The 275763-nt window shown below is 32.8% G+C and overlaps 28 protein-coding genes, 2 non-coding genes and 1 pseudogene across 89 annotated transcripts in view; 14 read left to right on the top strand and 17 right to left on the bottom strand.

The window, feature by feature from the left end:
* The window catches only part of SOL1 (carboxypeptidase D), a 9885-nt gene extending 3876 nt beyond the window's left edge, over window positions 1–6009 (top strand). For 8 of the 9 annotated variants that reach the window (XM_088122578.1, XM_088122577.1, XM_022278001.2 and 5 more), the window contains exons 8-15: window positions 316–420; window positions 1268–1314; window positions 2043–2168; window positions 2243–2345; window positions 2481–2543; window positions 2795–2878; window positions 3305–3368; window positions 5514–6009. In XM_088122578.1, coding sequence (XP_087978704.1) covers window positions 316–420; window positions 1268–1314; window positions 2043–2168; window positions 2243–2345; window positions 2481–2543; window positions 2795–2878; window positions 3305–3368; window positions 5514–5818 — 897 coding nt within the window. In that variant the 3' untranslated portion in view covers window positions 5819–6009. The other variant, XM_088122579.1, reaches the window with a different exon arrangement.
* On the bottom strand, window positions 2172–12295 carry LOC111006217 (S-adenosylmethionine carrier 1, chloroplastic/mitochondrial). 4 transcript variants are annotated; one of them, XM_022278007.2, is made up of 13 exons: window positions 12160–12295; window positions 11036–11143; window positions 10393–10475; window positions 9976–10052; window positions 9356–9446; window positions 9083–9136; window positions 8912–9007; window positions 8687–8776; window positions 8358–8409; window positions 7654–7715; window positions 7480–7560; window positions 7142–7275; window positions 2172–2630 (listed from the first exon to the last, which is right to left on the bottom strand). In XM_022278007.2, the coding sequence occupies exons 1-12, from the start codon at window positions 12173–12175 to the stop codon at window positions 7147–7149; spliced, it is 939 nt and encodes a 312-aa protein (XP_022133699.1). In that variant the 5' UTR covers window positions 12176–12295; the 3' UTR covers window positions 2172–2630; window positions 7142–7146. The 4 variants fall into 4 exon arrangements, with proteins under 4 accessions (XP_022133699.1, XP_087978708.1, XP_022133698.1 ...); XM_088122582.1 differs by lacking the exon at window positions 2172–2630 and adding an exon at window positions 11263–11521 and having other exon boundaries at window positions 6916–7275; window positions 12160–12258; XM_022278006.2 differs by lacking the exon at window positions 2172–2630 and having other exon boundaries at window positions 6916–7275.
* Window positions 12296–24260: 11965 nt separating this feature from the next.
* Window positions 24261–34756, top strand: LOC111006291 (protein GIGANTEA). Of its 6 annotated transcripts, none has more exons than XR_015790483.1 (17): window positions 24261–24460; window positions 24794–25229; window positions 25757–25828; window positions 25979–26033; window positions 26145–26287; window positions 26458–26726; window positions 27584–27639; window positions 27793–28033; window positions 28126–28276; window positions 29405–29614; window positions 29729–31282; window positions 31462–31530; window positions 31760–31978; window positions 32235–32327; window positions 32531–32887; window positions 33442–33655; window positions 34333–34756. XR_015790483.1 is itself a non-coding variant. In XM_022278138.2 (16 exons), the coding sequence occupies exons 3-16, from the start codon at window positions 25140–25142 to the stop codon at window positions 32828–32830; spliced, it is 3522 nt and encodes a 1173-aa protein (XP_022133830.1). In that variant the 5' UTR covers window positions 24261–24460; window positions 24794–24888; window positions 24972–25139; the 3' UTR covers window positions 32831–33201. The 6 variants fall into 6 exon arrangements, 3 of the variants coding, with proteins under 3 accessions (XP_022133830.1, XP_022133828.1, XP_022133829.1); XR_015790485.1 differs by having other exon boundaries at window positions 34319–34756; XR_015790484.1 differs by having other exon boundaries at window positions 34249–34756.
* Window positions 34757–35313: 557 nt separating this feature from the next.
* Window positions 35314–37293, top strand: LOC111006290 (Ribosomal protein S13/S18 family). The gene is made up of 4 exons (XM_022278133.2): window positions 35314–35469; window positions 35590–35750; window positions 36193–36381; window positions 36985–37293. The coding sequence occupies exons 1-4, from the start codon at window positions 35467–35469 to the stop codon at window positions 37088–37090; spliced, it is 459 nt and encodes a 152-aa protein (XP_022133825.1). The 5' UTR covers window positions 35314–35466; the 3' UTR covers window positions 37091–37293.
* Window positions 37294–38392: 1099 nt separating this feature from the next.
* LOC111006620 (Nucleotide-sugar transporter family protein) lies at window positions 38393–41920 on the bottom strand. Its single transcript, XM_022278643.2, has 6 exons — window positions 41654–41920; window positions 41054–41297; window positions 39690–39874; window positions 39404–39604; window positions 39113–39274; window positions 38393–38994 (listed from the first exon to the last, which is right to left on the bottom strand). Exons 2-6 carry the CDS (start codon window positions 41181–41183, stop codon window positions 38665–38667), a joined length of 1008 nt encoding a protein of 335 aa, XP_022134335.1. The 5' UTR covers window positions 41184–41297; window positions 41654–41920; the 3' UTR covers window positions 38393–38664.
* Window positions 41921–52169: 10249 nt separating this feature from the next.
* On the top strand, window positions 52170–55385 carry LOC111006056 (uncharacterized). Of its 10 annotated transcripts, none has more exons than XM_022277798.2 (5): window positions 52170–52352; window positions 52688–52815; window positions 53317–53385; window positions 53488–54048; window positions 54854–55385. In XM_022277798.2, the coding sequence occupies exons 4-5, from the start codon at window positions 53501–53503 to the stop codon at window positions 54918–54920; spliced, it is 615 nt and encodes a 204-aa protein (XP_022133490.1). In that variant the 5' UTR covers window positions 52170–52352; window positions 52688–52815; window positions 53317–53385; window positions 53488–53500; the 3' UTR covers window positions 54921–55385. The 10 variants fall into 10 exon arrangements, with proteins under 10 accessions (XP_022133490.1, XP_022133488.1, XP_022133489.1 ...); XM_022277796.2 differs by having other exon boundaries at window positions 53306–53385; XM_022277797.2 differs by having other exon boundaries at window positions 52688–52820.
* Window positions 55386–56234: 849 nt separating this feature from the next.
* TRNAQ-CUG (transfer RNA glutamine (anticodon CUG)) lies at window positions 56235–56306 on the bottom strand. The gene has a single exon. It is a non-coding gene; the product is annotated as a tRNA-Gln (tRNA).
* A 157-nt stretch (window positions 56307–56463) lies between these two features.
* On the top strand, window positions 56464–58046 carry OHP2 (one-helix protein 2). Its single transcript, XM_022277817.1, has 2 exons — window positions 56464–57042; window positions 57743–58046. The coding sequence occupies exons 1-2, from the start codon at window positions 56594–56596 to the stop codon at window positions 57855–57857; spliced, it is 564 nt and encodes a 187-aa protein (XP_022133509.1). The 5' UTR covers window positions 56464–56593; the 3' UTR covers window positions 57858–58046.
* A 782-nt stretch (window positions 58047–58828) lies between these two features.
* Window positions 58829–63672, bottom strand: LOC111006507 (Protein kinase superfamily protein). The gene has a single exon (XM_088122463.1). The coding sequence runs from the start codon at window positions 60214–60216 to the stop codon at window positions 59047–59049; it is 1170 nt and encodes a 389-aa protein (XP_087978589.1). The 5' UTR covers window positions 60217–63672; the 3' UTR covers window positions 58829–59046.
* A 138-nt stretch (window positions 63673–63810) lies between these two features.
* On the bottom strand, window positions 63811–72919 carry ASHH1 (SET domain group 26). 6 transcript variants are annotated; one of them, XM_022278236.2, is made up of 12 exons: window positions 72758–72919; window positions 72405–72560; window positions 71393–71449; window positions 69679–69743; window positions 67754–67910; window positions 67200–67286; window positions 66569–66653; window positions 66391–66484; window positions 66053–66251; window positions 65754–65788; window positions 64594–65077; window positions 63811–64453 (listed from the first exon to the last, which is right to left on the bottom strand). In XM_022278236.2, exons 3-12 carry the CDS (start codon window positions 71393–71395, stop codon window positions 64178–64180), a joined length of 1485 nt encoding a protein of 494 aa, XP_022133928.1. In that variant the 5' UTR covers window positions 71396–71449; window positions 72405–72560; window positions 72758–72919; the 3' UTR covers window positions 63811–64177. The 6 variants fall into 6 exon arrangements, with proteins under 6 accessions (XP_022133928.1, XP_022133929.1, XP_087978587.1 ...); XM_022278237.2 differs by having other exon boundaries at window positions 72423–72560; XM_088122461.1 differs by having other exon boundaries at window positions 72423–72499; window positions 72758–72904.
* Window positions 72920–75289: 2370 nt separating this feature from the next.
* LOC111006523 (protein S-acyltransferase 8) lies at window positions 75290–80977 on the top strand. The gene is made up of 5 exons (XM_022278513.2): window positions 75290–75695; window positions 77883–78068; window positions 79217–79522; window positions 79658–79891; window positions 80086–80977. The coding sequence occupies exons 1-5, from the start codon at window positions 75657–75659 to the stop codon at window positions 80602–80604; spliced, it is 1284 nt and encodes a 427-aa protein (XP_022134205.1). The 5' UTR covers window positions 75290–75656; the 3' UTR covers window positions 80605–80977.
* Window positions 80978–86583: 5606 nt separating this feature from the next.
* On the bottom strand, window positions 86584–89395 carry LOC111006073 (uncharacterized). Its single transcript, XM_022277819.2, has 2 exons — window positions 88592–89395; window positions 86584–87994 (listed from the first exon to the last, which is right to left on the bottom strand). The coding sequence occupies exons 1-2, from the start codon at window positions 89079–89081 to the stop codon at window positions 87246–87248; spliced, it is 1239 nt and encodes a 412-aa protein (XP_022133511.1). The 5' UTR covers window positions 89082–89395; the 3' UTR covers window positions 86584–87245.
* A 14834-nt stretch (window positions 89396–104229) lies between these two features.
* On the top strand, window positions 104230–104303 carry TRNAN-GUU (transfer RNA asparagine (anticodon GUU)). Its single transcript has one exon. It is a non-coding gene; the product is annotated as a tRNA-Asn (tRNA).
* An 89-nt stretch (window positions 104304–104392) lies between these two features.
* COG0212 (NagB/RpiA/CoA transferase-like superfamily protein) lies at window positions 104393–107405 on the bottom strand. Its single transcript, XM_022278855.2, has 6 exons — window positions 106910–107405; window positions 106710–106800; window positions 105744–105970; window positions 105504–105579; window positions 104950–105075; window positions 104393–104703 (listed from the first exon to the last, which is right to left on the bottom strand). The coding sequence occupies exons 1-6, from the start codon at window positions 107312–107314 to the stop codon at window positions 104525–104527; spliced, it is 1104 nt and encodes a 367-aa protein (XP_022134547.1). The 5' UTR covers window positions 107315–107405; the 3' UTR covers window positions 104393–104524.
* Window positions 107406–110664: 3259 nt separating this feature from the next.
* LOC111006641 (uncharacterized) lies at window positions 110665–118241 on the top strand. Of its 2 annotated transcripts, none has more exons than XM_088122453.1 (13): window positions 110665–110940; window positions 111014–111079; window positions 111155–111220; window positions 111296–111371; window positions 111574–111651; window positions 112508–112605; window positions 113132–113205; window positions 114947–115034; window positions 115117–115274; window positions 115644–115686; window positions 116258–116323; window positions 117228–117305; window positions 117816–118241. In XM_088122453.1, exons 1-13 carry the CDS (start codon window positions 110842–110844, stop codon window positions 117951–117953), a joined length of 1128 nt encoding a protein of 375 aa, XP_087978579.1. In that variant the 5' UTR covers window positions 110665–110841; the 3' UTR covers window positions 117954–118241. The 2 variants fall into 2 exon arrangements, with proteins under 2 accessions (XP_087978579.1, XP_022134361.1); XM_022278669.2 differs by having other exon boundaries at window positions 110668–110940; window positions 117834–118241.
* A 6503-nt stretch (window positions 118242–124744) lies between these two features.
* Window positions 124745–126708, top strand: LOC111006292 (protein BYPASS1-LIKE). The gene has a single exon (XM_022278139.2). It carries the CDS (start codon window positions 125157–125159, stop codon window positions 126330–126332), a length of 1176 nt encoding a protein of 391 aa, XP_022133831.1. The 5' UTR covers window positions 124745–125156; the 3' UTR covers window positions 126333–126708.
* Window positions 126709–129734: 3026 nt separating this feature from the next.
* On the bottom strand, window positions 129735–132268 carry LOC111006293 (Cupredoxin superfamily protein). Of its 2 annotated transcripts, XM_022278141.2 has the most exons (5): window positions 132028–132268; window positions 131750–131831; window positions 131542–131657; window positions 130605–131006; window positions 129735–129961 (listed from the first exon to the last, which is right to left on the bottom strand). In XM_022278141.2, exons 1-5 carry the CDS (start codon window positions 132055–132057, stop codon window positions 129899–129901), a joined length of 693 nt encoding a protein of 230 aa, XP_022133833.1. In that variant the 5' UTR covers window positions 132058–132268; the 3' UTR covers window positions 129735–129898. The 2 variants fall into 2 exon arrangements, with proteins under 2 accessions (XP_022133833.1, XP_022133832.1); XM_022278140.2 differs by lacking the exon at window positions 132028–132268 and having other exon boundaries at window positions 131750–131923.
* A 2604-nt stretch (window positions 132269–134872) lies between these two features.
* On the bottom strand, window positions 134873–140454 carry LOC111006469 (Basic-leucine zipper (bZIP) transcription factor family protein). Its single transcript, XM_022278427.2, has 4 exons — window positions 139389–140454; window positions 139204–139275; window positions 136914–136943; window positions 134873–135401 (listed from the first exon to the last, which is right to left on the bottom strand). Exons 1-4 carry the CDS (start codon window positions 140121–140123, stop codon window positions 135321–135323), a joined length of 918 nt encoding a protein of 305 aa, XP_022134119.1. The 5' UTR covers window positions 140124–140454; the 3' UTR covers window positions 134873–135320.
* Window positions 140455–144496: 4042 nt separating this feature from the next.
* Window positions 144497–146114, top strand: LOC111006097 (UPF0496 protein 3-like). Its single transcript, XM_022277845.2, has one exon. It carries the CDS (start codon window positions 144684–144686, stop codon window positions 145818–145820), a length of 1137 nt encoding a protein of 378 aa, XP_022133537.1. The 5' UTR covers window positions 144497–144683; the 3' UTR covers window positions 145821–146114.
* Window positions 146115–147570: 1456 nt separating this feature from the next.
* On the top strand, window positions 147571–161847 carry UGT80B1 (UDP-Glycosyltransferase superfamily protein). 11 transcript variants are annotated; one of them, XM_088123408.1, is made up of 16 exons: window positions 147571–147932; window positions 148151–148233; window positions 148386–148428; window positions 150453–150695; window positions 151044–151155; window positions 152329–152499; window positions 153131–153194; window positions 154022–154079; window positions 154194–154371; window positions 157320–157450; window positions 158795–158897; window positions 159960–160036; window positions 160282–160329; window positions 160436–160585; window positions 160716–160931; window positions 161195–161847. In XM_088123408.1, the coding sequence occupies exons 3-15, from the start codon at window positions 148405–148407 to the stop codon at window positions 160920–160922; spliced, it is 1566 nt and encodes a 521-aa protein (XP_087979534.1). In that variant the 5' UTR covers window positions 147571–147932; window positions 148151–148233; window positions 148386–148404; the 3' UTR covers window positions 160923–160931; window positions 161195–161847. The 11 variants fall into 11 exon arrangements, with proteins under 11 accessions (XP_087979534.1, XP_087979533.1, XP_022133748.1 ...); XM_088123407.1 differs by having other exon boundaries at window positions 147571–148037; XM_088123405.1 differs by having other exon boundaries at window positions 147591–147687; window positions 147832–147932; window positions 148021–148428; window positions 150450–150695.
* Window positions 161848–165693: 3846 nt separating this feature from the next.
* On the bottom strand, window positions 165694–169825 carry LOC111006467 (tubby-like F-box protein 8). 4 transcript variants are annotated; one of them, XM_022278421.2, is made up of 5 exons: window positions 169667–169825; window positions 167862–168302; window positions 167473–167560; window positions 166753–166885; window positions 165694–166627 (listed from the first exon to the last, which is right to left on the bottom strand). In XM_022278421.2, the coding sequence occupies exons 2-5, from the start codon at window positions 168207–168209 to the stop codon at window positions 165901–165903; spliced, it is 1296 nt and encodes a 431-aa protein (XP_022134113.1). In that variant the 5' UTR covers window positions 168210–168302; window positions 169667–169825; the 3' UTR covers window positions 165694–165900. The 4 variants fall into 4 exon arrangements, with proteins under 4 accessions (XP_022134113.1, XP_087979535.1, XP_022134116.1 ...); XM_088123409.1 differs by having other exon boundaries at window positions 167862–168313; window positions 169667–169811; XM_022278424.2 differs by lacking the exon at window positions 169667–169825 and adding an exon at window positions 169344–169624.
* Window positions 169826–174272: 4447 nt separating this feature from the next.
* UMAMIT22 (nodulin MtN21 /EamA-like transporter family protein) lies at window positions 174273–177178 on the bottom strand. The gene is made up of 7 exons (XM_022277838.2): window positions 176911–177178; window positions 176674–176736; window positions 176444–176560; window positions 176104–176353; window positions 175842–176000; window positions 174785–174936; window positions 174273–174640 (listed from the first exon to the last, which is right to left on the bottom strand). Exons 1-7 carry the CDS (start codon window positions 177111–177113, stop codon window positions 174499–174501), a joined length of 1086 nt encoding a protein of 361 aa, XP_022133530.1. The 5' UTR covers window positions 177114–177178; the 3' UTR covers window positions 174273–174498.
* Window positions 177179–189415: 12237 nt separating this feature from the next.
* Window positions 189416–191592, bottom strand: LOC111006553 (sequence-specific DNA binding transcription factor). Its single transcript, XM_022278559.2, has one exon. The coding sequence runs from the start codon at window positions 191115–191117 to the stop codon at window positions 189795–189797; it is 1323 nt and encodes a 440-aa protein (XP_022134251.1). The 5' UTR covers window positions 191118–191592; the 3' UTR covers window positions 189416–189794.
* A 1321-nt stretch (window positions 191593–192913) lies between these two features.
* Window positions 192914–195132, top strand: LSM3A (Small nuclear ribonucleoprotein family protein). Its single transcript, XM_022277769.2, has 3 exons — window positions 192914–193072; window positions 193947–194042; window positions 194631–195132. Exons 1-3 carry the CDS (start codon window positions 192956–192958, stop codon window positions 194709–194711), a joined length of 294 nt encoding a protein of 97 aa, XP_022133461.1. The 5' UTR covers window positions 192914–192955; the 3' UTR covers window positions 194712–195132.
* A 757-nt stretch (window positions 195133–195889) lies between these two features.
* On the bottom strand, window positions 195890–199422 carry LOC111006501 (Ubiquitin carboxyl-terminal hydrolase family protein). Of its 3 annotated transcripts, XM_022278483.2 has the most exons (3): window positions 199264–199422; window positions 197026–197332; window positions 195890–196917 (listed from the first exon to the last, which is right to left on the bottom strand). In XM_022278483.2, exons 2-3 carry the CDS (start codon window positions 197273–197275, stop codon window positions 196016–196018), a joined length of 1152 nt encoding a protein of 383 aa, XP_022134175.1. In that variant the 5' UTR covers window positions 197276–197332; window positions 199264–199422; the 3' UTR covers window positions 195890–196015. The 3 variants fall into 3 exon arrangements, with proteins under 3 accessions (XP_022134175.1, XP_022134173.1, XP_022134174.1); XM_022278481.2 differs by having other exon boundaries at window positions 195890–197332; XM_022278482.2 differs by having other exon boundaries at window positions 195890–197312; window positions 199264–199421.
* Window positions 199423–200701: 1279 nt separating this feature from the next.
* On the bottom strand, window positions 200702–201672 carry LOC111006484 (Vacuolar iron transporter (VIT) family protein). The gene has a single exon (XM_022278450.2). The coding sequence runs from the start codon at window positions 201521–201523 to the stop codon at window positions 200861–200863; it is 663 nt and encodes a 220-aa protein (XP_022134142.1). The 5' UTR covers window positions 201524–201672; the 3' UTR covers window positions 200702–200860.
* A 14566-nt stretch (window positions 201673–216238) lies between these two features.
* On the bottom strand, window positions 216239–218654 carry LOC148212054 (uncharacterized; annotated as a pseudogene).
* Window positions 218655–219563: 909 nt separating this feature from the next.
* Window positions 219564–221494, top strand: LOC111006219 (transcription factor VIP1). The gene is made up of 4 exons (XM_022278010.2): window positions 219564–220375; window positions 220503–220635; window positions 220876–220960; window positions 221052–221494. The coding sequence occupies exons 1-4, from the start codon at window positions 219792–219794 to the stop codon at window positions 221294–221296; spliced, it is 1047 nt and encodes a 348-aa protein (XP_022133702.2). The 5' UTR covers window positions 219564–219791; the 3' UTR covers window positions 221297–221494.
* A 98-nt stretch (window positions 221495–221592) lies between these two features.
* On the bottom strand, window positions 221593–226216 carry EMB1075 (Pyridoxal phosphate (PLP)-dependent transferases superfamily protein). The gene is made up of 6 exons (XM_022278008.2): window positions 226056–226216; window positions 225608–225977; window positions 225270–225501; window positions 224985–225178; window positions 224746–224882; window positions 221593–222307 (listed from the first exon to the last, which is right to left on the bottom strand). The coding sequence occupies exons 2-6, from the start codon at window positions 225930–225932 to the stop codon at window positions 221732–221734; spliced, it is 1464 nt and encodes a 487-aa protein (XP_022133700.1). The 5' UTR covers window positions 225933–225977; window positions 226056–226216; the 3' UTR covers window positions 221593–221731.
* A 4949-nt stretch (window positions 226217–231165) lies between these two features.
* Window positions 231166–235999, bottom strand: LOC111006392 (basic helix loop helix DNA-binding superfamily protein). Of its 13 annotated transcripts, none has more exons than XM_088123149.1 (5): window positions 235782–235999; window positions 235007–235108; window positions 234448–234808; window positions 231926–234068; window positions 231166–231454 (listed from the first exon to the last, which is right to left on the bottom strand). In XM_088123149.1, the coding sequence occupies exon 4, from the start codon at window positions 233905–233907 to the stop codon at window positions 232111–232113; it is 1797 nt and encodes a 598-aa protein (XP_087979275.1). In that variant the 5' UTR covers window positions 233908–234068; window positions 234448–234808; window positions 235007–235108; window positions 235782–235999; the 3' UTR covers window positions 231166–231454; window positions 231926–232110. The 13 variants fall into 13 exon arrangements, with proteins under 13 accessions (XP_087979275.1, XP_022134016.1, XP_022134009.1 ...); XM_022278324.2 differs by lacking the exon at window positions 235007–235108 and having other exon boundaries at window positions 231926–231992; window positions 232088–234068; XM_022278317.2 differs by having other exon boundaries at window positions 234448–235108.
* A 9011-nt stretch (window positions 236000–245010) lies between these two features.
* Window positions 245011–246257, top strand: LOC111006630 (putative carbohydrate esterase At4g34215). The gene is made up of 2 exons (XM_022278657.2): window positions 245011–245772; window positions 245858–246257. Exons 1-2 carry the CDS (start codon window positions 245167–245169, stop codon window positions 246104–246106), a joined length of 855 nt encoding a protein of 284 aa, XP_022134349.1. The 5' UTR covers window positions 245011–245166; the 3' UTR covers window positions 246107–246257.
* The last annotated feature ends 29506 nt before the right edge of the window (window positions 246258–275763 follow it).

Raw genomic sequence — 275763 nt, 5'->3', positions numbered from 1 at the left:
TTCTTCTTCTGTCCATAAGATTTAATGATCAATATCAATATTGGTTGCAGGCTATCTGATGCAATATCTGTTTCCTTATTTTATTGATCTTGATTATAATCTATATTTGCTTTTCTAAATCTAAGATTTTGGATGATTATGTGTCATCATCCACTATTCTGTGATCCCTTTTCTGTCTGCATCTTGTTGGATTTACTTGGTTTTATTTTGTTCTTTTTAATCCCGAGACCAATTGTTTTTCAGTATTAAATGGCCAAAACCAATTCTACGATGTTATACGTTTTAAGCAGGGATTAACTGTACATTTAATGTCAGTTTTTTGACATCAATGATGATGAGTATGCACGACAACCAGAAACAAAAGCAATCATGAAGTGGATTAGAGATGTACATTTCACTGCCTCTGCCAGTTTGCATGGGGTAATACCTACCTTTGTCTTCTTCTGCAGCTTAAGGAAATCTTAACACTTCATTGGTTTCTGTACGATCACCTTGTCTTTCTACTCACTCTTTCTTTTAAATTCTGGAATAGCATTGTTCGGGACATTTTTTAAGCGAACTCTCTACCAAAAGAAGCTTTTTCATTATGAGAAACAAGCTATTTATAACCTTGTGATGTGACAGAGCTATTCTTTTTTAAATTGGTTCTTATCGCTGCAAGTAAATAAAATAAAGAAAGAACAACGCCAGATTTCAACCATAAAACAGTAGATTCTTGAACAGTGATTTTGGTTATGGGGCTCATTTGGTATAAATGTTACTACGCATCTTTTTCTAGTTATACTTTGTATGATCTTTTGATGAGTTGGAGGGCATTTTTGTAGCTCTTCTCCCGTTTGCATCCTTCCACTTTTGTATATTTCATCTTATTAATGAAATATGTGTTTCTTATTAAAGAAAAAAAAATCTAAAAAAATGTTTTGGTCGTAGGAAAGGAAAAGGGGTACAGGGGTAATTTTGCTGTATTATGTGATAGGTTGTGGGGCCGATCTGTGGGATCCAAAAAGAATATTAGTTAGTTAGTTTGGGTAAGCTGGATATAGGGGGAAGGGATATTATCTGGGGGCATTCTCTTTTGGTAATTGTTCTGTGTACGTATGTGAGTGAGGTAAGGAGCGGTAGGGAGCTCTATAAACTCCCTTGGATATTTTCCCTAATGCACTAATAAACTGGTTTCTATCATCGTATCATGTTCTAAGTTCAATTGTATGAATACTGATTTAAGAAACACTTAAAGACGCTTCGTCATTGCCTTTCCTCTCTATAGGGTGCACTTGTTGCAAATTTCCCATGGGACGGCACTGCAGATAAAAGGTGATATTTCACATTAAATTTTTTAGATTTTCCCAGACTTGCCACATTCTTTCATGTTTTATTTTTGTGTCCATATATATTCTGTTGCTCCAGTGACAAGGACTAATAATTGAACCAGGACTCGGATCTCATTTCTTGATGATTCCTTTTCAACTATTCCTCAGTACATGTGCTTGTTTCTTCAAAATATTTGTGTATATTTTTGCCATTTATTCTATCAGCATTTTTCTCATTCATTACCCGTGGTGAATGCCAATTTAGGACATCATGTTTTCCTTGAGAAATTATGGTTGTCTTCTGTCTCTGGCACTTGAATTGGTTTGCAATTATGTTGATGATAAACAACCATAGCTATCTAATTCCAAACTTAACTTCCGCTTTAAGACTTGGAAAAGTATAAATGAGAACAAACAAAATATTTTTGTTTAATCCCCAAAAAAGACTTATTAGGTCAAAAAAATGACCAATCAGTTTAAAGACGCCCCATAGATGGTGGCTGAAAATTTTGCTAGCTGAATTAAAACGTTATTATAAAAATTCTTTATATATTCTATTCCATTATGCATTTTCAGCGTGCATTAGTATGTGATGATGCCTGATGCATGACTGTCATAAATATGTTACCAATATGGCGACGGTGCCTCACTAGCTTTATTTCCATTTTCTGAGAGTCAGTTAATATTTCGGTTGCTCACTCCCTTTTCACATTCTAAACTTTGATTTTTCAGGAAATATTACTATGCGTGTCCTGATGATGAAACATTCCGGTTCATGGCTAGTGTCTATAGTCGCTCACATCATAATATGTCTTTTAGCCAGGAATTTCAGGGAGGAATTACAAATGGAGCTTCATGGTATAGCAATGAATGCTTAGTGAATTATTTTCTTTTCCGAAGTACTTTTTAGAATTTACACAAGGTTTCTGTAGGTACCCCATATATGGTGGCATGCAAGACTGGAACTATATACAAGGTGGCTGTTTTGAGTTAACTTTAGAGATTACAGACAACAAATGGCCTCCTGCTGATGAGGTTTGAGCTGAGTTCAATTCATCCTTCCTTCAATAGAAAGGAACAAAAAACTTAGTGTAAACTTGTTATTCCATTACTCTCAATCAAGTAGAAGTGCTATTCACTAAATGATTTTTCTCGTTTACATATATGCAGCTTGCTACCATTTTTGAGTATAACAAGTTGAGCATGCTAAATCTCGTAGCAAGTCTTGTTCAGGTACACCTTAGTTTTTCTTTGAGTTGCATTTGCGTGTAAGAGTATAGTATAGACTTCTCTTCTCTTCTCTTCTCTTCAATTGGCTGCCTGTCAAAGAAACTGGAAGATTACTCAATGAATTTAAAAAAAGTTTGCAGACCCTTTTTCGTAGATATGTTATTAATCATTAATATATTCTCCTTAGATTTGTTCGTATAAGTTCGTGCACTAGATAATATATCGATTATGATTTATGGCCTTGTGCTATTCAGACAGGAATACATGGAAGAATTTTTTCATCAGATAGTGGAAGGCCGTTGCCTGCAACCATTACACTCAAGGGCATAGACTACTCGGTACATTTGAATCTTTAATTTTCTTTGTATGTATATTGCATTTGATCATGCATTCAAATGACAAAAAATCTTTATTGCATTTGAATCTCACATGGAAAAACTAGTCTTTATAAAACATAGCAAAAATAGATTGACGTAGATGTCTATTGGATGTTATTGTCTAACATAAAGAAACTGCGTGAAGAATCCATATAGTTTTTTCATCCTCTCCTTAATTATCATATTTGTAACAACTCTGCCTCTGCCTCCTGTATTAGAACTTAAGACGACTCCACTGTTTGTTTTATACTCTTTTTTATATCGTTATCATTTCATACAAGAGAAACTGGGGGATGGTGGAGATAGGAGAAGACAATGGAGAGAATTCTCACTCTCTGGTGAAAAATGTAGCTGGATAATATGAGTGTTCTTAAATTTAATTGGCAGGTTAAAGCTAGTCAAAGGTTTGCAGACTACCACCGATTAGCTGTACCAGGACAGAAATATGAAGGTAAGTGCCTCTATTAACTGTTTCTATGGAGTTATGATGTTGGTCAATCATGTTGAAATTCTCAATGTGCTAGGTAAAAAATTTTTGAGCATAAAACTTATTTACTTGGAACAATTGGTCATCATATATATTGCCTTGTGTTAAAAAAACATTTAACTGCAATTATGGAGTTTTTCCATAGAGCTCAATTTGGCTGTGTCTTGAAAAGACTTTTTTTTTTCTCTTTTTTTTCCAAACTACTTATGGTTTCCAGCATGATTTTAAAACTTAAAGTCTCTTATTGTATTTTAATGGTTAAAAATCACTATTGGTCTCTGGTCTCTGAACTTTTATTGAGGTCAAGATTCGGTCTTGAACTTAAATTTGCCCTTCTACCTTCAAATTTGTTAACAATTTAGTTCCTACAGGAAAAAAGATATATATATTGTTGAGATTTAATGAAATTTCTTATACATGTAGATTGATAATATAAAGAGGGACCAAATGTATTTATAAACTAAAAAATCTAATTTGTTACATAATAAAAATCAACAATTAATTTTCATGACATTTTTCAACTAGAAATTAAATTATTATTGATTTGAAAGTACAATGACTAAATTGTTATCAATTAAAGTTCAAAAATTAAATTGTTACTTCAATGAAAATATAAATAAATATCAAAAGTGCTTTTCTTTTACATTTTTTATACGTTTTTTTGACATATTTTGATTTATTGTCTTGACTGAACCATCCGAGTTATACCATCATTTAAAGAGAATATACTTGTACGCTACGAGCATAATGCTTCTACTTTTTTTTAGCATATTTATAATCTTTTGAATATTGTGAAAACGGAACTTTATCATGTGCTTATAACGTGGGGCACTGAACATGATATGCTATAGACATGAATGCTTGGTGTCATTACCATGTTCTTTTACTACTATTATTATTATTATTTTTTTTTTTTGTATTGGTATTAGTTAAAGTAACCCCTTTACTTTCACAAGAGTATAAACAAATAGCCAAACAAAGAGTCCATAAAACATACAATAAAACCTGGTCAAAGCAAACATAACTCAACGATAATTAATATGTATCTCCATTCAAGAGATTGTGAGTTTGATCCTTGTACTAAAAAAAATACAATAAAACCTCCAAACTCCAAATTGAATGATGGACTAAGAACATAAAATGACCAAAAAGAAAATATTCACTTTGAATGGTAAATAAATAATAAGATATTGATAGTAACTTGGGGATTGTTTGATAATATTTTTGTTCCAAAGTTTCTCTTTTTCAATTTTATTTAAAAAGCCTAAATATTTTATAATTATTTGTGTTTCTTGTTTCTAATTTTTTTAAAGAAACATTCTCAAGATTGTATAGAAATTTTAGAAACAAAAAATTGTTTCTTATTCACTTTTCCAATTTGTTCCAAAACATTAAAAAAAATTATTGTTATCATTTTTGAACCATGAAATTTTATTTGTCTTTACTGAAAAAAAGGAACGAAAACAAATGAATCCTTAAATTATGGAAAAAGTTTTGGTAATCCCTTGGATGAAACTTAGTTTTCAATAATTCAACATTTAACACTAAAATTATCTTAAGAAGAGAGGCCGATCACATAAAAGATCCTAAAACATTCCTAAAATATAGTTCACTCCCCTGCCCTAGATGGAAATTAGAAAATTCCTCCCCAATTTGAGGCCATTATTGGAAAATAATAGATACCAAACTCTTTATCTAAAGCCCAACAATAACTATTTGATATTGACCATTAGAAATATGTCATCCTATATTATTATCTTCAATAAATCCAATTATTGGGTGCATTCAATCTTCAATAAATTCAAATATGTGAGTTGAAATTTAAACCTGCAACTTTTCAAAGGAGGTAGAGAACAAAAAACATTTCAAGCCATTAGAATTTAGCCCATTGCAACCTAATATAGATAAAAGAGAACTTTCTATACTAGAACTTGGAAAATTTCATGGCACCACTCAAGCTTATTGTTTTGAATGCGTTGGCATTAATTTGTGTTATTCGTATTATAAGTGTGACAGATATTGTGTTTTTTATTCCAAAGTTTCGGCAGAATGGTGACAAATATTAGACTAGAGTATGTTTCTTGATTCGACTATTGGGTATAACTGCAGTAATCGCGACGACGCCTGGGTACAAGTCGAAGAATACAAGCATCTGGTTGGGGGAGGGAGCAATGTCTCTAGACTTTGTTCTTGATCCAGAAACCACGACCAAAGGGAAACTAATGCAAAACACTTGGGACTGTGACTGTTACAGTAGGCTCGACTTTGTAGCCTATATTTGGGGACACTACTTCCAAGCATATGTTTTCTTGGCGGTTGTTTTGGTGTTTATTTGCTTTTTATTTCAGAGGAGAATGAAATTTAGACTTTCCAAGCAAAGATTAGTGGCAGTGCCTAAGAGGATTGTGGTCTGAGATCAGTGTTTGTTTAGTTTAGTATTAAATTTATTTCATGCTATTTTTCCATCACTAGAGAAATGATTATTGTAACACGACAGTTTTCTAAGGCCTTAGAAAAGGAAGAAAAGATCTTTGGGTAAGTATCTTTTGTACTTCAGCCTCAACAATCTGAGTAAATTATGATCGTATGTACCATTTCAGTCCAATTTCCTTTCCTTGCCGAGGGTCTAAATCTTAGGTAATTGAATTCGTTACCTGCTCCAAATTTTCTAGAAACAGTATACAAAAATTTTTGGTTAAATTACAAGTTCAGTTTTTGAACTTTTGGAGAAATGCCTAATAAATCCTCTTTTTTTTTAAAAAATAATTTCTATGCTTTGACAAGCAAGTTTTGTCCCGGAGGGCCAGTCTCATAGGTAAGGGAATAGAATTTTTTGTGGTGCATCTACCATAAAGTATTGTGTGTTCAAACTTATGTGTCCGAGGTTTAGATCTTGAGTAAGTGCTGATGTCCCACTTATAGGTGTAAAAATGCTTAAGAGCTATTGATTCTAGGTTATAAAAAAAAAATAGCAAGTTTTTTAACTAACTATGCATAAGCTTACACAATCCTAACATTTAACCCATCAAGTATAAGGGAGGAGAGCGACAACCGTGCCTTCAATGACAAAAGGAAGCTTACTTGATGGTTTTTGAGATTCTATTCTCTTTTCAGCCCTTTCTTGGTGTAAACTTCACTGTCCTATCACAATTCTTACATTCTCTTAATGCTCTTTTAGCCTCATGGATTCTCTTTTCAGCCCATGGAAGTCCTTCTTTAACTAGGGCTTCTTGTCGGGCTCTAGGAAAAAAAAAAAAATATATATATATATATATATATACACACTTTTTCAATCATCCATTGTTCAAGGTTTGGCTTCCCCTCCCCTCGGACAACTGATGGGTAGCATTAAATCCAGATAGTGCCCCTACAACTTTTACCTCCTTTTCTTGAATTCAGATTTTGAATCAGATAAAATAAGACTAGTCAGCGTATACCACAATTCCAGACCTGGTAGCTTCTATATTCTACAATCTAAGTAGCAGTAGCAAGCAATCGGAAAAACTAGCACTGAAATTAACCAGTTCTAGTATTAAAATGAAACTATGCTTTGTCTCTACTCTCTATCATATTTAACCAACAGAAGGAAGAATAAGTAAAAGTTTTTAGAGATATCTTCTGCCTATGTTCCGGAGCAGACGATCGAAATTATGGCAGGCAGACAAATTAAAACCAGGAAGTTGCATCATGCTTAAAATTTAAAGACTAAATGAAAGGTGAACCATTAAAACGATGACCTGTGTCATTGTGGTTCGATAGGTCTCTCAGATGGCGGATGCCTCTTAGCAGCAAGCATCTGCTTTGTTTTTTCAAGGACACCAAAAAATATAGCGCCTCCTAACCCTATCCACAGTACCCTTGGCCCTATGCCCTGCAATTAGGAATAGAGAGGGTCATAATTTATATGGTCCATTTTGCAAGGGAGACATTGTGTGCCCCTTCATCGTAAAACTATTTCGGTGAATCTGAGGAATCGTTTGAATGATTTAAGCTTTTGAAGGATAGCTTAATATATTATTTAGAAAGATCCTTCTATTCCCTTTATATCAGTAGGTGTGAATAATGAACAACAAACCTTGAGAAAGGCACGTGGTCCTTCTTCCTTCATTATGGTCCTACAACAATCACGAATACCTTGATATTGGCTTTTCGATCCCTGTATGATATTAAGAAATGATATAGAAAAAATGTGTTAACATTTGACATGATCTTTTACCAATAAAAAGGTGAGGAACAGCTCAATTGATACCTGAACCATTAATCTGGTTTTGATCACGTCAAGAGGAGTGGTTACAGCACCAGTAATAGCACCTACAGGGAAAAAGCAAAAATGTTGGATAGGATATTACTTAGCATTTGTATTAGCTGCCTGGATCAACCGTTTGAAAGAGTAATGGAATGAAATCAAATATTTTTGTCCACAGTTCTGTGAAATAACCTCCCTAGGAAACTATAAATACTAGTACTGGTGTTGAATATTAGCCGATACTTTTATCAGATTTTGTTTCCTCAATGTGTCAATTATGAAATGCATGACAAGGCCTTTAAATCTGCAACTAGGTATCGGTCATGAATAATTTGAAATCATAAGGCATGTCATTATGATGAAAGTGACTAGATTAGAAAGAGAAACTGGAAGATGAATAGCTCCTGGCCTCCTACGTATAAGGAGTCCACCGGAAGCATCCATTAAATTCGACATGCTATGAGTTCTATAAACATACTGTGATGAATAAGAACTAAGATATGCAATCAATCTTGCTTGACATAAAAGTGGACACAGAGATGAGTAGAATTCTTCACAATTATTTAGCAGTTTGCAATGATTCATGGAGAGAGAGAAAACATAAGTTGTTTGAGTTTAGAAGGCAAGGAAATTTCAGGACACTTTCACCGGAACTCCCATGGAAACACTTTGAACCAAAGAAGAAAAAATGAAATTCGATGATTTACCAGCAAAAGCTCCGATTATAGCATTCTCAGGATCATCTGGATCTCTTTGCGCCTGCAGCAAGATGTATAATATTCATTCTCCATAACAAAATGGTAAATCCACCTTAGTGCAACTTAGCATAAACAAGAGATGAAAAAGTAGAAGTCAATATCGGTTGACGGAATTATTCCAATTGCCTGGTACCCTGAGCTTCTTGAGTGGAATATGTCGAAGAACACAAGATCATTTTATGATTCGTGTTGCAATTTATGTTTTTTAAAAAAAAAGAAAGCTTTTGCTCCAGAAAAAATAAAGTTTAGATTAGGTCCTTGTATATATAAGAACTTACCGCTAGCTTGTACCCTATCCTAAGTTGTTCGTAAATGCAGAACTGAATGGCATCAAATGGCAAATCTCGCAGTAAGAAAGATCCATATCCCTGAAACATCAAAGAAACAGGAAATTGAATGCAGTTATTCAACAACTGATATCTAATCTCAAGAAGTATAGATATACATTTATGGACGCTTTGTATAAAATTAAAAAATCAGTTACAAACTGATTATATCATTACCGCATAAAGACCTCTAAAACCTTCCCTTGAAACAATAATGTGGACAGCACTCGACGCAGAAGCAAAGTGGCTAGTCTGCATCCTTTGCTTAACTACCTGGAAATAATGAACAAATAACAAGCTCAGAAGGCAAGAACAGAATATTGTAATACGGCAGATAAATTTAACTACCTCTGTTGGCACACGGATGAGGGAAGAAGCCACGCCTCCTATGACACCTGCAGTCTGTATGTAGCTTGAGCACCTATTAAATTAACAATTAAAGAGCTCTATCCAACATTCTGATGCAATGCTTCACTCTAACATATCTTATAAAAAAAAACCGCGTGGAACCTGATGGTATTTTGTTACAAGATAGCAAAAATGCCCGACTGCTAAAGCCCAAAACATCTGCCAGACTCTATGAATATTGTAAACGGAAACATGGTCGGTGGTGAATCTTACCAAATGAGCGAAAGCATTGAGGTTTTCGGGGAATGAATTGAGCAATTTCTGCTTGGTAGGTTCATATACACCAACAAATATGGCAGAGGCACTGCTAATAGAGAAATTGTAGAACATTTAGCAGTTAGCAATATGATGAGAAATAAGAGCAATTACCGCGTTAAAGAACCAACACTCATAATTTTAACACAACTATTTCAATGAATTAATGGCTGAAAAATAATAGTAAACGAATAAAAAGCTCCATGGTGCAATAAATTCTGAAAGCAATAATTACTATTACAAAAACTATGCTTTTCACTCCAATGGCTGAAAAACAGAGCGATAGCTACAGGCCATAATATCAAGAGAATAAGAAATTAGAGATTACTTAAAGGTTCCAGGGACAAACTACTATAAGATCAGGTTTTAAAAATAAAACATTTGAAACATGATACATTCTTGTCTCTCGTACAAACTAATGAGCTTCTTCGATTCCTTATATGACATATTTTCATATCCAGAATCGCATTAGAAATATTTCTCTCTAGAGGCCAAAATAAAGCTCCAAATTTGCATACATTTATCCGACATTCTAGTGGAGGAGATGATGAATAATATATGGAATTAAGTACACTCACGGTAACATCCCAACGAGGTTTGCAGCCAATCCAGAATAAAGTCCCTTCAGTACAATCTTTCCTCCGCCATGAACAGCCTAACAATACCATTTTAGATTAATTCAGAAATCCCCAGGTGCTCCACATTCAAAAACCAACATATGACAGAATAAAGCATGAAGAACCCTATTGTTACTTCAACAGGCATAAGTAATCAAATATGCAGACAATGACTTAAGCTAGGGAATGAAATACTTCGAATATACCATTTTGGAGATTGTATAGTTAATCATTCCTGTACAAATAATTTCCACCAAGAGATCAAAAAGTAAAACTTCATTCGTCAAGAAACACTTAAGATAATTTGAGGCTCGGAAGTTTTAGAAGCCCAAAAAACATTCACTTTCCCATTGGAAGTAACCTCCGCATATCAGCTACCTGTAAACGAGTTTTTATTGTATCAATCGGATATAGAGCAGCTTCTGCAACAAGACCAGCAGCACCTCCAGCTATAGCACCTTCTGCAAAAGCCCATAACAAAAGGATACAGCAAAATAATTCTATTAGATCTAATGGCAAACAGAGAGCATATGCGATTGGAACATACTTTATAGATTTCAACCATGATAAAGAAAATCTCAAACAATAATTAACAACTTATATCGAATTTTAGAAGTGATCATACAATGTTATTTAAATTGTTCATAGTAACGAGATAGTGTGATAGATGGAACAAACTTTTGGAAGCCTTGAAGACCATAGGGCTTAAAATCCGTGGGATAGGGGTGGAAAGTAAGAGGAATAACTTGATTGGTCATTTTCGTTATGTGTTTCAGGGGAGTTGAAATGCCTTAATACACATAGTATACATTGCAGAACGGATGTGTCATTTCCTCAATAATACCATGTAAATATCATAATGGCTCTGGGGAGTCTGATGTATATAGATTTAAGTCTTAGAATGCATATTAAGGAAACACTCTTAATTATTTATATATTAATACACATAATATACATTCGTATTGTATATGAGAATTTCCCAATGAATTCATCCAAGTTTAATAAATTAAATAAAACCTACCATATAAGGTACGTACGAAATCAAACTTGTTATCCTCTCCGACATTAAGTGTTGCAGAAATCTTGATGCCTTTATTTTCAGCGTCATTCATCCTGTGCACCAAAATATCTGTATAACAAAGCACGAAGGATTTAAAGTATGAAAAGAATAACTGTGTTCGATAAATTGTTGGAGCTTTGAATAGATGAAAATCTTTGGCAAACAAAAAAATCCACAACGATCCTAACCTTGGAGCTGAAAGATTATTTCGATAACATGCAGGCAAGGTGTTCGTTCAAAATACACGATCAGCCACAAGTTCTAACATGATTAGATCAAGTAAAACAACAAAGTTCATGGACTTCTGGATTCTCATGTAAGTAACGGAAGCAACAAAACAGCAGGAAAGTCTCGAAGTTATGACAAGCACCCTTAATTACTTAGCTCTTGGCAGAATCAGCCAAATTTGACAATGCAGCAGGATCGATTCCGATTCTCAGTTGGCTACTGGAAATAACCGAGAAACTAATGAACTTCAAACTGAAATATTAGAAACAGTTAAAGAACCTCCAAAAAGGAATTGCGAACTCGTGGAAGAAAGCTTGCGTTCCAGTAGAACCGTAAAGTATAAGTTCCTTCCAGATCGTATTATTCCTATCCATAGCCTAGCAAATGACTCCTACAGCGCACATCCTTGAACAATGCTTACACTGGTTACGCCATTCCACAACTACTTTCGTCATCTACATTTTCTAAGCAACCACGAAGTTCAAGCTCATCAAACTTGTTCAGAACAACTTCATGATTACTCTTCCTATTCAGGCCAATTAAAAATCACAACAACACTATCACGTTAAGTTTTTAGATTATTAACAGTGCGAAACAAAATGAAATCAAGAATAACCTCCACATCGACGATGTCTCGGTTCGATATCAACAGCACGCAATGGAGAAATCGATACAAGAGTGACAATGAACAATAATACTAGTGAGAGTAATATGAATTGCTATAGTGAAATTACTGCTAGCAGGCACAGAGCAACGATTACGAAAAGTATGCTACATAATTTCTTACAGCAAGAAAGAAGAGCCTGAGATCAAACAAGAAAACGATATCGGAGAAGAGAATTGGCGCTGAAAATTACCTGGTGAATCTCGCATTCTGGCTGCTGCTGCTTTCGGAGGGCGGAGACGGCGCGCCAAATCCGTTTAAAGAAAGAGAAAGGGTTACTTTTCAGTTTTCGGATTGGATTCATGGGTAAATGTCTCCGAAACGTAAGTAGCTAAAAAATAGCTATAAATATAATATTTTTATTAATTATAGTTAGTTATTAATTAATATTTAAACAAGTCCATTAAAAAAATTAAATTAATACAAACAACAAATATTCTAACCGGTTAGACCCATTTCAAAATCACAATTAAATTTTTTACGAGTAAAACGAGATACCTTCTGTTTCTCAAAAAACAAAAAAAAGGATAAATAATGTATTAAATTTTTAGTAGTGGTTTGCATAAATTTTATGGATTAGTATCTCACTATAGTTCATATTTAAATTGATTTTCTAAAATATGGGTGGATTCAAACTTATGATTTTGAAGAAGTTTTACGCCATAAACTATACGTAAGTAGTATTTAAATTAATGAATAAATTATATAATTATAATTAAGTCCACTGTTTTATTATAGTACTTACCAAATATCTTACTCCTTTGTTCGAAGTTCAAGTTCTCGCCTAACTCTGTTAACTTAAAAATAAGTTCATGGTTTTTTAAGCACTTATATTTATAATCATTTTTCTAAATATTATATTTGTAATTCTTTGAAATAATATATATTTACAAATATTTTAAAATTTTATCCCTTAAACTTTTTGATGTAAATGATAGAGTAAAATTTAGAAATTTTGTAAGTTGAAAAAAAGTTATAAATAGAGTGAAACTTTTAATTACGAGTTTGTTGGTATTCCATCCTTTTATCGTTAAGATAAATATAATGATAGCTTTTAAAAAAATTCATGAACCACTAACGATAATGTGGTTAGTCGAATGTAAAAAATAAATACTACCAAACAACTTAATTTACCTTATATTAGAAAAATAACTCAAATTTACCAATTACTATTCATGAAGAGAGTTTAAATATCTAATGTTTAAATTATGTTTAGATCTACTTGGTTATTTTGTACTGATAATACACTAATAACTATAACATAACTTAAAAGTTAAAAGACGTTAGTATTACCCAAAACAAAAAATTAAGACATTGGTAGGTTTGAGAGGTTCAAATGTTCATCTATCCATTGGAGAAAAATATTAAAAAAAAAAAAAAAAAGAAGCTGATTTTTCATGATTGTTGAGGCCTAAGTGGGCTAAATCATAAGCCCATTATACGTGTAGGTAAATTCAACTTAGGAATTTCGTTCGTGTATAGGTACCTTCATAAGAAACTAGCTAAAAATAATGTTCTCTAAAACATGAGAATTCATGTTAATAAACTTCTTGTCGATTTAAATCGAAGCATAGTTTAGCAGTTAAACCCTTTTTATTTTATATAAGAGTTGGATTTGAATTTACACATTTTATGTGGTATTTTTTTCCTATTGAAATCAATGTCGGATTACTTTCGCGAGTGGATCCTTACCAGCGACATTTAGATATGTGATATAATATTTTTGAAGAAAAATATGATAATAGTTTTTCAGAGATCGAATAGTTTGATCCTCGTCTCTATATCTATAATACTATATTTTAAAAATTATATAAAAATTCATAATGGTTAATATATAATACGTTTTTTAATATAGCGCTGTCAATAGAATATATCGGATGTATTGTGGTATATTATTCAACGGTCCCTAAAATTTTAGAAAAGTTCGTTTCGGTATTTGTGATTGAAATTTTTTATTATAGAATAAATAATATTAAGCCACTTATGTTTAAACTTTTTTTAATATCAGTTTTAACCATAAACTTGACATTTGTCTCGGTATAACAAGTGTTCCAATATTCACACATTGTTGTAACTTCTGCTTTTTAAGTAGGTTTTCCATTGAAATTTTGTTGGAAAAAAGTACTCCCGAATGTATAAGGGGAACTAAAAAATCTATTTTAAATGGTCTACACTATATATATATATATATATATATATATATATATATATATATATATATATATATATATATACTTTTTAGTCGGATGGAAGCTGGGGGTTGGGAGATCGAATTCACAAATCTCTTAGTTGAAAATATATGTCATCGTTGAACTATGTCCGTTTGACACTATTTATTATATATTTAAATCACGGGTTGTTGAGAAAATTTATAATAGTATATTATGAAGGAAAAAAATGCCAAATACCTCCATTATATTCACCTGTCCACGTGAAGAATGTAAAATTTATTAAATGAATTTAAATCACACTAATAGCTGTCTTGAGAGTGGCAATTAAAACTTTTGAAGTATAACAAATGTATTAATATCTCAACAAGTTATAGAATCCTATTCAAATCGACGAACAAATAAACAAATCTCATATATACTACATTGTACGAAAATATTTTCATAGGTTTATTTTCAAACATATCAATAAAATATAAATTTTTGTTAATAATAAATTAATACAGTTGTGGGGATGGATTCTCATTATCTTGTTATCCAAATCATATCAATATCCCGTATGTTCGTCTCGATTAAGTATTGCTCTCGTAGTCCATCTAAATAATACTTTCACCTTTAGATATATACCTAGCCAACTACTTTGCTTAATCAACACATTTTGATGATAACTAACAAACTATATAATTTAATGATATTTTACTCATATTAATTGTCTCAATTACTCAAGTAATGGGTATATAAGCAAATCACATTTGTTATATAAAAATTAAAAACTAACTTGTCTCTATTACTTTGACTGATTTCCTTGACTAGCCTACGAGTCATTAATTTATCCTTCAACCTGCACACAAGTAACGTTTTAATCTCTTTACATAACTAACTCTCAAAAAACTCGGGACAAATTTAGAACTATTTTATAAACTCCATAGACTAAAAATGTTTTTTTAATTTAAAAAAAAATTAAAATATACACTAAGCTCAAACTTCACTATAAGTAATATATTTTATCTTTCTTTTCTACTGTGGTAAATGGATTTCCACGTGATTAAATAGAAGCCTCCACGTCATGCCAAAAAGATAAATAAATAAATAAATAAAACGGGGGAAATTTTACTTTATTTGTTTACCACAACGTTCGATGAAAGTCAAGCGTGGCCCTGCATTATTTGTACGCTTTAGTTTTATTGGGCCGTCCAACCTTTTCAGTTTTCTCGAAAGTGACTTTTCATAGGTCACGGACAACAAATGTCTCCACGTGCTCCTCTCACAGGGCGGCACGTGTTCTTTCTTTATTTTAAAAATTCTTTTTACGACATAAGGACGGTGAGTCACTCTTTCTGACCAGTTCAACATAATGATTTGATTTGGGCTCTTTCTTTTCCCCGTAGTATACTGTATCGGACACGCTGCAAGTCCATTTCGAAACATTAGACACCTTCAACAGCGGTTTTTCGTCCGAAATAATTTAGTCCATAAATTTTATCAATTTAGTCGCATTTTTTATAAAATAATAATTTAGTCATTCAATTTTAGTTTGTAACGATTTAATCTTTTAGTTCAAAATTTGTAACAATTTAATTCATATTATAAAAACTTTTATTAAAATTAAGTGTCAAATTTTATTGTATATAATTTAATCTTTCTAACTTATAAACATATTTGGTTCTTCTATAGTTTATCAATCTATATATTTGAGAAATTTAACAAAAAAATTTCACGATAAGGACTAAATCATCCTTTAAAAAAAACACTAAATCGGCTTTAAATTACAAATATTAAATTGTTACCTATTAAAATCTAAGGACTATATTGTTACCAATTTGAAGAGAAAATGACTAAATCGTTACAAACTAAAGTTTGACTAAATTGTTACTTTAGCGAAAATACATAGACCAAAAGTGTCTTTTGACCAATATTATTTTGATTATTTACTTTTAATTTTTGTTTATTTTCATCTTTATATTTTTAACTTATGTTTATTTTAGTTGCTATATTTTTAATATTTTCGTTTTTGTCTCTGTACTTTAAAATAAGCAACTATTTTAACCTCTTAATTTGAGTTATAATATCATTTTTTACCACAATTTCAAAATAACATTACACTCAATATGTTTATTTAAATCTAACAATAACTTTATATTAAAAAGTTTCTATTAGGTTTAGAGTTTGTGTTAATGTTTTACCAACAATGATGAAAATTGTCATTTTCTTAAAATACGTAAACAAGAAAACAAACTTATTAAATACAAGGATTAGGGGATTAAACTCATGACCTCGTGGTTGGAGATATATGTCAACTATCGCTTAACTATACTCGTTTCGGCCAAAACAGACATTTTGAAAATACGTGAACTAAAATGAACTAAAATTGAAAATACAACGACTAAAATGAATCAAAGATAGAAATATATGGACCAAACTAGAATTTTAACATTTATAAAATAAATCAATTAAGGCATTAATAACCTACTTTGTGAATTGAATTCAAACTTCTACATTTCCAATACTGTATTATAATGTTAAGTTATAAATTTAGCCTATCAACTTTCATAAATATATTTTATAAAAAAAAATTCGGAAATGTATTTAATACTCTAAAACTTAAAAAATAATTTTAAAATGTATCTAAAATTTTCCATTTGTTGTCTAATAATAAATTTTTAAAGTATCTAATAAATATATAAATTTTCAATTTTATGCATGATAAGTTGCTTACTTAGTTGACATTTTAAAAAATTCATAGGCCTAGGAGGCTAGAACAACGTTGTTCAAATTTTAATGTACTTGTGTACAATTCAACTCTACAATTTTAATTTAATGTCCAATAGGTATGTTATATTAAAAAAATATGTATACTAACATAGATTTATTAGACATAAAATTGAAAGTTAAAGAACATATTAGACATTTTAAAGATTTTTTTAAGTACAACAAACATTTTTAAAATTGGAAGGTCTCTTAAATACAAAGTTAAAAATTCAGAGACTTATTATATATTTTTTAAAGTTCACCGACCTATTAACACAAACATAAAAGACGTCTAACTATAGATCTTTTAACTAAACTGGTAATTTAATTGAACCAAAAATACAAGTATTTTTTATTTCGTTAAGTTGGTTTAAATAACTAATAAAATAATGGTTTTAGCTAAAAAAACAAAAGACCCAAAACCAATCACTAACCCCATTTTAGGGTATGTTTTGGGTGAGTGTTTCAAAATTTGGGTGGGTTTCACTTAAAATTTCAGACAACTCACGTGTTGTCCGGGACATTTCAACGTTAATTTATACCCGCTCTATCGTATTATTCTACTCCAAAACACAAATTCTCTTAATCCAACGTCGATATAAATCAGCCAACCATAAACATAATTCAATTAGTTCAAGCTATAATCTTGATCGAAAGGTCGAAAGTTCGAATATGTTCGAATATCCAATTCCAGTTGAACTAAAAAAAAATTTATAAACCTCTTGATAAAACTTCAATCTTATTCCCAAATATCATATTTTGAACTTGCACCCTATAGACACCCTCTTAATCTCTCGAGGTTTGTTTCGATATTTTATAGAGGTTGATCACATATTATGACATATGAATCATTCATATTTCTGATTAATTCTTATCTTTATGTCTAAAATTGTAATCTCTATCTTAAAATGTTTTGTTTATTTTTTAACTTTTATCCAAAAGGTTATGACAAAGAATATATTATTTATCTTCATCAATTATTGATCTACTCCTACTTCTTGAAATTTTGGTTAATTTAGAAAGCAAAAACATAACTTTAGAAACTACTTTTCTTTTATTTTTTAATTAAATAAAAAACAGCTCAAACCAATAAACGAAATTATTTAAAACTAAAAAAAAAGGTCATCCAACTGAAACTAGATGCTACGTTGCGAGTAATTTTGCCACACAGTCAAATTAGTATTTTAAGTTGAAATAATATTATTATTTCAATTTTATGGCTTATGTTAATTGTGATAATTTTTTAAAATTTTTAATAGTTATCAATTATTTATTATAATTTTAAACAGAAAGAAACTAACAAAGTGGAAGTTACAATCATGCTCGAATTTATAATTTGTTATTCAATAGAAAATTTGACAAATTCCTTAAGGTGCCGAGTGACGACCAGCCGACCAACGACCAATTGATCTCCTTAGTAACCAACTATGCTCTATAAAATGTCAATTGCTGGGAATTCTTTATTATTTTTCGTTTAAAAAAATTAGTGTATTAAAATTTTATCAACATATTGACATTTTTACATATTAATAAATTTGATAACCATATGAATGATGAACTGAAATTTATATAGCGTTGCAAAAAATCGACAAAATATAAAAGGTATAAACACAATATCATTAATATAGATATTATATTAATACTAATACATTTTAATTTATTTAAAAATAGTGAGATGTGGAATGTTATTTTAAATATTTTTATGAGTTTTTTAATTTTATAATTTTAAAGAAATATCCACTAAGTGCGAACTCAGCATCCCACAAAAGTACCAAGACGGCCTGCGTATTTAGAACAACGGAGAATTGGGAAGGCGTTCTCCCTTTTTGGCTTCTATCTCTAGTTTCTGATGATGTGATAAGGGTTAGTCATTTTTACTTTTTGTGTGTTTTAATTTATTTAAAAAAATATATGTTTTTTTAATACAACAACATATGCGGTGAAAATTTAAACTCATGATTTTTTAATCGAAAATAAGTATTTTTCGAAAAAAGAGAGAGCATTCAAACCTAAAAGTAAGTATGGAGTTTTACACCTATAAAAAATGAAAAATAAAAAGTACCCTCTTCGAAATGGAGATAAGATAATTAAAACCTAATCAAAATTAAAGATGCTGACTTCTTTGCCTTTCCTTTTTTAGTTATTTGTTTATATTGTAAAATATTTCTCCTCTTTTAAATACAAAGTTACAAAACACATTATAATTTAGAAATTGACTGTAAAAAGAAACAAAAGAAAAAAAATAATTAAAAACTTTACTAACAGCCAATCAGAAAACGCCACGTTTGAATGTGGTCCCATTTTGTGGCCATAATATGGCATGTATGCATGGTCATACATCCATGGGATGGGAGCAACGGAGCATGGGTAAACGTGGGACCCACAGGGATGCAGCGGCCAATAAAGAGAATCTGAGATGGTCGATGAGAGATAAATTCCTCGCATCTCAATGGGCCACGTCAGTGGGAACTGGGAAGAAGGGGGGAAGTTCTGAAGATCTGATTCTGTACATATCCGGAGCTCTGCTCCAATTGGCCGTTGCTGTTGTGGGACCCACCAAGTCCCAAAAATATCTAGAGATGCTTTGCCGTTGCGCAAGTGGCGCGGCGTCTCTAAGGCCAGATATTTTTGCCTCTGCCCGTAAATCCTACCCGTTGTTTTGCACCCACCAATCAGCCACGTGTCACGCGTACCGTGGACCAACCCGCCGCCCACTGCCCGATTCCTTCCGTTTCCGCCGTGGATTTGTGTCCTCTCAAACCTAGATCAGATGGTGGGAATTTGCTCTCTACTGGAATTGTTATGTCGTCACTAAAATAATAATGAGAAAATTTGCCACACCGATTATTAATTATCAAGTGAAATATATTCTTTCAATAAAACTGATTAAATATTTTATCTAATAGAATCTAAGTTTTGTTTTTTTTTTTAAATATATTTTTAGGAGTTCTCAAACTAGTTTGAGTAAATTTTAAAAAATCTTTAAATTGATTATTTTTTTAAACAACTTTTTTCTTTAATTTTAATCCAACACTATAATTCTTTTTTATTTGGAAGAAAAACACTTTTAGTCAAACACATACTTAGCCATAAAAATTAATACAATACTATGATTTCTAGACTTTCCAACGAACTATAATGATGTTTGAAGAACTTATTTTCAATAATAATAATATAATTTGCAAAATAAACAAAATCATAATTTATGATTTATAATTCATCTATGATGGTAGTCCTTAAACCTAGTTATGGAATTATAAATATAAAAAAAATTACTTCGTAATATGAGTTTAATATGTATTTAAAAATGTCATAATTTTTTTTTCAAATATCTATATTGTGTATTAAAGGTGCGTGCTCTCTATTTTATCTTTCTTTTTATTGGAGTTAGTATTATTTTTTATTTTCTCTCATTAAATAAATATCAAACTTTTTAATGAAATTGAAAAGTTAGATACCTGTCTTTTTAAGGAAAAGAAAAAACACGAGTTGAGACTTTGGGAAAGTGTATACATTCATACCGAATAAAATAAAACGCATAATGAGGAAGTGGAATACCATGTGGACATCATAATCCCTTTCATGAACTCGGAAGCACAGGCACTACAAGGGAGGCATATAATATATATTTATACATGACCAACTTTTCTTATTCTTCGTGACCAACCTTTCGTTTGAATGCTCTTGTAAAAAAAGGACAAATTTTGGTACCGTTGATGCCGGAAATTTGACCTCTTTGATTTCTAAGTGAAGTATTTAAGGTTTATTTGCTTACCTTTAGGATTGAGTTAGTGATTCTATTTATAGGAGTCTGGCCTTTTGGAACCTTGTCCTTGAGCCCATCTTCCAGTCGTCACTCGATCACATGGATTTGTGGACTGTGGCACCTCAACCAATGGGTGGTCGATCCCTGGTCGACGCCGAACCGGGGTCGGGACCGAGCCCCGGTACGCTCATTCTATCGAATTTTGACCTCTCTGGTCTGTAGAGGCCCATTTCCTTGGTCGGATCCAATCCCATAACAGGTACTATGAAAGTTCACATTCCTTTTTATTTACTGTTCGCCACATCACTTGTATATTAAAATGTTGCGGGATCCATTTATTTAATTTATTGTGTAAATATAAGGGTGTATGGTACTCTTGTAAAAATTTTCATATAAAGGAAAAAAAACAAAGGGAGAGAGAATTTTAATGTGTGTGAGGAGTTTGACATTAGTGGACCTTAAATCCACATGTGTATTTTTTTACCCTTAATTATTTTAGTCTATATATTTTAAGTTTAGCTTTTCAATTTATATATTTCTAAAAATTTTATTATCTAGCTCGTCTTTTATGCTTTAATGTATATTCTAGTTAGTCATATATATGTTAGCTAATAGCTCTATGATGAGATGTTTTTTAAGACGAATTATATTGATTGTAAAATATAATTCTAGATTAGGGTTTTATTTTTTATTTTTTATCTTCCAAAGTATTGAGATAACGCTTTAAAGCATTGTTTTAATTGAGAATAGATAGGCAATTTAGTTCAAGTGTGCAACCAATTATGGTGCCCTTGTAGACTTTTTATGGTTCGTTTTCACAATTCCAATCTAAGTAACACTTGTCACATTTAAGAATGATTAAAAAAATTTTAATTAAAATTTTAAAAATAAAATTGAAGTGAAAGATATAATTTAACCTTTAATGGATCCCTACCATCCTAAAGATTTGTGGTCACCAAATTTCATAGACTTAATTACAATAGTAATATGTATATAGGTGGGTTTTAATATTGGATAAGAGGTATATTTGAGTAAAAAAAATTAAAATAAAGAAAATAATACTCAATTAATTTAATTACAGAGTTATAATAAGCATATAAATCTCTAAATAGTGTGTGAAATTAAGTTTGATAGTTTTTTTTTTACTCGCCCCCTCAAAATACATTAGAGTGAATTTACTAATCAAATCTAAAAAAGTTATATCCCAATATATCACTATTATTGATTTCATTATTTAAATACATCTTCAAAACTTTTAAAAATTAAAAACAGTTGCAACGTAAAATTAAGTGGACAAATACAAATAATATACAAATTTCTATACTATATTTTGGCAATTAGTAATGAAATTTGAGTGCTTCCACTTTGTGGAGTGAAGAATGACCCTTCATCTCCAAATGCATCCTATTCTCCCACTACACATCTTTTCAATATTCAAATGTTTTTATAATAAGATTAAGTCAACTCCCACCACTTTTGAAAATAATATAAAATATACGATAGGATATGAACAGTTGGTCAAATATAAAGTTAAAATAACATATATTTTATGTTGACCACCTTCTTTTTTTCTCTCCCCTCTCTCAAGAATCCTTTGATCTCCTATCTTTATATATTGGTTGTAAAAGTAATTGCTTGAGTGAAAATTTTTCTTATTAAAAAGATACAATAGAAATTTTATAGATTGATTGATCCATCCTATTGTCTCTGCGAGAGACCTATATCATATATGTCTCTTAATATTCATAGACTATCATATATTAATTAAAAATAGTATAACTTTTCATTTGGAGTGTTTATTATTATGTTATGGCTTTATTATACTACTTCAAATTGGGACAGAAAAATATTAATTTTCGAATTTTTGTAATTTCATGACAGTTAAATATTGTTACGAAAACTAAATTTTTTTATTCAATGACCGTAAATAACGGTTACGAAATAGTATAGACGCGATTGTGACGGAAAAAAACGGTGATCTACGCATTTTTATAAGTTTTGTGAAATTCTATAAATGTCGTAAAAAAAATTTCAATGTTCCATGATAGTTCAGTCTCATAACCTCTTGGTTGGATACATATACCAATTATAGCTGAGTCGCTTTGGCATTTGATAGTTTGAGATTAAATGATGGAGTAAAATTCTTTCATTTTATACCCGTGGCATGATAATGACATGAATTGAATTATAAATTTAATACCCATATTTTATCATTAAAAAAACTATATGTTATATTTGTGTTAATTCCCTCTTTTACTGATTCTTTCTAATTTTGTCCATATAATTGAACTTATTAATTTCAATAAATTTTAGAGTGTAAAAAAATTATAGTATAGTAGTCTCACACTAATTCTTTATATTTAACACTTTAATTATGAACAATATTGACTATTGACAGATAAAGTAAGGGCCAACATCTATGATTTAGCGAGGTGGTGAAATTTTAGAGGATGAACTAAACTAAGCTATCTAAGGGGATAAAAATGTACGTTTTAAATTTTTAGGAAAAATTAATGTGCTCTTAGGTGACCTAATTGATAATCTAAAATTTATGCCAATTTATTAAACATTATCTTAAATTTATAATCGACAAATTTTGAATTCACGAACAATAAGGATATAGTTATTTAAAAAAAATGTATAATTGAGAAGTATACTAAAATGTAAGTGAAACTATTCCTACACTAGGAACTAAATTAAATAAAAAAAAATTATATTAGATACCAAAATATTATTTAGCTTTGAATAAATGACATGTATAAAATTTAAAATTTTAAGTCAAATTATAAATTTGGTCCCCAACTTGTAGAAAGTGTCTAAGGAGTCCGTAAACATTAAATTTTGCATCTAACAGGTCATTAAATTTTTAATTTTGTATCATAGTCGTTGATTCATTTGATATTTTTTTAAATAAACAAATATATAGACACAAAATTGAGAGTTTAGACACTAGCTACTATACACAAAATGAAAAGTTCACTATTTTATTATATACTGTTTAGAGGTTAGGAACTAAGCTTATCATTTAACCAAAAACTTAAAAATGAGAGTTAGATATGTGCGGGAAAATGTTAACAGTAGGAAAACAAAATTAACGAACAATATTTTTATAATGTATAACTATCATGGGTTGACCTAGTGGTTCAAAAGGGATAAAATAAATTATAAAAACTATAGTAGGCACCTATCTAATATTTAATATCATATGAGTTTCTTCAGCAACTAAATGTAGGATCAGACAGTTATCCTATAAAATTAATCGAGTTGCACGTAAATTAACTCTGACAATCACGCATTAAATCGTTACAAATTTTAAATTATATATAAGAACTTAATTGTTAAATATTAGAATTTAGAGACTAAATTATAATAAATTAAAAAATATATTGACTAAATCGTTACTTCAAATACAAGATACGGAGACCAAAAAGTATTTTTTAACGTGAACGAGCATAAACTATAGCTCTCCTCTAAGTGCCATGATGTACATACATGTGATGCATATATGAATGGACATGCATGGTTTCTTGCGATGGGCATGACGCGGCACTACGCTTAGTCCCCAAGGCGAGAGGAAAATATCAGTGCCACGTAAGCACCCAACTGAAGCCTAGAGCCCTGCTAAAGATCTGTCATATCTTCTCTCTCTTCTCTCCTCTCTCTTCTCTCCTTTTGAACCAAAAGCTCAACCGCTGAAACAATTCAGTAAAATTTGCCGAAACAATTTTCAATCTCCGTTCTTACAGTAGTTCTTTCCTTCCACGGCCATCGGAGCTGCTTTTTCTGGAGCTTCTTCCACTGGAAACTTCCAGGTTTCTGTTTTATTTTGTTTTTTGTTTTTTAATTTTGTTTTTCTGTTCTTGATGTTAATCTGGTCGAGTGCTCTACGATGAAACTCTTACGGTTTTTGGTTCTGGATTTCTGATCCATTTCTGAAATATCTGTACCCTGTTTCTCCGTGAAATAGAACTCATCTGCTTTCTCACTGAAGATTTTGCTAAAATATTTGGATTGTAGTCATAAATTCATGTGTATTGTTATATTTTTTGTAATTTTCGGCGTATTTCGGTTCATGTAGATAAATTTTTGGGCTATTTGGTTTATTTAATGCTATAACCTCTGATTTTATGGCTCTCTCTGAACAGAGATCAGACTTCTGAATATTTTTCTTGGAACTTTGAAGACTTCGGTAACTCTGCAACAAATTCGAAGGGCAGGAAAATCGGGAAGCTCTGAGCCGGTCATACTTGTAAAATTTCTTTAGGGGAGCCGCCCCTGCTGCCTTCATTTTCATTAAATTTTTATTTGCACTTTTGCTAATAGGAATCGGGTGGCTATTTGGGATGTTGAGTTACGATATTTTGATTATTGACTGGTAGCGGTGTTGGATTTTAAAGCTTGAGGTCCATCTTCTGGATGGTAAATGAGAGATTGGCGAAACAGTGGGCTGTGCCAGTGAATATTTAAGAAGTAGACTCTGTCTTGTTCCATATGATGGCGACTTCATCTGAAAGGTGGATAGATCGTCTCCAGTTTTCGTCCTTGTTTTGGACACCACCTCTAGACGAGCAACAAAGACAGGTGAGCCTATATACCTTGTCCCCAATTCATTTTAGAATCCATCCATTTTTTTTTTATGGTTATGGCTTGCGGTTGTTGGTCTTATCTTTGTTAAATATTGCAATCTGGGAAAGTGATTGGTTTTCAAAAGTCGAAAGATGGTTTTCAGCGATCTAGAAGATGGAATATTAAGGATATTTTAAGCTGGATAACTGTCAGCTCTGTTCATATCATGTATATTTTTTTTATAGGAGCATCTCTCTCCTTTATATATTTGTATATTTGTGGAATGCATACTTGTACATATCCCTAAATAAAAAAAAATGATAAACTAGTGACAGTCATTTTTTCACATTTGTATAATTTTTCAAAGAAAAATATAAGAAACAATAATTTCTCTCTTACAAATATTATGTTATGGTAACTAACACTTTTATATAAAGTTTACATTATTGTTAATGTGTAAAGTATTTGTCAAATGTTTTAAGATATGATCACTCAGTTTGCACCATTGCTAACATGTGCTCTCTTACACCTTTGGCATTTAGGCTGAAATCACTACTTATGTTGAGTGCTTGGGTCAGTTCACATCCGAACAATTTCCAGAGGATATTGCTGAGGTTTTCCCCTACTTATTCTCTACTCAAATATTATGTTATAGAGAAATATACTCAATCATACTGATATTGATGAGAAATTCAAAGTTTTGTGGAGACTTTGGAGATCTAGTGTTTATGAGTGTAGCATATTAATGTGTACACTGATTGCAGCTAATTCGTAGCCATTATCCATGGAAAGAAAAGCGCCTTATAGATGATGTTTTGGGTAAGGACCAGCCTGCCTATCATTAGTCGTATTATGATCATTTCATTGCTATTAGTTGTTCTATGAGTGATTACTAGATAATTGGCTTGTACCATTTTAAACTATATCCAGCAACGTTTGTCCTTCATCATCCGGAACATGGGCATGCTGTTATTCTTCCAATTATTTCTTGTATTATTGATGGTACAATGGCGTACTGCAAGAGCGGTTCTCCCTTCTCGTCTTTCATATCCTTATTCTGCCCTGACGCAGAGGTAAGTTTAATAGAAAGCTTCCTACTTTATCTCTCTCTTTTGAGCTTAGATTAGATTCGGGTCGCACGGTATATGACCAATCACCTTTATTTTTCTCAAAGTTTGACGTGGTCTTCATGCTGTGGAGCAAGTTAGTAAAAAATCCTCATTACATATGCTATTTTCTTCAGCATGATTATTCTGAACAGTGGGCTCTGGCATGTGGTGAGATCTTGAGAATTTTGACTCATTATAATCGCCCCATATATAAGACGGAACAACAGAATATGGAAGGAGAAAGAAGTGGTGAGAACAATGCGACAACTAGTGACTCAAGTAATGTGCCACCAAGCCAGACACCTTTGAGTCAGGACAGAAAGCCCTTAAGGCCCCTATCTCCATGGATTACTGACATGTTGCTTGCGGCACCTCTAGGCATCAGAAGCGACTACTTCCGCTGGTAAGTGGTTATTTTACATGTGTTAGTATTTACATTAAGAAAAGTAGCAGGACTCTGGAGGTTAGCAGCCATGCTTATGCAATCACTGAAACCATTTTAGGATCCATATGTGCTTTACTTGTTCAGATTCATATTTAACTAGAAGTAATTTTCATGAGATGGTACAATTACAAAGACCCTACTCACTGGATAAATTCTTGGTTCATCATATTTCCCCTAGTTATTTAATCGGCAAGATGGAATAAATCTGTTATGGGACTTGCTTCTATTCAGAGGAGTTTCCAAACTGTCAGTTGCCTTTATTATTCTAGACAAAACCCAATTTCACTTTGAGTTTACATTTTTCACTGACCACCGTCTACTGTTTTGCAAATATCATTTTGACTTTAGTTCTCAGAATGCTGTCTCTGTTCATTCTTTTTTCTACTAGTGCAATGTGTAAGAGCTCCGTCATAATAATCATTACCATTTGTAGATTATTTTGAATTAAATTTTATATTTGCATATTTACATTGTGTCTATGTCTTTATGAGAGGAGTTTCAAGTGTAAATCATTTTTGAGAACCATTACTATGATTTATGAACTGAGTTCTTTAAATCACATCTTTAGCACATTGGATTTGAATTCAAACTTGGTCATGAGGTAGAAGAATTGAACATTAGAAATGACGAGGTTGAGGTTGAGCTTCAGGATCATGTGTTATTATATGATACTAAACTTATTACTAGTTTCATAGAGTTTAAATCCATCCGGAAGGAAAGAAAAATTGTTTTAACTGTTGAAGTCAATAAATGCTCTAAACATGATCTTGTTGGTCATATTTCCTGTTAGATTTACAATGGTTTGCATTCGACAGGTGCAGTGGGGTTATGGGTAAATATGCAGCTGGAGAGCTAAAACCGCCTACAACTGGTTTGTCCATTACCTTCTTAACAAACTGAATTAATTTTCTCAATTGATGTTACCTTTTTCCATTAATGTCTGGTATAAATTCATCATCTAAAACATTGGCTACTGTTCTATTTTGAGAGAAAGGCTTTACAATGCTATCTTCTTTTCTTTTAGCTACATCTCGTGGATCTGGAAAGCATCCGCAACTTGTGCCTTCAACTCCAAGATGGGCTGTGGCTAATGGTGCTGGCGTTATATTAAGTGTATGTGATGAAGAAGTTGCTCGTTATGAGACTGCCACTTTAACGGCAGCAGCTGTTCCTGCACTTCTACTTCCACCGCCAACAACAGCTTTGGACGAGCATTTAGTTGCTGGGCTACCTGCCCTTGAGCCTTATGCACGTTTATTTCACAGGTCAAATTTTAATTCGAAAGAAAGAAATGAATGATGTTTTTTAATCTTTGAGGCTTACCTCAATGGCATGCTCACATACTCTCTCTACTTAGGTATTATGCTATTGCTACTCCAAGTGCTACTCAAAGACTTCTTCTTGGGCTGTTAGAAGCACCTCCTTCATGGGCTCCTGATGCACTTGATGCAGCTGTTCAGCTTGTAGAACTCCTTCGGGCTGCTGAAGACTACGCATCTGGAATAAGAGTAAGCTAGTCTTAGTCGTGATATTGTTATATTTCTTGACATAATTTCCTTTTCTTTTCCTCTCTCTTAAGATTATTCACTTCTGTTGGAAATTTCGAAAGATGAGGGAACAGTAGAAAAGAAGGAGAAAGAAAGGCAAAAATTTATGTCTGCGAAGAAGAGAAATGCTCAATTATGGAACAAAACCTGCTACGCCAAGAATATTATGTTCAATTAGGCCTAAAAAAATTGCTCTTACTGGTACCTTTAGTTAAAATCTTAATCCTATAATGAAAATAAATTTTTAGCCATGTTAACGAGAATATTTCATGATTTTGAATCACACCTGCATCATGATATCCTTGGGATGCTGACAAGTGAGTAGCCTTTTATTAGGTCAGACAACTAGTTCTTGTTTTACACATAAAAAAGCAAGCCACCCAACCAACGACTGGAAACACTCTTTCTTTTTTTGGATAAGAAACAGTGGATGAAACGAAAGTTGAAAATTAGTTTAAACTTTGTTGGTTGATTCTCGGATGTCAACACTGTTTGTGCATCGAATGATTTTGACAATCTTTACTGCAGATGCTGGCTAATTGAGAAAACTAAAATTGGCACTCTCTTTTTTTGAATTTTCACTTCATATATTCTTAGCTTTCAAATTTAGGAGGGAAGTGCTGTTGGATGGGATAAAACAGATCTTCAGAAAACTTTGTTAATAACTACATATAACAGCATTCTTGTCTTGTTCTTAATTTGCAAACTTCCTAGAGTCTAAGATTAGACCAATGTAGTTAAGCACGTAAGAACTAATTTTATTCAAAAAAATATGGTGCCAATCCATAACTTCATTGAACCCAACTGCAGGGTTTCTTCTACACAAGAAAAGATTTAAATGTTGAGGTGGTATAGATATGGTTCGTCTCGCATGCTTGCATAGTTGGTAATCAGGTATACATAGTTATTGAATTCCAGGAATTTCCTAAATTAGATGGAAAAGATATATGTGATTGCAATTGATTGGTTTATGGATCCTTGTCTACGTTTCCTTTTTTTAATTTTTGTATGGATAAAATTTGATGCAATAGCTAATTGAATGGACATTTGTCGTTTTTGTACATCTTATTTGACTTTTCTTTACTGCAGCTTCCTAGGAACTGGATGCAGTTGCATTTCTTGCGTGCCATAGGAACTGCAATGTCCATGCGAGTAGGTATTGCTGCTGATGCTGCAGCAGCTTTACTTTTCCGCGTGCTCTCCCAACCTGCATTGCTTTTTCCTCCTTTGAGGCAAGTTGAGGGAGTTGAAATTCAACACGAACCATTGGGTGATTATATATCGTCGTATCGGAGACAGGTATCTATTGATCACTAGAGAGCAGGCTGAACTGACATAAAAATAGAACTTAGGGTGCATGTTCTTGTGTTACAATTATACTTTCTAACATTCAACCCAATTGGCTTATGCCAGATAGAAGTTCCAGCAGCTGAAGCAACTATTGAGGCAACTGCCCAAGGGATAGCATCCATGCTTTGTTCCCATGGCCTGGAAGTTGAATGGAGAATCTGTACCATCTGGGAAGCTGCTTATGGCTTGATTCCATTAAGTTCTTCTGCAGTTGATCTTCCAGAAATTGTCGTAGCAACGCCACTACAACCTCCCTTATTATCATGGACTTTGTATATACCACTCCTTAAGGTCCTTGAATATCTTCCTCGTGGCAGTCCATCCGAAGCATGTCTGATGAAGATATTTGTTGCTACCGTAGAAGCAATTCTCCAAAGAGCATTTCCATCCGAGTCTCCTGCAGAGCGTACAAGGAATCCCAAATATCTTTCTGGAATTGGCTCTGCCTCTAAAAACCTTTCTTTATCGGAGCTCCGGATGATGGTTCACTCCCTTTTCTTAGAATCATGTGCTTCTGAAGAACTTGCATCACGCTTACTTTTCATTGTGTTGACGGTTTGTGTTAGTCACGAAGCTCAATCAAATGGAAGAAAGAAAAGAAGAAGTAATAGTAGTAACTTTCAGGAAGAAAGGATCGAAGAAAGGATCGAGTCAAATCATGACATGTCCAGAGAAAGAAGAGGAACAAAATGTAGGATGAATAAACAAGGACCTGTAGCAGCTTTTGATTCTTATGTTCTTGCTGCTGTTTGCGCTCTTTCTTGTGAACTGCAGCTGTTTCCATTGATGTCACGGGGAAGTAAGAATTTGAATTTTAAAGGTTTGCAAGATATTGCCAAGTTGGTCAAAATAAATGGATCTTCTTTTGAACTTCAAAATAGCATTGACTCAGCAATTCGTCACACTCACAGAATCTTAACAATTTTGGAGGCTCTCTTTTCTCTGAAGCCTTCATCTGTTGGGACATCCTGGAGTTACAGTTCAAATGAAATAGTTGCTGCAGCTATGGTTGCTGCTCATATTTCAGAACTATTTAGACGGTCAAGAGCTTGCATGCATGCCCTCTCTGTTTTGATGCGATGTAAGTGGGACGACGAAATTTACACACGGGCTTCATCACTATACAACCTCATTGATATTCATAGCAAAGCTGTTGCATCTATTGTCAATAGGGCCGAGCCGTTAGAAGTGCACTTAGTGTCTCCACCAATTTCCAAATACTCCCGTGTGTCTTCCTCGGGCAGAAAGGCAACTCAAAATGAAGACCATGTCTACTTTGAGACTGGACAGCAATCCATTCCCAAATGTGAAGAGTCATGCCATGTTGGAGCAAAACTTGCATTTGAAAGAGCATCAGATTCAAATGTAGACCTGGAAAATACATTGGGCAAACGTATAGCGAGTTTCCAGTTAGATGCTTCTGAACTAGCAAATTTTCTCACGATCGATAGGCATATAGGATTGAATGGCTGTGCACAAATTCTTTTGAGATCGGTGCTCGCAGAGAAGCAAGAGTTATGTTTCTCTGTCGTTTCACTTCTATGGCACAAGTTAATTGTGACACCCGAAATTCAACCTAGTGCAGAAGGCACATCTGCCCAACAGGGATGGAGACAGGTGAATCATTCTTCAACTTCTACCAGCTTAGTTTAGTTAATGGATGTACCTATTTATTATTGTTGCAAGAGGAAAGACGCAGTTCCAGTGCGCATCAATAGCGTGTAATTAGCTGCTTTTTTTAATCATGAGTGTGCAATGACTCTGATTCAGATTGACAATATGCTTTAATTTTATAGGTAGTCGATGCACTATGCAATGTTGTATCTGCATCCCCAGCAAAAGCAGCCGCAGCTGTTGTGCTCCAGGTCTCTTTTTGAGTCAACTTGCTTATTGCCTAAATTTATTATTATACTATATTTTCATTGAAATTACCATGTTTCCTATTCTATCTTGGTCTTAAATATGTTAATGCCACCAATTTATTAAAATGGAATACAATGGGGACATATATTTATGGTACTTGAATGTATTGCTTTTTCTTTGTTGAATGCTTCATGTACTATAGTTATTTCTATTGCATTCTGGGAATGTCAGGCTGATAGGGAATTCCAGCCTTGGATTGCTAAGGATGATAGTCAAGGGCAGAAGATGAGGAAAATCAACCAGCGGATCATCAAATTAATTGTTGAACTCATGAGAAATCATGATACACCGGAATCTTTGGTAACTTTAGCAAGTGCATCCGACCTTCTTTTACGTGCTACAGATGGAATGCTAGTTGACGGAGAAGCTTGCACTTTGCCCCAACTGGAGGTGATATTGAATTCTGACCTCAAAGTTTTCATGACTTAATATAGGGGCATGTATAGGGAATGTTTAGGAGTAAAATCAAATTTAGTGCATGTACTGGACTTCAAGTAATTGTGAAAGCAATCTAGACTCTAGAAAAGAAAAATAGACAAAGATTCTGAGGGAGGGAGAATAATTGAACACTGATTATACATTTTATCTGTAATACTATAAAACTTGGTTGCCTATTGGTGTTTAAACGCCTTGTCTATATGGACAGCTCCTAGAAGCAACTGCTCGAGCAATTCGACCTGTGCTGGAGTGGGGAGAATCTGGGTTGTCCATCGCCGATGGTCTTGCAAACCTTTTGAAGGTATAAATTTTCTATTTTTTAAATGTTCCTTCAATAAATTATATGATTTGAGGACATGATAAACTTGGCTAGTTTACAATGCCTCTGAAATCTGAAATCATAGCCCTATGCTAAGGACGATTGAAGTTAGCTCTATGTTGTTCCTAATGTCAAATTGTCAATGAACTATGCATACAATGATAGGAATAAATTTGTCTATACAGTGTCGTCTACCAGCCACGGTTTGGTGCCTTTCCCATCCAAGTGCACACGTCCGTACTTTGAGTACATCGGTTCTTCGCAATATTTTGCAAACCGGTTCAGATGTTTGTAGATCTTTACCAAAGAACATGAATGGTGTCCACAGTCCATCTTTTCAGTACTTCAATACGGAAGCCATTAACTGGAAAGCTGACCTAGAAAAGTGCTTATCATGGGAAGCTCATAGTCGACTCGTAACCGGAATGTCCATTGATGTTCTTCATGTTGCTGCCAAGGAATTAGGCTGCTCTATTTCTTTGTGAAAGTTACTAGCTATTGGCAGCTCGGATGACAGGCTGAGAGGCTTACATAGATAAATAGTAAGTATTGATTGATTAGAAAGAAACGGGTTTTTCGTATTAGCTACTAAGCTTTCTCTTCTCACTCTGTTTGGTAAGTAAAACCTCATAATGTCATAATAGTTCCTTATTCTGGCCAGAGGTTGTTACTTTTTCATGTGAAGAGATGATCATGTACAGTAACGCTATGACAGGGCAACAAGTCTCACCTATCTTGTTTTCTAGTTATGTCGGTTTTGTACGTTATAAACCCGTATTGTTTCAGTGATTGGTCTAGCACATGTAATTTGAATCTTCTTACATCAAATGAATTAGAGTAGCTTGAACTTGCCAGAGTTCCATCTCTATTATATTTCATGTTTCTTCAGGTAAGTGCATCTGTTCCCTCCATTTGACTCCTAATCGACCTCAACCTGGTCGGTTTTGCAGCTATGGAAAATAAGATTTTTAAGGTCATATTTTGTTTTGTCATTATCAGTGTTGGTGTCGGTGTTCGTGTCATTTGATAGTTTGGTCATAACAGTTAATCTCCGGTTTATGTTTTCTTGGAACTGTAATCTAACCCCAACATTCAGTGACCCTTTCTTTTCCGAGTCGAGGCGGTGCTTCTACCATCAGCCAAAAGCATGCAGTGTGATCGAGATTATTGATCGGGGAGGCTCGAAACACAACGAGGGCCACTATGTATGCAAACAGGTATTACCAATGTGCTGAAGGCTTATGAGATACGAAGAGAGTACTGGTGGTTGGAGTTCTGGCTTTGATGACAATCAATTACAATATTGCAAGGTGAATTGTTCTCTCCCAGAAGATGTTTAGAGTATTGTTTTAGTAATTATTTTTTCATCACTGCTATAAATGTGGCGTCAAAAACTAATAAACTCAAAAAACAAACCAGAAGATGTTTAGAGTATTGTTTTAGTAATTATTATTCATTTGAAATAATTGAAGCTCGTTCTCAATTTTAATTTTGATATTAAAGTTCTGTTTTTTTTTTCAAAAATGATTGAGGTTTTAAATATTGTCTTATTTAGTCCTGAACCTTAATAATAAATGGCAAAACTCAACTTAGAACGAAGTTAAATGAATGTTTGGAAAACTAATCAATTAATCACTTTAAATTTATATATATATATATATATATATATATATCCATGAGATCATATATTTTAAGGTAAAAAAAAAATTCTATTTAATTCCTAAGTTTCAAAACTGATGGTTTGGTTTTTGATATTTAGAAAATAATTCTAAATTTACTTATTTATCTTTATAAAATAGTTATAAATTTGCTTATTTTACCGTTAATTTGACTACTTAATTGAGTTTACAAATATTAAATGGTGTGAAAATGTTAAAAAATGACGTGGCTTAAGCCTACGTAGCATCATGGAAGCCTTATGCACCCTCCCTTACGGCTTCCTCCCAAGGCCCCAATCAATAAAGTCCTGGCAGAACTTGTGGTGCAGATTCCCCGGCGAGCAGCAGAGATTGTGAAACAGATTGAGATTCCCCTGCTGGAGATACGCCGACGAGCCAGAACAGAGCTGGCGCTGGGAATCGAGAGTGTTGGCTGCTGGGAGGAGATTGGAAAGCACAGTTCTAAAGTCGTGTCGAATTGGGGGTTGCTTAATTCAGCTTGCATTTTCTTATCCATGGCGGTCAAAAAAGGGGTTTGAAAGGAGAGAAAATTGAAGGGCTGGGCTTTAGAGCTGAAGGAGGATGGGATACAACTGGAAGAGAAAGGAATAGAGAGGGGAAGACAATAAATAAAGAAAACTGAGTACAATGGGTATGTATGTTAAAGTAAATTTGTGATTAATGATATGGTTAACAGTTGGTTGGATAACGTTAATGTTTCTTCATTATTTTAAAGAAAAACGAATTACATAACTCTGACATCTATTACTTATGTACTGAATTTACTTATAATTTCAATAGTTTTATTATTGTTCATAACACCGAACATTTCTATTATAAGTAATAAACAAATACCCTATTATGTTGAATTTTATATTAATTAGCAAAGATGACCAAAGATAGTTACAATAAATAATGAAAATTCAAAAAGTACTTAAATTAAATTAAAATGAAGATTGTAGTATGGACACTAAACCAAGGAAAAATTAAAATATTTTTTTAACCAGATGACCATATCCAATAAATAACAAACATCATATATTTATAAAAATAAACTTTTTAAACATTTTTATAATCAATTTTGTATACTTTATATTTTACCCATAAATTTAAAATAAAATTGAGTGGACAAATATATTTCCAACAATTTATAGAAAATTTAATAAAAATAAATCTAAAAATAAATATTTGTTCAACAATTTAAAATGAAGATTTTATTTTAATCCAATGGGCCAGATGTCAAGGGCCTACAATTGGGCCAAGCTCAAAATGTCCGGAACAGGTATCACATTAGAGGGCAAATTGGACTTTTGACAGCTACAAGTAACCCTAGAGGAAGAAGAGCCCTGATATAAAACCCTAATTTTCGGCTTCTTTATGTTTCACTAGGCAAGTCGTTCGTCGCGCTGCAGCCTCTGAAAGAAGAAGCACCAGGACGAAGCCGCTCGCCCTTTGCCGTCAAAATGGTAAACCCTAATTCTCTGTTTGCTCCACCATTGTTCTGATAAGTGTTCTACTCCTTCTTGCTTCGGATCAATCTCTTTTATCTACAAGAGGTTCGTAATGTTTGTTGATTATCGATTCAGTCGTTGGTAGCGAACGAGGAATTCCAGCACATATTGCGTGTGCTCAACACAAATGTTGATGGGAAGCAGAAGATTATGTTCGCTCTTACCTCCATCAAAGGTATTGGAAGGCGTTTCGCTAACATTGTCTGCAAAAAAGCCGATGTGGACATGAACAAAAGGTATTCATCTTTCTTTTTATTTTCTATTTCGTTTGTTATGTTTGTAAGTTGTGCGGATTTGATGTATGTTGGTATTGTCATTGTTCTTCACGATATCATTAAGAGAAATGTTTCTGAAAGAGAGTTGCTTAGACAGGTCTTCATTGGATTTATGTTCTAAAATACAGTAAATTGTCTTTAGAACAGTCCCACAAGCTATTACTTGCTCCGAACTTTATGTCTGAATGGATTGTGTTGGTGTGGTGTCAAGATCCAGGGTCGTTATTAATTTAGGATGGTATTTGGTTAGAGTTCGAGACATGTGCAATAAGAAATCTTTATTCAAAGTTTGGCATATGATATTTACCGCTACGAGTTCTAGTTATTTCTTATTGAAATCGACATGTGTAGTTTAATATTCAGCATGTGTTGTTTATATTTAGAATGCTTGTTCTTATCTTAGGGCTGGTGAATTGACTGCTGCTGAGCTGGACAATCTCATGGTGGTTGTTGCCAACCCACGACAGTTCAAAATTCCCGACTGGTTTTTAAACAGACAGAAGGATTACAAGGATGGCAAGTACTCGCAGGTCGTATCCAATGCTCTTGACATGAAGCTGAGAGATGACTTGGAGCGTTTGAAGAAGATCAGGTGATTCTTATTTGCAATATATGTGTCTTTTGTAGTTAACTCTTTGATTTGCTTACATTGAATACATAACACAAGGCTACAACTCTTTATGCTATAACTATATTGTTCTTAGGCTTATTTAATTATAGAGCAATCGTGTTAAGATTTGAGATGTTAGTATGGTGTTATGAAATATTGTCCATTTTGAACCCTGGTGAATCTTTAAAGTCCCAGGTACGTTGGGTTATAAAAAGTCATAGTTCATCATTGTTATGTTTAAACAAACAAGTTGCCAGATTTTTGGACTTGCATTTTTTCAATCTCTCACCTTAAAATCAGTTAAAGTAACCATCTTCCTTCATGAATCTCGGTGTATACATGCACGTGTGTTTCTTTCATGTCTGCATAGGATTGGCAATTGTCTTTCCTACCTTCGATGAACGGGCGAGACACGGTGGTTGGGGTTATTTTATCTTTTATCCACTTTATCTTGTTTTTTTCTTATGGGGTATGGGAAGGGGAGGTGTGGTTTGTTGTAAAATTTACCTGACTTGTCTAGTACTCTTGGCTTAGTTTGATTGATGACTCTGGCCTTAATATATAGTGTGATCAATGCTTGTGCAGGAACCACCGTGGTCTGAGGCACTACTGGGGTCTCCGTGTCCGTGGTCAGCACACTAAGACTACTGGTCGCCGAGGGAAGACTGTTGGTGTCTCTAAGAAGCGTTAAAATCCTTCTCCCTTCTTTTTGCAAGTGATTTTATGTTGGATGGATGCAATAGATTAATATAATTAGTCTTTGAGATTGGCTTGGACCTTATTTTAATTTGGCTGGGTTTTTAAAACCTCTGCCAGGTTATATTTCATATCGGTCATTCATTTTTGCTCGTTATAATAGAGATTGAAAACCCAGTTGAGCTTTTTTTCCTTTAATTTGTCTATTATGTTCCCCATCTGCTTTGCAGTGTTTTTCTCCCTTTGTTGTGTGGGTTTTGTGTTTGTCTTTGTCTGAGAATACTTTGGCTCGTTATGGCTGGTCTTGTGCGAGTGATAGATCAATCTATTATACTTGGGAAGTTCGATTGCAACTTGATTAAATCAGGTCTATTGGTGATTCTGTTTTTAGAATTACAATTCAAATATGATTTGATCAAATCCTTATGTTGTACAAGGACCAGAGGGTTTAGAAGGAATGAGTTTAAACTATTGTGGATCTAAGATATTTTGCAATTAAGTGTAGTAGGGTTGAGGTTCGGATACTTCTGGATATAAATAAAATAATTTGATTAAATAATAGTTAATGTTTGAGTACACTTACAATTGATATTTGGGATGTTTAGTAAGAAGTGTTAAGCATTTAATGGCTCAAGGTTCTTTTCATTCTTCAACTAATTTCTTTTTATTAATAGCATGGGTGTCATGACACAATAACTAAACTGTTTGTTTATATATATATATATATATATATATATATTTCTTTTTATTAATAGGATGGGTACCATGACACAATACTATTTTTATTAATAGGATGGGTACCATGACACAATACTATTTTTATTAATAGGATGGGTATTTTCAATCATACTATTTTGACATCTAATAATTTCATTAAAAACTTTATTTCTAAATTTTTTTAGAATTGAGGATGTATTTTTTTGGGGTTTTGGGCTGAATGATGTTTTTTTCTTCTTATATTTGATATTTATGTTCTACTCAACTCAAAATAATAATAATAAAGTTTACTCAAATAAAATATACGCCGACAAAATAGCTTATTTAACCACTAAACTTAAAAAGTTAACTTTCAAAATAACTCTTTATAGATACCTTTACATAATATTTACATAGGTGAATCTTAAACTGGACAATTGAAGCACAGGTTTGAATTCTCTTCACGAAGCCAAGAACCAATTGTTTAAGATTGACTTTGATTGGAAGATTAAATTTTTAGGCTGTTCTCTTGAAATAAATGGGGTCAACAGCACAATTTATTTCATCTAAAAATGCAAATATAAATAGACGTCGGACACAATGAGCACAATAATTTCAATGAAATTTCTAACGACCAAAATTAGTAGTGTGATTCTGATGATAATTTATAAAAAATAAGAAAAAATGAAAATTCCAAGAAAACTTTTCCTATCCTGAATTACACAATGCCCTCTGAGAAACCGAATATCGTAAAGGAAAAAAAATGAAAATTAGAGAATTGGGTGAGGGGATGAATAAATATGAGAAATATGATCGTCATTCTAAACTCAGCAAATTAAATTAAAATTTCCTTTTGGAACGAGCCAAACTTCTTTAGACCTTCCCATCATGTTCGGTAGAATCTGTTAAACCGCTGTGTTTTTGTTGTCTAGCGGTCGGGAGCGAGTGGCTCCGACGTTCTTTTCCACCGGGTTTCGACGAGGCGTTACCATACCAGATCATTCCAATGACAGCTATGACCATTCCCAAAACTACCTGCATGTTAAGCCCCTCCTTCCCAAAGAAGAAAAATCCCATGACCAACACAAGGATCGTCTTCATGTGGCCAAGTACTTGAAACGACACAGCTGTGAATCTGCCTATGCAGATAAATTGGCTAAGATTGGTCCCCACGGCAATGGAACAGGAGAGGAATATAAAAATCTGAGGAAGTGCAAATGGGAGAGTTTTGAGCAACCAAATTCATGAAGCATAAAACTGGGGCTTAAAAGAAACAAGATCTAAATCTCTTGAGAATAGAAAGGAAGTTGTGGATACTTACGATAGAGGGTAAATTGTAGTCGTATTGGTCTACCCTTTTGACGGTCAACCAGTAGTCGAGAAAGGGTCCTATCAGTAGAAGTGATGCGGCCTGCGCTGGAGCAGTATGCCCCAACAGGTTGAAGGAACTAAGCGAATACTTCCGTTGGAGGAAATGCACATACTGCAGATCAAAGTTTGATTAAGTCAAATTTGGAAAAATGTTGCGAAATGACGCTTAGGAATATGATTGATTGGCATGTCAGTTCATACGGCGAAGATTTAAAGAAAATGTTAAGAGTGAATAACTCACGTATTGCTGCAGAGAAGTGCTCCATACAGCGATAACCGCAGCAACAAATCCTCTGGTATTAACACTGACATCAGTTACAGTGCACACTCCGACGCCCAAAAGAACAACTGCAATGCTCAACTTTGTGTCTCTGGAGTACCTAATCTTGTCCAAGACCACTTCCAATAAGCAAGATACGGGTATCATACTCAGCTTTGCAATCTGACAACAGAACAAGAACAATATGAAATTTCAGAATGGTTATGATGGTCTAATAAAAGAAAGCTGATTAAAAAGTTAAATTTACCTGATAAAATCCCACTGAATTCCACATCAGGCTAACATTCATTCCAACAATAGAAAAGTTGGCAAATATTACAAATTTAAGAAGCTCGGGTAGTGGAAGATGGGAGGGTTGAATATAACCAAGCCACCTTAGAATAACAGTCATCAGGGTGGTTGTCGCAAAATGCAAACCTGTCAAAGTTGTGGCTGCAAGGTATTGTTGGTTGCATCGTTAGAAACAAAGAATCAGCAAGCATCATCTTATGAATGTATAAATCAAATTAAATTATCACTTTATGACCTACGATTTTCCACCACAATTACCATACTTTACGCTACAAACTTGCAAGAACCATAGTCCATACCTACTTGTTCTAGGTCCATTTCCAAACTCGAGCACTTGTATTGAAACCATTTTTTGAGGGGGCGGAGTTCAATGCACCAACAAGAAAAACTCTCATTCATCAAAAGCATCAGTTAACCTCTCCTCAAGATCAATTCCCCCTGTTGCCCTTTTGATTCATGCTACTTCACACAATTCTCAACCAATTTCTATCTACATAATTCTTTTGTTCAAAATAATAAATGAACTGAAGCTCGCTTAGAAGAGATAACATTGTGGGATGACTTTATTTTGATAAAATGAATAGTTTTAAAAAATTCCAAAAACTTATATCCAGTTAACGCTGAGCAATCAAAATCAGTTGCAGCTTTTAATTTTGGGCACCTATCCCACATTTTTTGTAACTAAATCTATTTTTCATTTAAGCCACTTGGCGAGTTTTTCTATAATCTCCTTCGCTTTAATTGGGAGGATATTGTCTAATCATCCTATCATTTTTCCCCTTTTAGTTAGTCTAACAATTTCCTGTGAGAGAGAGAGAGAGAGCACACACACATATACATATCAGTTTCTCATTTATCCACCATTTTGTTTCATTGTAGCCAAGCCATGTGCATTCCGAGCAGACTACAGCTATGTTTCCTACTCCATTATTGGCATAGGCTGAAGATATAAATTCAAGTTTTGCTTTAAGAACGAACCAATAGTGTGAAAATTTAGGGCAGTGGATGGAGCTTGAGAATGTTATTATTTCTTAAGCCATCACATGAACAGCTCCAGAAAACAAACAGAAGTTCCTAAATAAGGTAGGAACCTTCTTAAAACAAGAAATGGTAAGGTAACACTGATAATTAAAACAGAGGATAATGCAGCAGATCATAGACCAGACTTGAGAAATAAGAGAACCTCACTAAACACTTAAGCGATCATACATAATTCAAGTAATCCTTAATCTCTATGTCCTAAATCAATAGATATGACGAACACGAAGAAGGTGACAATAGAAACAGAAGAGATGGAAAAACTTAGAAGAAAATATTTACCAAAGCTGAAGCCATATGTAGCCATGAGAGCTTTATTCACGATTATTATTCCAACAGAAGTTACAACGTTAAACATCCAAGCGGCTGCATCTACAGCCGCTTTCTTGTCAGCTTTGCTAGTCGGAGCCATGTTCACAAATCTTCCTTATACAACTTCCGTGAAAACCTTTATCCCTCAGCTTCCATGAAAATTGGATCACATCTACACAATTTCCATAGCTTACAGCCGAAGCAACAAGATATTCTGCAAATCCACAACAGTACTAAGTAAGAAACTCGAAAATTTCGGACAAATGAAACTCGCACTGATTACATAAAACAGTAGCAATTGCATCCTCATTAAACAAGTCGACAATACTACAACAGATCCAACCAAAAAAGTCCCGATCAAAGTAGCACAAAACACACGCCATCAGCCAAAACAGATCTACATAGGAAATCAGAATCAAACGTAAACACGGAAGATCCAAAGTCGGAGAATTCAGCAAAAGCAAAGCAGATAGATCCACGGCCGATTCAGCCACACAGACACAAAACCACAGTCCACCACTGCAAAATCGTATCGAAATTCAGAATTCATAATCAAGAAACGAGTAATACCGTCAAATCGATGGAAGCATGAGCGAGCTCCGCGAGGATATCTGAAGAAACGGAAAGGAACAGTGACAGAAACCAAAAAAGGGGCTGAGAAAACCGCAGAAGAAGAAGAAGATCAAAATGGAGAGCTGATTCGAACGGAAATCGTATGGATTTATTGAATGTGAGTGCCGTTTGTAAATCGAAGGAGATTCAGAGGTTTGGTTTTTGATTTGTGGGAAACGCCGGGCGGAAGTTGGCCAATGAAGGGCTCGTGGGAGAGGTGTACGCTTGATTTTGATGCCCACGATTTCCTACTTGGGCTTTCCAGGGGCCCACTTCCATTGCGTACTTATAGTGTGTTAACCTTTCACTTCCCATCTATTATTTCCTCAAATAAATTATCACACCTTTTTCTTTTATCCATTAAATCAAATTTTAGCTCCGTCGCGCCCCGATTAAACTTAAACTCACACGTAATCATCCGACTCTACTATATTTGATTGTTAAGGTATCTCGTAATGTATTATTTTGACAGGTAATCACCGTGGTTTGAACTCATTTCTTTTAACTATTTACTATTTACTATTTACCTTGGTCTATATTGATCACTATTCCAAATTATGATAGTTTTGATGGGGTTCTTTTGATTTATGTATTTTTCGCTTTGGTTAATTTTGTTTTTTTTTTACTTTCAAAACATTCAATTTGGTTGATGTACTTTTAACTTTTGTTTATTTTAGTTTTTATACTTTCAAAACGTTTGTTTTATCACAATACTTTTAAACAACATTTTGGCCCCTATTTGTAAATCTTGAGTATAATGATCAAAATAAATGTTTTGAAAATATATGGACTAAAATGAATAAAAGTTAAAGGTACATATGTCAAAATTGACGTTTTGAAAGTATAGCGACTAAAATGAACAAAAATCGAAAGTAGATGGACTAAAATAATATTTAAACATACAAATTTACACCTTCAACTTGTTTATTGTGAACTTTAAACTATTTCAATTACGTCCCTAAATTTTTTATTTTGATTCTAATGACTTTTGTGATACTTAAATATTAATGTGACATATTTATTGGATTGACGAATGGTGATTATTTATGATATGATATTTATTTAAATATTGATGTGACATATTTATTGGACAGACAAATGATGATTTGACATTATAGGCATAAGATAATAGACTAGTGGAATATAATAAGTCAACTAAAAATTAGTTCGAATTTCTATCTTACTATACTCAAAATAAAAAAAAAGTTTGGATAAAATAAAAGTGGTTGACGAATAAATTAGATTAGATAATGTAAGATACAATTTTTTTTTTGTATTTTATTTCTTTATACCAAATAAGTTTAAAGATACATTTTAATTTTGTATTTTATTTCTTTATACTAAAAAAAAGTTTAAGTCTTTCAAATGCATAAGAAATATTTAAATCATTCAATAGCATATATATATATATATTCTTTCCAAGCTTTTTACCTTGTTTTCCCCTTTAAAACTTTCAAATATCTATTTTAATTTTAATCTCCCAACTTTCAAAAGATTTTATTTTAATTTATAAATGGAAAAAGAAAAATTGATATTATTGTCATTAACTTTTCACTCCTTATTTAACCAGAAGAAAAAGTCGCGTGGAAATCGAATCCTAACCTATTATATGGACAAAAATTGGCCAAGATTTAGGTCAATTATCAAATGTAAGTTGAAAATTACCACATAAAGTGAAAATGTACTCAAGTTAATTACCACAGTATATTTAAAATTATTTTTAAATAGGTTCAAAATACCACTTTGTTAAATATATTTTTGGGATTTATTCTGGTCTATTTTCAAACGTCGAAATTTAATTTATGTAATTCCACTAAATTTTAAAATTAGTCTTCAATATTAATTTATGAGTAACATCTTATATATATAAAAAAATGGTTCTTATTAGTTTTTACTTTAGGAATTAGAAAATATGTTCCAACAGTGCTCTGTCAATTTAGATTAAATTTAACTTTTTTTATCGAGGATTAAAATTAACTTTAAACTAACGTAGAACTAATTTTAAGATCTATTCAAAGTTCAAAAACTAAATTCGGACATTTAAAAATATATGAACTTATATTTGTAATTACCTTTATAATTATACATTTGCTAACATTTTATACAATGAAGTTATAGTCATGGGCTCAATTGCTCTTTAGTTTTGTGATCGTTTTGATTTTTCTGTTTTTTTAATCTTTGATTATAAAACTAGGTGTGACATGCATCAATTAAATGCTCTTTTTTTTTTAACAAAATTTTTTGGTGTTAGAAAGGTAGAGAATAGGCAGTAAATGAAAGGTCTATTTGAACTGAAAAGGGAAAAATAAACTAATATTTTTATTCATAAGTAGGTTTGATTTGTTCGACAAAATAAAAGTATATAGAAGAATTAATAGGATATTAATATTGACAAACAAAATATAAAAGAGTAAATTTAACTATTTTTTTATATAATTCAACAATATAATATGAGGGGAAGATTTGAACGTATTTTGGTTGAAGATATATTAATGTACTATTTAATATAAAAACTTATTTATCCTTTTTTCTTAGGGGAAGAAAGTGAATAGAGATTAAAACCCAACTATAAGAAAATTATTAGTTATTACTTATGGGTTAAAGTTGAGCTACGTTATGGTGACAAATTATTCTATTTTTATATATAATTAAATTAATAATACATTATGAATAGGGGGATAGTGAGATTTTAACTGTGAGAAAACACTTAAATATTTTTTAAAATAGATTATTTAAAATCATTTTAAAGAGTTATAATAAAAATAACAAAAAATCATTCGAAGTCGATTATAGTTTGCGTGATTCTCGTTGTCCCATGTCCCCACAGAGTTGGTTGGCAACTCTCCACGCGTCGTATGAATGTAGACTTTGTGTGATATCAAAATATTCGACAGTTAATAAAGTATATTCTTTTTCCTTGTTTTTTTGTTTAAATAAAGTATATTATTATATTTTGTAAAATCAATTAAAAAAATTAAGAAAAAATACATTTTGGTAATTGAGATTTGAAGTATGTGACTATTTGATTCCTGAAATTTTAAAATAGATAACTTTCGTCCCTAAAGTTTGAAAAAGTATCCTAAATGATCCGTGAACACCATCTGACCGTTAGTTAACTTAATAGAATGCAAATTAATAGGTGATTGTATTATTCTAAATTATACTTTTAGATGAGGAGTAAAAAATAAATTTTTATATAATATGTTATACTAGGTGTCATTTTCTTTCTTTTTCGTCTCTCTTTCTCCATCCCCTCTCCTTCCTTATTCTCCTTCACCTTTTTCTCACCGGCCACCGACCACGGCCATAGTCATTGCCGCACTTCGTCGTTACTCGTTGGAGAGCACCTCCCTCTTCGCTGGATCTGGAACAGGGAGAGAGCTCACTCTCTCCAACGACGGCGGACAATCTCCCTCTCTCTTTCATTCCAGATCTGGAATAGGGGAGAAGGGGAGAGCTGGCGAAAGCGACAACGGCCGATGGGCGTCGGAGAGAGCTCACTGCCACCATCATCGAAGAGAGAGAATAGACACCTACTTCAAACCTCAATGACCAAAAGTGTTCATTTTGAAACTTGAGGACCAAATTGGCACCTATTCCAAACCTCAGGAACCAAAAGTGTATTTTTTACAAAAAAAAAAATATATATTACATTGTTAATTGATGTCACATTCTATTTGGAGCATGCATATTTTGAATATGAATTTTAAGGTTATCGACAACCACATTATGACAGCCTCATTCGATAGGTTTTTTTTTAAGTAAACATGTTAGATAATAAATGATTAAGTTTATCATAACCTTGAAGCTTTGGGTTCATGAATGATTTAATAGTGTTTGAGACGGTAGAATAATATTTAAGAAATAAGATGTGTGATTATACATAACTCAAATCGTCATAGCATTTTATTCAAAATGTTATAATATACAAAAAAAAAAAAGAGCATGAACTATGAGCCTCTAAGTGTGAAAAGAAAAAAATGAGTGTGAAATCAATTGTTACCCTCTTTTTAAGTACCAGACTAGATTATTTAAAAATATATATACATATAAAGACTAAATATCATATTAGTTAGAGACTTAGAGTTAGAGTACACAGATCAAAATTTTATTTTAACGTCAACGATGCCTGTTCATGGTCATCATTCATTTTATTTAAAATGTTATATAATATTGTTACAATCAATTTGAAAGGTTAGTGTTAAGTAGTGACTGACAATCTTTTTAGTACAATATATGGGTAGGAAATCGAACTTACAATCTCTTGATTGAAAATATATGTCAATTACTGTTGAGCTATATTCTATTTGGCAAATGATTGACGATTAAAGATGTGGAATTTTTTTTATCACTATTTTTTTTTTCAGAACTTAAAAGTTTTAATAGTTACTTCCATTTCCATTTTCCGACTGGAGCCTAACAACCATATTTACATCTACTTTTTTTTTTCTATCTCATCTTTTTATTTTTTTAGGAATTTTTCTATCTCATCTCCACATTGGTTATACTAAAAATATTGTTATTAGGTTTTAATTTTTGTTTTTTCCAAATAAAAAACAAATGATTTTTTTTGTTTTTTAAAATTGTCTAAGATTGTAAAATTAGAATTGTCATCTGATGGACTGTAGTGGCCCACACGTCCAAACACGATGTTTAACTGAATTATTTATTTAAGAAAAACTGTTATCCGATGGTGCAAAAAGTTAACAAAAATAATTATACTCCACTTTTCATAGGATTTTTATTTTAAATTTCTTTTCTTTTTTCTTCAATGATTTTTCAATTTTACCCCCACATGCTGTTTCATTTTACCAAATAGTCCTTCACGACGTTTGCATTCATATCAATTTATATTCCTTCTAATTCCATATATACCCTTGATCATTTATACATGAAAAACAGTCATTATTTATATGTGTCAGGGCATATTAGACACTCAAATTACCAGGTGTGTTGTGGGAGGAAAAAAAATTATATTAACCATTGGGATATTTTGAAAGATAATTTCTATAAAAGGATATATGTGAAAATTAATGAAACAAAAAAATTAATTTTAACATCATAGATATGATAAAAAGTACAACTCATGTTTATCCTATGATAAAATAAAGAGTGACACATAAACCACTCTTAATAAGACACGTGTCCCTGGCTCGGGGGCTCACTCTACCAAAGTGGGGAGGAGAAGGCTCATGTCTGATGAAGCAATGCTTAGCTCGACTCTTGCATGAGATGGACATTGTCACCCTACTTTCCAATATTCTTCTCTTATGAAAGGCAGAATCAAACTTTTTTCAAAGATATGTAGTCCGTTGCACAAGCTGGTACACAATTTATTTCACTAACCTCTAACTCATCATTTATGCTCTTCGACCTTCATGACTTAAGTTTTGGTGTGCATTTGGCTGAACACCACAAAAATGTTAGGATTTGGTACACAAGTACCATTTTAAGTCAGTAAGGCTTCCACATTAGACTCGTGTTGATGCGTCGCCTAATCTAAAATCCAGCATCAACAATGTCAATTAGTAATTATGATAATTTTCCTCAATTAGCATCTAGTTATCAATTATATAACATGTAAATTTTTATAATGTTTCAACCATGGTCTAAAAGTTGGACTAAATAGTCAAATTAATATATATTTCAAAGTAATCTGTAAAATTGTTCATGATCCAACCATAGAATAACCAAACTTGGTCATGAAAATGTTTAGCTAACGTAAGTACAACTCAATTGTTTAAGATATGCATTTTCGACTAAAAAGTCGTGGGTTCAAATTTCTACTTTTGGTAATATTCACATTTGACATATGCTCTGATGGAGATTTTTGGAGCATATTGTTTTAATAATAATAAACAAAATTATAAAAATGTTGACTCTGATCCATGAAAAATATACTCCAATCTTAGCGCAGACAAAAGGAGAAAAAAAAAGTGTCCATTACGAAAACTCTTGGCCTAGCTAAAAAAATCAAATACAAACCCAATACAACACCGCAAAAATAATTTTATGGTACCATAAAAAGATGTTAACTCACTACAAATCTTAGAAATACAACATGACACGTAGATCAATTAAGTCAACTCAATATCGTCGAATTCGTCTAACTAAGCCAACGGAGAAGACCGACTTAGCCTGAAGACCGAATTGGAGACTAAAACTCAACTAGAGAACGACTTACCCTAATTCTACCCTACCCTAGTTTACACCTCGTCAACTTATCTTCATTACCACGTGTCCGAATAATTTGACAGGATCCTGCATCAACAAAATTAAACTTCAAAATTAAAATTTACTTCTCCCAGGTACATAGGGTTGGATTTTTTATTTTTTTTTAATTTTAACTTACTATAATCCATAATATGTGAAGTTGCGATTAAAAAAATGTATTAATATAACAAAATTTTCATGCTTTGGTAAAAGAATCCAAAGATAAAGAATGATGGCTTACGCTACAGCCGGCCGACTTAATTTTGGACTCGAGTCGGTATGATTGGACTAGACCTTCACATTCTGCTATAAATATAAAATAAAATAATTACAGGCATTATTGTTTAAATTTAGTTTAAAAAAAAATTAATCCTTACTTTTATCGAGGTAACGATTTAATTCAGGAACTTTATTTAAACTTAGTAGGTAATAATTTAGTAAGAAGTTTTAGTATGTAATTGTTCGGTCTTTGCAGTTTAAAATTTATGACGACTTAGTCTCTATTATAAAAATCTTATCAAAATTAACTGTCGATATTTATCACATGACAATTCGGTTTTTGTAATTTATTAGTCCATTAAGTTTAAACTCTATGATGGCCACTTATCTAAAAATTAATTAATTTTTATATATTTATTTAACAGCCAAATATATAGGATCAGACGGTTGTCTGTGAGATTAATTTAGATGCACATAACTTGTTTGAACACTCACGAATATATATATATATATATTATTAGTTTGTCCATCTACGTATATAAGAAACTTTATTAAACCTTAACAAATTTTTTTTCAATGGAAAAAAGTCATTACAAACTTTAAACTACATAGTATTGTTACATATTAAAGTTCACGAGCTAAATTGTTATCCATTTAAAATACAACGACTAAATTACTATAAAGTAAAATTTAAAGATTAAATATTTACTTCAATGAAAGTATAGGATGATAAATGTTTTCTAACGGGTAGATTGTAATTCTCTCAACAGTATACACCATATTTCTTTTGCTTATTTTGTTTGATTATAACGATATTGAAATTTGGCTAAGATGCACGATCCATCCAATACATTTTAGTAGATAACGAGACACATTTTATATTTACATGATAATAAACTTGTATTATCTAATTTAGTTGACCGCATTAACTATATTGAAAAAAATAAAAGCTATTTTTCGTTTGAGTATAATTGATTTAAGAATAGGTAGTAGAATTTAACCAAATCATATCGAGCAAATCGTAAATATTAAATTGAAAATAAAATGAAACGAAATTATAGAGACTAAATTTAAAGTTTTTAAGTACTAAAAAAAAGTTTAAAATTTTAAAAGTATGAAAAAATAAAATGGAGTAAATTTGTAATTAGTTAACCGTATTTAAAACAGAATTTCCGTATGTTCTTTGAGAGCGAGATGAGAGAGAGTGTTGGGCCTTGGTTGGGCCCACAAAGACACGACACAAAATGTCAAGTTATGCCATAATTGGCCTATAGCAACTGCTTAGGGACAGAATAATGGGATTCATCCATTGAACCCATTTTTTCAGACTGCCACCGTTGTCAGTTCCATTTCACAAATGTCAATTCTCCCTCTTTCATGTTTATTTATATGGCAATCAATACATACAAATTTTTTATTTAATTTTTAAGCAGTGGTTATTATAAATTCATTCTCTTTAAATCATTTTTAATTTAATTCGACTCTTTAAACAAATATTATTAACTAATACAAATGGATTATTGTTGTCTAGATTTTATCATAATTGATTCATTAACTAGGTATATTGCTTATTCACGTGTATAATTTTACACGAGAAATAAGTTAAATCCATTAGTTTTCATTAATGAATTAGTGTCTTTTAACATAGTTTGTTGCCTTTATTTATTTATTCATTAATTATCGTTATCAATGGCCAACCTTAACATAGTTCAATTAGTTAAGGAACATATATCTGACCAAAAGGTCGTGAGTTCGAATCTCTACTCCTATACGTTGTAAATCATAAAGTTGAAGAATCATTAGATTATTGTTCATATTGATAGGTAGACTACTACTAAGATACTACTTGACACATGAAATTTATATGTATGCCTATCACCCAAATTTAACACGCCATTCAAACAAAATTCGTTTCTTTTAAGTTACATGTTCATGTGTCCTAATATTTTAATAAAGCAACGGATTAAAGATGCATTAGACATGTAATTTTAATTTATCGTTGGTCACTTTTTAATGTTCACCCACGAAAAATGTATTGAAAAATATTGTAATTGAAGAGGCTATATTGAAACCTATTAAACCATAAGGATTAAGTTGAAAAAACAAATACTAAAGCATTTAGAAGGGAAACATTATATTTAGCTTGAAAAATAAAGATTTGAATACTACTCTTAACTTTGATTGGTAAATTTTCAAGTCGTCTATTTTAATTCTGTATTTTACATTTTATCCATTTTATTCTAGGTGTTTTTTAAATATTTGTTTTGGTTATTATACTTTTAAAGAGTGGTTGTTTCGATCCATCCACATTTTATTTTTTATCTATTTCTTTCGATCATAATTTCAATACGACCCTATACTCAATAAATTTCTTATAAATGTAGCAATAACTTTGTATTAAATGGTATCTATTATGTATTGAATTTGTGTTGAAAAGTTTACAAATAAGAAAAAAATGATCACATTTTAAAAATATAAGAACCAAAATAGACGTTTTGAAAAGTACCTAGATCAAAATGAACAAAAGTGGAAAGAAGTACACCCATCAAACACCCAAATAAACCAAAGTTAAAATTACAAAAGACCCAAATATAGTATTTAAATTAAAAAAAAAATTATTTGTGAAAATGATCTATAAAATTTTCCATTAAAGAAAGAGACGCAACCCTAGCCAATGCGGCATGGGGAAAAAGTGTTTAGCAATTGGCATGAAAATTAGTGCCTAAAAAGTGAATCACAAGCATTAATTATTATTGGTTAAAAGAAGATTTTATCCCTAAAAAGCAATTCTCAACGAAAATTACAATCATTTTTGGTTCGAAATCTTAGGAGTGTTCCCCAAAATACAAGCATGCCAAGAAGATTTTTTGATCCCTAAAAAGCAATTCTCAACTAAATTTAATATTTTCAGATTGCTTTCATTTCCCTTTGAGAATAGCTATAATGTACTATTATTATTTTTTTAAAAAAAAATTCTATGTTATTTTCTTTCATCAGATTTCTTCACAAAATTGATCCATCAACTTTATTTTTTAACTTTTCTTTTTAGCTCTCTTAATCTACTTATAATCATTTGTTTTATACTTTTCTTTAAAATAGTGAGCTAATCACTTTTTTAAATGTGTTGCAATATCTTTTGTTTATTTTATATGTTTTTTCAAATTTTAATGAAAATTTGAAAATCAGTGCCTCTAAATTTTTTGGTATTCAGAAAATTTAAAATTTTATTTTCCCACCTCTTTTTCTATTGACAAGATGAATCATATATCAACTTTGTTTTTTAAAATTTATTTTATGTATTCTTTATATATTATAATCCTTTTGTTTTATATTTTTATTTAAAATATTGCAATCACTTTTTCAAAATTTAATAATAAATTAAGATGAACAAAATTTGAAAATTAGCTCATTTAAGCTTTTGGGTATCGAAAAAAATAATTAAAAAACGTTATTTTCACCCCCTTCTTTTTCTATTGAAAAAAATTAATTAATTGATCAACTTAATGTTTTTTCAATTTCTTTTCAGGTCTCCAAGGCTTAATCTATTTATAATCATCTTGTTCTGTACTTTTTTAAAATGTTGAGATAATGACTTTCAATATACCACTTTCTATGTCAATGTCCTTTTTCTATACTACATTCTTTTAAAATTTCAACTAAAATTCTAAATAAGTGAACAAAATTAGAAATTTTATTTAAATGTATTTTTTCTTGGTTTTTTTTTTTTAAAGAATAAGGCGACCTATTAAATAGTTGTACTATTTCCTGTCAAGAAATTATTTAAATTTGTCTCCATTTATTGGAAAAAATAATTTAAACTAAAAATTCCCATTGGAAATGAACGATTGGGATTGGCCCACCTTCATTTTATTTTTCCATCTAAAAATAATTTATCGCTTGATTAAAAAAAGTAATAATAAAAAAAAAGAAAGTTATTAAATATATATATAAAAATATAGGTGGGGCCCATCACTATCATGCGCCTGGGAGTCACCATCTTTGTCTTCCCTAGAATAATGTAAGCCAGAGACGGCTCTGACTCTTTTCTCTTCTATTCTTTAAAATATTCTCTGCGCTCTCCCAATTCCTCGGCGATTTTTACCTCTACTGGCATTTTCACCGACCGAAATCGTCAGAGCCGCCGATTTCACTTCCGAGCGCTGCCGATTAAGTCGCCGATTCCCTCTCTCTCTCTCTGCCACACCTGGTTCGAATCTGCAGCCAGGTACAGCCACACTTTTCTTCCTCTCTGTTCGATCTCATTTTTCTTCACCCGAGGAATCGAAATCTAATGGATCGTTCTTGAATTTGTGTTTGTTCCGAAAAATGTGAAACCTCTTTTTTTTTTTTTTGGTTCTAGAAGTTGTATGATAGTGGTGTTTGTGAAGCGGAAGTCAGTTCCAGATTTCGAAAATGCCGTGTTGTAGTACAAGGATTTGATACGAGTTGTCTGCATTTCGGAGTTCATGTTTCTCTGCTATGAAACAGAGCGTTATGGCCAGTGAAATGCTGGTGTTAATTGTTAAGTTTTGTTTGAAACGATTCCTGATTTTTGCGCAGGATATTGTGGATTATTCCTATTCGTTATCTGAGGATTTGGATCCCTGGCGAGTTTCAGAAAAAGTGGAAGTTATTTCTTATCGAGTTTCGTGAAGATTAGAATAACGGCGGAAGATTCTCTTTATGTGGTCCGGTATTTTCTTCTACCAATTAATTTTATCTAATCCAATTATTTATTAGTTCGTCTGTCCTTTTTTTCACTTCGTTTCTACGATGGAAATGTTTCGATTTCTCTTTCAATAGTGCTGCTGATTTGAAATTTCTCTTCACCATGTGAAATCACCCTAGATCCAAAAGGTTAGCAGACCTAAGTAATCAAGAAGCGGTTAATTTTGGACTATGGAGACCTTCTAGGGGAGGGGAAAAAATTGTGCATTAAAAACGTGAAGAAAGTAATTTGCATATCATGCATCTATCTGTTGCTGTCTTCTTGCTTCGATTCTGGTATAGGATTTCAATGCATTGCATTTACCTCACTTCATGAATCATTTTCTTTTCAAGTTCAGATTTCGTAGGACTTTGTTGTTTGTGTTGCTCCACGACCGTGGATTTATGCTTCAGTTCATATTCAAATGCTCTACGAAACTAGAACTATCTTAACTTTGTTCTAAACTACAGCCAAACTGCAGATTAGTAGCAAGAAATTTCAACATCGGAGATTGATTTACCATCAGGGGAACTCTCTTAGGAGCTGCTAGGTACGATAACCATTCTGATTCTGCGTTATTGGTGGACGAATTGCAAGTGTTCTCATAAATTCTAAGTAGATATTTCTATTGAAATTATTTTTGGATTCCCAGATGAGCTCAACTGATGTTACTGGCAGTAGAAGGGGGAGGGTTCTTTTCTTCTTCAGTTTCTGGTTGTAGCAGTAGTCTGACCCTTCTTCTCTTGGGTCAGAAGAGCGAAGATAAACCCATGAGAGTTTTGCCATTGTTGGTTGATCGAGAGCCTGATCTTAACATTCAGCTGGCTTCAACAAAGACGTGGATTTCCTGGAGGTGCGCCTCCCCCTCCTTTCGCTGCTTTCGTCAGAATCCTGCAGTGACAAATTCATCTCCTCTAAAGAAAGCGGCCACTACACAGCGTCAAGACAGTTTAAGAGCATCTCCTCGTTCTGATAATGGCAAGAACAATCACGTTCCCAGTTCAGATGATGATAATCTTGCAAGAAAGATGGTGCTTAAAAGTAGCTTGAAAAAGGCATCAGATGCTCCTATAGTTTCTGTTCCGAATGCTGATGGAAATGAAGCATTGGGAGGAAAGGGTAGCTGTGATCCTAGTCATGTAGAAAGAAGGAAAGTTCAGTGGACAGATACTTGTGGAAGCGAGCTTGCTGAAGTCAAAGAATTTGAACCAAGGTATGGAAACTTCTTCACTTTTCTTTTTTTTTTCCAATCCAATTCTCTAGAAGAAGCATAATTTTTATTTTGAAGCTTGTGAAGCATTGCATGTAGTTCTATGTCCCCATGCATTCTTCATTGTCTCAAGAAGCTATACAACCTCAATGTTCATCACATCATCCTCTTGAACTCTGCAAAATTTTAACTCTTCGTAATGGCCACTTCTAACTGCCTGCAACCTTGCCCATTGAAGTTCAAAAATTTGCAAACCACTTTACATCCCATGATTTTTCATTATGTAAATAACATTCTCATGTTTTTAAGTTAAAAGAGTCATCTAGTTTAAAATTTTGCAAGTCACTCTTCTGTCAATTAGCTTTAAATCAAATTCATCCACGTATATGGCACAGGCCCAGAATAAATTTCATATAACAATTCTGGTAAAGTTAATAGATAAAATTTTCATAAGGGCACATATTTTATATTTTGCAAATGATGGATGTGATTGACACCATTTTTAAAACATAGAGGTATGATTTGTTGACTTGAAGAATCACCCCAGTATAATTTTTAATTATCCTCATTTTCCATTCAACTACCAATGCTCCAAGTGTCTCTGAGATTAAACCCTGTTTTGGTGAAAAATGAGATTAAACCCTGTTTTAATCATCCTCATTTTTCATTCTACTGCCCATGCTCCAAGCTCTTGGCCTAGGAAATTTAAAATCTGACGCTGTTGCTCAGATATTTCAGATGAAAAATGGCATTACATGGTATCTAAGTTTGTATTTCCACTTATTTTGAATCTTGATCCCAAATGCAGCGAAATAAACGCATCTGACGATGAACATGACATTGGGAAAAGAAGGTGTTTATGCGCCATCATGTAATTCAAAATCCTTTTTTTTTTCCATTTTGAGGAGTTGTGCTCACGATCCTCAAAGATCTGCCGACTTGGATCAAATCAACTTGTTCGCTCAAGAATTTTTCATGGCAGAGGAAGCTGTGTCAGCAATTTTAGACAGGCAGAAACCAGCTCCAGGAATTCTGTTGGTCCCCTCCCCATGTTCTTCAGAGTGATCAATTTATCCGTGGTAGTGCTGGTTTCAGTAAGTTTTTTTTTTCTTCACATGGATGGCCTCCACTTTTTAGCACTTTTTTGTTGCTTTTTCACTGTATCAGTCCCTTTTTTTATTTGTTACTATATATAAACTGTGTTCCTTCTGTGGTTTTCCTCCCTGTATGAACAATTTTTTGGGATATTTTCTGTTTAGTATTTAGAAGGAAGCTTTTGATAATTTGATAAGGCTTTTGTTGGTTGGTATTAAAAAAAAAGATTAATGTTGCTACATGAATTCTGTTTGTTGATTCACTACTTCCACTGTTTCTAGATTATGAAGTCTGATTCATTTCTGGATTAAATATGCTATGTTTATGCAACGATTTTGAAAGGAATGATATTTAGGTGTTTGGTAGATATCTTCCTAAGTATTAAAAATTTGACGACTATTTTATATATATATATATATATATATATATATATATATATATATATATATATATATATATATATATAATCTCTTTTTTTATGCACTCGTCTACATTAGTTGTCAACTATTTTAACGATAGTAAGTAGAAACAGCCTACTTACGTGTAACTGTAAGACCCGAGATATTATTCTTCTAAAATTACAAATGAGAAAATGGACTATTAATGTGCATTCTCTGTAGCTTAAATTTAATATTGTACTTTAGAGTTATAAAGTTTATTAAAAATTCATTACAAATTTGGATTTGTAGCATATTTTTCATGAAACGTGAGCAGGTGAATGAAGCAAACAAACTCGTCAACTTCTTAAGTACGAAGATTATAATTAAAAATATTATATATAACAACTTAAATGTTACCAGAACTAAACGTAAAAATCATCAAATTTTTGTTGACTGCAATTTATCTAATATAACATACTCGTTTTTTAGTAGAACAAATATGAGAATGGACTATAACCTCTTACTATAATACATTACATAGTAATTAATTTATTTGGGATGAATTCAAAATAATACTAATAATAATAATTTATTTTGTACAGGGCATGTCACATTGGTTGAAAACATAATTTAAAATTTTGTATTTCAAACTCAATATTTACATATGATGCACATGCTTTAACGGTTAAAAAAATAGGGAAAAAAAGAAATAATAGGTTCCACCGAGATTTGAACTCGGGTTACTGGATTCAGAGTCCAATGTCCTAACCACTAGACCATGGAACCATTTGATATCCTAAAATGAAACTACATTCTATAAATATAATTTAACAAAAATCTAATAATCACGTAATGAACTATATTTTCCGTACCATAAACGGCACGTGGTGTTGGCACGCTTGAGAATCGATTGTGTTCATTGTATTTTCTGAAACTTGGCGACATCGTATCCACACCAAACATATCCCTAATCCATTTCTCACAAATCTCACACCAAAATTTTTCACTTCAATTTTCTCTTCTCAGAATCAGAATCCATTTCTGTTCCACAAGATTCTGTAACGGAGAGAAGAATGTCGGGGGCCTGTTCAATCCCCTTCGCGAAAACGCCGTCGCCGGCACCGTCGCCGTCGCCGTCGGCCGCTGCCTCTGCTTCTTCATCTTCCCCTCACGCTTCCATCAGATTCTCCTCCTCAAAGCCTTTCGTCTTCACCATTAGGAGCTCTCAGACCGAAGGCCCTCTCCGGAGACCCGCGGCCCCTTCTCTGAGAGAGCCGTCCCCGCCGCCATCTCTCACACCGACTCCTCCGTCGCAATCGCCTCCGCCTCCGCCGCCGTCGGCTCCTGTTGCTCAGTCGTCGATGCAGGCGTTTGCTGCTAAACAGGATAATGTGATCACGTTGGAGTTTCAGAGGCAGAAGGCCAAGGAGCTCCAGGAGTTTTTCAAGCAGAAGAAGCTTGAGGACGCCAATCAGGGACCGTTCTTTGGCTTCATCGGGAAGAATGAAATTTCCAATGGGAGGTCAATTTCATTACCCCCTTTTCTCTCCCCAATTTTATCGATGATTATTAAATCTTGAAGCTAGATGTTCTCATGGGTGGTTTTGCTGTTTGTTTTGCGCAATTCGTGGCTGTTATAATTCTTCTGCAATTAAATTGAATTGATAATATTGCCTGCAATTCACTGCGTTTGGACAAATTCTTGATTAAGATGATTGTGAAACGAGATTAATTACCAAAATTTTCTTTGTTCATCATGCATCATCTTAGAATTACCATCAGGACAACGGGTCGATAAGTCCCACATTTAAAATGATTTGTAGTCGTAAAAAATTGCCTCCAGTTGGTTGCAAGTTTTGATTCTGTTCAAGTGCAAGTGCCTAAACTCTACATTTTTCAAGCAAGAAGCAGAATTACAAGAACTCTTCTTTATCTTTACGGATAATCAATCCACTTCCAAAATAGTTTGGAGACTCATTTTCTGCAATACTGCCTCTGTTTGAAAAACCATATCCATTGTGTTTTGTCCTGATTTTATTCAAACCTCAAGTGATCGATCCCTTATTCGATTTATCAATTTTATTCTTCAATACACGAAAATGGTCTGTACCTTGATTCCAGATTTTACTGAATCTCATACTTGCTTGTGGAAATCAGCAGTTCAGTTCCCTGGTTAAAGGTCTTGAGTTCACTACTCTTACTGGGTTGTTTTTCGCTAACAGGTGGGCAATGTTCGGTTTTGCTGTCGGAATGCTGACAGAGTATGCAACTGGTTCAAACTTTGTTGATCAAGTAAAGATCCTCCTCTCAAATTTTGGGATAGTAGATCTCGAATGACACAATGTACAAGGTCGATGTCGTTTATACTTTTCTGATTGTTGTAATTTCTGTATCTACATCCTGTAATTCACCTGATAGTCTTCTTGAGAATTTTGTTGTTTGATACACTCAATTGCCATTCAAGTGTGTGCTCCTTGCAATACTTACTGTTTTGCTGTTATATAAAAAGTCTTCCCTTTTTTATGAGTCTCGTTGGTTCAATAGGAGTATAAATAGTTATGCACATGCCCTCAATGGACAGTCCAATTGGCAAGAGCTTGGGATCTATTGGTTATACTCGTCTAGAGGTTAGGTTTCAAGTATGAACCTTCTGCTGAGCTTAACACCAAAAATCTTTAATATCTACTGGATTCAGGCCTCGGAGCTACGCACACCTTGCTAAATTTTTGTAGCCTGCATTTATTGAACGTTATATAATCAACCTTGGAAATCTGATAAACTTCAGATTACTTGTGCTGCTTACATTGCTTCCTGTTGCATCATTGTTCAACTATGGATGCACCTGTCTCCTCTTCTGTTCTTTCAGAATATCAAAAACATTTGTTATTGTCAAAATTGGCATGATTTGGTCTAGTTGTCAACAAGAGCCGATGTAAATAGTAAAGCCCTAAAAGGAATGAGTAAGGACTAGGTTTCAAACCATGGTGGTCAATGACCACCTACTTAGTATTAAATATCTTACGACTTACCTTGACAGTCAAATATAATAAGGTTAGGTAGTTGTCTCGTAAGAATAGTCGAGGTAGAACTAAATAAAAGTAGAACTTATATATATAATTTTTTCCTAGTAAAAAAGAGATTTAATATTAATACCTAATTTTAAAACTCTTTACTAATATGATAATTAAAAACACAGCACCAACTTCAAAGATTTTGTAAAAACAATACACTTGCAAGAAAATTTGTGGAAACTTAAAAAAGAAAGTACAAACTTATGATAACAATTACACATCCAGTAAGTCACACGATTGACAAAGTTCAATCAATTAAAAATTTTCATTCAATATTCGGTTTCCCTTTATATTACTTACCTTTATAAGAAAAGAAAAGAAAAACCTCAGCAACATTACTCTACATTTGACGTATTTGAATAATTGGCTCAAAAGACTATTTACACTCCTTTAAAAGTGAAATGTTGTTCATCTCATCCACATGAATGTCGTCGTAGTCATCGTCCTCACGAAAATTACTCGTCGAGCTTATTTTGATACTCGTTGTCACTACGCATTTTCTCGCCGCAAAGTCGATCCAACAACTCAACAACATCGTACATTGGAGGCCTTTCCTTTGACTTCTCACTTGTACACAAACAAGCAATCCTAAAATATTCCTTAACATTGGCTTCCATCAGTTCCTCCCTCGAAATGCTTGCATCAACCATTTCCATATGCCTATTTTGGGCCACCAAATTCCTAGCCCATTCTATTAGGCCCACTTCTCTACCGTCCAATACCATCGGCAAATTGGGCCTCCGGCCCATAGCAACCTCAAACATCAAGATGCCAAAGCTATACACGTCAGCCTTCACCGTCGCCACCGTCACTCCGTCCCTGTACTCCGGCGGCATGTAACCCATGGTTCCGGCGAACTGAGTCGACACGTGCGAATTCGAGGTCTCTATCATACGGGCCAGCCCAAAATCCGCAATATGGGCCTCGAATTCGGAGTCCAGCAAGACATTGCCGGCCTTTATGTCTCGGTGGATAATGGGCTGAGGGAGCCCATGTAAATACGAAAGCCCATGGGCCACGCCCCTGATGATCTTCAACCTCGTCGCCCAGGGCAATGGCAGACGCGAGGGGAAGAATCCATCGGAATCGGCGGAGGCCTCCGCCGACGTCGAGGTCTCATAGAGGCAATTGTCGAGGCTTCCTCTGTCGACGAATTCGTAGATCAAGAGCCGATCGGAGCCGGAAACGCAGTATCCCAAGATTTTGACGATGTTCGGATGGCGGAGTTTGCCGAGAGTCTCCATCTCGGCGCGGAATTCTCGAAATCCTTGGAAGGCGTCGTGATTGAGCTTCTTGATGGCGACGGTGGCGCCGGAGGAGAGCCTGGCCTTGTAGACGAGGCCGAAGGAGCCGTCGCCGACGATTAGGTCGTTGCTGAAGTTCTTGGTGGCGGCGCGGAGTTCGGCCATGGAGATTCGGAGGGAGGGATCGAAGGAGGTGCTCTCATCGACGGTGATGGAGGAGAGATCCAAATTGCGATCGGGATTATGTAGGCGGTGGCGCTGGTGGGAGATTGAATGCTCGGATTTGAACTTGTGGCAGATCAAGAAGACGCAGAAGAGGAAAAAAGTGGCGACGGTGAAACTAGCGAGGGAAGCGAGAATCAGCACTGGGGCGGGTTGCATGGCCTGATCTGATCGGAGAAACAGAGAATTGGAATTTGGAATTTGGAATTTGGAGAAGAAGAGCGGAACAAGAAGAAGAGAAACAGAGAGCCGCCGGGTTCGTGGAAGCTAAGGGATTGCCATTGGAGTCAATAATTTCCAGTACGTTATTCAAACAGTCAACTCCTTTAATTATCTTGACTTTCAATTTTCTTTTAAAGTGGGCAACAAAACAAAAACAAAAAGAAGAAAAAAATTAATTATTTGGTCTTTGTTTTTGGTTGTTTTTAGATGTTTCTCTTGTATTCTTCAAATCATCATCAAGTTTGGCCAAGTCAAATGTTGCTTTTTAAGTCACTACTACCTATGTGGTGGGACCCACCTGGTATTTTCTAATTAAAAGAAAAACAAATTATATAATATCATAGAAAAATCTTGGAAAATCTAAAAACAATTTAACTTTGTTTATGTTTAGATCTAGTCAACATTGAATTAGGAGGAATAAACCCGAACATAACATAACTCAACATGTTATCAACTAATTGAGGCGACTAAAAAGTTACATGTTCAATTCAATTTAAAAAAACATAGAATTATGAAGTTCCTACATATTTTATCTTCTCCAAGCATGATAAAATATCTATTTCCATTTTTTTTTACTGATATCTACTTCGATATTTGTAAGGCTAATTGATTAATGTATTTCCACGTTTATGGTTATAGGTTTAAACAAATATGAAATGACGTAGCATTCTAATAAAACCCATCTAGGAGTAACTTAGAAAAGTCTACATATTCAGACAAATTATCATTTAATCATTATTTTATTTTTTAGACCCTGTATTGGTTTTATATTATTATTAGAATTGGGAAGCCTCTCCTAATATATTAAGCATCTTTTGGAGTTATTAAATACTCATTAACTTTTTAATGTAATTATTGTAGAGTGCAGTGGTTGTCAATTGAGCAAAAAGCGAATAAATTGCCCCAAATAATTTTAGTTGAAAGAATAAATAAATGCATAAATTATTAATTTGATAAGTTGCCCACAATACTCACCCAGAAGAGTAGTTTGTTTGACGACGCAAGCATACAATTTATTAATATATAAACACCATAGAATGAGATCTATATATATATAATGGAAAATGAGACCTATATTGAATTATTATACTCTTTAATTTGTAAGTAGTATGAGAAAAAGTCACACAATGACAAAAGCTTTTAATGGAAGAAAAGTAGTAAAAAAAATATATATCGAATTCTTTTCAGATGTTCAACCAAGAGCACTATTACAGTTTCAAGCGTAATTTACACGTACACGTCGAAATAAAATGTAAATGAAATTCTATTTTTAAAATTAGAAGTTAATTGAAAATCGAAACCTTACTAAGACAATAACATTTTGTAGTATCCCAAATATTTATTAAAAAAACCAAGCTTTTTTTTGTGAGATGCAAAAAATCAAGCTAATGTTATACCAAGTTGTTTGCAAAAACTTGTACCCTAAGGCAGGTAATGTAGTAGCAATTCATTTTTTGATATCGATCAAATAAAAGAAAGATCAAAACAATGGAATCTATATGACATCCGTATCACCTAAATTTACTAATTCAAAAGAACAGTCAAAAGAAAACCTTCAATTCTATACAAGTATTTGAATAAGAAAGAGGAATACCATTTTCGACTAATAATATTAATAAACAAACAAATATTGAGATCAAGAACATTGGGAAAGATCCTATGAATATTCCGAAATATGCTCTTTCTAGCCAAAATGTCAACAATAGGTAATTTCAACGAATAAACTAGACACTATCAATAACGTATTAAAGCGAATCCAAACATATCAAAGTAGATAAGGCATCAATGGAGTTGAAAATAAGAACAATTTTATTAGAACTCAGAATGTAATTTAAAAAAAAAAAAAACAGCTTTTAACAACTCTAAATCCGGTGGGGTTGAACAGAAGTCTATGGAATCCAAAATCAACGTGTCTTGAATTATTACCATAAAACCCATGATAATAAATTGGACCATATCCATTGAAAAGGTTTCTTAAATGAAACGGGAGAAAAGGGATATTTACTAAGAAAAATCATGGAGGGAGGGACCCACACGGCATTTCCCTTTCCAAACTTTTCCAAAATCAAATCCGTGAATAAAGAGAAATAAAGACTCATCATAAATTTGGTCAGCCTGACCACACTTCATCGTGCAACACCTCTTATCTCAAAAAATAATAACAAATAAACTAAAAAACATGGGTTTAAATACTATTTGATCCTCTACTTTACTTTCGACTTCAGTCTATCTTAATCTATGTGCTTTCAAAACGTTCATTTTGATTCTTTTGCTTTCAAAACGTTCATTTTGGTGCTTGTACTTTCAAAACGTTCGTACAAATATCAAAATGAATATTTAGAAAGTAAATGGATCAAAATAGTATTTAAACACACAAAAAAAATTAAATTAAATTAAATAAAGAAAAAAAGAAAGAAGAATAAACAGCAAACTTCTAACTTACTTCTCCAGAGAGAGAAAGAGAGCGGACAAATGGGTCACTGAAGAAGAGACCTTTTGATATCAAATCTATTTTTAAAATGAGATTAAAAAGATGCGTGCCTTTCTAAAGTATTTCATTCCCATAATCTGAAAGTTGTATTATACTACTGAGTACAGAATATATTTCATATAACAACAAAAGTAAAGGAACGAATAAATAAAAGGGGCTATGTGCAGTATACAAAAGGAGGTCATAGATACGGTGCACTGCTCCAACACTAAAGTTTCAAATAAATTAATCACACACATTGACAGAATCAATTAACAGAACAAAAATCCAACTAAAACTCCTAATATTATTTATCCTGGTATTTTGTTATAATTTATTAAACTAAATCTCAAACTTTAATAAATGATGACATTATTGTCCTCTTTTTGTCGAATTGAATGTTTTTTTGGGTAATCGAAGCTGGATAAAACACTCTGTAGCTAGACAAGTTTTTGTGGGTGCTAGTTTTAGCTGTTTGATACCGTAGTTGAATTTTAAGTGTGTTTGGAGAATTAATGTTTCGAAAATCCATCACTAGATAAAGACTTTCCTAGCTGGATGAGACTTCTAGTGGAGGAAAATTTTAGCTCGTAGTTTTTTTTAGTTCAATATGTGGTACAGATTTGAACCTTCAATCTTTAAGTTGAGTATTTACGTCTTAACCAGTTGAGCTATACTAAGGTTGACTTTTGTTTGCCCATGTAGTTGGGTTAAAAGTATTTTTGTGGGGTTATGCTTATTTTTGTACTGAAGCTCAAATGATTTGTTAGTTATTTTTCAATCCTTCTTTAACTTGATCTTGAGAGTGAATATTTCACTAGTTCAATTCAAGGTTTAACTTGATTTTGAGAGAATAGTTTTACCATACTGACTGAGTTTATGGGTAGAAAATGAATGTCTTAGAAATTCTAATGTTAAAGTTATAGAGAACAAACATATTTAATTCAAGATAAGAATGATAAAAAATATTGTAGACATTATGTATCAACAACATATGAAATAAAAAGAGATTCAAATTAACATTAAACATATCAGAAAAATACGATAAAACCCATACAAGGTTGATGCTAACTACCCAAAATGCAAATGTTATTCCTTTCAATTCTATCAAACGTTTCTCACGATCATGTCATCAGTAACTATATGTCTCCATTTTCTTCCTATTCTACTTTTCAATTATCAGATCAAATGATTCTCATGTAAAACGAGTACAACAATATAGAAAATAGCTTGAAAAAATAGCATGAGAAATACGCTCATAATTGAAGGCTTCAATTACCTTGGATCTGAATACAGTTCAATAAAAACTGCTCCACTGATCTTGCAGGCTCCTATAAGAACTAGCATGCCCCGACCATCACCAAGCGATCGACAAAAGTGGTTTATCACAGTAATCAATTCAGCTCCATATTATCAGAGATAAACAAACTAATTAGTTATTAATTTCAGGTCGTTGTCACCAGCCACTTCAAGAGGTTGAGGTTCAGTAGAGACACCTGACCTTAGAGGAGTGCAGGCAACATTTCTGACTATAGAAGAATAAAGATCAAATTCTGCCTTCAGTTTCAAACAGCTTGCTTCTATCCATTTCTCAGCCACACTGGTAGCTACACTGTCTTGGCTATCCCTCTCATATTCTTCTATGGCAGGTCGTATTTCATTGTACAACGAATCAAGTTCAGAGGTAGCTTTATTCTTCATTTCCTGCACAGAAACTTAATGAAGTATCAGCAGAGCAATAATAATGAAGCGAGCTAGAGTGTTTTCACATTAAGATGTCACACAGAAGGATATTTCTTCACCACATCCCGACAACAAAGACTATAGTAAAACGCATTTATTACCTCGTACTGTAAGACTTCTTCTTGTGCTTCCTTTAACTCTAACAGTCGAGCAACATATTTTGCATCAACTTGCTTCAGGGTAAAATTTTTCGTCCTTCCATTAGATAAGTTTCTCGACCGTTTTTTGGCCACAGGTCCAGGTCCAACACGATAATTACGGCATGCAGTATTACTTCTGATACGAGATATCATTGCATTCTGATGTGAGAAGGTCTGCTGCGTATTTTGTGGATGGTTTTCTGTCTCCTCTTTCACTTCATTTTTTATTTCACTCACAACTATACTTTGCAATGGAACTGAATTGTTTGAGGTATCAATGAATGCAGTGGATCCCAGCTGCAATTCAGCTCCCAAATTATCGTCCAAGATCATTGGGTTCTCATTTTTCAGATAACCCTCATACTCGGGATATGGGTTATTTAATGCCTTAGCGAAAGGTTCATCCTCTGCAGAATCGTACAGCGGAATTTTCTCTACTGAATACCTAAAACAAAGCAGGATGGTTAAATGCCGTCTTGTTAGAAAAGAAGCAAAGGGTATATCATAACAAAAATAAAGAAATGCCTCCATGTAGATAAGCTATGATAAAAACCAAAGGATACTAACAAAGCAACAAAGTAAAAGTAATATAATGTTTGCCAATTTAGGAATTTAATACTACTGGTGCCCCTCTGTGAATATAACTGAACATTGTCGTTAACCAAGCTAAATAATATGATCGCATTACGTTACTGATCGAGATTAAACAATATCATCAGGTCGGCCACCTACACAGGTTAAGTTATTTAGTATTTTGGGCTTCTCGACTCTAAAATGTAATATAATCAGGTTAACACCCAAACTCCAACTTCATGAATACATGAAGACCAGAGAATTTTGGGGTATTGCCTCGCAAAATCATGATAGCATTATTCTAGACATTTTTAACCACCCATACAATTAATCAACAGAAATAATTGGATCCCTTTCTTAACATTTTCCTCTGTACTTGTTCTAACTACAATCTGGCTTTAGAATGAGAAAAGTTTTTTCACTCCATGACCCACAGTCCGCCAGTACCCAAAGCTGATCTCAAACGTTGGCTATTTAGGAACAATCAAGCTTTAAAAAGTGGTGGAGTGGTGAATAACATGGTTGAAGAGGCATAGAAAAGGCTTTACCTATCATCGTCATCTTCCCACAAATAAGTATCCTCCTGGCAAAGAAAACAATTGATGTACATCAGAACATATAAAAGAAAGAAAATAGTTTTGCAAGGAAAACAGATTATCCAATTTGTGATGAATATACACCCTCTCGCCTGAAGAGGGGTCCAGAAACAGGTGAAATTGCTAGTTCAATGTGATATCACCATGGCACATGACTAAACATTCACACTGCTCTTAGTGTCCAGAAATTTTATATTAATTATTTAAAATAAAAAATAAAAATAAAAACTTCTCTACAAATCAAAGGTTACCAGGAAGCCACGAGACTTGGCTCCAAGGAATCCTGAACAGCTGCTTGCACCACAGAGGCAACGAACTTTGGCACCTCCATACCATTCGAAATTATAATCATATGCCAATTCAGTCCCAATGGAAATGTCTTGCTTTGCAAATATTCCAACCCTTATTTCACCCAACGCATTCCACTTCCTCGTCTCACAATTTGGGCAGCTGCAAGCTTATAATAAATAATTGACAACACTGACTAAGTAATGAAAAGTAAATTTTGTTTACTGGCATACTCTCTCGCTTTTTCTATTTTATAAATATATACATATACATATATTATGTAATATTCGGCATGACTCACCATGAATGATTTATAAATCTAGCAAGACTTCCCTTTCTAGTGGCATCTATTGATTCAGAGGCATTGAGCGAGATGATGAAAGCATCCTTGAGTCCTACCATCAAGGCATAGAAAATGATGACCTAAATTTATTGTATAGTGCATCAGAGATATAATTTTGATAGAAGTGATATATTACCCTGGTTTTCATACGCATGGGATCTTCGTTTCGCTTCTTTCCAAGATATAACTTCCCCACAATATTCAATAATAAATTGTCCTGCCTACATTGTGTCCCCACAAAACAAAAAGAAAAGAAACACAATCTTTAGAGAACGAAATTCAATTATGTCCTATTGCCGCCACAAGAATGCTTCTGCAGCAAGGAATCTAATAAATCTGATGTTACTCTGTTGCACAGGATTAGGAAAGTACATATAAATAATAGAACTTCAAGATCCCATACTATTGATACTGAAATCAAGTTGGCAAGTTTCATCTTGGTTGACTACTATTAAAGATCATCAACTACATCTTTTTTTAGAACAAAACTAATCGTTTGCTAATATATGAAATGTACAAAAACAGTGGGTTGATAACCCAAAAACCAATAATAGAGGTAACAAAAAGCTATCCTAATGTCGACTCAGGAATAAATAAATTTGTCTAATCGACTACATCTTAGAACGCTGATGAAAATCATCAGTCTAATCACATTGTCAAGGCGGCAAATAAAGATGCACAGCATATCAGCAGAGGAAAACCGAAGAACAATAAATATCCAATAAGATATTTAAGGAATACATCTATCTACTTTGACAATTAAATACCTTTATATCCTCATCAGCTATAAGGCCCCACCCACGACCTCCAGTTTTGAACAACTTTGTTCTCGCATACTCACATTTCTGAAATCTCTGTTGCATATTGGGAATTGAAGGATAATGTAGTTTAGCTAAACAAATCAAGGATGCAAGTCATCATTCTAAACTCGTTCCAAGCACATAATAACAAATGTTTGCAATTATAGACTAACTGGAAAACTAATTAAATAAATAAACAACACATGTAATCTGTTGCATGGACGATTGACAGAGAGTTCTCTAAAGAATATAGAAGAAGGCCCCGCAAATTTACTTCAAATAAGAATGACAAATCAAATTTCAAAGAAATCGTTAAGGAAAAAAGAAAAAGAAAAGAGAAACAGCATCCTTGAGTCAAAAATCAAAAAAAAAAAAAAATTATAGGAAGAAAATCAAATTTAATCAAACACATCAAATAAAGTGTACAGTACCATATAATGAAGATTGAGTACAATCAAAGAAATAAATTGTATTAGTAATATATTATATACGGGTAAATTATAAAGTAGCCTCATGATAACCTGATTTCTGCAATGAACACCACAGGGACAATAACCAGGAGTACACTCAGTGCTGGTTAGTACATTCAAGCACCCCTCTCCACAAGCACTATCAGGATCATTTTCGTCAAATTTGCAGTCACAAACTGCAATATCCTCCTCCTTCTGCTTCTTATGTCTAAGAAAAAACCCAGTCAAAATTCATAAAATCTACAATAGAACTTTTGTTTATACAAGTATTTCATTGAAATGATGAAATATACAGAAAAGAGGGAGGAACTTAACAAGGCAATCAATCATCAAAAGGAACTTAATAAGGAATGCACCAAAGAATAAGGAACTTAATAATGAATGCGCCAAAGTATATTTGATGAAGAGATGGTGTTCAGTTTTATTGTGCACAAATTTGGTGGTGGGTGCTACTAGGATTTCATTTTTCAGCTTTATCATGGGTATTAGACCGCCCATCAAAAACTTCCATAGAAGAAATTTCACTCTTTTGGAAAAGAATCCTTCCAAACTATTTGCAAAGATTATAATTGAGGGTTTGAGAGACCGTAGTGATATCTTTCAGCAAGGACTTGCAACTGAAGGTACCCATGGGATCACTCATCCAAAGCAATTCATCTTGAAAGGGGGTAAGAAATAAATTTTTGAGAAATCCATAAGAGATTCATGCGTGATCTCCAAGTCCTTTGTGCTTCTTCAGGGTAAATCCCAAGATGAGGAGGATGCCTACCAAATTTGACTGAGAGATTTTACTTGTTGGAAATCGCATAGATTCTTGAAACTTGGTAAAGAGCATCATTTACTTTAGAAACATCCTCCTAGAATCTAACGTAATCACCATTACCCACCGGCAACTCCAGTCTAGCACCCAAAAGATGATTTCAAAGATGTCCTTCCAAGAGCCTAGAGAGTATTTGATAGCAGCTTGGTTAGTCCACCAATCTACCTTTGAAACTCAGTATTTAGCATCTTTTTCACAAGCAAACCCTTTTCTAATAAGAAATGAGAGCTTTCTATTCCAAAGATGAAAAGCACAAAAGGAAGACCTAAACAGAGAAGGTTGCAAAAATGTGATCCAATAGGTATTAATTAAAACCAACAAAAAAAAGCTGTAATAACAAAATGAAAAGAAAATAGTACCCTAAAAAGAAGCAAGATGTATGGTATCTTAAAGTTCAGTCCATTCACGAGCTCCATTCTAGCATCCCTTTCCTCCAATTTTAAATGACAACCTTGGATTAACAGAACCCAAAGGCCATACCTCCAAAGCCACTTTACCAAAGAGAGTGAATCTTGTTATAGAGATTTCCAATGCTGAAACAACCAGAACGAATTGCTTGCTCTACCCTGTTCCAACTAACCAGATGAGAGAGTCCTTCCTTGTTATGACTTGCCCAGTAGAAACTCAAATCTTTCAGTAGCAGAAGCCACTTTGGACATCAAAAAGTAACATAAAAAAAAGTAGGAAGGATGAGAGTCAATCTACCACATTTTAAGAAAATCAATCTTTTCTGATTTGAAGCTTGTTTGACAACAACAGGAGTCCAGAAAATGATGCTCTTTGGATTAACGTCAAGGGGGAGATCAAGATAGGAGGTAGGCCAAGTTTCAACACTGCAATCTGCAATAGAAGCCTACTCTTTAACTCCAATAACTTCACAATTGATGCCCATAATCTCTACACAAGTTGCCATTCAGCCACAAGAATAGCTGAAAAAACTTTATAATCTTGAGAAGACTGAAAGAAGTTTGTCCCTTGAGGTTGGTGAGAAAAGAGTTGTCTTTGAATAGAGATGGTTGATGTTAAAGTTACTTTGTCCCATCCCACTTAAGAAAAAATGCATTCAAGAATATAGAATAAAACTCATGAAAATATGCATTTGAACATATAAAATATTGAAAGGATGGAGATGATGAAAATAATCAAAATATCTTACTTGCGATAACAGAATTCATTTTGTTTGATATCTTTGTAATGTGGCAGCCCTTCAATATTTTGATCCTTCAAACACAATAAAACTTTTATTAACCTTTGTAAAGTTCCACACCATGAAGAAAGATGAACCCGTACATAAATCAATGCCTCATTTCCATGAAATGTTGAAGGAAAAGATAACAAACAACATCAATGAAAAGTCTTAGCCTCACTGCTAGAAGGGGTAAAATATGTTAAAATTAATGTGGCAAATATATGGGTCAAATTTAAGAGAAGACCCAACCAATTCATTGTTAGATAGATTTCTTGCATCTTTTTTTTTTTTGGGATAAAGAAACGATTCATTAATAAAGAACAAAAGAACAGCCTACGGACAGGGGCTGAGACGGCCCCTTCCCAAGATCTCTTGTGTCTCAAAATAAAGTAACCAAATTTCAAGATCAGGTGCAATGAAGAAAATTAGGATAACATCTGATCTAACCACCGTCCAGTAGTCCTTGAGATAGATAAAGGTTTGGCAACATTCTCATTCAAATTAGATAAAATTTAGGTGAAGCACCTATAGTTCAATAAATTGGCGGAGTCTTGACAGGCAGGAGATGAAATTGGTTTCATCCTAGATTTAAACTCATCAGAAACTAAGAGGATTGGAAGGGGCTACTAAAGATGGGGGTAGGAAGTATTGGTAACTACAGACAAAATGAGGAAGGATTGGAAAATCATATTCATTATTACTGATAATACTAATAATAAAGAGGAGGGGGGCTGTTCGAGACAAGGTGATGGAGAGAAGAAAACAAATGAAGTGCCCATTGTAAGATGTCATCCAGAAGGAAGAACAAATATATTTTCACCAATCTAATATGAGAGTGGTTTAGGAAAGGGATGCAAACACAACATTTTTTCGCATAATGTTAGCACCCAGGAGGAGGAGAAATTTTATTTCAGAAATGTAGTATAGTAGTGGTAATAGTTTGGTCACGTGAATGAAAAATGGATAAGAGATAGATGGTTAATAATTATATACTTCAGTAAACTATATACCATATACAGTTTGAGCTTGTTCATGCCAGAACGTCCAGGATGAAATTGAATTTCAGATAAAGATGGGCAATGGCTAGGAAAAGATGGATTCATGGGAGAATTCTTTTTAAAATTCTGGAACATAATCAAAGGTGACGTCATGGAGATATTCCAGAAATTTTTTTTTTTTTTTAAGAAAGGACATCTTAATGGCTGCGCCAAAGAGAATTGTATTTGATTAATTCCAAATAAATAGATGGTTGTGAGGGTACGAGACTTCCATTGGATCATTTGACCATTTTATAAGAACCATTTTAAGGTTATTGAACACAGACCAAGCAAGGTGTTTCATGGAACAGTATCTCGTCTTTCATTATTGAAATTTCTTTTGGAGCAGGTTTTTGTTTTCATTGGTATCTTACTTAAGAGTTAGATTCATCGTCCATCACTTTGTTTTTCTGCGTCCATTTATTGCAATTCTTTTGCTATGAGATGAGCAGAGTGGTGCTCTGTGTTTGATCCAAATACAGAAACTAAAATGTCATCATGAACAAAAGCTCAAAGTGGATGGAATTTATTGATCGAAAATCCAAGAGTGCTTATCAACTACGAAGACACTGATACAACGTGAAGACTAAATAAAATATCTTAAAGCATTAGAAAGTATCAATCAGCAATGAGAATCAACTGACCATGGAGAGATTCTAAATCTGGAATCATCAAGGTTCTCCCAAGACCATATTCTTCATCTGCCACATTGGATGCATGCACAAAGCGTTGAATTAACCATATAACAGAATCTAAATCCAAATAGAATAATATGTCTACTGGAGACAATTTCTTTCTACCATTCCCTTTCAACATAATAAACTCGTCTTCTAGCTTACAAAAATAGGTCTTTAAATTTAGTGTAGTTACAATTTCCAGTTCCATGTGATCTCCATTTAATTTCCTCTTCATCGTGCATATGTAGGCACTTCTCACATTTTCCTGGTAAATACGAACTTCTATGGCACATCCGAGGGAAAATCTATCTTTATTGATAACCTTCAAGCTTATAAAATGAAAACAAAGAAAAGTATTGTACAAATTGCAGGATTAAATTACAAATTTGGTCCCTATGGTTTTATCCAAGTTGCAAATTAGTCTCTATAGTTTTAAAAGTTTCAATTTGCACTCTATGATTTGAAATTAGTTTCAAAATTGGTTCCTATGTTCTAAATGTTTCAATTTCGTCTCTACGGTAGGGTCAAACCTCACCAGTCGTCCCTACTGTTACTAACGTAGCAAGTTGTCTATTTATGTGGTAATGAGTTAGTGTTTTCTATTTGGCTTATTTTGTTACTGTTATCTTACTATATTAGGGTTTAGGCTAGGTAAAAATTAGGAGAACAATAGTGAGTTTTCTAGTGCGGAAAATTTTTAGGGATGATTTGTGAAGTTTAACCAAATCATAGAGGCCAAATTGAAACATTTAAAACTATAAGAACCAATTCGAAACTAAACTAAAACCATATCGACCAATTTGATAATTTAACCAAGACAGAAATAGAGGTGAGAAAATTATACGATTTAACTTGCAACCAGATCACAAATATGAAGTTCTAATTAATGAAATTGAAATTTTATGAACCAATTTTGGGAGTAATTTTATCCTTTTTCAATTGTTCAGCTGGCTAAACTTGTAAAATAGCTTAAACTTACGAGTTTTTCAGCAGTAACCTGAAGTTTCGGATTCAACTGTCATATGAGTTGGGAAATCAAAGAAATGTAGAGAGGATCTGTCGCTGAAACCTTCCCTTTTTTAGACAGTGGAGGTAATTCAGTTGCCTATAACCAGTCAATGTGAAATGCAGCAGTCTGCACAGAACATTATGTTTGTATCCAAAAATGTTGTAGAAAGACATGAAGCGCCAAATCTCACGCAGAAGAATGATCGATAATAACAGAGGATTGATAATTACATGCGACGAACAATTCCTCTACTGCAGAAAATTCGAAGAGAACAAACAAATATTGCGAAAACATTATGAAGAGAAACAAAAATAGAGACGAACCTTTCGGATCGTGGGGAGCGGATTCAGCGCGGTAGGGCTTTCGGCGCGCGCGCGGGTGAAATCGATGAGTGAGCTCAGTGAGGTGATTTTCATTCTCTCTCTTTCTCTTGCCACCTAATTGTTTTTTTTTTTTTTCTCTTTTTTTTCCTTCCATTATTACAATTCAGATATGATGATTCCAACTTGGAATTGAGATTACTCAATTTGAACCTGCATATAGAATTTTACGTGTAAATTTATGCCAACGCAGGTAATGGGCAATTACTCATTTATCTGAAATTACTATATCTATCATTTTATATTTTTAAATAACTTTTAACAAATTTTATCCCTTAACTATTATCTAGTGAACGATAATTGACATATATCTCAAATTACGAGGTTATGAATTCGATCATCCATCCTCACATGTTGTACTAAAAATATATATATAAAAAGTAGTTACCTCTCTCTTAGATTCATGCATGTGTTCGTTTTTTCTAGTTAGTTACCTATGCATGCACATCCATCCATTTGACTATATATATTTCTTTTTCTTTTTTTTTTGTTGACTTTAGTTTAAGGAAATGGTTGAGAAATACAAATCTCCATATCAAATATAAATATATTGGTTTTAGTTCAATAAAATGATTGAAAAATACAAATCTACATGTTAGATGTTTGACTCTAGATAAATTTGAAAACAAAATTGACATCTTATGCATGTAGTCACATTGAGGTTGGAACTAATTCTCGTAAAAATATTCTATTAGTATGAGAATGCATTTTCAAGTTGTGAACCCTATTTTAGTATAGCTGAGTGATATTGAGTGATATTTGAGATCGAATGTTGAATATATATGTTTATCTAAACTATATAATAAAATTTTCAATAATAATTCTTTTTTATACAACACATGGGGGTGGGAGGATCGAGCTCACAATATTGTGGTTAGAGATATATGTAAATTACTGTCAATCTATTGTTGATGCTGGAATTCTGGTAGACCGATTCTCTCCGCTTCACGCACCAACTCAAGTACTTCATGACCGAATACCTGCAAAACCGAACAAAAATCCTAACCCGGTGTGACTTTAGTCACATAAGTTAGCAAAAGGAGAGATTACTTAAACGAGCAAGAGACTTGATGGTGTAGTCTTGACTTACCTTCAAGGGGTGACTCCCTCTCCATTTATAATCGTCTCGCCCCTTAGGGTTTCTCATGATGTCAACCCTATGTTTGATGTTTGTGGACTTTGGGCTGGGATACCTCCAACGTCGGTAGAGGAACGGGTACAAGGCTCGACTTTGGGGCCCGAACGTCACATGTTGGACATAGGGACCAAAAGGGAAAAGGAAAGAGGCGAGGATCGAAGGGACCGGCACCTTAGCGTCGAGAAGGGGTCGGCGTCGAGGTGGGCTCGGCCCCTTGGTGGGCCGGCCTCTAAGGACCCGGTCGTCCTTCTTGGACCGGCTCCGCTTGTCGATGGTCCCGGTTGTCCTCCCTGATGTAGCCCAACCCTTCTATCGTATTGCTCCATACGTAACCGCTATGATTGATTTGGCAAAAATTCCAATAATAATAAGTATCATTAATAATATTTGATTTACATGTTGTTTTAGTACCATGATCACGGGGATGAAGATTGAACTAAGAATGAGGAAGATATCTTAACCGCTAACCTAAACTCATATTGGCTTAATTCAATTGTTTTTATTAACTGTCAGTTGAGTTTGACTTTGACTAAAATAATATATTTTTTATAAAATTTCGAACTGAATTTGAAAGTACATTTTTATTTATCTATGTCAATAACTCAAAAAAGGTATCATAAAAAAGTAGTTCATTTATCCCCATCCAATTATTAGTTGCCATGTACTAAAAACAATTTGTTAGTAATACGACCAAAATTCTACGTTATAAGAGGAAAATAACTGCTATATAAGTAAGGAATAACATTTATATTTATACGAGAACTTTTAGTTGTATCAAAATCAAAGCCACGAGGACTTATATCAAAAGTGAACAATACCATACAATTTGAGAAATCAACGTCTGAACGAGACCCAAAAGTAAAGTCATAATGACTTTAGATTTTCCTTAATAGTATCCTGACATTTACCCAATCCAAACCATAACATAATCAAAATTGCACACTCATCTCACTCGTCCACAGCCTAATGGAGTTGAGCCACAAATTTTGTTGATTGAATCTCAAGACTTTTGTATAAATAAACTCACACAATTTTTAAAAGAAAAAAAGGTAAATTTTAAAAATAATTTTAAATTTTTTTTAGTTCTAACAATACGATGCGAATTTGAACATCGAAGGGCAGAATATATATATCTTTAATGGATTTAGGTATGGGTTATGTGAACAACTAAACATTTAATTGTATTAAAAAAACTAAACATATAATTAAACGAGGGAAAAAAAAAAAGTCAAAACCCTGGGCAGAATATGGTGAAATATGCATTTGAAGAAAATGAAAAAAAAAAAAAGAAAAAGAAAAAAGAGTGGGAAGCGAAAAAAGCAACATTTTAGAGTGCATTAGTAAACGAGCAGCGCAGACGAGGAGAGTTCCATTTCATTTCCCTTTCCCGAAGGCTTTATTCAGTTTTTTCATTCAGTCGCGAACAGTTTCTTCCTTCCACACAAGTTGGGGGAGAAACAGGGCGACACTGAAAATCCTGCTCCCCATGTTCTTGCAGCAGCCCTCGGGATTTGGAAACAGCAATCGCCATTACCCCTGAAAAATCCCAAAACCAAGCTCCACAATCGCCGTCGGCTCATCGGGGTGAAACGTCCCTGTGACTTTTGTACCTCGGTCGGTCTTAATGCCGACGAGATGAGCGTCCACAAGTTCCAAATATACGACTCTCTTCCTGCTTAGCTTGGAGGGGGAACTCGGCCCGCCATGGCGAAGCGCGTCTACCAAGTTTGGAAAGGGAGTAACGTGAGCTTCCTATTACTCTGCTCTTTTTTCGATTCAATTGCGCTCTTGTGTTTTCTCCTCATCTGGGTACACTCTGGTTTTTGAAATTTGGAGGGAATTTTCGTGCTATGCGTTTCTCTCTTTTTGCTTTTTTTATATAGTGAAGCTTGTAACTTGGGTTCAATTAGGTTTCCATGCGTTGGTAGCTCAGTATTTCCGTTGGGTTGATTATTAAGTGGAGGCAATGAGGATAAATTCGAAATTTTATGTTCTTCTTTTGTTTTGTTTATTACTTGTTGGCATAGAAATTGTCGAGCTCGATGGCTCAGTTGACTATAGAGCTTCATCTTCTTTCTTGCAAGCAAATAGAGTTCTTTAAATCATAATACCATACAGCCCCTTCAATTTTCTGGTACAACGTAACAACAGTTTATTCATTATTGTATAGGCTGTAGGGAGAATGGACAGGCGAAATATGGTAGTAGTTTATCCTGTGTACGTGGGGCCCAAAGACATTCTAGATGACGTGGAATGATTTTGGTGTCTAAAGTTATTGGTTTAAAGAGAGTTCAGCACAAAGGTGTTGTTTTCTGAGGGCTGCTTCTCGTGTATGCCTTATAGCTTGGACGTGTATGTATATTTCTGTTCACGTTGCAAATATCTAAGTAGTGTCATAATATGCCCCAGTTCACTCATCTCGTTGTGAGATGATTTCCTCGTGTTGGGGGTCTCGTGGAAATAGTTTTTGAAGCACAGATGTTTTTGACTAATTGTGGGTGAAAACGAGCAAGATCATGAGCGTCTTTTTGGTGGATTTTCAAAATGAGTAAAAAGTCATGTATGCATATTCCAAGTATCGACTGGATATCTTTTTGTGGGCTTCTTTATTGACAACGATCGAGCTTACTTAGAATCTTCTGAACCATTTGATGGAGTTGGTTTTATGTGCTCCTCAGACTTAAAACTATTAAATAGGTTATCATTTACAAATAAAGGAACCAGGCCGATGAAACTAGGTCTAGGTGTAATGTAAATATCTCCCTCACAGACAGATCACCATGGATAACTCCTGGTAACATGGGGAAGAGCTGTTTAGATCCGCTGTGGTAATGATGGAAACAAGATTAGATTCACGGTAGAAATAATAGAATAGGCCTTTTAAGGAGTCAAAGAGGAGTAAAGAAAATGTGACACGGGGTTGAGGTAAGATAAAACATAAAGTATTTTAGCAAGGAGAAAAGATGTAACTTTATACTTTAGCTGTCACATTTAAGGTAGACATGTTCTCGTATATATCCCTTTTGTGCTATTTTCTCTTCAATGTCATTCTATCTTGGGCTTCAAACAGTGTTTATAATCGTGCCTTGACAGCCCTGGATGGAATAGTGGATAGCTTTGCTATTGTGCATGTTTTTGACTTCTTGGATGGATCTAGGGCTTCAGTCCGGTAGTAAAACTACTTCATGACTTGGAGATTTTTAGGCTATTTAAATTTAGTAATAGTCATTTTGTGTTCCAAAAAAAGTATAATTCCAGATTCACAAATGACAAATGAATTTGGAATAAGTTTACCTACTATCTCTTACCCCATATTTTCTAAGCACATATTTTAAACAAATCATTGTCAATAATTATATAACTTCTCATCAACAAAAATCCTCCAACTCCTCTACATTCAATGGATTTGATATTGGCAGTACTGCTTGAATGAGATGTAGGAACGATGTTTGTACTGAACTACTGACCATACATTATATTTCAGTTTTTCTATTGTCGACCTGGAATTGAAGGAATCATTTTGAGCAGTTAGAATCTGACCTAAGATATTGACGGATGTACACTTTTTCTACCTATGGGTCTTAGTTAGTTTAGATTTCAACAGCATCATTTATTTTCCTCAATATTTGGAGGTTTCCCTCATGGTTTTATGTGGGCTTGGATTTCTAGTTCACTTGTCTGATCCCCTCTCTCCACTCAATTTAATTTCATTTATAACCTTTTTCATAGAATTAAACACTCATTTGGTTGGTTTATTGTTGTTTTTCCAAGTATAACAGTGTTCTGTAACATTATCAGCAACGGAAGAAATCTTGTCTTTATTTGGATTAAGATGAACCATGCAAAGCTTCTTATACAAACTTTTCCTCTGTCTAGTCTCGTGTTTCTTTAATCCATTTTCTAAAAATGCTTTTGGCATCTCTTTTGCAGAAGTTTATCCTTGGAGGAAGGCTAATATTTGGGCCTGACGCTAGGTCAGTCATTGTGACCATATCATTGATTGTTGTTCCAGTTATAATCTTTTGTGCATTTGTTGCAAGGAATCTTCTGCATGAATTTGAATCATATAATGCTGGATATGCTGTTCTGGTGGTAGCTATCGTGTTTACTATCTATGTAAGTATTCTCTGGCTTTTCCCTCTGGTCCAGTTTGGTGTTTGACATTTATTTAAAGTAAAACAATATGCGAAGTCTCTTCAGATTGTGTGCCATGTTTATGTTATGGGTTTGTATGCTTAAGGGCACTACCTGGTATTTTGAGTTTGTAGTGCTGATCACATATTGGTTTGAACTTTGAATATGGTCATGATTCTTATTATATAGGTTCTTTAGGGCACTTAATGTGTTGGAACAATGCAAGTGAAGATCGAGTTGAGGATAGGTATGATGTAGAGCAAGAACTCATATGCCTAGTTTTGTGCACTTTTTTATTAATAAGGAAGGGAACAATCAAATTATCTTTAGTCAAGAAAATGATAAAATGTGCTATTGAGAATAGCAGGCAACATGGATCATAGAGAATATGGAGAAAGTTTTATCGCAGAGATGTTATAAATATATATATTTAAATTTGGATAGTCAACAGAGAGCTCAAATATATGAGGAATGCATATGAAGAGGGGAAGGGAGTGAGGAAGTAGAGGGAAGCTACAGAGATCAAAGTAAAAGGATAGAGAAAATAGTTTTCGTTCTGTAATATTAAACATCAATATTAAACATCCGTCCAATTTATTATAGCCTCCTAGAGCTATCTTATTTAAAAAAAAAAAAAGCTTGAGAAAGCAGAAAATAAATTATCTGGTCGACTGTTTCGTAGTTTTATGATTGAAACCTAATCATTTAGAAGAGAAATTTCTTTGAATTACATAGCTTGTGTCGCATCATCTTACGTAGAATTGAAGCTCCACCAATCTGGTCCTGTTAGCACATCTTGGCATAACATAGGGAAATGTCTTGGATCCAAGTCTTTCAGCTGGAGTTGCGGTACCAATGGTTAAATATAAATTTCAATGAGATAATTCTCTAGTACCATATAGTTAAACTTGATGCTACTGTGGATTTCCACTGCGTAATTTTGCATTCTTGTGGTATGTTTACCAGTATTTGACAATGTTGCCATGCCAATATTATAATTATCAATTTTAATTTCGACACCAAATATGTCTTTCTAATTAAATATGAATTTTCCAATGCACTTTTGTTTGAAAAGAAAAACAATATACCGAAGATTTGGTATAATGTGGTCTCTTGGTTGGTTGCCATAGATATTGGTGCTGCTTTTTCTCACTTCTTCTCGGGACCCGGGTATAGTTCCACGGAATACACACCCCCCAGAAGATGAATTTCGTTATGAGTCTTCTTTATCAGTTGATCCTGGGGGAAGGCAAACACCAAGCCTCCAATTTCCTCGAATAAAAGAAGTTACTGTCAATGGTGTAGCTGTGAGGGTGAAGTACTGCGACACATGTATGCTCTACCGTCCTCCTCGTTGCTCCCACTGCTCTATTTGCAACAATTGCGTCGAAAGATTTGATCACCATTGCCCATGGGTTGGCCAATGCATTGGTCTTGTATGCTTTTAAACTCCATCTCAATTACTCTATGGTCTTTTAAGTTCTACACTGTCTTAGTTATATTATTCTTGACTTCTGTTGATATTATTCTGCATCTTAATACCAACCCAATCACCCTTTGTGCTTGTGCAGCGTAATTATCGCTTCTTCTTTATGTTCGTGTCGTCTTCAACTCTTCTTTGCATCTACGTATTTGCGATATCAGCTTTTTACATTAAAGTTCTGATGGAGGAAAATAAGGGCACAGTCTGGAAGGCAATGAAGGAATCCCCTGCCTCAGTTATACTAATGGGTTATTGTTTCATCTCTCTGTGGTTTGTTGGTGGGCTCACTGGCTTCCATTTGTACCTTATAGGCACAAACCAGGTTGGTTAAGTTCTGATTTTGTTAATATCCAACTTCATTTAATACATGTCAGGTCTCTGAGTTGTTAGAGCTTCAAATTTAAGTGTAGAAATTTTTTTTCTGAACTTAGCCTATTTTGGGTACTCAACATCATAATTCGTGTATGTGTGCGTTTAAATGGTATTAACCAGATTTGGATCGTTACATTTTTCCAGACAACCTATGAAAATTTCCGGTACCGAGCTGACAGCAGGTCTAGCGTCTACAATCAAGGTTGTCTGAATAATTTTCTGGAAGTATTTTGCTCAAAAGTAAAGCCCTCAAAGAACAACTTTCGAGCCTTGGTACAAGAGGAGGTACCAGTTCCTCCAGCTCCTCCCCCTCTGCCTCCAATGGGTGCAACCGAACATGATGATTTGGACGGGGATCCACGTTCAAAGGTTGAAGATGATCTAGATATTGGTGAAGACCTACTGAAGATTTCCCAGCGTCGTGATATCGAAGACATTAACGAGGACATACGCAGTAGAGGGAGCACTGGTCCTCAGCTTAATGTCTCAGAGGCTAACTCTAGTTTGGGTTCTGATCATCGAGCGCCCACCATTAGATCAGAAGCTCGACACTCAAGTTGGGGTCGTAGAAGTGGAAGCTGGGACATCGCTTCCGAGGTTCTTGCTAATGCCAACGTTACCGAAAGCAGAGCTTACATCACTTCAAAAGAAACTCGACAGTGATGGGGTATATCATATCAGCATTCCAAATACAAACTACGGATATTCTAACGATGGATGGAGGGTGTAGAAAATCAGTTCGAGGAACGGAGCTTCTACACTCTAGGTATAAAGTTATACTCTTACATTTTGTGGTAATGCTGGTTATTCTATTTTGAAAAGTTATAGGGCGTGCTGCTTATAAAATTGTTGGAGGAAGAAGAAATTTCTGCAAAAATCTAATTCTACTTTCATTCTCCTCTCTGATGTTGATATTTGTGCAACATTCTCTGTGAACTGAATTATTTTGTGTGCGGTTTATTCTTTGTGTAATTAGTCACTACCTGAAGCTGGGACTTCAAAAGATCTAATTGTTAATGCCCCTTTGAAGTTTGAACTCTCTGCTGTATCAGTTGAATGGATTGGATGGTCAGGATTGAGAGAGAGCCATATTGATCAAATCTAGATCAAAGTTAGCCATCTAGATGGGCCTTTAAATATTGAAAGTGGAAATATTCATAACTGTAGATGTTTGCCAATTCAAAATGTGTACTTTTGAACTGTAGAGCCCATTGAACTATAGAATATGAATCACAACTTACCAAGTTTTCATGCTGTTGTAATTTATATTTTGTTATAACATCAAACATATTTAAACAGAGTTTTGTTATATTGTTATTGTACCAAAATCATTGCTTCTAAAATGGGTTGATCCATTTTAATAGTGTCTTTGGAAATATTTGGTGTTTTTTTTTTTAATTTTTGCTTATAGGGAAGAAGTGTAACATTAGAAAATATTGTTATTAAAAGCGATTTTTTCTTATACAAAATGAAAACTTTAGGTTTTAATAATCATTTTGCTCTTGGTTCTCTGTTTTTTAAAATTAAACTTCCAAAAAAAAAACTTGTAAACACTATTTTAATTTGCATATGCTTTTTGAAAACTGAAAATTCTGTTTTTGTTTTTGAATTTTGGATAAAAGTTTAAAAGTAATTTTAAGAAGGTTAAAAACATTAAAAAAAAAAAAATTGTAACCAAACAATGATAATTTTAAAAAACTTAAAACTAAAAATAAAAGGATTATGAACACTTAAATTCTACTTTAGTCTCTATTATATATTTTAAATCTTGTGTTTTCTACTCAAGTTTTGAAAAATTTTGCTTCTTTTTATTTTTTTGGCACAAAAATTAGTTGTCCTTGTTGCCACTTTCTCTCTCTTTCACTATTAAAAACTTGACACTAAGACCACCCCATGCAACTTCAAATGTCTACCAAGCACTAATGCAAATTAACCCAAAAAAAAAACAAAAAAATGGTGCCTTAACTTTTTATTAGTTAGTTCTCAGAAACTTAATGACCAAGAATTTTTTAAGTATTAAAATTAAAATAAAATAAAGGACTAAAATAGAATTTGAACTTTATTATTATTATTATTTTATATGTATAATAGAGTAGGGTTGGTGGTTTGGAAAGGGTCACAACACTGATGATGGACTGCCTCAATAAGAGGCACAAATTGATGGTGATTCTAAAGAAGGGATCATAATTCAAAATAAAATTTAACTTTTATTCCTATTTAGGCCATCCATTTTTAAAGGAAATTAGGTTTAGAAACCCTACCTTTTTTTTTTAAAAGGAAATTAGGTTTAGAAACCCTACCTTTTTTTTTAAAAAAAAAAAGTAATTTTAATTATTTGTAGACATCTTACTTTCAATCCCTATCTGATCCTAAGTTTGGTTTAGGTCACTTCTCAATTTCAAACAAAGAATATTTTCCAACCTCATCTTTCTTTTTTCTTTCATTGCTCTCTTGCTCCTTTGATTTGTAAGGTTGGTCTTCTTGTTCTTTGATACATCAAATTTGTTTTATGTTTTTCAAGAAAAAAAAAGTTTCATTTTGATATATATAAAACAAAGTTATGTTTATTCATGTAGGAAAATAATGTAATTCTGGTTATATATAATTCATTTATTATTAGAAGTGAGATATTTATCTTTTAGGCCTATTTGGTAACATTTATGTTTATTGTTTCTCATTTCATCATTTTTCAATCAAAAAATGGATTTTCTTTTTTAGTACAACATGTTGGGGGAGGATTCGAACTCACAACCTATTAGTTGGAGGTATATGTCAATTACCGCTGAGCTTCGCTTTGGCTCAATAAATGGAATTTTGTTTGGTAACTGCTCTTTGTTTCATTTTTATAGAAAAAAAATAGAAACATGTTTGGTAGCATTTCTTATTTATTATTCTCAAATTTTAAATTCAAAAAGATAAAAATTTTCCATGAAAAGTAAATATAAATTTTTTTTATGTTATATATAATTTATTATGCACTTTATGCGTTAAAATGATAGAATAATGTTCTTATCTGTGTTTTAGAAAAAAACAGAAAACATAAAATATAAGAGATATATGTTTTAACCTGAGCTATGTTCACGATTCAGGTGGATGTTTTTGAAGTATATTTATTGTACGGTACACCTAACATGTCAATCAAATTTACCTAAATTTCTCCAAATGTTGGAAGTGACATTTGCCTTACTAACATAACAAGATTTCACATCAAAATTCTGCTCGACTTTCATGTTCTTTCTTCTTCTCCTGTCCCCATTCTTTGTAGCTTGTACTAAAAAATAGAAGCTAGCCACTGCCCCAACATATAAAGGCTGCAAAAGATAGAGACTTCTACCATACTTCAGCCCCTATCAAAATTATATCACTATGACAACAAATAATTTTTAGAGAGGAAGAGATGTAAAGTAATAATACTATAAGATCGGAAGATTATTACGTGTGCCCGCCACATTGTTGCTTGCTCCTTATAACCATTTGATGTAAATTCAAAATTTATATATAATATAATAGTCGTTTATAATTTTTCTCTCATATCTAATGTGTAAAATTATAAGCCTCGTAAAAATTTCTATAGTTTTATGGCGCTTTACAAGTCCATTATATGATAGTTTTATAGAGGAAAGAGACCTAAATAGATTTGCACTGTGACATGAAAGATATCTAACTATTAACGACTTGCAAAAGTTAGGTAGCTCAATCGAACCACTTCTCTAAAAGCATGTTGTTTAATTAAGGAACAATCATGGAAAAACATAAGCTATAAATGTAGCTTCAAAAAACTTACCATTTTTTGCAATTAATTTGAATAAAACATCACTCCACTTCTCAACCTAACCTAGATTTTGTATTCGACTCATTTTAAACATGCAGCAAAAAAAAATAAATAAATAAATAAGTGTTCTCATTTTCAATAAAGAAAAATGATGGTCAAACAATATTTTTATTTATGTTTTGGAACAAATGAAAAATAGAAACAAGAAAGAAAATTTGTTTTTGTTGTTTCCAAAATTTGTAAACGATTTTGAGAATATTTTGAGAATATTTCGAAAAAATGAGAAACAATGAATATAGTTAGTTGTAAAATGCTTATATTTCTTTAAAAAAATTGAAAACTAAAACAAGAAACATGAACATTACCAACCGAGCCTTAAGTTCCCAATTCATCGACTACTATTTGCACGAGTGCTTCTCTCTAAAGTGAAATGCTCTCCTACCAATGCATTTTTACTTCGACAAATATCACCTAACTTTCCGTACGGAAGATTGCTCGATCACTTAACTATATATCAAACAAGCTTTAAGGGAATAAAATAAAAACATATCTCTTTATTCTTATTTTAATAACACCAAACGGAAATGTTTATATAATATAACAATCAAGCAAAAATAAAATAAAAATCCATCTAGATCATTCTTTATATAATCTCAGTGAAAATTTTGAGCGACAAAATTCAAGATTTCTTCGCCAACCTTCTTCCAAAATTTTAATAATATATATAAAAAACTCCACCAACCGTGATCTAACGGGACTCTTCACTGGTGGGTCCCAAAACAGTCAAAGCTGACTCATTCTGACGTGGCAGCTAGTTATTGGTTGACAGGTCCAACTGGAAAAAGACCCGTATCCTCCTTTACGGGTTGTCACTGTACCCGATAATATGCGGTAGGTAAGCGACCAATCGGCCCAGCTCCGAAAACCCGACCGACCCAAAATATTCGGGAGGGACACGTGTGCCCGGCGAATATCAGATCCCCATATAATTACGCACGTGTCGGAATTTGAGAGTCAAGAGAGGGACACGTCACTGCCGTATTCATTTCCCCACGCTCCACGCTGAGGTGGAACCCACTCCGTTGAAAATCACCTTTGACCCGTCACTTGGGATTTTTTGCACGTGTCCTGTAGTGACGTCATAAAAGCAGGAAAGAAGAAAAAGAAAAGCAACGTTGTTTAAATTATTTTATTTCTATTTTCTTCTCAAAAGAAGCCAAGGAAAGAGAAACGAACAAAGTAAGGTTTGTTCAAATGTTCATGACGTAAACTTGAATCAAGGGTTACTAAAGTAAAATCACTAGTAATTCTTTTATATAAAATTTTGACTTTTTAATATAATGTTTCGAGTTCTATAAATAGTTATTATGTATTTTATTCGACATTAAATTAATTTTCGGCAAAAAAGTAGAGTTATTAAGCCGGTAAGGCGGGAATCTAATTATTCAAATTATTTAGTTTGTATTTAAATTATGATTATTTATTAGATACAGCAATTTTGTCCACGTGTTTAATGTGTAGGAACGTGTGTCTCACATTTTCTAATGGGATAGCGACACGTGTACACATGTTGGGACCAGAAGCGGATTTGAAGATGCCACCTTTATTTTATTATTATTATATTTTCATTTTTTTTGGCTCTCTCCTTCCTTTTTTTCTAAAGACAAATTCTCTTATTCCCTTTCTAAATGTAACTCTTTTAAATTTTTTCTTTCTCGTATATGTTAAAGAGTAAGTCGGTTTGGCTCGATTTTTGACAATAGTTGATATCGACCAATTTGTCGATTTATAACAAAGAAAAGATAGAAACATTTATAGTGAAAATTATAGCGATTTGTATCGATCATTCAAAAAAAAAATTCAACTCAATCGTTTGTTATCAACAGAATCAACTCTGAATTAATTGTAGCTATGTCGAAGCCATTAAAATTGACAAAAGTAAGTGATTGATTTATTGATTTTCTTAAAAATAAAAAAAGATTTATTGATTAATTTAATTTGGTAGAAGTATAACCCAACCATATCAATATTTAATGCCACATGTACAATCATTTGTTTAATAATTACCTCATAAATGGAAATCCATCTAAGTCACGCGCTTCAAGATTACAAGTCAATTATCATAATTAAAATATAATCATTTATCAAGAAAAAGAAAGCCAACTCATTTTGATGCCAAGCTTGAAACGTCTCCCTCCTCTTTTACATTTAATGAACTAGTATTTAAATATCATTTTATTCTTTCAATGTTTATTTTAAAATATTATATCAAGAGATTTTTTGGTTGAATAAATTAAATTAGAATGGCTACTTATTAAGAATAGATATTTATACAAAAAAAAAATATGTCCATGCCTAATTTTTATAATTTTAGAATATTTCTCTTTTCCCTTCTTTGAATGGAATTTTAAAAAAGACAATATCAAAAGTAAATGACGAAGTAGTTAATTCGCTGATTGAGTCAAAAGAGAGCCAACATCCTATTCTTTAGATTTTTTGACTTCAAATTTAGAGATAGTATTTATTTTATGCTCATTGATGAAAAGAAATTACAAATTCAAAGTCTAGAATGTTAATAAATATTTTGACAAAATAATTAGGTATGACAAAAAAAAAGCCAAATAATTAGAATTAGTTGTCTAATTAACATTGATACTTTTCTTTATATTTTCAATTTGTATATGCGGTTCTTCAACTATTAAATATTTTTACTCTTACCATAGTTTAAAATTAACAATAATGAATGTAATTCATCTGTCTCTCTTTATTTTGATAATCAACTTATGAAACAACTACTTGGATTATAGAGGATGAGAAATCATACTCCATTCTTTTGACAAGCTAAAGAAGAAAATAAAAAAGTTACTCCCTTACAAGAAGATGAGCGTAGTCTTATTGGATCATCTACAAACATGTACAAAAGAAATAGAGAGAAACGAGCTTGCAATTTCTCTGATGTCTCATACCCACGTAGCAGCCTCATTTTGTCACGTTGAGTCTGATTCCACGTGAATTCGTCAATTTCATCTCCACCATTTATCTTTGCTATTTGAACTAACTAATTAGTCTTCAATAGAAAATAGAAAAGATAGAGAGTAGTCATATCCATTAACAACCAAATCTCACTAATCATGGCGATTTAATAACTAAAAACCAAATCTAAAATCACTAAAACCCAAACAAAATCGAAACATACATATACGACGACGACATAAAATTTGATTAAAAAACAACGAAATAAATCAACATTATTTCGTTTGAATTGTTTTTTAAAAAGTAAATATTAAATGCATACGATGCTCCAATAATTCATATAATGGAATGCAAAAAATGAAATGCTTTATCTTGGAGGGAAGAAGTGTTCAATTTATAGGACAAGTGAGAAAAAATACATGCAAGACTCGGAATATAAAGAAAACAAAAATCGATTATCTAAAAAATAAAAAATGGATTAACTCTTGGGAATAAAAAAATTAAAATGTTTTTTTCGTTTTTAGATTTTTACTTATGAAAAGGGGAAAAAATTGTATGATCAACCGGACGACGAAGGAGGATCCTGTCCGCCGGAATCCTTCCACGAAATAGCCGGAAAGTAATCGGAGTCGCCCTGGCTTTGATTTTGCGGCGGCCGGAAAAACCCCATTTGCTGCTGCTGATGCGGCGGAGCCAAAAAAACAGAATTCGAAACTGAGGGCGACGGCGACGGCGACGGCGACGGCGCTAGCTGTGGCGATTGAAATGGAGCCAACTGCGCATTATAAAACATTTGCTGTAGTAAACTCGAAGGCTGTCCAAGGACTTCTCCGGAGCTTTGAATCAAATTGGAATATTCAAGGTAATCCCTGAAATGTTGGGTTTGAAACGGGGACAACTGGGGCTGAAACGACGGCGGCGGCAGCGGCGGAGCAAAATGGGAGGCGGAGGAGCCGGGAAAAACGGAGGAGGCGGTGGCCGGAATGTGGTGTTGGGGAGGAATTAATCTGACATTTTCAGGGAAATTAAGTTTTGCTCTGTTTCCTCTGAATCTGAGGGCGGCTTCGTCGTAGGCTCTGGCGGCGGCTTCCGCCGTGTCGAAAGTGCCGAGCCACACTCTCGCCGCCTTGTGGGGATCGCGAATCTCCGCCGCCCATTTCCCCCACGGCCGCTGCCTCACCCCTCTGTATCTCCGTCTTCTCTCACCGGCAGCTAAATTCGCTTCGTTTGAGCTCATCGGCGACGCCACAACGGCGGCGGCGGCTGGAATTGAAGCCGCCGTGTACGGCATTTGAACTTCTTCTTTCACTATTGAAAATGAAAATAACAAACAATGTTAAATTTAAAAAAAAAAACACCGAAATTTTTAAACAAAATAAAAAACCAAAAAATCTCTCTAAAAACACCGAAATTTCTCTCACACTGTTCCATTGCTCAACACAACCACGGTTCCAAATTTTTGAAGATTCAAATTTTTTTAGGTTCTAAATTTTCTTTACATCAATATGAAATTTTTGACGTAAAAATTATTGAGAAAATCTTATAATTTTGACTATTTTATCCCCCTTTGATGAAAATTTAGATTACCATAAACTTAATCATTTATCAACTATTAGGAAACCACAAAATCTTTGCAGCACTGATATCATGTTAAATTAGTACTAAATCTAAAAATTTAAACAAATGAGTTGCGACAAATTTGGACAATTTTATCTTTTTGATGAAAATTTAGATTACCATAAACTTAATTATTTATCTAGTACTTATGGGGCAGAATGGGGAAGAACAAGATCTGCTACACTGATACAGTGTTAAATTAACACTAAATCTAAATTAGTGCTAAATCTAAAAATTAAAAAGTTACGACAAATTTAATCATTTATAGGACATTTTAAGAAAACTAACCTCCGGAGGAAGATTGTCCTTGAGATTCAGCAAAATGATCATCAACAAAACCTCTATAAACCCTGGAAAAGGATTCAAAATCAGATTGGGTTTGGCCAATTTCTTCATGATCACGCATTCGTTTTTGGCCAGCCCAATAACCAGAACAAGAACTCAGAGCTGAGACATAGCTCGCTTCTGAGCTCGAAGAATAGGCAGACAGAGGAGACGAAGCCGACGCCGATGCCGAGGACGACGAAGACGAAGACGAAACAAAACCCACCGGAAAACCCTGCCCGCCGCCGTATCCCCAGTCGGCGGCCCCCTGCCCGGAGACAACATCAGTTAATGCCGACACCATAGCCGAAACCTCTCCAAATTTTCCGACATATGATCCGCCGGAATAATAGTCGTCATCATTTTGACCGTGCAGTAATCTGTGGTGGTCGCCGCCGTCTCCGCCGTCGCCATCACCGCCGCCAGCTTGGTTCGCCACCTTGAACGAGCACATGCAACAAAATCCGCAGTGGGTAACTGGAAAATGGGGCGAAAAACAAAACAGAGGATTTTGATTTTGATTCGAGGAATTTAAGGAGGAGCCAACAAGTTTTGGGTAATATATGGGGGATTTGGGATTGTGAGAATTTGAACACGCGCAGCCGAAATAAGAACAGTGACTCTCTGTTTAAGAAATTAGGAACTTGGGATTTGGGATTACAGCCAAAACTTAAAGAGTTCAAATCGAAAAAAAAAAAAGAAAGAAAAAGGCAGAGAGAGATTTTTTGGAGATGGGGACTTCCGAGATAAAATGATTTTCTTTTTTCTTTTTTTTTTTGGAGGTTTCTTTTGTATTGAAAAAACTGGAGATTTGGATTGCAATTTTTGATACGAATTTAAAATTGTCGGTCGTATTCGTTTTTTTGTTGTGACGGAGAATTCATATTGGAATTGTTCTCCGTTGCCGACTGAGCATGGCCAAAACCTTTTCTTTATTTTCCATATTTTTTTAATTTATTTATTTTCCAAATTATTCAATTGTTAAATAAGTTAGCCTGAGGAAAATAAATATGGATAATCTTCAATTGACGGCTATTTATTTTTTAAATAAAATGTTTTATTTTTTTCTCTCTTAAGAATTAACTTTTAAGGATGGTAAGGTCGCAAGGCTACTTAATATTATTCATCAAATATAAGCTAAGCTTTCAAACTTTTTTATTCAATTAAAATTTTATTTTACATCCGTTTTAAAATAAGTTATTTCCACTTTTCTCTTTTTAATCTTTGATACTGTACTATGCATTTACTGACTTTAATTGAGTGTATCATTACCAATTCAAATATTAATTAGATAAAATATTTATTACCATCTTCAAATTCCATTGTTTTATCTCCTATATGTAAGGATGGAACTAAAACAAAAAGGGAATATACCATTCATGAGAGACCTAAAAGATCTTAGGAATGGAGCATGTGTTTTATGCCAAAATTTGTTTTTCTTCCAGATTTATTGAAGTTGCATGGTGAAATTTGCACAATATAAAAGTAAAAGGAAAAAAGATTATTACTTAACGGAGTTTTTTTTAAACAACTTAACGAAATTATTTTTAAATAAGATATAGACATTATTAGATATTTATAGAGTTGCATAAAATAATTAGAAAGTTTAAAACTCTATAAAGAAATATTTTTTTTTTTTGTTAATATGAATTTAGTTCAGCGGTAGTACGAAGATGTTATGAATTCGAATCTCCACCCTCCTTATTGTACTTTTATATATATATATATATATTTTGTTTCACTACCACAATTATAATTATTTGCCACTTTGAATGTTTTAACTCTCGTCATTCATGGGAAGTACAAGACTTTAGACATATAAAATTTTGACCTAAAATTTGTTAATTTGAGAAATTTTGGTCCACTAATTTATTTTATGATATAATATTAAATAAACTAATGAACACATGTGACTTAATTTATTTTAAAACATAAATCCAGAAAGGGATTTGGGGAAAATCCTCCATCACTAGCTCCTTTCCATGTTTGAAAACTGATTGGGTTAGCTAAGGAAGAACTAAAGAAAAAAAAAAGTACACTTGAAAAAGAAGTTCAACTCGGCACCTTTTTTTTTCTGTGGTTTCATACACATTTATTTGCAAAAAAAAAATATATATATATATATATTAATAAATAAATATTTTTAAAATTTACTATTAATGGTTAGATATATATATATTTCCCTCATCCCTTATATATTTTTTTTCTCATATCCAAACATAAATATAAAAATACATAAAGCCCTATTTTATTTTTTAGAAGGCCATGTCAGCTTTAGAGAACTTATAATGATGTGTTAAACCATTTATTTAATTAATTTATAAGTTGTGGTCTTTTCCTAATTTTGGTTTCTACTATTTTTAGTATTTATTTTTTGTGTTGATCCATAATTCAACTTTTGAAATATTCTCTCTTTTTTTTTTGATCTATGGTTACCAATTGTCATGGCTCCTAAAATTTAAAAACCCATCTTCTAAACTTATATTAAACTCCAATAATCACTTTTATGGCAAATATTAAAAGCAGAGTTAAACCAATGTTGAATATTAAATGTATTTTTTTAACATAACAAATGTGAAATGGAAAATTGAACTTCTAATCTCTAAAAAGAATAAACAAAGATAGCTTAATGCTGAATTATGCTCATACTAGTAGGTTAGATGTTAAGTTGATATACCCTTTTAGAAGGCGTTTGACTTATGAGTTAAGTTTTGTACAACCCGGATTAAATAAAAAACCGATATCATTTTTAGTTTATATGTTCGTATGTTTCAAAGACGATACAATAACAAGTTTACAAAATTCACTTTTCAAATAATACTAACTTTTACAAATTATAGACCCCACGAGCCAAATGTTTGGCCATTGTACAAATATTTATAATCAATTCTTTTACACCCAATTCAATTTTGTACTACACAAATTCGGTTTTTAAATTGAATTTTAGAACCTATACGAAGTAACACTAATGTTTGATTCCTTGAAATACCTTTGCGACGGCTTTATATATATATATATATATATATATATATATATATATATATATATATATAAAAAACTAAAACCAAATACTAATATGGGAAGATAAGGTTGACAAGTAAGCTATAGTTTAATAATACTAGGTTAGGCTTGTACGAACATATACTTTATCCATTCCATACCACGGAAAACTCTAGAAAAAAAGAGGCATTAAATTAATTTTTTATTTTGAGAAAATAAATAAATAAAAAGGTAAATTGGGTGGATAAGTTTGGGAGGGCGTGGACTTTGACTGGATTATTATTATTTGATAATTAATTGGAGGAACCAAAAACAAAAACAAAAACAAGGTAAAAGAAGAAAACTAAGTCAAATTAAATTAAATATAATCAAGCTTTTCATACTTGCAAGTAACATTTTTGACATTGCCAACTTGTTAATATATACAATAATGTTGATTTGAATTCAATAGAAAAACATCATAGTTGTCACTATATTTTTTCCTGTTCTAAAATAATTAAATTTTAGTTTTTAAAAATTAATTTAGTTGATCTCGTTTAGACAATGATCTTCTCAGTGAGATTATTTATTTGTTTTTTTCAACAAAAGAAAAAAAAAAACCCTTTTACAGTTATTGTCAAATTTATAAGACAAAAGTAGATTTTTGGAAACTAACACTATTTCAAAATTGGAAATTTGAAATTCGGATTGAATTTGGATTTGATTATATATATTTGATTATGTTGTCGTGGGTGGAAATCTAATTTCTCAGAACATAAATAAAAATAAAACATTTTAGTTTGGCTGCTAGCTTTTTCCCTTGTTTTGATTCGGTGATTTTTGTCGTATTAGTGATTTGATTAGGAAATGTTATGATTTCGTTATTGTCTCTTCCACCATCCCCTAAACCTCTTTTTATCTCTTCCATGGTTATCTAGAAATCAAAGTGTTTTTTTTTTCGCCATTTAATTAGACGAAGAGAAATGATCTAAAATTATGTGAAAGTTATAATTATAAATTGATCATGGATAAAATATATAGGTACCATCATTAATTTCTAATTTGATGAGGGGTCAAATTAGAAATAACATTGTAACCGATCACCACCATGTCGGTTATATAAGGATTATGGTCCCTCTACATCCCTTCAGAGAGAAACGACTCTCTACTTCTTCTATTTAATGGATAATAGAATTGAAAAAAAAAAAACTTAATAATTCCAATCGTGAGTTATCTTAATTTGGAAGATCAAATCCCATAAATTTGCTTTCTTTATGGATTCAGGTACGTTTCTGATTATTTTTGTTTAAACTCTCTTAAATCAACATGTAAGTTATGTGTTTTATTCTTCCAACAGAGATGACACATTGGAATATAACTCAAAATAATTTTGGATCAACTAATTTGTGTCTTACAAAATAAAATTTTATATGTCGTATATCCTTAAATTTAAGTTAGAACTTAATCTAAATTAGTATTAAATTGAATTTACTTAATTTATTTAGAGATTGCGCGTCTTTTTTGGGAAGGAATTCCACCTTTTACAGAAAATTATAAAAATATATTTTTAGAGAATGATAAAAGAGCACAAAACGAATATATATTTATATATACAGGATTAGTTTAAAATTTTATAAAATTTGACATAAATAGTAAACTTATACAATCACCTGCAATCAATTAAAATTTATTTTGTGAAATTTAAAATAAACTAATATAAGATATTTTTAAGTACATGTATAATTTGTAACACAGGGAGAGAAGATTAGACTTTTCCTCTCAATTAATTTTCCATCTTAAATAAATAAATAAACAATCATAATGTAATTTTAACCGTCTAAATTCTAACCGTCGCAATGCTCGTAAACGGGTAGATCGTTGAAAACAACGAGCTCGTAATTATTAATAAAAATAATTGAAAAAAACATAACTTTTAAAATTGAAAAGTCTCATCCTAATTTATCAAATACAATAAACCAGAGACCCAATAAACAAAAAATAATAATAATAAATATTCTTGATTTAATTACAATATTAATCATGTAATTTTCACTTGGGTTAATTTGATCTACATATTTTTAAAACGTCTGTTTTTTTTTCATGTTCTTTCGACTTTTGTTCATTTACTTTATGTTTTTTTAATATCCATTTTAATTCACATACTTAAAGATTATTTTGATCCATTCATTTTCATTCTTGTCTCATTTATTAAATTATAATTTTAATACGACACTTCGCTCATTAAATATCTTGAAATATATTAATAATTTGAAGAGTTTTTCTTGTGTATAAATTTTGTATTAAACTTTTTTAAAGTACATAAATCATTAGGATATTTGTACAACAACAAAAATAAATAAAAGCTGAAAATACATAACATAAAATAATCATTTTGAGAGCATGTAACCAAAAAATATAGAGGTTAAAATAGTATTTATTATTTAAATAGATATTTTGACGTCAAATCCGAAGTGGACTTTGGGTCAAACTTCGAATTCGTACGTGGACGTCATGTGCGGGAGTGGGACCCACTAACGAGGCTCCACCTGGCACTGCCCACCAATCGTGAAAGGGATCTCAATTCCCAACCCTCCCCTTCCGCCTAATCCATGTTCATTTTTTAATTAATTCTTTTTTTAACGATAAGTACAATTAAGATTTAATGAACCCCTCCCACAAAAAAAAAAAAAATCAAAATCCAACGAAATATTTTAATAAAAACAAAGCATGTGGATTTCATTTCATTTCAACGTTGGTTATTATTTATAAATTATATGTTTAATATTTAAATTTATTTGATTTCAAGGTACTTAAATTCTAATTTTTTTTAAAATATTATATACTGATTTCGAAAATCATAATATACATATTACACATTTTATTTTATCTTTTATAGTTTACTTTTAATTTTCAGACTTCATAAAACCAAATTTATTGAAATTGTGACCTAAATTCTTCTTATAATTTTATTTCAAATTTATCTTACAATAATTTTAGTGTAGATTTTTTTTTATTTTTATCTTTATTACGTATTTAAGTAAATTTAATCTTATCATTTTAGAATTTTAATTTAGCAGTGAATGGATTCTATAATAATTTATTATTTCACAACTGGATTTAAATTTAATTTTCACTTTCTCGAAAAAGGAGAAAACCTTTGGTTCTTTTAAGAAAAATAATATTCTTCATTTGTTCCTTTTGACAGGGAAAGAAATGTTCAATATGGGAATGCTTGAATGTTTGTAATTATCTGCAATTTAGATATTTTATTTAAATATATAAGATAATAACACAATATAATTATAAATATATAAAATTCAAACGTGCAAAGATTAATTAAAAATACATACAAATACGGATCTGATTTTTATATACATGATTTTTTAATTTCAACTCATCTTTCAAAGAGATGGACAACATTGACAATTTATTTAAATTTTAATTAATTTTGGTTCACACTAATCAAGCTTTTAAACTTTAACATATTTGAAACCTCATTTTGTTAGCATCATTTTAAATCTAATTTAAATCAATAACCCTCTAAGATAAAAAGATAAAAAGTTTCTAATTTATATTACAGCTAGATTTTATAGGATGAATTAGCGTTTTGTTTTAGCAGTAAACTTCTTATTCGAGAAAATAGAAAACAATAAAATGTTTAATTTGCAATAACTCAACTTCGAACGCTTTCTAATAACAATTATATCGTGTTTGAACTTACACTGTTCGAACAATGTTATTGTTTAGAGTGATTATGCCAACCATAAACCATGTGAAACAAATTGGGGGAGATTACATAGATGATCAATTAATTTCATATATTTATCTACCTTTATTATTTTTTCAAAACAATTGGGAAAGAAAAAAAAAAGTTCTCTCACCAACGTTAAAGTTTCAATGAATATAAATTTAATGCATATTTAAACATTGAGTAATTAATTAGTTCAACGTGTTCCCACTGGTTTTTGAAGCAACCTAATTCATTTAAAAGATGATAGATCACGTTTAAATGCTCTAATCCTATTTTATTTAGCACTAAATAAATAATACAAAATAATTATTCAATAAAATTTCTTTACTTTTTTAAAATGATCATAACAAAGAAAAAAGAAAAAAAAATAGGCCTAACTTTCAAAATGCGGGTTTTGATATTCTACTTAATTTTAAAAAGTTATCATTTTAGTTCATTTATTTCTATCATAACTTTTACAATACAGTCACTAAATTTTTAAAAATGTAGTCGTATATTTGTATTAAAGAGTTTCAATTATTTATTAAATTTGTATTAAAAATTTACAAATATAGATCACCAAATCAATCGATTCTTTAAAGTACTAGGGTCTCAAACGAACGCTCCGAAAGTATAACGACTAAAATGAACCAAAGTTGAAAATATAAAAAAAAAAATCACAAATAAGATACCAAAATAATATTTGAATTTTATTTTATAATTTTTTTTAGATGGATGAAAATGTCAATTACGTGGACTATTGGTTGTTAGACATTATAGAAATTTAATTAACGAAATTAAAGCCTTTGAATTTGTTTGACTTTTTCAAATTAGATTTTTGGGACATGCCAAATTAAAATAATAATTATACCAATTTGGACCATGTATTGAAATTGATCATGGGAAATCACCATTCCAGAAAGAACTAGAATAATATTACATTATTCTAAAATTGTATTAACTCAAACTCATTTTAACCACATTAATATGGGTCATAAGACCAGGTGACAACCAAAGTGAACACACTCTAGATCATATCGAAATAAGATTTTTGGGATAAAGAATAAAGAAACTAGGGATAAATCCAAGCAATTCCTTCTTAAATCCAAACGATCTTTTCGCATTTGTCACTAATTTGTATTAGTTCATTATTCTTCGGCTAAATCCTTTTTTTAATTATCTCAGCATATGTATTAATGAAAAAGTTCCAGATAATATACCTCCAACCCACATCATCAACTTTTTGATATAATAACAACGATGGTCTCGTCTCTATTAGTAAAACTCATCTTCTATCAACACGTCCTAGTAAATACCACTAATTTTCCATAGGTCAACATATAATATGATTCAGATTCATTTCAATCATACTTTGAAAAACTAGCAAAAACAAAACATTTATTGAAAAATGTAGATTAGCACCAAAACAAAACATTTATTGAAAAATGTAGATTAGAATATGGTGCTAAGTGAAATGATTTCAAATAATTAGTTAATAATTATGGTTAGCATGTCGTAAATGGAAAGGAACTTTTTTTTTTGGATAAAATAAAATAATAATTAGGTGCAATATTTTCGCAGTATTATTATTATTGTTATTATTAATTTGATTTTAATACTTTTTGAGGCGAGGGGCGTGGCACCTGAAGGAATGAATCTGGTCCGCTTGTCCAAATTCTCCAGCCGACAACGAGGAAAAGGATCTTCCCATGTCTTTTTTTCCTTTTTCTTTTTTCTTTTTTTCATGCATGCTCACATTTTATTTATTTATTTGACACTTTTTATTTTTAAATTATACTTTTATTATAATATGGCAAAACTAGAAAGACTTATGAGGTACCACATTTAATTTATGTAATAATTAAAGACTATATGGTTTTATTTTCTATAAAAATTATAAAATAGTAGCTTAAATTTATAAACCTTGTTGGAAATATAAAAATTTAGAAAACATGATGACTACCTTTTTTTTTTTAATATTAGTAGACAAAAATCAAAATACATTTTCTATGCCAATTATTAGTAATTAGTGATTGAAACACTGCAAACAAGTGATAGAAGGAATTTAAAATATTTCAAATATTTTAGTTGAAAATGCTGTACATTTAATTATTTAAATTATGTTTAATAACTTCTTTTTTTGTTTGTAAACTTTAGACCAGTTTATTTTCTTATAGTTATTTATTTATTAACAACTTTTTGAAATTTTATTTAAATGTCCAAACAAAAGACAAAAAAATGTACACTTGAAAACTGTTTTACATTTTAAAATTTAGCTGTAAATTTAAAACATAAAGAGTGTACTAGAAAATAAAAACGTAGATTAGATAAACTTCTATTATTTTAAAATTTAGCCGTAATTTTAAAACTTAAAGAATGTGCTAGAAAATAAAAATGGAGATTAGATAAACTTATATTATTTTAAAATGTAAAATTATTAACATAATAGCTATTGACCCTCGTATTTAACCTATATACTTAACGATCGTGAGCTCCAATTTTAACCCTCACATGATATACTAAGGAAGAATTCACATATTTAACTCAATATATATGTCATGATTTATAGATTATAAATAGACTAAATATTAAAATTTAGGGTTCTTTTTATTACTTTGAAATTATAAAGAAATAATACTTTGATCAGTTAAATTGTGCTGGTTTAGACCATTCGTTTTTTTCCTAGTACAGTAAGGAATTGAGATTTGTGTCACTTACCGCTGAGTTAATTAACTCATTTCCACCCCCATTTTATTTAGATACTTTGTATTAATAACATTTTCTAATTTTATTTTTTTCATTCAATGAATGTTCTAAATTAATTTTGTCACGTTTGATTCGTGGATTATTATAATATGATATATATAGCCATGATTTATGATCCGGATATTTATTTTATTTGCTTTCGGTTACTTTTCTTTTTCCTTGCTTCTCAACTAACAGTTCTGTCGGCTAATTATTTTTATTTTTTATAAAAAGAAATAATTAAAGTATCATTAGCATCGGATTCGCCTGAAATATTTGCCACGTGTCCCTGATTTATGCAATAATTCCCTCATAATGAACTTTTACACATTTTGAGCCGTACAAGTAATTTTAGCAAAAATGCTTTCTTTTTTCACCACCATAATTAAAAATAATTAACCGAAATCATTTCATTTCTGTCTAAATAATTTTAATTTTAATCATTTCGTTACTTTTTAAAATATTCGCATCATTTCAATACCCAAACATAAACATTTACAAATGTCAAGTAATTCTATATTGTTCAACCAAATTACTTAACCTTTTTAATAAACATTTTGTCGCATTGTCAAATTGTGTAATATAGTAAGCCTTTTTTTGTTTAATTATACGTCATGGGTATTGTCACTTCATATCGTTTCCAATTATTTTACTTATACTCACTTTACAAATATAATACAGACAAGAAGAACATAACTCTCTAAGTTTGAATATATCATTCAAAAATGACCAACTCTCAATGAAAATAAAATAGAAAATCTCCGCTCTACTAGGAGTAATTTGTTTTAGTTATTTTCATTACCTTATTTTGTTGTACTTAAATAGAGGGAAAAATACTGATTTGACTCGGCATAAAATTAAAACAAAAAGTTAGGAACAAAATGTAATTGAGACAAGCTAAAATATATGGACCAAATATATGTAACATTCTAAAAATTATAATAATTAAATTAAAACTATATATATATATATATATATATATATATATATATATATATATATATATTTATTTATTAGTACATGAACATTCGAATCGACAATCTTTTAGTCGGACATAAATATATTAACTACTTGAGTTACATTTTAGCTAAGATATTAAATTTTAAGTAGGTAGTTCAAGGCCGGTTGGAAACTCGAATTTTGTTTTTTTATTTTCAGATTCACTTAATCAACAGGGAGATTGGTTTTTAAAAAACTATTTTCGAATTTTGTAATACTAGAAATTAAAACAAACTTTTTTATATTTTCAGATTCAGAATTTGAACATTAAAAAAAGATAACAACTTTGATAAATATAATTATACAAAATTCATAAAAAAAATATTAATAAATTAATTAATATAACTTTAGATTAAACTAAATATTTAGTTTGTAACTACTTCGAGTTTATAAATATATTACTAAACGCATATTGAACCATTTTTTTAAATTGAGATTCAATTCTCAAATTTGATACTGATATATTGATACTAAATACATATATCGAAAACAAAACAAAGAATCGTAACTTTTGATTGAATCTATTCTTTTTAAATTTCTGTTTTTAATTACCAACCAAATGCATCAGGAATCATTTACTCTAAAATATTTAAAATTTATTTTGGCCTATTAATTTTTTTGGTATAAAAATGGTAGGTGGGGCCAAACGAAGTAAAAAGGATAAGGAAAGTGCAGATGTCGATGCGCACGTGCGGGGGCAGCATAATTAAATGGAGGAACTTGGTCGGCGGTGTGTCACACTCACACTCACGCGCGTGCAAACTTCATAATTTTAGGAGCACACCTGTCAACTACAAGCTACAGCGTGTCTCTAATCTCTATAAAGTATTATGGTGTTCATTTCTGCAGATTTTTTTTCTCTTTCTTTTTTTTCTTCAAAGAAAAAGAAAAAAGTCTCTACAAGAGTTTATAATAAAGTTAATCTCTATTTTGTCAAAATTATTAAAAAAAAAATAAAATTAATGCCTATATTGTCTCTGTATTTTGACGAGTTCTAATGAGTGATTTCATTTTTACTAAAATAGATTCTAACCGATTTGTAAATTTTTAATTTTGTGTTTAAGAAATTTCAGTTATGTATATTTAAGCCATTAAATGTTTGGATTTTTTTCATACAAGTCTACTACATAATCTTCCAATAGTATAATTTTTTTTTCAAATAGTATAATTACTATATCAAATAAATGTTACATGAATTTATTTTTAACTAAAAAAATCAAAATAAATGTTAAAAAATGAAGTTAGAATTTATTATAAATTTTACTTAATATATGTAAAAGATTAATTAGAATTTTTTAAAATATAGGGATTAAATAGTTGCAAACTTGGAAAGTATGAAAAAATGTTGATTATTTTGTATGGAATATCAAATAACTTACAATTATTTTATTTTATGTGAGTATATAAAATTTTAAAAACTTAATTTCAGTTATTACATAAAAAGGAAACATGTTGATATATAACATTTCTACAAATTATTTAATCCACGTTGGACATTACATGTTATTTATATAATTTGCATATTTCATGTAGATAAACATTTAACGATGATGTATCAATGAGTATAGTTCAATAGTAATTGACACCTACTCATTTTATATTTAAGTTTTCTATTTGTAAAATTTTAATACAAATTATATACCTAATAGAAACTCTTTAATATAAATTTATTGCTATATTTCAAAAAAAAAAATTAGTAGATGGAGTGTTAGGCTAAAATTATGATTAAAAAATATATATATATATATAAGAACAAAAATAGTCACTTTTAGAAATATGAGCAAATAGACGTTTTAAAAGTAAAAAATTAAATTGAACAAAAGTTAAAATTATAAAGACTAAAATAGACGTTTTAAAATTGCACATACCAAGATGAATCAAACTGAAAATATAGATACTAAAATAGTGTTTAAAATTAATTTTTTTCACAACATTATTAAAAAATAGACCAATAACATATGGACATTTGAAATTATTACAAAGGTGGGGAGTGGGGACAAGGTGGCCTAATAATCATTTTAGATTCAAATTTTAATGTCTATATACAAAATAACTCATTATAATCTATAGTTACCTAAAGTAAATTAATTATTTACAACATTTTACCTGGACCCATCATTTATATATATATAAGAAAGTAGAAACTTTGCTTTTTAATTAATTATTTGAGGTTGCAATTTTATTTACTATATATTATAGAGAAATAAGAAACATAAGTAATTATTAAATAGGTAAGTTTCTCAAATAAAAATGGAAACAAGTTTGATAGGAGCCAAATCTAATTTTTGTCCTATAATTTTATAATTGTTATTGTATTAATTAATCGGTCTCTTTTTGCATTAAAAAAGTTAATTTATTGCTCAAATTAGTCTGCCCTAAAAGAAAAGAAAAAATGCCCAATTGACAAAATTTTCACGTGGCTGACAATTGAAATCCATTAAAGGTTGATAGATAGACTTTTTTATTTTGGATTTTTGGATTTTACTTGTACCATTTTTGGCATGGTTTGGTGATCAATGCAATGTATTTGGTAATTTTGTATTCAAATTGCAAGTAATTAATATTCTAGTGGAGACTATTAAAAGCTCATGCATGAATCTAAATCTTCAAATATGTATCCATTTTTTTCCATTCACACATCAACTTTAGTGGCAATTTTATTTTCCCTCTCCATTCAAATATGTATCTTCAAATATGCAAGTGGTGTTTGATTTTGACAAGAGAATAAGGAAAAATATATACCATATGTATATAAGCATTATAAATTTATTAAATTATAAAGACCGACATCTTAAATTCTCGTGTTTATTTTATGAGATTATTGAAAATGTCAACAATACATTAGGACCATTTTGATAATAGAGAATGAATTTCACGTTTTGATTTATTGGGGATGTTTTATAAAAATTTCCTTTAAATTGATGAGAATTTTAGATCGGAATCGTCGCACTTTCTTACATTTTTTTATATACGTGTAGATGTCTAAATTTTCGAATGCTCTTTATTGATTCCCGAACTTTCAGATTCTAAAGAAAAAAGCAACCGACCCAATGCGATTCGAATATGATTGATTGAATATATTGCTGCAAAACAACTAGAAATTGAATAATATGAAGAGACTTGATTGACAAGTAATTTGACAGAGACACAATGAAAATCCAAGCAGAAAGCAAAAGAAAAAGCTTCTTCTTCTAATTCATATTCCTTTTTTTCTTTAGTCTCTAACTTTTGCACTGCTTGTAATTAGGTTGATTTGAACTTATACCATCTCAAAAAAAAAAAAAAAATTCTAGAAAGAGAATGTTTTTTAGAGTGAGAAAATAATCTTCAAACTTTTACACACACCCAAATTTTATTGACCAAACACAAACAGTGTTGAGTTTGGCAAGGTGTCAAAATTTAAGTGGAAAAATAATTAGTTTCTTTGATTATTTTTTCTTTTTTTTGTTTTCTAAATATTTTCTTTGGAGGTTCAGATCATCTGGGCTTTTTCTCTTCCACCAAACAAACAACTAGCTACGGTTTCACAGTCAAGAGTCAACTGTTGGGCTTTTTTTTTTTTTTTTTTTTTTTTTTGGCTTCTGAAATAAGCAATTTAAAAAAATTAAAATCATCTCTTAATGCCTTTGACTCATGAATTTGTAAGAGATTTGCTTTAACTCTTGATATACTTCATCCCATACCGCTTTTACTTTGACTTTTGACTGTTTTTCATCATCATTTCTTTCTTTGAACAATATACAAATTTGAATTTTGGGATATTATTAATACAGGTTTTGTTTAATTAATTAATTAATTCCGAGAAATTTACATAAATAATGTAAATTACTAAAGATGTATTTTCATATGTGACAAATACCCCTACTTTTTCAGGGTAAGAAGGGTTAGAGAAAATACCTCGAGCCAATGTTCGAGTACCAGGCGCTACGGCGCTGAAGTAACCCATGCCATACTTCCAGGAAAAGCTCGAACGAGCTTCAACAAAAAGGGTTTATAAAGTGATCACCTAATCAAAATCAAATTCAAATCTAATGTAAAATACTCTTACTATAATATCGGTTTTAGTACCTGTACTATATTTAAAAAGAAAAAGTGACATTTTTTAAATGCCTGTTAATTTTATGCAATGAAATGAAAATTTTCTTTAGCCAATTAAATATTTTCATCCTTAATTATTTTTAGGTAATTTAGATTTTATGTTCTCTCGTAAATGCACAAGAGTCAATGTTATATTATTGACGTTAACATTTATTATAAAATTTACGATTCGGGTCATGCACAATTAAGATTATGTCATGTTTTGTCAAAACGAGCATAGCTCGACGATAATTGACATATATCTTGCAACCTCAGGTTGTGAGTTCAATACTCCACCCCCATATTGTACTAAAAAAAGATTATGTCATGTTTGAGTCTATCGTAAGGAGGGCTTTTGAGATAATAATAAATGTTTTATCGATTGAACTGACACTCGGATTGACATTTTGTTTGTTTCATTTTACTTGGACCTACTTAATTGATAGGTTATTGTCATGACATTGAAATTAATCATTATATTAAAAAAAATACAAAGTAAGCCCTTTGAATAATAAATATTAATCTAATTTTGACCAGCTACTTGTTTAAACTTCTGCTTCTAATCCAATCAGAGCAAAATAAAGGAGTTCAACCAAAAGCCTTTGAATTTTGAACAATATTATTTTTCGTTTCGAAAAAAACCCCACTTTTGCATTAATTTTGACCAAGAAAAGAAGATGCTTAGATTAATTTGGTAGAAAAAAAATATCTGTTCTAAAGAACTGAAAATGTAAAGATAGCTTAAGCTGACTTCATTAGTTCATTATTGACTTTGTAACCAAATTTTATTATATATATATATATATATATAAAAATAGGTTGATATATAAGTTAATTCGAATATAGTTCAATAGATTCACATCAATTTTCCTTTAAAAGTTCAAGATTTCGATCTCTTACCTCGTAATTGTTGAACTTTAAAAATCAAGATATAATTTTTTACCGTTGCAATTTGAATACATATTCTCTGCTATAATTTTTGTAAATTTAAATTACAAGCAAAAAAAAAAATAGAAGATTTAAGAGTGTACATAATAATAAATTAATTTTATTTTGTATTTCATCAACAATAGCTGGAATAGCTCAGTTGGTTAGAGCATGTGGCTGTTAACCACAAGGTCGGAGGTTCAAGCCCTCCTTCTAGCGCTTTGATTTTTTTCTCCCAATTTTCATTGAACATCTGCTAATATACAACTCCTTTTTCTTTTTCTGAAATGGAGGCGTAAAAAAAAACCTTCAGAAATTTTCATTCCTTTATTGCTTTCAGATTAGATTTTTCGTTCTCATCGAGGAGTTTTTATTCAATACCAGAACCATGTAACGAAGGAAAATATAGTACAGGACTTTCTTTCCCCATTTCCCCCCCTTCAGTTCTTGGAGGATGCACGTCTTGTGGGTTTTGAACTCCGTTGAGCTGTAGGTGGTAGTTTCTCCGACGGACCACACGGCAGCGGTTGGCCGGTCTCCCGTTCAATCCGCCGTTTGAGCTCTCTGAGTATTCGAACTTGACTCAGCTTCTCAGGAGACAGCATTTCCCAGTAAATACCTACAATGCAGAACATTTTGGGAGATGAGACTCTATTACTTGATGTTACAAATATAGCTCATGTCCCCTCCAACTTGAGGAATGGAAACATGCTGCACGAATCTTTCAAGATAAAAACCGAAAAGAAAAGGTAACTTTACGGTGATAGAATTTTCAAGAGATTCTACAAATATTGAATATAGAGATCCAGGCACCAGAAGGATCAAACTTGTTTTCTAGAGGGGAATTTGGCATGGAGAAGCAAACCTTGGGGTTTGGGGATTTTTGTGTTGGTTAGAATGACCTGCTTCGGAGTGCATACAATGTCTACTGGCACGTCGTGGACTAATAGCTTCTCGACTGGGAAATCATCAACCAACTGACAATCGTGCACTGCACTAGAATTGCAAGTCATATTAGGACAGTAGATTTAACAAAAATGTTAAGGCCAAAAGCATAGAGAAATTATTAACTTTAACATGTAAAAGCAATCAGGGGGGCTCAGTGATGAGTTAGCTACCAATTTCTATCTAAAACCAGCAGCCCTTTGCCCATGAATTGTTTCAATTGCTTGACAGAAGTTTCAACTCTCAACTGAATATTAGTCTTTGTACGTGAATTTGAAAATGAAGATTATTCCATTTCTTGGGAATGGAGGAGGTTTGGAAACTACAGATATTGGGAAGTATAACTGGTGAACTATCTAAACAGTTGATAGTAAAGGATATTTAGATATTTAGGACTGAATTCATCTTGTTACTGAAAATCATGAAAAGAAAGACGAGCTAGAAAATAAGATGGACGCAAAGAAGTTACACAACCAGAAGTAACAATCAGAGTTGAATCGTCAATGGCTCCCATGTACCGAAGCATTCCGTATTCAAGTTCTGCAAATCCCTGGCATTCTATCATGTATCAGTATTGTTTCTTTTAGCCAAAACAGAAGCTTCCAATGACATAAAGTAACATATACAGAATCGAGCATGCTCTTTAAATTGCGTAAGACTACAAAGTGGCAAAAAATGGAAGAATATAACTACCGATGTAAGTAACACTCTTACCTCTCCCTTGCCAAGCCGAGCACCTGTTCGGGGGTCAACAGCAACGGAGCCGATGACAATCAGATCAACTTTGATCTTTTCATCCAGTCCAATTGGCTTTCCGTACTTCGCTACCCCAACAGAAGTGCAGGCTTCGTTGATGGTAGCAGGAGTCAACATTCCGGATTCGACTATGGAGAAAAACCCTGTTCTCAACCGCGGCTGAGGTGTTAATAGTTTTTTGCCACCTGATCATGATCAAGGTACCATTTAGTTTGCGATTTAAACATGAAGAAAGCTATCACACGCTTATCCACATAATCAAAGATGATACAACTCATTATGTCATGAAATGAAGTTCATGATTCAGTCAAGTGAATCAATTCGACTACCTGAAAATAATAACTAAACCTGACAACATTGTTGGCACAGCTATTCAAGTGTACTATTGAAAAGACCATATTTTCAGTAGATCCTTCTCAGCTTTCGTAATAAAGTAAGACAGTAACCAGTTGACATATTTTGAAGTTTCCCCCCACATCTTTGAATGAACTTTGTTCTTGATATAAATACTGGACGGTTATCCAGAATACCAGAAATTCTCTCGATTACTTCATTATTAATAATCAATCATACTGTTTCAGATATTGGTACACGAATCATGTATGGTCAGGCTATCATATAACAGAGGTTTTTAATAACGACAAAATCGAAACTATAGTCTATAATTAGAAACCAATGTTCCAAGTGACGTCAAATTCACCAATCTAAATCATATTTAAGTTGTATTGAGTGTTCGAACTTATTAACCAACTTGAAACATAGTCTCTTAACGATGGTGGACAACCTAGAGAGAAAAAAAAAACAAGCAAACAAACAACAGCAACAAAAGAAATCATAAAAGTATGTCAAACTAATACGTCAAGTGAATGGAAATTAGAATGTATCTACTGAAAGAATAGAGGTAATTAACGCCATGAAACTGACCCGTAAGTGTAAGAAGCCTCACGCCCTTCTGAGGGGAATCCGGATTAACTTTGACGCACTGTGCATCCCTAAAAACTTCCAAATCGCACAACTAATAAAACTCCATTTCATTAGATTTATGGGGGAAGGAATCAAAATTTCAAGATGGACTACTCAAACAGTTTCTTTCCAACAAAATTACTCAGAATTGGAATGCTCACTCTATTGGCAGCTTCCATGGCGCCGACGAAGTTAGGGATCCGGTGGTGAACAGGCCGGGGATTCGCCGCAACGTTTTGCGATTCCATCAAATCCCAAATCCGTTTCCGGATCACCCACTTCCATGCTTTCGGGTCGTCGGCCGGAGCGCCTTCCGTGGCCCTGATTGAAGCTTCGGCCATGGATTTCTCAGCTTCGGCGTCGAGGCGAGACCTGTCGGCCTCGAAAGCAGCTTCGTCGAAAGCGACGTCGCCTCTGGCTCTGCTACTCTCCAGCTTGAAGTATCTTTGGAACTGCGAATTTCTTCCGATTGAGATTGAGGATGCAGAAGAAGATTTGCGAATTACGTTGAGAAATGTGGATCTAGTTGATAGCGGGTGGGATAATTGCAGGAGACTGGAATCCATTGCCGATAATTCAGCCAGATGACTGCGAGTGTTCGTGGATCGTCCGGCGCGGAGAAGGAAGTTTAGATAATAGAATATACTGTTTAATATAATAATAAAGTTATATTTGAAACCATGGAGTAAAATTAAATACTTCGATTATAAACTTAAAATTAAATTACAACTTTCGTATCAAATTTAACACATCTCTATAAGACATGTATTACTACTTTTAATATCAGATTCGGTTATCTATCCAATAATTATTTAATTATAAAATATTACCAACATAAACCTAGCTTAATGAGCAAGATACTTTATTCATTTTCTTCCTATCGAATGTGATACTAAAAAATATTAAAACTTAGAATATGTATTGCAATTGTTAATTACCTATCATGTCAAATGTTAGGCTCAATCCAATCAAATTTACATGGAAGGCACTATAAATTTGCATTTTAAACAGTATTAGGACTAATTTTATTTTAATTTCTATATCTTTCAGACAAATATACTATACGTTAACCTGAATATAGTAAATACACTCATCTTCGACGAAAATATTATGAATTTGAATTTCACCCCACATGTCATACTAAGAAAACAAAATACAATGCTTACCGACGATGTAGTGATAATAGAGAAAAAGATATGGAATAAAGTCAGTTAGCATATTCCACCCATATAAAAATAAAGGAATAACGAAAAGATGAAAAATTAATCATATAATTAAAGTTATCACCATCAACTTAATTCTACATCTCTCTAATATTTTATCAATTTACCACCATCAACTCAATTCTAACATCTCTCTAATATTTTATTCTTTTACCCTTAAAATAAATAATTTAACATTTTAAAATTTTTTTCAAAATTATATTCTCCACCAAACTATTTCCAAGAATAAAATAACTTGTTGTCTACTTAAGAGACAACCTGGTGATGTGACAGTGCAGGTCGTCTCTTGAAGAAATGACATGCACATCTACCATCCCTACATGTTAGTCACGCATTGCAGGTCGACTCTTCAAGACTTGTGACTTCCGAATCTTCTTTAACTTTGGTATCCAAGATTTTATTATTTAAATTTAACTGAAACAAAAGGAAAAGGGAAAAAAGTTTAGGATTTTAAACTATACAATTATTAATTTAAAGTTTTAATTGCTGCACACGTGTGTGTAAATGGACTTAAAAAAAAATGTCAATAATCTTCCCGCAAGGAGAGAGATCCACACCGGCGACTACATATAATATTGGGTCTGCGGACTACGGAGGGAGATCGAAAGCGCGGGACGAACGCCATCGAAACCCTAATCTGCCATGGGCGACGTCCAACACAACACTGAAGTTCATCAACCGTCGCCGCCATTTTCTCCGATCTCCGTTGCCTCCCTCATTCTGAATCCATTCGTTGTCGTAGAGCTTCGTAGACGCCGTCAATGCGCCATGGTTCCCCCTTCCCGTCGGCATCTGAAAACCTTGGTTTTACATCGGGCGGCGGTAATTAATGCTCGTTGTTCTTCGTCTACCATCTCTATATATTTCATTCTCTTTTTTTCCGTCATCGCTTCAATTAAGATACACACGCATCGATGATCGACGCATATACGTGTACGGTGATTCTGATGCTTTGAGATTCGAGGAGATTTTCTGGTTGCATTTTGGAATCGTTAACTCGTTTCGTCGTAATTAGAATATGGTAGGGCTTTTTTTAAAAAAACAGTAGCTATATTTTTCAGCAATATCTGTAATCTGTAATTTCTAATTTCTGCGATACGCAAAATTGTTGTTGGGTTGAAATGTACTATTAATGGTTAATGATCCTAATCCTCTTAACGTTAGAACAATTGGGAAATGGAATAAATCATCATCCGGATCATTACCAACTATGAAAGTAAATTTAGATATTGCAGCCAAAAGATTGATTTTAGAAACAATCGTTGAAGGAGCAATGTTAGCTTACGGCCTTGACGAAATTGCCTTCCACACTCATCGGGGTGAAACGAACTCCTCCTCAAAGATTCGTCGACCAAGAGAATTTAGACTATTAATTAAATCAAAAGTAGTCTTAATCAAATCCCACGATTAGTGTTGGTTCGGACAGATATTAAAAAAAATATAAAAAATTAATTTCAATATCATAATTTTTGTCACTTAAAATTTAGGGAAAATGGACAAAATAAGCCTTCGCCTTTTAACATTTTTAATAATCTTTTTCAAAACACCAAGTTTTATAGGCATTTGCTGACATCACCTCCACACCAAATGACCATTGCTACCCTTGGAGTTTCTTTTTTCCTTCTTCCATCTTTCTGTATTTTTTCTAATTACTATTATTCCTTTTCTTATTTACTGACCACAAAAAGCAATTTACTTTAAAAAAAACTCTAAATCTCTCAGCTTTTTTTTTTAAACCAGCAACCTCCATGATTCCCGTGACTTCGCTGACGACGGTTGCATCAAAACCGATGAAGGAGGTCGTTCGTCGAAGAAAGAAGCTCAGTGGAAGAGATAGAGTGAGAGAGCGAGGGTGAGAGAGAGTGAGAGGGTGAGAGAGAGTGAGAGGGTGAGGGTGAGCGAGATAAAATTAATTATAATTGAATTTTAAATCCCCAAATTTTGCTTTTCAAATCCCCAATTTTGCTTTCCCATGATTCCTAATTTAAATTTTATTCGAATACTTTCTTTTTGTAATTAGATTTTAAATTGATATTTTCATTTGATTAAATTTTAAATTAGGAATGAAAGAGATGAAAGCAAAATGAGGGGTTTTTAATTAAATCCTAATTAAAACTACGTTGAGAGATTTAATGAGATTGAGAATAGATTTCGGGAAACAAATTTGAATTAATATTGAGATAGTATTTTTAGATTCCCTCAATTCACGCTCAACTTCTCTCCCTCGTTCAACCTCGCTCTCTCTTTATTTAGGGAGAATGAGAAAAAAAAATTTGTTGAAAAGAGGAAAAGAGAATAATGAAAAACGACGAGGAGGGAAAAAAAATCTGGAAAAAGAGGGAGATGGAGGCAGAGAGGAAAAGATGGAGTTTGGAAGAGAAAAACAAGCAAGAGGGGTGTGGGAGGTTATTTGACAAAGTTGGTGATGTCACCAGTAATTAGAAAACTTAGAAACCCTTAACACTCTGGTGAGTATAAAGTTCGTAAGATTTTTACAACATGTAAACATAGAGATTCAAACTCACCATTTTTTAATCAGAAAATAAATGGATAATTGAATTGTGTTCGAGAGCAAAGACCAAATTTGAAAGTTGATCAGTAAAAACAAAAACAACTACGAATGAATGTTTGAATTTGAGTTTAGAATTTAAACTTAGTTTAGGTTAATATAGGAGAGTAAATAAAAATTCAGAAATTAAATAAAAACCACGGAAAATTGCCCGGGCAGCGGCCGGTGTTCACGTTCACTTGCCGCCATTTCCACTCGCCATCAACGATTCAACATCAAATTGAGAAGTTGCAGGAAAGAAATTTGTTTTTCCCGCCTCCGCCATAGCCAGAGCCAGAGAGAGCTTGGATTGCAGGAAGCTATGTTGAAGGCAAAGAGTCTGAGGAAGGCGGTGGTGCCGCCCTCTCTCATCGACAATCCTTCTCCCGGGAATCTCCAGCCCACTCGCCTCGCCCTCCATGTACGATCTACATCTCCATTTTCCCCAACCCTAATATCTCTTTCAATCCCTCTCTCTCTCTCTCTCTCTCCAGGTTACTCCGGATGCTTCTTCCTGCTCGGTCTTCATCGCTTCCGCTTCCCGCGTTTTCAAACTCCAGGTATGCCACTGCCTCCTCTGCTTTCCACCGTATTGGCGCTGCGAAATGCCAAATCTCATGTCTATTTTCCTTTAGATTTCCATGGAAGAATCATCAGTCATCGAAGGAAAAGATAGCCTACTTATTCCCGTCCAGACAAAGGTATATTAGTTTAATATATCATGAGGAGAAGAATTTCTAATGCCGCCATAATCCATCTGCCCATGCTTCTTGAAGGTTATACACTCTTCATTACTCAATCGCTGTCCTCATCGCTCAGAAATCCAGAGCTTGGTCCTGGCTGAAGTTGATAGTTAAGTCTACTTATTCTTCCTGACTCTGTCCGTGCATGTATGTAATGCCATACATGAAATATCTATATTTATAACCATGTAAGAAGCGAAGAATCAATGACACATCATTTAAGAGTTGGACACAGACACACTACTTAAACTAACGTTTCCAAGATTCATATATTGCTATTTTTTTTTAATTGTTATGGTGCATTTATTCAGGTTATAATGACCTACTACTAGGGACGGTTGATTCCTATGGTCACCTCATTGTTTCTAAACTTGATGCCACTGGTCAAGGTACATTATCTTTACGCTGCTGTCATGATACCAATGATTTATCTCAAGTTCCATCATGAAACATTTGGAACTTTCTTTAATATTAGTCTACAAAGCTGCATGTTGTTTGTACATGATAAAAATATATGTCCCGCAAACATTGATATGGTGCATATTAGTATTAATGTTTCTCTTTCTGCTCTTAATTCAAATTTGTTTTGTAATTCTCCTTTACTTTTGATTATTAAAGAAGAGGTTCTTCTTCTTCTTCTTCTTCTTCTTCTTCTTTTGGTAAGTTTTTTGTAATGCCCACTTTTAGCTTGGCTTATTATGGACCTCCTTTCTATAATTTCATTTGTCTTGATGAAAAATGGTTTGTCATGGGAAAAAAAATCTAGTTAAAAAAGCTAAAAGGGTAAGTGGTTGACATCCATCCCAAAAAGATCACAAAATATTTTCTCAATGCATCGCATCTGCAAGTTATAATCCCAAATATAAGAAAAGCTTAAAAGGTGCGACATAGTTGAGTGATAAGGTTTCTTACTTCCAGACTTACTTTTAATTCTCTCAAGAGCACTGGTTAATGGTTGATTGCAATGCAAGGTTTAGATGGAAGACAACGTTATTTAAAAACATCTAGAGTCTGCTAGATATTATTTTACTATATAAACTTGATTATTGCATCTTCTTCCATTTTTTTTCTTTCTTATACCTGTTCACTTTACATTCCTGATATATTGTTCACATATACTTCTCTTATAATTTGGTTTTCCTGCTTTGTCTCTGTTTCTGTTGATTCATTGTTCATGTTCACTTCTGTTTCTGGATATAAGTTCTTCAAATGTACATACAACTTATCTATTTCTTGAAATTTCAGATGTTGACAGGTTTACATATTCTGTATTGCCTCGAGATTCAGGTCTTGGTGAGCGCAGTTGGGCAGGATTATGCTTCAGTCCGACTGAATTGTTCACGGTTTTCTATTTCTTTATTGAATTATTTTTTAAACTCTTACATGGATACCTTCTCCTTATGTTCAAAATAAGATGTTTGCGCATGCTCACGTATATGCATGCATACAGATTACGTCTTTGAAATAAAATGTTCACGGTGTTAGTTTGCACATTATGCAACCATACTTAAAGCTCTGTTTGTGATTGCTGATTCCCATTATCGATATTTCATTTTGTAACTCTCTAAATTTCAAGTTCTAATACAGACACACGCACAATACATACTAAACTCTGATTTGTTAGAATGGAAGTGGGAGAATATAAACAAATATTGTCTCTACCCCAGCCCTTAGGATGTTCCTCTTTTGAGTTGTTCTAATATAAGGTTTCTTATCCAAAAAAAAAAAAAAAAAGAAGTGGGAGAATATAAACAAATATTGGATGCCCTTTTCTAGCTTTATTTTACCTGTGAATTTTTTTCCTATAGAGTCATAGATCTACACCTACAGTAACCCACTAGGTACTACTGTGCTTTAAATTTCTCTCAGGCAGCTGTTGCTCATAGCTTTGGCAGAACTGTTGATATTTATGACCAGGATGTCCATGTCCGGACATTACGTACGTAAGTACTGCCATATGTTGCTTGATTTATTTTATTTTGTGCTACCTTTTTGGTGAATTTCACTGTCTTGTCAGGTCCATCCATATTGTAAACAGAGCTTATACGACGAGGGCAGCATAACTGCCTTGTAGTTGTTTCTATTGGCAATAGGAACTAATTAGATTACTATTACGACTTACCAAAAAAAAAATCTGAAAATTACATTTGACCAAGTGCCTCCTGTGGTGTAACGTTTAAACCTTACATTTGAGTAATTGTGTACACCTTGCAACTCCTTTTTGAGGTGTCTCAAGTTATCGTATTCTCGAGAGACTTCATATAAAGTTTGCACTTGGAATGGAACACACTAGAAAGGAGAATCTTGTTTGTAGGCATCAATGAATCGAAAAAGATTACTTGTGAAGTCCTTTTGAGGTATCACGTCATTTGCTTCCATTCTCACCATTTTTTGGCTGTTTGTGATGAATTGCATTTAGCAATTTGAAGAGCTGATTGGGCACTTTGCCATCGAGATCTTTCAGAAGTAGAATCATTCTTTCCATTAGAGTGCTCATCCCAACAATTAGAGATTGAGAAATTATTCAAAGCAGATACTGTATACATCTGAAATTTATATGCCAAAATGTTGGCTATCCATCCACATCCTGAAAATTTAATTCTTTCCATCTCCGAGTATGGTGGTACAAAAGGAAACAGTCCAAGGTGTTAAACTTGGAACTTGCAAACCAAGGAGATTGGTTATTCGAGAACCTCATTTTTAAGGTTCTCCTCCTGTAGTTTACTACAACGTATAGACCTGATAGCACTCTATGCCTTAACGAAGTAGTTTCCCTAGGAAAGTGCCGCAAACATATTGCAAGCAAATGATAATGGCCACCAAATTACCATGCTCAATATGCCATTTTCCTAAGGCCGGGGCAAAGAATCAATTTTCTATTTATAAATTTTATTGACTTCTCTTCAATTAATGGGCCAAACGAACTTCCTTATACACTCTCTGGTTGCGAGGCCACTCTTTCTGAAGCTCTAAAGTTGGACAGCATAGATAAAGCAAGGGTAACTCTTTCACCCTTCGAAATACCCCCTTTTTACACCTATCAAACTTCTCAGAAATTGTCTCTAAGTACTGTGCTAGACTGCTAGTTCTAAGGTTTCTGAGAAGGGGCTTTTCATAGTTCATTAAGTTCTCTTTTATTATCGACATGATATGTTGGATCATAGGGTCATGATCCTACTTCGTACCATGATAGAAATTAATTTTGGGCTGAACTGGAAAGTCTTGTTGGGTCTAGGAAGCCAGTGGGTACTTTGCAAGAGATTCCAAGGGGATTAGAACTAGAATGGTTCATGAGAAATTGGCTCAAGGGAGAATAAGAAATATGAGAAGATTAAACAACAACTCGAATAGTTCAAACTTCTTTTGCTTTCAACATTTTTGTTTGAGTTTAGTTTTGAGCGATTAAAGATGTGTTGTTCTTCTGACTCTATAAGGCTCTTGAACTCCTCGGTTGCTTTTACTTGCAATATACCCATTCTAATATGAACTATTTCCCTTAGTTGGGAACTCATTGAGAAATAATGTGTGAGAGGCCAATTCGTGACTTTGTGGTGGCATATTATGGTCTTTTGGGGCTTCACTTTTAAGCTTCTTCATTTTGTCATTAATTTAATTCTTGAACTTCTGTTCCTTTCTTCCATTGCTAGAAAGGCAAATATTATTATTTTTTAACGTTTGCCTCAGACTCTGGTATCCAACTGCATTGAGCTTCACTCGGAATCTTTCTTCTGGGAATGGAAGCTCTGTATTAGCTGTCACAGAAGGTTGTCAGGTAAAAGTGTTATGAGACTATGCAAGTCTTTTTTTTATATCTTCACGGTGGCTTTCCTTTTCATCTAATGCAATAAGTGCAGTTGACGATATGGGATCTGAGAATGAAAGAAAATGGTGGTTGTCTGCAAAGAATCTGTGGCTCTGTTGGTGATAACTTTTATGCTGTCTGCACTTCTTCAAATGGTAATATTGCAGTAGGTGGGGCGGATCGAACTGTAACAATCTATGATCCTCGGAGGTGATTGCTGTTGAACTTGTTTTGATATGCATAAGTTTCTATTCACCAAAGTCTTCTTTGATTTGTGTACAGAAGTCTTTTGAGACCAGTACACAAGTTTTATCTGATTAGAATTATTCTCAGGGAGATTTGTTTAAGAAATTTCACCGCTTGAAACATACTTAGGAAAATTATTTCATTCATAAACAATACATTAGTTCATAACATGGTAATGCGAAAATGGTGTAATTGTATTGATTGTACATACTTGTCAGAAACCATCAATTACGCTTTACAAGGATGTCGGATGTGGTAAGAAAATAGAGTATTAGCATGCTTTCAATTACTTATTCAACTTGACTAAATGATGTAATTCACATTCTAATTTAGGTGGTCAGCATTATCAAGATGGGTTCACTGCTCGAAATATGAGGTTAGTTTGACTTACACCAGTCCCCTTGAAAGTTGGAGAGGTTCTAAAGATTAGTTTTCTTTTATTAAAGTTAATTTTCTTATCTAGTTGTGAGGTCTTAGAGCTGGCATCAGTCCCCTTTATTTTCTTGGTGTAGTCCACAGTTGTTTTATGAAAACGTGGCAATGTATGGTTTTTTTTACGTCTTTGTAGAGTCATTATTGGCTTGTTCTTTAAACTTTTCAATGATAAGAAGACCCCGTGGAAAATAAAAAAAGAAATCAAAATTTTATTATTTGAAGCACACATTAAGATTATCATCACAATATGCAAGTGAATGTAAAAGTGCTAGTTTGTTTCTCACCTGTCGCCATTATAATGCTAATGGGTTCATATGACAATAATGTTTGTATTTTTGTGAACTGGCATAATGATGATGTCTCTACTGCGAGGATAGATCTGCCATTAGTTGATGGCTAGTGTTCATCATGACACTTATTGTCCTTAAAAATGTTTTGATACACAATTTTTATACATTTGTGTAATTTCTTAATTTGTATGTTTACCAATGCCCCATCTTTCTTATCTGCAGATTACGGGACTGGCATTCTCATCTATCAACCCTGATTACATTTATGTCCAGGGAGTTGACTATGAGGTAAGCTTCTCAATTAATACGATTCTTCTGTCACCTTTAAGGGTCATGGGGTCTCTCTCATTTGCATATAAACATTTTTATCCCTTAGCTGGCACATATAACTCCTCTAATATGGAGGAAATTTCTCTATACTTGGTATCTTTGCCTAGGAAACCAAAACTGGTCTCGTCATTTTTTCCTATGGTAACAACGTTCATACTCAAATTATTCTCTAATCAGCACCTTCGAAAATATATGGTCTCTTTTCAATTGACTGTGATAGTACATCTCAATATGGTGCCGGTGTGTCTTGTACAAGTGTGCTTGGGATGGAAATTTTTAGACGGGTTGAGTCTTTGGAGGAGATGTCGTCTATGGTTAGGTTCAACACTAATGGATCTATAGCCAAGGATTTCTGTAATTACCCCATCTCTGACTATCAACAACTGAAACCTTTTTTGTTTCTTTGTTCTCTTGTTCAAGCTCCTTTTGTTGTGGGCTATTTCTTTTTCTTTTCTCTCTCTCTTTTTTTTCTTCGTATTATTCATTTGTCTTAATGGAAGCCTAGTTTCCCATAAAATACATCTCAATTTGCTGACAAAGAAGATTATACATGACGCTGATAAAGTTCTTTTACTTTTCAATCTCTTTCTTGTTCTGTTTTCTTCAATTTTGAGGCCTCCAAATCTAGGCCTGTAGGTAGTTAGGGAGGGGGGTATGCTTCACGTGTGTTCGATGTTATGGTGCGGTGTTAAGAGAACTTGCATATTTCCTCAGTATTTCAAACTTCCGGTGAAATTTAGCAAAGAATCGCATGATCAAAACATTGTAGAATTCTGGCTACTTTATAATGCCTCATATGGTGCTCTTGCATGGATGAAGGGGGATTTTCGGAATAATTAACTTGAACGTCGAGATCATGCAGGTTTTTTGCGGACAGTGGAAAGAAAGCAAGAAAGTATTTTCGTTAAGAGGAGACTCAAACTGGCTTGGATTTAGTAAGGTATCAAATTTCTGTCTGTTGCATCAAGTTTGTTCTGTTTGAGCCAAAATATCTTTTGTTAATACTAGCTGAGTTCATTGCTGACTGCTGCCTTTGGATAATTTTTGGTAAGTCAAGATCATATATTATTAACTTTATTGTAGAGTAAACTCAACTTGACAGCTTGACCGCTAATAAGTCTGTTCTGATGTTACCTTCGAACATCTCACAATTACTTGCAACTGGATGATAAACATAAAGATATCTATGTAACGGTCATTGTCGGAAGTCTTGCTTAATTTCCTTTTAACTGGAGGTGTTTGGGGAACTGCGTGTTTGAAAAATAATAACCCTTTATTCAAATTTAAGATTATCTACCCGAAGAAAGTCTCAATTGTGATGTCAAATCATCATTGATATCTCAAGATTATATCAGCCTATTATTGATCTTCATGAAAGTGGTATTGCCCTTATAATCAATATAAAGACAATTGCTCGTGTTGTTTGGGGAAAATGATTTGGACATATCAGTTCTGTGTCATATCTCAGAGCTGCAGGAGGGATGTCCTAGGCGGATGGTGTGATTCAGGCAGCATCTTCTTGACAGACGTTGTTGCCAATGGCAGCAAAGAAGACACGTTGAATGGTTTCGTCAATGGACTTCCCTGAGTACACCTTCTGCTGTCTTCTCTTAACGGTACTCTTCCTTCTGATATCAATAATGTTAAATTAGTTCTGAAGCAGCTAGTTAGGTTTTAGTCAAACGACCCGTTGATTTATTACTCATCATTAGTGCTTATTAAATGCATTGTCTACTGGTACTGATCCAGCAGTTGGGTTTATGCACTGTTAGGTGATTCTAGTACCCTTGCACATGAGGTAACCCCTAACACTATATGATATTTAAGGAACTTCATTCTATGATAGAGCTTACACTGATGAGATTGTACTTCGTTATCCCCCACCTTTTTCTTTTTTTCCTAAAAAACAATATTATTAATTATAGGTTTGATTACAACCTTCCTCCTAAAACTTTTAGGCACAACTTGCATCTAACAAGCAGTTGATGTTTAAAAAATATCTAATGATTCTCAGCTTTCAATTTTATATCTAATAGGTCTTTAAACTTTAAAATTGTCTAATAAATCTAACTTTGAAATTTCGACCTTTCAATTTGGTGTCTAATAAATTCTTGAAGGTAGAATAATGTCTACTAGGTTAGGTTAGATATTTAGTAGACACAAAGTTGAAAGTTGACGAGTGTATACATATAAAATTGAAAGATTATGAATCTACTAGACACTTTTTAAAATCTATGGATCTATTGGGCACAAATCTGAAAGCTTGGAAGCTAAACTTATAATTTAACCAAAAAAATATGAAATATTACAAAAAGGGAAGGAAACCGAACACGTAGCCAAAGAAGATCAGTAGACCACAATTTCCTTTTTGTAATTAGCCAAAAGTTAAAGCGGCCACTAAAATCTACTCCAAAAAGAATATTAAACGACTGCCAAAAAAGTTAAAACCGACCACTAAAATCTATTCCAAATACCCCAAAAGAGGGGTGGGTTAATCTGTAGTCAATTTTCCTTTTCCAGTTCTTTCTAAATGCAACCACCGAGTGGGGATTTGGACTCTCTCTATCACTGTCGATTTGAATGGTTCTGGTGAAGCAAATCCAAACGAAATGGATTCTTCAGGTGGATTGAAGAGTCTTAGAAACAAGGAACCACTTGATTGGACTGGGTCATTTGAGAGAAGCTTTAGCTAATGAAATCATTCACTTTCACTTAATAGGATTTAGGAATAGGACAGACTTGAAAGCTGTGGGTCATTTTGAGGCTTTCTAAACTTGATGATGAACATTTCAAAGGTCAAAGGGTCAAGAAATGTTGGATCTGGGGCTTCCTTTGCTCTCTAGTTGGGTAGCTTTGGTGGGGTTTTTAATCCCTTTTCCTTCACCACAGCAACCAAGAAAACCTGAAAAAACTTAGGCCCCACCTCCTCTGATATCATCCATCGGTTCAAACATCTCACCAACTGCCATCAACTTACATTATCTACTTTGGCTCTACCTTAGCTGTTCTTCCGTCACATCTCATTCTCTCCTTTATTTTTAGATTTAAATTCTAGTTTGATCTCTCAACTTTTAATAAGTGATAAATTTTAAGAAGCTATTTTGTTCATTCGATGTGTATGGTGGATAAATGTTGATGAGCATGTGTTCTAAGTTCGGTGTCATACCTTAAAATGGATTTTTATTGTCATTAAATGATTCATGAAAAAGATTTAAATATTATTTTGGTCTTTTTATTTTTGGCGTTTGATTTATTTTGGTCTATGTACTTTAGAACGTTCATTTTGGTTTCTTGTATTTTCGATGTTGGTTCGTTTTAGTTCCTGTACTTTGTTTTGGTCCCCGTACCTTTAGAACGTGACAATTTTGGTCCTTTCATTTGTTTGGATCACAATTTTATCTTTGACATTTCATTCACTTTCTTTCTTGAAATGTAGCCAACGAATGTAAGAATTTTTTTTTTATATTTTACAAATAGGGACCAAAATGGTTACCTTTTAAAAGTATGGGGACTAAAATAGACCGTTTCGAAACTTGAAATGAACATAAGTTGAAATTATATGACCAAAATGAACATTGTGAAAGTATATAGATCAAAATTGTATCTAAATCAAGACTAAATGAATCAAAGTTGAAAGTATACGACTAAATTGGACATTTTGAAAGTTTACGGACTAAAATCGTATTTAAATCAATGAAAAATCAATTTTAAGAACTGAATTAGGTTTTCTTTTATGCAATGTTTGGGGATTGAAAAATAAATAAGTATCAAAAAGAAATAGAATTTAAACCTTTGTTTTATGTTTCTTCCGTCTGAAGGGAAAAGAAGAAAAAGAAAGAAAGTAGTTACATTTTTAATAGGTGGTTGATTTCAGAATTCATTTGAAAGTCTAGATTCTAGAAGGGCCAGGATTTTGTATTACATTTCACACGTGTAGGGAATCAGGGATAGTTCAATTTTGGTTCAAAGTTTCAAAACCCTAACTAAAAAAATCACTAAATCTATGCTAACAGTGATTGATCCCAAAAAGTGCCTGAATTTTTCTTCTCTTTCTTTATTTTCAAAGTGAAACCTAACGAAGTGGTCAACTCTTTGAACCATCCTTTTTTCAGGAATAATAAATCTTAGAATCCAAGTTACTTTCTCAGCTGACAAGGAATAATTGTTATTAAGGGCAATAGCTCAATAATTTAAGTAATTATGGTAGTTAATATTTAGGGTCAGTTGGATATCGATTTTTGTTTCTTGTTCTCTTGAGTGATTGTTCAATTTTTTGACATTTTAGTCGAAGATATATGTCTTGACCTGTTAAGTAAATGTGTTTTTTGTGATTTTTTTTGTAAAATTTTAAGTTGGATGATTTTTTATCTCGTCTTTAATTTGTGATATTTGATGTTCAATTTTTTAGCTAAGAATGATGAAGATTAGCAATTTTATTAATAATTTGGAAAAGTGAAATAGAAACAAGAAACAAATATTTTACAATGATTTAGTTTTTTTTTTAATTTTAAAAGATTTAGATTGTTTTATAATTGGTGTTTGTTCTGTCTTTCATCTTAAAATTGACATTTTTGGCCCGAAAAGGATACCAGCAATTTTTTTTGTTTGTTTAGAAATTGTTAACAAATAAGTTCAAAATTTTAAGATAGAGAATAAAACCAAATTTGTAATAGAACTGACTTAATTCATTTTACATTTATTAAAAGAACTCTACACAATTTATAAAAAAAAAAAGGGAGAAGGGAAATAAAAATCATTAGTAAATGCATTTATATCTTGAAAATATAAAGAAGTTATGAAACAAGTCTTCATTAAATAAAAACTCAATAAATACCTAGTTTTAAATACCTTCTTAAATGGGCTAATTTTGGGTTTAAACTTTAATGTAAGGGAAAAACAAGAAAAAGAAAAAGAAAAAGAAAAATAAAAAACTTCATGTCAAAGTGAGGTGGGAAGGTATAAGAAAGAATGATGCAAGTTGCTTTTGTATTTTGACTGAGAGACCATTTCTTGCTTGTTGTTAGGCCAATGACAAATCTCTAATCCAAACACTTTGCATTTAGAGCCCTCAAATTTCTAACTTTTTCGCATCAACCCTTCTCTTTGGGCCCCATACCCTTCCCCCCTTTTTTTTTCCTCTCTCTCTCTCTTTTTTCTCTCTTTTTTTTTTGGCTAACTTATAAAAAAATACTTTTAAACTTCCTACATTCTAAAAATACCTCAATCTATTGTTTTCGATCTTTTATAAACATTTCAAAAATACCTTTTGAGCACAAATCTGTTAATATTTTAAAGGGAAAGTTAACATAGTAGAATTTAGAATGATGTGGTAACTAACGTGACATTTAAAAGAGAGAAAATTGTTATATATTATGTCACGTTAATTTTTCATTCAAAATATTAATTGATGTTTATCCAAGAGTATTTTAAAAGTATTTATGAAAGGTGGATGATAGTGAAACTTTCAAAAGGATATAAATTTTTTTGGGTCTTTTTTTTTGTAATTTAGTATTATATATATATATTTTGATCTGATAACCATCACAATTTTTAGGACCACAAAATGCCCCCTACCAATAAAATATCAAAGGACCCACATCTTTCCTTTTCACTCCAATTAAATTAATTGTTTCTTTCTATCAAAACTAATTAAAATAATGTTGATTCATACTATATGATATATGAAGGGTGGCCATATGGTTATTTATTCTCTCTTTTTTCTTTTGTCCTATCAAAATATTTGAAAGTTTTGGAGTGTTCAGACTTCCTTTTTGCCACATTGAATTTACTTTTTCAGAGGAACAAAAACCCTATCAATTCAAATAGCTGCAGATTTGAATTGAAAATTTTCCTTGATGCCCAAGCTTGGTTCAAACTTTTTCATATTGGTTACCAAATTTCAAAATAAATTGATAAAAAAAAAAAACCTATATGTTTAGTTTTGTCTGTTCTTGTATGTCTTTAATATTACACATATTCTTCAAATTTTCAGTTCCCAATAGTTTAAAGAAAAAAAAAATATAAAAGGCGTTTGTTATTATTACCTTTTTAGAAAGACGAAAATCATTACTTGACATTATTTTGATTCTTTTTTGGAACTAAAATTGAACGGAGACATGTTTGAATGCGAACTTTTTAACCCTTTTTATGCTACTACCTCTCACCACACACGTAAATGAAATTATGCGTGTTTTCTTAAATCAATACAAATAAAGTATTGTTAATCTGAACATAGTTCAGCTGGTTGAAGCATCTGTCTCCGTTCAAAAAGTATGGTTAATCCTCTGGGGTAACTTATTCAAAGTATTGTCTAACATTTTAATTAAGATTCACAAGTTAGATTTTTATATATATGGTGAAAAGGTACCTAGAAAAACTTTAAAAAGTTGTTTTTAAAAGTCCTTTGTATAATAAATAATTCACAAAGAATTATTTAATGAAATAAAATTAAAATAAATATATAACTTTTATGGTAACTAATAAAATAGTTTTAAATTTTCACCCAAACTTATTTCACGTGAATCTTCGAACAAATTCAACTCATAGAATTTTCATTTATTTGAACCCAATCCAGACGGTCGATTTGGATTGAAGGTACAAATTGACTCAAGGTAAAAATTATTTTTTATTATTTATTTATACTTATATAAATGATAAATGATAATATCTAATTTAATAGGGCTTCCAATTATAAAACAAGTATTCCATAACCAAAATATGTGGTACACTACTGATAAAAATAAATAAATAAATAAATAACCGCACCACCTTCCATGATCATAGCCCCATATTTAAATAAATAACGCATTAATAAGACATGTGCTAATAAATGAAATTTCAAGCAAAGTGACAACATTCAAGTATCTATGGATAATTTTTTATTTTTATTTATCATAATAATAATTGTAATAAAGACATTCTCCTCACCTGGTCAGACTCAGTCATACGTCTTATTTATCTAAAATTTTGTGAATACACCCATTCAAATAAATCATATTTTAATTAATTTCATATAAATTACTTTTTTTTTTTTGGGAAAATTTTAATTGGTACATCAAGATCCAAGAGATTTGGGCGAGTCAGCATCAATAAACTGTATAAAACCAAATTGAATGCTATTTTTAAGATAAAATTTTTGTTCTTTAAGAAAGTTACAAACTTATTTAATAAATTTTCTTTTTGTGGTAGACAAAAAATTCTATTCTATTCTTAATGGTATATATTACAATGTAGAACGAAATCAATTAGTTGACCCGCCTCAAATAGTAATTAAATAAAATATATTATTGTTTAATTAAAAATAATATCAGTACCCTAATTAGCTAGAAATAATAAAAGGTATTAGTAATTGTGATAGGTTTGATTTTGATTCCACGTAGTTTTAGTAAAAATGGTTCTGATTCTTTAAAATATATATAGTAAATAACATCAAATAAATAACATTCTCTCCTTTCGATTTTTAGTAAATAAATAAAATCTTATTCCACACTCGTCTTTATAATCTAAATATTCACACTGGTATTTTATAATCTAAATATTCATATGTAAACTTAATTTGGTCTTTGATATTGATATTTTAAAATGTATTTAATTGAAATTGTTCATGGTATGATATGTGTTAGTGTTTTTTTAGTAAAACATGTGGTTGTGAGGCAGAGAGAAATGTCAATAATAATAACTGAACTTTTTAACCTAATATTAAATATATGAATATAGTATGTGTCATAATTTTTTGGATCATAATGAGAAATATAAAAGTTGCCATAGATGAAAATTTTCATATCTTAATAAAATATCAAATTAAATACAACTTCCAAGGTCAAGTATCTCTACCATTGTAAAAAAAAAATTATATCATCAACCTGAACATAACTCAACTCATTAAGCCGTAGATCTACCAAAAGTTGCAAGTTATATCCATCTCTACATGTTATATTTAAAAAGTAAAATAATAATAATACTAATAAAATATTTTTTTAAGAAACAATAATAAAATATATCTCTATCTAAAAAAATAATAATAATAACAAAAAATTATATTCCTTTAAATAGTGTCAATTATTTTAAAATATATTGATTTATTTTCTAAATATAATAAATGTATTTCAACAACTTATGTGATTAGATATATAGTTGGAAATATTTTGAAATCCTTTGGAAAAAGAAATTGAATCAGTCGTTTAAGAATTTAAATTTATTTTATATAAGGTTGATGGATGTCTCATTCATATTTAAGATGTTAAAGCGATGGTAGTTCAATTTTTTTTTTAATTCTTATTATAATATTTGGAAAAAATAAATGTTTTAAAACTGTAATTTTTTTTGTAAATTATCATTATTGTTTTTTTTGTTAGAATTTTCATTTCAACTGCCCGAAGACAGAGACGCGGTCCGCAAATTCTCCCAATAAAAGGGGCGTCCTCTAGGTTTTCCATCTTCAGCCTCTCCTCTCCTCTCACCATTTCTAAATTTTCAATTCCAATCTCTCCTTTTCGTCGTCAATTTCCTCTGTTTCTCTCTCTTTTGATCTCGGTTTCTCTGTTCTTCGATTTGAACGGTTGAATTTGAGATCTTGCTTTCGAAATTCTGGAGTTGATTTAGCCGAGTCGGTGTGGGTGGCGTCGAACTGAATTGAATTTGGGGGAAGGCCATTCGGAGCTGTGTTTTCGTTTGGTGGGAGAGGGCCAGAGGGGGTGATCAATCGAGCTGTTTATTTCGTTAATCGGATTGGGGAATTTGGCGATTAGGGTTTCTGGTGCGTGATATGTGAAAGGAGTTTCTCTGCGCGAGGATGCCCGCTACAGATTATCAGGGTTCGTCGGCGGCCTTTACCAACATTGGACGTCCGGCTCAGAGTATCCGGCGGGATCAGCTTTTCGCGATGGATGGATCTCCGACGTCCCACGAGCAGGATCTCGATGGATTCCAGAGGCAAGTTGCCGACCGGTTCCTGGACCTTGCGTCGGTTGGTTCTGATGATTTGCTTTCCCTATCTTGGATTCATAAGCTTCTGAATTCATTCCTAAGCTGCCAGGAGGAGTTTAAAATCGTTCTCGTTAGCCACAAATCTCAAATCTCTAGACCCCCATTGGATCGTATGGTCGCTGATTATTCGGAGCGCAGCGTCAAGGCGCTCGATGTGTGTAATGCGATTCGTGATGGGATCGAGCAGCTCAGGCAATGGCAGAAGCTCTTGGAAATTGTTCTCAGTGCGTTGGACAACTGCAACCACCAGAGGACTCTCGGGGAGGGTCAATTCCGTCGCGCCAAGAAGGCCCTCATCGATTTGGCTATTTGTATGCTTGATGAGAAAGATTCGCATACCTCTGCCCTTGCCCACCGGAACCGTTCTTTCGGACGCAACAATACATCGAAAGAGCAACGGTCTTTGGGCCACTTCCGATCGCTGTCGTGGAGCGTTTCACGATCTTGGTCGGCTGCGAGGCAGCTGCAATCGATTGGAAATAGTTTGGCGGCCCCTAAAGCGACTGAGCTTTTGGCTACAAATGGCCTCGCAGTCCCTATTTTTACCATGAACATGGTGTTATTGTTTGTAATGTGGGCGCTGGTGGCGGCTATTCCTTGCCAGGACAGGGGTTTGCAGGTCCATTTTTCTTTGCCCCGGCATTTCCCATGGGCGGCTCCAATCCTTCAACTGCACGATCGAATTGTGGAGGAGTCCAAGAAGCGAGATCGAAGAAATTCCTGTGGGCTGTTGAAGGAGATTCATCAGATCGAAAAGTGCACGCGTCTCATGAATGATTTGGCGGATGCAGTTCAGTTCCCATTGGCAGAGGATAAAGAAGCGGAGCTGAGACAGAGAGTGCAAGAGCTATCAACGGTGTGTGACACCCTGAGGACTGGATTGGACTCATTGGAGCGGCAGGTGAGGGAAGTTTTCCACAGGATTGTGCGCAACAGGACTGAAGGGCTTGACTCTTTGGGACGAGCGAATCACTCTGAATAGAGTCGTGGGAGTTTCAGAATATGTTCAACTTGGGTTTCCATGGTTACGAGGAATAAGAGAAAGAACAGAGGATGAAAAACGAAAACGAGAGTGACAGTTATAAAATGGTGAGGGGGGCTCTTTGTATTTATTTACTCAAGCGTATATTGTGTAAAGAAATTTGGATTTGAAACATTTGCATGGATCTTCTCCATCTGGCGGTGTTGGTTCTGTCATATTTGTTTCGCAATGCCATATTTATCAGTCCATGACTGACATGCAGTCATTGTATTGTTTATTGTTACACAATTGTCTTTTGGTCCATGTTATTATATACGAATTCTGCTGCAAAAGACAACATTACTACCAAAAGTTTCATCTATTTCTTTCGATTGTAGATTTGTGTTTTCTCAGTGTTCTGTCTTCTAGATCTTGTGAAGCTACGAATCCTGTTTCTACCTATTATAATTGTCATCTCTTACTTATTTTGTGAGATAGTATAGGAAACTCCTCACTTCCCTTTCTCAAATAAACATACATTCTTGGGAAATCATGATGCAATCACTTCGGAAGCTGAAGTTTCAAGCCTTGGTTCGACTTCCCCATCTTCACTGTTGAAATACCGTACCAGATGGAATGAAGGGTTACCAATGGCTGTTTTCAAGAACATAAGAGACACAAACATCAGCAAAACAAATTGGGTAATTACTTTTTGAAAGTTGTCTTCTTTAGTTTTTGTTCAGTATGAGTAGTCCCTTTTTTAGAACAATTGTAATGGTTCTTCCTGTAAAATTCTAAAGTTGAAAATAGTGATTTTAACTGCATATCTAACAAACCCGTATTGTCTTTTTTTCTTTTGGTTTCTGACCAGATGAATGGATGTGTTTTTGTTTGTTTGAACTTCTTTCGTAGAATGGGAGAATCTATCCTGCACCACTCTGGTCTGTGGCTATGATGAAGGATATGGTGGTCCAGGTTCAACTCTTTGAGGTGTCAAGTCATGTTTCTTGTCAGTGAGCATGGAAAATTGTTACTGACATAATTTAAGGTCTTGGATGAAGCTTTGGTCTTCTTATTATTTTATTACAGAGATCTGATCTTGATCTGGTCTTCCGCAGGATCAGCGACATTAGTGGGATGCTGACCCTCCAAGGAAAGATTCGGAAGAAGTTGACAGCTTAGTCAGCATAATGGTAAGATTTCTTCTTCTCACACTTTTGGTCAAAGTCTAAATTTTTTACTTGGAAAAATTATCTAAACCAACATATTTTGACTTTATTCTCGAGTGACATCCCCACCGAGTTTGACTGTCTCCTTCCTCCAAAACAATTTTTTCACAGTGCCAGCCATGAGGACACTCCATACGCTGCATCGAGGCAAAACGTGGAGCTTTCGGGTGTTTTGTTTGTCATCTAGGATCGAGGTAAGGCGCTATCTATGGTTTGGTGGTTGAAATTCATGTTTTTCTGTTGGAATCATGAGGGGCTGAAACTCCTATAGTTGGTTAGTTCTTTGCTTGCTTTAGTTATGATGCTTCTCTGTTTTGTTTAAGCTCAACCCTCTTGGATTAATATCTCTGCTTCATTCTCTCTTCAATTTCCCAAAACTCCCTTCCCATTCAGATGCTTTGTGTTTCTGCCTCTGCCTTTGTTTCCCCCACACCCACACTATGTTTCCCTTTCGAGAAACTTGACATTTTATCGAATTGCACTGAGGTTCCTCCTTAACCTTCATCCGAGTTCTGTTGTGGTATATCTGGTCTTTCTCGACGATTCCTTTTGATAAAGTCGATATTGCTATCGAATCCCACTGAGCTCCCTCATTTTCTAGAGTTTGACATCTTGGGAATTCTGGTTTCTTCTTTGTCCTCCTTGATTCGATCCTTTAGGGCTGCCCTTACTATTCTCTCCACAGATGATGAATTGGCCATGGCCCTACAAATCATGGGACAGGGTCCCATTCTTCATCATCATCTTTGATGTTAACCCTCTCTTTTCTGTTAACCATTAGTTCACGATATTCTTTTCATGATAAAGAAAAGCAGAGCACCCACCCAAAATCAATATCTTTCAGCAAGGTTAGACACGTATGATTTTCTGTTTGCAAATATGACCATTCATTCAGAATCTTGAAAGATTGTTAGACCCGAAATTTATTGAATGTTGTATTCATCGCTATGGTTGGAGCCTTTTGGTAAGGTGACCCCCACAATAAGTTCTCGCCAATAATCCCGAAGCCAATTATTAAACCAAACGCCAATCTAAGACGAGCACCTAGCAAGAAATGGCCATATGTAAATAATGAAGAACGATAAGATCGAATCACTTGGCAGACTTGCATCCATAAGATATTGCAAGGCTGCTCGTTATTAGTAATTTAACTTTATAATAAGTTTCCTCCCATAAACTTCAGTTCTATCCCTTTTCTTATGCTTATAATCTTGCGAGCAAAGCGACTGAAAATCGTTGAATTGTGGGAGACTTTCTTTTCCCTTCTGGATTCAAGATCTAGTTCGATCTGAGTTACTCTGTTTTCGTATCTTCGGTTTCAAAAAAAAAAAAAAGTATCTTAAATTGTATTGTACCAGAAAATAGTTTCATGAAGATTGGCCATATTGCAAATAGCATGGCCCTTGGATAAGCTATAATGGAGAGTTAATCCTAGGAGGTGAATGGGCATTTTTACAAATTAAGATATTCAGAAAAATGATTGAAGTTAGTATAGCCCAATGATTTTATTTTGATTTATTTTCATGAGTAATTGAGTACATAAATTTGTAAATAATTTGTCATTAACTTAAATAATAAAAAATTAGTATACTTAAAAAAATGTGATTTCAAAAAACTCATCTTATACAAAAACAATGTACTAACTGAAGGAAAGTTAAAAGGAGTCTTAGTGTACTCATAAATAAATAAAAAAAAGAGTTTTAGCTAATACATCAAATTACAACTTTATTTCTTTTCACTTAAACTAGAGTTATTAACTAATTAACTCCAAAGTTCATTTCATTAAATTTTATTTTGAACTTTAACTATGTGGTAAAAATAATGTTAGCTTTGCTAATTAAAGTAATAATTTTGAAAAGGCCATCAACACAAAAATTAGCCCAACTTGGCCACTTTTAGGCCTGGTAGATTTGTTAAAAATATCTGATTATTAACTTTCCTAAAAATATATATATATATTTTAATAACATGTAGGGTGAAGATTCAAACTTACGACATCTAAAAAGTTGGACGATAAACTATTAATCCAAAGAAAAACCAGAAGTTAATAAAAGGCTCACAGACATTAATATGGCCAACAAAACATCATAATGCAACTTTTAAAAAATAAAATATTATCTTAGTGAGAGAAAAAGCAGTTTTTAAAGTAAAGAAATGGTGGAATTTGAATGTTGAGAATAGGAAAAGAAGAAAATAAATAAAGATCCAAAGTTAGATTAGAACATCCAAATGCATAGATTGTATCTCATCATCAAATATCAATCATACTTTTTTTTTTTTTACACAAACATTTGGAAGCCCAAAAATCACATATTTCTGCATCCTATGATCCTAACCTAAGAAATTAGAAATTAGAAATTAGAGGAACAGAAAGAGCAGTGAAATTAGAGCCAATTTTAGAGCATGAGAGCTCATCATCACCTGCAAATTTTGCATCCAAACATTAGCAACAAATTCCCAATCTCCATTCTCTCTCTCTCTCTCTCTCTCTCTCTCTCTCTCTCATCAAAATTTCAATGCTAAAAAAAGTTCCTCATAATGCCCAACACAAACGCCACTCATATTTTGTCCATCAATAAACCATCTTAAAACACTCACTTTTCACTTTTCACTTTTCACTTTTTTTTTCTTTTACTTTTACCCTTACAAATCAGTTAGGTTAAAATCTTGTTTTGGCCTTTCTTGGCCATTGGACCGTGTACTTTTGCTGGTCCATCTCTATCTTTGTGCTGATCACCAATAAGAAATATTTAAAGGTTTTTAATTTTTTGGAAAAAAAAAATCTCTTTTCTTGCATTTCTTTCCCTCATTTCTTAAAATTTACTGGTGATAGACTAATAAATACCTAAATATTTTTTAATTTTATAAGTGTATTTTTAAATAGTCTTTATACGCCTTCCCTCTATAATGTTTTAAACATTTTCATTTTCAAAATTTGTTCCTTTTTTTTCAATGAATTGACTTGAAAAATAACAATGAGACTAAATTTGGACATTAAAAAAATAAGACTAAAATAGCCATTTTAGAGAGAGAAAAAGTGAGTAAGAGAGAGAGAGATTGGTACCCTGTGTGATCCATGGTCAGAAGTTGGTAAAGGCCGTATAGTGGCAGAGTCCACTTCGCCGGTGGGCAGAGGAACCGCCGGATTACTGTTGATAAACGGCAAACCTCCTCCCTTCTCCGGCACCAGCGACGGCACCGTCAACGGAGAACTTGCACTCGGCGGCAGACTCGGCGGCGCAGCCTGCCGGGGGCGGAACGGCCAAGGGTACTCCGGAGAGGACGGCAGAACTCCGCCGGAAACCGGCGCCGGAGCCGCCATTGGAGGATGCTGTGGAGAAAGGTGAAAACTTTGAGGTGGTGGTGAAGCAGAGACCTTCACGGCAAGCTTCTGAGAGCCATTGCAAGAGTTCTTGGAGCCATTGCTGAAGGAGAAGAAGAAAATACCAGGCCGAGATGGATGCCACTGCACACGAAACCGATCAGAAACTCAAAATCCAGATAGAAATTTGCAGAAAGATGAAAATTTTCCACTGATTTCGTTGACCCCACCACTTAATACAAGGAGAAACTCAAAACCCAGAAAGGAATTTGGATGAAGAAGCAAAAATTTCCACTAATTTCGTTAACCCCACCTCTTAAAACAGCAAAATGTGCCATTATTTGAACACCCAATTCAAGTTCAGTTGGGAGAGACAGAGAGAGTATCAACATCATGGTTACATCTCAAAACCAATCCTTATTCGAATCTTGTCAGGCATTGGTTTAACTGAGTTTTATCTTAAAACCAATTGAGCACAAGATTATGCAGAGTGGGATTTTCAAGTGAGAGTACCAATATTATGGGTACCATCTAAAAAACAACCGCTACATGTATCTTAATGCTCGTTTGAGCTTGTTAGATTCTAATACTAAATTAATATGCACACGAAATTTATCTCAAAATTAATTGACAACGAGAGCGTTAGTCACTGGAAGTGGTATTTTCGAGAGAGATATACCGTGAATGTGGTGGAATTGGGTTTGCTGAGGAGTGTGGCATGAGTGAAATTGCAGAGATTGAAAGCCCTTTGGTCGTGGAAAATGAAGAGAGAATAGTGAAACTTGTGCTTGAAAACTGAAAAGATCAAGAACAAGAAGGCAAAAAAGGTTAAAAGGAGTTTCAAAAAGAACAAGAGAAGAAGTTTTTGTTTTCTTTTCTCTACTTACTGATGGAATCTCCAGTATGAACAGAGGGATTCTTCCATTCTGAAACTCCATCAACAACAATGGTGGTGGAGGAGCAACACAGCTGAAACAACAGTGCCAAAAAACACAAGAACATGGGCATTGTTAAGTGGATCTTCATCATAATCAATGCTGCTGTCAAAATTTTAAATTTATTTTTGAAGATGAAATGAAATCACAGTCTTTTCTCCTCTGGGTTTCTCAAGAAAGAAGAGAGAGTTCTGAAAACAGAGCGAGAGAGAGAGAGAAAGGTGTTGAACTTGAAATGACACAACTGTTGCGGCTGCCATGCCAAAAAGCTTCAATGGATGACAGACAAAATTTTGAAGAATGCGCACTTTATTTCTGTTTTTCTTTTTTTTTTTATACAGTAAAAGTTGTAATGATTTTGGTTTGTGGAAAAACAACCGTAGAAATTTCAAGAAAAAGGGAGGAATTAGTTATGAGGAACATAGGATGTATATATATATAAAATACTGTTTTAAAATCACCATTACTCTCTATTTTTTTCTATCTTAATCTCGTTAATTTTAATCACAATACTTTGTTATTTTATTTCATCTCTTTTCGTACCATTGTCATACGATGTTATAGTGAATAAATTTTTTGAAATATAATCTTAACTTAAGAATTTCATAGTGTATAAAATTTTTATATAGAGATTAAAATGATTAGTTTTGAAGAATAAGAGATCAAACCAAGCGTTTTGAAAGAACATTAACCGAGATGAATAAAATTTGAAAATATATAGAATAAATCAAAATAAATATAGTGCATTAAATAAAATAGTTTTATTTTTGGGTTGGCTCCCAGGAGTGATGATGGGGATTATTATTCTAAAATGATTACTTGAGTGAGTAATTATCATTCTGCAGTGTCTTTCTTTTTCTTTGCAAACCATATGATATAATATAATATAATGTTTGCTTTATCTTCTTTTTCTAGATTATCTAATCCTTGCTTTACCCAAGGTCATGATGCTCTTACTTTGATGCATTTTTGGGTAATTATTTTTCTTTTACATTATTTTAATATTTGGGAACAGAAAAGTCCCATGAAGTTGACCCTTTCGGAGAACTTTCAAAAGAAGATGAATCACTGTCATATGTGGTATAAAACAGAGGAAAGCTTGAATTTTTTTACTTCTAATATTTAATTTTTTACATTTTGAAGTCTATTAAATTGAATGTTGAACTCAAATGTATGTATTAATTATTATTCATCATTTGGTGTAAATAAAAATAGCTTAAAAAAATTACTGTGCCTTTCTTGTTCTTAGTGAGTTTTTGGCCCTATCTGATACTAAAAAGAGAAAGTATCTGTGTGTAATGCGCATGCTTGTTGGAAAATTTACCCAATAAATGGTTTGTTTTTCATATCAATTTTTTTTTCTAATGGTTAAAATAGAGATTTCTACTTGTTAGTGTATTTTTATATGATTTTTGAACTATGGAAATTATTTTTAATCGATTAAAAGCTACCCTTGAAATATCCAAAAAAAAAGGAAAAAAAAAGTTAAAAACATTTGTAGTTCATGTACTTTTGTTAAAGTAATAACTTAGCCCATGAACTTTCGTTTGTAATGATTTAGTCCCTATATTTTCAAATTAGTAACAATTTAGTCATTGAACTTTAATATATAACAATTTAGTCACTGTAATTTAAAATTGATAACGATTTAGTCTTTATCGTGATTTTTTTTGTTAAGTTTCTTGTAGGTATAGATTAATAAATTAAAGAGGGACCAAATATGTTTACGAATTAGAAAGATTAAATTGTTATACGATAAATTTGATACTTAATTTTAATAAAAAATTTTATGTTACAAATTTTAAACTATAGGGACTAAATCGTTACAAATTAAAAGTTCATGAACTAAATTGTTACTTTAGAAAAAGTACATGGACTAAATCATTACAAACTGAAGTTTAGAGACTAAATTGTTGTTTTTAATTACAAGAATCAAATGTGCTTTTAAAAAAAAAAAAATAGCAATACAAATGTGTTTTTAGTGAAAATGAAATCTTAATTTTATGAGAAGTTGCTATCAAGTGAAGGTATATTCTGTCCCTTTTGTTATTTCCTGACAAAGCAGAATGCAATGGTGACAAATGAAGAAAGTGAATTAGCCTCAAAAGATGGAATTTAATTAATTAATTCATTTGGTATTTGGAAAGGGTTAAATTACAGGGTTTATTCCATAAAATATACTTCAAAAAGTTTCTAATGTATTCGCGAGGTTTTGTTATTATATCAATTTAGTCGATATACTTTAAAAAGAATTATAAAAATTGAATTAACGTAGTTAATGATATCAACCTATTAACCACAATTTTTTTTTAACAGATATTAACATAAAATTAAAAGTTCAGATGACTGTAACTTTTTTTTTATAATTTAACAAAAAATAATTTTGTTTTTTGATATTTGTGAGTATCCGAACCTATTTTCATGCACATTGACTAATCTTTTTTAAAACTGCAAATGTTTTCAATAAAGGACTATACGTCCTAACGACGTATTAAGTTTTTTACGGGCGATTATTTTTTTGAAAAGAAAGAAAAAATTCCCACCTGTCTCTACCTCTCTCCTATCTATCAAAAACTTAAACTTAACGTAAACAATTGAAAAATATTAATCTTAGTGTTATATCTACACACCTATGAAAATCAAGAGAATGCAATTTTATTACGACAGGACAAGAAATAAGGAGGGAATATAGAATAGTGCATTGTAATTTTGGTGTGTGGAAAAGCAACTCAGCTCAAGGCTCAAGTAGGAGACTTGCTTTGACCTAGAAAAGGCTTCCCTAAAACCCCATGGTGTTACTCTTGCGTTGGAAAAAATCAAGTTCTACATTGGAACTTGTGTCAAAAATGTTTGAAAAAAAAATACAACTACATAAATGAAATCTTGGTTCTTCTTCGTAAATCTAGAAATCTAATAGGAGAAGGTATGCCTCAACCAATTGAACTATATTCAAGTTGGTTTTCTAGGGTCAGATATTAGCGAGTCAATCTTCTGTTTCATCCATTAAACAGATTCTTATATGTTCTCCGATCAAAATGAAGTATTAATATGCTTTGGGGGGAGCAGGGCGAGAACTTCAAGGAAAAATAAAATAATAAATTATATATACCCCTCTAACACCACCACACTATCCTAGCAAGTATTGTAACAAAACAAGGACTAGTTTTGTCAATGTTGTTAGATTTCCACTATCCAACATGGCATGAAAATGCTACTCAACTTCCTCTATTTACTTTCTCATGCATCAAAAATTGTGAGACACAGCCAGTTGAGCACCCCAAGTTCTAGTTTATTTGCTCTACTTTTAATACCTGTCAATCTTCTTCTTTCATGTATCTCCTTGTAGTCTGTCTCCTTCGATCTGTTCTTTGATAAAAGGATTATGATAGCTGCGATTTTTCTCGCAGAACACCCCATATGCTCCTCAACGATCAGCAGCAAAGAATTTGTTTTTGGTAACGTTAATACTATGGCCATTACAGCGTTTGTTATCATTCGAACACCTCAGCGATGATGAATAGTTTCACCACGTCATCGAATGAACTCGTCGAATGACTCGTGGTGGTCGTCGCTTTTCCACTACAGGAATCACTTTTTCCATTAGCTGCACCAAGAAAATATCAAAGCAGCAGTAAAATGCAGGATCCCACATTACATGTAAACAAACATTGCCGATGTAGTTTTAAATTTCAGTTGTCATTATAGAATGAAAGTAGAGGTCGAAACCCCAAAGCATTGAGCAAACAGATGAGTGGCCAGTTCTTCAACTTTATCAGATACAAAACTTAGTCAAAATAAATAAACATATATGCACACCCCATAGAGAACGAAATGTTTGAGATAGGCTTCTTGAACCACATCAACGAAATGGACGTTGGGGTAGAAGCTCGTAAAATTAAAAAACTTATATCCTTCCTCAATATTATTGCTTGAAGCCAGACTTCGCCTTCTACTTTGATTTTTTTTTTTTTTTTTTGCCTTAAAAAACAATTTCATTGATAACATGAAATTACAAAAGTGGGGGAATCCCAATCCAAGGAAGTTACAAAAAACTTCTCCAGTTGGATATGAGAGAAGTGAAACTGTAGCAATGGATAAATAGGAATTATATATTACAATTTAATTGATCAACAAAAAATGAGAAGCTGTGTGAAGTAATCACTTATTGAACTTCTAGAAGACCTTGATTCAGCTTAATAAGCTGTTCAAAGAGTTCAGTCTAAGGTGGTGCTTCTCTGGAAATTGCAAGGATGCTTTGGTTCAGCTTATTGTTGGCTCCCCATTCAAAAGAAAAGTGCTCATCATTTGGCAATGTGCAGTGTTGCTACCCTTTAGAGGATTTGGTTTGAAAGAAATCAGAGGATTTTCAAAGGCCAGGAAACGTCTAGTGAGAACATTGGGGATCAAGTGCATTCTTTTGCTTCCTCGTGGTGCCTTACCTCAAGAGAGTTTTGTAAATACAGCTTTTTAAATTTTAATGCGAGTTGAAATTCTTTTGTGTAGTTTGGGGGCTGTTGTCTTTTCCCCTTCTTTTGTACCTATTATCTGTTTCTTATTTAAAAGGCAAAAAAAAAAAAAAAAAAAAAAAAAGATAGAGAAGACCTTGATATCCTGAGTTGATGAAGCTCATTGAACTGTTTCCTTTCTTTTAGGGGAAAGTCACTACTTACAAACTATATTGTTTCTTTCTAAAACTAGTTGTTCTAGAATGTATTGTCAAGTTCTTTGTAAGGGAGATTAAAATAAAAAAAAGGCTAGATGATAGAGATTATCCATTTAAAATTCTTGACTACTTGTAACATCTAATGCAATCAAATACTCAATAAGTCGATATTTGATGAACTTCATTTAATGACTGCCATCAGTGGCAGCAAAGATTACTTCAATAAGATTGATAAAATTCAAATCCTAATGAAAGATTTCTCATCAAGATGGAAAAATAACATTCAATATAACTATCTGTCAGTATTGCTTTCAAAAGAATTTCATACTGCTAGTCCTTTTTTTTTTTTTAAAGAAAACAAGAAAGATAGCACAAAGAGTTGAAAAATAATGCTCAGAGCAAAATCTCCTTCAACACATTATAATTACTAGAATCAAAATTTGAAATCAATACCTGCTTAAACCTTTCCTTGGTCCTCTCAGCCTGCAAAAGAGAAAAAACTTTTAGATGCTATAATTTAATAAAACTGCTAACAGACAACAATGTTTTGTTTACATAGTTTCAAGATATTATAGGTCTGCAACTACTATGCACAGAACCATGAAAATAATATGAAAAACAAAGGAGGTAGCAGTTAAAAGTTAAACCCAAAGCTAAGAAAAAAGAAATTTGAAACCCAAAATAAATAATTAGTCATAGAAGTCTTTAGGTGGCACTTGACTCACAAGTTGGGTATATATACCCTAAGTTAAACCTATATTTGGTAGGTAAGTTTATTGGAAATTGTAGTGGACAGCAAAAATCTTTTAAGTATTTCAAAATGTCACTTATTTTTTAAATTTTCAAATATAGCAAAATTTTCACTTATATCAATAGTACATCAGATACTCGCATCATTAGTAAATCAATTGTATAACCGACACTCATATCAGAAGTATATTGGATGTATATCACATACATATGATACATACACTATCAGTAGTATATTAGATATATATCACATGCATATTGTAAGTATATCAAACATTCATATCAGTAGTATATCATATGTATATCACATACATATTGCAAGTATATCAAACACTCATATCAGTAGTATATCAAATGTATATCACATACACATATTAATAGTAAGATATATTACAGATGTATATCTTTTGGATAAAATTGTCATTTTAAAATTGGACCTTCGTTTTTCTTTCTAAAAAAGTGCTATATTTGAAAAGGATAAATGTGGTATGCTATTTTGCTAATATTACTAAATGTTTTTACCATATTTGCAACTGTCCCTAAGTTTATTAGTCTAGATTACACGTATCCAAACTTTTTTGAAACTCATATGGATTAAACATACAGAACACAAATCTAAAAACCAAAGGCATGTTATATAAACCAAAAGTTTATGTAACCCTTCATTTGAATAATCTAAACACAGATATGCAAATTCAAACTTCCCAACCCTAGCATACACAAACCTAATCAGCGCAAAATTCTACATAGGATCCCCTCGTCTGAGTCTCTCCAGTCTCCACTCAAAAAATGATTATTTCAAGTCTTCTAGATCTTTGAAATAACAGCACCTATTATAGGATATATATATATATATTCACTATTCTTTTTTAAAATAGTAAAAATTTGGATTCACACCATTATTCTGACACACACCCATATAAGAGTATTTTGTTATTTTCCAAAAATTATACCAAACTACATTTGACTCCACTCCGCTCATATTAGATGATAAGTATTTTGTCTAGTAAAATATAACTTGCGTGCTTCAAAACTCTTCTATAACCAGAAATATCTACATTTTTAATTGTTCCATGGATAAGGGTTCAAAATTAAGGACCACTTAGTCCAACAATATTTGATTGTCCAAAATCTCAATGAAATTATAATCCTACATTGATGTTAACAACAGTTCTAAGCTCTAGATCATCAAAAGGCCAATTTAATAACAGTGCCCTGCAGTCTCTTTGTATCAAGAAATCTAAGCTCTTTTTTCGAATGTTAAATCAAGAATTCTAAGCACACACCAAACTAAAAATGCTCTGTACTCCAAAAAATAATTTTGATCAAATATGATCCTAACTGGTTCGAATAAGACAAATGATTATTCAGTATGAATTGCAGTCAAGATATGGCTAAAAATCTAAGAAATATATAAAATAATAACAAAAGAAAAAAATTGATGTAGCCCAATCGAACAAAGAATTCTTCAGCATGTTCCAAGAGATAACAACTAATAGTTAGATCAAGTTTATTCAAGTTGAAGACGCACAAGGCAACAACAATCACTCAAAAAGTTTTGTCAGGAACGATGGTGAATTATTTGATTCAACAACACAATGGAATTGAAAACTCATCCTGCCCAATGTACTCAAAATATTTACTAGTTTGTAGGGAACTAAAATCAGGGAATTAGAATGGGGTCAATGAAGAGAGACTTTGGGGAGGTATGAAGTCTAAGGTTAATGCAGGAAAAAAAAGGGACCAAATGAAGGGACAAAAGAAAAGGCTCCATAATATTATAAGGTCTGGATCAAAGTAATGTATTATAGTTCATGGCTTGCATAAGAAGAAAATCAGTCTCTGACACATCCTGCCTTCGAATCCCACTTTGAGGGTTCTCCATGACTTTATAAATTCTGAATGCAAGGAATAACAAATAGATCCCAAATCCAGTGGAATAGAAAATTGAAAAGATGTTCCCAAATGTATGAATGTCGAAGGAAAGGAGTACCTTTTCCCTCAAAAGCCGCTCATTCTCCTCCTCTAATCTTACAGCTAACGATTCTAATTCCACTTGATAAGCCTGGGATCCGAAAGCCAAAAAGTAAAAGTGCACTATCAACACCATGCCACACCAAAATATACAATCAAATAAGTAATGGGAAATGAAAGCTGCTGATAAAGAGCACCGATCACCTGCTTCCGTTCCCTAGATCTTGCCGCGGATTCCCTATTCTTGATCATTCTCCTCTGCCTTTGCTCAGCGGCCTTATCTAAAGGTTCCAAAGCAGCTCGCCCTCTCTTCCCTCTCCCTCCACTGCCTCCACTGCCAATCAAATCGACCCCACTTCCAAATCCGATTATGGATCCTTCGACCTTATCCAATGCCTGGAATTGGGTGGGTGGAATTGGATCAAAACTATAAATCCCTCCACTCAGCCTCTCTGTCTGAGGTAACTTCACGTCCTCAACAGGAACAGCTCCAGTCTTAACAAGGAAATCCTCCAGTGTTATCAACTCGTCCGCGACCTCCTCCTTCAACTCCTTTCTCTCACCAGATACAATCTCCCTCCACACATCATCCACAGTTTTGGGGGCAGCAGATGAAGCAGTGTGATTGGTATCAATGACGGCTGAGGAATTGGTGGCGGTGGCATTCATGGGAAAGGAAGAAGGGTTGGGGGAATCAACGAGCGTGATCTGGGCATCTAAGAGAATGGACTCCGTGGGATTGGAGTCATAGCCATTGCGAAGTAGGCCATCGACGGTCATTGAGCTAAGACTGAGAGTTCCTCTGTCATTATTCCGGGCACGATTGGAGAGAAATTGACCCTTTAAAAGAGAAGAAGACGATGAAGAAGAAGAAGAAGAACCCCGGGATAGATCCGAATTTCTCGAATTCGAAGATGCCAACAGCTTCGACGATGCCATTATCTTCGTCAAAATTGGCAACGATTTCGCAGAGATTCTCTCTAAACTCAGTACAAATCTTTCTACTAACACAAAAGAAAATTGAAAAGAGAGAAAACAAAAAAAAAAAAGGTTCGCTCTCTGGCTCTCTCCCTTGCGATTCGAGAGCGGCGAGGTTTTTGGCCTTCGGAGCTTCAGAGAGTTGAGGAGGACGGCGAGTGAGAGCGCGTGAGGGGAGGGCCGGGTGAACGGGGATTGGCCGGTTGCCGGTGGATGGGGAATCTTATTTACTATTTAGATTTTTTTAAATTTATTTTTTAATTATTGACGAGGTTCGGGAAGTTTCTAGAGGCGTTGGTTAGGGGAATTGTAGACCTACGGCCGGCATTGATGGCTGTGACCAAACCAAGACTTTAATTTATAATTATATTATATGTTAAATTATAAGTTTGTTGTTTTTCTTTTAATACAACCACTGTGTTCGCTTTGGCAAATTATAAGTTTGTTGTATTCATTTAACTTAGTCTATGTATTAATTATACAGAGTATTTAATAAATTCTAGATTTTTCTCGGTACAAGAAGTGAGGTGGAGGATTCTAACACAATTACCGTCAAACTAAGTTTATGTTGACTCTAGATTTTTAACGTGTTTAGTTAACTTTTTTGAACTCCTAAATTTATGTATAATATTATACTAGTAAATGTTTGAACCTATTTGGATCAACCTATATATTTTACTAAATAATTCAATTTATTACAAAATATTTCTTACAAGTAATATTCGTCCCATTTTATTTCATTTCTTTTTTTTTTCTCCATTTCAATACCATTCTGGATTTTCTTTCTTCTGCCGGATTGATTTGTTTGCTGATTTTCAAAACTTAATTTTTTTTTCTCTATTTCAATATCATCCCTTCAATTTGCTTATTTATATATATATTAAGTTTGGGATCTATCAGAAAATAAACAAATATTTTATAAAAAGACATATAGAAAAGTTATTATTACTAACTAGTTTCGTGGGTTTAAGAATTCAAATTTCCAAAAAGTAATTAATTAATATCTTAGTCAATTGCAACAAAACTCTCATATAACTATTTTTAATAATAAATTGTTGACATATTTAATAGTTAAAATTTTGATTAAAAAAAAGTTTGATCGTCAAATAGAGTACTTTTTTATCTCCGTATTGTTGTCACAAAATTCAAAGAAACTATTTCCTTCCTCGTATTGATTTAATTTTTTTTTTGTGAGATTTTGATTATTATCTTGACATTGAAGAATGTCTTTCTCTCCTTCCTCTCATTCGAGAGTAATATAGTTTTGATCCTTTGCCCTCAAATAATTTAATGAAGATTTCATTTTCGTTAAAAATGAGGACAAGTATACGTACTCTCAATTTTTACGACCAATAACATCTCAGTTTGATTTTCATCCGTTCTTCGATACTTTTCTTTTTTGATATATCGAGTTTTGATGAAGTTTATATCATCTAATTACGTCAAATATAGCTTTATTTAAAATAAAAAATAAAAACTCTTATTTATGGCTTGTACATCTTTGCTTTTAGGCCAACTTGCAAAGCCTTGAAACCTTCCTAACATAATATAACACATCCAAACCACACACTTTATTGCTTCCTAAATTCCACAATTGAAAAAAGGAGTAGAAGTAATCAAATTCCATATGTCTAAAAGAAGGGTTATTGCTTAATAAAGATGATGAATAAAAATATTGATGACAAATCATTTATTTATTACATAACTAATATTATTATGGAAACCTAATGCTTATATGATCATTTCCATTTTGAGTTCAACAGAAAAGAAAAGGAAAAAAAAACTCAAATCTTTTCATCATGATGTATAATTCTTTGTCTTTTTTATATATTTTTTAATTTGTTTTTCCTTTGATATATAAAATCTTTGATTTGTTGATTAATTTTGATATCTCCTTATTATAAATGATTGTGTTAGTTCAATATTTTCAACCTGGGCCAACTTTAGCTTAACTTATAAACTGGTTAAGATATATATCTTCGATAAAAAAAATTGTGAGTTCGAATATATATTTCTACCTCACGTGTTGTACTAAAAAGATATATATTTTTTTTACTATGGGCGTTCAAATGTTTCTTTTATTACAACATGTAGGATGAGAAAATCGAATTCACGATCTTTTAGTTGAATATAGGCGTCTTAACCCTTTGAACACAATAGCACATGAGCGTTCAATATTTAATGACCCGGAAAGTAATATATTGATTAATGAAATTTGGTTAGGGGATGTAAGGTTGTTGTCCTTTAAAAAAAAAGGTGTTGTAAGGATGTTTGAGTATGGTTTGTGGTTTATGAATTTCTCCAAAAGTAAGCTTGGATTAGAAAAAAAAAAAGCGTTTTACTTAATTATGCGTAATGTCCTTTTAATTTAGTTTCACTTCGTAGCTTTTTTTTTTCTTTAAAGAATTTTATTATTCTCCAAAATGAGATAAAAGAAGCTAATTATTCTAAACAAATTTAAAATATTATGATTATAAAATAAACAACATTAAATATAGTCAAAGGAACATTTTGTTTTTAATTAATACAACAGATGTTGGGTGGGGATTTTAAATCTCCGATCTTAAAAGAATGAGTAAATGTCTTAAACGCTAAAATATGCTCTAAGTTAGTTGGCAATTATAATTTTTTTAGTCGAGTAATCTCGACAAAGAGTAATTGTCTTTAGCCCTATGTTAATGTTGCTACAATTATAATCAATGAGTTAAATGTTGGATCAACCAATAAAAATTTTGTCCTCCATTTTAACTTAATCAAAAAATATCACTGTTATTATTAATGTATTCAAATTATTATTTCATTCTTTTTAGTACAATTATCTCTAAGCTATGCTCGCTTAGATATGTATTCAAATTATTATTATATTAACATTTATGTTATGCATTTTCGATCTTAACTTAACTATAAGGTTGATTTTAATTATACTTATATTATTTCAAAAGTTTATTTTAACGGTTTGGTAATTTGTCCCATAATTATTATTACCTTCTATATAATTTACCCTCGATAAAAGTATTAGAGGTAAATATAGGGATGGGAATCTAAACTTGACATATGGAATCAAAGTGTGGTATTTTATTTTATTTTTTTCCTGTTTCTAAGGATGAAGATTACAAAGTCATGCAACATAATAAGGACAAAACATATGACCACAAAAATACAAAGAAGAATCCAACTGATGCAGTAAATCAATCAACACCCCAAAAACAGGAGTATTCTTAGGCAAAATTTGGCATATATTTTGCTTCCAATCAAATTGAAGAAGCAACTCTCTCTCTCTCTCTCTCTCTCGGGAGTTGGCTAGAGAGAGATGAGGTCGGAAACGATGGCGTACTAAACATTCAACTCCCAGATGGGTCTCCAAATTTTTGGTTTACGAGCTAGTTTTTTATAATTAGACGATAAGAAGTCAAACTTGTATTATGATAATGTAGTTTTGTTTATCTTAAAGAATCGTATTACAATTGAAGGTTAAATAAAAGTCTTGTAAAGAAAAAAGAGACTACAAATGTTGGTATTACGTCTCGTGACATACTGTCACATCGATTGGAAATTAGGACGATCTCAAGCGTACAAGTACATACACGATGTCTACCTTCATAATTCTAAGAACTCTTGGGATAGAGCTCAAAAGTTAAATCATAGGAACTTAGACTTAAAAGGGATCACAATAAAGGGTGCAAGCTTTAGATTCAAAATAAACAAGAGTAGAATTACAAATTTGCCCCTATATTTTAAATGTTTAAATTGTCTCGGAGTCGTAAAAGTTTCAATTTGACTATTATGAGTTAATTAAATCCATGACACATTTTTAAACTATGAGCAATGGAATTGATATTTTCTATCGAGTTGATTATGTTAGTTTTTTTTTTCTTTTACTTACAACAAATGTGGGGAACGCAGGATTGAACCTCCAACTTAGAACAAGATGTCTTAACTGCTCATGTCGGCATTGATTATGTTAATTAGACCTTCTCAAAAAATTATGTTTAGTTGACCACATAAGAGTTTAGGCCCAGCAAAAAGGTGAGAAAATAGGCGAATTTTTGGAGTAGGTAAAAGAACGTTGTTTGGGACGATTTTAAGTATTTTTTAGTACATCTAAATATGGGGTGGGGATATTTTAACTTTTAAACTCAGAAAAAATAGATATCTTTACTGCTTACTTATACTCATAGGTTGATGAGACAAATTAAAATATTGACTAAACTATAAAAAAACAAATTAAAACTTTAGCCTTTAAAGCGTAGTACAAGCTGTCTAACAGAGACTGAATCGAAACTTTTAAAATGACGGGAGACCAAATTCGTAATTTAGCAACCCATGCAGTTATAAACGTAGAGAGAAAGCAGTTCTGTTAACAAAAGATTCATAATATAATTGGAAGCTCAATGCTTCATTATTGTTTCTTGCAAGGTTGATTTTCCGTTGTTGATGGTATATAAACAGGTCTCAATTTTGGGTACTAAATAATAATTTCTCACCAAAAATTGTTGGCTCTTCTTCCAACTCAAAGATTCGATGTGGCCGAAAATTAGGGATTTGAAAATCAGAAATAGTACCCATATTTCTTCATCGATCTTTGCTTGCTCAGCTGCACAGTTGCTTAATTTTTCTCAACCCGTTTTGATTTCAGCTTTTGCAGATGCGAAGCAGCAAATCAGAAACAAGCCGCAGAAAAGCTTCAATGTAAACGACGAGTATATTTGTGCTCTGAGGACCAAATCCTACGTTGAATTCTTCATAAAAGCTCAATCGGTCATCGAAGAATCATCGCCGCCGTCTACATCCTCCTCCACCGGCCGCCGCCGTCGCCGCAAATTATCGGGAACGATTTTGCTCGAGCCTAGTCAAGAAGCCATTCCTTCAATTCTTGAATCGCCATTTCTTCTGATGTTGCCCGATCTTAAAAGCCTCTTAATCGATTACTTCAATGTCAGTGCGGAGGCTTCAAAATTCTGCACTCGTCTCCTTGAGGACGTCGAATTAACCAGATCTAACTCCCGCTCCATCCAAAAATCGCTCGATTCGATCGAGAATTGCTCTTCTCCGGAGACAATAGAAACAATCGCCTCTGAATTTCTCGCGCTGCGGGAGCCATTTTCCGATCCTGACAAACACGATTTCGCGCTGATCCACGACGATTACGAGGCAGTTTCGCGTCGCCTGAACTGCACGAGGAAGAAGGTAGCCAGAAAGATCAAATCGATCGAAATTATCGAGACGATTTCGTGTGGATTGGTCGCCATTACAGCTCGCACTCTCACAGAACTATTCCGATTCCCCCCGGAATCCTTCCGCAGAAAGCTTCTCAGATATCAGATGATTAGAAATGGCGGCCTCGGCGAAGTAGGCGAACAACTGGAGGCGGCAGCGAAGGGAAGTTACATACTGAACAGAGAGTTCGACACGACGAGCCGACTCGTGGCGCGACTGGACGACGCCATGGATCACGGCAAGGCGATGGCGCGATTGTTTGTGGAAAGGAAGGAGGATAAATTTGCAGTTCAGGTAGCCATGGATGAGCTGAAGAAGAGCAATCTGAGGCTGAGAAATCAAGTTGAAGAGGTTGAAGAACACCTGTATTTGTGCATTGTGACGATTAACAGAGCCAGAGGGCTGGTGATTAACCAGATCCAGATGAAATCGCATCCTTAATTATTAATTTTAATTTAATTACGTGCTTTTTATTTGTCAAAAAAAAAAAAAAAGTGGTTCTAATAACGGCCGCAGCGGGAGAGGGAAAATAAACAAGGACAAAACTTGCATACAGTCGCCGCAGGAAAGTGACAAATTCAAAATTACCGCCACAATGTGATTTCTCTGGCCTCTCTTTTCGATAATTAGAATTTCTTTTTCTTTTTTTTATTTTTTTATAAATTCGAGATAGTTTTGTAGTTCTATCTCTCATAAATCTAAAAGAAAAATAAAGCCGATATTGATCATGATTTATATCTATTTATTAATGTTTGACATCTAATTATTTTTTAAAACAATTCTCTATTTTTTATATTTATCTTTCTTATTTAAAAGATAGCAAAAATCTTTTATCACATGTTTTTAAAATTTTCAAATATAACAAAAATTTTCACTTATATCAATAGTATATCAAATACTTTATTAGTAGTATATTAGATATATATTACATATATTGCACAGATACTTATATCAATAATATATCAAATGTATATTAGATACATATTACAAGTATATCAGACACTCAACTTAGTAGTATATCAAATGTATATAACATACATATATAAGTAGTAAGATATATTACACAAATATATCATTTGGATAAAGTTGTCATTTTAAAATTTGACATCTATTTTTTCTTTTAAAAGAATTTTATATTTTAAAAAAAATTAAATGTGGTTACTATTTACTAAATATTTTTGTTATATTTACGATCATCCCTAATATTTAATAATGATAAATATATGGTAAAAAGAGAAGTTTGTTCGTTTTTTTTTCTCCCTGTCCCGCTTTCCCATGTACCAAAATAAGTGTTGGGCTCCCATCCGTGAAAATATTAGCGGTGGGCAAGAGGGACAATAGACCAGTTTTGTCCGATAAAAAATTGTTTGTTTATTTAATTTTCTTTTTCAATTATTTGGAGACAAAAATGATGGTTTTTTTCTTCAAAACTGTAGAGGCAGGGGAGGCAACCATCGATGTCTTGTCCATTTAAGCTAAGCTTAGATTAGTAAATAAAAATAATGGTATGACTTACAATAAACATACCACACTAATCAGAATTTCTAACATATGTTAGTAGATAAACAAGACATCTAAGATTTCCTGGAAAAAAAAAACCTAAATTTTGATCCCACCCCACTCATCTTGGATCTAAATAGATGACTAGATAGATATATGGATGTGAGAGAGATCCTAATCACTAAGCTACACAAGCATGGTTAAAAAATGCATAAAAAAATGGATAATTACATGTGGTATTCGTAAGATGTATTTTCTTATTTCGTGGGTCATTCATAGGAAATCATGTAAGTGAGAACAAAAGGTCGTTTTCCTATTTCGTAGTTCTGTTTATAAGAAATTATGTAAGTGATGATAAGGCATCACTTTCCTATTTGTGGCTCATTCATAGAAAATAATGTAAGTGGTGACAAATGTACAATAAAATTTGTTAATATGTATATATTAGTTCAACCATTATAAAAATGGTATATTTGACCATCCATATAATAATAAGTGTTTTATTCGCTCTATACTTAAATTAATAAATCCGTTAAAAGATCAAATTAGTTTCAAGGTTAATTTTTAAAATTATTTACCGATGTAGTTTAGTTACCAACCAAAAGAAATACAAAATTAAAAGTTGAAGTCTCAAATTATAAGATTAAATATTGACACCATTTTAAAAGTCCAATTGAGAGCATGATTAAACGCATAAGTTAATCATGCAATAATGAGGCCAACTCATTCCATTACGATGGAAAATTATCATCCAGTTCCGATTCAATTAGCTGGCATTCAATCTCCTGCTGCTGCTGCTGCATGATTGGTAGATGATCTATTATCATGATTCACGTGATTCATTTCGAAGCTTAATTGTTAATTTTTTGGTTGCTTTCTGAGTCGCTCGCTGTCGGAGACCGAGAGACACAGATTATTCTTCAATTTCTGTTTCTGTCATCTGTTTAATCAGCGGAGTGAGGAACGAGAAGAGTTCTTACATTCCACCAGCATCTTTGACTTGCATGATGCCGATTTCTGTGCTTAATCCCTTTCCCAGTGCTGCCTCTTGGAGTTGAGTTTCTCTGGATGTTGATGTTTCAGGCTTTTCGTTTGTTCTGGAGCTCTTGATTGGCGGTTAATTTTCTTTTCCGTATTTTAGATTGCCAACATTGGCGGGTTAGTTTCAAAATTGCACCATTCAGATGCATTTTGAACTTCCGTGTGCCTTTGAACGAGGTTTTTGCCTGCTCTTGCTGTGAAGTATCGACAATATTCTTTTTCGTTTTCAGCTCAAGGCGTGCTTAATTTGCAGACTTGGGAATTTGGTAATGTTGCTTGAGAATTCTGGGATTGTGGGTTTCTTCTCTTTGGGGTATGCTTAACTGTGCGCTATACTGGAGCTCGACATTGACACAATTAGGTGTCGTGGACTCTTGTAATTATTTTTGTTGATTACATGGTGCTTTTGTTCCCTGAATGGAATCAGGGATACTTGCATTCACCATACTTCTGAAAATTTGGCAGATGTAGATAGCAGCCAAGAATGTTAGTTCCTCACCCCGAAGAGGTTAGTCTACAGAAATCTCAAGTTCTACTCTTCTTTATAGTTGCATATATTTTGAATACTGAGACTAATCACATTGGGTATCGAAACGTCAAAAATTTGGGATTTCTTTGATTCGAGATTTTGTTGTTCCTGCATTCAGTTCATGAAACTTTGACAATTTTACTCTTTAAGTTCAGTACATAATTGATGCGACTTGCTTGATCACTCTTTGATGAAATTAGTTTCTTCCTTGTATGTGTAATTCTTAGGGTATGGTTGAATTGAAATCTTAGGCCATTAAGAACTCTTCAATTGCAGTGGACCTCAGATTTGATGCCTTCAAGTATGTTATTGTTATATTGCCTCTAGCGTCAGGTGTCGACCTTGATAATTGATGACCATTATAACAACACGAGGGTAAAGATTTTCTGTCAGCAAGTTACCGACATTTAAGCTCTGCCCTAGTCCTAGTCCTAATCCATGTCCAAGACTTCAAGTGACATCACTGATTTAATGTTCTTTGGCAACATGTTGACTGATATTAAGCTATTAACTTTCAATCAGTCTGATCTACAATATGCATTAGGTGATAATTGATCACTAAACATTCTATCAATCTTTTTCATTTATATATATTCTACCTTCTTTTGATGTATTTATTACTCATCTCATTTATCATCACTTTGCTTTTTAAAAATATCTGAATATTCTTCATGTTAGTGTAAAAATATATGCATCAGTTTTATTAATCAATATAATTAATAATAGTGAATAGTGATTATTTGAGGATTGAGGATTACTTGAACAAATATTTACCTGTCATCCAATAATTCAAACAATTTATGTAACTTGTTGTGCGGGCGGCTTTTTCTAATGTATCTATTGAAATTTTCAGAAATATGAATCATTGCAATTTTTGTTGCTACTAACATTTATATTCTAGGACATCTGACAATGGTAACTGAATTTCGAAATGAAATGGTTCAAGTCTCTATGTTGTGCTGAGAATTTGAACTAAACAATGTATTGTGACTACAATCCAAGAACTTGCTTTGTTATTTGTCATTTGTCAACATAATTTTTAGAGCTATCTTGATCTTACTTTGAACGTCTGAGATCTTCTTTTGCTATTTCAAGTTAGAAAAATGTTACATCATTGTTATTTCAGTAACTCTCTTGCAATTTAGACTATTTATTTGTAAATGGTTGAAATAGAACATGAAATGCAGAGTACTACAGTGTACGGGTAAAAGGGACATTAGAGTAATCTATTATCATATCAGTGATAAAAGGGAAACACGATAGGTCAGTTACTCAGTTACTCAACTCTCCACAAAAAAAAAAAAAAAAGGAAAAAATCTGGATTTTCTTCACAGCCGAGGAAATTGTTACTCCAGTGCTCATCAATCATATTATAATGACTGCATAATGATCAACCATAATGTGAATAAACAAGACTTTTGAAATTGGAGGTTAGATTGATTGGGAAGCAATTTTCTTCATATTTTAAGGCCAGGGTGTTCAATATCCCCACTTATGGCAAAGGTTGGGTTCTGGTAAATGAAGTTCGAAACAGTGTGTTAATGCACCTATCACCAGTGGAAGAAATCTACTAAGGGAGGAGGAAGTTACTCTTTTCAGATCCATGACTGAGTGGATAGGTACACAGAGGCCAAACCTAAAATTGGATGAATTGTCAGGGAATGCAGGGGTACTTATTGGAATATCATGTTCTCATTAAAAAATTTTAGCACATGCATATCGCTTGATATGTTTGGTTCATTATGCATGGTGCAAATGATAAATGTGCCCAGACTTTTCTCTGTAACTTCTTTCATATGCCTCTTGGTTTATTCTTGTGATCCTTTTAATTACCTAGGTGGAGGATGCCTTTATCCTTGGGCCTATCTTTGTGACTTAGTGTTTCTGAGGGGAAGAACTGATAGTTTTGCTCTTTTATTATTCTTCTTCTTGTTCCATGTTTTTTGCTCTGGTTTTTAGATATGCTTTTGACTCAATGTCTATTATCTGTTGGCTGGAAGAAGCAATTAATTGCAGATCTAGTAAAGATACAACATGATGGGACTGTAGAAGTTGATATAGAGAAAAATTCCCCTGCTGCTTCGGAACTGTTAAAGCTTCATCCTGCCTTGGAAGGGACATCTGTCAGAGTTGATGGTGTCATTTCTGATTCCGTCAAATTGATTCCAAGGCTGAAGATTGCAATACTTGTGGTTGGAACAAGAGGAGATGTGCAGCCTTTCTTGGCCATTGCAAAGAAGCTTCAGGCATGTTTGAAATAGTCCTTTTGTTTGCACTACCTGCACTTTATTTTTATGATCTCTCTGTTTCACTATATATATATATATATATATATAATTTTTTTTTTCCGACAAGCATTATGAAGTTATTACAATAGTAAGTAGTTCTAATTGGAAAAATATGTTTGGCTGAGATTTGACCTCTAACACTACATTTAGAGTCTGTATCTCATCAATGTTCAATAGCAGGGGTTAAATAGAATACATTTTCAATCCATTTCCCATTACTACAAGATCAAATTACTAACTATTTTATTAGTGAAAGATCAATGTGGTTGGGATTCCATAGCAATAATTCTCTGAGTCTGCTTGCAGGAATTTGGGCATCATGTTAGGCTTGCCACTCATACTAATTTCAGCAACTTCGTGAAGTCTGCTGCTGTTGACTTTTATCCTCTTGGTGGTGATTCTCGTGATTTGGCTGAATGTAAGATGCCCTAAATCTGGAAGACTTTGGGGATACTAACATTGTGGTTCAATTTTACATGTTTAATGTTTTACACACTCCTTTACCTGTTATCTAGTTGGAGACCTTTAGGACCAGGGATAATTAAATGATTTAATCTTGAATTCATCAGATAGTCAATAAAAAAATATAATAAATGTAGAAGAAAAATCTCGGTAGATTTAGTCAATGAGGGTCTTGCTATAAAGTACATTTGCTGACTAATTTGTATCACCATCTTCTGAATAATCTATTGGTTATTGATGTTTTTGAATGTCTCCAATTATGTGAGAAGGCAGTGATTTTAACGTTATTCAGTTCATCAAATGAAATCCAAAATAAAATATGATGTTTTTTTTTAACAGAACGGCCATGATAAATATTAGATCACATCTTCTTAAACTGTACTATGGTTAATCAGAATTTCAATTTGAAATTTACTGTTTCACAACCTTTCATTGACCAAAAGCTATTTTATTTTTTCCTTCCATAAAAGAAATCCTCTAGTCCTGCAATGTTCATCAAGATTGGGATTGTGACTACCGCCATCCAAAAGCTTTTGAATAGATGCAATGATCCATGAACTTGCTTAACAAACAGCCAAATACGTTTAGATCTTACCTTTTTGCATTAAGTTGGATACCATGATTTACTCATTCGTGATCAACAACTTTCTACATAAATCCGAAACAAGTGAACACCAAAGTAATGGATGATCAAATGATTCTTATCCACTAGGATGTCTTGGTCGGATGTTGTCTCGAGTATTCACCCCCAGCCGAGATAAACCTTATGCTTTTCTTGGGATCATGATGTTTCCAATTGACTCTCTTTATCTCTTTGGTGTCGTATTGTTCAAACATGGATGTTGAGAGAGGAATTACAGGAATAGGATGCTGAGCAATGGCTTCACTATGATATTCTTATGTTCTATTAACTTTGATACTCTCATCTATTGCTTTGATGATATACTTATTTTCAATTAACTTTGTGATTCCCACGGGGTTTCTTTCTAAAGGAAAAGAATGGCTAATATTTTTATATTGCTCTATTTATGCCTAATATGGTTTGATATTAGAGCTCTCTTACTATCTATCTTTTTATTCTTTCTTGCTCAGTTTCTTGTCTTGCATTAATGATTTTGAATAATCTTAGATATGACCAGAAATAAAGGTTTCATTCCATCTGGACCTGGAGAAATATCTTTAGGAAGGAAACATCTAAACGTCGTTATAGAGTCCATACTTCCCGCTTGCACGGAACCAGATCTAGAAACTGGGACGCCTTTTATGGCTCAGGCAATTATTGCAAACCCTCCTGCTTATGGTGAGTGATTGTAATTAGAGCGAAGCATCTCACTTCAATGTTATTCTTTGGGTGTGTTTTCTGGCAGATGCTCATCAACCATTTGAAAAATTTTCTTAATGCCTTAAAAGTTACGGAAGAAAATAGGTAAAAATTTTAAGGTAATTAGTGTCATCTTAGTTTCTTTTTTAAAACTATGCATTTTTATCTTGCATGCAAGTTTAATGAGACACTCTGAAAGTTTAGATAAAGGAGCTATAAACGGTATGGTTGAAACATCTCTTTCAATAATATTCTTTCAGTTTGGCTCTCTTTTGTGGGCTTTTTTTTTCTTTGTTTGTATGCCCCTTTGTATTTTTTTCATTTTTCTCAATAAAAGCTCGACTTTTTATTTAAAAAAAAAATTAATATTGCGATTTCATGGCTTTAAATTATTAACTTCAAGCTGTTATCTTCATTTGTTGATTAAGAAAATAAGTTAGACAAGGAAAGAGCAATAATTCACTTATATATGCAGCCAATAGCCCACAATGGCGTCTGTAATTGAATATTTGGCCCATTTATCTATTTACTAATTGATAGGTAGAACAGAACCTCTGTTGAAGGGATAGTTTTCAAATTTGACGTTGTGCTTATTTGATTTGAGTTGCAGGACATACAGATGTTGCTGAAGCTCTTCGTGTACCTTTGCATTTCTTCTTTACAATGCCTTGGACGTAAGTTCCATTATAATTTCCATAGTGCGCCGTTCTTGCTAGTTCTGTTACACATTTTGGGATAAAGATATCAGTTCTAAATTTGTGGAAAATAAAGATCAATGACCTTCCAATTAGGATTTATTATCGGGTATCTGGTTTGGATTATGCTCATATTTTCCTTGAATTAAGAAACCAACACATTTATGAAAGCTCTCAAATACAAATGAGAGAGATAATAAATCTCCACCAAGCAGCCATACAGCTTACAAGAAGGCACTGCAGTCGACAAGAATTAAAAAAATACTATAATTGCAAAAAAGTTTGTATACATTGCTGAATGCACCAACTAGAAGATGAGTATCTAACAAGATCCCAAAGCTCAGAGAAACCCAATTCTTCTCTTTAAAGATGTCTCTATTCTTCTCAATCCATATCTCCCAAAGGATAGCTTTAATAGCATTGGACGAAATAGCTTTCAGTTTTGTCTTCTATTCAACGATTTGGATTACATTCATAGTTCATTGAAACACAATCCCAATTTGTTATTTTGCACACGCCTCAATATGATTTTGTTTTTTGTTGACTGACAGTGGGGTAAGTCGTACTTTACCCTGCAGTAACCTGGACTATGTAATTAACTAGATAGGTTAGTCAGTGAGGAATTTGTTCAAAGTTGCGTGGGTTAGGCATCAAGTCAAGTCAGGAATGGACCGAAGGTTTAAACAAGGGAAAAGGAACTGTAGTTCTTTAAGTATATTTATGGTTATTGATTCCTGATTTTCTCAATTAAATTAATATGGACAAAAATTCTAAGGTCACACCTTGCACTTTTTGTTGATAGGCAGGCCTACAAATGAATTTCCTCATCCATTGGCACGTGTACCCCAAAATACAGGTCATTGGGTATGTAATTTCGTTTGGAGACTCTCTCGTACATGGAAATTCTTCTTTACATGTGTCAACTGTTTAGCTGATTTCACTAACAAAAATGTTCTCCCTCCATTATTTATTGTCCAGCTTTCTTTTATCGTTGTGGAATTATTGATATGGTGGGGAAGGAGGAGATGCATTAATGACTTCAGGAGCAAGAAGTTGAAGCTTGCTCCCATTTCATATTTTAGTACATATCGCAGATCAATTTCTCATTTACCTACGACCTATATGTGGAGTCCCCACGTTGTACCAAAGCCAAAAGGTAAAATACAATTTCTGGTTCAAATAACATTTTCAAGAATTGTTTTCATTGATCTTTTTTTTGGCGTGTGTTTATTATGCCTTTTACTTTTAATATATAAGTGGCAACTTATTATTATATATTGCATTGGAATATGAACTTTGATATTGATATCTAGGGAAAAAGAGAGGTTTGGAGGACATTTACCTAACACTGACGTGGTAGTAATTTAATCTGCATTGATGATAAGTTAGCAATTTGATGGATGGTCGCGGGCTAAGCCATTGCGAGAGAAAGTATCAATTGGACTTTTGGCAAAGTAACTTTTCTTTTAGATAAGAGACAACTTAGCATTGATAAACCAAAAAAGGTACAGCCTAAAGTCTGGGGTAGAGGTTACCCCACCAAAAACTAAACCACCGCTTTCCAATTGTGCATAAACATGGAAAGGTTGTAGTTACAAAAGAATTTGCTATAATTGATACACCACCAAGAGGCCGTGTGCTGTACATTCCTACAAAAATTATCAATAGTAGAGGAATTATCTTTGAAAACTCGGGAATTTCTTTCAAGCCAAATATTCCAAAGTAGAGCTCTTGAAGCACATTTCCAAACAAAAGTGGTCTTCTCAGGGAGGTTCTACCCAAAAAGAACCTCGTCCATCCAATCTTCAATATTTTTAGGAAAGCATATAGAAATATCGAAAGAATCCAAGAGGAAAAGCCAGCTTTTGGTCGCAAAGGGACAGTGCATAAACATATGATCCAAGCTTTCACTATGCATCAGGCAAAAGGAGCACACCGAAGGGGATAAAACCCAATTTTTGCATTTTCTCTAAAGCCTCTCATGGATGTTAAGACTTCTATTTCTATGAGCTAGAGACCAAAGAAAAACTTTGATCTTCTTTGGGACCTTAAATTTCCATATAGCCGAGATGAGAGGAGAACTTAAGGAGGGTCTACAATCCACCATCTTCACGAAAGCCGAGCGAGTAGAGAAATGACCCTTGTCTCCAAGGGACCATAAAACCCGATCCTCTCCCTCCCCAATCTCACCACATCTATAGCTTGAATAAGCCCCAACCAGCTTTCCACCTCCCAATCAGAAAGGCCTCTACGCAAACCTAGATCCCAATCGTTCTTGTTAGCATTCCAACACTTCAGAACTGTTGCCTCTTTTTTTTTAGAAAGACTGAACATAGTTGGAAACATTTCCGGTAAGGATTCATTCCCAATCCATGTGTCCAACCAAAATTTGATCCGGCTTCCTTTGCTTATCTTGAACTCAAGGAATTTGGTGAAAAACGAACTATTTTTAAAGATGTCGAACCAAAGTCTTCCTTTAGCACAACCTTTTGGGGGAAGAGAATTCCACCCGAGAGGATCTTCACCATAGATACTACCAATGACCTTTCTCCACAGCGCATTCCTTTCTTGGGTGAATCTCCACAGCCATTTGAGGAGTAAACTGTTGTTCTTCTGTTGTAAGGCCCCTATACCGAGACCTCCGCATCGAAGGTGCGGTCTTCCCCCAACTCACCAGGTGAGTAATCGGACCACTTGTACCTCCTCCTTTCCAAAAGAAATTGCAGGTCATCTTCTCAATTTCGTTCACTGCCTTCAAGGGAGCCTTTAAGACCGAGAAGAAATAGAGAGGGAGACTTATGATCATGGATTGTGCAAGAGTAAGTCTGCCACCTCTAGAGAGGAAAAACCTTATTGTTTTTTTTTTTTCTCAGATTGATGGCTGAAGTTTGTTGGAACAATTTTGTGGCTCTCTGGACAAAGGAGCTATGAAGGAAAACCTTAGATTCAGTCATATGTGACCCTATTGGGGTTCCTTTCTCTCTGCCCAATCAAAATTGCAGTGGGTTCCAGTAGTTCGACTGGGGTATTTATAGCAAGACATGATCAAAGAGGTGATCACCCAGTCAAGTTACCAGTTGGATCTAAGCTACTAAAGATGCTATTAGAGCTTGGCTTGGAAGGATTAGTTGATTGGGGTATTCAAATTGATGGCTGCTTCCACTTTTTATTTTTATTTTTATTTTTTGATAAGAAACTTAATATATTGAAGAAGCATAGAGACAAAAGACAGCCTAAGGGCAGGGGGAAGAGAGCTCCCCCTCTCAAAAACTAGTGAAGCAAAGCACTCCAATCTTGCATGACCGACGAGAGGTTATAATTACAAAAGAATTTTCTATGCCTATAACACCACCAAAAAGTGTGTAATTGTACCGTGTTACAAAAAATTTCTAAAGAAGAAGACTTATCTTCAAAGATTCTATTGTTTCTTTCCATCCAAAGGTTCCAAATAAGAGCTCTAGCTGCACAATTCCATAGTATTTTTGCTTTCCCTGTAAAATGCCATCCCCGAAGAGCTTCATTCAACCACCCATCAATATTATGAGGCAAACAAGTGGAGTAGCCGAAGATTTGCAGCAGAAAAAACCACCCTTGAAGAGCAAACTGGCAGTGAAGAAAAATGTGATCCATGGTATCCTCATTATCATTGCAAAGAACACAAACAGAAGGAGAGAGAGCCCCAATTTGGACATCTTCGTTGGAGTCTATCTGCTGTATTTACAGCTCGGTTGGCTAGGGTCCAAAGGAAAACTTTTACCTTTTTTGAAATTGAGAATTTCCAAAGAAGAGAAGTTAAAGGAGAGTTCAAACTTGGGGAGTCTATCTGCTGCTTCAGCTTTTTAACTGCTTCATTCACTAATTTTACCTCCTTGTACAAAAATGAGGATAGTTTAGTGATCACTGTTCCTATGACTTTCATTCATATCGTGTTTTAGAAATTAAACTTCATCTACTTTTGCGGACCTTTTAGTTTAGAAATTTAGCATGTTATTTGTCATTGCCAACTCTGCTTACTACCTATATTCTTAGTTTGTTGTTCTTGGAATTTGTGGATACATGTATTATGTTTTATGCATATGGCAAATTGGTGTAACTTATTTGCAGATTGGGGACCTTCAGTTGATGTTGTTGGCTATTGTTTCATGGATCTTGGATCCAAGTATCAACCTGAAGATGTGGTCATTCAGTGGATGCAAAAAGGAACAAAGCCCATATACATAGGATTCGGGAGCATGGTATGGTGATCGAACCAGAGTAAATGTGTTGCATTTTATACATTTTTGGTCTAATCTCAAATGTCCTGGATTTGTTTCGAGGCAATCCATTTTTCTTGCAATATTTTTTTTAAGGAGTAGGTTTATCATTACCTCTAGAAAATGCATGGTGTCAAATTAATTTTGTTAGATATAAACTTATTTATGACCAATTTATTTTATTTTATGTTATCAAGCATTCCTATTTTTTAGTTAAAATGTATAACTTCCCTATTTTAAGTTCGTGCGCCCTACTTCACTTTGGTGATGTATTTTATGCATCTAACGGTTGGGCAAGCAAGAACCCTGTATCATTTAGTGCACCTTGCTCTTTGATAACGTCGGATTGTATTTTTGTTGCTTCTTTATTGATTGGGAATAAATAAAATGTGGACTCGACGATTGTGATTTTGTAAGATTAGTATGTATTTTGTCTGCATTGGTAACTATGAATAACTTCTTCGATGAACATATAAAACATAACTTTGCAATTTTATTTCAAATGTAAATTTATATGGTAAACGATACTTTTGTTGGTACAGCAAGGAGTAATTCCACAACTTAACAATGTTAAACATAGATACCTCCAAAGGAGTAATTCCACAACTTAACAATTGTAAACATAGATACCCCCAAGGGACAGTCTAGTTGGCAAGGGCTTGGGATCTATTGGTCTATTGTCTTAAAGGTTTAAAGTTCGAACCTTCCGGCGAGTTTAATACTAAAAATCCTTATGTCTCCTGGGTCTGGGCCTTAGGGCGAGTGCAGGTACTCTGAGTATAGGGGAGAAAAACTCCGACTCACAGTTAAAAAAAAAAAAAACACTACGTTAAACATAGATCCATCAATCCTAGAACAAGAAACTGCAAAAATACAATTTGGTCAAGTGCTATATAGCTCATTGTTACGTTGAGATTTTGATAATTAGGGGAAGTCCTAAAAGGTGAAACATTATGTTTCTTTTAAAGATTTTTTAATACGTGATGCTTCATATATAGCAAGGAAGTTTGATGTGATCAGTCGAGGTGGCTGAATACTCAGTGGTTTAAACTCAAGTCTATATGCGTAAACTCATTTCAGAATTGTCTCTTTCTTTCTTTAAGTTGTGTTTCTTTCAATTGTTATGTGATTATTTGCTTACATCCTTGATTATCATGGTGCGGTAAATGCTTATTTGCTTGGTTATTAACAACCGAACGTCTCCTGCCACATATTCCAATCGACCTTCTTAATTGTTATTCAATGTGCCCATGGGCTTTTCTTATAAATGTTTTTTGAGTTTGTGAAACCTTTGGTGTAAAGGTCATTGAACTTTTTTTTTATCAGCCTCTTGCTGAGCCTAAAAGGACAACTGATATCATATTGGAGGCACTAAAGGATACAGGGCAAAGAGGAATAATTGACCATGGTTCGGGAAACCTAGGCACTTGTAAGTATATTCTTCTCTTTTGCATTTTAAAATCATATCAATCTAATTTTGTATTCTACACCTTTTCACTTTTAGTAAATATGGCTATCTAAGATACCACTTGACAAGCTATGGATTTGATACTTGTCAATGATGGGGTTGGTTTCATCTGTCGTCTCTAGCAAGAATATGTTTCTTGTTGCACCTCTTCAAACATAAACAATTATTCTTACAACAGGCTTAACGTGTTCTTTGTCGTGCTTTCATGGAGGATAAATCCAGTAATCTTAAGTGTCATGATAGACATTTATAGTAGTGTCTGCCCTTAAAGGGGAATTGTAAAGGAAGGGGAGGATGGTATGCCATGGGTCTTGAGTACGAGGAGACAAGATGGCTCACACCCCTGTTTCATTACTCGATCCAAATGAAAATAACTATTCTGGGTCTTGTAACAACTTCAATAGTAAAATAATATTTTTCTTTTCCACCTGATTGTCTCCCTCAATTGTGAATTATGTTTCCTCAGTTCCCCTTGTCCCTTTCCAATGACTGCTTTTTCCTGTTCATACAAATTCCATGAATCAATTTTAACCTATTTATTTTAAAGTTGACTTCTCAATATCATTGTAATATCTTATTTTAGTTGACATGGTATGAGTTGTGGGATCTCAATTATTGCAAAGTGATTTCTATGAGGTGGGAATGTTCCCTCCAATTAATAGAACTCCCTCTGACTGGATTCTTAATAGAAGTAATAGAAACTTTGAAGGAAAAAATGTAAAGTTATCACCTTCACTAAAATTTTGTAGTTAACTTCACTAAAATGTTAAATTTAACTATTGCAACTTGTTAATGGTGGACAAGATCCTCATGCCATAGAGCTGTACTTTCATCTATGACAATGGAATAGGGAGTATATTTGATGACTTGTATGACCATGACTCATACATGAATAGAGCATTACTTTGGAACATAAACTTCGATGAGTTTGAGGATTGTAGCGATACGGGTAAGAGAAAGAGCTATATTGTATGATCTTGGTAATGGAAGTTTTTTTCCCTTTAATAGCATTATGTCTTACAGGTACAGAAGTTCCTGAAAATGTTCTCCTTGTACAAGATTACCCCCATGATTGGTTATTTCTTCAATGTTTAGCTGTGGTGAGTACTGCCTTAATTTTTCAAACATTATCTTTTACAAGCAGACTCTGAGGGCTTAAGCTTCGCCCTTCGTCATTTGTCGTGCAGTGTTATTGTAACTTTTACTACACACCACCACCAAAACACATTATTTTGGAGGATTAGGAGCATCACTTAACGCTACTAACTTAACTATGATAGGGAATTATTGAAAAATACGTTTCTTGTTGCAAAATAATTCATCTATTTATATTATCTGAATGCAGGTTCATCATGGTGGTGCTGGCACCACAAGCACCGGACTTAAAGCTGGGGTAAGAGATGATTCAGTTTAACTAGGTTTGATGTGTCATGGGGCAAATGTTTTATGAGATTGTTTCTCTCTGTCTTTTATATCTGATTTTAGAATTTAAAATACAGTGCCCTACAACCATAGTACCATTCTTTGGAGATCAATTTTTCTGGGGTGAGAGAATACATCAGAAAGGCCTAGGACCTGCACCTATTCCAATATCTCAGCTAAATTCTGCGAATCTGTCGAATGCTATTAGATTTATGCTCCAGTCTGAGGTGGGATCATCTATTCGAACGTTAAATGCAATATTAACGTGTTGTATCGTTCATTTGTTTCTCAATCTTAAACTAATGTGGTTTTTCAACACGCACCATTTTGGATCTTAACATGATTCTAGCGACTCAGGTAAAATGTCGGGCGATGGAAATAGCGGAACTTATTCAAAGTGAAGATGGTGTTGTGGCAGCCGTTGATGCATTTCACCATCATTTACCTCCAGAGTTGCCAATTCCACCTCCATCCATAGAGGAGCAAGAACTCGCAAGCCCACTGCAGTGGGTTCTTCTTCAAATCGAAAAGTGGTGCTGCCTTCCTTGTGGTTTAAGGCTTTGATCCGCAATGGTATGGGAAGAAAAATGCATCTGTTTCATTATTGTTGTATTTCATTCATTCAGATATATGATTCATATTGCAGTCAAGCTTGTTAGATGAAAATAAGACATAATGATATTGTAGCGTTGTGTAACAGTAGGTTAAAATAAGCATAAAGTAGCCTTTTTAGTATTTAGTGGAATAGTAAGACTTGACTCACACACTTGGAACCCTAAAGACACGAATAAGCATAAACTTATAATAGCTATTCCCACAATTTTGCTATGTCAAAGATCACTACATCTCAAGGAGCAAGACCTTTACGAGCAGCTGATGGTGGCGGTGTGAGTGGTAACGATGATCTAAAAGTGCTGACTGCAGTATCACAATAGGCTTCAAGGATGTTACCTTCTTCTGCTGTGTACCCCAATGACCCGAGCAATGTCGGCCAACACTCATGCTGGATTATCTCAATTGCTTGGCAACAATTTGGACCCAAGTAAGTTTCACCATTAAGGAAGAACGTGATAATCTCACAAGTACATGCCTGAAGTTGAATCAAAGATCCCCAACAATTTGATGCCTCACCTTCTAGCTTCAGCCGTGTCGCTAGGCTTACTCTTGGGTTTGGCCTACATTCCGTCATAGATGAGAAGACGAGAGCTAGAAGGGATGTGAAAACAAAGATCTTTGAAAGATATGCCATTTTAGGAGTAGATGATGGACGATTGTGCAAGGAAGTTTCTGTGTTTGGCAATGGATTATGTAATATGTAATGTAGGGTTTATATAGGGGAAGTATTTGGTTTATTTTCTGTATGTAACAGAAATGGAAAAACAAAGGGACTTTATTTATTTTTAAAGGGAAGTTAATAAGTTTATATAACTTATATGTAGTGCCCCTCAATTACAATTACTCATCTTTAATTACTAATCATTTAACTCTAGCAGTCACGTTTTACAGTCTTTGCACTTTCAGCTTCCCACACTTTCAATTTCTCAAGTTGCATTGTAAGTTTTTTTTGGTTGAATTATTATTAGTTATGTATTTTTTACTCTGATTTATTTTGGTATATGTACTTTCAAAATAACTATTTTGATCAATGTATTTTCAACTTTTTTTCATTTTAGCCCTACTTTTAAAATGCGATCCATTTAGTTTATATTTGTAAAATTTTAACAAAAAAATTTATAAACAACAAAAATCTTTTATTATAGATTTATGGCTAAGTTTCAAGAAACTTAGTGAGTGAATTGTTATGTCAAAATTATGATTGAAAGAAATAGATGAAAATGGAAATGAAAGGACTGTAATTGTCACTTTTTAAAAGTAGATACCAAAACTTAAGAATATATGGACTAAAATCAAAGAATGCACGTAAACTAAAAAAAACCAAAGTACAAAATCCGACATTTAAAATATTTTTGTTTCCTTATATAATAATTAGGGAAGAATTTTTTCCACCCTTTTTTCTTGCTCGTGTTGAGCATGAATTGAACCTTCGAGCTGGCAACTATATGAGAAATTAGCAATGAAATATAATTATCATAAGAAATTGGAATTCAAGAACTTAATCATATGACCCATAAAATTTGTGAAAGAAAAATAATTTTGAAGAGTACCCTCAGATTAAATTTTAATAATTATAAATTTCATTGCATCTTAGAATGCATGACCTTTTTGAGTAATGAAAAAAATGGTGTACTAAGGAAGATACCAAACTGCCCTTAGGATTTAATTCAATAATAATTATGCTTCATGCCTACCAATATGCCGATTAATATATTATATCTGTGAGATAATTAATGTGATAATTAGGTTGTTTAATTTAAGGCTAATGGAGCTCATATGCATCACCTTTAATAAATAATTTTTTTTAAGAAATAAAAACTCCATTTTAAAGCAACTTTGGACAAACCAAGAAATTCCATCTCGAATCCATAGAAATGCATTGCTAAGACAGCTCCCCGGTAAAGTGCAAGGATAACATTTCTGTTTGGTAACTGTTTCTTATTTCTCATTTTTAAGAAACATTTTTAGAATCATGTATTAGACATTTTGTAAATAACAAAATCAAATTCCTTGTTTATTGTTCTTGTTTTTTCCCTCAAAACATAGATAGTAAATTGTTTTATTGGTTTTTAATTTTAAAATGCATAATAAATATAATATAAAATTTTTGAATATTTAATTTGAAAAATTAAATTTCATATAAAATATTAATTTTTTTAATCTAAAATTTTAGAATCTATAAAATAAGAAATAGTTATCAAACCTGTTTGGTTTCTTTTTTTTAATAAAAGACAAAAACAAGAAACGTTGTTCTATTTATTTTTATTGAAAAATAAAAAACAATAAACAAAAACGTCATCGACCATATCTACACAAGTTTAAGTTATCAAGATGCAAAATGGCTTTCTTTTCCTCTCTCTAAATCAAGGATTATGGGCACCATCATTAATTAATAACCAATCTAATTATGGGGATTAGATCTTAAAGAATCAAACTTTTATTTGGGAGTGAGATTGGGTTGGCCCTTGAAAATGCAAGTTGGCAAAATGATTTTGTAATGATCATTGTTCATTTGTTTACTAATTAGTGGGTTTTGTATATTATTTTCTTACACTCAAATTGTCAATATGAATAATATTAAAGAAATCAAACAAACCCATAAAAGAAAGTGAAAAACAAGAGACAATGGAAACTGTTTTCTTTTAAAGATAAGCTAACACAACATCATTGTTACATTAATTAATCATAATTATGCACTTTCATCACTATTTTTTCCCCCAACTGAATGTGATGGTAACGATATGATTGGAAACTTTTTTGATTCAAAATTACTCAAAGCTTTGCCTTTTTATCATATTATAACCTCAAATTGATGCAACAAATCAATAAATGGTATATAAATTAATGTATTAGAGAGAGAGAGAGAGAGAGAGAGAGAGAGAGAGAGAGAGAGAGAGAGAGAGAGAGATTTATCTTTCTTAGGGTAATGTTGAGAGTTTGGATCTATGGGGAGCAACATGGAATTGAGAAGGAGATCAGAATTTTGATTTCCATTTCCATTTCCACCATGAAAAGGGCAGAAGAAGAAGCTGTAATTTTGAGCTTTGTGAAGGGCAGAAGATGGAAAGTTATTGAATGAATTATTGGGCAAAAGGATCTGGTGGTGCTCACTTCTCAAAGTCTGTCACAAGTATGGCTTCAACCTCAAATTGCTTCCCTTTTTCCTATTTTTATGGATAAATATATATGTTACCTAGTTTGTCCCTCCCTCTTTCGTCTTTTGGTGTGTTATATCGATGATTCAATCTGACTTGATGAAAAAGAAGTGTTCTCTCTCGAGTTGTTTTGCATTAGTATTGACTATTCTATCTCGACTCGAGATGAAAAGACGTGGTCGCTTTTTAATATAGTGAAGTTATTGATATTGAGCAATATGAGATATGTGAGACATTTTGATAAGTAGTGTTTAAGCTGAAGTGATGTATACTGTGGTTATCCCAACTAATTGTGTCTTTAGAAGTAAATTTTTAAGTCATGAATGGTATGGAAGAAAGATCGAAGATCAACTGAAAGATAAAAAAGATAAGTTAGAATAAAAGATTGTTCACGTAAGTACGATTTCGATAACGTAACTAAGAGAGTCACGTCTTAGGTAAACTTGGAGGTGGAAGTATTCTTTCATTTCTCTAACTGTCTACAATAAAATCAAGTCTAATTTCCTTTGCAGTTGATATGAACCATTCATTAAACATTTAAATTATTTTACTCCCAATTTGAAAGAAAGAGGGATTATTTAGTGGGTTTTTGGGCAACTCTTGTGTTCAAACACTAATTATTTGATCATTAATTAGTTGGTTAATATACTTCTCATACTTTATTGTTTAAATTAACTCTAATAACCATTACAAGAATAATTTTCAACAAATACTCATGAAAAATGCATAACAAGATTGCTAGAAATATGAAAAACAAGTCTGTCGTTATTGTAACAATTTCACTTTCACCATTATCGAAAAAAAATCTCTTTAACCATTATTAAAAACAAGATTTAAATACTATTTTAATATCTATATTTTCACAACGCTCGTTCTTATCTCTAGCTTCCAATTAAAGGAATAAGGGATCCATGTATAAAGGTGGAATTTTTTCTAATCGTAACTAAATATTCAATTTTTTATTTGTGATTGAAGAAAACAAAATAGCTATTAAACAATGTCTTTGGTACTTTCAACTTTTTAAAAAACTGACCAATTTGATATTTATTTTAACACAAATTTTATACACATTGAAAATTCTTTAATACAAATTTATTACTACATTTCGAAGTCATGTTAAAATTATAATAAAAAGAAATATGATAAAAATCAAAATAGTTACTTTTAAAATATCGGTACCCAAAATAGGCGTTTTGAAAATACAAAAACAAAAATTGAAAATACAAGAACAAAATTTGATATTTTAATAATACAAGAACTAAAATAAACCAAATACAAAAATTTCAGGAATCAAAATATTACTTAAACCTAGCAACAACATTTTGAATACTAATTTTCCCAAATTTTTAGAATTTGAAAGGTGTGAATAAAAGAACCTTAATTTAGGCAATTAAAATATTCCTTGTTGGCTTTATACCCTTTTTCCTTCTAACATAAGAAAGGACAATAAGGTATGGACAAAATATATTGGAAAAACCATTCAAATAGACCATTCAAAAAAAAAAAAAAAGGTTAAAAAAATGAATGAAATAAATTATAAAAAAAAAAAAAAAAACAGAGAGAGAGAAAAGAAAACCTCCATAAGACTGAGGTTTCAAGAAATTGTTCTAATTCTTTGCAGTGAGCGAGTCACTAATTTAATACATCAAACTGCATTCAAACATATCATCATCCTATCATAAAAACCACTAATTTCCAACTAAAATTTCCTCATTTCTTACCATAATTTAAATGTTCTTTCTCCTGTTTCTTCTTTTTGTTGGGTGTCTTGTCTATTCACATGCCAATTTGGTGTCAAAGCTGCTGAGACATATAGCGAAAGCCTGGAACGCAGACAGCGGGTATCGATAATCCATCGTAAACATGTCCTTACCGACCTTTCCAAACTGAAGAATGACCTTGTCATGGTCTGAATGGGAAGGCTGGCTGGGCTGGGGAGGAGGCTGCGGCGGTACGGGTGCTTCTGAAGCAGGCGAGGTTGCAGCGATCAGCTGAAAATTCTTCACAGATGCAACAGTCACCCTCCCCCGGAAGTTAAGGCACCAGCACTGCAACTGCTCGTGCCATCTTGGTGCCTTGTTGCGGAGAATCAGGGGTTGGTCCTTCCCCTCGTCATCTTCATTGAGTACTCCCGCAATATCAGAGAAGCGGGAACTGCTGAACTCAGTGGAATGATCGATCGACTTGGAGAACGAAATGCTTCGAAACGAGTCTTCGAGGGGGCGAGGGTTGAGCTCGGGCTGGCCTGGAACTGAGCAACCTGGCTCGAGAGATGAAGTTGGGATTGAATACATGGTGCAGTGCATCCTCCGAGGTCCCCGTGTACCTAATACATTTAACTCGTATGCAATTTGTGCAATGCTGTAGCTACCGGCTGGGACCTTTGGAGAGACCTTTTTGGAGTAGAATCTTCGGCTTCGACCGAGGGTCGGAATCTGGTTGCTGTTGTAAGGAGGCTGCGTATCATATATAATAAATTTGGTTCCCAGAAAATTTGATCTGAAACAAAAAACAGTTCATGTTTCATTTTTCAAAGTGGAAATTTATCTGTTTCTTTTGTTGCAGCAAAAATAAAGAGAGCAATAATCATAGTTCAGCTAGGTGGTCATAATGAACTTGCATACCTTAGCTTTCCGATGTAACCGCTACTCGATCTCGATATATCGTCTGCAGCCAATGATATAACATACTCTGTAGAAGTAGTTCTCCTGGTTCTTTTTGCAGAAAGAAGAAATTTCCCATTCTCAACAAGTAGAGCTGCATAATTATTGCAGTGGTAATGTTTAAATCAGTATATGCAGGGCTTGATAAAGAAACTAGAGGAAAGCATAACTCGGCAGCCAATTAACGGCAATTTGTGTGAGATATGACGGTTTTCATTACGCCAAAATGAAGTTCGTAAAACAGATGCCCGAATTTTGAAATCAGTCCAGTTATTTGGGATAATTTGTGTAGGAAAAACTTATATAAACATTAAATTCATCATTGAAAGATGACATGCCATGTCTCCAGAAACATGTCACTGTCCTTACCAAAATGCTATTTCGTCTTAAAACGAACAAGTAAAAAATGGTTTTGAGTCTTGCTTGAGGCTTTCTGAAGCTTTGTTTTAATAATCGTGCTAAGACCGGGGACAGTACAGGGAGGGTCGCTCACCTCCTGGTCCACCTCCCTTATTACAATATTGACACTCTAGTAGTATGAAACATCACAGTTCTGGGATTTACAAATCACCATTGCAACAAGAAGAAACCCAAGTTCATAGTTGTAAGAGTTCAAGAAAGATTTGCTTTTATTGCACTTAACGATGTATAAAATTTGCATAGTTAAGAAAACGAGCTTACCCGGACTGAGGCAAAGATAAAGATGATAAGTTAAATTAGATTTGTTCCTTTTGATAAAGCATTGAATAGTTCCATCTCGCGGCCCAGGCTGCAAAAAGAAGAAAGTGCATATCAGCATAATTAAGCTATATAACAGTGTAGGTCACTATATAGACATTGAACAGTTGAGCAGATGTGTAACAGTCCGACTGAGCATGATGAAGATCGGGAAACTGGCGATCAGCCAAGAACAACAAAATCACAGTTATGACAAAACATTATGGAAATGCTTTTGAAAATTAAACCTTCATTGTGAAAATAATCCACATACAAAAAGCCAAATAAAAGAGTGTGAAGAACATGAACCACACATATTTATTCTATGGAAATTGTTTCACAGCCACACCCACCTGCTTCAAGGAGATGGGGAAGGTAATTTTCCCGGATAACTCGGGATTTTTGACAATTTCTTTACACATGTCCCTCCATGACCTACATACAGCAGCACAAGAAACAACATTTCTCCGAGCGGGCCAAGTACTCTCACTTGCCACCAGTCTTCTGACCACATCGCATAATAAGTCTGGTGGAAGGCTTGCCCAGCGGCTAGTCTGGATTGGCAAAGGCTCGTCATCAAACTCAAGATCCGGTTCATGAGATTTACCCCGGCATTGGCCAGGCAGCCTCACCTCAAAACTACGCCTTGATAAGCTCCCAAATCCATCCCTCACATCACGAAGTATGCTGCGGAATGACATTAACCCGATTGTACAAAAAGCCAAATCGTGTTAATGTATCTTTGAGGAGAGAGTACAAACAAAAAGGCGCTTAAAGAACGACCAGAAGTCCATCTGCAAATCCACTAAACATTGATTAGTTTCCATCTACTATACTTAATAAGCAAGAAAGAAGAGGAAGGAGACAGATAGAGTAAAGCAAAAAGCAAGGAAAGAAGATTCTTCAAAAGAACAAAAAGCAAACCTCTCACATGGACCTAAAGCAGCATAAAATACCACTCTTTTGTTAGAAACATCTTTTGGCTGGTTCTCTCAATTTTGACACAAAACTAAATTACTACTTCTTGAAATCAAACTTTCTCTACATAGAACCATTTAATTCAAATATGGAATCTTGTTACAGGAACCATACTAGCGGGCAAGAATCAACCTAATAATTCATGAAGAAAAAAAAATCATCCAGAACAGTATCATCAAATTTCTCAAACCCGTTCGAACTGTCAACATTTGGAGAAGTTCTTCACTTTCCCAGAGGTTGAAGAGTCGAGAAAACTCCAACATTTGGTATTGTGTCCTTCACTTTGATTCATCAATTTAATTAATTAATTAACTCATTTAATTAAGCACAGGATAAAAGATGAAATTGAAAAAAGGAACTGACATATGGCAACCCAGCCGTAGATTCTCATGGTCATAGAATTAATATGATCATTCGAATTTGAAAGAGGAAATGCAAAATCTGATTCTAATAACTGATCAGAAAATTAAAACTAGGAAGAAAAATCACAAAACACAGGCCAAAAAGACCAGGAAACGGGCCTCAATTAAGCTCTAACATACATTGTTAACCACAAAATCTCCCACAGATCGACAAAGAACACTCAGGAAAAGGAAAATATCAAAGCCTCGTGATGAAATCCTGCAACAGTTCTAGCTTCCAATTCAGCCATGAACAGAAATTAAATCTAACAACAAACCCAATACTCAGGACATTAATTCCCAAAACAATCAAGGTTCCCAAGAAAAGGGAGAATTCCAATAAATTAGAAAGGAAAATGAGCTCAGATATCAGACAGGGCATAGGAAATGCAAAAGAAGATGAGCTTCAAAAGCCACAAAAGCAAAAGCACTAAGGAAACGTTTTGGAATCATTACACCACCAAGAGGATTGGTGCAGGACCCAGCTGAAGATAACCCACTAAGAAGCACCTCGAACCAGAGTCACAAAAACTTCTACAGTAAAATTAATCCAAAAAGAAACCCTACAAGATTTTGAGATGGAAATTTCACTGAAATTACAGAAAAACAACACATGGGTCATGGGGGTCTGAAGATGTTATCGCAGAGGAAACACAGAATAGAGAAGACAACAAAAGAAAATCAAAACCCCAGCTCTAGAAAACGATAAATTTCGTTCAGAAAACACCCAGTAGAGGCCGGCCATTGCTTAAATGATGAAACCGAAAAGGGAAGCTCACCATTTCTTCTTTAGCTTCGAAGGGAACCCAGAGGCCAGAACCAGAACCAGAACCAGACCAGAGCAGCCCCAATTCTTCGCTCCTCTCTCTCCAGTCTCCAAGACCCGGACCCAAATCCTCTCCCTATGTCTCAGATTACAATTAAACAATGAAGTTGCTTCTTTTAATTACTTTATTGTCTTCTTATTTATTAAACTATTCAATTGGTCTCTATTTGAATTCACAAAATCCCAATAATTCCTTCATTCTGATCATAATTAATATTTCTCAATCAACCCAATTAGCTAAATCCTCCATTAAGAATGAAATACACGTCTAAGGTAAAATTCTACGTTCAGTTTTTATATAGATAATCTTTTTATTATGAAAATTTAGGAGACCAAATTAGAGGTAATATTCTAAAATATAATTTTTTTATATAATTTCTTTTTTGTTGTATTTTAAGTTTAGTCCATAAATTTTTAAATTGTTATCTAATGCATTATTAAAATTTTAAATTTGTGTCTAATAATTTCTTGTCATATTCGATATTTTATAAATTTCATAGAATTAGGCCACAACCTTTCAAAAAAATAAAATTGAAAGTTTCTTCAACAAGAAATGAAAAGAAGAGATTTGGGTTTTTAAAAAGAGAATAAATAAGAAATATGGTTTGTTGAAGAAATAATTCTCTTTAATGTAATAGCAAAATTTTGGATGGGATGAATTTACATATATAGCCTTGGACGATTGACAGTTAAACCGCGTCCATCCTCCGTTACCTTTAACCTGGAAGGCAGCGCGCATATTTGTCGTATTTTGAGTAACTAACGGCACGCCACGTCATCGTAAACGGCGTGGAGCATGTGGGGTCGGGGGAGGGGGGCAGTTATCAGGCACGTTGCCGCCCACGGATTTTCCGTGCGAACGCATCTATTTGTCGTTGATCTCGGGAGTGATGACATCATCGTTCATCATACGGTTAAATCTACGTCACGCGGCATTGATTCAATTTTGTACGATTAGGGGCCGTTCAACTCCGAAGATTGTGCGGATTCAATGGGAACCTTTTGGTTTTGTCTCCGCTTATATGGAATCTTTCAAATAATATTTTTATCTATTATTATACTGTTGTTTCGGTTTAAATGTGATTAAATTACAAGCCATTAAACTTTTATTATTCTTTTAAGTATTACTACGAATTTTAAAATAATAAATTTTTAATTTTTAATTTTGCATATAAAACAATCTTAAATTTTAAAAGTGTTTTTATATCTTTTAAAATTTTCAATTTTGTATTTAATAAGTTTTTAATATATTTAAAATTTCTTTAAATTCACAATTTATTTAATAAGTCATTAATCTTCCAATTTTGTGTGGAATATGTCTATAATTTAGAAAATATATATATATAATTGATGACGTATTAAACACACACAATTATTAGACAATTTTTAAAGTTTAAAGATTTATTAGACACGGTTTTAAAAGTTTAAGGACTAAATTTGTAGTTTAACCTTTACATTTTTTTTAAAACCAACACTAATATTATAGATGGGAAAAAGTCTTGTTTATGCAAAGAATTGCACAACACAAATTTTATGAATTTAACTCGAGTCCGGTCCTCGGCTCGACCTGAACCCGCGAGTGAACCTGCACAAGAGGGCAAACTCTCCGACGCTCAAGTCAATGTAGGTCAGACTCAATATAAAGTTCGAGATGAAAATTGATACCTGAGCGTGAAATGAAGCCCTCTATTTATAGGTGGCGGGTCCGACAGTACTCACGACCGGCGGTTACCTTTGTCTTTTTTCACGTCGAACCTATCGGGTTTGAGCACCTCGAACCCGTCCAGGTCGAACCGGGACTTTCTATACTTAGCCTTGTCAATGGGCGAACCCAACCTCCTCGACAGATTCGAAATGAACCTGAGATATTTTAATCCTTAAACATCAATAAGTGTCATCCACGTGTCCAAGGTATTTTTACCCCAAACAAGTCCTATTTGCTAAAATTTGAATTCTCGAATTCAAAATAATAAGATATACTGGCTTAGGATTTACCTATATTTTGGATGACTGATGTTTTTTCCTAGATAAATAGAAGGAAACGAGGTTCACAATTCAATCGTATTCTCACATGATTGCACTTGAGTTTTTTTTTTTATTTTAAATAGTGTACTTGAAATAAAAAATAATTAAAAAAACACAATTAAAAGAAAAAATATATACATGGAAAGATGTAACCTATTCCTATCTATAATAAAGGCGATGGTGGTGACTGGTGAGTTTGACACCAATGACCGCTCCTGCCCCTGGGCCCTTTTTGCAAAATATATCAATTAAACAATATTACTTAAACCACCCCACTATTTTCTAGAATTGACACGCGGCATCCAGATTGTACGAAATTGCAAGAATACCCCAGTTTCAGACCATGCGCGCCGCGCGTGCGGGTTTTCTGTTTGAAAGTGGTTTTCAGTGTCAGCTGAAAACAAGGATTCAACCAAAATTTCAGTGAATCTAATCTAACGCCTATTCTATCCACTTTTCTTTCCAATTATATTATTTATCTATATCCATAAATATTAAAATTAATTGATAAATATTCAATGAAGATAACAGATGATGTAAGAAAAAAGTTTCTAATTCCTCGACTATATTTCTAAAAAGTAGATACCAATTTAATTTTTCTTACTCTAAAGAACTTAATTACTTTTCTAAATTTCTACTAATTCACTAAATATTACATATCGATCAAATCATTCCTATGTGGAAAGAGTATGATTGAAAATGCTAAAATATAATTTGAACAATTGAGACTAAATTGAAAAGACACACCAACATGAAAAATTAGGGATGAAAATATATATTCCACCCTGAGTTCATCTATATATCTATTTTAATATATTCTCGAAAATTTAAAGAAATTTATGAAAATTACAATCAATTTTTTTTAACAACAATTAAAACCATGAACCATAAAAAATTCAAACAAAAATATATATTAATATAAAAAATCATTGAAAAATATTATAAGAGATGATGTAATAGCTTTATGTATAATTTTAGTAAACAAATGGTATTAGGTAATATTGAGTATGAAATTAAATGTTTTTTTTTGCACAAAAAGGCATGAATCAGGCTACTTTGACATCTAAATTATTAGGGTATAAAAACAAGCTTAAGTACAAAATTCAATATAATATGAAGTTTTTTTTTTAATTATTTTTTTCTTAAGTAAACAGTTGTTGGAGTGGAGATTGAACCATCAATTTTAAGGATAATAATATGTGTCATATCAATTTAGTTATACTCGAATTATGAAATTAATATTTCTTTGAATTTTTATACCAATACTTTTATACATTTTAACTTATGGAAAAGAAAGGTAAATGTAAGTTAGAGAAAACAAATTTGAATAAAGAAATAATTTTGTTAAAAAGATTTTTAGCAAGGGGCTACATAAAAAAGAATATATAATATACCTTTTGAGAATATTTATATATTATAAACATGAGAAAAGTTAAATCTACCCTTCCTAAGAAAGAGACTAAATCTAATGTCTCATCATTTCAACCAGACTCAAATCAATATAGTAAAAGTTGGCTGAAAATTAACTTTTGAAAAAAAAAAGGGGTAACCAATGAAAATAATGATAAAGTTTTTTTACCATATAAAAATGTAGTAGGTGTTTAATTAACCAATGGTAGGTGACAATGCATATGGGTTATTAAATAGGGGCACTTTGGGAACTATTTCTTTCTTACAATCATATGGTCCACTCCAACAGCACTTTCATAACATGTCTTTTAGTGACAAGTTTTGCTTTGTCACAAATAGTATTATTTACCATATAATTGATTTCATTTGGATTTAGAATTTTATAAGAATAATATTTGTATATTATATATACATGGACAACTCCAATTTACCAAGGAATTATGCCTACAATATGCTATGCCATATGCTTTGCCAAGAATAATGAGCATATTAGGCTTTTAAGAATAAGGTACAACCTTAAAAATAAACTACTACACAAGTTTAAAAAGAAACCTAAAAACAAAAAACTTTCAAATATTTAGGGTCCGTTTGATAACAATTTCTGTTTTGGATTTTTGGTTTTTCTGTTTTTAAAAAACAAAAACAAAAAACGAAACATATTTGGTAACCATTTTTAGTTTTCTGTTTTCAAAAAAGTTAGAAAATCGAAAATACATATTAGAGAGAAAATTCTATGTAGTGTAGGATGACAATGGTGTGGGTGTAAGTGAGAATGCTCCCCCATTCTTGTGCTCGTGAAAATTTTTAGTCTCCGTCTCGACCTTGTTATTCGATTCGAGAAATGTTCTCTAGAAGAATTATCGATTTTATAATTGTTTTTAGAATTTAAGTATAAAAAAATATAATAAATACATATTAATTATTTAAAAAATAGAATCCGAGACGGGTTGGAATATATATTTGCTTGATAAAAAATTTATATATAGCTAATCATTTTAATCTAATAAGGGTGTAACTAATGGCAATAACTTATAATTCCAAACCCAAATAAGCACAAATGGGTTTCAACTTTTGAGGCATTTAGCTCGTTGGGTCAATGTCCATAGTGTCTCTTATGGCCCAAATTGCACTCTCCAACCAAAAAGTTCATTTGAGTCCAAAGTTTACACTATCCAAACAATATCCCAACGTTAAAACTTCATATAATCATTATAGACTATGCACAAAGCAACCGCCACAATTTTTTTTAGTTAAATATGTAGGGTAGAGATTCGAACCTAGCTCGAAAAGAAACAGAATAATTTTGTTGGTAATAATTAAGGGAAGTGGAGGGTGATACAGAAATTGAATTCAGCGATGTGTCGTAATGCACTCGAAAATAGTTTCCTCTTTGGTATCATTTGGGTCGGTTTTGCCATCTTCTTCTTCTTCTCTCTTCTTCCCCCACAGAACACAATAAAGTCCCAACACCAGCAAAATTGCCCCACCAAGACTGCCAAAAACCAACCCTTTTCAAACAAACAAAAAATGGAGTCTTTTTCACCAACTTTTCTTTTGTTTTCTTTGTTTCTGATCTGTGTGAGCAGTTTATGCAGATAAATTGATTGTAAATAGAAGTTAATTGAGGAATATTGACCTTCCCCAATGGAGGGTTTCCTTCCACAGAAATGCTGATAAAATTGCTGTGATTATGAGTGCTAATGGTGTAAACATGGCTATGAAAACTGGCCCTTTCTTCTCCACTGTCCATATTTGCAGCCAATAGGTCATTCCAGTCACAATCACACCCTGCCATATTTCATACTAAATTTATAAAAAAAACAATTGATCTTCTAATAGGAAATTAGCATAAAACCTAACTGATTAATGATCAAATATTAACGGGAGAGAGGAAATGACATTGCAGAGTTTTTGGAGTATACGCGACTTTGTATTCTAGTACTATGTGTTAGGCTAAAGTCTTTAAGCTAAGTAATATGTGTTTGGCTAAATTACAAAGGCTATCCTTGAACTTTGTTTTTTTGGAAAAATACCTTTATTCTTTCAAAAGTTTCAAATATACCTTCGACATTTCATAACATTTTAAAAATAGTGTCTTAGCAAATATCTGTTAATATTTTGAATAGAAAATTAACTTGATAAAATCTAGAATTACATGGTAATTAACACGTCTCAACTTTAGCCTAAAAGTTTTATTCTTCCATGGTGCAACAATATTTGCTTCTCCATTATTTACTCAATTTTGTCACAATCTCTTCTTCCACGTGTCACCTTCTCCATTGTCCACCCCAAAAAACAAAGTACAAGAGTTTTTTCTTTCGATAATTTAACATATTTCTTAATTAAACTATATATCCTCTCGTCATCTTGAGTTGATAGATTAGGACCAATTTGTATATTTAATCCTTTATTCAACAAAAAAAAATTCAATATTGATTTAGAAGAAAATAATATTACAAGAGTTCGAAGCAGGAGACCTCTTATTATAATACTATTTTAACTCACCATCAGACGGCCTAAAAGCTCAAAGCTAACGGATGGATTACCGTAAATTTAGTTTGTATTATTAATACTTAACAAAAACCCTAAAAGCTCAAAGCTAACGGATGGATTACCGTAAATTTAGTTTGTATTATTAATACTTAACAAAAACCCACAAAACAAAAGAGAGAGAGAGAGAGAGAGATTTTTACACAGTAGGCAACAGAGATGAGTTGAAGGTTCCATCCAAGTTTCCAAGCTTGTGGGTTTCTCTCCATTGCCACAGCCCACAGAGCTGACTGTATCAAGCTGAAGAAGCACTGCAAAGTTGTCACTCTCAACTTTGCTGGATATTCCTTCACAATAGACCCCTTTAAACACACACACAAAAACAAAACAAAATACATTACAAAACTTGAAATCCCCCATATATAATTAACAAGTTTAAAATTTGAAAAAAAAGGGGGAATTTACCTGAAAAACAAGCCACAAAGACCAGGCAATATTGGCTGAAATCATCATGAGTGAACCTTTAATCCATTCCAAAGTGGAGTATGAGGCAGAGGGGGTAATTTGGTCATTGTTATTTGTTTTTGGGTACCAATTCATGAACTTCATGGGGGGCCCCTTCACAAAAGCAAACACTAAAGCCCCTGATAAGCCTATCACTGCCCCCATTAACTTGGCAATCCCTTGCATCTTTCTTATGGGAATATTTTCATACCTGATTTTCAACAAAATTACATATATGTCACTAATTGACTAAAACAAAACAAAAAAAAAAAAGTGTTTTTTTATTTTCTTTTTTAAGAACCTGAAGAGCAGAGCCAGAAGGAGAGTAATGGCAGGGATGGTGTTGGTTGTGGCAGCTGCAAATGTTGCTGATGTGTGGTTGATTGCTATGTAATAGAGATTTAAACTCAAAGTGATCCTGAAAATTTATTAAAAACACCAATATTTTTGACTTGGTCACTGAATTAACAATTTAAAGCTCAAAAATATTTCAGATAATTTCTAGTTGATTCACAATTACTTGTCACATACCCAGTTAGAGAAACCAAGAAGACTTTGGACAGAAACTTGAAGGATAGAGGAACTGCCTTCTTTCTGCCAAAAAAAAAAAGGAAAAAAAAAGGTTAGATAAGGGCGGCCCACATATATACTCGTCGAGGGCGCGTCCTAATAGCAAATTGACATCTGTATAGTGATGTCAATTTTCTATTGTCGCAGCCCGAGACGAGTTATTGTAGTGTGTACGTAAAATTTAGGACTTGAATGGACCTTTCGAGAGAGAAGGCGAGAGGAGCCATGGCAAGGGTGGCGAAAGCTTGACGGTAGAAGACGAAGACAGGCGGGTTCATTCCTGCAGAAATGGCTGCTTTAGAGAACAAAGCCATGCCTGAGTAAACACACTGAACAAACAACATTGCAACATAGGGCTTGTGGACCTCCATAGCCTCTACACAACCAACAAAGCTCTTCATGTTGTTTTTTCAAATTGGATTGCAAATGTAGGAAGGGAATTGAGGGAATATATAGACAAAAAAGTTTTCCATTGTGTGTGTGGTGTCTTTGAACTTTGAACACACCACACTTTTTTGGTCTTTCATTCCACTACATTTTGCACTAACATAATTGTTGCCTTGTTGGATGGGGGACTGTTTTTTTTCTTTCCTTTTTTTTATTGGCTGTTTTAGGTTATTATCTTTATCGCATGTGTCTGGCCCAGCTTACGTGTATTAGGTGGATGTCATGGATTTGAACCAATTCCTTCTCAATTCATTCTACTTCTTTCGATCAATGAGCTACTCATGATGGTTACCTAGACGGACTTTTTTGAAAAAATTATTTTTTAATCTCAGTTGATACTATTTGTAACCTTTTCAATGGCCAGATGTTAAAATTTCCACTCTCGCATCTTTGTTGTTCTAAAAAAAATTATTATAAAAATGTTTGTACTACATGTTACATTATAATACAATGACGTATAATTCTTGTCACCCCAAACTTTTATCCCTTTTTCATTCTGGTTTGGTTGAGATCAACTTTTGTCTAACTATATATATATTTTTATTTTTGTCATTAAATATTTGAAAAGATATATTTTAGCTAGAGTACCATTTTTTTTTTATAAAAGTAATAAATACATAGAAAATTTCAAATATTTTGGCTCTCTTATGGTTGGGATATAAAACTCACATCATCTCTCAAGTGACTAAAACATTAAATCCCTAAGAATCTAAAAAGGAATATACTAATCCAACTGTCCAAAGCATACATACATGGAATTGCAACAAATTAAGATTAAGAAAGAGAGAGAGAGAGAGAGAGAGAGAGAGAGAAAAGTATAAAATTAAAGCTACTCCAATCAATCAAATTTTGGCCCATGGAATGATTTAATTGTAACATGTTAATACTTAACTTATTGAATAATTAAAAAAAAAAAAACTATATCTTAACTTGTATTGTGTTGAATACTTATATTTTTACATTGGTGTATGTAATTGTCAAAATATCTAACACTAGATATTATCATGAACAATTCAACCAATAAAGTTATTAAAAAAAATATTGCCTGGGCATTTGAAAAAAAAAAAAAAGAAGAAGAAGCCAATTGGGCCACTATGAGTCTTTCAATCAAATCCCACTTCATTTTTTCTTCAATATATAGGGACAATTTACAATGAGCCTTCTTCTTTAGGAAAATTCTCTCTCATATACACTAATTTTTCCCACCCTCTCATTTCTTTTCAATGTAATTAAATGCACAAAAAATATATATACTTTGATTTTTGTTTCTCATCCTCTCCTTTCTTTTCAAATATGTACAAATATATATTCCTTCATAATGCAATTTAGTGGGGGGAGAGAAACTTTCTAGAATTAATTTAAACACGTGATATTTAATCTATAATGGAAGAAATAATTTGAAGGAAGAAATTGAAATTATTGTACATGGGTAAAGGAATACTTCATTGAATAATATAATATAATTTTGTAGTACTTAAACTTATAGGTATGAAGAATGGACAAATATTAATTATATGAGAGAAAGTATGAAGTGTTTTGTTCGGGAAAGAAGTATGAGGAATACAAGTAAAATCTCAAATTAGTTAGAAGTGAGAAAAAATTTAGATTATATTCTCGTTGGAATGATTTTTTTTTTTTGATTGGTAAAATCAAAATATTAATATTTGCAAAATTTGATTTAAAATTAATTAAAAAAATATTATACCAATATATAGAACTAGACAAGAAGAAATTCTCTCAAATTCTTTTCAGGGATGGAAAATTAATTAATTACCCACCCCGCCCTCCCACCCCTATAACAATATTTTTTTATTCGATTATTAATAAAACAAATAATTTTATAAACTAGTCAATAATAAAATGCAATATGTTTTATCATAAAATGGACATAACTTTATTTCTAATATTAATGACCACCTATACCTTAGAAATTAATTTATATGCAGTGTTTGCTGGCACCAAATATTGTAGAGTCAGGCGCTGTCCCGTGAGATTAGTTGAGGTACGAACAATCTAGACCAAACATGCATAGATATATATATATAAAAAAAAGACAAATTTATATATAAAATAATTGTTATATAATTTTTTTTCCACGCAAAAAACTCATAATCGTTAAAATAGTGGATTCCCAAACCCTAACCTAGATTTTTCAAAGAAAACATGGGGCTGGGGAGAATGCATCTTTGACGTACTCCGTCTCATCCCACTTGTCATCACTAGCTAATATGAAAAAAAATAATAAGAATCCAACTAGAGAATTGAAGCTTCCAAAGACCACTTAAGCAAAATATGGGATAATCGATAATAAAATAAAATATGAGATAATCGAATATTAAGTTGAATAGCATATCATCTTTAAATGTTTTATTATCAATAGAATAACCTATTAAAATGAATGTAAATATATTCAATAAAGATTAAAGAGCACTCACATTAGCCCAATTCAGCGGCAATTGACATGTATCCCTCCTCCCGAGGTCGGATGTTCGATCGCCCATACATACTCAAAATAATAATAATAAATAAATAAATAAAGATAAAAAGCAATATTGTTTCAGCATTCAACCAAATTCCAAGGGAGGTCCCAATTTTATTGGCTAATCAACATTTTTTAGGACTTTGATTTATTTATTTTTTCTTAAAAAGTTATTTTTATTGTTTTAGTTGTGTCTAAGCCCAATTGACAACCATCCAATGAGAAAGCCAAATCATGAAAATGGAAGTCTCAAACATGTTGTTTGAGTGTATATGCACTATTAAAGGGGTTGATTTGTTGCTCACAAAATATCATTAAAATAAAGTAAATCATATCAATTATATCAGCTGACTTCTTAACAACTTTTTTTTTTCAATAAAGTACTTTTTTTAATACTTATATTTTTAGAATTTTTAGAATTATTTTTGATAGTAAAATTAAAAAACAACATAATAAATTTGAAAATTATTTTAGTTAAGTGTATTTTCACTTGTCTAAAGGTCATATTTACCCTAAAAAAAGATATTATATATATATATATAGTACATTCACGTTTTATGTACTACTTTGTGTCTGTTTCGAAAAAATATCAATTGCACTCACATCGAAGAGTTCAATTCGATACTCCAATTGTAATCCAGTATCTCATCGAGATACAGACAACTCTGAACGGTGAGTGTATAATTGCATCTTTGACATCCTTCATTAGTTCATTCTTTCACTCTAATTCGCTTTCTACATGTTGGTAGAATAATTCAAACAAAGTATGAGATCTTTCAATGAAAAAAAAAAAGCCCTTATCTATGACCACTTTTGTTTTCTCAAATAACTCTACTCCGTGTTGGCTACAAACCATAGTAAAGGATGATAGACTTTGAATTGTAGTCCAATAATAATAATAAATGTGTCAAATATTTGCAATTATACTACTCTTTTTCAAAAAGAAAATTGGAACTCAACGTGCGAATATTTTGTATGTGAATTACCACTGAACTATGCTTGCTTTCACTACGTCTTTAACTAGTTGAGTTATACTTACATTGATTTATTATTTTTTCCTTATTGTTTTATATTTTTAATTAATAAACTAACTCTCTTGGTTTTAAGTTTTCATTTAACCTTAATTGATTGATTACATTTTATAATCATATTCACATATTTCTTAGTTTATATTATTTATTTTATTAATTTGAATAAATTGTTGATAGGGAAATTTCACACAAAATTTTGAAACACACACATCCAATTTCCAAACAAAATAGCCCACTAGTCCTCTCTTGAATGGATATCCATTTTCTTGCTTCCCTCATCCCTACATCAATTTTCATTAAAATTATTCTGAAAAAAAAAGGTTTATCATTCTTTCTCTATTAAATATAGTACTTTTTTGAATATATAATATATTATTTAAATATAAGGTCAAAAAAGGAATAGCATATTTTTACTTTATTTACATTGATGTGACATACTATAAAGTTGTCCGACCCTGATGCGCGTCAAGATAGCAACTAGTAAAAGCTTAGTCATTTGCAATAAATAAATAAAAGCTTAGTCAATAATAATTAAAAAAAATAAATGTATGTATGTATATTGTATTTATGGTACAAAATAAAAAATTTAAATTTTAAAAATATTTATAAGTCTTATGTACTTTTAAGGATAATTACAAATCATAACTCTTCAAAATTTTGATAATTTTTAAAGGATGTTAAAAAAAATTTGATTATCCGAAAAAATCGATTAACTCAACTTTACTCATATAGTTTTGGTTGGGTTATAAATTTATTTTGTTTGGGTTGGATTGGATTAAAAAAATGAAAATTTTATGAGTTGGATTAGTTCCAGAGTTCACCTCAAATAAGTTTGGATTAGTCGAACCAATCCAAATTAGTATTAATTTTAAAACTATTTTAACACTGTTTATTATGTAATTAGGACGGAAAAAAACATGATATATACAACTACATAATAAACCTTAATAATTTTATAGATATAAATTTTAGAGGATGGGGGAAGAAATAAACATAGAAAAAGTTGAGACTAAATATTTAGAGAGATTACAAAAATATAGGGAGAACAAATAAAATTAGTGAGAGACAAAAGTTTTAGAAAGGAAAAATAAACCAATTTTCTCAAAATATAAGGTGAAAATAAGGGGAAATAGAACAAATCCAAATTTAAAACAATAATCATTTTAAACCTTATTATTATTATTTTTTTTTTTGACAAAAAAAATCTAAAAAGGATTTTAGAGTGGTTTTAGGTTTGATTTGAAAGTGCGAGTTATTTTAGCATGATTCTAACTCTTGCTAAAATTACTTCAAAATATGACTCGTCAACTCTAATAGAATTACTACTATATGATGTGATTTATTCGGTACAAATTATATTAAAACTAACCAACAAAATGTATGATTTGTAAGGATGAGCAAAGAATATTGAAAAACGGATCCGACCAATCAAAATCGATCGATTGACATCGGTCGGCCGGTTTGATGAAAGAATCATTTGGAGTCGATTTTATAAAATAAAAAACCAACATGTGATCGGTTGGTTTGATCGGAAAAATGATTTCTGACCGATTGATCGACTATTTATTTTTGTTTAAAAAAGTAATAAGGAAGGAGTTGCATTAAATACACACGCTACCTAATTGTGCTTGAGAACTCGCTATTATTCAATGGTAGCTAGTTTAAAGGGTTTTTTAAATTATTTTTATTTAATTTCGTTTCTTCTCCTCCTCTTTCTTTCCTTTTTTTTCTTTTTTCCTTCTCCTCTCCACCACCTTCTTCCTCTTCATCTTCTTCATTCTTCTTCTTTCCATTCTTTTTATTCATGGTTTCGAAAAGAAGCTCGTCTATCGCCCCACGCTCAATTGTTACTCACAGCCTACTCGATTCTGGCATTGGCCCTCGCCCTCCTTCTTAGGTATTTCATTCTCAGCATCGTAGCATCCACAAAAGACTATTACAAAACCCAATGGAACTGATTGGTTGAATCGATTAGTTGGTCGATCAGCGTAAACTAACACAACGGATAAGTCGATTTCCATGATAGAAACCTGACCTTAAGCGTTGGGATCGGCCAAAACCGACCCCGCCCGACGATGCTCATCCCCGTTGATTTACCAACCTACCAATTTAGAAATGTTTAATTTAAAACTATTTTTAAAACAAAAAAACAAACATGATTTATGATAAATAGACCACAAAAGTGATTGGAAATGTTCCTTAGTTTATTGTTTAATTACTGTTAACCATGACATCCAAATAATGTAATTTAGGTTTAGAAAAAAAGTAATGGTGAACTCCAAATGAAAAGAAAAATCCCATGTGTTGATATATAATGATTATTGGCAGTTCCAAAAAAAGAAAAGTGGTGGTCTTTAATTAAAGAAAATTCCACAACTCCCAATTACTTCCCATATAAATCAAATCCAAATAAAGTTATATATTTTAATTTCTGCCTTATACATTATATTTGAATTGCCACCATTTTTGCACACAGAAAACCCTCCACTGTTTTCAAAACCCACATCCACTGTCCCATAAGTACTTTAATAGTTTCTTCCATTATGTACATTTATCAATTAATACAAAAAAAAAAAAACCAAAATTTACCCACAATATGGATAAGTTCTTAATTAAGGAGAGATACTTTGCGTTTAATATTGCGTTTTATTCACTATGTTTCTAATAACCCTATATCTTATTTGACTCAAATTGTTTGGAAGAGTGAAAATGGTTCATAGAGACCTCAAGTCAAGCACGTTTAACTTTAAAATTATTATGATTGAGCCTTAAAAAAAAGTACACCTTATTGAATATAGATAACCTTTATTTTTGTATGGTCTCAGGTTACCTCTCATTCGAATGCGGTATCGATTCATTTTTTTAAGACTTTGAACTATGTTTATCTTTTAGTCTATTACTTATATCAATTGGTAGAATATAATCATGAATATTTCTAGCTTAGTCGGAGTTGTTGAGCTGTTAAAAATAATTGTGCTATGTACCGGATTTTAATAATCAGGGTAGTTGGAAAAGTGATTTAATTTAATCCAATATACAATTAGTTTTAATTACCAAATAACAAAAATAGTTAAAATTTTCCCATAATCATTTTTAACTCTTGGGAATTTAATCCAAAATGAATTATCTTTTTTTAATAATACTTTATTTTAAATTTATTCCAAATATATATCCGTCCCAAACTATTTCTAAGAATAATACTTGAAAAATTATAAGTCGTGGACCTATGCCACTTTACAATTTTCTAGTTGCATGGCGTCTTGCTGGCGCCATGTGTTTTTTTTATTTTTAATTTTGGTATGTCGTCTCTCCGTGTCGTCTTTTCAATAGAATTTTCTTTTTCCTAAATTCTAGTATGTCAAGGAGAAGTCATAGGTTCATAAACAAAGAACGTTTAATATACCCATTAAATAGCCTAAATATAATTGCTTACTAATATATAAATTAATTATTAAATTAATTCCAACAGTTGCCACGTTCATATTACGAAGATTCCTAAGGATAGTTGCTGCGAAAAGAAATTGTATTGTAAAATCAGAGACAATTTTCTTATTCTCTTTGATATATGTCTTGATCACAAACTTCTTATTCCCGAACACTTTATCATCATACAAATCTTGAAACCAAGGGTCCAAAATATTTGTACTTTTTTCATGGATGGATCTAAGATTCTCCTCACAAAAAACATGCAAAATGTAAACTCACATACAGCCCTCCACCAAAATGGCACTTTGGTTGGGATGTGAGGATACAAGACAACTCCCTTTGCCCATTTGGAGCCTAAATTTTTCTACATAAAATCTATGTGAAGTCTCGTTCTACTCTCGCTTTCAAATGATGTAGAATTTTCACTACCCTCGATCTATCTCAATCATCGTGTGCTCATCTTAGCTCAGCTTGTTTGAAAACTTGTCTCGAAAATAATTTTCTTTTTTTCTTTAATGTCTAGATGTTTTAAAGAACTATGATTTTGTCGAGTTAGGTTATCAATTTATGACTAGAAAGTTAACACTACATAGTATGATATTTGTGAATTTATTTTACTTTTTCAGTTCACTACAAGGAAAAAAAAGACCTTTAACGATACAATTTATGGACGAAAATAATTTTGTCACTTCAAAAGCGATGAAATTGTTTTATCGTTGCTACCAGAGCCAAAAAAAATTTCGTCGCTTATGTCACTGGAGAGGCGACGAAAGCCTCTCCCACTTTCCTACCAAGTCTCTTCTACTTTCCTACCAAATCTCTCTTTATTCTGATACATCAATTTAGTGGACGACTGTCTTGACGTCGTTTTAATGAGAAAATTAAACAATATATCATCTTTTAGTTGTTGAAGCTCTTTTTCCTTGACGTCATGGAATCTCGAATATATTATAGTGATTTATGGCGGGTTAAAAACTAACTAATGATGGTAAAAAACGGTCATAAATGTTAGAGAATCCATAAATCTCCATTTAGAAAAACACGCTGATAATCATTTTGTAACTACTTTTTTCCATTCACTTTTCTTGACTTAAATTAGACATCGTGAAATCTAATTATGTAGTAATTACATAATATTATATCATCTTTTAGAACGATTACTTAATAGCCTATCCCGATCACAAACACAAACTACTTATATTTTTCTCAAAAACTTTAAAATCATGTAGAATAATCTTAATCTTAATACAAATGGTCTAAAATTGTTGTTCTTTTTGGATATATCAAAAGATCCTCCTCCCTTAGGCAACACATGTAACAACCAATCATATATACAGCAAAATGGCACTTTATGTTTGTAAATGGTTTAAAATTTTCACCACCATTCATCAGATATTCCTAAAACAAAACAAAGTAACACTAAAAAATAATTTGCTAAGATGGATATTCTATTTTTCAAAATAATTTTAAATTCTTCTATTTTAGAAACTTATCCATTTATTGTGCGCTTTATCTGAACTACTAATAAGAATGAAAACTATCCCTACAAACCAACAACATGTTTTGTCCTTCCTCACATGCATCATAAGAAATCTTTTAGGAGATCATCAAATTCAAAATTGCTCAAGTCAAGCACATTTAACTTTGGAAGTCTTATGATTTGAACCATCGAACAAGAAGAGGCACACCTTGTTAGTATAAGTAGTAACTGTTGATGCGAAAATTTGTCAAAGCATGGAAGACGACCTGGGAGGTCTGCCAGCTATACATAGCTAGAATGATTCTAGGAGTACCTGCAAGGAGGTAAACCACTCTGATGTCCAAGTCAGTAGATAATCCGAGCTTAACAGATCAGTTTCAGACATATTCCATACCTGGATATGTGATGTGGTGGTGTAATTATAGTGGTTGACAAGGGTAGATAGCTGTTCCATCGAGGTATTTTCCTACCTGCGCTGGGGTCTCCTAAGCGATCTCTGGTCCTTGCCTTGGACCGGTTGGCCACTCCCTGCTTCGGCAGATGGGATTTGGCGCATGACTTCCCCTACAAAGTAGTCAAGCAGGTCGACCTCTTCGGTTTTGCTCGAACAGGTCGGGCGTCCATAGTTTGACCCCAACAATAACTATCAATTATTTCAAGTCTTTTTTAATCATGCTTCCATGATCTCAGGATCCCTCTTATTCAGATGTGGTATCGATTCATTCACGTACTCCTCTTCTCTACTCGAGCGTCACATGTGGTAGAATACTATAAAATCAAAACAATTATCAGAACACACAATTAATAGATCAAAAATTAAAAAAGAAAATGTAGAATACTATAAAATCAAAAGTTTTATTTTTCATTTTTTATTTTTGTGGATAAGATTTCTTTTCTCTTTATCTTAAAAATAATGATAATAAGCACGTGTAGAACTATTACTTGATAGCAACACATACATATGTGTTATGGACTGTTTTCTATTTCAAACCATAGCACTCACTGTCTAATGTTATAATGCCAAAGTTTGGCTTGGTGGGAGAATGATGATAAATTATTATCTTTTGCATATGATTGAATTTTGCAGCTATCTCACAATTGGACATCATTTAATTAAAATCTAGTTTGGTTGAAAATAATTCATTCGGAATTCCAATCTCTCCGCCTCTATTTTGTTCTTAAATGTCAATATAAACATAGCTCAATTGATTAATACATATATCGTCGTCAATTAAAAAAATCACAGAAATTAAATAAATTGATTTGAAGAACAAACCATGCATTCGCTTTAGGAAAAATTATTGAACGTATCTGATTTATATTACTTCTAAGTTATATATATTTTTTAATCAAATGTTCTTGTTAAACTAATTTGATAATGGTTTTTGTTGATGCGTGGATTTCGGTCCTCCTATTCTCCTCCTCGCACCTACCAAACTTGATTATTCGAGACTAATACCTGTAAAACCAAATCGAACTAAACCGGTGTGACTCTAGTCAAACGGGCTCCGATGTCTAAGTTAGCAAGAGAATAATGTGAAAGTGGTAAACTTCAGATGCCCTTACCTCTAGGGTTGAACTGCTACTTATAGCCGTGAAGTAGTTCCAGAACCTTCAGTGGCTAACCCTAATTCACAGTTGCAGGGCCTAGGTAAAATCGTTGCTCGTAGATGTGAGACTTGCAGCTGGGCCGTGGGCCGAGCCCGGCTCGGGACCGAGCTCTTCGATTGCGACCTGTAGCATGACTATCGTCGATTCTCGTTGTATAACAGTTTTAATGAATTATAGCACCCATTTTTATATTTTTCTAGCGATGTAGATTCCAATTTGTTTGCTTTGTTTTTCTCCATACAAAGTGTTGATACTATTTCTTTACTTTTTAAAAATTGTGTTAGGTATTGTACTATAACCATTTTCCATTTCTGATTTTTAGTTTTTTTTTCGTAAAGAAATATGCTGGTAATAGAGTCTATCATTTTTAGTTTTTGAAAATTTTGAAATATTATTAAATTTTTAAGAACAAAAGAAATTAAATTTAAATCTTAAGATTTTAGTTTTCAAAATCTCACATTTTCTTTATGACTAAAGTCATTTTTCTCTCTTTTAACATATTCTCTCACTTACTTTCTTTTCTTAAAATTCCTCTCGATGATATATTTTTCTCTCTCTATCGTTGTTTCAAATCGTCTTTGCAAACACCATTAAAAATGGATATAAATATGAAGTGACATCGATATATTTGCTTTAGTTTCATCCAAGGTTGTAGTTGTAGGTTCCAATGAAACGACAATTTTATCTTTGAACTATATATATATATCTCAATGACGTAACATGATTAAAAAAAATATATTTTTTAATCAATTGAGTTATGTTGAGGTTGACATATTTAAACGTTATTAGAATCAAATTTAAGGGTAAAAATTGAAAAATAGTTGTAGTTCAGGAGTAAAAACAGTAATTTAGCTAAAAAGAAAATTTAATTCGAAAAATTATAATTTTGGTTGTAATTGACCAATTGTGGAAAATTACGTTAGCTTTTGATCTTGCGAGTTCATTCTTAGCACAATGAAATTGTAAGAATTGGATTAAAAATTTGTTTGATGTCAAATATACCGATCAGTAATTTAAATGTACCAAATTTGATGATGAACTAATATATCAACTAAAATTAGTCATAATTTTAGATAATGAAAAAAAAACAAATTAAGAAATCCATAGAAAAGGATGCCACATACTTAAAATTCATTAAAAAAAAAAACCATCCATTACAAATTTTCATGATATATACAATATATTTATATAATTGAGAGAGGACAGCCATAATTCAATTGGGCTGGATCATGATGTTCCCAACCACTGGGCCACCTTGGCCCACTTAGTGCTAAAATGACTGAATTCATTTGAACATAAGACAAAAAGAAAGAAAAACAGCATTTAATTTCTGTTCCTCATGACCACAAAACTGTTGCCTCAAATGCTTATGGCTGTTGATCCCACCAGAAAAAAGAAAAAAAAAAGGAAAAAAAAGTTCACCATCTCCTTCAATCACAATATGAACACCCTGTCATGCTTTACAACGTAAAACTTCGACGTGTATTAGTAGTAGTTCAGACGTTACGAGTTAATTCGTTTGAAGTACCATACAAGATTCAAGTCCCCTGACGTCTATTTTGCACACCTGTTAGTACGTTTACTTACAGACCAAAAGACTTGCCTGAATAGAGATATCTACACAAGTAGGAACGAAAACAGTTCTCGCTCGAGCCCTTCCAAGTAGTGGGGAGGTTCGTTATAGTTATCTGGTTTGCAGATCGTCGAGAATTCTGCATAGATGCTGGAAGTGACAGTAACAACCTCAGAGTCATAATCTAAGATCCTCTCCCATCTGATATATTGGCTGAAACATCACCTGATTTTGACCATAAATCTTAGATGGAGTTGTGAGAAGTTTTTGACAAGCCTAAAAGATGAATAAGAACACTTCAGAGAACTCACTGATTCTCATCAATATTTCCACTAAAATCTAAAAAATGAGACTGTAAAAGTCATCACAGCTTATTGGAGAATATTTCCAGCCAATGTCTCCTCAAATCAGTTTATGTTTTATCTCATAACAAATTCAGAATCCATTCCAATAAACTTCCACAGAATGTTGGCGATAAGGAATTCAGATGTTAGGAGATACATTTCAAGTTTCTAGAAAACTTGATAACTTAAAATCTTTGTTATCTCTAGGAGCTAACTTTTGGGCGTGGAGGCCCCCGATGTTCCATTATCGGAAAATAATTAAAAAGCCCAATTGAAAGAAGAAAGCACCATGAAATCCACACCATTCAGAAGTGACAGTATGCAATTCTCCATACAATAAGCTCAAGAATCCAGTAGTGTATATAATCATTTGTATGCTAGAAAATAATTAGTTGGGAGAAATGGCAGAAATTTGACAGATAAAACATCCAACCATTCTTCAAGTTCCTCAACCACAAAAGTTCACACATAAGTAAAGGCAAAAACAGTGAAAAGCAACCATTTGTATTGTCACTTTTCTAACTTTACATGCTAGATGTAGGCAATGTAAAAATACCCAAATACAGCTCTCCCTCATTACTCGCATAACCAGAAAGAATATAAACAGCAGCAGCTTATCGATCCAAAGTAGTAGCTTAATTGAATGCAAATCTTCTGACCTAATAAAATTAGTTCAGAAAACAGCAGCCAATTAATGAAATCCCGATCCGATTTCCTTTTGCTTTAAGTCGAGTGCGATGCGCTCATTTTCAAGCTTCATCCTCTCGTTTACCATCCTCATTTTTTCCAACTCGCAGTCCTTTTTCTTGTTAAATCTCTCCCACTTGAACCTCTGTTTCTCCAATTCCAACATTTCAACTTGAATCTGAAGCTTCTGATCTTCCATCTGAAGTAAGCGGAGCTCCATCCACTGTTTTTGCGATGTAGAAGCCTTCATACTTTCGGTTTCTAACTGTGCCGTATCAGCTGGAGTAAATTGTGAGTAAGTATGAGAACTTTTGTTGCAATCATGAGAAGTCAAGGAATTGCCACAGGCATGAGCTTCATCATGGTCTTGTCCTCGTCTGAGCCTCTTCGCCGACCCTGCTCCAAATAATCGCCTATTGTCCCCATGGGGTGCAAAGTTCTCCTCAAAATCATCATGTTCATCAGTCTCACCATGTTCGTTTTCATCAAAATCATCATTTTGGTGTCTCCTTGGCTCATCGTTATCATGATCATCCCTTGCTCTAAAAGCCAGCTGCAAAGAGCGCTGCAAAGCAGGATCATGAGGCAGATGGAGCCTATTCGAATTATGATAAGAACACATCTCTTCATAGAACAACTGCTTCGAGTTCAAAATTTTTCGCACATCGTCCTTATCTTTGTCGGTTAAGTAATCTAAGACATCAAGAAGTGCAGGGTTCTCAACAACCTGGCAAGAAGTGCCTCTCCCAATTATATCATTGAGCCTCTTATACCTCTTATTGAGGTCATTGAATTTATCCTCACACTGCTGGGGTGAAACTTGATAACCCCTTTCAGCCATCACCTTAGATATCAACTTCCATTTGCCTTTCTTCTGTATAATCTGAAATTTTCTTCTTCCACCCCCATCATGATCTGAGGCAATATCATCTCCTATATAAGACACTGCAGTAATGAGAAGCTTCACCATTTTATCCGTCCATTTCACGCGATGCCACAGCGATCCCTTCTTCCCCTTACTAGTCTCATTATGACCATCAACGCCATCTTCGGTAAAGCTCGGCTCATCATCGCTGGGCGAGTTTTTAAACCTTTCTCCCTTGTTATAATCTACCATGGACATGGTATGGTCACAATTCTGCAGAGCTGCCATGGAAAGTGAAAATCCTTCCTGAATGGAGGGATTGGCTGAAGATCCCTGACGAGTATGAGAGTGAGGATGGTGGTGTAAAGCCTGATTATGAACCTTAAACGATCCTTGCAAATCGAGACCTCCATAAGAGGACCCACCTGGAATCAACCCTCCTTGAGATAAATTCCCTTCCATATGTCAAAAAATCATTTCACCTCATACCAAAAACCGCATACCCCACGATCCAATCTCTTCACATGATTCTTAAACCACTAAATCTGGAGAAATCAAGCATGACCCAGATTGAAATTTCCCCGGTAGGCGCTAGGTAATTGAGAATTTCATTCAAACAACACCCATTTGGCCCATAACATGAATCCAACCAAAAAGAAACAAAACAACCAAGAGAAAACCCTTCAAACGCAAGAACCTAAACTTCCAATAACAGCGATTAAACTGCGAGAAGGCAATCAAGAAATAAGCAGAAGCAAAAGTACTTATCTGGCTCGAACCCAGAAAAGAGGAAATGGAAAGCGGCGAAGAGAACGCATCCGGCGCTAATTGGCTGCGGTGACTGTGATCGAGAGGGTGCGCTGGGTGGGTTTTTTTTTTTTTTTTTTTCTTTTTTTGAATAAAAGAATGTCAAAATTTGTGGGGAGAACCGATCCGAGAGGTTTGGTTTTGATTTATGCAGGTTCAATGAATGCGAGGATCTGGTGGGTCTTAATTTTGACGTCACAAGTCGTGACAAAAACTTTTGCGTGGCCATTGCCTTATAATTATAATATGCCATTGCCGTGTTTGGCTTCTCATTTCTCTTCTGTTATCTTCCGTTTTTCTGATTTCGGTGCTTCAACTTCAAGATTTTGATTTCTTCCCATTTTCTCTACTCTCTTTTTTTTTCATTACTGAACTGCGTTATTTATTAAAGGTGATTCCTTTACGATCGAAGTTTTGTTTTTCTCTTCTTCTTCTAAAAAAGCAAAGAAGGGGTTTTTCTTTTCTTTTTTAGGGTTCTTTGAGGTAAAAAGTTTTATCTTGTTTTCTATACAACCACGATTCTACCTTTTATTTTTATCCAAATTTTAAATATAAAAATAGAGGAGAAAAAAAAAGTGAGTACTTTTATTTTGTTTAGAAAATGTGCTATATTTTAAAATACATATTTTTATTCGATAATTTGTGTAGTGGCTTCATAGAGATGTGAATTAAAAAAGAAAATAATTATCTAGGTGTCGTTTGAGTATGTTTTTAATTTTACGTTTTTTCAAATTATGTTTATTTTTTCACTATTACATATTTTAATTCTTAACTAAATTTTAGAAAATGATATATGTATATGTATATTTTGTTTTCAAAATTTGATATGTATTTTGAAAATGTTTATAAAAACTATATAAATATAACAAAACAAAAGAACATCGATGAGAATAATGTTTTTAGACTTCATTTTTCAAAAGATAAAACAAAAAACGAAATGATTATTAAATGAGGTTTAGTTTTCGAAACAATCATTTATAAAACTAGTCTACTTTCAAAAACAATTATAATACTATATGGTTCGAAAAAAAAGGAAGCACAAAAGCTAGAAATTTGAAAAAAAAAAGAGAGATTATAAATTTACTTTATATGCAAAAAAAAAAAACACTAAACCCTAATTTCCAAATAAAATCTAAATTCATATTATTAAATCTTAACAAAAAAGGAAAGCATTATGATTTACTTATATAAACTAATAAAAAAATAATTGAAAAATGTAAATAAATTAAAATGTCAACGTTCCAAAACTAGAGTCCACTAAGAAAAAACATAAGAGAAAAAATCAATATAATAATATAACATTACATAAATGTAAATATTGAAATTTTCTAAAAAAATGTGGGGCGGGCTGGTGATTCTATTGGGCCATCGTTGTGGATTTTATTTGACCCGATAACCCGTAACCGTGGGCATCGGATCCTACCGCTTCTTCTTCTACTTCCCGCACCATAAGCGCTCTTCAATTTTCGAACCAGAGCTTCGAGAGAGACGAAATGGCGACCGAAGAAGAAAGCACCGTCAAGGAGCCATTGGATCTCATAAGGTTGAGTCTTGATGAGCGCATTTACGTCAAGCTACGCTCTGACCGCGAGCTCCGCGGGAAACTCCATGTACGCTACTCTTTCTCCTCCATTAATTCTTCCTCTTCTTCTTCTCTGTCTCTTTTCTCCACCGGTATTGTCTCTCTACGTCTCTACCCTCCTTTTAATCGATCGACCCCAATTGTTTGTTTCCAGTATTTCGTTTTTTGATCGAATAAATGGATTTGCGAATTTAGGGTTTTGTAATCGTTCGAGTATCTTGATGGATTTCCCTTGACAAAGGCGATATTTTAGTTTCTCTGGATTGCCCTTTCTTGTCTTGAAATTATCGTGCGTTTGGGAGGGGGCGGGGGCTGGTTTCGAACTTCTCTGTTATTGGGAACGGAATGCTGCTTCTTCCAATGGGTAAAAAGTAATAAAAACCGAAGAATATGCGTTCCACTGAAATGAATTACATATCTTAGACTCCTCATTTATGAGAAAGACGATTATTTTGGTATGGTCTGCTTCTTGTTGTCTATGCAGTGTTCCATTGTGAATGTCTTCCTTATCGACAACAACTCCCAAGATTACAATATCAAGGCCCAAGTTCTTTAATTTTTGGTTCTTCAACAAATATGGTCCATTGTTTTGTACTATATCGTTATGGAGATTACATTTTTCTTATTTTGTACTGAAGCTCTTAGTGGCAGCCTTGTTTTTTACAAATCCCTGTTACAACGCCCTGTAGGTTATGACCCACTCGTTCACAAGATATTGATCATGATTAATAGTTGATCGGTTGACTCTTCTGTTGCATTTTTTCAGACCTTGAAGCTATTGTGAATGCAAGATTTTCCGGCTTTGATTTAAGTGTATCTTTATTTTAGAACCAATCTCTGAGATTTTCCTCTCCTGGAGTTTAATTTCTTTCTGTTGCTCGATATCTTGCTTTGTTTTGCAGGCTTATGATCAGCATCTTAATATGATTCTTGGTGATGTTGAAGAAATTGTTACAACAGTAGAAATTGATGATGAGACTTATGAAGAGATCGTTCGTGTATGCTTCTTTTCTTTTTTATTGGATTGGATATGAGAATTATTCATTAGGATAAGAGTTTACAAAAAGGGAAGGAAAAAAAATAGGTTGTGGCGTAAGGAATTTAACAATCTTGGTATTTATCTCGAAGCAGTCAGTTCCATACTATAAAACAAATACATTCCACGCACAGGAGTCCATAGACACTTAATTCACTACCATGATTTAGAAGAAACCATGTGGAAGATAATTTCAAATACTTTACTTTAGGTTGATCTCATTTTCAAGTAAATCAGGTACCCTTATTGAAGTAAGTGAAGCATTGTATTCTAAAAGGAAATATCTATAGGCCCTCAAGGGACAGCCCGGTTGGCAAGGGCTTCTTTGTCAAACTGATTTAGAGATCTCAAGTTTGAACCTTTCGATTAGCTTAATACCAAAAACCCTTAATGTCTCTTAGGTCTAGGCTTTGAGGCTAGCTCATAAGTTCCAAACCTAAGAAAAGAATACCAGGAGTCTATGTCCATCCATGCTTGTTATGTTAACTTGAGTATTCTCTTGTGTGTACTTCAATTTAGATTTCATATAACTTTCTGTTTTCCTTTCCAGACATCCAGGCGTACAGTCCCATTTCTTTTTGTTAGAGGTGACGGGGTCATATTGGTTTCACCTCCGCTAAGGACTGTTTAAGCGCCAGTTCGAGAGTTTGCTTGCTTGCATCCTTAATGATGGGAATCTTGTATTTGTCTTCTGTACCTGACTGATTGGAGCTGAAAATTTTGGGGATCCAACATCTTCAGAACTATAAGTACCCGACCCCTTTCATAAACTAGCCTTAGCTTAGCCTTTAGTTGTTATGCATGTTGGATTATGTTGCAAATGTAGTGAGTTATTCTGAAATATCTGAGCATTTAACTGTAGTTTTTGGCATTTTTATTGGGTGCACAAATTGTATGCCTTCAGATTTTGTATGCAAGGCCAAGTGCAACTTGATGATATGCGTCTAAGCTTCAGAATCTTGTTCTTAAGCGTCAGCTCAGTTATCTTTTAATTTCTTTTAACTCTCCCTTATTGAAAAGTTTGTTATTAGTGTGTTGGATTGTTTGTTCAAGTCATTTGTTTGTGTTGTATGAATAGTTGAAGAAGCTTGATAAGTTTGTTGCTAACTTTCATTTCAATTTTCAAACACAAGCGAGGTTTGGAAGTAATAGCATGAACGTATGAATATGAGTTTGTTCATACTGATTTGGGAGGGGAGTGAATTCACACATTGAAGGGTGAAAGTAGAGTAAGCATACAACTTGTTTTTATAAAATTCTGTTATTTGTTTTGATTTTAGTAGCAGCACTAGGATGATGAATTGCTTTTTGCTTGGATGGAACAAGAAGGTAAATGATAAGAAGTTAAATAATAGTAAATAGTTAACTGAGTCTATTGTTTTTGAGGGGGTGTAACTGGGTCGGATCTTGTCGGTTTTTGGGCAAAAGAGGAAAAACCGAATTGGTTCAGTGAAAACCGACCCGAAAAACCAACTTATGTGAAAACTAGAAGTGGCAGCGCTAATATTATTTCTTCATCAATCAGATTCAGAAGCCATAAAAAACTTTTCATCTGTGCTTTCTAATAACATTAAAAACCAACTTATGAATCAATACTCTTACTCTATCATCACTAATACACAATAATTAATTATTTTATTGGAATAAAATGGGAAAATATGTTTCTTCGAAGCTACTAATTCATCCCGAAATTCTTATAATTTGAAGATGACATAATTGGGATTGCTCGTGAAGTTTTTTTTTCCTTTTTTTTTTTCAAAAATAAAAATGTGTTCTAATTTTATAATATTTTTTGAAATCTACAAATCGTTTGGTTGAATATGAAAATCCAGATGAATTTCACAAGCTTTACAATTCATAATCTTTCAAGTTATTACTTTCCAATTTAAAGGCAAAAGTAACTCTAGCCAATCTATTCTATAACTTACCATAAAGTTATGCAGCAGCATCATCAAAGAGACACTGATAAAATCTTTTCCTTTCCTCTGGCTTAAGTAAACCTCCTAGATTGTTTCCTTCATCACCATCATCAGTCTTTTCTTCAAAGTCTTTGCTCTTCTTCTTCTCTGATCTGCCCAAAAGCATGCCCTTCATCCTCTTCTTCTCTATATTCATTAAGTGGTGTCTCTTGTTATACTCATGAAGTCCCTCCTGCATCACTTCTCCAAACTTCTCTTTTGCAACCACTAATGGATCTTTCTCTATTAGTTCTGATCCTTTGTATCCTTCTCTAAGGACGACTGTGTAGATCTGATACTTGTTTGAGATATAGAATATGCCAGGGTGCTTAAGCAACAACCCGTTCAGTTTCGCTGGCACACCGAATTCCCGGCTGAAATGGCTCAGCTTCATAATCGATGCTTTCTTCCACAACGTCAATGACAGAATCTCGTGAATCAATCCCACTGTTCTCTTTTCCATCTCCTTCGAACCTTGCACCAACTCTCTGGGGTTTACGTATGGCGAAACATATGGGGAGGCGTTAAACTCATGAAACTTCTCCCATGAATTTATCCAAGTTGTTGGCAACGAGCATGAGAAAGCTGGCTCAACCCCATGCCTGGAAGCTGAAGATTCTATGCTGGAAATTGCTAGCTCTGGTTTCCAAGACACCAGTTCAATTTCCATTGAGTTTCTTTTTCCAGTATAGTTAACAATTCGAAACATATCTGAATATTTGGGAACGATTCTTATCAAGTAGTCGTCTGGAAGCCCGAAATTCCGCCTCAATTCACTAAGCTTTACGACGTTTAGTCTCTTATTCGAAGCCATCATCAGCAACTTTGCTAATCGCTCGACAAAAACGGGCTCCTGCATATCTTTGATAGCTGCTTCCTCTTCAACCAAAGCCATCATCCTCTTTGTCAGCCGAAAGTAGTACTCATCATTATCGAGATAAACTTCAAAGCAGCAAGGATATTTTTTCAGCCAGTTAAGGGCTTTACCTTGAAGGTCGAGGGTTTTAAACCTCTTTTGAAGGAATTTTACAGGTGCTGCCTGATTGGGGTATTGAAGGACGATATTCTTGATTTGGTTATTGACAATCCATCGACGGTTACGAGATAGAGCTGATTCAAGGTCCGGTTCTTTCTTCATTGACCATAGAGAAAAGTTTCTCAGGAGGTATTTAAGGGCAGGAGAAGAAGAGAGTCCAGGATTCCAATACCTCGGCTTCTGCAGTACTACAAGCACCATCCTTTTTCTATGGTTCTAATACCATCATATGTCTCGACTGTCGTAGAAGAGACAATCCTGCGGGAAGATAATTAAAAACGAACAAAACAAACAAAAAGAAAAGAAATGAAACAAGAAAAACCTAACACAGTACCATCGGTTTTCCATGTCCAAAAGTTTATAATTAGCAACAAAAATGTGAAGCAAAGTAAAATGGTTAGTGATCAAGTCCACCAAAAAAATTCAATGATAGGTTGTCGCCACAAAGTTATATTACAGGTGATACTGAAAGCAAGCCATAAGAATGCTTAGTGTTGAGGTGCATTTGGAACAAAATTAACTGACCATTTTAGACACCATAGATATGGAAAATACTTTCAGCACGAATTACAGTCATCAAATTAGTAAGAAAACATCCATAGGAAAATAAACATGCTAAAAGGAAAACAGGAAGTAAATGGAATAATGAACTACTTGAGAATATCAGATTAGCAATGGAAAGGCAAATAATTTATAATATAAGTGAATTATTCTTCTCATGCTTTACGTGACTAGTTATTACACACGGGAAGCGGAAATTTGCGCAAACTGGCCTCTTCAAGTTCCATAGTTACAAAGAACCCTTGGAACATATAAAGAAGCACATCCAGATCCATAAGCATTAACACACGGCATAAAAAATAAAAGAACTAATGTTTCCAATATTTAGTTTAGTGTTGACTCAAACATTCAAATATGGTGGAGACAAACCAATAATATTCAATTCACAGCTAATGGAGCACTCAACAGCTCCTAAACCAAACAACACAGAGGTGGATTTCCTGCAAGTCAATCAACTGAAATTCTAAGTGAAACAGTGTAGATGAGTATCACCTCTATACGAAAGAAGATTTTATTTAAGATGTATTTTTTTCCTGTCTACTAAATTTTGAAGAACTCTAAGTGGATATTTCCCTCTGCGATTATTTTTAACAAGCCTCAAGTTAGGAAGCTTGGGTTCATGCAGTCTATGTTTACATTGTACAAAAATGGATCATAGAAACCTAAGATTGTGAAATCTATGTTTGTTCATCCAATCAAACACTGGAAAACATTAGCACGTGGCATAAAAGGTGAATTTCATAAGCTTATAAAGCCTATGCCTATGGTATAGCAAACTTATAACCTGATATAAGAAAACTGGCATACTAAATATTGGCTCAATTTCTTAACCTTGGATAGTATAAATCTAATCCATGGGTCAAACACGTCCTAAAGGATTGTTAATATCCCGATACAATAAGCTGTATTCTCGTAGTCGTAGATATATATTTCTCTTTCTAATCACACAAGTAATTGTATGTTTACTGCTTTTGCCAGTACAGTTGTCAAACTAGGACCAAGCAGCCATAGAATTTTATGGATTTCTTTTGAAAATTCTAACCTGGGGAAAGAAATGGCATCCATGAAATTTCATGGACTTCTTTTGAAAATTCTAATCTTAAAGAAGAAAGATAGATTGGTCTACTCAGTCATTATTTTAAGTATCAGCTTTCTGCATAAAGATATCTCTGCCATTCAATTTTGTCACACTATCAGCCAGCAGATTGATAAAACCAGGTCAACACAAGTAAAAGCAAACAGAATCCATCACACAAGCAAAATTAATCATAAACCCATCAACCATATTCGGAACCTAACAAAACATATGGAAAATATTGAGTTCAACATAAAAATGATGGTCAAATACAAGGGAAACAGAGGAATGGGCAACTCAAAACCAGAGCCGAAACAGGAAAAACCACATGATCAAAAGAAATCATCTAAAGAATGGATGTCAATATTCCCGCAAGATGGATTCGAATCACACACGCCAAAGTCAGAGATGACAACTATACTAGCGAGAGGAGAAACCCAGAAAAGTAAAAGATTAGGAAATTTGGGAAGGTTGCTGGAACTGAAATTGCCAATTAAAAATTGAAGCGTTAGATGGAAAAAAACAAAAATAACCATAAATTTCTGGTTTCTACCTCTATAAGTAGAGTCGTAGAAGTGTGGAAACTGGTTTTGGCTTCAATTCGGTTTCCCGGAAGTTTTCGCCGGAAAAGGCGCGCGCTTTCTTCATCGGTGTCGCTCGTGATCGGAGCTGCGCTTTTCAGAGAAAGGAGAAAGGAGAGAGCCCTGTGCCGCATTTTGGGCCGAGTCTCATGGGCTTCTGTTTGCTTTTTTAAAATATGGCCCACCAAGTCTTTGTGGGCCCTTGGTCCAATCTCAGCCCAAGTCATTTAAAAAAATTTAACACAAAAATATATATATATATATATTTATTACAAAGATGTTAAATTATAAAGTCATTGATTTTCTAATTAAGAATTAACTTTAATTGACTTAGCATGATGTGACAAAGAGATAGATTAAGAGATATGTCATGTTAATATCATGAGTATTTTGAAATATCAATTTTCTTGATAAAATATAAAATACATTACCCTCTGACTACTCATGCGAACCATATAGTTTTATTTGGAGTTTTTGGCGTATAATATTACATAAAATGCTAATAATTAATTTTTTTTATCTCTTTCATTTTTGTTCAATGTCTTTGATCTATACCTATAATATCACCAATATGAGATTGAGAATTCGAATCTTTGACCTCTAAAGAAAGTTACTAATACTTTAACTAATAAGCAATGTTCAAATTTACTAACTTAATTTAATTTTTGTATCATGAGTAATTACTTAAACATAATTTGATTGGTGATACTAGGAAAAGTTACCATTATTATATCAAATAATAATTTAGATAAGCAAACTTTCCCATCAGTTATGGTCTTCCAAGAAGAAAAGATAAAGTTATAGCTTTGGTAAACACAAAATTACATTGATGTAAAGATTAATATAATAGCTATGTGTTGAAGCTCATGTAATCAATATATGTATTCTCCTTGATCTCCCCAAGAACCCTAATTAACCCTAACCCAAACTACAAAACTAACTTATTAATTAAACAAATTTTGCTGCTATTTCAGTGGAATCTATTTGTTTATTAAATGGAATATTTTCAACCAATGAAAATATTGTACTAAAAAAATCAATGAACATTAACTAAATTGCTAAATTGGCCTATTGAATTGAAACATCTCTACTTATCTAATAGCAAATTTGAAATGGTTAGAGGAAAAAATGGTTTTTTAAAGTCAAAATACTTGTTCTATAAGCAATTTAAGTGGTTTATAGTATTTTTAATCACTCCTACCCGAATCACGTGCGTATTATTCGATACGTTGTAATTTCTTGTAACTCTCACATTTGTAGAGGCACGAAAGTGATGCACAGCTTTTGTAAGCCAACCGTTTAATATTTGCCTCTTCATCAATTTAAGGCATTTTGGGTTTGTTTGTTTGATTGATGTCCGCATCTGATCTGCCCTCATTAAAACCTTGTTTTCTTTATCATCTCCAAATATAACAAACACAACAACAACCCTCTTTTTATTTTTGCTTTTGCTCCTAAAATTTGCAATTTCAAAACCAAACAAAACAAAATCAAAATACAATTTTTGAGACGAGACGGAAAAATTATTGAATGCGACTGTTTAGCTCTAGAATGTAGTAGTTAATTTTACTAGGACGAGAGTCCACTTGATCCTATTAACTTAGTCAACCCGAAGGTTATGGCCATGGCCAGCCAACCTCCGACCAACACTCTTGAGGCGGATCTGATGGGGGAAGCTTTTCCGAGGATGGCGCCCAACCAACCGAACACGGCAAGAGCCAACGTGACTGCGGCCACGACGACGGCGAGCCTGACCTTGTAGTTTGTTATGAAGGAGGCGGCAAGCAACGGCACAATTGCGCCGATGGAGAAGGCGAGGGCGGAGGCAGCGGCAGCCTGAAGTGGGTTGGGCAGCTTCTCTTCATCTTTCCGGCCGGCGGCCGTCTCTCTCTCTACCCTTTGGTCTGATCCCAAATTGGTTCTTTGTTTCTCTCTCTTCATTTGCGCCACTTCAATGTCCAGCTGCGAGTACACGGACACGAACTCGCCGATGGCCATGCTACACGCGCCGGCGACGAGGCCGGCGAAGCCGGTGAGGATCATGGCCTTGATGTCTTGTTTGACGGCTCCAACTCCCATCATTAGCGACGCCGTCGAGACGAGACCGTCGTTGGCGCCGAGCACGGCGGCGCGTAGCCATTGGGCGCGTTTGGAGTAGTCGAATTCCTTGCTTTCGATCTCCAACGCGGTTTGTTGTTGCTCCAGATTATTTATGTTTAACTTGGCTGCCATGGTTTTGGAGATCAAGATCAAGAGAGAATCACCAAAATTAAAACTTTAGAAAAATAAATTTAAAAAAAGAAAAGAAAAAGCACTGAAAAATTTTTAATTTGGAAGAAACAATGAAGAAGAAGAGGAAGAACTGTGGAGGACACACGCCCTGAAGAAGGGTATTTATGGAGGAAAAACCAAAAGCTTTATTTGGCTTTGAAGATCAGACAAAGTGGAGTTCACACACAACCCCACTAAAAAGAAGGAACAAAAGTTAAAAATTTTAATTAAATTAAAGAAAAGTAGAAATACCCATGAAGGAGAAAAGAAAGAGCTAATTAAATAAATCTTTTGATGTTTCAAAAATTACAAAAATTGTAGATTCTTGCATATAATTTGTATATCCACGAACAAATGTCTCAAAACAGTGGTCAAAATATATATAAAAAGCAAAAAAATGATGGATGGATGGATATATTATTGGATGGTGGTGGAATATATAATGGACCAAAATTTGAGAAATATTAAATTTTTATGAACATTTGATGTAAATTATGATAATTTGAATAACAAGAAGATAAAATATTACTTTCGTTATCTAAGAATGATCAAATTTGGCCACTGACTTTGGCAAATATTTTTGGTATATGAATGGTACTTACCTTTTTACACTGCTATAAAATATAGTATAGACTACCCCAGTTTTAGACATTCAACAATGATTTTTTTTTTTTTAATTTATGGTCTAAAAAAAATTCACGAATTTTATAGACTGATTTTTAGCAATCCTGGTCTAACAATCTATAATAGACGATGAATTTTGAAAAACACATAGTTTAAAGCATAACTTTACACCAATAGTTTTAAAAACCGTAGTCTATTAATTAGTCGAATATTGATTTAATTCAACCACGATTTGTGGTATATAGTACAAATATTGATATAATTTTAACTATGGTAGTGGTATGAATTCTCATTTTACACCGTGTTTCAAAAGAACGTATTGGGGTCTATAGGACTAATACTAGCTTACTTTTGATTACATGCGGGTGTAAAATCTAACTTTACACTACGGTAAATCATGGAGAGTTAGAATCGTGGTCCAACTTTTAACTTTGGATCCAAAATGTAACTTACACCATAATATTATGGTCTAAAAATTTGTGTTTAGTTTTGAAAATTGGGATTGAAATTCAGTTTCAAATTACAAAGAGTGTGACTAAGAATAAAATTATATCCGTTAAAGTAGGTTAGAAATGGAACTTTCCCAACAATTTTCATAGCGAGACATTTGATTAAGAAAATATTAGAATATTGAAAAAAGAATTAAAGTTATTAAAAAGGGACTTTTAAGAATTTTTTTAAAGAAAAAGTGAGGAAGAAAAATTCTAAACAAAGAGTGGAATGATGCAAATTCTCCCCTCCCTTTGAAGATGGTAAAAAAAGCATGAGTTGATTTATCAAGCACGGTGGTCTGTACAACACAATTAAAAGTTTTACTATTACTTTTATTATTCTATTTGATCATTGTATTAAAAATATCGGTGAAAATATTATTTTAAACCAAATTCTACACGTAGAGGAAACTCTTTAATATAAAATCATTGTTACATTTCAATAAATATATTTAGTGCCGTGTCGTGTCGAAATTGTGGTAGAAAAAACGATACTAAAAATAAAATTAAGGGACCAAAATAGTCACTTTTTAAAAGTAGGATCAAAACGAAAAATATATTAGAAACATTAAATATGTCGTAGTGCATCATAATATAGAAGGTAACATGCATGTTCGCCCAAAGAAAATATTAAGGATAGGATGAACGGAATTAGAATAAATGGAAACCAAAATCAAAAGCTTTATAAAAAGAATCATTAAGAAAAAGGATTGGAAGCTTTGATCTGTCATCCGTGACTTTTATAAATGAATTAACAACTTTTTATATAAACAGTAATAATAATAAAGAGCCTTTCGGTTATATTTGAGAAATATGGAAAGAAAGAAAAAGCATTATAAAAGGGGAAAAATACAAAGCAGTTCCAACCACTAAAATATAAAGTAGTCCGATAGATTAAAACATATATTATTGACAAAAAAAATTGAACATTCGAATCTTTACCTTAAAACTATTAAGGGTTGGACGAGGCAATATATATATATGTTTTTTTTTTGCAAGGATTGATTTTTCTGACTGCATTAGATATTAAGTTCGAATATATTTGAAGGTTAAGATTGGATGCTTCAGTATTTTTTTAAAAAAATTAGTTTCTAGGGGTGATTTAAATTCATTTATTCAAGTTTATGGTTTAATAAATTTAGTGGTAAGGTTGACTAAAAAGGGGGAAAATTCTTTTATTCCATTGTGACGATGTTGATAAGGACTCAGATAAATTGAAAGACAAGTTTTTTTTTCTTTTTTGATTGATTGATCGATTCTATTATTCCAAATTTTGTTTCCAATTCTTGTAATGGAAGGTCATCATGAAAACAGTTAATATCCAGGCAAGGAAAGGAGGAAGAATGATATAAATTATTATACGATATCAGTCTATTTCTAGAAGAGGTTACTGAAGCCTTAACTAGTTGAATTAAAATCAATATAAACATAGTCCATTTAGCGATTAAGTAGTTAAGACGGTTTGCTTCTTTTTTAGAAGTCCAAGATTCAATATTTCATCCCCACATTTGTTGTTTTTAAAAAATAGTTTAATTATATATACTTGACGTGTTAATTGGAGAGATTAGAAAAGACTTCCTTGTTATAAATCTAATACTCATAAGAATATTATACGAGAGACAACCAAATTATAGTAGTCACTTCAAGATAAGATCTCCCCCCAAATTATGTGTCAAGTCTAATATATCAAGAATATCTTTTAGAAAGAAAAAATATATATATGTGAAGCTAACGTGAGAGCATAGCTCAGTAATAACTGATATGTATTCATTCTCTTAAGATTGGAGGTTCGATGCTCCATATCCCCCATTGTTGTACTAAAACAAAGTAATATATATATATATGTAAAGCCAGACTATCAAATTTACAAATATGTAATTTTATAAAAATAATTATAAATATAACATTTAAAGAAGTAATTGCAAAAGTTGCATTTCTTTTTTTATAAAAAATAACTGATTAATCATTGAATTACAACTTGGTAATAGTAATCTACTTATTTTATCATTGCAAGGTAATTCTTGATCTTAAATAATCGATAATTGACCTAACCGTTGACTAAACTAAACAATCACAAAACCACTATTTAACGCATGTTGTTTTTACAGAATTTATGATCAACCTAGATGTCGGTTTAGGTAAACTATAATAATCACTAATTAATGTCCTACATTCTAAATTTTACCAAATATGCAATTATCTTTTAAAAAATCTTACTTACGACGCGGGACTAGATTCTTATCCTACCATATTTATATCGAGATGCTGAATTACACGCCCTCTCACGATTGTCATATTTTAGGAGACCAAAACCAAACACTCAACAAAGTATTTATAAGAAAGCACCAAGAGAGAATATGCTTGATATGTGAAGTAGTTTTCATTGCCCAACTTTCCCCCTCACTAAAATTCCCATTAATTTTAATTTTTTTTTTTTTTTTGCAAAGATGGGCCTAATTTGTCCAACACATTGGATATTTGGGTCCACAAGTTTGGATGATTTCTCCAACTTGTTTGGTTTTTGGGTTTTGTTAATATTTTATAGAATATTTTTATAACATTTCAAAATAAAAAACAAACCAAAAGTATTGGAATTCTGAGGAGGATTACACCAATAAAATTATAGAGAGTGAGTTTAAGAGAGTGGAGATTAACAAGGATAACACATAAAATAATTGAAGAGTGTGCAATCCACAAGACTACCACCAACTATACCATTATCTAATCCATCCAAATCCAACTTTTTTGGCAATTCTTTATTTCATCCATCTTAATGGATTCTTAATTTTAGCTAAATTATGAAACACACACATGTATTAGGAAAGTAATTAATCTCACTTGTAATTTGTCATTTAGATGATTTTTTTTTTACTAATATTATATGGAAAATATCGTGCAAGAAATAGACCGATTTAGCAACCTTTTGCTCAATTTTTTGTGGGGTCAAATGCTTATCGGTCTTATTTCTATATAAAAGATAGAACGTGCATAAATACTTGTTAGAAAGTCTAAGTTCATTTTGGTAGAACATGTGAATCAAAAAGGGTGCAGTGTATTGAAAATAATTAATAAAAAAGATTACATTTATTCTATATCGATTTTAAAATTTTAGAAGTGAAGAGTTCAAATCCTTAAAACATTCGTTTTCATCCCATTTTATATTTTACTGTTCACCTGGTAGGATTCATGAGTGGTTGAAAAATATTTTAAGTGGATTTACAATCTATTAATTGCCCACGTGAATTTAGCTTAATCTAACCATCGGGACATGGGTTCTAATCTCCCAACCCATTTGTTGTATGTACTAAAAAAACAGTATTAATTAAATGGACTATATCTAAATTACTAATTCATTACTATATATATCTTATGTCAAATTAGTGGATAGCACTATTTTTGTAGTATATTTGAAATTTCAAACAAAAAAAATCTAAGAAATGTGATTTGAAAGATTGAAATCCAAGTATTTAGAAATAATTAAAACTAAAGCATGGTGTGCAAAAGTGGAAAAATTTCAGATGAAATTAATGTAACTTTTTTTTTTTTTTTCTATTTTCCATAATAAATGCACACTCCAATTTTCCTTTTGGTTTTTTAGGAATAAGTAAAGGCCCAAATTAAAAGTTGGACCATCCTCTTTGTATAGTCTTGGGTTGGGCTTCTCTTAAACTAAAGGATTCTCTCTCATCAAAATTTTGTGAAACAAGAGTGTCCAAAAAGGAATTTCCAAAATAGTCCTTCTGCCCACTAAACTAAACCAATAAAGATTTAATTTGGGCTAAGTACATATGAGGAATACTACATTTTTTCTTTTATAAAAATTGTCCAAAGGATCATATTACACACTTGATATTTCATCAATGTCTATTTTTCTAAATACTTATAAATCTACCCTTTTAAGATTTAAATGTGTTTTTTTTTCCAAACTGGTATCAATAAATATCATTCTATTACATCCAATGAGAGTTTAACTTAGTGGTAAATTTGCATATGTTTCTGACCAAGAAATTATGAGTTTGAATCCTCGATCCCCACTTGTTTTACCTAAAAAGAATATCATTATATTATATTTATTACTATATTTTCAAATGTATTATTTCATAATGAGAATTGAGGGTCATTTAATTCAAATATTTATAATAATGATTAAATGATAATATTTTAATAAATAACTAAACAAATATAGTAACTAATCAATGTACTTATTCTTGCCTAATTTTCTAGCGGTTCTTCTTTGAATTTTCTGGCGTATATTATTTTTTTAGGGTCTATGGTTTAGAGTTTTATTTAGAATTTGTCTTTGGTGGATCTAGAATTTAGGATTTTATTTATTTATTAAAAATATGTTAATATAAGTAGTTTGGTAACTTTCACCTCCATCATAAACCAACCGGTAAATATTAGAGTTTTTAAACATTTATGTAATTAGGTGCAAGGTCTAATTTGTTGTTATCGTTTACTTTTAATAGGCATACATAACATCATTGTTTAAATAAAGATTCCAAAAAATAGTATTTCTTTTTTAGTTCAACGAAATATATATGTGGAAATTCGAGGATATATATGTTTCAACCAGTTGAACTATGCTTACATTCACGTCATATTATTAAATTGAGGATTGTGGTGAATGTATAGCTTTCTACCATATTTATTCTTTACTTGGCCTTTTTTTTATTATCAATTAATTGATTTTCATCAAAAACTAGATGTTTAAAATGAAGAATAAACCAAGTAAAATCATACCTTCATTATTTTACACTGTATTTTTTTATTTCTTTTCATACCAACACTTCAAGAGTGATTTTAAAGAGAGAGAAAAAAATCTAGACATGAATTTTTAAGAAACAAGCTATCTCTTTTGAAAAAGAAAAAATGTAAAACTTAAAATAAAATGGTTATCCAACAAAATATCAATAATATAAGATATTACTACTCTTAGAAAAAGATCAAACCCAAGTGGGATTAAAATAATATTTGTGTAATAAAATAAATTATGAAACTTAGATCCCTTTAATTTCTATTTGGGGTTGGAAAGAATGATGGTTGGCTTGGAAAATTATGCAAAAGAGAGATGATAGCATTTGGTCCTTTGAATAGTGGACCAAATTGTCAAATAGTTGGTTGGTGAATATCATATTGTATTAGCCAAATGGGTTTGATAGTAACATCCTTCATTATCAACCGTTACATTTTGAGCCTCCATAGCTATAGTATAAGGTGGCAATCCCCTCTTTTAAATGAATATAGAACGGATTACAGCGTATGAGTCATTATTAAAAGTGGTCACTATAATATAATTGTTATTTTTTAAATCTACTGCTAGATATATGTAAGATTAAAAAAACATCTTACGATCTCTCAGTCATGTATTTAATAATCATATCAGTGTTAAAATCGATTGAATAATTTTATTTTTTTTTAAATTGAACTACGAAATGCATCGTATTGTCCATATTTATATAAAGTGGTTCTTGAATCTGTCTACAATACCATCTTTAATGATGATTTTGAGAGCTATTTTACTCTTAAAAATAAATTGGTTTGAAAACCATTTATTTATTTATTAAATTTAAAATCTTAACTAAATTTCAAAAACAGATCATAGATTTATGAACACAACTCTGGTTTCTTTGTAAAAAAGGAAAAAAAAACAAACAAAAAACTATGGTTTCTTGTTTGTACATGGAAAAATGCATTTTGATTTTTCTTTTTTGTATTGAAGTATAAAAGAAGTTTTCTTTTTCTTTTTTTTTTTTCTTTTTAAGTTTGTTAATGGTGAGATGTCAATTTCATTCAATGGTTTGGAGTGTCGGGAGAGATGGATACACCTCAATCAAACTCAACCTAATTTAATCAATAATATTATTACATCCATTTATTATTATTATTATTATTTTATTATCTCACAACTAATCCATAATATTGTATTTTAACACCACCTCTAATTCTATTATACAATTTACATCAAGTTTTATTTGGGTGAATAATATAAATTTCAAATATTTTCATGCTCCATCTCCTTCTAATTTTGACTCCATCAACTCTTAGATCACAAGGTCCAACCTATGTGTGGGGTCGGTCCTCATTCCCCCATTGCTCAGTGCTTCCTGCTGTTTTACTTGTTTCGCTCCCCGTTCGAAAACGAATGTTGGAAACTCTTCGATGACATGTTCCTTTGTTATCGAATTAAAAAAGATAATCACGAGTAGAAAGGATTCTAATCTTTAATGGATTCTTTATATCTTGTCACGAAATCAAACATGCATTTCTATTTTAATTTGTAAGTATATATATATATATATATATATATATATATATAATTTAATACTAAATAATTATGAAGGTAAGATGCGAACCTTTAACTTCTAGAAAACAAATATCTTTAAAAAAAATATATATTTAAATATTATTTTGATCTTTGTATTTTTTTACTTTTGCTCGTTTTGGTCAAAGTACTTTCAATTTTTGTTCATTTTAATCAATGTAGGCTCAAAACATCTATTTTGATTCCTGTACTTTTAAAAAGTTATAAATTTAGTCTTTATTTATAAAATTTTAGCACAAGTTTTATACACAATGGAAAGTTTTTTTAATATCAATTTATTGCTACATGTCAAGAAATTTAGTGAATGAAATGTCGTGTTAAAATTATAATTAATTGAAATAAAATGAGATGAAAGTGAAAATGAAGGGACTAAAACGATAATTCTTTTAAGTATAAAAATGAAAATAAACATTTTGAGAGTACATGAACTAAAATAAATAAGATTTGAAAAATATGAATCAAAATAGATATTTTAAAAATATACCTAAACCAAAATAAATCAAAGTAATTCACTTTGGAACAATATTAGAGTTGCAATCTCTGAATTCTGATTCGGATTTCAGATATATTAAATCACTAATATCTATTTTGACATATTTATTTTTAGAGATATTTTCAAATTTTGTGATCCAAATAATAAAATTTTGTTAAATTTGTATGTTTTCAGTATTTTGAAATTTTAAAACGCAGAATTATATTAAAAAAATAAAAAATAAAAAAGTACTATTTTATGTTATAAATTCATTTCATTTTTGTTTAAATTAAATATGAAAGATATAATATACTATAAACTATATAATATCGTAAAATAATAATTGTAAAAAAATTTATAAAAAAAAAAAGTTAATAAATTAATCAATATTATTTATTATTGAAGGAAATATTTAGTAATTACTATTACTAATTTACAAATACATTACCATATGCCAAAACAAATTTTTAATTTAAAATTAAAATTTAATTTCTAAATCTGCAATTAAACGCACCCTTATTACCATATGCGGAACATCTTTTTAATTTGAAATTTAATTTCTAAATCTGCAATTAAATGCACCTTTATTTTTTGCAAAGGCAAATATATTAAACAAAAAAAACAGAGGATCTCACAATCTGGAATCAAGGCACAAACACCCAAATGGCAACAAGATGACAGATAGTTAATCAAGAAAACAAATCTCAGAGATAAACATAGGATCAGAACTTAAACAAGCAACTTCCCAGCCATGTAGTACAACGATAATAAACCTTAGCTTTCAAAGCACTCAAGATAACAGAAGGCGACCGACCTACCCCATTCGCATGAACTCTAGCATTACGCTCCCCCCAAATAAAAGAAACTGTCGAAGTCCACGCCAATCGCCACACACGACGACGAGCAGACTTCCCAGCACTAATGTGACAAATCCAAGCAAGCTCAGTAGAACACTATGAGACCCTGTGAGAAGAATCAGCTCAAGCAATCATGCCAGACCAGACCTTTGAACTAAAGGGGCACTCAAAGAATAAATGATCCCGGGACTCTAAGCCAGCACAAAACACACACGAAGCGGGAACAAAAGAATCCCAACGAAATAATCGATCCCTCGTACCAAGACGATCACGCACCACCAACCAAGCAATGAAAGAATACTTCAGAAGGTTCTCGTTGAACCAAAGCAAAGAAAACCGAGGAACAAGAGGTCGGGTCGGCCGCAACACCCCTCATGCACTCGACATCGAGAAAAAACCCAACGGTGCGGGAATCCAAATGGGCATATCAACACCCTCAACTAAAACCGGCACAGATGAAACCTCATAGACTAGCTGGCGAAGATCAGCCGACCCTCGATGCCAGCGCACGAACCATCAGGAAATAGAAAATAGGCAACCTTCGCCTGGGATGAGCTTACAACATCACAGATAATCCGATCACCAAATCTCGGATAAATCGGACCCCAAGGAACCAAACATCATGCTACACAAAACAGCATTGCCCATCTCCAATAGCAAACCGAACCAAAGGTCGAAAAACATCCGGAGCAGAAAGAATATCCTGTCAACACCAAGAGAATCGAGGCGAGGCACGAACGGTCCATAAACAATCCCCACGAAGAATATAGGCCTCCACCCAAGCCACCCAAAGAGAACCAGTCAGAGTAGCTTCATTATAACAGTAGAATTCCACGAAGCCAAATGACGCATACCTAACCCACCCTCCCGCAAAGGAATATGTTGATGCGTGGATTTCGGTCCTCCGGTTCACCTCCTCGCACCTACCAAACTTGTTGATCTGGGACTAGTACCTGCAAAATCAGATGAGCTAAACCGGTGCGACTCTAGTCACACGGGCTCCGATGCTTAAGTTAGCAGGAGAATAATGTGAAATGTAGCTAATTTTAGATGCCCTTACCTCTAAGGCTGGATCGCTACTTATAGTCGTCAGGTTGTTCCAGAACATTCCATAGGTAGCTAACCCTAATTTCGTTGGTGGGCCTGGACGAAACCGTGGATCGAAGACGAAGGACCGCTGGAGGGCCGTGGGCCGAGCCCCGGGTCGGGACCGAGCCCATCGCGGCCCAGTGGCTTCCTCCCGATCTTCACCTGTACCTCGACTTTCAGTTTCCATTGCATAACAGTTGCCCCCTACTCTCAATGTGATGCTTTCGATCTCATTGGGAGTATAGCTTTTGCAATGATCTATCTTGTCATATGGGCCCGAGTCGAATGAATTGTCGAATAATTGCGGGGCTCATGGCACCCTTGTCGCAGTGAGTGGTCTTATCTTCACGGGACACAAGAAAGTGAAAGTGTATGTCAATTTTCCTTTTCCTTGCTAGACCCGATGCAGCCTGTCATGCAACTGTCACATCTACAGTAGACCCATGCTTTGAGATCTCGAGGTGTTGGGTGCCGAGCCGAGATGTCACAAGAGTGTTGGGCACCGTGCCAAGTAGTCACAAGGGTCTTGGGTACCGAGCCGAGCACCCTTTGGCCTTCTGGGTAAAGACCTCTGGACCGAGAATTGTGCTATGAGTTGAGGGCTATTTAAACCCCTCCATCCTTATCAATTCTTGTCATCCTCCCAACAAGGTATTCATTTCTCTTCCCTGTTCTTTGTCGTATTTTCTTTTTATATGGCCGGCCTTGATTTCGAGTGGTCTACCTCGGATGATGGGTCATCATCGCATCCTTCGTCAGAGTCCCAGTCTTATCGTCCATTTTGGATGGATAACTCCACTCTTACGGCGAAGGACCTGCGCCGCTTGCGTTCGAAATACCGTATCCCGGATTCGGTTAGCCTTCGTCTTTCGAATCCGGGAGAGAGTATTGACGGTTCTTATCCCGGTGAAGTAGTATTTTATGCTGTGATGTTCCAATTTGGAGTTCGCCTACCATTGCCTCTTTTCCTTCAAAATTTTTTAGCTTTTAATCAAATAGCTCCTTCCCAAATCGTTCCGAACGGGTGGTCTACTTTGATTAGCTGCTTTATTTTGTGGTCGCACCTTGGGGGCGAGCAGCCTTTAACCGCCGCGGATTTTATGTCGCTTTATTATCTCAAACACAGCTCCGAGGATAACTTTCATTTTTATGTTAGTTCTCGGAATCAAATTCTGGTTATGGGTCCCTCCTCAGTGAAGCATTGGAAGAATGAATGGTTCTTTGTTGGTGGTGACTGGCTGGCCCGTGATGAGAGAGAGTTGTATTTTTCTGTCCCGACCGAGTGTAGGGAGTTGGGTAAGTAGCTTCCGAGCTCCGCCGGGACTTTCGCAAACGTCAATTCTGATATTCCTTTTTGTTGGCAGTTTCCCGCAACTGTGAGCTCACCGCCTAGGCAACCACTTTCTATCACACCGTTATCCAGCTACCGGATATCGAGCGTTGGGGCCCAGATTTGGTTACGGAGCAAAACCTAGTGGATTTTGGCTTGGCCCTTCCGCGTAACCCTCCAGGTCCTTGTCGAAATCCTCTCTTCACTTTGCATGAACGTCGCTTTTTACCTTTATCTTTGTTTGTAGACATGTCGAGACGGAGTGCTTCCTTGTATGAAAGAGAGCGTCGCCGGAATACCCGGGGTTTGGGGGCCGGTTCCAGTCGGGCTTCGGATATCGAGGTAACTGATTTGACCGATGAGGGACTCCCTTCACAACACACTCGATCTTCCATGCCTCTAACAGCCCCGAGGCGCTCTGCCCGACTTCATGGGACAACTACCCCGTCCTCCCCTCGAGGTCACTCATGAAGCTCCTCTCAAGTCCCAATCTTCCCTTTCTCTGGCCCATATAATTCTGATGCTGACGGGACAGCTTACCTGGAAAGAGCGTTTAGTCTCTGGCAAGGCCTCGGCGACTCATCAAGTGGGTCAGACTTTGGTCTGTCTAATCCTCAGCACAGCATCAGCACTTGCCTTAGCCCTAACGTCAAATCTTAACCTTGGCAGACTTTCAACCGCCTGGTGGTATTCTCGGGTCGAGTTGCTGACGAAATTAACCACCTCCGCTGCCACTATGCCCCTCGGGAGGAGCTGGAACAGGTCATTTCTTCCTTCAACCAGGCCACCAGCCTTCTGGAGAGTACCCAACGAGAGTTGGAAGCAGAGAAGAGAAAATCTCGAGACGAGCTAGCTAACCTGCAGAGGAGACTTGACGAAGCCAACGCTCGACTTTCTAATTCTGAGTTCTTGGCCAAGGTGCCAGTTTAATATAGCCCATTTGATATCTTCGTATCCGAGAATCAACAAATTCGACTCCGCATTGTTCACAAAATTTCGAATCTTCTTTTTTATCTCCTTCAAGTTTCGATCGATATTTGCGGAGTTGATTATCCCTCTCGAAACCGTTTCTTTCCTCCCCACATCGATAGAAGTAGATAAACGGGAATTAATTCTAACTCCCACATGATAAAAAATAATAAGAGGTCTCGAGGGCCCGGGACATTCGACGAAAAAGGAGGACCCGATGTTATGCCCTTTATCCCTGATGGATGCTGCAGGGTAAACAGGTTAATATAGATCTGCTCTCTCCCTCAATTCTCATTAGGAGGTCGAACCAAGGACCTATGGAAGTCGGGGCTACCAAATGGCAAGGCCATACGCCCGTTTGGCTCCTCGCGGAGTATAGCTCACATCCAAACATCTGATTGGGCCGGGCGAATCGAAGTTCTCTTTCGGTCAACTGTCCAATCGCGTTTGATGATTGTTTATTGTGAATCTGTTTGACATATATGCCTTCACTCGGGGAGGAGCCCCCCATCCAAAAAGCCGAGAAATGAAGAAGTGACGTCCAAGCCCGTGATCGCACCCTAAGAGAGCCGCCGACTCCAACTACCGTCCATGTACGATCCATACTAGATCTGACCAACAGCCGATACACAATAGACCAAGGAGCGAAAGCCACTCAGTTGCTTGCTAAATCGAAGAGAGCAGAAGGCACCTCGCCTAACATTATAGGAGAAGGGGCTGAAACCACTCAAATCTTCTTTGTGAAATTGAAGAAGAAATGGGCGGGCGAAGTAACTTAGCCGTCTACAAAGGGAAAGGCGTCGGTACGGAGACGATTCCAATGACTAGCTCGAGTTCAGTTCAAGCTTTGATTCGTGTTTGCCTAGTTCTTGGGCCCTTCGCAATCGAAGGTGAAAGCGGGAAAAAGACGACGAAACCCTTTTTTCGGTAATGGTTTGAGCGGCAAACTCGGATTCGGCAAGAATCTCATTTTTTGGTTTTTCCGATTCTTATTCCTCAGTTTAAGCTAGTGATGGGGAAAGGCAGCCGGACGGACTACTATAGTGAGTCTAGTGACTACTAGAGTCGGTCGAGTTGAGTTAAAAGGTATGGTATAGGGTAGCTTAGTGTGTAAGCACAACAATGAACCGCGGCGAACCCTCAGAAAAGAGATTTGAACAGCAGTCTCGGTAAGGAAGAGAAGAAAAAGGTGTTGTCATCGAGATCGACCTCTTTCCAAGAATGCGGCTAAGTCGTCTCACTTGAGAATTCCGGAGTCGGGCTTCGTGTACCGTCAGTACAAGATCGAAAAGAATGCATAGCATTCCAAGTGAGATGCCCAAGATAAAAGGACCGAATTGGTACGGAAGTTTTAACATGGGAAAACCACAGAAAACACAACTATTCAAGAAAACTCAGGAGTATGTTGACTTGCAAAACTCTGCCATGGAGTGCGGTGTTTCCTGGTCTCTCCGTCAGGTTTCTACTCAACACCCTGACATTGACTTTTCCTTCCTCCCGGAGCGTTTTAGGGCCGAGCGTGACGCTCCTGACGACATGGATGACGACGACGACGAGTAATAGGGTAGCTTGAGCGAGTAGTTCTTACGGTTGACTTTTATGTGCTTTGTCACTATGTTGCTTGTATTCTTTTCTTTGGAATCATCAATTAACCCTCTTACCAGTCACTTACTGGCTTACGGCTCTAACCCTGATGGAGTTTTGTTGCTTTCTTTTCGTAGGTTTTTAACTCGTTGGTCATAGCCAATAGTTTTACACCCGCTGTTGTTTTTGTATTTTTACTCCATCTCATGTTTTAACCGTGCTAGGCCAATTGACCCGCTTCTGGTTTGGCCGTGTTGAGATTGTTTAATTGTTCTTTCCAAACGTGTCGATTAAAGTAGATTCATGCTTCGTCGCACATGACCGACGTCGAGTGATGGTCGGACCCGAGCAGTGGTCGGTCCACGAGCCGTGTTTAGTCGAAAATAAGACCTATTAACAAACATAGGCTATCTCGTAGAACCGCCGACTAATGTAGATCTGCGCCCGTTCGCACTTGGTCGACGCCAACAGTGGTCGGACCCGAGCAGTGGTCGGTCCCGAGCCCTGCTCGGCCTGCCCTGTATAGCTGGTTTTACCGTCACCATGTAGGATTGGATTTACCAAGCATAGGCTATCTCGTAGAACCGCCGACTAATGTAGATCTGCGCCCGTTCGCACTTGGTCGACGCCAACAGTGGTCGGACCCGAGCAGTGGTCGGTCCCGAGCCCTGCTCGGCCTTCCCTGTATAGCTGGTTTTACCGTCACTGTGTAGGATTGGATTTACCAAGCTTACGTCCTTGAGTAGCCGTAGTCAGTACCTGTTGCCTCCTACTCTCAATTGTATTGTTGATATCTTTTGAGAGTACGCTTGTAGACGAGGCAAAGTACTTTATAAAAAGGTCTCTTGGTATCTCGTTTTGGATTTAAGAAATACAGTTGACAGAGAATAAATGGGCACTTTATTGAACAAAAGGAATTATAATTAGAAATCTTGTTAAAAGTAGAAAACAACCATATTTGAAGGAAGAAATAAAAGGTCAACAGCCCCCCTTAGTAGAAGTTCTGTCGTTGTCCCTCATTGAGGTATAATAGCATTCCCGTGACACTCGTTGTTCTCCTTTAATTTCTCCTACCCCACCCGGTGTTGGGAACTTCATGGATTGGTGATATGTGGATGGTATCGCTCTGAGCATATGCATCGTCGGTCTTCCCAGTATTGCGTTGTAGGAGGATGTGTAGTTAACGACCAAAAAGTCCACCATCTTGGTGACACTCTTCGGCCCACTTCCGAATGTTACTGGCAACTCTATCCTCCCTTCGGGGATGATCCGTTCTCCCCCAAATCCTACCAGTGGTGCTGGACTACTCTTGAGCACCTTTTCTCCTAGATCCATAGCTTTATAGGCTGTCTAGGAGATGATATCCGCCGAGCTGCCCCCATCCACCAAGACTCGATGTACTTTAACATTTGCTATCTTCAACGTGATAACAAGTGCATCGTTATGAGGGTGAAGGAGGTGAGTTGCTTCGTCCTCCGAAAATTCAATTGTCACCGGCCGGTTTGTAGTATACGCGTGGTAGACCTCATTTTGCTCGCGACTCGTCCTAGCTTCACGCACATCTGCTTTCCTTTCTCTCCCGGATTCTCTTTCTATGGGGGCCCCCCATTATAGTTCGAATCTCTCTTGCGGGAGACTTGTCGCTTTCGCCGTTCTGGGTCGCTTTAGGTTCCTCTACATACTCCTTGAGGTAGCCCCTTCGGATTAGTCCTTCCACCTCTTCCTTGAGATCAAAACAATCCTGAGTTGCATGGCCGTGATCCCTGTGGAAAAGACAATACCTGCCTTTGCTGCGCTTAGCTGACGGGGCCTTCATCCTTTCCGGCCATTTAAGCAACTTTTGGTCTTTAATCTCCATCAGCACTTGCTCGATTGGAACGGTGGTCGCGGTATACTTTTCAAATTTTCGGGGTGGATCTTTCTGGCTACTCCGATCCCTCTTCTCCCATCTCGACCCCTGCGGTTTATCTCCCGACCTCTCCCTCTTTGGGTCGGTTCGCTTTCCGTCAGGTTCCCTTTTTGAGTAAAAGAACTCACCAGCGCTCATGTACCTCTGAGCTCGGCTCAGCGCTTCCAAGAAGGTGTTCGGTGTTCTCTTTCCGAACGAGAATGACAAATGTTCATCCCTGACGCCGGACATGAAGGCCAGCAGAGATACAGCGTCTGTAAGGTCTTCTACCTGCAGCTTCTCCTCGTTGAACCGGGCTACATAGTCGCGTAGACTCTCTGTCGTCCTCTGCTTAATGGTTAAGAGATAAGCCACGGGTCGGCTCCGACACCGCCCCCTACAAACTGGGTCACGAATGCTCTAGCCAAGCTCTTGAAACTCGAGATCGACCCTCGTTTTAATAGTCAGAACCATATTCTGGCCGACCCGTTGAGAGTAGTCGAGAATACCCGGCACCTGACCGCTTCCGACACCCCGTAGATATCCATCCATTCCCGATAAGCATCTAGATGGTCCACTGGGTCAGTCGTCCCGTCGAATCGCTTCACCGTAGGTAGCTTGAATTTTGGAAGGACCTTTTCTCTTATGATTTCCTCCGTGAATGGTGAGTCGGCTTGATCCAGTAGTTCTTCGAGGTCGAATCCCTTCTCCTTGTGGCTATGTCGCTTCTCCGAGGACTCTGGCTGATCTGCCGGTTTGCCTTTGTCGAGACTTATCGGTTCAGAGTTTCTGTCATCATGGTCGCTATTGCCCCCATTTGGTGCCGGTGATTTATGTTGCTTTTTCGTCTTTCGAGGGTCGAAAATTCGAGTTCGTCGCCTGGTATTTCCACCTATCTGCAACTTGCTCCCTGCACTGTTCGTTGACTCCTCGGTATCGCTTTCCGCTGGGCCCTTCCCCTTTTTCGGGTCTCTGACAAGGGGCACTTCGTCGGACTCCTGTTGCTCGAATTGTCGAAGGACTTGGGTCATGCGTTGAAGCATGCCCTCTACCTTATCTTCCAAGACCGCGAACTGCTTCTGGAATGGCTCAGGGGTCGTTAATGCCTGCACCTCGGGCAACCCCTCCTGACGCTCTTGGTTTGGCTGGTTGGTCCCATCCTCGGGTCCTCCAACCTGGGGGTCGCCCAAGTTCAGCCTCCTCTTGGCAGAGCAGTTATCATCAGAGCGTCGTGGACTCCTTTCTGGTGTCATGTTGCTCAACTGGATGCTTTAAGTCGTTCCCACAGACGGCGCCAATTGTTGATGCGTGGATTTCGGTCCTCCGGTTCACCTCCTCGCACCTACCAAACTTGTTGATCCGGGACTAGTACCTGCAAAACCAGATGAGCTAAACCGGTGCGACTCTAGTCACACGGGCTCCGATGCTTAAATTAGCAGGAGAATAATGTGAAATGTAGCTAATTTTAGATATTCTTACCTCTAAGGCTGGATCGCTACTTATAGTCGTCAGGTTGTTCCAGAACATTCCATAGGTAGCTAACCCTAATTTCGTTGGTGGGCCTGGGCGAAACCGTGGATCGAAGAAGAAGGACCGTTGGAGGGCCGTGGGCCGAGCCCCGGGTCGGGACCGAACCCCGGGTCGGGACCGAGCCCCGGGTCGGGACCGAGCCCCGGGTCGGGACCGAGCCCCGGGTCGGGACCGAGCCCATCGCGACCCAGTGGCTTCCTCCCGATCTTCACCTGTACCTCGACTTTCGGTTTCCATTGCATAACAGAATACACACCTCAGACCAAGCCACCTTAGCCCCTGATCACCCACTCTCGCGACCTTTCCATAGGAAAGAACGTAGAATCCGCTCAACATTATGAACAACCCGAGCTGGAAGGATAAACACACTGGCCCAATCGACCTGAAAGCTATGTAGAACCGATCGAATAAACTGCAAATGACTAGCGAAAGAAAGCACCCAAACTCCGAATACGAGAAATAATCCGCTCAAGCAAAGGCTGACAATCATGATAGGAAAGTCGACGCGAAAGGAACGCATAATCTCACCCTTATTGTTTCATAATAATGGTTTCCTGAAAATTATACTAATTTAATTGATAACACAACACACATTACTCATTTATATCATCAATAATTTTAAAACTATGAGGTAAAGTACTTGTATATTAAAAAAAAAAATCTTTTCTCGGATTTAAGGGGTCAAAATCTCAAGATCCTTCAATGACAGTGGGGGTCTGAATTTGGTCTCTACCTTTTTGAGTGATTGTTGAAAACTTCTTTAACCTTTCTTTTTTTTTAATTAATATTAAGATTTTATTAATTAATTTATTTTGGTCTTTTTACAACTGAAATAACTTCCTCCAATTAACAAGACATGGGACAAGTAAAGTAATCCAAATAAGTAGACAACACAAATGATATGAAATGAAAGGAGAATCATGCCCAGATCTTTCTCTTAATAGTATTTTTGGCCCTTACATTTCAGTTAATTACAATTTCACCCCACAAAATCCACTCTATATAAATAACGCCTTCATCTTCTCCATTTCTCAAACTTGGACAACTTCTTCCTCTCTTAAGCTTATGTGATGGACTTGAACTTCACCGCCCGGAAACCGCCGCAGACGGCGGCAAGGATGGACATAGAGCAGATGCCGGAGGCTCCACAGCGCGGCTACCACCACCGCCGTTCCCACTCCGATACCTCCTTCCGCTTCGCCAATTTCGACGATCTTCTCTTCGACCCTCCCGACCTCGATTTATCGTCTTCCCTCCGTTCTCCCTCGCCGTCGCCGTCGCCGTCGCCGGTGGGGGCATGCGTAGCGGTGGATTCTTTTAGCTCCAAGTCCCCTGAAGACGCCTCGGCCTCGAAGCCTAGAGCCGGAAACTCCGGCTCTTTCTACGGTGGTCACTGCCGGAGCTTGTCCATGGATTCCGACTTTTTCGAGGGTTTGGGGATCGCCGGAGATGGCAGCGACGGTGAGGTCCTCGGCGGGAGGGTGGGGGTAGGGGAGAAGAAGATGGGGCGCCATAGACATAGCAATTCCATGGATGGCTCTTTCACCTCCTCGTTTGAAGCCGAATCCACCGTCGTAATTGATAACTCGAAGAAGGCCTTGGCGCCAGATAAACTCGCTGAACTTGCTTTAATGGACCCCAAACGAGCTAAGAGGTAGTTGATTCCTTCATCTTCTGCTTCGTTTTCCCATTGATTTTGTTATTTTCCTCGTCTGATTTTCAAATTCAAGTTGAACTCTGATCAAGTACTGATAATGGGTTGTGATTATCTTCCAATTTAGGATTCTGGCGAATAGACAATCTGCTGCGCGATCCAAGGAGAGGAAAATACGTTACACTAATGAACTAGAGAAGAAGGTGCAGACACTTCAGTCAGAAGCAACTTCCCTTTCTGCGCAGCTCACAGTGCTTCAGGTACACCTTCTATTCTAAGGAAGATGAACACAACACAGCAAGAATCTTTTCAAAAGTCTTGTGGGTGGGCTGTAGCTATCAAGTGGACTTGTAATGCTGATGGAAGAACTCGTGACTTTGACTTTCCAAAAGCTGCTTTTCTTTGCCTTTTAGACCTGTTGTGTTGTGCAGACAAAGTTAGAAAAAGATGGGAATTGGTTTTAAGTAATTCAATCAACTCATAATCTAGTATTTGTGCAGAGAGATACCACTGGATTGAGTGCTGAGAATAGGGAACTCAAACTGAGGCTGCAGGCCATGGAGCAGCAAGCCCAGCTCAGGGATGGTAAGTGCTTTTGTGCTTCTTCAATCATCTTCAACAATGGTTTCATCTTTACACTTCAATTTTTACAATGTTTGGTGGCTTTGGGTTGCAGCTCTGAATGACACCCTGAGGGAGGAAGTGCAGCGGCTGAAGATAGCTGCTGCCCAGCTGCCTGCTGCTAATGGCAGCAACTCATTCAACACCGGAGGAGGGCTGCCCCCTCAATTCCCTACTGCTCTCCATCCATCCTTGCTTCAGTTTGGCGACTCTCCGAATCATCGACACCAACAGCTGCTTCACATGCCTCAGCCTGATGCTCAAGGAGTGTCTTCGCTGTCCCAGCTTCCTGGAGGTTAACCACCCGGTCCAGTGACATCTTTAGATAATCCATTGATATTATATTTGGGAAGCTAAGGAATTGTAACCCGTGTCTTCTACATTTGGATTTGTATCAGTATACTTGTAAAGAAAAAGAAATACATGTACAGAAAAGCTGCATGAGGATTGTATTGTACTACCACTCACACCCAATAATAGGGCTCACTTCTTTCTGAACATGCGGCAAAAAGTTCATCCCTGACTTTACCTCCTGTCATAAACAGTTGCTCATCATTTAAAGATCAAGATCAGAACATATGATCTCATTTCATAAATACTCGAAACACACTGAAATAACTTTAGCCATTCATCAATAGTCGAACCACAGTCGCCTATGACAATCAAAATTCAAGTGAATCTAGAGTTTCACTACAAAAATAAGCAACACAACAGAATACAACTTCCACAAAAGAATTATGAACTCTTGTTGTGATAGTTACAACGACAGTTCTCACTTCCTATCTCGCTTGCCACACAAGGAGGTTGAGCACCATCGTACTTATACCATTGTGTGCGTTTTACAACAAGTTCAATTAGGAAATCATCCAACCTATCTTTGTTAACATTGGGCATCACCACAACATGGCAAATATTTCCTTCACAAGCTAGCTGCCACTTCCAAATAAACTCATGGTTATCGGGTCGTTCAAACACGACTGTGCTGCTGAGTTCATTCAGCATGACACTAATTCCGGCCTCTTGAAGCCGGCCTTTCAGGTAGTGTGCATTTCTGAGACACTTCTGGACATCCTTTTGGAACCCTGCATAGCCTTTTCTGTTGAGGGTGTACCAAAGGAAGATAGGAGCATGGCCATTCCGGCTTCCCATGATTGTGGCATCTCTTGAGGCTAGATATTCAACATTCCTGGCGAGGGCATTTATATGCTCCAACCTTGTAATCTGAACACCACAGGGCATTGGACATCCAATGAACTTGTGGCCGGAAACACTAACACTTCCGATGGGCTTCTTAAACGTGACCGTTGGTGCCTGCTCAAAAACCACACTAGTGAGCCGGGATGGATTACTGAAATTTAGACTGAAAATTACCGGCAAAAATTTGCTGTTCTGTATTTGCTTTTGTTTCAAGTGAGACAGAATGGTGAAGAGGAATATAAAATCAAAAGGTCAATCCAGGTATCTTTTAAAGCTTAACATGTATAGAAATAATTCTGTCGTTCACTAATCAAATGTTGCATGCCAACTTTTCATTACATTGTTTACTTGATTCATGATCGAGTTCATAATTCAAAATTAACACATTACTTAGAAAACAAATAGTACAAAAAGTTGATGCATAACTGGATGAATAGTCCAATATATTAATATATATAGGAAGAAAATATTCAATCCATTAATCAACGGTTTCCCCGTTGGATTTTATAGGCTTTCTTTTAGCCTATCCCAGCACAGCTAGTACGGAAGAATCGGCTGGCACCCAGGAATTAATTGTAGGATAGGACTATAGGAGAGTAGCAGTTGGATAAGTGACCACTTGCTGGTAGAAAAAAACATGCAGTGTCTAGGAGCAGTGGCTCGGCAGGAGAAAGCAGTGATAGAGCTAAGCATAGATTGTACGGTTTATCTTCAATCTAAATACATTGAGAGGCCCGATACTGTATATGCTAGGAAATATCCTATAGTTACTACCGACAGACTTGCTAACACAATACGCACCCACCGTATATTTTAATGGCTTTACAATCTCTGTCAGTTTACACAAAAAGCCAGCTCCACCGTTACTCACATCCCTACATTACATACTACTCACTCCTTTCTCACCCTCTTCTTCAAGCACATAAAGTGAACGGGAGGCCAAAAGTTCCTATTAATACCGCCACCCAAACTTTCACCTTACCCTCCCCTCAAGGTGGAAGGTCAGAAATTGATAGATAGATTTAAGTCCTTTTTTTTTGTTACAAGATAGTTAGATTAAGTCAAACACCTCCACTGTGGCCTCTTTTGGTTGTTACTTGCACAGGAAGAACACTGGTTAGACTTTCAATGGCAAACACAGTTATTACCATCCTACTTCGGTTGGTTAAGGAGAAAACGTATTGGTATACCATTTTTGGGCATGGTGAAAGAGTCCATAGAATGCTACGCCTTGATATCAAGCCAAATAGCAAAGCATATGCGAGGATCAGTGACTATTGTAGATTTAAGAGATAGGAAAGGAGTATAAACTACCACACTACCACAACACCAAGGGAACTCCATGAGTAGATTAGTGGATTAACTGGATGAGGACTCTCCTTGATATCAATCACTTTTCTAAGATAGCAAAAATAAGAGAAGCAAGATTCAAGAAGGTTGGGTGGGAAGTAGTATGCCAAATACACCATGTTCTACCAGAGCAAGGCCCAATCATACTCAAAAGAAGAATTTGATCTTGTTTTGGACATAACATTAGCTATATGCTTAACACGTAGAAATCAAATGTTGTTTTTGAGGAGCTAGACAGGAGGGAAAGAGGCACCTAGCTTAAAGTAGTTTGTCTCGCCTTTCCAAAGCGGGAACAATTGAGAACAAAGTGGCAAATAGGTGTAACGCATGAGAATCTGTTGAATAGTTCAGGCCAGATCTTAAAGAAGGATAAAAGATGTTGTTTGATGAGCGGCGAGCCTAATACTATCATTGGTCAAATAAAGGTTGACCAAGCCAATGATGCTTAGCTGGTCTTTTTGGATGATCAACCACACTGGAACAGAGATATCGACAAACTACCACAATGGCAGAGAGGAATCTTGGACAATGGTTGAAAGTCAACCTAGCAATATTGGGTGGGAACTCATCAAATTGTTTCGGCCAAATCTTAAAGGAAGCAAAGAGGTGTTTTTTAATGAGCTTAACACTATAGTTGGTGAAGTAAAGGTTGCCAGTGATACTTAGCTAGTCTTTCTGGATGATCTACCACACACTGAGACATCGTGGGACTCCCACAAGGGCAGCAGTGAGGAATCTTGGATAATGGTAAAGTCCAATCCAGCAATGTACGAGCGTAGAAGGCAACGTTGCTTCTAGAGCTCTACTGTCAAATGTGTGATACAAGATTCGAGGAAGAAGCTCCAGCTAACTCTGTGCTTGTAGCCACGACAAAACAGGGGGCAAGTGTTCTTTTAAATAATAGGGTGTAAAGGTAAGATAAAAATGATTGGAGAGAAGGACTCGATAAGCAACCAAGAATTAAGGTGAGATATGAAAGTAGCAGCTGCACAAGCAATTATCCTCGCTGAGATAGTTAGAGGATTTCTATGTAGCCAAGTTCCTTCAAGTCAATACACAGCCTACATGGATTTCTATGTTGTGGATGTAATTAAGCTTGAGCATACCGCCAACTGCCACATATATGTATGCCTTTTAAGCAAAAACAGCGAAGCTAGAAACATGCATTATGAAAATCGTAAGTAGGCAAGTCAATGACTTACACGTTTGACAAAAGGCATCATAAGTCCAAACAATGCCCCGTCACAATGAATGTAGAACCGATCATTTGAGAACCCACATTCGTTGAGAGTTTGTATCACAAGATCAAGATCATCGACAGCTCCTTTCACCGTGGTTCCTGTAACAACAATTCACTCAATTCCCGCCAATAAAACGAATATATTCCCCTTATTAGTAGCAAACAGGCAGAAATAGGGAGGGAGGGAGAGAGAGAAATTACCAATATTGACATTGATTATAGCTGGTTTATCTTTGTTAGCGAGCAACTTGACTTTAAGATCAGCACAATCGATCTCGCCAGAAACCAGAGTGTGAACATTCTCACAGTCCATTCTATACATTCTTGCGGCTTTGAAAACGGAATAATGGGATTCCCGAGAAGCATATAGAATCCCATCTGGAAAAACTTCTCTCCTACAAGAACCGATACCAACAGTTTCACAAACTGCTGAAAAGCATGCATAAACAACATACGAAGAAAAAGTTAAACTCAATAAAAACTAACCCGATGAGAATCCCATGAAGATTTCCTTCCGTGCCGCAATTTGTGATGTATCCCCAATACTCATTTTTCTCAATCTCCCAAAGGCGAGCAAACCAATCCAAGACCCCAACTTCAAACTTCCTCGAGTGCACACCGTAATTGCTTTCAATGAACGGATCCCCGAGATTGTTAATCGAGAAATGCTGCAACTGCGCCAGAGCACCGTAATCGAAGTCCAAATTATAAGGGTAACCTAAAACACGAAGAAGGGAAATACAAATCCAAATCAGAACAATGAAAATTCGACGAGTAAGATCTCGCAAACGGAAAAACAAGACGAGTTTCAAAAAATGAAAAACCTAAATGATATCTAGTCCTCTCTATGAGATTCATTCGATATCGAGCCAAGATGCTAGCCATGTAGGCTTCCTTGTCGCCGGTGAAATCTTCATCGTCAAAGGGCTCAGTGATGGCGTAGCAGGTGGTGTGGACATTTCTACCAAGCACAATCTCCCTCTTCCCGTTCTCATCGGCTTCCGCTGCGTGTTCTCCATTGAGATCCCCGTCTTTGCTCCCCGCCAAGGGTGGCAGAGGCTCGACAAACACAGGATGCTCATCAAAATTCCCCATATACCTCCCAGCCTCATAGTCGATCTCTTCCATTTCCCTCACGATGGCCTCCATTATCACTGTCTTCCTCTAACAAAATTCTGAGTGTGCCTTCCTGATCTTAAAACCGAATAAAAAATTACACTCCAAACAAATTACTGAAAATGTAAATCAATGAGAGAGATCAAGAAACAAAACCTGAGTGTCTTCGTGCTCGAGAGAGAGAAATTTGTTAGAATCGTGTGGCGAAAGAGAACTAGCGAGTGAAATCAGAAGTTCCCACCAGCGATGGCTTTATAGGGGCCGTAATCTTGGAGGCTGGCCAATTTGATTTCTTCTTCTTCCCCACCCCACGATTTCGCTCCATTTTTTTTTTCTCTTTTCTTTTTTCCCTGAGAGTTATAATTATAAATATCAATCTTTAAAATATCTTAAATTAATTAGTTGAAGAGTGAGTAATTCAAACATTTTTACCCGCTCAGGCACAAAATTGGGGTCACGATCACTACCATTCCTTTAAACGACTCTTCGTCAGGTTGACATCATTGTTCAAAAAACTTCTATGATTCAATCATTGTGTTGAGATTCGACAGCATGATTTAGATATCCTTCTTTATCATGACAGGCAACTGTGAAGACAATTATTTCAATCCCTCCATTAATTGAGGATTGTCTCCCGACATCATTGAATGTGGATAATTATTTTCGTTCACATATATGACGATAGTACGTGATCAGCACTCTTCTAATATTATCTTTAGTGATCTTATTTCTTTTCAATACAGTGTTGTTTTTTATAAAAAAAAAAATTAAGAAAAAACATTTCTACGCCCATAAATTGCATTCAACGCTATTATAATAATAAATTAGTAGACTCAATTAAACTATTTGTTAAGTTTTCGAGTAAAATTTATTAATGTGAGGTTAGATAACTATTTCGATTTTTTAAGAAGTATGCTTATTTTTTTCAAACTTCGAAAATAAAACAAATATTTGAAAACTACATTTATTTTATTTGGACTGGATTTTAAAAATAGTTATAAGAAAAACCTATAACATAGGGATGTGGGTGTAGGTGATATTTATAAACTTTTCACAACAGAGTAAAAGAACGAAATAATTATTAAATAAAGCCTACATAATTGTTAGAGAGGAATTAATTTTAAAATAGAATAATATTTACCTCCACCTTCTATTGATTACATTAGGTCAGTTGTCATATATCTTTTAACCTAAGAGAAGAGAGTATTTTTTATAAATAAATTCTTGTCAAACTTTATATTCTCCAATGACATTAGATATTTTATCCACTAAATTTCATTAAAATTTAAGACAATAGTTCTAAAATTTTGGGTTATAGATTATTGATGACAAGCGGTGTAAACATTATTATTTGAAATATGATGTGATATTGAATTCATTAAAATTGTCAAATAAAAAATATGTAGGTATTTTCCAATTAACACTAATTTTCGTGTCGTCACAATTTTTAATTTATATATATATATATTTCTTTTTTTCCTTTAAGAATGAGTGGGGGAGATTTTATTATTGGCTGGGGAGGCATACACTTGTCTAAAGTGGATCCCACCAGAAGTAATTGAATATTCTTGTGGAAAATGAAAAGAAAGCCGACAAAAAACCCGAATCACGTGACTCGCTTTGGAATCTCCTCAAAGGCCACGTTTACATTTATACCCCCGGATTGCTTTCTTCTATTATATACACATTTATTATATTTTATTTTGTGAGGGTGGTCTTTGGGAAAGGAAAAATATCTCGATTTTTTTTCTGTACAGGGATAGGAAATAAATTTTCCGACCTGTCCCAAAATTTCTATAATCCATTGATTTTTTTTCTTTTTAACATCTTGATTGATTGAAAATATAGGTAAATTATTGTTGAACTATGCTCGTTTAGATTCCTTTTTTTGTTAAAATATAGCATTGACTAAGTAGTTGAATGTTCTAATCTTCAACATTACCTTAAATTAAAAAGAAAATTTTATTTATTCATGTTTTATATATTTTTTTAATATCCGTGAGTGACTCGATCAGTTTGATGCTGTAATTTTCATGGGTTTGAACACATTTCCTATCAATTTATTTTAGTCCTTTTGGACTAATAAGACACTCATGATTGTTATTCATTGTATTGCATTTGAGTTAATAACAACTTATTGTTTAATCTAATATTTTTTTTATTCCTATAGAAAATTATCCTATTAAAATGTTGGCATATTACCCCTGCGTCTACTTTTAAATTCATATATTGTCATTTGTTTAATATTTATAGTGATAGTAAAGACTTAATTGGAAAAAAAAATTAGTACATAAAGACATAAAATTTTAATTAAAGATTAGAAACTAAAATATACATTTTATCTACTTTTGAAAGCTGATTATTTAAACTAGTAAATAATCAAATGCTTTTCATAAAAAATAATTTATTTATAATAAATATATAATGAAATGTCTTTCTCGTCAGAAAATCTTGATTTTCAGATGGAGATTCTTGGTCTTGACCACTGTTTTTCAAATTAAGAAATGTGGTGGAAACAATAATAAAGAAATCTCCACGACCACCAGGTTGGAGATTATATTTTACAATATATATTTAATAATAATTTTAGATTATTTTTCATGCCTCCAATTTGTTGGAAAAAGAAAAAAAAAATGCACGCAATTCAAGACATGTGATTTAAAATATTAATTTATATGGTATCATATAAAACATTACTTTTAATATATATACGTCACATAGTTGGGTTACAATTAAAAAAATAAGGGACTTACAGAGATTTATAATAAGTAGCTGCATCAATTTTTTTTAAATTCTATTTTAATGTGGGATCCTTAACCTACATTTCAATACCGTTCCGCCTTAGAGGAAAGCACCCGCGCGAGCGGTGGTGGACGAAGCGGAAGCGAGAATGTCGGCTTGAGTAACGCAAACATTGGTGAGAATCTAATGCCCCGAAAACCTAAGGGTTCCTCCACAAGGTTTGTCCACAGATCAGGGCGAAAGGCGTAATCGATGGACAACAGGTGAATATTCCTGTACTATCCTTGTTGGTCTCGAGGGACGGAGGTAGTTTTTTTGGACTTACCAATCTTGTTGGAATTCTATTTTTTTTTTTTACCAGATACTTGTCTGATATTGTTAGGATATCATATCAATATTCATAGAAATGATCTCAAAACTAAATAGTAATGAGAGAAGTAGTTCATACATATTATAAATCTTTGTTAAATTCCTTAGATTTTCACTATGAGATCCTTAATAATCACGACTCAAACTTTCAATCCAGACTTATTACATACGAGGACAAATCTAAACTAAACTTACAGTTTAATAAGCACTAATTAATATAGACATTAGGCATATGCTACAATTAAAGCATATATATATATATATATTGTACCTAAAAAAAAGAAAAAATTAGAGCAGATATATTAGCATTATATTTTATTTATGAAAAAAGAATAAATGGCCTTTCGTCCACACGAAAGGGCTTTTATTGGGCCACGTCATGTGCATACATTTTTGGATAATGATTTTTGAACTCACTTTCGGTATAACGATCAAACCCGGCCCACGTTGACATATGGGCATGAAGATACCAACAAAACGACCCCGTATCCATTACCATTTTTCAAAAACGTGATCATTAATCCACACAAATAATTTATCTAATTTCTCAATTATTTTTGGATTTTTCTACTTTCTAAAATCTAGGCTTCATATTTTGTCTCCATTGCCACGTTGGACACATTTTACCTTAATTTTCAAAACTAAAAATTTAACCTCAGTTTAATAACCATTTCTTATTATGTTTTTAAATTTCTTGAAAACATATTTGAAGTCTTAGCCCAAAATTTTTAAATATATTTCTAACTCTATATATATTTTTTAGTTTTTATAATTTTGCTTAGATTTTGACTTTAAAAAATATAATTAAAAACATGCAGATTAAAGAAAAGACGTGTGTGAAAGTAGTATTTCCCAGTTTAACGTTGAAAAGAGAAAACTAAGAATAAAATGATTACTAAACAACTTCTTAATCAACGAGACTTCTTTTTTTTTTTTTTTGCCTTTTCTTTTCATTAACAAATTAGGATTTTTAGATAGTCACATTGGGCTGATTAAATACAATAATTATATAATGCAGTGGTAGTAATAACATAAAGAGATATCACAAGATACTCGAGATTATTGTATGTTTTCATATCCTAAATATATTAAAATAAATATTCAATTACAAATTTTATTTTTTAAAACAAAATATTCCATTATAAATTTGATCTATGTGATTTGGACATAGTTTTAATATCGTTTCTATAATTTTAAAAGTTTTAATTGGATTTATTCGAACTCATCTCAGTGGATAGGACATCTATTATTATCAATTCCACCTTGCAAATTGCAATTATTGAGCTCAATTATTAGTTTTGATTTGGTTCCTACCATTACATAAACTTTAATTTAGCCCCTATGACTTTGTTAAATCTCATAAATTATCCATGTTACAGAACGTTATCGTATTAAATACGCCACATGTTTTCTATTTATGTGACAATAAGTTAGCGTGTTAATGGATTAGATTGAAGCTTACTATTGAGGGAGAAAAAAATAAATAGAAAAAGAACTATGGAGTTTTCGAGTGGATTAAACATAATTTAAGGACTACTCATGAAGTCTTAACAAAAAATTATAGAAGTTAAAAACTAAATCCAAATTATAGATATAAATTTAAACTTCTAAAATCATAGAGACTAAATTATTAAAAATATACTCAAACCAATTATTGGAAAAAGTGGTATTATTGGTCTTTTTTTTTTTTTTTTGAGAGTGATTATTAGTTAAAGTTAGTTTTTCACGTTTGTGTGGGGCAGTTTTGAGATGATTAAATTTTGAACAAATGAAAGAGGTGTTCACTACATAATTCACGTGGGATGGATAATATTGGTTGGCAATTGTCCTTTCTTAATCTTACTTTTATAATTATATTCAGATAAACCTTTTTTTTCATTTTAATATTTAACTTCAATAACATGAAGGTTGAAATTCGAACATTTGTATAATGTAAATATTGAAAATTTGAAATAAAAATTACTGTTTGGAGCTAATTTCTTTTTATTATTTCACAAATATATAACAAAATTCTAGATACCAAGTCAATTGAGTAACACATATATCCCAATAAAATATCGTAGGTTCGAACTCCCACCCTACACCCTACATGTTGTACTAAAACAATTAAATCATGGACAATCATATTAAAATTATGGGGAAAATAGACCGGAAATATGAACCGAGAGACTAGAATTATGTCAAGTGACTATCATAGGTAAGAACAAGAAAATTTATTAAACTCTAATACACAAATGATAAGTATGCTTTGGTTTTAATTTTTTCCAAACCCAGCAGACGCTATAACCATGAATTTGAAATAGATGAATGTACTGTACAGAGAAGAAAAAATGACTAACCTGTTTTGGAATACTCATTAGCTGAAGTTTCTTTCCAAATCCTGCTTCAGTTCTAAATTTAGTCTTTGCCCCAGCTGCGGAATCTATGGGCAGGCAGGAGACAACCTGGAGAAACCGAAACATCTTAATAGCCAGAGGAAAAGAAAGCACAGCAGAATTGTGAAGATACACTGTTGGCATGATTAAATAATTGGATTTACTATGATTAACAAGAGTATAAAATTATAACTTCACATCCCTAAGTTTTTAGTTTCAGTATCAGTAACCTATTTATTGAGTCTCATTAATCAAACTAATATATGAGTTTGAACTTAGATGTGAAAGTGTATTGTTATGGACAAACTACATAGTCAAATACATCTGAACTTAACCATTACAGCGAGTGAGATTAGTAACAATTTTAACCTCATATTAGTTAGTCATTCCATGTACACTTACGATAACCTGAACCAAACTAGCCAAACAGAGAAAGGAAATGCATCAAGATGTTCAATTGTGCATGTTTACTTTTGACAAGTTAAAGCAGGGAGATATTCCTGCAAAACTCAAGCGTCAAGACAATAGACTTGAGATTACCATGGCTCTTAATGAGGCTGATTTGAGTCTTGGTCTGGATGATCATGAACTCTTCGATGGCTCAGCTCTGTAATTTAGCACTCAACCTTGAAACTTCCCACTTCAATCTACTTTAATTAATAATGCAGAAATGACTGCTAGGCAAATAACATAAGATCTCACCATGCCATCAATATTATTGTAGGTCAAATTTCTTCTGTATGAACCAAAGTATTACTACATATTGAATGCTCAGGTATGCAACCAAATAGTTTCAGCTGTGCATCTAATTCTGCCAGTATGAAGTATATTTTGTCAGAATCAGGGTGCGATTCAGCTGAAGCCGAAAATGGATGAATTCTCCCATCCAATTCAATCCAACTTGACCCTGGATACTTCTTTTCGACCCCTTGTTCTTTCATCATTGCTCGGATATAGGCAACCTCCATCCAATGCTTCTCTTCAGCATACATGCTAACCAAGAGATTGAAATGCCCACTGTTCTTGGGCTCCAAAATCAACAACTGTTGAACAGCATCTTTAGCAATTTCTAAGTTCCCATGAAGCTTGCACCCATTTAACAAGGCTCCCCAAATGATAGAGTTTGGTGCAAATTTCATGCTTCTGATTAATTCTAACGCCTCGTCAAGCAAGCCCGCTTTACTCAACATGTTAACCATGCAACCATAGTGTTCAACTTCAGGACGGATGCCATAATCACAAGTCATGCTCAAGAATCTCCTTCTGCCTTCTTCAACTAATCCAGCATGTGTGCAGGCGCTCAAAAGGCTAATAAAGCTAATACCATTGGGAACAATCTTCTCCCTCTCCATTGCGACAAACATCATTAGCGCCTTCTCTGCATAACCATGAACAGCAAGCCCTTCAATCACTGCATTCCAACAATATAAATTTTTATACTTCAATTTGAAGAAAACCAAAAGTGACCTATCTAAGCTCCCACACTTCGCATACATATCAACTAATGCAGATCCAATATAAACATCAAAATTAAGCCCTTGAGACATTACATAATGATGTATCTTTTTTCCTAGTTCAAGAGCCCCAACGTGGGCACAAGATGAAATAACAGCTGCCATTGTTACCTCATCTGGACTAATCCCATTCAATCTCATGTCAAAATAAATCGCCAGTGCTTCATGATATTGCTTGTTTTGGGAATAGCAAGTAATCATGGTTGTCCAAGAGATTATATCCCTGGCTGGCATCTGATTGAACAGAAACTCTGCAGACTCGACATTTCCCAATCTTGCATAGCCATCAATCATGGTATTCCATGTAGCGGTATTTCTTTCAGGCATTTCCTCAAATAACTTCCTAGCCGAATCCATATCCCCAGCACGAACTAGAGCAGAAGCCATAGTGGTCCATGCAAAAGCATCTCTTTCACACATTTCATCAAACACCTTTCTCGATTCACAAAGTTTCCCCAAATTTGAGTAAAAATCAATCAAAGCAGTTTGAACAAACACATGCGATTCAAGCCCATTCTTCCAAATGTGACCATGAATGATTCGGCCTAACTCAACTGCACATAATGAGGTGCAAGCTTTAACTAACGACGAAAATGTATAACTAGTTGGGAAAACCTTAGATTCCAACATATGTACATAACATTGTAAAGCTTGAATCGAGTGACCACAATGCACAAATCCCCTAATCATCGCATTATACACAAAAACGTTAGGATTATCCATCTGGGTAAAGGCTAAAACTGGATAATCTACACGATCAAATGTCAAAGACGCACTAATAAACTGATTCACCAAAAAGCAATCTTGAATTGCATTAGTTTTGATCATTGAAGCATAAACACCATCCAGTTCGCTTATTGTGAAGCAGTTCTTGATTCGATCAAGTAGAGTTCGCTTAAAAGTAGGAACCTCCGGCTGTTGAAGAGGTCTTGAGATTGGAGAATGAACAGAGTTACTAATGCCTCTTGTTATCTGTTTAAGAGCGTTAATAGTCACAGCTGAAAGCATCCCTACAACTATTCTCACCCATTTAACTGAACCATTATGGAGAGTTGAGCGATCGAGAGCTCAACTTTTCTATGCATATTTTGGTATTTTGGAGTGCACCCACAAAGCAGCATGAACTCACCTTCCTTGTTCATAATTCTCTCAATCTCCCGCCCTCTTCCCTACTTAACAAAGAATAAAATTATTACAAATTTTAATATAAGTTAGTAAAAAAAAAAAGTATAAATCTCATTTTCAATATTTTCCAGCAATTTAAAAGCAAACTCATAAAATTTAGAATTTGACCTAACACTAAATAATGATATTTGAACCAAGGAACTCATAATGCCTCAATAAATTCATAATATGTGTCTCAGCTCAACAATAAGTTCAACATATACCCAGCATACGAAATCAACAAAGGCACATGCTTCCAATTCAACAACAGTCACCCAAGTATACAACATGCTATCAATATCACGACATATTGTCTCATGTTAAGACTACAAGTCTACATCAGAACTAAAGAAAATATAGAAGAAGTATCTTGTTGATAGTTACCTCCAATGACAACTTCATCCTTCAACTGCAACTTACTTGAAGATCAGTTTCTAGGCACTTAATAATCTCTGGAAACAATATCTATGAGTATTTTAAAGAAACAACCCAAAAGATTCGAAACTAAAAAAAGGGTGAAAATAATTAGGGCTCCGACAAAAAATTGCTAAAGGTGTAAAATCGAAAGGATATTAAGGCAATTAAATAATAAGATCCTAGGATCTTGACTCAGTAGCTAAACTCCATAATTCACCTAACAGACTAGCCTACTCTCTTGATCTTTTTATTTCATTTTAATACTCTGTGACGCCCATGCACCAGTAGCTTTAACCTTGTGTGGTGTAGTTCCAACTTGATCATCATCCTGCAATTAAGTACTCTTAACATCCAAAGGTGGCAATCAAAATTTTAGAAGAGAAACTCCCAATAGAAACTATAGAAACCATAGAGACTAATTATCTTAGTATATATCAGCACTGATCTTGCACAAAAGTTTAGATGTATTTGGTAAAAGAGCAAAACTTCAACTACAATACCGACATAAAAAATTCTAGAACTCAACTTTTCCACAATAATTCCACAACTCGCAACCCAAGAACTACACCATGCTTTCTATTTTGATCCCATGACCAAGCTTGTATCAATCAATTCACAATGTTCCACCCTGCTAATCACACAATAACCCATCTTTAAACTTAATACAAAAGTTTATATCTAATAGGAAGTTCGTTCAGAGAAAATTTTCCAGATAAAAACAAATGTCCAATACACAAACAACAAGCAACCAAAAAGATCCTAATTCCTAACTAAACAATTGGAACAAGACATATAGAATCCACAACCCACCAGGTTAAACCTTCCAAGAATATATCCAACATAAAGTTGTAAATGAAATTTAGATGTAAGCCACATGTTGTCACATTCAATATAAAGTGATCTCATTTCTGATGAACTAAGAGGACAGATTATAATATCAAAACCTTTCAGTAAGCTTACAGGTAACGTCCAACAATATGGTAGGAATTAGGAAAATCAATCTACCAACGTCTCCTCTTGAGATGTCTACTTGGGTGAAATTCAATTAGAACATAATTACTATTACTGTACAACCTTTGAAGTCTACCTTCTGAAACGAATATTATAAACAAAAGCAAAACTCCTTATAGCAAACAACTTAACAGAGATCGACTATTCGTGAGCCCAACAAGAAGAAGTAGAAATTAGGTTACTCAAAGACCAAGCGGATAAACTCATGTAGCAAACTCAAAAAGTGTTCAGGATGACCATAATTGAAATGGAAAGAGATTTTAAACGAGCCATTATCAGTTGGACCTTACCGAAACAACTTGGGTCTTGGCCGCTGCAGAAAGGCAGTCGGAGGTGGGTTCGGAACACCGGGGTCTTGTGGGTCACGCTCGTGGGTGTAATCGCCGGCGGTGGGGTCCCACTGGGCACTGTTTGGGCCGGCCTTAGGGGGAAATTGGGAAATTGATTTTGGTTTTTTAAGAGGGAGAGAAATATTTGGTGGGAAAAATACCCCGGATCGGAGGTAAATATTTTTCTATTTTTTGTGGGAGATAAATAATATATTAATATAACATGATTTTTTGTTTTACTTTATAAATCTGATTTTTAAATAATCTCGAAGTTTTCCAATTTTGAAGTCTTAATTAATCCGATTTAGATCTAAGGAGAAAAATTACAAAGGATCTTATCTATAAAACGCCGTTAGGTCTGTGGATTGGAGTCCCCACAAATTTAGACGATAGCCAATAAGTATAAAAACTGTGCAAAAATATTATTTTTTATTTTGAAAAAACTTGTATAATTTTTTTTTTCAACTCCTTTATTTAAATAAAATACTGCATGTTTTTTTTTAACTGTTTTTTATCTAAGGAAAAAAAACTTTATTTGAGAAAAAGTATTTTTGAGTTGAAACCCAGTCGTCTGAATAACGATTTTATTTCTTGTTTTTATTTATAATTGTTTTTTATTTTAAAAGAAGAAATTTAAAATTACAGTAAATCTTAAATTTAAATTTTTTATTTTATAAATAATTGTTTTTTATTTATAAAGCATTCGTTGAAAAAAAATTGTAAATCCGCCGAAGGCCTTTATATTTCATATTTTCTTCTTCTTATTTTAAAATTGTCAGTAAAAAAAAAATGGAGAATCATGAGATTTCATTGGACGATCTATAAATTTGATTAAAGATCGTAAAGAGAATAAAATAAATGGATGGATTCGTTCACACATTAACCTATATAACTATGTTATTTATTCATCAAATACATAAAAATTAAATTTAAGATTTAAAGTGGTGTGGGTGAAGAAGCCATAAGTCTTGTATCACAATTTTTGTAAAGCTTCATAGGATTCGGCTTTAAGACTTCGAACTCAGGAAAATCGAACCAACCTGCAAAATCTAGAGCGCACCCCTTACCCATGGCTTTAACAAAGAAGCAACAACTCAGATCCACTTCCTTCTTGTTTATAATGAAGTAATATTTATAAACTTCCACTTGACATTTTTCACTCTTCACTCTAATTATACACCATCTTAGATTTATCTCCCTATCTTCGTCTATCCATCCATTCCATTGGGTGACATATAGTTGTCGTCGTCTACTATTGAAGGTTAACCTAAGGCCAAAAAATTCAGTACCAATAAAAGAACCACCACGAGTACGGATGAAATCTTTTTAATTCCCTTCGTCATTGCTTGGTTTAAAGTTTTTATTCTTTTTTTTTGTTGCTTCTGAACTTGCCTGTGCTTTTTTAAAACACAAAGCTTACTATAGGTGTGATTATACGAAAGGATAAATAATTTATTAAAATCACTTCAATGACAGAAAAAAGAAAGTAACGTTAACCATGCATATGGATGAAATAAATTATTAATCAGGAGTTAAGTGAGATAAGTTTAATTTAAAACCTAAAATTAGAGAGATTATAATATTAATCACATTAAATATATAATATCCATCTTTTCAAATATAGAACTATTTATGCTTACTTGAACTTATCTTAATAGTAATGGACACTTGTTAGTCATAAATTCAAATATCTCACATTCATATATTCTTGCTTAAAAAAAATAGTAAGGCAATAAAAGAAGCTATTCCATTTTTGTTTCTAAAAAAGAAAAGGTTATTCTTTTTTTTTCCTCAACATATTAAAAATTTTACCACTACGTTAAGAACTTAAAAAAGTTTTTTTTTTTTATAATTAATTCAGTAAAGACTTCCTACGTAACTTAAAAAATTTATGGCCATTCATTAAATCAAGGAAAGCACATTAAATTACCAATACCACTTTACTTATATTTTCCATAATTACTGTAAAACCGCCGAGGAGAGAGTGAAAAAATGTACTAAATTGATAAATTGTTGTACATAACTGTTAAATATGCGGAAGTTCAAATACAGGACTACTGGCTCTGATATCATGGTAAGATAAATAAACCACCACTCAAACCAAAAGTTTAAGATAATAGATTGGATTAAATTTAATTCATATATTGGGTATCTAAGCTTGATTGTTGATTTAATCTGTATTACAAATTAAATGAAGGTATTTATTGGTAATGTAACTTCCTAGCTACCTAACTTAAAATTTACACTATTTATTAAAAAAAAAATTCTCTCTTAGCATTAAAGAGATTTTTTAGGATTATTCAGTTATTAATTTAGTTTTTCTGTTACAGTGTCACTTGTATAATGAATGATAAAGAATATGACATGTTATCAAATTTTATTTATACATATATATAGGTTAAAATACTAGTTTGGTCCCTATAATTTTAACTTTCTACTTTCAATTTTAGTTCATTTTAGTCACTTCACTTTTAAAATGTTCATTTTGGTTCTGTAATTTTAAAAAGTGACCATTTTTGCCCTTTAACTTTATTCTTAATCTCATTTTTTATCACACAATTTCAATACGACACTAAAATTAATATATTTCTTAAAATGTAAACATTACATTATATTAAAGAATTTTCATTATGTGTAAAATTTATGTTGAGATTTTGCAAACATGGACTAAAATGATAACTTTTTAAAAGTACAAGGACTAAAATGAATATTTTCATAGTATATGGATTAAAATGAACTTTTTCAAAATATGAGGACTAAATTAATCTTAGAGACATTTATGCAAATATTCTAAAAGTTCTATTACATTAAAGTTTATTTAGATTCAACATCTCAATTTTGATAAAAATCTTCCGTTATTTATTTTTGATGCATTTTAAGTAAAAGAATTGAGAACATAAATTCGTAACTAATTTGAAGTCTTTAATCGCAACAGTAAAAATTATCTATGTGTAATAAAGTCATTTAAATTAGATATTAAAACATATACCACTATGTTTATTTAGGGGCAATAATATCGAGGAAAAATGATGGTTTTTTTCTTCTTCAGTTCAAAACATAGCGAAGAATGTTTCGACAGGGAAGAAAAATAGAATAGTTTACTGTGGGAATATAGATGGATGTTATAATATTTAATGTCATTCATATTATAATCTCTCTAATTTTACATTTTAATTCTTTTTTTAAGAATGATTTTACATTTTAATTCTTATTCTTATCTCACTAAACTCATCGATAATAACTCATTTCATCAATATGCATGGTAAGTAACTTTATGTTACTTTAATTTTCTCTCTTCATTGTCAAAATGAAAATAAAAATAAATTTTCTCTCCATTGAAGTGATTTTAATGAATTATTTATTGTTTCATATTATCGCATCTATAAATAGTTTTGTGAGTTTGTATTTTAAAAAACTAAACACAAACAAGTTCAAAGGTAAGGAAATAGAAAAAGAAAAACAAGGAAAGAAATACTTTCAACCCAACAATGACAACGAGAGTTAACAAGATTGCGTGAGTACTAGTGGTGGTTCTTTTATTGGTACTAAATTTTTCGGCCCTAGGTCAACCTTCAATAGTAGACGATGACAACTACATGTCACCCATATGGAATGGATGGATAGACGAAGATAGAGGAATAAATCTAAGACGGTGTATAATTAGAGTGAAGAGTGAAAAATGTCAAGTGGAAGTTTATAAATATTACTTCAATATAAGCAAGAAGGAAGTGGATCTAAGTTGTTGCGTATTTGTACTAATAACGTAGATATAAAATGTTATTTTTTGGTTAGCTAATAAAATAAAATATATTTTTTTAAATACAAGATAAAATATATGAAAGTACGTAGAGTTGAAAGAAATAAATATAAAAATGAAAAACTATTTTTAATTTATGTCGATGTTAAATTTGTAAATATATGAAAATATGATCCAAATATTAAATGTGGTTTTTCTTTTTTTTTTTTTTAATATAATAAGGTAGATATTGAACTTACAATTTTTTAAATAGTGAAATTTAATACCCGCTACCCATATTTCTCAATTTTGGGAAAGTTTTAAAGTTGTCCAATCGAAAGGACTAAAATCAAAAAGATTAAAGGTGCATTTTTAATTGATTTTGCCACCTGCCAATGTTTGGCAAAAGAAAATTTTTTTCTTTTTAACTATCAATTCATTTAAGACTTTTAAAAATGCGTGCATTATCACGCCATATAAGAAATAACCTTTCTTTTTCCCTGTTTTTTTTTTTTGGCTCTTTATTAAAATAAAGAAAACACATCAAATTACCAATACCATTTTATTTATATTTGCCATAACAATGAAGTTTTATTATTTTTAATTGGCAAAAGAGTATTTTTCAATAGCTCTATTAAATATCTCTTAAAATACTACTACTTTGTAATAAAGGAATCATCTTAAATTTAAACACCATTTTTATTTCATATTTTTTCTTCTTATTTTAAAATTCATCAAACTAAATCAATTCACTTGAAGACCTGAATGATAAGTTCTCAATTTGGTTATTGACTTATAACTAAATCAATAATCTAATTCTAGTGAAATTTTTTAAACCTTCTTATTAACTAAATCAATAATAATAATTACTTTGTGGTCACTTAGCAATAATATTTCTACTGATCATTACCGAAAATTCGAAGATATTTATAACTTTTTCGATTTTGAGTAAACTATTTCTCAAAAAAAAAAAAATTAATAGTACCTATAAAACTATAGATAATTCTACCAAAATGGTAGATAGAGTAATTATATTTTGAACAAAATAGTTTCTCTCCCCAAAACTGGCAACATAATACAAATAAATTAGTTTTATACTGAAAGGTTTAATTTTATAAATTATAATAGTATTTGCAACCTTGTGTGACACAATTATTTACTGGAAAAATCATGTGTTATCTAAAAAAAGCTGAAAAAATCACGTCAAAATCATAACGTGATAATAAATAGGGAGAATTACTGTAATTTAACTCAACTCGTTAAGACATAAATCTTTCATCAATTATATTGCTACAAATTAAATTTGATGTAGCTAAAAATAATACAAACACTATTTTCTAAGTACATCTCTTGACACCTCCTATATTGGACATATAATTTACAATTTTGTTTCGTAAAGTTGATTGTCTTATACATAAATCTAGCTCTAGCCGCCAAACAAATATAAACAGTGAACTCAGAAAAAGAAAAAAAAATGAGAAAATTGCTATACAATAGCAAAGGATCCATTACATTTATTTAGTTCATTTTTAGCATAATCATAAGTAATTTAATGGGATGGATTTGTGTTACTTTTCACTGATGATAGTCTACTTGATAGTTAATTTAATTTAAAGTACGACCCATAACAAAACTTTTTTTTTATTTTTTTAATACAACTTGTGGGGATAGGGGATCAAATTCATAATCTCTTGGTTGAAGATATATGTCAATTACCACTTATGCTCGTTTTGGCGATAACAAAACATTTAAGAGGAGAAAGAGTAAATTAAAATTAGAGTTATAATATAGTGAATAAAAATTTAATTTGAACCCAATATATATTCATTATCATTCTTTTTTTTTTTTACTCGGTCAATTAGTTCAATACCCCCTACTTATTTAAACATAGCTCAACTTATCTCTCAGTTTTTTAAGAAATATTCTGAATCTTATTAATTTTATTTTTTAATACAATATCTGGGAGTGGGGATTTGAATCTATGACTTTTTTATTGTAGATAGGTACCTTGACTCGTTGACTATGTTCAGATTAGTGAACCTTATCAATTAAACTACTAAAATGTACAATGAATTAACTTTGTGATCTATTATTACCACTTCTCTCTGTTCTCCCTTTTTGGCACGTCCTTGAATTAAACAAATCATCTTAAATTAAATTTTAAGATCATTCTTATTTCATAATTTTTCTTATGTTAAATTGGCGGAAGAAAATCAAATCACATTATATATTGAGTGAATCAAACCAAATTGTAATTTATAACTAATGTTATTTGATAGTTCTTCGTTTTTTTTTTCAAAAATTAAAAAAGTATATATATATTTTTATATTTTTTTTCTCTTCTTCCCTGTCAAAACGTTAAATGGTGGTTAGCCAAAGTAGATGTTAATTATTTTCTCTCACCGTACTTCTCAACTACCTCTCATTAATGGAATCCAACTACCCTAAATCTCTCTATTCTTTTGCAAATTAAATTATATTTTTTTGGACATATATTTGATTGTCTTTCTCTCATGCATAAAAATTTATTTCTCTTCCAAAATTTAAAAATATTTATTTATTAACTTAAATACTTATTATATATTTTTACTTTTACCATCTTTTCAAAAATATCTATTGACGTCACTATTTTATTGATATTTCCATCTTTTAAATGGTGTAAATATGAATTTATTTCTCATCCAATCCATAAGGGTTTCTCACGAACTTCAATATCATCAAATCAAAATACCAAAATTGTATTTTCATTAATCTCCATCACCTTCCACTATTCGCAGCAAGCCTTTTTCTCATCTTTACAAAAAAAAAAAAATCTCATTATTTGATTAAGTATTCTCCTGCCTCTTCATTAATGCTTTATTTCCTTATTAAAAACAATCATTTTTATTCATCAACTTAAAATTAATCAAATTTAATTTCAAACTGTTCGTTCAAATCAATTATTTTTTGACAATAATTATGGAGATGGAAGATCAATGTTCTTTGAGCTAGTTGCTTAGCCAACCTAGGTTGGCTTGAATTTAGACTTGAGTTTAGAAAAATGTTGCAGGGTATATCTTTTTGTGTTTGTTTTGTTTTTTTTTGGTACATTTACCCATTAATTTAAACAGAAAAAAAATTGTCAAAATTGATCCAAATACGCGAGTACAAGAAAAATAAATTATTTCACAAAATTAAGTAGGATCAGTGCACACAATCGAAAACATCGATCCAATAAGTTTCTCAAAATTTACAAATTTCAACATAAATCCAATTTTGTGGCTTTTAAGTAATTGCATAAGTTTTTGAATAGTTCTGGATAGATTTTGTGGTAGTTGCTTTATGTCATTTGTTTTTTGTTATTGTCGGGTTTGAATGAGGAAAACATAAATATTTTTATGGTTCAATTTTATGAAATTAGTTGGATTTTTTAGTTTTTATTCTCTATATGTTTATTTGACAAAGGAGGTGTGTGTTTGTAAAATTGGTTTAGTATATTTGTTTAATTTTGTCTATTAGTGTAGACTTTAATACTTGTACTACAACAATAGTTGATGCAATTCTTTGTACAAGATTGATGCAACGATATATGGTGGAAACATATTTTGAAACCTTCGCTCGATTGGGAGGGAGAATGTTATTTGTAAATTTAGGTAGACATTTTGTTGTTTTAATTTGGAGAAACTTGTATATGTTTTCAATGACATATATTGTTTAATGAAATTTGTATTATTATCTAAGTAATTTTGCAAGTTGAACGTTTTAAATTTAGCGATGAATTTTGATGTCGATTAGACATTTGCGTTGACTTTGCATAATAAGGAGAATTAAAAGGAAAAAACAAGGAAAACATGCAAATAAGAAAAATTGTAATAGGAAATATGGTCAGATGCGATGAAGGCGTTTTCGTCGCAGAAGGGCAAATGCGACGCAAAATATTTACGTCGCATATGCGACGAAAACGAGCTTTCGTCGCAAATGCGACGAAACATACGTTTTGTCGCCAATATGCGACGAATGCTGGTTTTCGTCACTTTACATGTTCAGCGACTCAGTTTTAGCGGCGAAAATTGCGACGAAAATTTTTTCGTCGCCGATGCTCTTCAGCGACGAAAATTTCGTTTCAGCGATGAAAATTTTTCGTCGCTGAAACCCCTAATTGTTGTAGTGTCAAATTTTTACTTGACCTATGTTTTATTATTCATTAAGCCCTCATGGAAAAAATATTTAAAAATAAATTCTACTAGAAGTCAAAGTTTTGATAGTTATTCAAGTTTAAATTAAAGAGATTATAAAGTCTAAGCATAAAATGAATAAGGTAACCATAACTATCCAAAAGGTTAAATATTTGATCCACACTCTTATAATCATTGAACTCAAGAAAATAATAATAATAATTGTAATTACAACACTCATCCAAGTTAAAGTTAAATCTATCAATTTATAGAGTAAATGTTCAAAATTTCCTTTTGGGAAAAGATCAACATATATCTTTAAATTGGCAAGGTGTTTCAATTTATACTTTACCCTAAACTTTTAATTTCATAAAATTGGAGCTTAAAATTGGATAAATGTAGCTCATTGGTAGTTTTTTTTTTTTTTTTTTGTTGGAATTTGTATTGTGGGGTTACTTAATGGTTGATTTTGAGCCTTCATCAGACCTAATTTGTCCAAAGTGTGATTTTGGTTTTGAATTCTTTTATTAAAATTAGAGAGTGAATTTGTAAAAATTAAATAAAGGATAACAATTATAATATTTATTTAAATTTAAGGTCTAATTTGATGAAATATAAAATTTAAAGAGAAAATTCATACGACTCATCACTAAAAAAAAGGGATATTTTCCTCTCTTTATAAATTTTCCTTATCATTCTTCGTTAATGCCTAGCAGTCTCCTCCCTCCCTTAAGCTAGCTTTGGGACCACTATAATTTTATGAATATATTTTTTTTCTCTCTTCTTTTTTTTTTTTTTAATGTTAGTTTCAAGATCTTTAGAGGGAAAAAATATTATATTTTGATTTACTCAATTTTACTTTCAAAATTTTAATTTCATCCAATTAAATTCCATAATAAAACACTTGCTCCAAATTTACTGCCAAAAAAGTTGAACACAACAACCAATTACTTTAAATTGGGTATTAGCTTTTGTGATTAGTTTGGAAGGAAAAGTAAATAAATAAATAAAAAGAAAAAACTGTATGGGTCACATGCATTGATCTTTCCCAGCAGTAGCAGTTGTCTTTTTGGATAATATAGCTTTCCCAATACATAGCAGAAAAAAGAAGATTAATTATTCTGCAGCACAAAATGGTAAGGATAGATTACAGGTTATTTAATGCCTTTTAAATATAGAAAATATGTTGAAAATAAATATATCTATACCTATGACCTACATGGCATGCAATGGGTGGAGGATTAAGGCTAACTCTTTCTTTTTTTCAAAATTTGTCAACTAAAAATCTCATTATTCAACTTTCAAATGAAAACCAATCCAGAAATCCACTATATAAGAATGATTCATCCCAGTGGTGGAGGCAAATAGAAGAAAACTCAAGTGAAAATTAGTGTTTGTGGGCTGCTTCTCTTTCTGTGAGTTTCTGAGAAAGAGTAATCTGAGTTCTTTGATTAAAATGGCGGATTTCATCTCCTCTCTCATCCTATTATGTTTCATCCTCATGTGTTTCTCCGAGGCTACTTCTCCCCCGGATAATATTTTTATTCTTGGTGGCCAAAGCAACATGGCTGGTCGAGGTGGTGTCACATGTGACAATACGACGATGCACTACTGTAAATGGGATGGGTATATCCCGGTCGAGTCTCAATCTGAAACATCGATCATTCGATTCACTGCTGGACGCCAATGGGAATTAGCCCATGAACCACTACATTGGGACATTGATCGGAAGAAGACCAATGGAGTTGGCCCCGGCATGGCTTTTGCAAATGAGCTGTTGGCCAAAGCTAACAAGAGCATTGGAGTTATTGGTCTCGTTCCTTGTGCCATTGGAGGAACCTACTTGAGAGAGTGGGTTAAAGGGACCATTAACTATACCAAATTGGTTGATCGGATCAATGCTTCCGAAATATATGGAGGGAAAGTTCAAGCATTTTTCTGGTTCCAAGGAGAGTCTGATGCTTCGGTGAGAGTAGATGCAGAGTTTTACAAACAAAACCTCGCAAAGTTCTTAACTGACCTGCGGAAGGACTTGAACCGCCCAAAACTGCCCATCATCTTAGTTCGTCATCTTCATCTCTACGATCTCTTTCTAAAATTTGTGTTTTTTGACCCTGAAATTTACATTTATTTTACACAATATGCAGGTGAAGATAACAACGTATGATACTCTCATAAGTCCAATCATGAACTACACACAAGTTATAAGGAGGGCTGACGAGGCAGTGAAACACAAACTACCTAAAATAAGTACCGTGGATGCTAAGAAAGCTATTCAACGTGTTGTCAGTCACCAAAAACCTGGCCTTAACGAAGATAAAGGCCATCTTAGCGTCTACTCAGAGGTGGAAGTGGGCAAAATGTTAGCTCACGCTTATTTGCAAAAATTTGCCTAATTATTTCCTAAAAAAACATGGCACTAATGTTTTTTTTTTCCATCAACTCTCATTTGAAGTCTAAGTATGTATTTTGTTTAGTTCAACAATGGCATGTACGAGTGATGGTTGAACCATTAATTTTAGAATGATAGTAAGTACCGTTTATCTATTGAGTTGTGTTTTGATCAACGAAATCTATGTATGTGTCATTGAAGGAATGAAAAAAAAAATCATAGACGGTGTTTATTTAAGTATCAAATATAAATTACTTAACAATAAAAATATGAGTATATATGAAATTTAATATCCTCACTTACCTTTCTTATTAGCAAAAGACTTCTAAAAAGACGTGAAAAAAAATCATCACACCATCTGAAAAGTATCATTTTTTTTTCCTTGTTCATGGCCCTTTATTAAAATAAAGCACATTAAATTACCAATACTATTATATTTATATTTACCATAATTACTGTAAAATCCCCCAGAAGTGGTGGAAAGAAAACCATACTAAGTTGATAAATTATTCAATTATTGTACATAAATTTTAAATAACGTCTTTAATCGTGCAGAAATCATCTACGTGTAATCAAGACACAAATAAACTAGATACTAAACGTATTTTATGGGCATTCAATTGATTTTTATTCGTAACTTCTTTATTAAAATAAGGATATTTATCGAGGAAAATGAAAATTCTTTAATTATAAATGTAGCTAACAATACGTTTTGAAAGAAAAAAAAAAAGAATAGTCTTACTCTATTGAAAAGACGTTATAATATTGAACGTTTTACTTTCAACCAAGCAATGACAAAGGGAATTAACAAGATCACATCAGTATTAGTGGTGGTTCTTTTATTTGTGTCAAATTTTTCGGCAATCTAAGACGGTGTATAGTTAGAGTGAAGAGTGAAAAATGTCAAGTGGAAGTTTATAAATATTACTTCAATATAAGCAAGAAGGAAGTGGATCTAAGTTGTTGCGTATTTGTTAAAGCCATGGGCGAAGGAACCAAGCAATGACCTTTATAGTCAAGATGACTTAAGAAAATCTTCTTTTTTTTTTACCCTTTTCGTTGGCACGCTTCTGTGTAGAAATACAAGAACCATCCATAAAATGATTGTTATAATTACACCTTGATCAAACTTTCAATTACATAAAATTAAACAGTTAAAACTTTGACAAATGGAAAAATTACACCCCCTACATCATGAAAGGTAAAAATTAAACCCTGAGTGAAAAAATTGAACACCTAAAATTTTTTATTGTAAAGATTAAATTAAATTTATTTTACTCTCGTTTTTTCTACTTTTTCTTCCATGTCCCCAAATCTTAAGAAAGAAGAAATTTTGAAGAAAAATATTATGACACTTGGAGTGGTAGTTTAATTTTCCCATACAAAACCAATTGACAAGGAGAGAAATAACTCATATCTATTATAAATCCTTGTTAGGTCTCATCTCTTTTCAATGCGGGATCCTTAACAGAGCAAGATAAATTCTCCAAAGAAGAAAATTATTATGGAGGGGTAACTGTTGGAGGTGGCGGTCGAAAAGGGAACGAAAAAAGAGGAAACAGATAATTAATCAAAGAATCGATCAACCAAATGGTGGGTTTCGTACTGATGTTGTGCTCTCAAAAGAAGGGTGATTTTGTTTAGCAAGAAAAAAATATGGTGATGGGAGGGAGCTAGCACGGGTAGGGAGAGAGGGGGAGAAAAAGCAGAGTAAATGAGGGTAAAATAATTTAATTCAGATTTTTAGTTTAATTTTTACCATAAGAAAAGTTGGATGGTTACTTGGGTATAATTTTTTTACTTGTGAAGGCTCAATTTTTATAATTAAAAGTCAGAGGGTGTAACTCTTGCAATCATGACAGTTTGGGATTTGCTTTGCAATTTTACATGCAAAATACAGATATTTGATAACGATTTTATATTTTATTTTTAAAATCCTCACTTTTAAAACCTTAGATATTTTTTAAAATAAATAAACATGGTTCTCAATAAAAAATAATAATAATAATAATTAAACACATATGACTTCAAAACTATTTTCCAATTTATAAATTTGATTAGATTTAAAAGAAATAATTTGATCTGATTAATTTTAATTTTATAACTTGAATATTATTTTGATTTTAATTAAAAATAATGGAATAAATTAATGATAAAATATCATTATTTGTTCAAATTTTAAGTATTAAAATTATATAAGTTAGAAAAGATATAAACTACGAAAACAAATAACCATAAACCATTCTACCTTTTAATATAGTGAAGATAAAGATTTCATTAATAAAACTCTAAACAAATGACATCAATAGCAATAATCAGAGTTATAATATGAGGAGTTAAAGGTATATCTATTAAAAATACTGTATACATTTTAATATCCTACCTTTTAATAGAGTAATAGTTTTTGTAAAAAAAAAAAAAGAGTAACAATTCAATATTATCGAAAAAGTCTCTTATGCTAGTAATAATAAAAAGTAATAAAATTTACTCAGATGATACATTTTTGTTAGTTTGAATTGTTAAGATTAATCGTACAAAAAAACCCATATTGGATCCAGGAACTTTAAATCAAGCTAAAAGAAATGGTAACTAATATACTTGATTGTTTCAAAATTATATTTGTAGTCTCAATGTTTTAATCTTGATTTCTAATTACTTGTTATACTTTTAAAAGTAATTTTATTTACAAACCCAACAAAAATTTATATTAAAAGTGAATAGAAAAAAAAAAGATTATTCATAAAATCATGTGACCTTTTTTATGATAAAGATATAATACAGAAGAGAAGACGAGATAGTTCATTTATCTTTTCGGTATACTATTTAAGCTTGGTTGAAAGTATTTCTTTTCCTCGTTTTTTTTTCTGTTTCCCTTTGAACTTGTTTGTGCTTTTTTTTTAATACAAACTCACCTAGCTATTTATAGGTGTGATAATATGAAATAATAAATAATTCATTAAAATCACTTGAATGAAGAGAGTAAAATAAAGTAAGCTTACTTACACATGCATATTGATTAAATAAGTAATTAGTGATGAATTTTTGTGAGATCGGAATTAAAATGTAAAACTAGAGAGAGATTATAATATTAAAGACATTAATTATTATAACATCCATCTATACTCCCACAGTAAGGCTACTCTATTTTTTTTCCGTCAAAACATTCTTAGCTATGTTTAGAACTGAAGTGGTTCAAAAAAAAAAAAAAACTGAAGAATTAAGAAAAAAAAAGAATCCTCATTTTTCTTCTATCTTATTTTATGAATGAGAGAGCAATAGAAACGAATTGAATGCCCCTACATAAACGTAGCGGTATATGTTTTAATATCTAATTTAAATATTTGATTACTAAAAAAAAAGATAGTTTCTATTATTGCGATTAAAGACTTCAAATCAGATACGAACTTCTGTTTTACTTGAAATGCACTAATTAGAGAGTTTTATCAAAATTGAGACGTCGAATCTAAATAAACTTTAATGTAATAAAGTTTTAAAATAATTGCAAAAATTTCACTAAGATTAATTTGAATATATATATTAAATATTAGTTTAGAATAATATTTAAGTATTTACTGGTAATTAGTTACCTCTGTCTCTTTAAAAAAGAAAAAAGAAAGTATCTCTTCCGGCTAAGAGAGAAAAATAATTTTGTTTTTACAAATGAATAATAAATAGTCTTAAATTTTAAGTTACACAGAAAGATAATTAGTATAGACCTTCAATCAACAGGTTGTCGGTTCGAATCCTGTCCCTACATGTTATACTAAAAAAAAAATTTGGGTAAGTTTGTTAGTGACGTTGTTTAATATTTATGTACAACAATTTATCGATTTAGTACATTTTATCGGCGGTTTTACAGTAATTATGACAAATATAAATAAAATGGTATTGGTAATTTAATGTGCTTTCTTTATTCTAATAAAGGGCCATAAATTTTTTAAGTTATGTACGAAGTCTTTACTCAATAACTCGTATGAAAAAAAAACTTTTTTCTTAACGTAGCGGTAAGATTTTTAATATGTTGAAGGGAAAAAAATATAGAATAGCCTTTTTTTTTTTGAAAAACAAAAATAGAATAACTTTTTTTTTTTTTTTTTTTTTTTCTAAAAGGTCTTATTATTTTTTAGTACAAAACTGAATACGGGAGACTCAAACTCATATGACCTCTTGATTAGAGATATTGCCAATGACGTAAATAGCTTTACGAAAAGATGGATATTATAATATTTAATATTTTTAATATTATATTCTCTCTCTAATTTTACAGTATAAATTGAAGTTATCTCACTAAACTCAACAATAATAATTCATTTAATCAATATGCATGGTGTTACTTTATGTTACATTGTTTTTCTCTTCATTGAAGTGATTTTAACAAATTATTCATTAATATAATCACACTTATAAATAGCTTTGTGTTTTTAAAAAGCACAAGAAAAGTCGGAGGGAACCAAAAAAAAAAAAAAACAGAGAGAGAAAGAAATACTTTCAACTCAACAATGACAAAGGGAATTAAAAGGATTGCACCAGTACTGGTGGTGGTTCTTTTATTGGTACTAAATTTGTCAGCCTTCGGTCAACCTTCAATAGTAGACGACGACAACTACATGTCACCCATATGGAATGGATGGATAGACGAAGATAGAGGGATAAATCTAAGACGGTGTATAGTTAGAGTGAAGAGTGAAAAATGTCAAGTGGAAGTTTATAAATATTACTTCAATATAAACAAGAAGGAAGTGGATCTAAGTTGTTGTGTATTTGTTAAAGCCATGGGCGAAGGGTGCGCTCTAGATTTTGCAGGTTGGTTCGATTTTCCTGAGTTCGAAGTCTTAAAGCCGAATCCTATGGAGCTTTACAAAGATTGTAAAACAAGACTCGCTGCTTCCCCACCCAGGCCACTTTAAATCTTATATTTAGTTTTTATATATTTGATCAATAAATAACATATTTATTTATTTTAACGTGTGAATGAATCAATCCATTTATTTTATTCTCTTTATGATCTTTAATCAGATTTATAGACGGTTGAAGGAATTCTCATGATTCTCCATACCTCTTTTAGTCGGCAATTTTAACAGAAGAGGAAAGGAATATGAAATATAAAGGTCTTTGGCAGATCTATAACTTTTTTTAACGAGGATTTTATATAAAATTCAGTAAATATGCTCCACGATCTTGGTAAGTATTACTGTATAGATTGTAGATCTAAAACTTTATATTAGGGGATTGTATAAAATAATTTGAATGTATGGATATATATTTAGTTTATATATTTTTATACGCAATTAGTTAAGTTACAAGCTTTGTTTCCCTTAAAATTTCAATATTATGTTTAATAATTGGTCTTTAGACTTAAAAAAGTTTATATATTACAAATTTCTTGAACTAATAGATTATTTAACTCATAAATACAGCATTACAATCTAGAACAAATCTTGTTGTGGCATTAGAACCTCTTTTCTTAAAAAAAAAAAAATGGTAGTTTGAACTAATAAATTATTGAATTTAAAGAAGGATCTATCCAAAATAAAATTGAAAAATTGATAACCCATTAGATGCAAAATTGAAAGATTTGGAGACCTATTGGGTATTTTTTAAAGTTTTGTTAAACACAACTCTCAGTATTTATGAACGAAACTTATAATTTATAAAATTAAATTTGTTCAATAGAATCTAGAACAAGAATTTTTTTAGGTAAATATAGAAGAAATAGGATGAAACTTGAAATAATAAATCAAATTTTATTCTTTATAAGAATTATATATTTTTTTATGTAATCACTTATTTAAAAATAATTTACCGAAAATAAAATATTTTTTTACTTAATTTCTATTTAATTTAGTACCAATAAAAATTCCAAATTTAAAAAAGAAACTAAAAGAGTCATAACATGGCAGCACAATATTTTTCCTTAAATAAAATTTGTTTTCTAAAATAAAAAACAATTATAAATAAAAAAGAAAAAATCATTATTAGGGGGCTAGGTTTCAACTCAAAAGTACTTTTTCTCAAATAAAAAGTTTTTTTCTTCCTTAAATAAATAACAGTTATTCACTGTGGTCTAAAGTTGTGGGGACTTCAACCCACAAACCCAGTGTACATCTGACCCTGTTTATAGTCCAGATGACTTCTTAGGAAAATTTTCCCTTTTTAAACATAATGGTTTCGTTGGTACATTTCTTTGTAGAAATACAATAAATGTTTTACATGCAAATGCCCATATTTGATAACGATTTTATATATATTTTTTGAAAGAAGAGAAATATCATTGAGCCTCATGGTCAATATATAGATGTAACAAGCACGAAGAATATTGTGAAACAAGAAATAGGAAGACGAAAAATGCAAAGAGTGTTTTGCAAGCAAATTATAAGCAAGACAAAGATAATTTCAGCGGCGATTAGCATGCATGAACTGGCATAACTCAAAATTGGTTGCAAGGAGCCGGATGTCGTGGGTCCAAACCCCCTCGGGACCTAGAGATGGCCAAAGGCGATTTAGAAGAGAAATTGCCTCAAGAGAATATGATTTCACAATTATCCGTGAACAACCCGTTGTTAAGGCCCACAAATCCCTTCAAAGATGGCAAGAAGCTATACCAACGAAGGTGGATGAGAAATTTGTATGATAGCAGAAGCTCCAAAGTCAATTTTTCCTGTTGAGTCTGAGATTAAAAAAGCCCAAACCAGTGCCCTGAGAAATTGAATTGCAAAATGCCATCGACGTTCAGTTTAAAACACGGAGGGGGGCTGCCAAGAACCAACGAGAGAGATCACAGCCTGTTGACACGATTTTATGTATTATTGCAATTTATAAAATATCATTATTCGGTCGAAGTATTAAAATTACATAAAGACATATAAGAAATCTTTGACATCAAAAGGACATATAAGTAAAAAAAAATTATAAACTACTTTAGAAACAAATAACCATAAACCATTCTACCTTTTAATACAGTAAGATAAATTATATCATTGATTAATCAAACTTAAATCTAAGGACATCAAAATGAAGATTTGAGGTAAGACTACGTAAATTTTCAATATCCTACCTTTTAATCAAGTAATAGTTATTGTGAAAAAAAAAATAGAGAGGGTAATACATAATTCAATAATATTGAAAAAGACTATTTTGCTATTAATGATAAATTAATAAACTTTAATTGATGATATATTTTTGTTAGTTTGAATTGATAAGATCGGTCTCCCAAAAACACAAATTGAGACAGGTGATGGTAAATGAAGCTAAAATAAGAAGGGTAACTAATATACTTAATTGGTTCAAAATTATACTTCGATAGCTACTTCTTTCCCGGATAATATTTTTATTCTTGGTGGCCAGAACAACATGGTTGGTCGAGGTGATGTTACGTGTAATCCAAAGATGACTCACTGTAAATGAGATGGATACGTCCCATGCAAGTCTCAATCTCAAACATCAATTATCTGACTCACTACCGAACCAAGATAGGAATTGTCCCATGAATCACTTCATTGGAACATAGACCACAACAAGACCAACTTGGTACTGGAATGACTTTTAATGGACTTTCAATTAATTATCATAGTATCGGTAATTAAACTAATTGACTTTCCATTTGAGATTGTTAGATATATTAAATGTCATTAGTTATCATATAACGAGTAAAAAGTTTAATTAATTAAACATGTAACAATGATAACCATTTCATTTGATTTTTTCTTTTTTTTAAAATAATATGTTACAGTCTTTAATGGTTGAAACTATCTATGTGTAATCAAGTCATTTAAGTTGGATACGAAAACATATAAAGGTACGTTTATTTAGGGACATTCAATTGCTTTTTCTTGTAACTCATTCATAAAATAAAGATATTTATCGAGGAAAAATTATTGTTTTTTCATTAAAAGTTGTGCTAAATATTCCATATTTTTTTGATGTTTTGACAGAGGTAGAATAGTTTTTTTTTTATATATATACAAAAGCAAAATAGCATTACTTTCGGAAAGATGAATGTTATAATATCTAATGTTGCTAATATTATAATCTCTATCTAATTTTACATTTTAATTCAGATCTCATTAAATCCATCAATAAACAACTCATTTAATTAATATGTATGTATCAGTTACCTTTACTACCTTACCGTACGTTTTCTTTTTCTCTGTTCAATGAAGTAATTTTAATGAATTATTTATTGTTTTATATAATCACACCTATAAATAATTTTTTGACCTTGTGTTTAAAAATGCACAAACATAAACTCACAGATAAAAAAACAAAAAGAAAAGGAAAAGAACTACTTTTTCAACCAAACAATGACCCTGGGGAGTAACATGATAGCATCAGTACTAGTAGTGGTTCTATTATTGGTGCTAAATTTTCCGGCCCTAGGTCAACCTTCAATAGTAGACGACGACAACTACATGTCACCGATATGGAATGGATGGATAGACGAAGATAGAGGAATAAATTTAAGACGGTGTATAGTTAGAGTGAAGAGTGACAAATGTCAAGTGGAAATTTATAAATATTATTTCAATATAAGCAAGAAGGAAGTGGATCTAAGTTGTTGCGCATGTGTTAAAGCCATGGGCGAGGGGTGTGCTCTAGATTTTGCAGGTTGGTTCGATTTTCCTGAGTTCGAAGTCTTAAAGCCGAATCCTGTGAAGCTTTACAAAAAGTGTGTTACAAGACTTGATGCATCTCCACCCAAGCCACTTTAAATCTTATATTTAGTTTTATGTATTCGATGAATAAATAACATACTTATAGATGTTCATGGTTTCTACGTGGAAGAATCCATCTATTTTTATTTTTCTTTATGTTATTTAATCAAATTTAAATAAAGCGTGACAATAATTTGATCTCTAGTTAGCTAACTATGAGTAAAATTAATATTAACCATCATGGGTTGCTCATTGGTCCGTCAGACAGTTGTCTCGTGAGATTAGTCGAGGTGCGCGTAAGCTGGCCCGGACACTCACGGATATAAAAAAATAATTATGAAAGAGATGCTTCATATTAATTAAGAGATTACTCAAGTGTTCTCATTACGAAGGAGTGCCAATTTTTTCTTTTTATTTATTTCTTTATTTTTTTTTTGGAAATGAATGAAAAATCTTCATAAGTAAAGATGAAAATGTGTCCTTTCTTATAAATAAGAACTAAATTAAAATTAAACCTAAACTATATCAACCAAATTAAAATTTAAAACAATATATAGAAATCAAATTGAAACTAAATACGAATGACTATATTATATTAACGATGTGGATCGGAGTGAAATTTAATATCCTACATGCTACCATCCATATTCTCTCGTTTTTTAGAAAGCCTTTAAAGTCACTTGATTTTCGCCATCTTTCGTATTAACAAAAATAAAGTTTTTTTTTTCTTTTTATACGAACAATTAATCCACAAAGAATTTCAAAACGACGGGCAAATAAAAGTCATCACACCATACCATACAAAAAGTAAAGTTTGTTTTATTTATATTTACCATAACAATTAAGTTTTATTATTTCTAGTATTTGGTAAGATAATATTTTTCAATAATTATATTAAATAGCTCTAAAAAGGCTACTATTTGAAATAAAGGAATCATCTTCTTAATTATTCCATATTTTTCCACTTATTTTAAAATTGGTCAAACGGAATCAAATCCACTCGATTTCTTAAATTGATAACTCCCGAACTTGATTATTAACTTAGAACTACACCAATAATCTAATTTCAGTGGAATTTCTTAAATCTTTTATTAACTAAATCAATAATAATAATAATTACTTTTTGATCTTTAGTAATATTTTTTACTTACCATCACTAAAAATTTAATAAACAATCTAATTTTAGTGGAATTTCTTAAACTTTTTATTTCTTAAATCAATAATAATAATTACTTTTTGATCCCTTAATAATTTTCTACTTACCATCACTAAAAATTTGAAGCTATTTATATTTTTTTTTATTTTGAGTAAACTATTTCTCCTGAAAAAAATTAATAATACCTACAAAGTTATAGATAATTCTACAAAGATTTTTGGTAGATAGAGTAATTATATTTTGAAGAAAATAATTTCTCTCTCCAAAACTTCCAACGTAATACAAATAATTTAGTTTTATATTGAAAGTTTTAATTTTATAAATTATAATAATATTGTCAACCTTGTGTGACACGACTATTTAAAACAGATTAAAAATATTAGACGATTAACTTTTCACCCCACATATTGTGAACTAAATTAAAAAAAAAGATCATAATAACATGATAATAAATAGGAGAAATTACTGTCATCCTTAACTCAACCATTAAAAGCATCTATCTCTCCATCAATTAGTTCAAAGTTTGATTTTAGTTTTAGATTTCTTGTTAAATTAGAGAGTGAATTGGTAAAACTTAAATAAAGGATAACAATTGCAATATTTTATCTACAGTATAATGTCCAATTTGATTAAATAGAAAATTCAAAAAGAAAATTGATACAACTAATCACTAAATAAAATTTATATTTTCTCTCTCTTTTTAAATTCTCCTTTATCTTTTTTCCAGCTTAATTCCTTAATGCCTGGCTTTGGGACCACTATAATTTTACCAATATATATATATATTTTCCCTCTCTTCTTTTAGAACTTTTTCTATTTTATTTTTTGTTAGTGATATTGACAATTTTATGAAATATTTTTTAGATGTAAGTTCCATGCTCTTTGCAGGGTAAAAATATTATATTTTGATTTACTCAATTTAACCTTCAAAATTTTAATTTCATCAAATTAAATTCCATAATAAAACACTTGATCCAAATTTACTGCCAACAAAGTTGAACACAACAACAAAACTTTAAATTGAGCATTAGCTTTTGTGATTAGTTTGGAAGGAAAAAAAGAAAAAGAAAAAAGAAAAAAGAGAACTGTATGGGTCATATGCATTGAACTTTCCTAGCTGTAGCCTTCTATTTTTGTATAATACAAATATATAATTATAGCATTACAGGTTATTGAATGCCCTTTTAAATATAGAAAATATGTTGATAGTAAATATATCTATATACTATGACCATCATAGCATTCGATGGGTGGATTTAAGGCTATCTTTTTCTATTTTCCAATGTTTTTTAAACTGAAAATCTCATTTTCAAAATGAAAACCAATTCACTGTATAACAACCATGGATCCATCCCAATGGTGGAGGCAAGGACAGGGAAGCTGAAGTGAAAATTAGTGTTTCTGTTTGTGAGTTTTTGAGAAAAGTAACTCGCAAGGTTTTAATTACCATGACAAATTTCATCTACTTTGCTTTCATATTATATTCCTTCTTCTTATTCTCTTTGGAAACTAATATTTTTATTCTTGATAGAGCAACATGGTTGGTCGAGGTGGTGTTACCTGTGACGACAATCCGATGATGCACCACTGTAAATAGAATGGGTATATCCAACCATCTAAAAAGTAACATTTCTTTTGGCCCTTTATTAAAATAAAGAAAGCCACATTAAATTACCAATACTATTTTATTTATATTTACCATAATTCCTGTAAAATCGCCAAGAAGTGGTGGAAAAAAACCATACTAATTTGATAAATTATTCAATTATCGTACGTACATAAATTTTAAATAACGTCTTTAATCGTGACGGTGGAAATCATGTACGTGTAATCAAGACACATAAATTAGATACTAAAACATATGTTTATGGGCATTCAATTGGTTTTTTGTTGCTCACTTCTTTATAAAATAAGGATATTTAACGAGGAAAACAAAATTTTTTTAATTCTAAATGTAGCTAAGAATATGTTTTGAAAGGAAAAAAAATAGAATAGTCTTACTCTATTGGAAAGATGACGTTATAATATTGAATGTTGTTAAATATGCATGAGTAAATAACCTTATGTTACTTTTTTCTCTCTCTTCATTGAAGTGATTTTAATAAATTATTTATTGTTTCATATTATCGTCGCACTTATAAATAGTTTTGTGAGTTTGTATTTAGAAAAAGCACAAACAAGTTCAAAGGAAAAGAAAAGGGAAAACAAATACTTTCAACCAAGCAATGACAAAGGGAATTAACAAGATTGCATTAGTATTAGTGGTGGTTCTTTTATTGGTATCGAATTTTTCGGCCTTAGGTCAACCTTCAATAGCAGACGACGACAACTACATGTCACCTATATGGAATGGATGGATAGACGAAGATAGAGGAATAAATCTAAGACGGTGTATAGTTAGAGTGAAGAGTGAAAAATGTCAAGTGGAAGTTTATAAATATTACTTCAATATAAGCAAGAAGGAAGTGGATCTAAGTTGTTGCGTATTTGTTAAAGCCATGGGCGAAGGGTGCGCTCTAGATTTTGCAGGTTGGTTCGATTTTCCTGAGTTCGAAGTCTTAAAGCCAAATCCTTTGAAGCTGTACAAAAATTGTGATACAAGACTTACTGCTTCCCCACCCAAACCACTTTAAATCTTAAATTTAATTTTTATGTATTTGATCAATAAATAACATATTTATATATGTTAACGTGTGGATGATTCCATCCATTTTTATTCTCTTTACGATCTTTATTCAAATTTATAGATTGTTCAATGGATTCCCACCATGATCCTCCATACCTCTCCTAGCGGCAATTTTATAAAGTAATATGAAATATAAAGGTTTTTATAGTCAAGATGACTTAAGAAAATCTTCTTTTTTTTTACCCTTTTCGTTGGCACGCTTCTGTGTAGAAATACAAGAACCATCCATAAAATGATTGTTATAATTACACCTTGATCAAACTTTCAATTACATAAAATTAAACAGTTAAAACTTTGACAAATGGAAAAATTACACCCCCTACATCATGAAAGGTAAAAATTAAACCCTGAGTGAAAAAATTGAACACCTAAAATTTTTTATTGTAAAGATTAAATTAAATTTATTTTACTCTCGTTTTTTCTACTTTTTCTTCCATGTCCCCAAATCTTAAGAAAGAAGAAATTTTGAAGAAAAATATTATGACACTTGGAGTGGTAGTTTAATTTTCCCATACAAAACCAATTGACAAGGAGAGAAATAACTCATATCTATTATAAATCCTTGTTAGGTCTCATCTCTTTTCAATGCGGGATCCTTAACAGAGCAAGATAAATTCTCCAAAGAAGAAAATTATTATGGAGGGGTAACTGTTGGAGGTGGCGGTCGAAAAGGGAACGAAAAAAGAGGAAACAGATAATTAATCAAAGAATCGATCAACCAAATGGTGGGTTTCGTACTGATGTTGTGCTCTCAAAAGAAGGGTGATTTTGTTTAGCAAGAAAAAAATATGGTGATGGGAGGGAGCTAGCACGGGTAGGGAGAGAGGGGGAGAAAAAGCAGAGTAAATGAGGGTAAAATAATTTAATTCAGATTTTTAGTTTAATTTTTACCATAAGAAAAGTTGGATGGTTACTTGGGTATAATTTTTTTACTTGTGAAGGCTCAATTTTTATAATTAAAAGTCAGAGGGTGTAACTCTTGCAATCATGACAGTTTGGGATTTGCTTTGCAATTTTACATGCAAAATACAGATATTTGATAACGATTTTATATTTTATTTTTAAAATCCTCACTTTTAAAACCTTAGATATTTTTAAAATAAATAAACATGGTTCTCAATAAAAAATAATAATAATAATAATTAAACACATATGACTTCAAAACTATTTTCCAATTTATAAATTTGATTAGATTTAAAAGAAATAATTTGATCTGATTAATTTTAATTTTATAACTTGAATATTATTTTGATTTTAATTAAAAATAATGGAATAAATTAATGATAAAATATCATTATTTGTTCAAATTTTAAGTATTAAATTATATAAGTTAGAAAAGATATAAACTACGAAAACAAATAACCATAAACCATTCTACCTTTTAATATAGTGAAGATAAAGATTTCATTAATAAAACTCTAAACAAATGACATCAATAGCAATAATCAGAGTTATAATATGAGGAGTTAAAGGTATATCTATTAAAAATACTGTATACATTTTAATATCCTACCTTTTAATAGAGTAATAGTTTTTGTAAAAAAAAAAAAAGAGTAACAATTCAATATTATCGAAAAAGTCTCTTATGCTAGTAATAATAAAAAGTAATAAAATTTACTCAGATGATACATTTTTGTTAGTTTGAATTGTTAAGATTAATCGTACAAAAAACCCATATTGGATCCAGGAACTTTAAATCAAGCTAAAAGAAATGGTAACTAATATACTTGATTGTTTCAAAATTATATTTGTAGTCTCAATGTTTTAATCTTGATTTCTAATTACTTGTTATACTTTTAAAAGTAATTTTATTTACAAACCCAACAAAAATTTATATTAAAAGTGAATAGAAAAAAAAAAGATTATTCATAAAATCATGTGACCTTTTTTATGATAAAGATATAATACAGAAGAGAAGACGAGATAGTTCATTTATCTTTTCGGTATACTATTTAAGCTTGGTTGAAAGTATTTCTTTTCCTCGTTTTTTTTCTGTTTCCCTTTGAACTTGTTTGTGCTTTTTTTTTAATACAAACTCACCTAGCTATTTATAGGTGTGATAATATGAAATAATAAATAATTCATTAAAATCACTTGAATGAAGAGAGTAAAATAAAGTAAGCTTACTTACACATGCATATTGATTAAATAAGTAATTAGTGATGAATTTTTGTGAGATCGGAATTAAAATGTAAAACTAGAGAGAGATTATAATATTAAAGACATAATTATTATAACATCCATCTATACTCCCACAGTAAGGCTACTCTATTTTTTTTCCGTCAAAACATTCTTAGCTATGTTTAGAACTGAAGTGGTTCAAAAAAAAAAAAAAACTGAAGAATTAAGAAAAAAAAAGAATCCTCATTTTTCTTCTATCTTATTTTATGAATGAGAGAGCAATAGAAACGAATTGAATGCCCCTACATAAACGTAGCGGTATATGTTTTAATATCTAATTTAAATATTTGATTACTAAAAAAAAAGATAGTTTCTATTATTGCGATTAAAGACTTCAAATCAGATACGAACTTCTGTTTTACTTGAAATGCACTAATTAGAGAGTTTTATCAAAATTGAGACGTCGAATCTAAATAAACTTTAATGTAATAAAGTTTTAAAATAATTGCAAAAATTTCACTAAGATTAATTTGAATATATATATTAAATATTAGTTTAGAATAATATTTAAGTATTTACTGGTAATTAGTTACCTCTGTCTCTTTAAAAAGAAAAAAGAAAGTATCTCTTCCGGCTAAGAGAGAAAAATAATTTGTTTTTACAAATGAATAATAAATAGTCTTAAATTTTAAGTTACACAGAAAGATAATTAGTATAGACCTTCAATCAACAGGTTGTCGGTTCGAATCCTGTCCCTACATGTTATACTAAAAAAAAAATTTGGGTAAGTTTGTTAGTGACGTTGTTTAATATTTATGTACAACAATTTATCGATTTAGTACATTTTATCGGCGGTTTTACAGTAATTATGACAAATATAAATAAAATGGTATTGGTAATTTAATGTGCTTTCTTTATTCTAATAAAGGGCCATAAATTTTTTAAGTTATGTACGAAGTCTTTACTCAATAACTCGTATGAAAAAAAAAACTTTTTTCTTAACGTAGCGGTAAGATTTTTAATATGTTGAAGGGAAAAAAATATAGAATAGCCTTTTTTTTTTTTGAAAAACAAAAATAGAATAACTTTTTCTTTTTTTTTTTTTTTTTTCTAAAAGGTCTTATTATTTTTTAGTACAAAACTGAATACGGGAGACTCAAACTCATATGACCTCTTGATTAGAGATATTGCCAATGACGTAAATAGCTTTACGAAAAGATGGATATTATAATATAATATTTTTAATATTATATTCTCTCTCTAATTTTACAGTATAAATTGAAGTTATCTCACTAAACTCAACAATAATAATTCATTTAATCAATATGCATGGTGTTACTTTATGTTACATTGTTTTTCTCTTCATTGAAGTGATTTTAACAAATTATTCATTAATATAATCACACTTATAAATAGCTTTGTGTTTTTAAAAAGCACAAGAAAAGTCGGAGGGAACCAAAAAAAAAAAAAACAGAGAGAGAAAGAAATACTTTCAACTCAACAATGACAAGGGAATTAAAAGGATTGCACCAGTACTGGTGGTGGTTCTTTTATTGGTACTAAATTTGTCAGCCTTCGGTCAACCTTCAATAGTAGACGACGACAACTACATGTCACCCATATGGAATGGATGGATAGACGAAGATAGAGGGATAAATCTAAGACGGTGTATAGTTAGAGTGAAGAGTGAAAAATGTCAAGTGGAAGTTTATAAATATTACTTCAATATAAACAAGAAGGAAGTGGATCTAAGTTGTTGTGTATTTGTTAAAGCCATGGGCGAAGGGTGCGCTCTAGATTTTGCAGGTTGGTTCGATTTTCCTGAGTTCGAAGTCTTAAAGCCGAATCCTATGGAGCTTTACAAAGATTGTAAAACAAGACTCGCTGCTTCCCCACCCAGGCCACTTTAAATCTTATATTTAGTTTTTATATATTTGATCAATAAATAACATATTTATTTATTTTAACGTGTGAATGAATCAATCCATTTATTTTATTCTCTTTATGATCTTTAATCAGATTTATAGACGGTTGAAGGAATTCTCATGATTCTCCATACCTCTTTTAGTCGGCAATTTTAACAGAAGAGGAAAGGAATATGAAATATAAAGGTCTTTGGCAGATCTATAACTTTTTTTAACGAGGATTTTATATAAAATTCAGTAAATATGCTCCACGATCTTGGTAAGTATTACTGTATAGATTGTAGATCTAAAACTTATATTAGGGGATTGTATAAAATAATTTGAATGTATGGATATATATTTAGTTTATATTTTTTATACGCAATTAGTTAAGTTACAAGCTTTGTTTCCCTTAAAATTTCAATATTATGTTTAATAATTGGTCTTTAGACTTAAAAAAGTTTATATATTACAAATTTCTTGAACTAATAGATTATTTAACTCATAAATACAGCATTACAATCTAGAACAAATTGTTGTGGCATTAGAACCTCTTTTCTTAAAAAAAAAAAAATGGTAGTTTGAACTATAATAAATTTGAATTTAAAGAAGGATCTATCCAAAATAAAATTGAAATGTTGATAACCCATTAGATGCAATGAAAGAAAGGGGACCTATTGGGTATTTTTTAAAGTTTTGTTAAACACAACTCTCAGTATTTATGAACGAAACTTATAATTTATAAAATTAAATTTGTTCAATAGAATCTAGAACAAGAATTTTTTTAGGTAAATATAGAAGAAATAGGATGAAACTTGAAATAATAAATCAAATTTTATTCTTTATAAGAATTATATATTTTTTATGTAATCACTTATTTAAAAATAATTTACCGAAAATAAAATATTTTTTTACTTAATTTCTATTTAATTTAGTACCAATAAAAATTCCAAATTTAAAAAAGAAACTAAAAGAGTCATAACATGGCAGCACAATATTTTTCCTTAAATAAAATTTGTTTTCTAAAATAAAAACAATTATAAATAAAAAAGAAAAAATCATTATTAGGGGGCTAGGTTTCAACTCAAAAGTACTTTTTCTCAAATAAAAAGTTTTTTTCTTCCTTAAATAAATAATAGTTATTCACTGTGGTCTAAAGTTGTGGGGACTTCAACCCACAAACCCAGTGTACATCTGACCCTGTTTATAGTCCAGATGACTTCTTAGGAAAATTTTCCCTTTTTAAACATAATGGTTTCGTTGGTACATTTCTTTGTAGAAATACAATAAATGTTTTACATGCAAATGCCCATATTTGATAACGATTTATATATATTTTTTGAAAGAAGAGAAATATCATTGAGCCTCATGGTCAATATTTAGATGTAACAAGCACGAAGAATATTGTGAAACAAGAAATGGGAAGACGAAAAAATGCAAAGTGTTTTGCAAGCAAATTATAAGCAAGACAAAGATAATTTCAGCGGCGATTAACATGCATGAACTGACATAACTCAAAATTGTTGCAAGGAGCCGGATGTCGTGGGTCCAAACCCCCTCGGGACCTAGAGATGGCCAAAGGCGATTTAGAAGAGAAATTGCCTCAAGAGAATATGATTTCACAATTATCCGTGAACAACCCGTTGTTAAGGCCCACAAATCCCTTCAAAGATGGCAAGAAGCTATACCAACGAAGGTGGATGAGAAATTTGTATGATAGCAGAAGCTCCAAAGTCAATTTTTCCTGTTGAGTCTGAGATTAAAAAAGCCCAAACCAGTGCCCTGAGAAATTGAATTGCAAAATGCCATCGACGTTCAGTTTAAAACACGGAGGGGGGCTGCCAAGAACCAACGAGAGAGATCACAGCCTGTTGACACGATTTTATGTATTATTGCAATTTATAAAATATCATTATTCGGTCGAAGTATTAAAATTACATAAAGACATATAAGAAATCTTTGACATCAAAAGGACATATAAGTAAAAAAAAATTATAAACTACTTTAGAAACAAATAACCATAAACCATTCTACCTTTAATACAGTAAGATAAATTATATCATTGATTAATCAAACTTAAATCTAAGGACATCAAAATGAAGATTTGAGGTAAGACTACGTAAATTTTCAATATCCTACCCTTTAATCAGTAATAGTTATTGTGAAAAAAAAAATAGAGAGGGTAATACATAATTCAATAATATTGAAAAAGACTATTTTGCTATTAATGATAAATTAATAAACTTTAATTGATGATATATTTTTGTTAGTTTGAATTGATAAGATCGGTCTCCCAAAAACACAAATTGAGACAGGTGATGGTAAATGAAGCTAAAATAAGAAGGGTAACTAATATACTTAATTGGTTCAAAATTATACTTCGATAGCTACTTCTTTCCCGGATAATATTTTTATTCTTGGTGGCCAGAACAACATGGTTGGTCGAGGTGATGTTACGTGTAATCCAAAGATGACTCACTGTAAATGAGATGGATACGTCCCATGCAAGTCTCAATCTCAAACATCAATTATCTGACTCACTACCGAACCAAGATAGGAATTGTCCCATGAATCACTTCATTGGAACATAGACCACAACAAGACCAACTTGGTACTGGAATGACTTTTAATGGACTTTCAATTAATTATCATAGTATCGGTAATTAAACTAATTGACTTTCCATTTGAGATTGTTAGATATATTAAATGTCATTAGTTATCATATAACGAGTAAAAAGTTTAATTAATTAAACATGTAACAATGATAACCATTTCATTTGATTTTTCTTTTTTTTTAAATAATATGTTACAGTCTTTAATGGTTGAAACTATCTATGTGTAATCAAGTCATTTAAGTTGGATACGAAAACATATAAAGGTACGTTTATTTAGGGACATTCAATTGCTTTTTCTTGTAACTCATTCATAAAATAAAGATATTTATCGAGGAAAAATTATTGTTTTTTCATTAAAAGTTGTGCTAAATATTCCATATTTTTTTGATGTTTTGACAGAGGTAGAATAGTTTTTTTTTTATATATATACAAAAGCAAAATAGCATTACTTTCGGAAAGATGAATGTTATAATATCTAATGTTGCTAATATTATAATCTCTATCTAATTTTACATTTTAATTCAGATCTCATTAAATCCATCAATAAACAACTCATTTAATTAATATGTATGTATCAGTTACCTTTACTACCTTACCGTACGTTTTCTTTTTCTCTGTTCAATGAAGTAATTTTAATGAATATTTATTGTTTTATATAATCACACCTATAAATAATTTTTTGACCTTGTGTTTAAAAATGCACAAACATAAACTCACAGATAAAAAAACAAAAAGAAAAGGAAAAGAACTACTTTTTCAACCAAACAATGACCCTGGGGGAGTAACATGATAGCATCAGTACTAGTAGTGGTTCTATTATTGGTGCTAAATTTCCGGCCCTAGGTCAACCTTCAATAGTAGACGACGACAACTACATGTCACCGATATGGAATGGATGGATAGACGAAGATAGAGGAATAAATTTAAGACGGTGTATAGTTAGAGTGAAGAGTGACAAATGTCAAGTGGAAATTTATAAATATTATTTCAATATAAGCAAGAAGGAAGTGGATCTAAGTTGTTGCGCATGTGTTAAAGCCATGGGCGAGGGGTGTGCTCTAGATTTTGCAGGTTGGTTCGATTTTCCTGAGTTCGAAGTCTTAAAGCCGAATCCTGTGAAGCTTTACAAAAAGTGTGTTACAAGACTTGATGCATCTCCACCCAAGCCACTTTAAATCTTATATTTAGTTTTATGTATTCGATGAATAAATAACATACTTATAGATGTTCATGGTTTCTACGTGGAAGAATCCATCTATTTTTATTTTTCTTTATGTTATTTAATCAAATTTAAATAAAGCGTGACAATAATTTGATCTCTAGTTAGCTAACTATGAGTAAAATTAATATTAACCATCATGGTTGCTCATTGGTCCGTCAGACAGTTGTCTCGTGAGATTAGTCGAGGTGCGCGTAAGCTGGCCCGGACACTCACGGATATAAAAAAAATAATTATGAAAGAGATGCTTCATATTAATTAAGAGATTACTCAAGTGTTCTCATTACGAAGGAGTGCCAATTTTTTCTTTTATTTATTTCTTTATTTTTTTTTGGAAATGAATGAAAAATCTTCATAAGTAAAGATGAAAATGTGTCCTTTCTTATAAATAAGAACTAACTAAATTAAAATAAACCTAAACTATATCAACCAAATTAAAATTTAAAACATATATAGAAATCAAATTGAAACTAAATACGAATGACTATATTATATTAACGATGTGGATCGGAGTGAAATTTAATATCCTACATGCTACCATCCATATTCTCTCGTTTTTTAGAAAGCCTTTAAAGTCACTTGATTTTCGCCATCTTTCGTATTAACAAAAATAAAGTTTTTTTTTCTTTTTATACGAACAATTAATCCACAAAGAATTTCAAAACGACGGGCAAATAAAAGTCATCACACCATACCATACAAAAAGTAAAGTTTGTTTTATTTATATTTACCATAACAATTAAGTTTTATTATTTCTAGTATTTGGTAAGATAATATTTTTCAATAATTATATTAAATAGCTCTAAAAAGGCTACTATTTGAAATAAAGGAATCATCTTCTTAATTATTCCATATTTTTCCACTTATTTTAAAATTGGTCAAACGGAATCAAATCCACTCGATTTCTTAAATTGATAACTCCCGAACTTGATTATTAACTTAGAACTACACCAATAATCTAATTTTAGTGGAATTTCTTAAATCTTTTATTAACTAAATCAATAATAATAATAATTACTTTTTGATCTTTAGTAATATTTTTTACTTACCATCACTAAAAATTTAATAAACAATCTAATTTTAGTGGAATTTCTTAAACTTTTATTTCTTAAATCAATAATAATAATTACTTTTTGATCCCTTAATAATTTTCTACTTACCATCACTAGAAATTTGAAGCTATTTATATTTTTTTTTATTTTGAGTAAACTATTTCTCCTGAAAAAAATTAATAATACCTACAAAGTTATAGATAATTCTACAAAGATTTTTGGTAGATAGAGTAATTATATTTTGAAGAAAATAATTTCTCTCTCCAAAACTTCCAACGTAATACAAATAATTTAGTTTTATATTGAAAGTTTTAATTTTCTAAATTATAATAATATTGTCAACCTTGTGTGACACGACTATTTAAAACAGATTAAAAATATTAGACGATTAACTTTTCACCCCACATATTGTGAACTAAATTAAAAAAAAGATCATAATAACATGATAATAAATAGGAGAAATTACTGTCATCCTTAACTCAACCGATTAAAAGCATCTATCTCTCCATCAATTAGTCAAAGTTTGATTTTAGTTTTAGATTTCTTGTTAAATTAGAGAGTGAATTGGTAAAACTTAAATAAAGGATAACAATTGCAATATTTTATCTACAGTATAATGTCCAATTTGATTAAATAGAAAATTCAAAAAGAAAATTGATACAACTAATCACTAAATAAATTTATATTTTCTCTCTCTTTTTAATTCTCCTTTATTTTTTTCCAGCTTAATTCCTTAATGCCTGGCTTTGGGACCACTATAATTTTACCAATATATATATATATTTTCCCTCTCTTCTTTTAGAACTTTTTCTATTTTATTTTTTGTTAGTGATATTGACAATTTTATGAAATATTTTTTAGATGTAAGTTCCATGCTCTTTGCAGGGTAAAAATATTATATTTTGATTTACTCAATTTAACCTTCAAAATTTTAATTTCATCAAATTAAATTCCATAATAAAACACTTGATCCAAATTTACTGCCAACAAAGTTGAACACAACAACAAAACTTTAAATTGAGCATTAGCTTTTGTGATTAGTTTGGAAGGAAAAAAGAAAAAGAAAAAAGAAAAAAGAGAACTGTATGGGTCATATGCATTGAACTTTCCTAGCTGTAGCCTTCTATTTTTGTATAATACAAATATAATTATAGCATTACAGGTTATTGAATGCCCTTTTAAAATAGAAAATATGTTGATAGTAAATATATCTATATACTATGACCATCATAGCATTCGATGGGTGGATTTAAGGCTATCTTTTTCTATTTTCCAATGTTTTTAAACTGAAAATCTCATTTTCAAAATGAAAACCAATTCACTGTATAACAACCATGGATCCATCCCATGGTGGTGGAGGCAAGGACAGGGAAGCTGAAGTGAAAATTAGTGTTTCTGTTTGTGAGTTTTGAGAGAAAAGTAACTCGCAAGGTTTTAATTACCATGACAAATTTCATCTACTTTGCTTTCATATTATATTCCTTCTTCTTATTCTCTTTGGAAACTAATATTTTTATTCTTGATAGAGCAACATGGTTGGTCGAGGTGGTGTTACCTGTGACGACAATCCGATGATGCACCACTGTAAATAGAATGGGTATATCCAACCATCTAAAAAGTAACATTTCTTTTGGCCCTTTATTAAAATAAAGAAAGCCACATTAAATTACCAATAATTTTATTTATATTTACCATAATTCCTGTAAAATCGCCAAGAAGTGGTGGAAAAAAACCATACTAATTTGATAAATTATTCAATTATCGTACGTACATAAATTTAAATAACGTCTTTAATCGTGACGGTGGAAATCATGTACGTGTAATCAAGACACATAAATTAGATACTAAAACATATGTTTATGGGCATTCAATTGGTTTTTTGTTGCTCACTTCTTTATAAAATAAGGATATTTAACGAGGAAAACAAAATTTTTTTAATTCTAAATGTAGCTAAGAATATGTTTTGAAAGGAAAAAAAATAGAATAGTCTTACTCTATTGGAAAGATGACGTTATAATATTGAATGTTGTTAAATATGCATGAGTAAATAACCTTATGTTACTTTTTCTCTCTCTTCATTGAAGTGATTTTAATAAATTATTTATTGTTTCATATTATCGTCGCACTTATAAATAGTTTTGTGAGTTTGTATTTAGAAAAAGCACAAACAAGTTCAAAGGAAAAGAAAAGGGAAAACAAATACTTTCAACCAAGCAATGACAAAGGAATTAACAAGATTGCATTAGTATTAGTGGTGGTTCTTTTATTGGTATCGAATTTTCGGCCTTAGGTCAACCTTCAATAGCAGACGACGACAACTACATGTCACCTATATGGAATGGATGGATAGACGAAGATAGAGGAATAAATCTAAGACGGTGTATAGTTAGAGTGAAGAGTGAAAAATGTCAAGTGGAAGTTTATAAATATTACTTCAATATAAGCAAGAAGGAAGTGGATCTAAGTTGTTGCGTATTTGTTAAAGCCATGGGCGAAGGGTGCGCTCTAGATTTTGCAGGTTGGTTCGATTTTCCTGAGTTCGAAGTCTTAAAGCCAAATCCTTTGAAGCTGTACAAAAATTGTGATACAAGACTTACTGCTTCCCCACCCAAACCACTTTAAATCTTAAATTTAATTTTATGTATTGATCAATAAATAACATATTTATATATGTTAACGTGTGGATGATTCCATCCATTTTTATTCTCTTTACGATCTTTATTCAAATTTATAGATTGTTCAATGGATTCCCACCATGATCCTCCATACCTCTCCTAGCGGCAATTTTATAAAGTAATATGAAATATAAAGGTTTTTATAGTCAAGATGACTTAAGAAAATCTTCTTTTTTTTTACCCTTTTCGTTGGCACGCTTCTGTGTAGAAATACAAGAACCATCCATAAAATGATTGTTATAATTACACCTTGATCAAACTTTCAATTACATAAAATTAAACAGTTAAAACTTTGACAAATGGAAAAATTACACCCCCTACATCATGAAAGGTAAAAATTAAACCCTGAGTGAAAAAATTGAACACCTAAAATTTTTTATTGTAAAGATTAAATTAAATTTATTTTACTCTCGTTTTTTCTACTTTTTCTTCCATGTCCCCAAATCTTAAGAAAGAAGAAATTTTGAAGAAAAATATTATGACACTTGGAGTGGTAGTTTAATTTTCCCATACAAAACCATTGACAAGGAGAGAAATAACTCATATCTATTATAAATCCTTGTTAGGTCTCATCTCTTTTCAATGCGGGATCCTTAACAGAGCAAGATAAATTCTCCAAAGAAGAAAATTATTATGGAGGGGTAACTGTTGGAGGTGGCGGTCGAAAAGGGAACGAAAAAAGAGGAAACAGATAATTAATCAAAGAATCGATCAACCAAATGGTGGGTTCGTACTGATGTTGTGCTCTCAAAAGAAGGGTGATTTTGTTTAGCAAGAAAAAAATATGGTGATGGGAGGGAGCTAGCACGGGTAGGGAGAGAGGGGGAGAAAAAGCAGAGTAAATGAGGGTAAAATAATTTAATTCAGATTTTTAGTTTAATTTTTACCATAAGAAAAGTTGGATGGTTACTTGGGTATAATTTTTTTACTTGTGAAGGCTCAATTTTTATAATTAAAAGTCAGAGGGTGTAACTCTTGCAATCATGACAGTTTGGGATTTGCTTTGCAATTTTACATGCAAAATACAGATATTTGATAACGATTTTATATTTTATTTTTAAAATCCTCACTTTTAAAACCTTAGATTTTTTAAAATAAATAAACATGGTTCTCAATAAAAAATAATAATAATAATAATTAAACACATATGACTTCAAAACTATTTTCCAATTTATAAATTTGATTAGATTTAAAAGAAATAATTTGATCTGATTAATTTTAATTTTATAACTTGAATATTATTTTGATTTAATTAAAAATAATGGAATAATTAATGATAAAATATCATTATTTGTTCAAATTTTAAGTATTAAAATTATATAAGTTAGAAAAGATATAAACTACGAAAACAAATAACCATAAACCATTCTACCTTTAATATAGTGAAGATAAAGATTTCATTAATAAAACTCTAAACAAATGACATCAATAGCAATAATCAGAGTTATAATATGAGGAGTTAAAGGTATATCTATTAAAAATACTGTATACATTTTAATATCCTACCTTTAATAGTAAAGTAATAGTTTTGAAAAAAAAAAAAGAGTAACAATTCAATATTATCGAAAAAGTCTCTTATGCTAGTAATAATAAAAAGTAATAAAATTTACTCAGATGATACATTTTGTTAGTTTGAATTGTTAAGATTAATCGTACAAAAAAAACCCATATTGGATCCAGGAACTTTAAATCAAGCTAAAAGAAATGGTAACTAATATACTTGATTGTTTCAAAATTATATTTGTAGTCTCAATGTTTTAATCTTGATTTCTAATTACTTGTTATACTTTTAAAAGTAATTTATTTACAAACCCACAAAAATTTATATAAAAGTGAATAGAAAAAAAAAGATTATTCATAAAATCATGTGACCTTTTTTATGATAAAGATATAATACAGAAGAGAAGACGAGATAGTTCATTTATCTTTTCGGTATACTATTTAAGCTTGGTTGAAAGTATTTCTTTTCCTCGTTTTTTTTCTGTTTCCCTTTGAACTTGTTTGTGCTTTTTTTTTAATACAAACTCACCTAGCTATTTATAGGTGTGATAATATGAAATAATAAATAATTCATTAAAATCACTTGAATGAAGAGAGTAAAATAAAGTAAGCTTACTTACACATGCATATTGATTAAATAAGTAATTAGTGATGAATTTTTGTGAGATCGGAATTAAATGTAAAACTAGAGAGAGATTATAATATTAAAGACATTAATTATTATAACATCCATCTATACTCCCACAGTAAGGCTACTCTATTTTTTTTCCGTCAAAACATTCTTAGCTATGTTTAGAACTGAAGTGGTTCAAAAAAAAAAAAACTGAAGAATTAAGAAAAAAAAAGAATCCTCATTTCTTCTTATTTTATGTATGAATGAGAGAGCAATAGAAACGAATTGAATGCCCCTACATAAACGTAGCGGTATATGTTTTAATATCAATTTAAATATTTGATTACTAAAAAAAAAGATAGTTTCTATTATTGCGATTAAAAACTTCAAATCAGATACGAACTCTGTTTTACTTGAAATGCACTAATTAGAGAGTTTTATCAAAATTGAGACGTCGAATCTAAATAAACTTTAATGTAATAAAGTTTTAAAATAATTGCAAAAATTTCACTAAGATTAATTTGAATATATATATTAAATATTAGTTTAGAATAATATTTAAGTATTTACTGGTAATTAGTTACCTCTGTCTCTTTAAAAAAGAAAAAAGAAAGTATCTCTTCCGGCTAAGAGAGAAAAATAATTTTTTTTTTACAAATGAATAATAAATAGTCTTAAATTTTAAGTTACACAGAAAGATAATTAGTATAGACCTTCAATCAACAGTTTGTCGGTTCGAATCCTGTCCCTACATGTTATACTAAAAAAAAAATTTGGGTAAGTTTGTTAGTGACGTTGTTTAATATTTATGTACAACAATTTATCGATTTAGTACATTTTATCGGCGGTTTTACAGTAATTATGACAAATATAAATAAAATGGTATTGGTAATTTAATGTGCTTTCTTTATTCTAATAAAGGGCCATAAATTTTTTAAGTTATGTACGAAGTCTTTACTCAATAACTCGTATGAAAAAAAAAAACTTTTTTCTTAACGTAGCGGTAAGATTTTTAATATGTTGAAGGGAAAAAAATATAGATAGCCTTTTTTTTTTTTGAAAAACAAAAATAGAATAACTTTTTCTTTTTTTTTTTTTTTTTTTCTAAAAGGTCTTATTATTTTTAGTACAAACTGAATACGGGAGACTCAAACTCATATGACCTCTTGATTAGAGATATTGCCAATGACGTAAATAGCTTTACGAAAAGATGGATATTATAATATTTAATATTTTTAATATTATATTCTCTCTCTAATTTTACAGTATAAATTGAAGTTATCTCACTAAACTCAACAATAATAATTCATTTAATCAATATGCATGGTGTACTTTATGTTACATTGTTTTTCTCTTCATTGAAGTGATTTTAACAAATTATTCATTAATATAATCACACTTATAAATAGCTTTGTGTTTTTAAAAGCACAAGAAAAGTCGGAGGGAACCAAAAAAAAAAAAAACAGAGAGAGAAAGAAATACTTTCAACTCAACAATGACAAAGGGAATTAAAAGGATTGCACCAGTACTGGTGGTGGTTCTTTTATTGGTACTAAATTTGTCAGCCTTCGGTCAACCTTCAATAGTAGACGACGACAACTACATGTCACCCATATGGAATGGATGGATAGACGAAGATAGAGGGATAAATCTAAGACGGTGTATAGTTAGAGTGAAGAGTGAAAAATGTCAAGTGGAAGTTTATAAATATTACTTCAATATAAACAAGAAGGAAGTGGATCTAAGTTGTTGTGTATTTGTTAAAGCCATGGGCGAAGGGTGCGCTCTAGATTTTGCAGGTTGGTTCGATTTTCCTGAGTTCGAAGTCTTAAAGCCGAATCCTATGGAGCTTTACAAAGATTGTAAACAACAAGCTCGCTGCTTCCCCACCCAGGCCACTTTAAATCTTATATTTAGTTTTTTATATTTTTGATAAATAATAACATTATTTATTTTAACGTGTGAATGAATCAATCCATTTATTTTATTCTCTTTATGATCTTTAATCAGATTTATAGACGGTTGAAGGAATTCTCATGATTCTCCATACCTCTTTTAGTCGGCAATTTTAACAGAAGAGGAAAGGAATATGAAATATAAAGGTCTTTGGCAGATCTATAACTTTTTTTAACGAGGATTTTATATAAAATTCAGTAAATATGCTCCACGATCTTGGTAAGTATTACTGTATAGATTGTAGATCTAAACTTATATTAGGGGATTGTATAAAATAATTTGAATGTATGGATATATATTTAGTTTATATTTTTTATACGCAATTAGTTAAGTTACAAGCTTGTTTCCCTTAAAATTTCATATTATGTTTAATAATTGGTCTTTAGACTTAAAAAAGTTTATATATTACAAATTTCTTGAACTAATAGATTATTTAACTCATAAATACAGCATTACAATCTAGAACAAATCTTGTTGTGGCATTAGAACCTCTTTTCTTAAAAAAAAAAAAATGGTAGTTTGAACTAATAAATTATTGAATTTAAAGAAGGATCTATCCAAAATAAAATTGAAAAATTGATAACCCATTAGATGCAAAATTGAAAGATTGGAGACCTATTGGGTATTTTTTAAAGTTTTGTTAAACACAACTCTCAGTATTTATGAACGAAACTTATAATTTATAAAATTAAATTTGTTCAATAGAATCTAGAACAAGAATTTTTTAGGTAAATATAGAAGAAATAGGATGAAACTTGAAATAATAAATCAAATTTTATTCTTTATAAGAATTATATATTTTTTTATGTAATCACTTATTTAAAAATAATTTACCGAAAATAAAATTTTTTTACTTAATTTCTATTTAATTTAGTACCAATAAAATTCCAAATTTAAAAAAGAAACTAAAAGAGTCATAACATGGCAGCACAATATTTTCCTTAAATAAAATGTTTTCTAAAATAAAAAACAATTATAAATAAAAAGAAAAAAATCATTATTAGGGGCTAGGGTTCAACTCAAAAGTACTTTTTCTCAAATAAAAAGTTTTTTTCTTCCTTAAATAAATAACAGTTATTCACTGTGGTCTAAAGTTGTGGGGACTTCAACCCACAAACCAGTGTACATCTGACCCTGTTTATAGTCCGAGATGACTTCTTAGGAAAATTTCCCTTTTTAAACATAATGGTTCGTTGGTACATTTCTTTGTAGAAATACAATAAATGTTTACATGCAAATGCCATATTTGATAACGATTTTTATATATATTTTTTAAAGAAGAGAAATATCATTGAGCCTCATGGTCAATATTTAGATGTAACAAGCACGAAGAATATTGTGAAACAAGAAATGGGAAGACGAAAAATGCAAAGAGTGTTTTGCAAGCAAATTATAAGCAAGACAAAGATAATTTCAGCGGCGATTAATGCATGAACTGACATAACTCAAAATTGGTGCAAGGAGCCGGATGTCGTGGGTCCAAACCCCCTCGGGACCTAGAGATGGCCAAAGG

The sequence above is a fragment of the Momordica charantia genome (genome assembly GCF_013281855.1).
Source record: "Momordica charantia cultivar OHB3-1 chromosome 4 unlocalized genomic scaffold, Mcharantia_2.0 BLBB01000004.1, whole genome shotgun sequence".
In the NCBI taxonomy this organism is placed as follows: Eukaryota; Viridiplantae; Streptophyta; class Magnoliopsida; order Cucurbitales; family Cucurbitaceae; genus Momordica; species Momordica charantia.
This window is presented reverse-complemented; position numbering and strand designations above follow the sequence as displayed.

Coding starts and splice junctions, on each gene's coding strand:
- LOC111006217 (XM_022278007.2), bottom strand. Junction 9,447..9,975: donor AACCTCGTTGGGATGTTACC/GTGAGTGTACTT, acceptor CTCTATTAGCAG/TGCCTCTGCCATATTTGTTG. Junction 7,276..7,479: donor GACCACGTGCCTTTCTCAAG/GTTTGTTGTTCA, acceptor TCCTAATTGCAG/GGCATAGGGCCAAGGGTACT.
- LOC111006291 (XM_022278138.2), top strand. CDS start 25,140: ATGATGGCGACTTCATCTGAAAGGTGGATAGATCGTCTCCAGTTTTCG. Junction 28,277..29,404: donor ACTACGCATCTGGAATAAGA/GTAAGCTAGTCT, acceptor TCTTTACTGCAG/CTTCCTAGGAACTGGATGCA. Junction 31,531..31,759: donor CCGCAGCTGTTGTGCTCCAG/GTCTCTTTTTGA, acceptor TGGGAATGTCAG/GCTGATAGGGAATTCCAGCC.
- LOC111006290 (XM_022278133.2), top strand. Junction 35,751..36,192: donor GATGTGGACATGAACAAAAG/GTATTCATCTTT, acceptor TTCTTATCTTAG/GGCTGGTGAATTGACTGCTG. Junction 36,382..36,984: donor GAGCGTTTGAAGAAGATCAG/GTGATTCTTATT, acceptor ATGCTTGTGCAG/GAACCACCGTGGTCTGAGGC.
- LOC111006620 (XM_022278643.2), bottom strand. CDS start 41,183: ATGGCTCCGACTAGCAAAGCTGACAAGAAAGCGGCTGTAGATGCAGCC. Junction 39,605..39,689: donor ATTCAGTGGGATTTTATCAG/GTAAATTTAACT, acceptor TTCTGTTGTCAG/ATTGCAAAGCTGAGTATGAT. Junction 39,275..39,403: donor GCACTTCTCTGCAGCAATAC/GTGAGTTATTCA, acceptor TTTGATCTGCAG/TATGTGCATTTCCTCCAACG.
- LOC111006056 (XM_022277798.2), top strand. CDS start 53,501: ATGTTACTGGCAGTAGAAGGGGGAGGGTTCTTTTCTTCTTCAGTTTCT. Junction 54,049..54,853: donor GTCAAAGAATTTGAACCAAG/GTATGGAAACTT, acceptor TCCCAAATGCAG/CGAAATAAACGCATCTGACG.
- OHP2 (XM_022277817.1), top strand. CDS start 56,594: ATGTCGGGGGCCTGTTCAATCCCCTTCGCGAAAACGCCGTCGCCGGCA. Junction 57,043..57,742: donor AATGAAATTTCCAATGGGAG/GTCAATTTCATT, acceptor TTTCGCTAACAG/GTGGGCAATGTTCGGTTTTG.
- LOC111006507 (XM_088122463.1), bottom strand. CDS start 60,216: ATGCAACCCGCCCCAGTGCTGATTCTCGCTTCCCTCGCTAGTTTCACC.
- ASHH1 (XM_022278236.2), bottom strand. Junction 67,911..69,678: donor AATGAATTCTGTTATCGCAA/GTAAGATATTTT, acceptor GTTTTTTCTTAG/ACATAAGAAGCAGAAGGAGG. Junction 66,485..66,568: donor CCATGCGTATGAAAACCAGG/GTAATATATCAC, acceptor CCTTGATGGTAG/GACTCAAGGATGCTTTCATC.
- LOC111006523 (XM_022278513.2), top strand. CDS start 75,657: ATGGCGAAGCGCGTCTACCAAGTTTGGAAAGGGAGTAAC. Junction 75,696..77,882: donor AAGTTTGGAAAGGGAGTAAC/GTGAGCTTCCTA, acceptor TCTCTTTTGCAG/AAGTTTATCCTTGGAGGAAG. Junction 78,069..79,216: donor CTATCGTGTTTACTATCTAT/GTAAGTATTCTC, acceptor TGGTTGCCATAG/ATATTGGTGCTGCTTTTTCT.
- LOC111006073 (XM_022277819.2), bottom strand. CDS start 89,081: ATGTGCTCGTTCAAGGTGGCGAACCAAGCTGGCGGCGGTGATGGCGAC. Junction 87,995..88,591: donor AGGACAATCTTCCTCCGGAG/GTTAGTTTTCTT, acceptor CATTTTCAATAG/TGAAAGAAGAAGTTCAAATG.
- COG0212 (XM_022278855.2), bottom strand. CDS start 107,314: ATGGATTCCAGTCTCCTGCAATTATCCCACCCGCTATCAACTAGATCC. Junction 106,801..106,909: donor CCATGGAAGCTGCCAATAGA/GTGAGCATTCCA, acceptor GAGTTTTATTAG/TTGTGCGATTTGGAAGTTTT. Junction 105,580..105,743: donor CTCGGCTTGGCAAGGGAGAG/GTAAGAGTGTTA, acceptor ATAGAATGCCAG/GGATTTGCAGAACTTGAATA.
- LOC111006641 (XM_088122453.1), top strand. CDS start 110,842: ATGTTGAAGGCAAAGAGTCTGAGGAAGGCGGTGGTGCCGCCCTCTCTC. Junction 115,035..115,116: donor CTGTCACAGAAGGTTGTCAG/GTAAAAGTGTTA, acceptor CAATAAGTGCAG/TTGACGATATGGGATCTGAG. Junction 117,306..117,815: donor ACTGGCTTGGATTTAGTAAG/GTATCAAATTTC, acceptor TGGACATATCAG/TTCTGTGTCATATCTCAGAG.
- LOC111006292 (XM_022278139.2), top strand. CDS start 125,157: ATGCCCGCTACAGATTATCAGGGTTCGTCGGCGGCCTTTACCAACATT.
- LOC111006293 (XM_022278140.2), bottom strand. CDS start 131,891: ATGATGAAGATCCACTTAACAATGCCCATGTTCTTGTGTTTTTTGGCA. Junction 131,658..131,749: donor TCATACTGGAGATTCCATCA/GTAAGTAGAGAA, acceptor TGATCTTTTCAG/TTTTCAAGCACAAGTTTCAC. Junction 129,962..130,604: donor CTGACCATGGATCACACAGG/GTACCAATCTCT, acceptor CAAAATTTGCAG/GTGATGATGAGCTCTCATGC.
- LOC111006469 (XM_022278427.2), bottom strand. CDS start 140,123: ATGGCATCGTCGAAGCTGTTGGCATCTTCGAATTCGAGAAATTCGGAT. Junction 139,276..139,388: donor GATCTAGGGAACGGAAGCAG/GTGATCGGTGCT, acceptor TTCGGATCCCAG/GCTTATCAAGTGGAATTAGA. Junction 136,944..139,203: donor AGCGGCTTTTGAGGGAAAAG/GTACTCCTTTCC, acceptor TCTCTTTTGCAG/GCTGAGAGGACCAAGGAAAG.
- LOC111006097 (XM_022277845.2), top strand. CDS start 144,684: ATGTGGCCGAAAATTAGGGATTTGAAAATCAGAAATAGTACCCATATT.
- UGT80B1 (XM_022278060.2), top strand. CDS start 150,053: ATGACTGAGTGGATAGGTACACAGAGGCCAAACCTAAAATTGGATGAA. Junction 150,696..151,043: donor CCATTGCAAAGAAGCTTCAG/GCATGTTTGAAA, acceptor GTCTGCTTGCAG/GAATTTGGGCATCATGTTAG. Junction 154,080..154,193: donor CCCAAAATACAGGTCATTGG/GTATGTAATTTC, acceptor TTTATTGTCCAG/CTTTCTTTTATCGTTGTGGA.
- LOC111006467 (XM_022278421.2), bottom strand. CDS start 168,209: ATGTCATTCCGCAGCATACTTCGTGATGTGAGGGATGGATTTGGGAGC. Junction 166,886..167,472: donor TTATCTTTGCCTCAGTCCGG/GTAAGCTCGTTT, acceptor ATAATTATGCAG/CTCTACTTGTTGAGAATGGG. Junction 166,628..166,752: donor GGTTACATCGGAAAGCTAAG/GTATGCAAGTTC, acceptor TTTTTGTTTCAG/ATCAAATTTTCTGGGAACCA.
- UMAMIT22 (XM_022277838.2), bottom strand. CDS start 177,113: ATGAAGAGCTTTGTTGGTTGTGTAGAGGCTATGGAGGTCCACAAGCCC. Junction 176,001..176,103: donor CTTTGTGGCTTGTTTTTCAG/GTAAATTCCCCC, acceptor GTGTGTTTAAAG/GGGTCTATTGTGAAGGAATA. Junction 174,641..174,784: donor GAAACCCTCCATTGGGGAAG/GTCAATATTCCT, acceptor GGTTTTTGGCAG/TCTTGGTGGGGCAATTTTGC.
- LOC111006553 (XM_022278559.2), bottom strand. CDS start 191,117: ATGGAAGGGAATTTATCTCAAGGAGGGTTGATTCCAGGTGGGTCCTCT.
- LSM3A (XM_022277769.2), top strand. CDS start 192,956: ATGGCGACCGAAGAAGAAAGCACCGTCAAGGAGCCATTGGATCTCATA. Junction 193,073..193,946: donor AGCTCCGCGGGAAACTCCAT/GTACGCTACTCT, acceptor TTTGTTTTGCAG/GCTTATGATCAGCATCTTAA. Junction 194,043..194,630: donor CTTATGAAGAGATCGTTCGT/GTATGCTTCTTT, acceptor TTTCCTTTCCAG/ACATCCAGGCGTACAGTCCC.
- LOC111006501 (XM_022278481.2), bottom strand. CDS start 197,275: ATGGTGCTTGTAGTACTGCAGAAGCCGAGGTATTGGAATCCTGGACTC.
- LOC111006484 (XM_022278450.2), bottom strand. CDS start 201,523: ATGGCAGCCAAGTTAAACATAAATAATCTGGAGCAACAACAAACCGCG.
- LOC111006219 (XM_022278010.2), top strand. CDS start 219,792: ATGGACTTGAACTTCACCGCCCGGAAACCGCCGCAGACGGCGGCAAGG. Junction 220,376..220,502: donor GACCCCAAACGAGCTAAGAG/GTAGTTGATTCC, acceptor CTTCCAATTTAG/GATTCTGGCGAATAGACAAT. Junction 220,636..220,875: donor CGCAGCTCACAGTGCTTCAG/GTACACCTTCTA, acceptor GTATTTGTGCAG/AGAGATACCACTGGATTGAG.
- EMB1075 (XM_022278008.2), bottom strand. CDS start 225,932: ATGGAGGCCATCGTGAGGGAAATGGAAGAGATCGACTATGAGGCTGGG. Junction 225,179..225,269: donor CTTCATGGGATTCTCATCGG/GTTAGTTTTTAT, acceptor CGGTTCTTGTAG/GAGAGAAGTTTTTCCAGATG. Junction 224,883..224,984: donor TATAATCAATGTCAATATTG/GTAATTTCTCTC, acceptor TTGTTGTTACAG/GAACCACGGTGAAAGGAGCT.
- LOC111006392 (XM_022278317.2), bottom strand. CDS start 233,907: ATGCTTTCAGCTGTGACTATTAACGCTCTTAAACAGATAACAAGAGGC.
- LOC111006630 (XM_022278657.2), top strand. CDS start 245,167: ATGGCGGATTTCATCTCCTCTCTCATCCTATTATGTTTCATCCTCATG. Junction 245,773..245,857: donor CAAAACTGCCCATCATCTTA/GTTCGTCATCTT, acceptor CACAATATGCAG/GTGAAGATAACAACGTATGA.